Here is a 288,358-nt window from a genome sequence, read left to right on the forward strand (position 1 = left end):
GAAAAAGAAGGAAAATAAATGCAGCCTTGAGCCTACCTACCAATGTGGTGTTGTGGAGCTTGATCACCTCCTCCTCCTCCTTTTCTCCCCAAATTGCCAATCCCAATAAATGCCAAAGTTGCCTAGTGTGAATAGTTCCACAGCCTAATTACTAAAGGATAAACTATCAGTCTTCTCCGAAATCGGGCAATGTTTGTCAACTCAGCACGTGTTGACAACGTATAGTAAACAGAAGCCGTGTGTGTGTCACACCAAAAGTGGTGACCTATAGAATCCTGTACATAGAAGCATCACGCAATCGTCTCCCTCCCTGTGTGGGTCACGTGGTGGGCTTTGAGCCAATGGGAGAGGGAATGTAGTGTTGCCAGGTCCGCGTATTGTAAGCGAGTGGTAGTGTGTGTAAGTAGCGTGTTGAATGGCATTTTTTCTGTGCTTGTTTTCATAGACGTGGCAACAAATTAGGCGGGGGTGTCGGTGCTTGTGGCGTGTTTGTGTTTATTATTGATATTGATATTGTTTGCGAGTGTGGACGGGAGCCGGCTTTAGTGGCAGTGCGATGACAATTTTTACGCGGCTGGTGTTGAGTGTGGCCGTGCGGCGCGACATGAGGAGATAGGGAACGAACGACGCGGAGGGTAAGTGTGTGACGTGTTAGTGTGTTGTTGCAGTGTGTGTTGCAGCGTGTTGCAGCGTGTCAGTGACGTAGTAGCTGGTGACTTTCTTTTCGTGGTTCAGCTTTTGGGGACACCTTTTCAAATGTATAATAGATAAGCATAGCAGTCTGATAGGCCAAGTAGACAATAACAATAGCATTCTGATTGATTCATACTATAGCCTTGACAATACAGCAGTCTGGTAGGGCATTCTTACCATATAGGCTTAAGAATATTACAGTCTGATAGGGTATTCATTCATACCATACAGCCATAACAATATAGCAGTCTGATATGGCATGGTGACTGGGCGCCGGCGGGCCATGCCAACTCATTCACACAGATTGTACTCATCATGCTCACATTCTCTCCGTACCACACAGAATTTACCCAGGGTTTGAAATTCTGCACATGGGCTATATCCATGTTTAACTAAATATTAAAAGAGATTTATCATTTTATAATTTGTATGTGTACAGACAATTGAAAACAATGTATATTATTTCTTTTTTTGCTTTTTACCTATTTTTCTCAGCAATTTTGTTGTTATGCCAATTGATTCCTCCCCACACACGTCTGTAATGTCATTGTTGTATCCTACTGACTAGTGAGGAGCCCCCACCGGGAGGACATAGAGCCTAGCTTCGTCCTACTCATCCCAGCCAACACTCCCTGCTGACAGGTGCTAACCCAGCACCTGTCAGCAGCAGCACCTGATTACATGCAATTATCACACTCTACCCGGCATCCCTCCCCCCGAACATGGGCCAATTGTGTTTGTGTAGACGGCTAGACGCTCAACAATGCCGGATGCACCACGGTGGATTCGAACCTCAGAGGTGGTGGGCATGGAGGTTGAGTAAATAAATAAACATTTTCCTTTTTTAAGGATGATGTAGAAGCCTGTCGTCATGACATCTTTAAAAATAGTAGTGGTGAAGAAAGGTTTTGGGGGGTCTCAGTGATCCTGTGGTGACAATAGCCTCCAGTCCACAGTCACACTCACAACGAGTGAATTCTGTACAACAAACTGAGTCAGTCCGTGTCCTCTTCAATGGAGTCAGTCCATTTTGGGATTTCACAGTGTTACCCTAGGGCTCCTGGGGCCTGTTTCACAAAACTTGGATTAGAGATTAAACCGGGATTTAACAGATATCCTGGTTTAATATATCCTGGATCAGCGATTAACGGGTTTCATGAAAGCTGGTTAATCTTGCCAGATTAATTTAGCCAGATAACCTGGATATGTTGAGGCTTGATTCACAAACTAGTTACCTTGGAAACTAATGCTGTGGATTTAGCCTGCTCCGGACCAGGCTAACAGACAGGTTTAACCTAATCCTGATGTCTTTACTGTTCATTAAGTCAATCTGATTACAAACCAATGATTTTTTTCAACACTTATTCAATTATTATGGGTTTATGTTGCCTTATTTTTATTGGTCTGCTTTAAAACATCATATGAACCAAAATATGTAGGCTGCACTGCACAACCTCATCATGACAGCTTGTGAGTTTGTAGATCAGCTACTTTTGGTGAATGTTCCCCAAGAATAGGTTTGCTGTGGTGCAAGTGGTTAAGAAGAAACATTACTAAATATTACCATTACATTTTCTTATACAACATATTACCATTGTAACATTTCACACACCGACAGCCAAGACGTGCATCACCCCAAGCCAGGATTGAACCCACGGTTCACCAGTCTGGGCAACAACCCCCTTCACCAAAGGTAGCTCCCTCAGAGGAGGGAGTTATGGCCAAATATCACGATGCTACAATATCATTATGCTTACAATATTAAGAATTATATGACAATGTCCTTACGAAGTTAAGAGTAGTGGTTAAATGTAGACTTTTGGGGTATAATCATTCAGTCTATTCACTATTGTATTTTATCTCTTTTATTAGCAGTATTTATTTTAGTAGCTTAAGTCCTTGTATCAGAAATTCTGTGGAATAGATTAGTAAAGATACTGTACTGAGATATACAGAAGGGGCAATAATGCAACTATTAAGGATGCAAACTGCCATAATACCCCACGAAGAAGAAGGATCAGTAAATCTGTGCTCCACCGAATGGTTCTAGTGAGATAAGGCCAGGCTTTACATTCAGCAAGGCTTACCCAGCAAGCACGGTCAGGACCTGGACGAATTGGTGACGTCTCAATTGTGGCCAGATCAAGTCAAACCAAGACTAGTCAGGTCTGGCCCAGAATATCACCTGATTTCAACCAACATACATTTTGTCCACTAAGTCGGACGTCCCTGGATGAATCAGAGAGAGTCCGATCGAGGCCAGATCAACTTATGTCATATCATAAGTAGTCAGACGGCTTATTTGGAATCCTTTCCTGTATGAGGTCAATTGATTTAAAACAGATTAAAAGTTCAATTAAGAACAATACAAAAGTCTAACAGGTTTGGCAAAGGGGGGCAGATGTGTAATAAAGAAATAAAAAACAACAGACTGCACAAAAAAGGGAAATAAACAAAACAAACAACAAACATACAAAAGAAAATATGACACATAAAAGTAAATACATGTAATCTACAGAGAGGAAGACATAAGATATTTCTTTAGATGTTTTTTGAATATTGACAAGGATAATGAGGATTTGAGTGAAGCATCTAGGGAATTCCATAGATGAGGGCCTCTAAATTTGATGAAAGATTGATGTTTGGAAGTACGACAAAAAGGTAATTCAAAATCATCTCTTTGCCTTGTGGGGTAGGAGTGAATGTCAGAAGTAACACAGAAAAAATTGTGAAAAGAAGAGGGAATGTCTTGTATGCATTTTTTGAATTTAAACATAAATTGCTTGCTGGGTAATGATCCTGGCTCGCCAAATCTTCTAATCCTCGCTTTAGTGGAACAGAATAAACCAGGCTGTACAGACAAGCCTGGTTTTGTCTTAAATCCTGGATTAGTTAATCCAAGTTTCGTGAAATAGGCCCCTGGTCCCTCTCCTAAATTTGGTCAAATAAATGGATGCTTACCGTACCATTTTATAATGATAATCACCTGTTTAATTATGCAGAAACAAAATAGTTCCCAGTGGCAGGGACAAAGGACAGGACATGTGACAGCACAGCATAACATCTTGTGAGTGTGTGTAACTTGATCGTAGTACAGTGTTAGAGGCTCAAAGGGCTATGCTTATGCACACACCTACAAGCTGCTGGGAAGCCTTGTATTTGCAATATAATCCTCATAATGTGAAAACAAGCATGCATTTACCAATACATTTGTAGAAAATATTCGAGCCCTGATGAAGACCGTATAGGTCGAAACATGTCGGTTCAATAAAGTTTTCCTCCTTTTAACATTACAAGTGTGCCCGGATCTCCTCTTTGTTCTATATCGATGTGTTATCCCGATTGATCCCAGGAGCACCTTTTTACTATTTTTAATTTTTTTTATACCTGCACACCTCCTGAGCACCTGGTTGCCTCCTTGCCTCTGCCTTGTAGAAAATATGTATTTGGAAAATACAAGCCACTTCTCACTCAGGAAAGAGGCCAAGAACAGCCACATAAATCCACATTTAATTAAACAGTAACAGAGTTTTCAAGGCTCTTCAAGAGCAACATCAAAACTCTGATTACTATAGTCAGTTCAGTCAGTTGAAACTCTGTGTGAAAGATATTCCATAAAGTATGATTTCATTAATTCCATCTGATGCTTCAGCGGGCAGCGGTTTGATATGCAAGTACTGTACACCGCATGGACATGATGCTATACTAGTATTATGCTATACACAGGTAGAGGTCGTATAACGTGTGTGTGTGTGTGTGTGTGTGTGTGTGTGTGTGTGTGTGTGTGTGTGTGTGTGTGTGTGTGTGTGCGCGCGCTTGATTAAATTAGGCCTGTCATGTGTATCCATTAGCTAATTGATGACAGCAGTTAATGCTATCCCATAACAGCACCTACTGTATGTAATGTAATGGGATAGCACAGCATTAAGACATTCATGCATCACAAAAATCTCAGTTTAAGGGGGTAACATAAAGTGGCTCAGGGGTAGAGTGGCCAGTAGAGCGGCCAGATGGGATGGGAACCGTGAGGTTCCCAGTTCGATCCCAGGCTCCCCCAGAGTTACTGTCGAAGTGTCCTTGAGCAAGCCTCTGAACCCCTAATTGCTCCCAATGTGCAGGTTGGTGCCTTGCATGGATGTGTCCGCCATCAGTGTATGAATGGGTGAATGTAATGCACAATCTATGCAAAGCACTTTGGATAAAAGCACTATATAAATGCAAATCTCATTGTCAACAAGTAGCTGATCGAGGAGTACAGGAGGCCGAGGAGAGTGCACACCCCATCTTCTACATCTGCACACCCCATCTTCTACATCAACCCCCCCCCCCCCCCCCCCCCCCCCCCCCCACCCCCAAGGATTCTCCACGGCAGCGCCAACTGACAAGCTGGCATCACCACGTGTTATGGCAGCTGCACTGACTTGGAACACCTATTACTACAGAGGATGTTGCAGATGCCTGGCCCAGCACATCATTGGAGGTGAGTGTCCCTCCCTCCAGGACATACAAGCAGTGAGTAGCCAAGGCTATGTGGATCATTATGGACATTCACCATCCCAGCCACAATATGTTCAGGCAAGCGATGCATGTATCAAAAGACATTCCATCAGACTATGGTGGCTATGGCTGGCTACTGATAAAGCCCTGAGCCCTGTTGCCTTGTAAGTCTTTGTGTCACAAGCTGTCACACAGGCATTAACAATATAATCTATACAATATATGACTATGATTACACTCCATTGCTGCTGCACTGGCATGATCACTTAAACTTAGATGTTTGATAGCAGCTGTGAAGTCATGTCTCTCACCTGCGCAAGAGACTGTGAATCTATATCTGCTGCAAATGTTTTTCTACATTCATACAGCATTGTATGAAGACTCATACAGCATTCTGCCATTTTATTTCTATTTTCACAAAGTTTGACATTGTGTTCTCTTGTTATCTGACTTTGTTTCCCTTGTTTCTTTCTCTATTCTGTATTATATTTGTGTGCTTATTATACACACATACACATGCTCACTCACACACACATAGGCCTATGCAAGACTCCAAATTGAACAAATCAGTTCCATCTGGGTGGGCAAATTGTAGTTGTGATTTGTTTTATAATAAATCCCTGGATTATGTTTTTATGATAGACATTACTGACTAGTAGCTTATTAGTGTTTTCACCTCTTTCAGTGCTGCATTAAAAAATAGGAAAGTGCCTTACCTGAAAACATCTTTATTTCATTATATCCTCTCCCTGTGGTGTGTCTTCACTAAAGACTCGACTCGACTCTCTTCTGTTCTTTTTTAATCCATATGCTCTCCTTCAACATTTCTGACCTTGTGCGACATCATGTACAATCAAACTTTCTCGGTTCATAAACTTGCCTTGACATCAAGCTCTGCAATTTGAGACCATTGTTCGAATTCTGATTGCTGCGATAGAGCAATTCCTTTGTTCTTTGTTCCTTTTGACCCAATCTGGGTACCCATTCCTTTTGAAGGAATAGTAATGGTGTAAAAGAGTTGAATAAACCAATTTCAATAGAGGGGTCACCACCATGCCAGCTTGGGGTGAACATTTTCGTCAAAATGAGATTTTTGACAGGGACATACAAAATAATTAAGTCAATAATATTACCAGAAGCCATAGGCAGAGAATGGGGAAGGCTAATAGGCTATTTGACCAACTATTATTGTTTTACCACATAGTCAACGTTATGATGTAAATAACAGAAATGACATGCGCTGACTGTTAACAATAATGCACAGCTAATGATGCAAACTGAGTAAAACACTGACCACTAAAGTAATAATAATAGGCCTAATAATAATAATAATTGCCACAGACTGTGTTTATAAAGCCCACACTCCAGGAAGACAGCAAAGTCACGTGACCGCCTGGCCAGTGGGGAGCGTCCATAGAGTAATAATAGGATAGAGACTGAACCGGAGCGACAGCCCCGCCCCCCTGCTATTCTTTTCAGTGGAAGTTGCTCAGTGGCGTTTTGAAGCACCCGGAAGAACACTCTACTTCCGCATTTGACCACCAATTTTTTTTTGGGTCAAATGCAGAAGTGCAAACGAGCGCTCAACGTTAAAGCCCAGGGTTTCCTCCACCTGCAGTTCACGCTCTAACCACTAGGGCCGAGTGCTTCTCTCTCTCACTCTTTGTCTATTTCTCTCTGAACAACAGCAAAGAGCAAGCAGTAGAGCTGAACTCCCTAGTCAACATTGAGCACCAGTGACAACAATATTAAATAATACATATTACTACATGCACAATAGCCAACATTTATATACAGGAGCCATAGAACACATACATGCCCATAACTCTATGGTACATGCATGTGGCATGCCCTGCTGATCTACAATTAAGCTCCCAATGCACCAAGCATGAGCTTGTAGATATGTTATTTTCTGAAACATTCAACCACACATTTAACCACACCAAGCATTTAACCACACTACTACTAGCACACATCATGTTCAGATGGGGGTCTGAGGCCAAATGCACATTGATTTGGGAGTGCATGGAAAAGTTTGAAAACCACTGATCTAGATCATTGGTTCCCAACCTTTTTATACTGATGTACCACCAAAATATTTGTCTCTCCATGTACCACCATAATAACTGATGTTCCATTCCATTCCTAAGCCAATAATGCTGCTGCTCTGACAAAACCCTGTCTAATCACTAATCAGCACAACTGATGATATTTTAGATTAATCCGTTCTCAAATCTTCTATTAACGGCTAGGTGTCATGCTCATTTCAGCACGGCTGGATAGCCTATTTCAACAAACTGCTTGGTCAGAAGAACTACCTGTAGTAATATAAATATTTCATTCTACATTTGTCTTTTTTGAGTGGTGCAACCACTCCCTTACGGACTTATGTGTGTGGGTGGCTGGCTGGCTGGCTGGCTGGCTGGGTATGAGCACGAAAACAGCATGGTTGTTTTTCACCACCTGTGCGCAACCTAACACACACACACACACACGCACATATTAACTGTATATATGATGATTTTGGGTGTGCCAGTACAGTACAGTACAGTAGAGGGTACAGTAGAGGGTCATTTCTCTACCGTTTCGGACGCGGGCCAGGCCGGCACCCTGGGTGAGTGGAACACACCACTCACTTCACACGGGTGTGATTCTCTCCTTTTTTTGGGCGACTCCTCTGTGTACGACCAGAGGGGTACACGTACCAGTGGTTGGGAACCTCCTCTGTGTACAACCAGAGGGGTACACGTACCAGTGGTTGGGAACCTCTGTGTACGACCAGAGGGGTACACGTACCAGTGGTTGGGAACCTCTGTGTACGACCAGAGGGGTACACGTACCAGTGGTTGGGAACCTCCTCTGTGTACGACCAGAGGGGAACACGTACCAGTGGTTGGGAACCTCCTCTGTGTACGACCAGAGGGGTACACGTACCAGTGGTTGGGAACCTCCTCTGTGTACGACCAGAGGGGTACACGTACCAGTGGTTGGGAACCTCTATGTACGACCAGAGGGGTACACGTACCAGTGGTTGGGAACCTCCTCTGTGTACGACCAGAGGGGAACACGTACCAGTGGTTGGGAACCTCCTCTGTGTACGACCAGAGGGGTACACGTACCAGTGGTTGGGAACCTCCTCTGTGTACGACCAGAGGGGTACACGTACCAGTGGTTGGGAACCTCCTCTGTGTACAACCAGAGGGGTACACGTACCAGTGGTTGGGAACCTCCTCTGTGTACGACCAGAGGGGTACACATACCAGTGGTTGGGAACCTCTGTGTACGACCAGAGGGGTACACATACCAGTGGTTGGGAACCTCCTCTGTGTACGACCAGAGGGGTACACATACCAGTGGTTGGGAACCTCCTCTGTGTACGACCAGAGGGGAACACGTACCAGTGGTTGGGAACCTCTATGTACGACCAGAGGGGTACACGTACCAGTGGTTGGGAACCTCCTCTGTGTACGACCAGAGGGGTACACGTACCAGTGGTTGGGAACCTCTATGTACGACCAGAGGGGTACACGTACCAGTGGTTGGGAACCTCCTCTGTGTACGACCAGAGGGGTACACGTACCAGTGGTTGGGAACCTCTGTGTACGACCAGAGGGGTACACGTACCAGTGGTTGGGAACCTCTATGTACGACCAGAGGGGTACACGTACCAGTGGTTGGGAACCTCCTCTGTGTACGACCAGAGGGGTACACGTACCAGTGGTTGGGAACCTCTGTGTATGACCAGAGGGGTACACGTACCAGTGGTTGGGAACCTCTGTGTACGACCAGAGGGGTACACGTACCAGTGGTTGGGAACCTCCTCTGTGTACGACCAGAGGGGTACACGTACCAGTGGTTGGGAACCTCCTCTGTGTACGACCAGAGGGGTACACGTACCAGTGGTTGGGAACCTCCTCTGTGTACGACCAGAGGGGTACACGTACCAGTGGTTGGGAACCTCCTCTGTGTATGACCAGAGGGGTACACGTACCAGTGGTTGGGAACCTCTGTGTATGACCAGAGGGGTACACGTACCAGTGGTTGGGAACCTCTGTGTACGACCAGAGGGGTACACGTACCAGTGGTTGGGAACCTCTGTGTACGACCAGAGGGGTACACGTACCAGTGGTTGGGAACCTCTGTGTACGACCAGAGGGGTACACGTACCAGTGGTTGGGAACCTCCTCTGTGTACGACCAGAGGGGAACACGTACCAGTGGTTGGGAACCTCTGTGTACGACCAGAGGGGTACACGTACCAGTGGTTGGGAACCTCTGTGTACGACCAGAGGGGTACACGTACCAGTGGTTGGGAACCTCTGTGTACGACCAGAGGGGAACACGTACCAGTGGTTGGGAACCTCTGTGTACGACCAGAGGGGAACACGTACCAGTGGTTGGGAACCTCTGTGTACGACCAGAGGGGAACACGTACCAGTGGTTGGGAACCTCGATCGAGGTAATATAGGCCAAGCATTGACATTGACATCACTGACATCACTAACACTAGCCTGAGTGTTAGTGATGGTTTCTCTGTCAAGAGCCAGACAAACAGATGGCCCGGCGCAGAACCTTTATTATTGTTCTATTGGAGGCAGAGAGACAGGATCATCACATCTTGTGAGCAGGGCTAATAATCTGTGTCGGTACTCGGTAACAGAAGTATAATCTAATTCCCTTCAGTTACACTCCTTCCAAAATCTAAAGAATTTAAACAATCATGCTGTGTTAAATACAATGATGTCTGTAATTTAATTTCACACACAAAATGTCAGTCTCCACTCCAGGCATCACAGCATTTCTCCCACTTAATCTTGCTCTTTAGCTTCAAAAATAGAAGAACATGACATTGTGAAGTAGCTTGTTAGACATAAATAGGGGCTGCTGCGCCGCACGCCTCCCAAGGTCACAGACAGATATTTGGGATAATGCTCTGTTTCCTGCTTTCTGCCCACCAGGATGGTTGGGTGCTAACTCCGTGCCAAGGAGAGGCGTGGGCATATTTTGACATGCACAACCATGAAGAGTTTGTTTGACAATGTATGGCTTGTTCTTATATTCTTTTTGTTACTTGATCATACTAATCTAGCTACTACACACAAAAGCTATCAAAAGTAGCAGATCTACAAGCTCAAAACGCCTACTTTTGATACTTCTACAAGCTCGAAATGCGCACTTTTGATACTTTTGAATCCTGAAAAGTAACAGTTTTTTCCACCCGACAAAGACCGACACAGATGCTCTCCCGGTTTTAAGAGCTGAATAAATGAAAGGCAGTATAAAGGCAGTATTCAGAGGCAACAACAGTTAGTGTTTACCCTGTGCCATCAAATTACTTGACGCTTTTATTAAGACATGCAAAGTTTTAACCACTTACTGTAAACATGGTGCCCCACCCCCCCCACTCCCCCCTGCAGGGGTTTATTAAAGTCCCCTATTGTTCATACCAAATATCTTCACCGACAATAGCTGATCTACAAGCTTAGAGTGAGCTTGTAGATGTGGATCTACTACTTTTGTTGAATGTTCGGCCCAGAATAGGGATGCTAGGGTTGTGCACCCTAACCCTTCTCATGTAGCATGAAGGGGTCATTTCTTTGCCCAAGCAAGGTTGCATTAAGAGTGGTAACTGCAACAACATGCAAGTACACAGTATAAATAATATATAAAGACATTAAATAAACACAAACATTAAACACGCACACGCACACACACACACACACACACACACACACACACACACACACACACACACACACACACACACACACACACACACACACACACACACACACACACAGCTGTATCAACATATGCCCCTGTAGCCTCTCGCATCTCCCAGAGCCTAACAGAGGACATCCATAAATCATGATTTGGATTAGGAAATGTCAGCTTTGATGAAACAGTGTACCAGTGTGGCAGCAAGGCAAACAGATGGACTGCTTCAGTACACCAGAGTGCCATTCAATGTCCACCTGCAGTCCATTTAGAGACAGAATCAAATATAATCCAAAAACCTGTCAGAACGATTGTCAAATGTGATTTCCACATGGTGTAAGAGCACGCTGCCTTTGGCTAAACCCTAATAATCTGACCTAAAGTAAGCCACTGGTTATAACTGCTGACATGCATAATGCATTTTCATTATATGCAGGCTGCATTGTCATTTTGGAGTAATAGTTTGCAAAAAATAGACTTGTCCTTGCTTGACTTTGGTTCAAAGAGCAGGTGTGCATTGCACTGCAGAACACACTCCTGTACGGTACATCATCACACCCTGCTGAGAGGCAGAAAGGTACGGAGAGTGAAGGGCTGTTGTTACTGCATGTGTGACTGCCATCTTGGCAGGTGCCGCTGTTTTGTCTATCTTTACAGAGTGCCAATTTTTCAACTTGGTGTCCCTATTTTGGGTATGTCATTAAAGCGAAGTAAAAAAGAAGAATGGGAAACTTTTCAAACATTGTGAAAAAAGCACATCTACTGTACAAGCTCTCAAAGTGCAGTTCAAACTAAAGTACAGGTCAATACAAAAACTGCTACGAAGATAAAACCAGAAAAAGCACAAAGACTGGTTTACATCAGGGACCTCCATTTTCGGTTCATCAGACACCGTCGAATAAGGAAATAAGTGTTAAATACGGCTTAAATGCTTACAGAATGACACAAGATCTGAACTGATGCGTGCGTGCGTGCGTGCGTGCGTGCGTGCGTGCGTGCGTGCGTGCGTGCGTGCGTGCGTGCGTGTGAGCGAGAGAGAGAGAGATCCTATCCCACCTCAGCATCTCAGAAATGCTGTGCTGGATGGCCACTGTAACCATGGCAACAGTGTAGACCAAGTATAATTTTCAATCACACTGGTGTGCGATTGAACAGTAATGGGTTAGGTAAGGTGAAGACAACACATACAGAAAAACACAACATTACCTAGTTGCCAGATTTCATGTGTGATGATTTGACGTGACTAATGGGCCTTGGGGGCAATGTATACTGTATTAGCATTATCAGCTTTTGGTCACTGTGTTTCTTTATTGAACCAATAGAGGGCAGCAGACACTAGCGTATGCTGCTCTACACCAGTTTAGTGTGTGTTACACTATGGTGTGTGTGTGTGTGTGTGTGTGTGTGTGTGTGTGTGTGTGTGTGTGTGTGTGTGTGTGTGTGTGTGTGTGTGTGTGTGTGCGTGTGCGTGTGCGTGTGCGTGTGTGTGTGTGTGTGTGTGTTACACCATAACATGATTTCTCATACCATAACCTGGGTGAATAAGCAATTAGGGTTGGATGTATGGTGTCGTTTATTGTAATAGTATCAATGTGACAATTGATTAACTACCATGCTTTTCATTTTGGCCACACAACCATGTTAAATGTAAAATGTCTGACTTTATTTTCATTTTTAATTTGATTATCTTACAAAAATGTAAAAAGAACCACCACTCATCTGCTAAAAAAACTTAAATGAGGTGCTGGAGTCACAAAGGGATGAATATATGTTCACAAAGTGATGAACAGATATTCTGTCCTAGGTCACTTTTTGATTATGCCTGAAGGAGGTCAGTAGACCGAAAGCTTGCAAAATAAATACTTTGATCGTGCGCAGAATCTGAGTGCGCAACTAGCGACGGGACCGCGGTGGGCCGTCTAAGACATGATCTTTGCTTAGAATTGTACGGAATGATTTAGATCAAGAGTTATTAACGTTTCAAGATTTTCGGTCTCGTCGGCTAAACAGGAGGGGAACATTTTCGATGACGTACCTACTGTTGCGCAACATCGAATGTTGCGCACATCGACGCTCCCAGCCTGTGGAGCGATGCGATCGGTTTTGATTTCAATAACCTCCGTCCTTTTGATCAATCTTCGTCCTGGGCGTTACTAATTGAAAGGACGGTGAACTTCGTCCTGTGTGTTCAGGGTGTTAACTGTGATCTGATTCTGTTTGAATCAGCAGGCCCACTAGTGACACCATATGGCAGATGTGTGGTCCACTAACTGTAGGCCTATTTATTTACTTGTTTATTTATTCATTTACCTTTAATCACAGAAGGCTTGGTCCAGCATGCCTTATCTGATTTCACAGCAACGGCCAGCTTCATACAGAGCTGCTAAGTTGCTGGTAACCTTCTCAAGAACAGATGGTATTGGGGGAGTGTTGGTCTTTGAAATTCCCAACCTAGATTCTAACCAGAAACTTCCTGGTCACAATGCTCACCTAGGCTATCACTGGTATAAAACTAAGAAGCTTTTTCAGCAGCCTCACCTTATGCCTAATATAATTAGGCATAATAGCTAACCATTCAGGTTAGCTAAAATCACAAAAACAGTGTAGTCACTAGTCAGTCACCCCTGAGTTTAGATCACGCGAGAGCCGGGAGCCTCAAGTTAGTTGACAAGAGTTACAAATAAGGGGTTAGAGGTCTGTGATATAGGAACTGGTCAGCCAATCTAGGGCTTCATAAACAAATCTTAAAATAAATTCAGAAACATACTACCGACAGCCAGTGAAGAGAGGCCAGGATAGGTGTAACCTCATCCACGTATCTGTCTGGAGCCTGCATGTCTGCAGCATTGTGGGCCAGTTGTAGGCGGGACAAGGAGTTAACGGATAGGATAGGTGGGCAAAATGTTAAAAATGTAGTAAGTAAAGTAGACAGTAGTAAACATGCTTAAACATTTGACAATACCTTAATTGAATTAAGGTCTAATATTTCTACAACTGCTACAAATAACGACAAAACCTCTATATCCAGTAATTTTGGGGCAAGACGGATAAAATGTAAGTCTGATAATGATGTACCGTGCATGTTCACGCCATGTATCATTACTTAAATAAGACTTTATTTCATTCATTCATTTTGGACAAAATAGCCAATTTTACATCAAGGTGCCCAAGATGTCACTAGTAGTGCACACCTATTCTGTATTCGACAAGGACAACTGACTAATCCCAGTATACAGGCAGTTTGCAACAGTTCAGGTGGGATGTTATGAGGGCGTATAGTAAAGGTCTTTGAAAGAGAGTAAGAGTTTAATTGAAGCTCAGTCAAATACGCAGAAAACACAATAGGATTCATAACCAAAACTAATGGAGAATGCTAGACTTAAAGCGCAACGCCTGTACAGGTTCTCTGGCCACCTAATCTGGGAACCCATCGGCAAAAAAAGAGGAGCTGTTTGTTTTTCGGAAACTGTTCTTGAGAGATTACTGGCCATGAAACCATAACAGCAGTTACTTTCCTGGTGCAGTAAGTATGTGAGATTCTGTGATCTGTGAGATTTGTCTTCTGACAGTTTGTGAATACTGTCTGTTGTGCCAATTATCCATGGTATAATGATGTCTGTTTTGATTTTGACCTGAGCTAAGCCATCATGTAAGCAAAATTCCAACCACAGCTCTTAACTATACTTAACTATACTGTAAGTATGAATATGCAATTCTGAGCCGTGAATAAAAACCTTGTATCTGTGACAAAATGTACAATAAAATATGAGTGCCTTCAACAAATGAGTTGAACAAACCTTGTAGTTTGATAACAGTTCTCTGAAAGAAGAGGCCTGTGAGAGCGTGAAAGGGAAGAGTCCTTGCACGCAATGTTTGTGTGGTTCTTTCGTCCAATGTGGCTGCCTGTAACAGAGCAACCATCAGTTTCCAGAAGGATTTTTAAAATCTTAAACAATTTTGAAATCTGGTGCATCACACACTACAGGATAATCTGATGAGCTCATACTAGTATATATGCCCACGATTATGGACGGTTATGGGCGGCAGTGGCTCAGGGGTAGAGTTGCCTGTAGAGTGGTCGCATGGAAACTGTGAGGTTTCCAGTTCGATCCCGGGCTCCCAAGTGTCCTTGACTCTGAACCCCTAATTGCTCCTGATGTGCAGGTTGGTGCCTTGCATGGTTTCCTCTGCCATCTGTGTATGAATGTGTGTGTGAATGTGAATGGGTGAATGTAATGCACAATCGATGTAAAGCGCCTTGGATAAAGGCGATACTGTAAATGCACCTTTTACAATTATGCCTGCATTTATGCCAGAGACTCGATCCCAATGTAGGTTGGGGTACGCCTCAATACGACGTGTTGTGAGTCTGCTATTTTCTCATATAGTCATAATAATAATAATCGTTCATTAATCGGAATCTAGGCAATTGTTTATATATATCGCCCAGCCCTATTTGCAAAACAGACATATAATATACTTATACTATACCCCCCCAAGACAGAGGGAGAAGATAGGCAGCCATGCATACATACATATTCACATACAGTTTAGCCTCAAAGGCGAAGGGCTGCATGTAATTACACACAGCACCTTAGTTCTCAGAATCTTCATGATAGTACCTCTATCTTCCAACACGTTGTTTCACCATAGCAACCAGCTGCACGGCATCATGCACGCATGCACATGACGCTAGCATGATAGATGTAGAGCACGCATGGGGAATTAAATGGATCAGAAGGAATGATATGAACGGAACGCTGCAGGGGAGTGATTGAGAGAAGAGGATGAGGTGCGTTTGCAGCAGATGATAAAGGGACAATCCAAGTCCTCGCTGCAGAATCTGCAGTGTTGATTGAACTGTGTGTACCAATGAATGCACAGCTTCATCAGTTTCAGTATAATTATTTGTAGCCACTACCTTCCCCCCAGCAATGTCCCTGCTGTGTACGACTGTATGCTATGTGAGGAGATCAATAATGGATCAATATGTGTAAGCATGTCAACTTGTCCCAAAGGTGCAATAGATGCAAGAGTATAGTAGGAAAGGGAGCACTTTGGATTTGTTGCTGCCCAGCTGACTACAGGGAGTTGTGTTGTATCATCAAACATTAAATATACATATAGCTTCATGTTTTGTGGAATAAACATACACCATGCACACTAGCACATGACACTTTGAACAGTCTACACACAGTCATATGCAATGTATGACCAGTGTATGATCAATGTACAAACTTTCTTACTATTGCTGCCATTTCTTTATTATTTCTTTCTTTGTTATATTGTTAATTAATACTGCTACAATGTTGAACCAAAACCAAATCACAATGTAAACATTTAAATTTGTGAATCTGTATCAACAATGGAACACTGATATGAAAAGGAGACCTTATTGTGCATAGAAGGAAACAGACACAACTCTTTAAGCCCTAACCACACCAAAGGGTTGCCATGCCTTGGTGACCCTTTGGTGTGGTTTGGGCCATTGAATTCCATGCGTTAAATCACTAGGGACGACGCGCGTCAACGTGCAACAGGACATATCACACCGCAGGGACAACACTAAAACCGTCTTGACCCTTTGGTGTGGTTAGGGCTTAAAGGACCACTTCACCACTTTTCAACCTATCTTCATACAGTATAATAGGTCCTCACTAATAATCATGATAAAATGGCAGAATTTTTTTCGACTCAGTCTGTGTCTCATAGGAGGGCTGTGGGCACTTCAGAAACCCGTCCACCAGTGACATCATGGTTAGGTTAGGCAGATTTTCTTTTAAACAAAATGTTTAGATTTGTATTATCGTGAGGACGATGGCTTCCATTTTCGCATTGCAACTTTTCAGGGCTAGAAAATAGAAATCCTGCAGTTTCTATTAGCTTGGATTCCCCATCGATGATGTCACTGGTGGACGGGTTTCTGAACTGCCCACAGCCCTCCCCTCCATGAGACACAGACCGAGTAGAAAACAATTGTGGTATTTTATCATGATTATTAGTGAGGACCTATTATATGAAGATAGGTTGAAAAGTGGTGAAGTGGTCCTTTAAGGCCTAAACCATACCAGTTGCAACTCCTTCCAACAAAGGTTTTAAGGCATGAATGCATTGGTGTGACACCAGCTCAGTGACACCAGCTCAGTGGCCTTGTGGTCAGAGTGTCCGCCCTGAAACTGGGAGGTCGGGGTTCGATCCCCGGCCGGGTCATACCAAAGACTGTAAAAATGGGACCCAATGCCTCCCTGCTTGACACTCAGCATCAAAGGGTTGGATTGGGGGGTCAAATCTACTAATCAAATAAATAACACGGCTGCAGCTCACCGCTCCTTGGCTGCGGCTCACTGCTCCAAGAGATGGGTCAAATGCGGAGAACAAAATTGGCTGGAGTGTGACAAGTGGTTGTTTTAAAGATATTGTTTTCATCGAGAGCGGCACAAATATCGGCAATTTTAGGTATGTATGCAACATGACAAGTGTTAACAAGGTATCCGAAAATAACCTGTGACATGTCTTCTTCTTTCATTTGTCTACATTGATTATTTTTTACAAAGGTCATGTTATTATAAATGATGCCTTGTCTACTTGACTCCCATAGATTCCAGTGCATTCCGTCAACTTCCGGTCCAGGGCCTCGTGACATCAGGTGACATCATGAAGACCCTTAGATCTCCATATATGGTTGTCAGAGCATCACGCCTCGTGAGTCGTGACATCACGCTCCATATGTCAATCTGACATCATCAAACCCTCTACTGGATAACCATACATGGAGAAGACTGAATCATCACCTAGATCTGCATATATGGAGCCGGTCAGCAACTCTACATGTGACCTCAAACCTCAAGCGCTTAGATCTCCATGGAGCTGACCTGTTCTGACATTCCATATGTTGATCCTTCCCCACCCGTCCTTCCTGTTCTGACATTCCATATGTTGATCTGACCTCATCAAACCCTGTACGCTCCATATACGGCCAGTACAGAATTCATTCCATATGTTGATCTGACCTCATCAAACCCTGTACGCTTCATATACGGCCAGTACAGAATTCATTCCATATGTTGATCTAACCCCCCAAGAAAAAGCACCAGCGTTCGCCCAGCAGACTGCCGTCACCCAGGCGGATGCGTGCACGTGACCTCACCCTTTAGGGCGAGGTTGGATTGGCACTTTTTGGCACTTTTTTTGCCCCCCACGGCGTGTTGCACTACGCACAATGCGTCTTGTTGCCCCCACGGCGTGTTGCACTACGCACAATGCGTCTTGTTGCCCCCCACGGCGTGTTGCACTACGCACAATGTGTCTTGTTGCCCCCCACGGCGTGTTGCACTACGCACAATGCGTCTTGTTGCCCCCCACGGCGTGTTGCACTACGCACAATGCGTCTTGTTGCCCCCCACGGCGTGTTGCACTACGCACAATGCGTCTTGTTGCCCCCCACGGCGTGTTACACTACGCACAATGCGTCTTGTTGCCCCCCACGGCGTGTTACACTACGCACAATGCGTCTTGTTGCCCCCCACGGCGTGTTGCACTACGCACAATGCGTCTTGTTGCCCCCCACGGCGTGTTACACTACGCACAATGCGTCTTGTTGCCCCCCACGGCGTGTTGCACTACGCACAATGCGTCTTGTTGCCCCCCACGGCGTGTTGCACTACGCACAATGCGTCTTGTTGCCCCCCACGGCGTGTTGCACTACGCACAATGCGTCTTGTTGCCCCCCCACGGCGTGTTGCACTACGCACAATGCGTCTTGTTGCCCCCCACGGCGTGTTGCACTACGCACAATGCGTCTTGTTGCCCCCCACGGCGTGTTGCACTACGCACAATGCGTCTTGTTGCCCCCCACGGCGTGTTGCACTACGCACAATGCGTCTTGTTGCCCCCCACGGCGTGTTGCACTACGCACAATGCGTCTTGTTGCCCCCACGGCGTGTTGCACTACGCACAATGCGTCTTGTTGCCCCCCACGGCGTGTTGCACTACGCACAATGCGTCTTGTTGCCCCCCACGGCGTGTTGCACTACGCACAATGCGTCTTGTTGCCCCCCACGGCGTGTTGCACTACGCACAATGTGTCTTGTTGCCCCCCACGGCGTGTTACACTACGCACAATGCGTCTTGTTGCCCCCCACGGCGTGTTGCACTACGCACAATGCGTCTTGTTGCCCCCCACGGCGTGTTGCACTACACACAATGCGTCTGTTTTGCCCCCCCCGGCGTGTTGCACTACACACAATGCGTCTTGTTGCCCCCCACGGCGTGTTGCACTACGTGTAACGGGTCCCAAGCCAGGCCGGGTACCACAGTTACAGGATTGGATGAATATTGGTCTCTGAAAGACAGAGTTAACAGTCACAGAAATGAAGACACAGAACTGTTCTCTTTCGCTTCCATTTCTCCTCTCAATTTATTCACAATACATCAATCAATTATAATATTCAATAAACTATTTCCCAATACGGCAATGTCTGTTTTTGTTCAAGTCCTTTGTCAGGTTCAAGGTAAGTACAAAATATGTGTGTGTACAATTGTTCTTCTTTAGGTTGTGTGTGAGTGTGTTCCAGGTACGTATGGTATGTCTGTGTGTAGGTGAATGAATGTGTCCTTAAATGTGTTAAACAGGTGAGTATGTAATGTTGTTGTGTGTCTGTTCTGTTGTCCCATAAAAGTACATCAACATATTTCCATTTAACATTTACAATAAAACTCTTTTCACATTCAGTGTAACTCTTTGGCTTCATCATTCTCAAACATCCTCAAAGTTATCACAATGAAATACCTCCAAGTGCATTGCTCAGTATTTCTACTGGTCCGATTTAGCTGCCATTATATGGTGCAAAGGGTTGGCTGTGCAATTGTGCCATAATACTACTAAATAATCACAACCATTCTTTAGCTTTCAGCTATACTCTTAGTAATAAACTGTTCTCTTTGCAAAACGTACTGACATCATCACATAAAGGGAATAAATAAGAAAAGTGAGCATATTCAAATACACACAATAACCTCCATAAATGCACTTTTGCAATAATCAAGTTATCAATAACAAATCCTCTTAGCACCCAAATACTAATGTAATAATAATAATGTAAATAGAGTAGAAATATAAAAGTAGTATAAATGTAAATATATGTTCTGCACTTAGTAACCAGGAAATGAAATAACAAAATAAATTAGCTGTTCAAAGTTCACAAAACCTTTTACCCAATAAATATATCTGTCAATCAGGTAACCAGCATTAATAATGTTGTGGATAATTATAAACAAACATCTTTCTGTGTTCAGTACACGAGGCAGATGCCATCTTCACAGTGGTTATGTGGCAGCGGTGGCGGAACGGATAGCGGTGCGGTCTTGATACCGGAAGGTTCCTAGTTCGAATCAGCCGTCCAACACGTTAAAATTACCACCGCTGAAGTGCCCTTGAACAAGGCATTGAACCACTACGATGAAATGTGTTCTATGAGCAGGGCCTGGCTGGAAACAAGTTCTTGAGCTTAGCCCAGATACCCTGGGTAAATATAGATTTCATTTCATTTCATGTAACAGGGTGACGCCATTATGCAACAGCATGCTACAACAACTCTCCAAAATCGCGGAGTTTTCACCGTCTTTAAACTCACTCTAAAGCACTCAAATTCTTCCTCAAAAGTCTCACAGTATCTCCACATAAGCACTCGAACCTTAAGGGATAAGTTAATATTGTTTTCACGTTGTACTAACCTGAAAGACAGAGTTAACAGTCACAGAAATTAAGACACAGAACTGTTCTCTTTCGCTTCCATTTCTACTCTGAGGAGGAAGGGGGCAGTACCGGCAGTACCCTAACCTTAAGAAGGAGCGTCAGGAAACAAACATCTACTGCGACAGAAAGGTTCCGTCCCTCATTCTAGTGAACTACAGTGATATACTACTGATATCTTTTGGCTTGTGACCATTTGAATAATAAAAATAATAAACGTACTAGACAATACTTTTAACCAAAATGCATTTACATTTCCAAAGAAAATAAAAGCTATTTCACACGCACAATGCGTCTTGTTGCCCCCCACGGCGTGTTGCACTACGCACAATGCGCCTAGCGACGTACAACCTTGAGCCTCCTGTGAGCAAATTCTCTGCCTTGGCTGTGCATCATCATCATCATCCAGACCTATCTTTTGTGATGAAATATGGTCATTCTTTGGGCCTGACTTGTCTATTCTCCTCAGCTAGAGTCACTAAATACTTTGTCGAAGGTCAAAAGCTGCCTTTGTGGCCCGAGATGAACAGTAAATGCTGTGTCAAAGGTGAAAAGCTGCCTTTGTGGCCTGAGATGAACAGTAAATAGTAAATACCACAATTCAGCCAACTCTCTTAGTAAACCTAACCACCTAAACCACCTCTTAGTGGATGCTGAGGGCTGGGGCAGTATGGATTCTTAGTTACCACAGTATTAAATCATTGTTAATATGTTTTTTTGTGGCTTTTGCTTTTATGGAGGGATAGACAGTAGGCTGACAGGAAATGGGGAGAGAGATGGGGGGAAGACATGCAGTAAAGGCCGTCGGGATCGAGAGTCGAACCCACGGCACAATGCTTTGATTGATTGATTGATTGAAGAATTTATTAACAGTTTGCAGAATTACAGTACATTTCAAGCACAAACTCAATACAAAGGCTGTTAACTGTGAGTGGACGACCCAATTAAGCATTACACTTGTTTCCAATAGGGTCCACCATGTTCAAATCATCAAAACATTTAGAGACGTACAAATAGACACTTCTATAGACAGAACAGGAATTCATCATAAAGGAGGTAAAAAGGGAAAAGAAACATATACAGTGAGGGGAAAAAAAGGGGTGGGTGGTGGGGGGGATTCACGTTCAGCTCCGTTAATTTGTTTGTTTTCCTTGGAGGAGCTGCGTTGGGTCCCCAAGTCGGCTCCGTGACCGTACCTTGAGTTGGCTGTGTGGCCGTGACCATCTCTTGTGTTGTCCATGCGTTCGTGTTTGAGGGATTCCGATTTTACAGGGGCCAGTTTCGAATTGCAGCCGTCCGTAGGTGCCCTTTGAGAGCGGTTTTGAAAGAGTCAAGGGATTCGCATGTCTTTTTTTAGTATATTTATTGGTTTTTACAAACAGACATTACACAACATTACAGACAACAAACAGACATTACACAACAAGAACATAATAACAAACAACAAAAGAAAAAAAAAAAAAAAAAAAAACAGCTCAGGCACAACATCATTATAAATAAAAAGATTGAACATACAAAGACATGGCAGACAATACAGTTATCATAGGCACAAAACATTACAATAAGAGCAGACCCATGCATACTCCACTCAAAGGCGGCAACCGCCCCCCCCTCCAGGCGGCAGGGCCACCGCCCCAAGAAGCGGCCCCGACGCAATGCATCGAGACCCCTGCCCGGGCGACCACCCCCCACCCCAAAGCAGAGCACACACTAGGGAAGAATGCTGGCATATAAGATATCTAAGGCTGGCACGGAAAACCTCCAAGTATTGTGGCAGACAATGTTGGTCCAATATGATCTAAATAAGGGTCCCAAATTTTGTAGAAAGTGTCCAATTTAGAATGCACCATGCATGTAATGTATTCACAAGGAATACAGTCCATTATAATGTTATGCCATGATTTCTTTGATGGAGCAACATCCTTGATCCAAAACAAAAGAATATTTTTCCTAGCAGCAAACGTCAATAAGTTGAACAACCTCTTATGTTTGACATCAATAACATGATCATCCGGGAGACCAAGTAAAAGACACAACGGGTTTAAATCGATCGGGACACCAAAAATAACAGAGAGTTCTGATACAATGTCATACCAATAGTTCTGAAGCTTCACACAGGACCAAAGACAGTGAACATAATTACCAATCTCTGTCTTGCATTTAAAGCAAAATGGGGACACACTGACATCCATTTTATTCTTGAGAGCAGGAGTTATATGTATACGATGTAATATCCTGAACTGGATGGATTTAGTTCGGTTACAAACTGAAATCTGTTGTGCATAGGCCCACATATCTGCCCAGTCCTCATCATGAATAGAGACGTCCAGGTCTTTTTCCCCAGGACTGCTTAGTAACCTGAGAGGATATAGATGAGTAGGAATTCAATACGTCACAGAAAATTGAAATTTGTTTCTTGGTAAATTGCAAAGAGAGGGCTCGTTCTACCTGTGAAGCGGAACTATTGGTTACAAGTGAAGTGTCCTCAGTAATAAAATGTCTAATTTGTAAATACCTAAAGAATTCAGATTTTAGCAACCCATGACGCTGCTGCAATTGTGTGAAAGACATCAAGGTCTGGCCATCAAACAGGTCTCCAAGTTTGGTAATGCCCTTCTCATGCCAGGTCTTAAAGCCTACACCCGAATGTCCCGGCCTAAAGTCGGGGTTGCCTACCACTGGAGTAAGGGGAGATGTCAATTTAGCACGGCCTTCAATAGTACGCACAGACCTCCAGGCTTTGACTGAACATAGCGTGATGGGGTTAGAACAACATTTCCTAATAGACTTAAGGTCCTTTATGAATAATAGATTCCAAAGAGGGCACTTGGACTGTGAAGATTCAATATCAAGCCAAATCGAGGAAGGATCCGATTTAAGCCAATTCGTAAGCACCCTGAGGTGCGCGGCCAGTTGGTAATGCCTTATATTGGGCAGATCTAGACCACCATCTGCGCTATCCATTTGCAGCTTGGCCAATTTCAGCCGAGGCTTCCTCCCACTCCAGATGAAAGTACTTAACCAGCCTTCTAGTACCTTGATAACCTTGTTTGTCAACAATACAGGAATCATTTGCAATGGATAAAGTATTCTGGGGAGAATATTCATTTTTATAAGAGCTATCCTACCTAGCCAAGAGAGGGGTAAGGGGGCCCAACGTTCCAAATCTGCCTTTATAATATCTAAAAGAGGAGGGAAGTTGGCCTTGAACAGTGTATCATAAGCAGGTGTTATAGTCACTCCCAGATAAACGAAACCAGCAGGTGACCATTTAAAAGGGAAGGGTTCGGACAGGTCTGGGATAGATGTTAGAGAACCAAGTGGCATGGCTTCAGACTTAGTGAAATTAATTTGGTACCCCGAAAAGGCGCCAAACCTAGAGATCATTTGAGTTAGACAGGGAATAGAGGAATGAGGTCTGGAAATAAAAATTAACACGTCGTCTGCATAGAGTGTGATTTTGTGCTCCCTTTCACCGATTCGAACACCAGAGATCAGAGCAGACTGTCTGATTGCCTCAGCAAGCGGTTCAATAGCGATTGCGAAGAGCAACGGGCTGAGCGGATCTCCTTGGGGATTACCCCGTTGAATAGAGAAGTTTTCGGACCTAAGTCCATTAGTCAAAACTGCTGCCGTTCGGGACTCGTAAAGAATTTTGACCCACTTGGTAAATCTACCACCCAGGCCGAATTCCTCAAACGTTTCAAACAGATAGGGCCATTCTACGCGATCGAACGCCTTCTCCGCGTCGAGAGACAGCACCATAACGGGGTGGTCGACGCCCTGAGATAGTTGGATAACATTTAAAAGCCTTCTCATATTGTCACAGGAGTTTCGCCCCTTGATGAAGCCTGTCTGCTCTTCTTTAATGATGAAAGGGAGCACTTTTTCCAGACGCATGGCCAAAATTTTGGAAAGCAATTTTTGGTCAGAATTAAGTAAGGCTATAGGCCTGTAGGAGGCGCACTTTTCGGGACATTTTCCTTTTTTGAGAAGAAGTGAAATATTAGCCTCCCGCAAGGACTGAGGCAAGATCCAGGTCTCAGAAGCATGATTCAACATTGCCAAAAAGGGATCTAATAGAATATTACTGAACTCCTTATAAAATTCACAACCAAACCCGTCCGGCCCCGGGGCTTTCCCAGATGGCATACATTTCAAGGCTTCAAATGCCTCCTCCTTTGTGATTGGGGCATCTAGTAGTACATTCTGAGCAGTCGTGACCATAGGAAGATGCAAGTCTTCAAGAAAAGAATACATATTGGAGAGAGCACCATCATCCAGCTGTTCTGTTTTATAGAGATTAGAATAAAATGAGGCAAACTCCTTGTTAATAGTTTTAGTATCAAAAGATCTAACATTATTGGAATTCACAACTGAGGCTATAATTTGAGAGTCAGCTCTTTTTTTAGCCAGATTAGCTAGACATCTGCCGGGCTTATCCCCGAACTCATACATTCTCTGTCTAGCAAATTTAAGGGAGTACTCTGAGTCTTGAATCAACAAAGTATTCAAGGCAGCACGAGTAGCCGTCAATTCCTTAAGCAGATTTGAGCTTGGGGTCAAGATGTGTTTGCTTTCAAGGTCAGCCAGTTTGGATTCAAGGAGTTTGCGTTGTTCTTCCTTTTTACGCCTCTTGGAAGCGACATAAGACATAATTAGTCCACGAGAGTAGGCTTTGCATGTCTCCCAAAGGAGAGAAGGATCATCTGTAGATGATGAGTTAATTGAGTAAAACATTTTGAATTCTGAAGTGAAGTATGAAACAAATCTATCATCTTTGAGAAGGGATGAATTAAGTCTCCAGCGTCTTGATCGTGCTCTCTCCTCAGAAAGTGAATAAACCAGATATACAGGGGCATGATCTGACAAAACAATACTTCCCATGGTACAAGATGAGACCAAAAATAGCTTAGAGGAAGGAATAAAGAAATAATCAATTCTAGTGTAACATTTATGGGGGGCACTGAAAAAAGTAAACTTTAAATCAGAGGGGCATAGGGCTCTCCAAACATCAGAGAATCCAATATCTGAACATAGAGAGGAGAGCATCTTGGCTTGCCTCGAGGGGGAGGCTAAACTAGGTGGGTGTTTGTCTAAAGACGGGGTAAGGTGACAGTTGAAATCTCCGCCCACAAAGGCATCCTCAGAAGCTAGCTCAGAAAAGTCAGCAAAGATCTTAGATAAAAAATCAGCAGAGTAGCCAGGAGGACAATACACATTCATGAATGTCACATCTTTACCTTGAAGAACCCCCTTAACAATTACATATCGGCCCTGGCTGTCTATAACAGACTTAAGAGGCCTAAATGCAATATTCTTATTGACCAAAATGGCCACACCCCTACTAAATGAGGAGTAAGCTGTAGCAAAAACCTGCCCTACCCAATTTGTTTGAAGTCTAACATTATCCCTGGCCTCCATATGGGTCTCTTGTAAAAAAGCAACAGAAACATTCTCCTTCTTCAAAAATGACAAAACTGCCTTCCTCTTGGCCGCCTTTTGAAGGCCCCGAATGTTCCAAGAGCAAAGCTTGAAACTGTCGGAATTAACCATGGTCATCGAACATGGACTGATACTTAGGCAGAATAGACCTAGAAGGGCCTATAGGCACACTATCCCTACTCATATCTAATAACAAACATGTGTGTCCTGAGCTATAAGACAGATACATAAAAAAAACAGACAAAAAAACACGAGTGGGGGGCCTTTCCCCAAAAATACAGGGACTAATCATCCAACTTAAAACCCTCAAAAATCCACCAAATGTAGATTAACACTTCTCAACAGCCCCACTCCCATATTATTAGGTACCTCAAATAGATAAGCAAAATAGTCATAAGAAATGTATCAAAGTAAAAATAATATATATATGTACCCACACGCACACATGCACACACGCATACGCACACCCATATCCACAGCGTAAAGAAAGAAAAAAAAGGAAAAAAAAAAAGATTGTAAAAATATATTTTTGCACATGTGCATGCACATGCACACGCCCGTACTGCACATTTATGAAAAAAATATACATATATATATATCTGTGCATGTGCATACACATACGCACACACGCATATGCATACACACACACATGCCCGCATTGCACAATTATTTCAAGAAGAGTGAGAATAATAATGAAAAATATACATACACATAGATACATGCATACACACACACGCATACATACATACATGCACGCACATGTTACACAAATAAACGCACACACAAACACATCCACACTGCACACAATGTTATATTCAATTGAACGTAAACAGAAAGATCAAGTAAGCATCAAATCCACCAAAAAAGTCCTGTCCAAAAATCCCAGGTCTGTATGGGCAATACCTCCTCCCAGCCCAGGGAGGCACCACATCCAGAAAAAAGAAATAATAAGAAAAAAGGGGGGTGCGATTACTCTGCCAGGCCACAAGGGGCGCTAAACAACAGTTCGTCCGTCAGCATAGTGAGTTCAGAGTTCAGAGTTCAATGGTTGGTAACGACGCGACCGGGCGATGACGTCACGCAGCTAGCCAGAGCGGCTAACAACATGGCTATTAATAAAAACTAAACCCCCCCAGTTACATAAAACATGAACAAAAACGTCTCGGCATTCAACAAAACCACGCATAGTCATCTAGAGATTAATAAAACCTTACAGTATCGCCCAAAGCACAGAACATGTGAAGTTTTTTGTCCCCCTTTCAAAGAAAATAAAAATAAAGGAAAAACGAGAGGCAGCGCCTCGCCTACTAGTATGAAAACAGATGCAAAAACCGGAGTCATCATAAATTAAAAAAGGGGCATATAAACAAAATTAGATACCTAAGTGTTCGGGTATAACCCAGCTTCACAGTCTCGCACATACGAACCGAAATCTTTAATTAAACGAAGAGGTAGACATGACGTTCGAGCGTTAGCAATAAGCTAACCACAGTAAGGATACTACCATCATTCAGCGTCGGCCACGGTGTCCGCCTCGGTGTCCGCCTCGACGTCCGCCTCGACCTCCCTCACCGGCGACACCCTCGCCGGCGACACCGAGGCTGCGGCGTCTTTGTAGTAGGCCTTCAAGAAGTCCGCAGCGTCCTTAGGTGATGCAAGAAGCTTTCTTTTGCCGTCCTTGGTCTGGATAAAGAGCCGCGACGGGTAGAGGAGCGAGGGCCTGAATCCTTGCTGGTACAAAGCGCCCATGGCATCTCGATAGGAAAAACGTTGTTCCATGACCTCAGGGGGGTAGTCCTCGAAGATAAGGACCGGTTTGCCTTTGTAGGACAGATGTCCTCTCTTTTTACGAGCCTCCCGGATTATAGCCTCTTTTATTCTGTAGCGGTGTAGACGGGCAATCACTGCTCTAGGCCTGGATCCGCGGGTTGGCTTAGCGGTCAGCGCTCGGTGACAGCGATCCAATTCAGGCGGTGTAGGAAGGACGTCTTTGCCCAAAATTTCCACCAGAACCTCCGCAAAGAAGTCAGTGGGCTGGTCACTTTGGATCGATTCATCGAGCCCAATAATTCTTATGTTATTTCTACGGCTACGCGAGGACAAATCTATCATTTTGGACTTTAGCTTAGTATAGCTCTCCTCCATTGCCGCACATCTGGCTTCAACCTCCTCCAGCTTGTCACTATAATGGTTTAAGCCGTCTTCCAATGAGGTCAGACGCTGACCCTGGTCAGCAACGGTTATCTGAAGGTTGTCGAGTTTGGACTCAAGCGAGGAAAAGCCGGTTCTGAACTCGAGAGGAGAAGCTTTCTCCTCGATTAGCTTAGCAACAGTAGCCATTTCGGTGGCAGCTACAGAGTCTTCCTTCCTATCCTTACTTCTTGTAGACATTTTGGCTCGTTCAGCCAGAAACAAAAACGCAAATATGTAAGGAAACAAATCAATGCAGTCTGGACAGTCTGAGTGTATAAAAATGAGGCTTATATAGTAATTTAGAAAAGTTTGGGAGCTTCGGCGTGGCAAAGCGCGTCTACTCCATCTTACGACCCGGAAGCACCGATTCGCATGTCTTAATGTCAGTTGGTAGGGCGTTCCACATTTTGGTGGCATAGGAGCGAAAAGAATTTAGTCCCTTGTTTGTGCCGAATCTGGGTTGTACATGGTTCGTTGCACTCCCTCTGGTGTTGTGGGTGTGGACTTCGTTAACATTAAGGAAGTATCTAGACAGGTACATGGGTATCTTGGTGGTGTATCGAATCTTGTGGACCAGACCCATTACAAGATGCTGTACTCTGTCGTCGACCCTAAGCCATTCCAGCCTGTCGAAGTGGGCAGGGGTGAGGTGGGTTCGGGGGGCTAGGTCAAGTAGGAGCCTGACCAGTTTGTTTTGGGAAGTCTGGAGCCTGGTTTTAAGGGCCTTTGAGGTGCTGTGGTACCAGGAGGTGCATGCATAGTCAAAGAAACCCTGTACAAGGGCTCCTGTTAAGGTCTTCAAGGTGTTTTTGTTGACCAGTGAGGAGATCCTGTAAAGGAATCTTGTTCTATGGTTGACCTTTTTGATTACGTTGGTGGCCATTTTATCACCGGAAAGATTAGCCTCCAGGATGGAACCTAGGTAGGTAATTTCATCTTTACGTGTGATAACATTGTCACCCACTTTAACCAAGAAGCCATTTGCCTTGCTGAGATTACTATTAGAGCCAAAGAGAATGGATTCAGTTTTTCCCAGGTGTAAAGATAGTTTGTTATCAGCGAGCCAGGTGCAGATTCTACCGAGTTCAGAGCTGAGGGTATTTTCAACCTGCAGTTTGTCCCTGTCCGAGACCAGCAGTGCTGAGTCATCTGCGAACAGGAACAAGTTGCAGTCACAAGCTGAAGTCATGTCGTTTACATATATTAGGAACAGTAGAGGCCCTAGTATGCTTCCTTGTGGAACGCCACAGCTCACTGGGAGGGGAGGGGACAGTGTTCCGTTCACTTCCACCATCTGTTCTCTCCCCTCCAGGTAGGATTGCATCCAGCTCACTGATGTGCTATCGAAACCAATTGCTTTTAGCTTGTTAACCAGTATGCCAGACTGGATTACCAGCCAAGGTGCCTGGACCACTGAGCCAAATCATTGTTTACCGACGGTATATATATATATATATATATATATATATATATATATATATAGACTGGCGGGGTAACAGGGGCCAGCAACCCCTGTTGCAGCACAAATTCATAGAGGGGTGCCCTGGGTGCGGCCATTACTGAGGTGTACCATTAAGCGCAGCAGCACTGATTAGCTACACCTGACCTACGGAGCACTACTCCATGGATTACACCTCAGTAATGGCCGCGCCCAGGGCACCCCTCTGTGAATTCGTCTATACAGATCGTACAAATGAGCAATACCCCCAGAGTCTCTTGAGAGGAGGGGAGGAAGAGAGACTCGCTAGGACAGATTCAACGACAACAACGACGACAGTGACACAGACGCAGAGCAGGCTCCCTTGACTCAAATACACCAGAGTGTGGACAAGGACGGACGCATGCACACCGCACAGACGAACAGTCTGGTGAGACGTAGGAGGACCCTAGGCAGGAGCAGGAGGCAAACCATAGTCCTAGAGACCTCTCAGTGCGTGCAATCCCTCAAGAACAGTGTTGACCATGCATGTATCAGCCATGCAAAATAACACAGACAGCTATGAGGTGACGGAAGCTTGCCCAGCTTAGCAACGGTTGCTAAACTATTTGGATTGGCATTGGACAGTCGCCTTTTGGGGTGGGGTTTAGTGAAGGGCTAATTGATTATAGTTACATTACATGCAGAGATTTGTGGAGAATTAAGACCGATCGAGGCAGCTCCAACTCAGGAGCAGCACGTTCTTCTATCAAACGGAATTCGCATTGCGGGTGGTTTGAAGAGGCGCTTTCCGCTGTCCTAAACCTGTGTGGGCAAGATAGCAATTCCAAGGAAAGCATTTCAACACGCCCACGAGCACACCTCCACCCACAAATATATCAGTCGGCAAAAATGTATAGTGGGTTGTGTGGACGCAAGATACCGTTTACGGATAGTGGACGTTTCTAAACCCGCTATATGTGGGTAAGGCATGGCAATATGTGTACATAACTACATATGTCAAAAATGCATCCGTTTATGTATTTTTAAAGTGCACTGTTTTTGTGTATCACTAGCTTTCTGAGTGCACAAAATGCTAACGCCTTTTGCTTTAGCAAAACTGTGATATATTTCCCCTTTTGTTTGAGAACCCTGAGCACTCTACCACTATTGATGAAGCCTTGAAAAACAATCTATGAATATGTTGCTGATACTATTAATATAATATATCCCTTTTTTAGCTTTCAATTATTAAAACATGGCTTTGTGAGCAGTCTTACAATTGTCTTTGCAAGTGGTTACCAATGGTTACAGGCATCCCTATGGAAGAAAGATAACTATACAAACATTCTGTACAAGGCCTATTACTGAAAATGGTTGTGTACCCCTGCTCTAGACAAACCCTTCTCTTTGACTGCAATTATATAATACAGCACCTCATTTAAAATATTGCCTTTCCTGGATTTGTATAGTATCTTGTCTCCCCACCTTGGCCCTCCATCTCTAGGTTACTGTGTTTACTCAGTGGGTGCCAGGGCTGCTATCCACAATGTGAGAGTTCAGTAGCTTCAAACATGAATTTGTGATTCTTGGGAAGGATCACCAACAGTGAGCATTAACGGCCATCTAATCATCTACAGAGCAAAGGATTGTACGTGCATATGCATAATGCACGTACTAATGCACAGTGCAGAAATATGAGGGAGGGAATATTGCATTGGAGGAGGCTAGATCAAAAAACCCTGGGGAATATTGTCACTGGGAGAGGCTAAGCTCATCAGGACCATCATACATTTAAATGTAAAGATTTTTTTTGTCAAATAGGTTTTTATTGAGAAAAAATAAATAAAAAGACGACAAAAAGAGAAAGAAAACCCTCAACCCTCCCACCCATACTGCTCAGTGACACCGCATAGCCTACTATAGAATAAAATAGTAAGATGATGAAATGCTCATGGAAAACATCTGAAAGGAAAATGACGTACAGTCAACCATATCAGTGGTATCCTGTCTGTTAATTGTTTCTACTCAAGTAGGTTCAAGGTTCCTTTATTTTGTCTCCCAAGGGAGAAATTTGACTTGGACCCCAAGGACCCGCCCTGCAGCATACATAATACAATACAATACAGTACAATACAAAACAATACAAGACAACAAAGGCACACAGTGACCCGTACAACATTAAAAAACCACACACCAACATACCTAGTGCAAAAGAGGAAGAACATCACCTCATAACCTTCGACCCCTACCCTGTCTGCCCTCTACAAGGACTCTGTTAAGGAGTGTGATTGACAAATCAATGCAGGAGCCTCCTCCTTTTTCCAGTGCGTCAAAATTAGTTTTTTTTGCTGTAATCAGACCATATGAGAAGAGTTGTTTCTGTGCTCTCGTCAACATAGGCATGGAGTCTGACAAACCCAGAATAATTAGTACAGGATCGGGGTCAATATGAATATTCAAAATATCAGAGAGTGTCTCAAATATCTTAATCCAATATCTTTGTATCCGAGGGCAAAGGGCGAAGCTGTGAAGAAGATTTGCATCTATTGCATTACATTTGTCACAGTGCGAAGAAATATCTGGGAATATGTTATGTAATAATTTAAATGTAAAGTTAATGTAAAATAAAGTATTACCGGTATGTGTTGGTATGGATATGTGTCTAAAATGTTGTTATGCTTATTCATCAGTCCATAGATTTTTTTTTTACTATTTAACACTTAGCCCGCTAGCATTTATTGAAAAATTAGGATCTAATTCACGCCAGCATTTTTCCCATTTGAGCTCTTATTTTGAAAAGCCACATTTCCAGCAGTGTTGTTTTTGTCGGCTATTTTTAAATTTAGTCTCAGTCTTAGTCCAGTTTCAATCACCGTTTTTATAGTATTTAGTCGAACTCATCCTATTTTTATTTAGTCACGTTTTAGTCGACTAAAAGTTGAGCATTTTAGTCTTAATCTTAGTCCAATAATCCGTAAATGTATTTGTCTATAGTTTTGGTCAACAAAAACTGTTGACATTTTAGTCTAGTTTTAGTCTGACAATTATTTTACTTTACTTTTTTGTCAGCCAATATGTTTCGATCTAATCTAAAAGAATATTTCACATAGCATTTTCTGTCATCCTTTTGATGAAAAACACAATTGTAAGAAATACATCCAGGAATGGAACATGTTTTGATTGAATCTGCAAATGTATTTGGAACCATAACCAGTCACAGAAATATCGATGCTTGCATCCTGTTTAACTACTGATCCCAGTACAGTACAACAAGACAACACCAAATGATTGAACCAATGTCCAGTTCAACCAACGGAACCCATGCAGTAGCCTACTTACAGGGTGGTTGGTTTACCAGGCTAGTAGCCTATAGACTAACAAGACAACATCAACATCTAGTTATAGAACAATGTCCAGTTCAACCACTCTTTCGTCAGATTCTCAACTGATTCTTGTAACTTGGGGTCACCATTTAACAATTCAAGAGGTGCAATCAGGTGCTCTGAATTTCAGGGCTGTTATTAAACTCAGCAGTCCATATACTGAAATAACTTGTTATACTTGAACATTGACGAAGTAGAATTACAATCAGAAGAACTTTCAGAAGCATTCAACCAAGCCATTTAAATGGTGTGCCTTTTATATTTTGAATAGGAGCACAATTACGGCTAATTGTGCTTCAAGCTTGTGCTAATTGAAGCTTGTGCTTCAAGCATGATGGAAAACTTAATATAATGACTCACTCCCACTGGGTTAAAAAATGGATACATAATTGCTGTCCATGTGTTCAGAATTCAGATCCACCATGGGGGAACAGTGGGTCTGCACAAACCTTAAAGACATAGGGAAATGAAAAATATGTTTTTCACACTTTTAGAGCATATCCAATCTATGCCAAAACAATGGGAAAATGTCAATTTTTGTGTATTTTTATATAAAAAGTCCATAATTAATTACTTCCTTTGAACGAAAATGCGATGCATGATGACACGTCGAGGCCCGCATGAATACAAATTGTAACATGTTGACAGATTTTCAACCATTTTGGGCCAAGGTGTGCTGCTTTTCTTTTCTACCTTTCATTACAACCACTTAAGTCTGGAGCTCTTTGGTGGAGCTGTTGCCCACGCAACCCGACTACAAATAAGCGGTTGAAGATGGATGGATGGATGTACATATCCACATTCATGGATAAACACGCCAAAAAGAAAAGTTCATGCATTAGATACAAAAAGGAAAAAAAAGAAATCACACCCGTGTGAGGTGAGGGGCGCTAATATATTAACGTCTAACTCATGTTGATTAGGTGATGTAATGGTGAGGTAAAACAAACATTAAATTCTCTTTATTGTTAATGGCATTTAATGTTTGTGTTAGGGACAAGATGACGTAAATCTTCCCTTCATTGTCAATGGCGTTTTTAAAACAAACATTGAACTAAAAACACACGCACGCACGCACGCACGCACGCACGCACGCACGCACGCACGCACGCACGCACGCACGCACACACACACACACACACACACACACATACACACACACACACACACAGTCAAACCTCAGATTCAGGACGAGCAATGTGGATTCCGTCCTGGCCGTGGAACAACTGACCAGATCTATACTCTTGCAGGGATCCTGGAGAAGGCCTGGGGGTAAGCATATCCGGTGTACATGTGTTTTGTGGATTCGGAGAAGATTTTGAGGTGCCACAGATATAAAAACCCTCTCTGACCTTCCCAGCCGCCGAAACACTCATCCACGCATTCATTACATTCCGGATTGACTACTGCAACAGTACCCTTAATGGCACCACCTCCAAAGTCCTCAATAAACTCCAACATGTCCAAAACTCAGCTGCCCGCCTCACCAGCACACGTTCCAGAGACCACATCCCACCTGTCCTCCACAAGCTACACTGGCTCCCCGTCAAACAAAGAATTCACTACAAAATCCTGATCACCGCCTACAAAGCACTCAACAACCTCGCTCCTATGTCCCAATCCGCCTCCTCAGGTCTAGTGACCTGAGGAGGCGTACCGCACCTGGGGGGACAGGGCCTTCTGTTTCTGCCCCCAACCTCTGGAATTCTCTCCCCAACCATCTCAGAGTTGCCCCCTCCCTCTTGTCCTTCAAAACCTCACTCAAAACCCACCTCTTCAAGATAGCCTTCCCCAGCTGAGGTCTGGTTAAGATGCCCCCCCTCCCCTTGCTTAGCCTTTTATGTTTTTAACCTAACACTGATATTTTATTTGTTTTTCTTTGTTTTGTTTTCTTGAATAAAGTTTGTTCCAAGTGTTTTATGTAAAGCGCTTTGGGTATTCAGAAAAGCGCTATATAAATTTGAGCTATTATTATTATTATTATTAAAAGAGGAAATTCTGCCTAAAAATCTTGTTCTTTGATTTACTTTTTTTAATCACCTTGCCATGCTTTCACCTGTCAGTTTGTTGTCAAGATGACCCCCGTTTAAGTGTCCCTCCTACTCAGGGACACTTCCTACACATTTCCGGGGCTGGGAATCAAACCTGGGACCATCTATTTCCCAGGCGGCCTGTCTACCCATTCAGCTATGGTCGCTGTGGGAGGGAGTGTTAGGACAGGAGGGAGGGAGTGACAGACGGACAGACAGACAGGCGACACAGCCATCCTTAGAGCCCTGCCAATATTCTTGGTTCTCTGTATTCTTACTTCAAGAAAGAGGGGTCCATGAATACAGTATGAACGAGAAGTTTTGATTTGGATTTTTTATTGCACAGCTATAAGACACTGGTATCCTTGAAACAATACCTCATCCTGTAAGGGTGACCTATTAACACAAAACACCGGCCGTGGGGAAAGTGGGTGCATATTCTCTCGCTCTCGCTCTCTCTCTCACTCAGACTGCCTGTCTATTTCTACATTGTTCATTTTTCTTTCACTGCCCTGGAAGTGGTCCCTACTCTCTTGAGACGTTAATGTGCAGGACCAGAATACCAATAAGACAAGCAACTGAATTGCTTACAGGTCAATACATCTCTCTCTCTCTCTAGTATATATACAGTAGAGTATATACTGTATACACGCACACACATATACGGACGCACACACGCACGCGTGTGCGACTGTGCGTACGTTCACTTATATGCTATAGCCTAACAAAATACCAGTAAGACGCCCTGAGGGCGAGAAGCGGCGAGGTCCACCTGGGTGATGGCAGACTGCTTGGGCGAGCACTGGAGTTTAGAGTTTGAATGGACAGGTAGGCCTATCAGTCAAAAGGGAGACATCAAAGAGGAAGGATGGATGGGAAATGATCAACATATGGAATGTCAGAACAGGTCAGCTCCAAATGGCCGGCTCCATATATGCAGATCTAGGTGATGATCCAGTCTTCTCCATGTATGGCTATCCAGGGTTTGATGAAGTCAATGTCGTGATCTTCATATATGTCAGGGTTCCCCAAATAATTTTCCTCGAGGGCCATATTTTGACTAGGGTACCAGGCTGGGGGCCGAGTCCGCACGCGTGAGGTCGAGGTCTTGCCCTGAAAATTCATTTTCAGGGCAGGACCCCATTTGAAAAGGATGCCCAGTTTGACATGCATAGACATGCATAGGCTACTGACCCCCATTTAATGCCATTTATATCTGGGAAATTCTTCCGCGGGCCGCAAGGGGGTGCTCCGCGGGCCGCAAATGGCCCGCGGGCCGCCTATTGGGGAACCCTGATATATGTAGACGGCCATATGGAGCGTGTCACGAGGCGTGACGGACTGACGGACATATATAGTGGCGTGATGTGTCACGAGGCGTGACAGACTGACGGGCTGGCCATATATGGTGGCTTGACGGATGGACTGACTGACTGACAGGTTTTGCAGGTTTTGGTTTTCATAGTAATCAACCAACCATGCAGCTAGCTCCTCCTTATTTCCAAGACAAATAAAGCAATCTGCAGTACAACAGTCACAGACCATGATAGTATGAACACAGGCTCTGGTAGTGATCTCTTGGGAATGCTAGTGTGCATTCAGAATACCAATAACGATGTGAAGGCAGGAAAATCCAATACATTTCTAACAGGTCAGTAAACCAAACAAAATGTATTATATTTATACTTGAAATATACTAGTCATCTTTTGGTATAAATATAGGCCTACTGTATATAAAAAATCACACCCGTGTGAACTGAGTGGTGCAAGGTCTTATATAGCCTGATCAGCTGTGGTCTGACGTAATGTCAGTGACCATGGTAACCATGCTCACCTGTGCACGGACACGTACACAGGTACACAAACATATAGACAAAGCTGGTTGTTGGAGTGGTTTGCACCACTCAAAAACATCACTTCACAACCGCCGTGTGAAGTGAGGGGCGCTTTTATCATCGTACATCTTGACGTAAATTCTCCATTCATTGTCAATGGGAATTTAATCTTTGTAGGATGAAAATAGCAGAATTGCTTGTCCACATGAAATCACATATGACGAAAATTCTCCATTCATTGTCAATGGGAATTTAATGCCCCTCAAAAATTAAAAAGTATACAATTCCCCCTAGCTGTTACTTTTGACCTGTTACAGTGTGTGTTTGTGTGTGTGTGTGTGTGTGTGTGTGTGTGTGCGCGCGCGTGTGTGTGTGCGTGTGTGTGTGTGTGTGTGTGTGTGTGTGTGTGTGAGTGAGAGACAGAGATATTTTTTTAAATAGAGAATGCCATATTAAATACATTGGGTAGCCTATACCATGGTTCCCAAAGTGGGGTCCGCGGATGTTTTTGTTTTTTGCCAGTGAATTATGGTAGTGATATGTGAGCTTACCATGATCACAGTAATCCTTAATCATATTCCATCATTCAAGGGCCTTTGGATAGAAATGAAACTCGCAGTCACTTTCAGTTAGAGTGCTGCAGAGGCTGAGTGTCTGTGACTGTGAGTCTGTGACCAGCTGATGGTCGTTGACACACTGTCAATAAATGTTGTAAAAATGTGTTTTGACTTTGATTGAAAAGTTTTAATACAAATAGTTCCAATGGCATCTAAATGTAAGGTTGCAAATATGCTTATCGGTGAGGATGAGGGGGTACCTGGAAAAAATTCTTCTCCCCCAAGGGGTACCTGGGCCAAAAAAGTTTGGGAAGAGAACCCCTTGGGTCTTCCTTTCTTTATGCTATTGCTATACCAACTCATTATTCTCAGACAGTTGAAGCAAAATTCACTATAGCCTACTTTGGTAAGAACAGTAGCCTATACTGTATGAACACTTCTTGAACAGACACATGTGATTCGTATAGGTCCCAAATGCATTCATATTGCAGTTTGCACTCACATACAAAGCCCTCAACTTGTGTTGGTATTCCAACTGAAGTGAATGGATGGATGAAGAAGTACACACTGCTGGCAATGCAGGTAAATGGTAGTAGACAGACCAAAGGAAATTAATGCACAGCAATGTAGCATAGGAACCTACTGACTGAACAGCCCAATTACTGCACCTGACTAGCTCATTTGCTCACAATGCGCAGCGCCATGCTAGCGATCATAATTAGAGATTGACTAAATCATGGTGCCACTTACTGCCTGGAGGCAGAACTGTCAACAAAATAATACCGAGGCACTGAAAAGCGTCCTTTCTTACCTGTCATAACTCCATCTACTGTAAGACAAGCTCCTGTTGCTGCTGACTCCATCCATGACTCGACTCGACTTCTTCGGTGAGCGAAATCAAATGACACTAATTAAGTGTAGTAGTGTATACGAATATACCCCTCTTTGAATAAGAGTAGAGGGTCTGTGGAAACATCGTGTTATTACGGGCTAAACCATTTTCGAGTGGACCGACAGGGTGAACTGGACCTACGCCAGGATACGATAATGCAGATTTGAGCGTTAATTTTAGTCTACATTCACAAAATAGTATACAATACACATAACGTAATAACATAGGCTACACATAACATAAGCGTTGTAATTAGGCTACAATTAAGAATCATCTTTGTTCAATATGCGGTGATGGTTGATCTGACTATCGATTGCCAGTTTTATTTATTTTTTGCTGTATAGACCAATATGCAAAAGGCGACGGGGATGAGGTACAACAGGTTGGCTCTCCCTGCTCGGTGTAGACCTAGTTCCTAATCCTATGCCAGTTTACTACCTTACTTCCCCGTCATCGTCATGGGTCTGCCAATTTTTTCTCAGAGAGAGAGAGAGAGCTAAGCTTGTATAGCCTATTTTTATAGCCCGGGCTCTATCTTGCCTTAACCTTATGCCATGTTTGAGAAACAATTAAAATGGTGAAAATAGGCAATCTGAATCTACCAGCTCCCATACACCTCGATGTATTGTCACTATTTTAAAATGTTTTTCAAAGTGATGCACTGTGCAAGTCTGGTAGTATAAAATAGGAGAACTCCCTCAAGAGGGGGGACCTCACTTTAACCACTGCTTCATTGTGTGTGTGTGTGTGTGTGTGTGTGTGTGTGTGTGTGTGTGTTTGTGCGTGCGTGTGCGCGCGCGCGTGCGTGCGTTTAATGTTTGTGTTTATTTAATGTTTTTATATATTATTTATACTTGTACTTGCATGTTGTTGCAGTTACCACTCTTAATAATGCAACCTTGCTTGGGCAAAGAAAGTACCCCTAAACTCGGTCCAGGGTACAAATAGCTTAATTAACTGCCTTTTTCCTTTTTATTTGCTCCAGACTCGTCTCAAGAGGTGCACAGTGGCAGAGCAAGTTAGGCGGAGTTGAGGAGGATGGAGGGATGTCGCAAGAGTGTGAGCTGAGAAGTACAGGCTGCATGACATAACTGGACATTATATGATGATGCATGAAAGAAGACAAAAAAGAGTGCACATTTTCACATTGAAAAAGCTCCTTATTTTTCCATCTAGTCGCCTATTATAAAATGCTTTCTCAAAATAACTTGGCTTTACTCACTTGTGCGGCTTGCTCAAACATGAGCGATTCTCCCTCAATGGAATGAAGTTATCCCCAAGGAATTTAGTGTTTGGACTGGAGCCCAGTGAGTAGGCGCGTCTTTCAACATAAAAAGGAGCACTCTCCTCCATTCAGAATATTTTCGATACTGAGTACAACCAGACCATTTGAAGAAGCATATATCTCCATGTCAACAGTGATAAAAAAAATCACACCCGTGTGAAGTGAGGGGCACTCACACAATCTGATTCCGACCAATCACAATTTGCGTCTCCACCTTCGTCTTCAATGTTTGTTTACACAAACACTCAAAGCTGGCCATTCATTCTTATCACATTCCGTGCTCAGCCAATCAAAAAGAGACCCTTAAAAAGAAGAAAGAAAAATAGAAATACATAAATATAGCTGCAAGCAGCGATAAGGCAGGACCAAGAAAGAAGGCAATAAGCAATAAGAACAATATGCACAATAAGCCATATAGAAACATGGACGACTGATCTTGAGAAAAAGAAGACTCATACGCTGAGTTGGCGGTGCCCGGATTTGAACCCATGACCTTGTGTTGCAAAGGCGACAGTTCTATACCTGCTGAGCTATCTGGACACAACCAGTTGTTTTATTGTTAACAGCAAAATCAGCAATTTTTGGCGGAAGGAGAAGGGAAAACAAAAACAATAAGGGTCCATTTGGGACGTGTCCCTTCACTTCCAGGAACTGTTTCACTGCAACTATGTGAACGAATACAAAAAAGGTTGCCCCAAATCACAGTCGTGCCGTGTCAAATACGGTCGCCACCACGTATGTCTGGCGGCTCTGGCCACCAAGGTCCAGTGGCCCTAGACTAGACTTCGCCACGTCCGACACGGTGACTCGCTCGGCGCTGCCTCTCGTGGCTCAAGTCCGCTTCAGACAGCTCGCCTCCGTCGTTAACTGTTTTTGAGCGATGCTAGCCGCTCCAAGGAACAGCTTTGTGTGTATGTACAGTATGTATGCATTTCTGTTTCAGCACGAAATGTCTGTTTGTAGTACATGACTGTTATGTCTGTCCGTTTGAGCACCAAATGTCTGTTTGTACATACATGCTAATTGGGGTCACAGGAGGGGTCAAGTGCTTATATGAAATGCTTATTGACTCCAAGGCACACACCACACACACACACTCACACACACACACACACGCGATAACTGCTTAACTCAGCCCCTAACTCAATTTTAGGGGTTGTAGCAAAGAGGTTCTTGCTCTCTATTCTCACCAAGTGGGGCGAGCGTTCTGCACTGGGGGGCAAGTGTTTTGGGGCGAGTGGTCCGCTGCCGGTCCGACAGTTCCACTCAAGCGGGGTGAGCGGTCAACTCAAAAAATGGGGACGAGCATTACGGTTAGAGTACTTACCATGTTGTGAACACAACTCATTAATAGACTTACCAGGTGAATGGTCTGTCCGTGCAGGGAGATGATGTAAGTAGAACTAAAATCTAAAGTAGCCTAGTAGTAGTTTATTTCGGTTATTATACATACTGTATGTACAATATGACATACAATAACTTTGGGGCATACAGTGCTTCATAATACAAAAACAGTGGTAGTCCACAGTAAAATGGTCTCACACATTTTGATGTTTTAGGTTGTAACTTTAGGACTTTTAGACTTCTAGGGCAAATACATTTTAAGGGACACATTTGCTTTACAGCTTTTGATATTGATAAGTTCAGTATTGAGAATGACATTTAATTAAGATAATTTTCTATACATTTTGTATGAACGGTAAGGTTTTGTGACTCAGGACTCACGCAGGAAAAAGTACGTTATTGTAGTCATATACAAAATATGACATTAATGGCTCAAGATAAATATATCTCTCATAATTTATCATCCACCTTGAATCTATTTTAAACAGGAGTCAACAACACATTTGCATTTGAAACATAAAGGTAAAAAAATCTTTTGGCTCAATCACATATTTTATTATAGCACCAGAAGCTATACATGGGGCAAGTGCCATGGACATGGAAATACACCAAACAAAACTGTATGATTTTGATGTAGACTGGAATCTGAAAAAAACATGGGTGCACTTCTTTCAACCCTCATTCATCTGAATAGGTTTTGGTGAACTAAACCTTCCTCGTCCAGAGTAGAGCTCACCAACCATGTCCATCTGATGAATATTTTACACCAACTCTGTTCCTGAACATCCGAGGGTCAATAATTTCCATGACTACGCAACTACACAGTAAAATCTGTGTTCATTAACACACCAGATATTACAGCGTATAAGGAAAACATTCTTGGTCACATTTAAGTAAAGAATCCAATTTAGCTAATTTTGGCCAACAATCATCTTCAGTTAAAAACAATCAAGAGAATTAAATACTCCTCTTTACATAGTGTATACACACATCTGTTCTGTGCTGTGAAAGCATATTCACTTATAAACATATAAAAATACTTGTCAACTAGTTTGATAAGAAAATAATGTATAAAAGTAGAGTAGAAACATTTAATCAAGTCCGTTACTTCCATCATCTGATTTTCTTTTTGTGGTGTATATTACAAGGTGATAAACAAACACGATTGCAGTTCTTCATTTTTTATGGCGAAACAGAAATAGACGTGGAAAGGAATGGCAGAGCAGTATCCAGGCGGATCCATGGCGATTAAAACGTGACAGTTCAGACGAGTTCATGTCCCATGATAGACTGGTTGTGTAAAGGCGTGCACGCCATGCATCTCAAAGTGTCTGCTTGCCATGGCGTCCCATAGAGTAGAAAGGCATAGGTATGGGGAAATCAACCAAATCAAATGTTTCAAGGGATTTACAAAAAAATAAGGAAAGAAAATAAAGATTGCCAGTCATATTATTGGAATGATATGTTGCTCAATATTAAAGACCTAATAGCCAATAGACATAAAATATACATTTTATGGGAATGATGTGAAATTATCATTCTGAATAAATGTTCATATTAAACAAGTTATATTGTACTGATTTTCATTTAACAGAGGCCTACAGTGTTCAATTGTGGATGACTAAAGACTAAATGATGTGCTTCAAATGATTTTTCCTGTACTGCATGTCAAGGTTTCCAAAAAAGCAAATGTATTTAATTGTGATTGAACTGTGACTGACAGGAAAGAGACAGAATGGATTCAGAAGAAAATAAAGACTTCCTACATTCAGGAGAAATGGCATATGATTTATCATCTACAATCTGTAAGACTTAAATACATTAGACAGTCCATATTTGGCCATTGAGATGAAAGCAGAATCCACAGAAAGGTTTCGAGTCCACTGTCATAACTTTAAGGGCAATCTAGATGTTACTATAATATATACATCCTTATATATTTATTTTTCATATATGTAAAACCAAACTCAAATCTCACACACTGTACTGTGGTGATTTTAATAAGTCATTAGAAATACACTTTGAAAATCACAACAAATATCATTATGTACAGTAGCAGATTAGCACATGGGAGTAAAAATGAATATGGCACAACATACACAAAGCTTAAGATAATCTCTGTCCAGGTGAGACGGGAAACAAGAACAAACTCATTAACATTCTGCCTATTATGTTTCTCATTCAATCTCGGCAAAAAAGTACAAATGTCACTACAAGGCAAGAGAAGTCCTTCAGGATATAAAAACAATTAATTTGTTAAGCGGATTTAGAAGGCAATATTTAGTGTTGGGGGGACTCTCGTGTGTATCAGATTATTGTTGAAGGTAGAGTGGTGTTAACATTTGGCATTGTCAGTTGTCCTGGGAACGGCGGCTTCTGATCAGAGCATGTCAGAAAAAGCTGTCTGAAGTCATGCACGTGGAAAAAAGGCAGCGGTCAGTCATCCACATAGGATGTCATGTCAGGCAGAGGTTTGGGGTGATTGGAAGTGGCTGCATGAGTTACAGTGATAAGGCCCATTCAGACGATCACGCAGTGGCAGCCACTCTTGTCTTTTTCTCTTTTTGTAGGTTCCGGCGAGGGTGGGCATTCCTGTTCCTGGAATTTCCTGGGAGATGGAAGGGGGGGGGGGGGGGGGGAGTCAAGGAACAAAATCATTGTTTCTGATCTCATCATGCTGACAGTTGTTTGAAATCTCAATGCATTCAGAAATAAATAAAACAAGAATGCATATAGAAATGCACCATTTATGTGTATGTATTAAATCTGGACCAGAGTAAAATCTATATTGCTGTTGGGCAGAAATCAACATGCATCTCCATATTCTCTTTATGTTTTCAGCGAATTAATGCCCTCATACTTTAAGTACGCCAACATTCCATAACAATGGAGTGTAGAAAAGAGGTGAAGAAACGGGTGCAAGCAGATTGGAACGGGTAGGAAAGTATCAGCAATAATGAAAGGGAAGGTGTACAAGTTGGTGGTGAGACCGTCGCACTGAGGAAAAGACAGGAAGCAGAGACAAAAATGTTGAGGTTCTCTCTGGGAGTAATAAAGATGGAATGAGTACATCAGAAGGACAGTGCATGTTAGATGTTTTGGAGATAAAGCCAGAGAGGTGTGAGTGAGATGGTTTGTACATGTACAGAGGAGGGATAGTTGAGTATATCGGAAGAAGGATGCTGAGGTTAGAACTGCTAGGCAGGAGGCCTAGAGGAAGACCAGAGAGGAGATTTATGGATTTAGTGAAAGAGGACATGAAGTTAGTTGGTTTGAAAGAAGAGGAGGCCAGGGTAAGATGGAGGCAGATGATTTGCTGTGGCGACCCCTGAAGGAAACAGCCGAAAGTGTAAAGAAGATACTAATATCACACAAAGCCAATCTACAAGCTCACAATGTGAGAAAAATGAATATTTAAAGGACCACTTCACCACATTTCAACCCATCTTCATATAATTGGTCCTCACTAATGTATATGGTAAAATACCACCAATTTGGGCAGTTCAGAAACCCGTCCACCAGTGACATCGTTATCGTTATAAGATTATATATATATAAATAATGAGTGAGATGGATTCCATTTTCACATTGCAACGTTTCTATTAGCTTGGATTCCCCATCGATGATATGTCACTGGTGGATGGGTTTCTGAACTGCGCACAGCCTGCCTATGAGACACAGACTGAGTAGAAAAAAGTTGTCCTATTTTATCATGATCAAAAATGAAATGAGGACCAATTATATGAAGATGGGTGGAAAAGTGGTTCTTTTTCATTCCTGAAAAGTTACAGTTTTGGACATACAAAGTTTCCACCCCACAGCGACGATATGTAGGCTAAGCAGGCCTTGAGGTTGATGAATTATAATAATATATGATATGATAAGTATACTTCCTGGGATGAAGGAACCTACCTGATGACTCTAACCAGCTCGTGGAAAGCTTGGTCTACATTCATACGGATTTTGGCTGACGCCTCCATGTATGTGACCTTCAGCTGTCTGGCCAACTGTTGGCCTTCCTCCTGGGTTACCTGAGAAGGGGAGGCATACATCAGTGTTTGGGGTGTGTGAGCTTGTCGCCGTTGTCGGGCAGAAACCTCTTATCTCCATATTTTAACTATTTGTGTTATTGTTTTGTTCTGTAAATTAACACCCTACTTGATCATACTAGTGTCACACAAAAGCATCAAAAGTAGCAGATCTACAAGCTCAAAATGCAGTGCAAAGCAACACGTTTCAAGCTAGATATGCTACTTTTACCGTTTATTTTTTATCCTGATAACAGTTTTGGACATATGAAGTTTCCACCCGACAGAGACATTTTGAACACAACCAAAAGTATGCTCAGTATAATAGACCAATTATTTGTTTACAAACATTGGGACTGGGCGCACGGGTGACTGTTTCATGTAATCAATTCCCAACAGATCTCCAAACCTGTTGTTTTGGGGAGCGCTGGTTTCAGTCCATTCAATCTGTCTATTGATAACAGTCGAAAAGGGGGGATCGTTGGCTAGTGAGATGCACCCTAGGAGACATTTATACTTCAAAGCCCAACTCAAAGCCCAACAGTATTGCACACAGAGTCGCGGATGCGACTGTTGTGAGCGTAGAGGTCTGCGTGCGCGACACCATCGCGGGACGAAGCATAAATTATACTTGATGGGCTGCAGGTGCGCGTGCAGCCATAGACAAACCGGCTCTGCTGCCGTGATTATGAGCGCACCTCCCGTTCTTATGACAGCGACTGGAGGTGTGGTTTTGAGGACAACTGTTTTGAATTGCTATTATTGTTCAAACACAACAGAAACCAATGGATTATATATTTCAAGAGTGAGAGAATACAATAAAAATCCTAATCATTCTTCCTCCACACTGGGATAAAAACAGCATCTGAAAGTTTGATGGGGCATTTTTTTACACGTGAGTGCAGTTAGAACTTTTCCATTGCATCTTATGAGAGGTGGTGTTCTTCTGCTGCCGTTATGCGCGCGCATGCTGTTGCTTATCAGTGTGACGTCGTCTGTTAAGGCGTCTATAGTGATGCTCCAGAACAGATCACTAACAATTTTGAAGCACTGGTGTCCTCTGTTGGCGGGGCTGAGAAATGCACCATCAACTCTACAGCAGGCACATTATCTTGCTCTAAGGACTCAAATCAACGATGTTGAACCGTATGATATGGAGAATACTTTTGGGCCTTTTCCACTGTTGTACTAAACTGTACCTGTAAGCCTGATCATAATCATGTTCTACTGTAAAGGGTCCCATCACTTGCGGAACAAAATTCCATTGACTGTAGTGCCTATAGAACTACCTTATATGTTGTTGCTGCAGGTCCCAAGCAGTACTGGACATTGCAGTATTTACTGGTGCCAAGCAGTACTGGATACTGTTATTGTACTGTTATGTATTGTGATTGGTTAAAAAAAACTAACACTAAAACTAAAGAAGTGGCCTGCTCACTCCACATGCATTGAAGCATGAGCTCAGTTTGGGATTCTCCCCAGGTTGGCAGAGGGAGAGTAGGGCCAAGATTACAGCTTAGGCAATTGGCACTGGGTGAAGAAAATGGGTTACAAAATCGTGGGATAAAACTAAAAACTAAATTAAAAATGATTGAATTTGAAATCCATGAATCATATTAAAAAGAAAACTCAAAGTCCAGGCAAGAAATGTGTTGTCAATGCTGCCATCTACAAGTCAATTCTATTTATAAAGCACATTTAAAAACAACCAAAAGGGCAAGGCTGACCAAAGTGTTGCACAGCATATAAAACAAAAAAGCAAAGCAAAGCAAAGTTCTTTGTTTACCCAGGGTGAATGGACTAAGCTCGAGATGCTTGTTTACAGCCAGACCCTGCTCATAGAACATTTCATGGTAGGGGTTCAATGCCTTGCTCAAGGGCACTTCAGCGGTGGTCATTTTAACGTGCCGGTCCGGGGATTCGAACTGGCGACCTTCCGATAACAAGACCGCTCCGCAAACCGTTCGGCCACCGCTGCATTCAATCAAGAAACAAATTCACCCTTCTGCAACCTAAAAGAAACTCGTTCCAGTGACACTGTGACAACATGTGGAGAAAGGTATTACAATAATTGAATGTATATATCACAGCCACGGGCACGTTATCTTGTAGTGTAGTGTGCAGGGGTCTAGGATTCTAATCTGCCTCGTCCCTATGGAGCCTTCAAACAGAAGGGCCATTATTGTCATTAACAACTTAAGCCAATAGTTCTCAAAGTGGGGTCCGGAGACCCCCATGGGTCCTTGGACAAAATGTGTTACTGATAGCGTCGCAATCATTTGAACTATCATCACAGCGATCCTGCAGGTTTACACTCGATAACATTTAAAGGATTAGACCCTTCCTCATCCAGGAGTCAGCCCAGCTCCTATCTAGACATCAGTCATATCAAAACTTCAATCCCTCCTTACTGGCCTCCCGGCATGTGCACTTAAGCCTCTCCAATATTGATCCAGAATGCCACAACACCTTGGTCTTTAACAGGCCAAAATGTTCACGTCTCTCCCCTTCTCCGCTCCCTCCATTGGCTCCCGGTTACTGCCTGCGCAGAGGCCCCTTTTCCAACAAAAGAACTTTGGTTCTAGAACTGGTTCCGTTCTAGATTCTTGGAACCATGGTGCTTTCACAGAACCAGTGGCCATTTTTTGGTTGCAGTTTCGAACCAACTTTTAAGGATTCTGAACCAATGCATTGTCAGTGGGAAGTGGGAACACTCTGAACTGGTTCAACATTAGCTGGGTGAGGCCTGGGCCGTGGCTCAGCGGTCCAGGCACCTTGGCTGGTAATCCAGTCTGGCAGTGTGCCGCGGGTTCGACTCCTGATCCCGACGGCCTTTACTGCATGTCTTCCCCCCATCTCTCTCCCCATTTCCTGTCAGCCTACTGTCTGTCCCTCCATAAAAAATATAAAAATAAAGGCGAAAGCCACCAAAAAAAATAAACATTAGCTGGGTGAAAAAGAACCAAATGGGTTCAAACCCGGTGGAAAAGGGGTCAGAGTACAACGTTTCCAGACTCCACCGTGACGACCTTGCAGGCGTACTGTATGCAAAGGCTAAATATGTAATGTAGATAGACATAGCATATCATGTAAACATAGCATTATATAGTGTTTACTTATAGTTTCATCGTACACATATTTTACTGTAAACCCATTTTGGGCGGGAACCCCTTTTGGTGTTACCATTATGCTATGCTTAGCTATTGAAAAATAGCAGATCTACAAGCTCATAGCGGTCTGCTATTTTTGAAAAATCTAAGAACGACTGACATAGAAACATAGCTTTTTCAGAAAACTGTCAGGATGTAGAAGACATTTTTAGAATCTGATCTCAGGTCAAAATGGGTTAAGACGGATGTTAGGTTCTTAGTTTACTTATGATCCTAGATGACTATTTCTATGAATTTGATGTAAATCGCTCTGGATAAAATCTGCTAAATTGTAAACTGAAATTGTAAACTACTTTAACCATATTTTATACTTATGCTTTTAAAAAATTGCAGATATACAAGCTCATCACATTGTGCCTTGTACACACACAGTACACACATTTGATGAATGCCACTGATCAGTCATAATATGCCTGCAAGGCAGCAGTCCACCATGAGGGGGTGATGTGGATTCACACCAGGTTGTGAACTGCAGCTGCATGCCAATAAAGACTACAGCAAAATTAGCTAGCTAAAAAATCCCTCCTCTCTACCCCTCTATGCCAGTGTTTTCCAAACAATGGCATTCTTGAGTTAGGTACACATTATTGGGTCGCAAATAAAAACAATTGTTTCCTACCATTACTTTTTATTATTACTTCAAAAGATTAAAAATAAAATTAAATAAATAAAACAAAACATTTCAGAGAAAGAAAATCAAAGAATTTCAGAAGTTTTCACACACACAAAAAATACAAAAAAGCAGTTTCACAACGCGTTGCAAAGCTTGTAGATCAGCTATTTTCACTATTAACCCATTTTGGGTGGGAACCCCTTTTGGTGTTAGCATTACGTTATGCTTTAGCTATTGAAAAATAGCAGATCTACAAGCTCATAGCGCGCCACCGAGTGGCGCGCTACGAGCTTGTAGGTCTGCTATTTTTGAAAAATCGAAGAAACATAGAAACATAGATTTTTTTCAGAAAAATGTCAGGATGTAGAAGACATTTTTAGAATCTGATCTCAGGTCAAAGTGGGCATTTTCTCTGCTGGGTGGAAACCTCATATGTCCAAAACGTTCTACTTTTCAGGATTCAAATTCAAAAGTAGCAGATCTACAACGCTGCATGCCGTTTCGAGCTTGTGGATTTGCTACTTTTGATCACTTAATTTAAGAAAACACAAAAAGTTAAGAGGTTTCTGCCCGACAACAACAATAGATAACAGCAGATCTACAAGCTAGCGTTGTGAGTTTATACTGTAGCTTGGGCTTTATCCATCACTGCTTGATCTTTGGACAGACAGACATACAAACTTACTTGTCTCTGCTGCTCAAGATCTGCTTTGTTCCCTACGAGGATCATGGGGAATTCATCTCGGTCCTTGACTCGGAGAATTTGTCTTTGGAATTTGTAGATTTCCTCAAAGCTGTTGAACACAACATTCAATAAAAATAATTTGGCTAATGCACTTTACACAAAGGGATGACACTGTGTTTATACGCACACTGAATATGCATACATGTGCGCGGTGCGCCCCACACACACACACACACACACACACACACACACACACACACACACACACACACACACACACACACACACACAGCATTCTCCGGCATGTGCATCTATGCAGAGATGAAATTGGTGCCTCTGAACTTCAGGATCTCAGTCAAACCTCCTAGGAATGTAAGCTCTTCACCACATAACACCCATCAACCCCCCCACCACACACACACACACACACACACACACACTCTCTCTCCCCTGGCACCCAGCAGATGAGGTCAATGCTTCTGTGAATCAAGCTAAGAGGGTTAAACAAGAGAGCAAAGAGGGAGAAGCCAGACATCTTCTATGGTGCTCCGTGCAGCATTGCAGAAACACTTGTCTGAGAGCTCTGACACTTTCCCTTGCCCTACAGGCTGTTTCTCTAATTCAGTGTTTCTCAAAGTGGGGGTCTTCTGTGGTCCTTGAGGGGGTTCCAGGGGGTCCTCAGCTCAATGTGGGGTCCCCTGGGGTCCTTCATGGAGTTCCAGGGGCTCCTCAGCAAAATGAGGAACAGAGGGTTAGTCCAAAGAGAGAATGTATAAGAATGACTATTTCGCTCATAGGTTTCACTCTCTCTACCGTTATCTCCCCACCTACAGTGTTTGCAGTCAGTTTGCAGAATTCTGTTCTAAATCTAATCAGACAAACATTTTCTCACAAAAGTATTTTCTAATGTCTGCACTCTGCGGCCTAGCTAGTACGTACGTACGCATCAATCCTGCATGGAAATGTTTGAGGACCGCTGCACTGTGTCACAAACGTCATGTTGTGCACCACCGGAACCAAACGGCACGCAGACAGCACATAAAAGTGTCACCCAGGAGACAAAGAAGCACAAAGTCAAACCACTAAAGCCCAGGACAGCATTCCAGCCAGTGTCCCACAGACAGCTCAGCTCAGTGAGCACACAGTCAATCTGGAAAGACTTGACTAATAGAAATGGAGGAAGGAAAGACTGTTTACAACATAAACACAAGGAGGGGGCTGTAGAGTACGGGTGGGGGACTAACAGCTCACTGCACTGCTGAGCGCACAGCACAGCACAGCACAGCACAGCCGCGCGCACACACACACACACACACACACACACACACACACACACACACACACACACACACACACACACACACACACACACACACACACACACACACACACACACACACACACACACACACACACACACACACACACACACACACACACACACACACACACACACACACACAAAAGAACAGACTACTACATATCAGTACAATATTACACAGAACATAGGAAATAATCACACCCTCTATAAACTGTTTTTTATGTATCACATGTTTTTATTATTATAATTATTTGTTAAAATGTTTATTCACCTATAATGACATGCCCAAAATATGGATTACTGTGATTAAGGCTTGGGGACCTATCTTGCCCGTTGCCCTCAGCAATGTCACAACTCACAACACTGGGGAAGACCTGTGCAGTTGAAACGTGTCCGTTGTTCTGTCTGTGGAGTAAGTAAGTAAGTAGCCTTGCCGAGCCATGAGGCCCATAGGGCAAGTACACCCCCTGGACATGACACTAGTATGTCGCAGGGACTTACCCCCAATCCAACCCTTGATGCGGAGTGTCAAGCAGGGAGGTAATGGGTCCCATTTTACAGTCTTTGGTATGACCCGGCCAGGGATTGAACCCCGACCTCCCAGTCTCAGGGCGGACACTCTAACCACAAGGCCACTGAGCTGTGGACAGGGAACTAAATTACGGTATGTGAAAGGGACATTTATTGTGTGCTGGCTATTTTCTCACTCACACGTTACAGATAAACAAGCCGAAAGTTGCTTATAATAAACAGACTTGGCAACACTGGTGGCCGCCTCAGGGTACAACAACTACACTGTCACATCAAGAAACGCCTAGAGCAGGCTTCTCTTCTGGGGTTATAAACAGCTGGTGGATGGAAATGACGCTTGCACGTGGCTGCAACTTGACGCGTCTGCAATCACACCCGTGTGAAGTGAGTGGTGCAACTCCATGTGGGGGTCCCCGGAAGTTACAGGCCCACTGGAACGCGCCCAGGGTGCCGGCCCGGTTCCGGCAGGCTGCCTCACGTCTGAAACGGTCAAGAAATGACAGAGTTTCCGCAAGGGGGTCCCCGGAACATCCAGACCCCCAGGAGGTCCAGGGGTCCCAGGCCCAGGGGGGCGGCCCGGTTCCGGCGAGCCGCCCCGTGTCCGAAATGGTTGAGAAATGACAGAGTTACCGTGTGGGGGTCCCCAGGGGGTCCCTCTACTCTACTGCACTGTACTGTACTGTCACACCTGAAATCATCATATATACAGTTAATGTGTGTTTGTGTGTGTGTGTGTGTGTGTGTGTGTGTGTGTTAGGCTGTGTTAGGCTGCGCAACAGTGGCACTTGGTGGTGAAAACCAACCAAACGCTATTTTCGTGCTCGGACACAGGGACCCAGCCAGGGACACACATAGCTGTCTATAGGAGTGGTTGCACCACTCGAAAAACGGAAACGCTTTGCCGACGCTGCAAGTTGAAGTTTCCATCCACCAGCTGTTTAAAAACCAGGAAGAGACGCCTGGACTAGGCGCTTTCTTGACACTTCTTTGCGCGTATACAGTTGGAGGCCATTGATATTGTCCTTTCCTTTTTGCTGAGGTTTGCGTGATCTGCGCAAAAGGACAGTTAACCCATTTTGGGCGGGAACCCCTTTTGGTGTTTTAAACATGTTATAATTTAGCTATTGAAAAATAGCAGATCTACAAGCTCATAGCGCGCCACCGAGTGGCGCGCTACGAGCTTGTAGGTCTGCTATTTTTGAAAAATCGTGAAAATATTTATTTCAGAAAACTGGAGGATTTAGAAGGATTTTTTAAAATTTTGAGGTCAGGCCTAAATGGGTCAAATGATAAGGGACAATATCGGTGGCACCCAACTGTATGTGCCCAGGCTCTAACAATGGAACCAACTAATCAGGGGGTTGGCAAACAGTTCACCTCAGGTTTCAACCCACTGAAACGTTTCTACACTGACTATATCATCTTTCAATTGAAGTTCCCATAGATATAATAGAGCCATAACAGGAAACAAATACAATCTTGTAGAACTAAACATTCTATATTATCGTTGCTGTCGCACGGGAAACTCTTATCTTCAGATTTTAACTTGTTTTTTGTAAATGAATGGCCTACTTGATCATATTACAGTGTCGGAGTAGCAGATCTACAAGCTTGAAATGCAGCTTTTGATCTCCTAGTTTAGCTACTTTTGAATTTGAATCCTGAAAAGTAACATTTGTGGACATACGTATGAGGTTTCCATCTGACAGAGACGATATTTGAAGTAAATACACCCGGATGTATGGTTTGAACCAGTGTTTCTAAAATGGGGATAAGTACGCCCCAGGGGGTACTTTCTCACTTTCTCTCGTGTACTACAGAGGGCACTTGAGAGAAAGTGGAACAACATTATGTCATGTGAATCTACCAATTTTAAACAAAAAATTGCCCAGTGTGGAAAGGTGTTACTGAATGGAAAGATTTAATTTGAACACATTGACATAAAACTGGACTTTTTAAGTTTTGATGTCAGTATTTTACAAGCAAAAATGCTGTAGACAGTGGTACTTGGATTCATGAATTAAGGAAAATTGAGTACTAAAGCAAAAAAAAAAAAGATTGTCTTGAAATCTTGAAAGTGTAATAGAAAACGAACTGATTTAGAAGGCAGTTGTACTAGAATGGTCATCAGGTCTTAACAGTGGGAAAAAAGGCCAGATGGAGAAAGTGTCACTCACCTTCCTCTGTCAGTGACTGAAAAGACAAGCAGGAAGCCCTCCCCTGTCCTCATGTATTGTTCTCTCATGGCTCCAAACTCTTCCTGTCCAGCCGTGTCCAGTACTACACACACACACACACACACACACACACACACACACACACACAGTTAGTTAACATGTACCGATTATGTCTTCATTTCTTTTTACAATATCATCACATACAGTACATGAGTGATGGCACACAGACATGCATTTTAGCATATGTTCCTATGCACTTAAACTTAACTTAAACTTTCACAAGTGAAAAGTGTGCGTGAAATTATTCTTTGTATAAGAAGGCAACGTTTCGCATTTTCAAGAAAAACAACATGGGTAGACAATAGAGAAAGAAACAAGGGAAACGACATGGGTAGACAATAGAGAAAGAAACAAGTGAAACGACATGGGTAGACAATAGAGAAAGAAACAAGGAAAAGCGACATGGGTAGACAATAGAGAAAGAAACAAGTGAAACGACATGGGTAGACAATAGAGAAAGAAACAAGGGAAACGACATGCGTAGACAATAGAGAAAGAAACAAGGGAAACGACATGCGTAGACAATAGAGAAAGAAACAAGGGAAACGACATGGGTAGACAATAGAGAAAGAAACAAGGGAAACGACATGCGTAGACAATAGAGAAAGAAACAAGGGAAACAAAACGACATGGGTAGACAATAGAGAAAGAAACAAGAGAAACAAAGTCAAATTACAAGACACAATGTCAAGAGTATGCTTCGTGTGCAGTAGAAAACATTTTGCAGCTAGAACTCAGTCAGTAAAGAAAGAAGCATTTATAGTTTGTGTAGAACAGTGGTTCTCAACCATTTCAGCACACACACACACACACACACACACACACACACACACACACACACACACACCAGAGTCCAGGTGAACTTACTGTCGAGCCTGGCTGCCCTCTCATCGATCACACACTGCTTGGTGTACGAGTCTTCAATCGTGGGATCGTAGTCGGTGACAAAGTACGACTGGAGGTGACAAAAACAAATGCACATAACGTGACTCAAAGAGACAACTAACTGTGACATAGATTAACACTTAACCGGAGTGTCACAGGGGTCTACTTTAACTAGGCCCTCTCCATTTCCCCTTCCCTACACCAAATCTCCTTGCTGAAAAAGCTGATCCACAGGCCACAACAACCTTGTAGTTTTGGCTATTTTCTATAACTAAAAAACATTGCATGGATGCACCTGGTACGTATCCTCAGTGATGTATCCTGAGGTCAACGGGGTTTCGGGTCTCTCAACATCATACCCCTCACTCAGGCGACCCAGCCGGGAGTGATCAAGTCCCGACTTACGTCCCAGTAGCTACCCTCAATCAGTCCCACTAGGGAAAAACCAGGGGCACACAATCCGTTGGAACTACTCCAGAACTACTCTGCCAGGGCTGGGAGGTACACTTCTGGCACATGAAACATGCTTAGGGTTAATATACTATAATATTATATCAACCACTTCCTACGTATTTGCAGATAATGCACAGGGCCTTATTACCCCCTTCTAGCTCACTAGACTGAGGAAAAACAGATAAATATGCCCCAACAATTATTTTGCATGCTGTCACTGATTTACATTCACATACCAAACACATGCTAAAGAGACAGTACATTAGCACATTAGCATCAACAGTTACACGAATTAGCCTACATCTAAAGCCTGAACATTCCGTTGAGACTTGCATTCTGGCCCAAAATGGTCTCCCAGTAACCAAAACTGGAAGGGTGGGGCCAGGGAGTTGGAAAGAGGAGGAGTCATGCATTTTTCACATTTTTCACATGTTTTGTAGTCCTCTCTCTCCCCAGAGACTAGTTAAGTGGTGACAGCTGAGCTGAGTGTTCAAACCAACACCCTAAAACACAGACCTTCTAAGAAAATAACAAAAGGTCTCCGTCTCCTGAACAACGGAATTAGGCTACAACAGTAATATTACAGTAGCATGGTGCTGTTATGTAAAGTAGCAAATATGCCCATATTCTATTCCAATAACTCCATTCTTTCTAACTTGGTATATGTGATATATTCCTTTTTTAGTAAATAGAGCGTGAGTTGTGATGTTACTTGTGACTGGGAGAAGGCAGGCGGTTGATGCAGATAAAACTACAAGGCAGTCAAATCACTTCGCTGAACCATGACGTGTGCACATTTTCAATTTCTGCATTCGCATTTTCTTATCTTTCCATTATACCACGCTATGCTACCTTTCTGTTGTGGTGTATGCCTTAGTCACATGCACACGCGTACGCACTCTCTCCTCAGTGCTGTGTCACATTCACTCACTACTGCTCAATAATTAATCAGTACTACGCTAACAGTAACAGCGTGTGTGTGTGTGTGTGTGTGTGTGTGTGTGCATCCTGGAATGCACTTTACTGCACTGCACTGCCCTGCGTGTCACTGCAGAGCAGACACTCAGACCGAGGAGAGAGATGGAAGAACCAACTTATCACATGACCTCATAGCTCCACCGCAACCTCCTATTCCAATTCTGTCAACTAATACTCCCTCTCTGTGTGCATCCTTCCATCGGGCTAGCAGCAACCATACACACAGTACAATCCTCAGTGTTAACGAAACCCCCGAGAGAGTACAAATGGAACCAAATGGACCTGTATTTGTACTCTCTCTGGGGTTAGTTTCTGGGTTTGTTTTTTACAGCGTACGCGCTACTATTCCGCTAAGAGCTGCTTCCTGTGATGGATGAGGTGCTTTGCAGTGCCAGCAACAGAAGCAGCAGTAACAAGGCCAGACATCACCACTGGGGGCTGCTGGAGTCTGGCCGGTCACATATTACATAATCACCTGATGGTAATTATTTGAGATAATAGCAATTATTTATGCATAGTCATCAGAATAGTTTCCATTCATTCATCTACTGAATGTCATACATTTTTTAAAGATCCAAAATAGTGGAAAGATGTTCACAACCCGCTACGATGCAGAGTGATGTGATGCTGTAGATAACCATTTCCAATATTTTAAATGATATTCAATGTATTGCATTATTAAATATGGCCTGTTTTGGCTGCAGTGCACATTTTATATTTGATTCTATTTTTTTGTGTACAAAGCCTAAAAAGATGAAGTTCGGATGTTCAATGATGACAAAAAACACAATTAAATCATTAAATCGCAATTAATTTGTATGACAATGAATGGTCATGTAAAATGTCACGATGGTGCCAGCCCCAGGCCACAGTGAGAGGGGCAAGGAGAGTGGGGGCTGGGAGGAGGGCGTGTTCTGCTGGGCACGTTATGATGACTCAGGGGGACCAAGTCGACAGGAATTGTGTGACATAAGCCAGCCTTGAGTTGGATGATGTCATGTGTGGTGGTCACCCTCTGACTCATGAAGTTTACCAGCCATAATGGAAATACATCCATCACTGCCATTATACTTAACAGGTGCATCCGACTGTGAAGGATACAACGTTAGACCTCGTTTGCTCCTTATCAGGGCTGCGAATAATAAAGGAGCGTTTATTTAATATATTTGTATATATATATATATAACCCATTTAGGCCCGACGTCAACATTTAAAAAAAAAGTCTTCTGAAAGAAGATATTCAAAGATTTGCGCTGCATTGTCACGATTTTTCAAAAATAGCAGACCTACAAGCTCGTAGCGCGCCACTCGGTGGCACGCTATGAGCTTGTAGATCTGCTATTTTTCAATAGCTAAAGTATAACATAATGCTTAGTTAAAACACCAAAAGGGGTTCCCGCCCAAAATGGGATAATGTTGATTCATATATATGAATGAATCAGCGTGAACTAAATTGTACAGTATCTTCTTTGGGTCGTTCAGAAGTGTCCCTCAGAACTGTTGTGTGTTGGACTTTGATGTGTGCGTGCTTCTTTGTGCCATGCTGTCCCTAGAGGCACCACGTGGTCACTACAGTGAGTGCGATCTGGGCTGTGGCTGTGCAGGGCTGACTGGCCAGAGGTCAGAGTCACCGTGTCCTTCCTCTGACACCACCAGTGCACAGTAACCCCAAATATGTCAAAACTCATAACCAACTTCAGCTTGCTCATGTATGTATGTTTTTCTAAGGGTTTGATGAGGTCAGATCAACATATGGAATGAATTCTGTATTGGCCATATATGGATCGTGTCACGAGGCGTGACAGACACGAGATGCAGGTTTTTAAGTGGTGCAACCACTTCATTAAAGGAGCTATGTGTGTCTGTCCCTGGCTGGGTCTGTCCGAGCACAAAAATAGTGTTTGGTTTGTTTTCACAACCAAGTGTCACTGTTCCGCAGCCACACACACAGACGGACGCGGGGTGGCTCGCCGGAACCGGGCCGGCACCCTGGGCGCGTTCCTGTGGGTCTGGAAGTTCCGGGGACTCCCTGGGGACCGCCACACAGAGTTTCACCACTTACTTCACACGGGTGTGATTTTTCATAGTAAATAACACTGGAGATTATATGGTTGCACTGCTGGGGGGGATACACCATCCATGCCTTCCATAGAGCTCCACTCTGCATGGCCGCGCTCAGCCTTATACAACCAGCTTTGCAGGAAGGAAACTCCACCTCTGCAGCAGGGCAGCTGGCCCAGTCGAGCCCTGGATGGGGGGGCTTGGGTGGGGTGGGGTGATGTCAGAGGATATGTTCCCCATCCCCACCTACCCACTGAAGTCCAAACACTGTCACTCAGTCCCCCCCTCAGCATTCCAACAGAACCAATTCAATGGGCTTTATTGGCATGAGAAAACATACGTTTACATTGCCTGCCTGCCTGCCTGCCTGCCTGCCTGCCTGCCTGCCTGCCTGCCTGCCTGCCTGCCCCCCACACACACACACACACACACACACACACACACACACACACACACACACACACACACACACACACACACACACACACACACACACACACACACACACACACACACACACACACACACACACACACACACACACACACACACACACACACACACACACACACACACACACACACACACACACACACACACACACACACACACACACACACACACACACACACACACACACACACAAAACATTAGAGTCCTGTTCACCATGAAAAGAGGGTTAGTGGATGATTCTCAGCTGCAGTGCGTCTCTCTGTGCTCTGTGTGTGTGTGTGTGTGTGTGTGTGTGTGTGTGTGTGTGTGTGTGTGTGTGTGTGTGTGTGTGTGTGTGTGTGTGTGTGTGAGAACTGGCGGGCCATCTCTTGGGCATCCAAAACAAGGACTCTTGTTTAGGTTTATTCATCATTTCAAAAGGTGTAGCAGTACTAGTCTCCTTCACACAGGGCACCAAAGAGCAGATCTAGACAAAGATGTTGCTGAATGAAGCTGTGGGTTATTCCATTTCATGGTCCTACCATTTAGGGTTAGTGTAAATGTACTGCCGCATGTTGTACATTATCTACAAACAAAACCTGAACCAAGCTTAGTATTTGTTCAACTTCCTAGCTGGGCAAACTTCAAATCAGTATGACTATTATCTCTAACTTCTGCTTCGATTACGATCAATGAACAATTATTTAAAAATGTATAGCGAATATAGCTGATCTGCTAGTTTCAAATGTTCTGTATGCCACCATAGTTCAACAAAAGCTAATACAAGATTTTGTAGTTAATCTGTAGCCTGGAAACCAGACCGACCTGCTGTGTTCAGCCGTTTTCTTTTGTTTGTTTAGTTTTTTCCTTTCACTACAAAAAAGAAAGAAGAAAAACACTGAAGGGAGAAAGTCAGTCTGGCTGGATTTCAGGCTAGTTAATCAGATTAATTTGGTAGATTTACCAGAGATTTTTGTGTTGATTCTGTAATAGCGTTTCTGTTGGGCAGGCAGAAACCTCCATTCTAACTTGTGGGGCTTTTTCATAAAGTAACGACCTACTTGCAGTGTCACACAAAATAATCAAAAGTAGCAGATCTGCAAGCTCGAAACGCGGCACAAAGCGGCACGTTTTGAGTTTGTAGATCTGCAAATTTTGCTACTTTTGAATTTGAATCGTGAAAAGTAACAGTTTGTTGGACATATGAGGTTTCCACCCGACAGAGACGATATATAATAAATAATAACAAAAGATAAGTGCTTCTTCTTGGTTATTCGATTACCCTACACAAGCTAGATTAAAGGGGAAAACCACCCATAAAAAAGTCCCCCTATTCTGTGTTTCCTAGAACTGTAATTATGAAAGAAATTTTTTTCAGACCTCTAGTTCTAGGAAACACAGAATGGGGGGACCTTTTTATTATTTCCACACAACAGCTAAGGTATATTAATGACATCGTAAAATGTTGAAAATGGGTGGTTTTCCCCTTTAAGTCCTTATTGGTTCTAGATATGGGCTTTGATATATTTTCCAGTCAACTGCACAGCCACACTTCCTAGATAAGTAGTAGACTAGTACACATACATAACCTACTTCTCATAATTGACGCACAATGCAACAGACACTTGTCTCTGTGTTGGCTGGCAGTCTCATCTCAACTAAAAGGAAAACAAGGATGGGTGTGATGTGTGTAGGCGTGCTGCGTGCAATAAACGGCATGCTCGCCTCGCACCATGCACCCACTTCCTCCACACACACAAGCAGATTTACGCAACACTATATATAGATCCTTTTCTATCTCAGCCTCTTGTCCCACTTGTTTGGTTAAAGCAGCCACTTTAAAATGTGAACTGATGAAAGAGCAGATAAACAGACCCATACACAGATTTAGCTGTAGGTGTGCAACAGTTAAAGGTCCTGCAGACTGGTGCATTTTTCTGATTTTTCGCAGTGTTTTTCCCGCCATTTTTACGAAAAAATGCCAAAACGCATCCAGTCTGTAATGTAACTAATCATTTATTTTATTTTATTGATAATTAATAATTTTAGAGAATACAAGATTAATCCATCCATATTTTGGGCATATCATTATAGGCAAAAAAGCTAAAGGAATAAAGAGGGGAAAAGGGGAAAATAAATAGCTGACCTATACAAGCTCACATCAACCAGCTAAGTGGCCTTGTGGTTAGAGTGTCCGCCCTGGGACTGGGAGGTTAGAGTGTCCGCCCTGGGACTGGGAGGTCGGGGTTCAATTTGCGATTGATGCACGACACAGTTGTGCCATCAAGTATAAAACATCAAGAACATCAAGTAATAGAGCGTATGCGCATGGCATGCATAAAGTGAGTGGCAAAGTGAGTTTAACGTTGTTTAACATTGTTTAATGCAAACCAGACAGGACTTTTCTGTTTGGATAGAGTATTTTTTGCACTCAGTAGGCATTCCCGCACAACTTCTGGGTATGATTATGATGTCACGTGCATACCCTCTATGGATTTGTTGATACATACAAAAAAGTGCTTCTCAATTATCCAATTAATTGAAATAGTAATTGATAGAATAATCGCTTTTAAGAATAATCGCTTTTAAGAAAATGATCGACTTTGCAGCCCTATTTAGATACACCACAAACAGGTTTTTGCTAGAAAAAAGAAACCAAGCAATTGATTAAGAAATGCCTTAATTACAAAATGTCCTTAATTACAAAATGTAGATTAAACACTTGGATGTAATTATTGTAGAAAGAATTTGCCAACAGCTGTAGCTACATCTCCTCCACCTCTTTTTCCTCATAAGCTTTGGCCAATCCCTGTCTCTGCTCCTAGTTCTGCTGACATAGCAATACAGAGCCCTGGCTGGAACCCACATGTAAGCACCAAGAAGTCAGATAGAAGGTAGGCCTTGGCGATATGACTTCAAATCAATATCACCATCATTTCAAACTTTTGCCTCGATTGCGATTGATGAACGGTTAGCAGATCTCACAAGCTCACAACGCATCACAATGCATTGCGTTGTGAGCTTCTACATTGTCTATTTGGTATGCTACAATTTAGGCATTTAGCTCTTAATCCAGAGCGATTTACAGTAACCAAGAACAAAAACATGGTAATACATCATATACATAAAAATCACACCTGTGTGAAGTGAGCGGTGCAACTATAGTGTGTGGGGGTCCCCGGGGCAACATCCAGACCCCCAGGAACGCGCCCAGGGGGCTGGCCCGGTTCCGGCGAGCTTTCCCGTGTCCGAAACGGCCGATAAATTACACAGTTACCGCGCCGGGATCCCCGGAACATGGTCAGGTGGCCGGTGAGCCTTCCCACGTCCGAAACTGTCGAGAAATGAGTTATCGTGTTGCTTGCGGGCAGACAGACAGACATAGGGACACACATAGCTGCGTAATGGAGCGGAGGCACAGCTCAAAAAAAAGTCATCATGAATCATACGTAAGCTAAGAACCTAACAGTGGAATATCTAATAATGAAACTATGTGTATAAAATAAATACTATAGACTAGAGTGCTATGTCTACATAAAATGCTTACATAAGTAAGCATTTTACATAAGTTACATAACTCGTAAGGTCGAGGCTAGGGCAAGTGCTACGGGCTAAGATGTAGCTGTAGCTGAATAGGTGGGTTTTCAGACTACGGCGGAAGATTGGGAGTGAGTCTGCACTTCTGATTGCAATGGGAAGTGCATTCCATAGTTTTGGAGCCAGAAGGGAGAAGAGTTTGGGACGTGTGGAGCATTGTCCCGGTGTTTTTAGTGAAGGTACTTCCAGCATTGGGTTCCCTGCGTTGGCTGATCTGAGCCGGCAGGAGGGTTAGTAGGGTTCGATCAGATTGCAAGATATGGATTAAGTTTGATTGCCAGCATCAGAGTTGTGTACTCGCAGCGACCAGGAGCCAATGGAGGGAGCGGAGAAGGGGGAGAGATTTTTGGCTGGTTGAAGACCAAGTGAGCTGCAGCATTTTGGATCAATTGGAGAGGCTTAAGTGCGCATGCTGGTAGGCCAGTGAGGAGAGAGTTACAATAGTCAAGTTTTGATATGACTGATGTCTTTATATTAAAGGAGCTGGGCTGACTCCTGGGTGAGGAAGGGTCAAATTCGTCGAAGATTATAGAGTGTAAACCTACAGGATCGAGTGACCACTGTAATGTCTGCTTTGAATGAGAGCTGACTGTCCAGGACAACACCAAGGTTCTTGGCTGTTGGAACCGAAGTTACCAAGGCGTTGTCTATGGAAATGCTAGCATTGTATAATAAAGTATTGGTTATATGATTAATCAGGCTAATTGATTTAGTCGATTATAAAGATACAGGCATCCTACAGGGTGACACCCAGGCCACCTTCTTGTTTAATGTAGCAATGGGCCATGCGCTGAGACTCACAATCAGTGGCAGGGAGACACTGGGGTACACACTGGTCCAGAGGAAGACTAGGCACAGAGTACATCCCATCACAACTATACAGATGATACCTATACAGGTAGTCTTAGCCAAAGCAGAGAAAGGAAGAGAACTACAACTGGCAGTAGAAATGAAGTGCAGGAAGATCAGCCTCAAGCTCAATGCCAAGAAAACAAAAGTAATGCCATTTAACACGGAAGGACAAAACCATTGCTACAGCCAATGTGATGGTGCTGGAGGTAGTCGAGGAATTCAAATATCTGAGTGCTTAGACTGCCTCAACGGAACAGGATCTGAAGGTCTGAGGCTGCTTGCCTGGAATGCCTTGCATGGGTTGAAACCTGACATGGGAGATGACCTCAAGAGTTGTCCGTTTGTGGCTACAGTGGAAGTCAGTACTGCTGTATGGGGCCAAGACGTGTACGTTCACAGTAGAGCAGGAAAAGGCCCTGTCTACACAAGAATGCTATGAATGGCACTTGGTGTCACATGGGCTGACTACATCATCAGAAATATGGACCTCTACAGGGGCCTCCCACGGGTCACAGACAAGGTCAGAGAGAGAAGGGTGAGACTGTCTGGGCACTGTGTCAGGGACCCGGAACTGGTGACGAGCAAATTGACACTGTCGGAGCGTACCCAAGGCACAGCTAGGAAGGGAAAGAGGCACACCACCTACGTAGACACACTGCAGTAGGACAGTGGAGCTAACAACACTACAGAGCTCAAGACCCTGATGCTAGACAGCTGGGTGTGGAGGGTAGCGATTCAGGAGTCCCGAGTTGGTGTTGGCTAATCCTCATTATCACATTGCATAAGCTACATGAGCAAGATTAAGTCTTGGTTCTAAATTGGTTCCAAATATCAGATCCGATATATTTTCGCTAATTGCCCAGCCCTAGGGGATACATTGCAGCAGGTGTCATCTGTAAGGTTTGGTAGTTTGGTTAGTGACCCAAAGCAACCATTTTGGGCATGTCAACAAAAGTGCACACTTTATTTCCAAATGAGAATCAGTCATACATTTTAAGCATGCGGATGAGATAGCCTTGTTAATAATGTAGCTCTAAGCTAAATAAAAAAGGCATTGATGGACTAAAATGTCATCATCCTAATAAGAGAATGCACATTAAGAGGATGTGAGCGTGAACTTCAGAGCACACCGTTTTATAGGAGATTTAACAATGCCCGCACACAGCTGAGCTCTATGAGGCACGTGCTTCGACTAAGCAAGCTCCCTAGACGCTGGCACACAACTGGCCTTGATATGTCACACAGCTGCAGCCTTATGAATCATCAGAGCCCAGGAAGGAACTGGGCATTATATTGGAAAGGACACATTTGAATCAACCGTTTGTTAACCCACTTAAGCCATACTTTATACTATGTTGTATGATGGTGTCATGCAACAATATCTGGTCTACACAAGGCAAGCTCACAATGTGTCGCATTGTGACACATTGTGAGCTTGTAGAATTTTCACTATTTTTTAAAATGTCTTTTTTTTTGCCTTTATTAACATGCCCAAAATAGTATGGAGAATAAACCAGTCACTAGACAGATAGCACTTCCTGTAATGTGTAGGCCTACCTTAGAAGACAAAATATGTGTTCGAATTTAGTTTCACCATTTTGTTTCTTTGAGTAAACTTTGATTGGGAGCATATGCGCTCAACTTCCTGTTCCGCAGTCGTGCAGGTTCAACCCCAGGGGCTGGCCGGACCCTCAGCAGCTGTTGGTAATCAGCCATCACCCCGCACAAATGGCCACCTTCAGAGGTTAACGTTAAGCAGATGGATGCGTGCTCATTGTCTGTACATCTCAATCCCCAGTCCCACATTTGTTTCCTATATCCCCCTCTGGAATCCACACCACCAAGACTTGGAGCCAAGAGCCAAATTTCAATTTGCATTGTGGTCTGTGCACATGCTTGTACGTACATAGTAGAAACATAAGTGTGAGGGAGTGAAAAGAGAAGGAGACCAAGAGAAAGAGAGGAGGAGGGAGCGGCACAGACTTCCCGTGGAAACGCCCACTTTTCCCATGAGCTCATGCAAACCCAGAAAGGTCAATTATTCAATACCTAACACACAAAGCGAGCGAGAAAATACAATGTGTCCACCCGCCTTAAAGGTTCACTGGAGAACATTGTCCTCACGCCCAGGGAAGCCGGCAGCATAGTAAATGCTACTGCAGTGCTTTAGTCCAAAACAACAGGACCTCGTTAACCACTTCACAACTGCTGTACAATGTCATTATCACTCTTCACTCACAAGGATTCATTTTTTCACGCCCCCACACGCTTTCCACTGCCAACACCCTAACTGATCAATATCTTATTCCAGGAATCATCCAAGGTCCACCTCATCATATACAAACTACTCATCGGTCTGGGACACACCAGAGTATGGAGTGCCCAGACAGGTAGGCTCAGGGGACACTGAGTGTGTCCTGACACCTCCACTGAGCCTGTACCGGTCTGGATGCTCTGGACGCTGCCTGCAACAAACCACACAAATTAAACCGAGATCCCTGTTCCCTCATTATAAAACGGCTTGGCTATTCAGAGCATTTTCTTTATAATACTTTGGTAAAGCTTTACAGTAGAAAAGAATGTGTTCATTGCCTGAACTGACCCAGCATTCCTGCAGAGTATAAAGCCGTGGATGAATGCCCCACCAACCTGGCCCGCTGCTGGCTCGGTTTACCCCCTGCTCTTTCCTAGCCTCTTTGGCATTAAGTACTTCAATCACCCTGCTAAATATCAGCGTGCACTGGACTCTGACCTCTTTTGAACCCACTCAAAAGCCCACAATCAAAGAGTTGCCATTTAAAGGCCTCTCTCCCTGAGCTCAAAGCAACCATCCAATGTATTGTGCCCGACTCCACAGTGGTCACACAACAAAACTTGTTTTTAATCTCTCTTTTTTTTTTTACATATATATTTAGTTTTCTCATAATCATGTACCTGTGTAAACATTGCAGAGGTTCTGTGACTGGTTATGCAAAAACAGTACACAGAACCTGAGCTGTGTAAACAACCGTTATTGTGTCAGTTAATCATGTGACATCACTAATGTTCCCCCTCCCCGAATTAAGCCTAGCCTAAGCCTGGCCATTGAGGCGTTATTGATGTAGCTTTCTCTGTGTCCCTTCCCTGTTTCGCTGTGAGCGACAGGAAATAAAGACTTATTATTATTATTATTATTATTATTATCATCACAGTCATTCTGTTTGGACATGCTAAGCCCCCCTGACTGCATTCTGCTCTGCTGAATCTTCATCAATGGCTGCTTTGTGGAGGTGGGAGAGATCTAGCTCATGTGACACTCTCTACACCAAGCTACACACAACATCCAGAGGAGGAAACACAGAATAAATACACAGGGAAAAGTGAAGGTGGCAACTGTAAAATAAATCCCAATAGTCATAGTTTGGGGTTGGGAACAGAACAGGGTTTTTTATAGCCTATATAAGCTGTAAATATTGTTCTTCTAAATCTAAAGGATAGGAATCAGCAAGAGAGAGAGAGAGAGAGAGAGAGAGAGAGAGAGAGAGAGAGAGAGAGAGAGAGAGAGCGAGACAGACAGATAGACAGAGAGTGAGAGAAAGAGAGAATCGGAGGGACAGAGAGAAAGAAACAAGAGGGAGAGAGTAGTCCCCTTGCTAGGTGTTGAATTATTGTGATATATTTTATTCTATTATATTTTGATACTTGCTTTGGCAATGTAAACGTATGTTTTCTCATGCCAATAATAGAATTTAATTGATATACCGTACTGACAGTTTTGAGGCTTGCAGAGACAAATAGCAGTACTACTGATATTGTGTTATAATTATGGGAAAACAGTGTTCCCCTTTTGTTCATTTGCACAAAAGCACTTCTGCAAACGGTCACATCAATAAAGTATGACTGTAACTGAGAGCGACTATTGGACTAAGGAAGCTGGAGTCACTCAAACAAAGGAGAGGACATATGGTATACTGTACCACTATACACTATATAGTATACTATATGGTATACTGTACCACTGTCCAAAAATGCATGGTTAGTTGGTACAGTTTAGTGCTGGGCAATTATTCAACAATAAATCAAAACCGATATTAAGAACCATTAACCAACCTATAATCGAATAATTGAGATTTCTGATGAGCAATCTGTTACCTAGCCAAACAGGTGATCCTCACCTGGAGATCTACCCATCAGATGGGAGGTTCACCAGATTTGAAAATAAAGAACTGTGAAAGGATAGCCTACTGTTCGTTCACAAGGAGTATAAGAATAATTAACTGGAAAAAGTGCTCCTCAGAGCACAGGTTATTGTGGCCTCATGGTGGCGCTATAATAGGCCAATGTGAAAAAGGTGCCATGTCTTCTTGGGCCTTTCACGGCAATCGGATGCTGCATTCATGATTTAAGGCATTTTGTTCCAAAAAATGTGCTTCGACCTGCTGGTCGAAACACAGGCCAATGTGGCCAATGTGAAAAGAAATCGCAAGCTGCGTTCATGAGTTGACCAATCCTGAAAACTTTAGAAGCCAATCTTAGCCAATGGGAATTGAATATAGAAAATCCAAATTTTGTTTGGACAAAATCTGTAGGAGTCATATCACAACATGTGTTTTGCAAAAATCTGCCTCATGGTGGCACTATGACGGTGAGTCGTGACATGTTCTGCCCTGGCATCTAGGGAGTGTGTGCACCCAGCGACCAGGCCAACAGTGCCAGAGATTAGCTGTATACACTACGCAGACAGACGGACACATGGATGGACGGACAGACACACAGACAGACGGGGTGCAAAACCTCTCGTCATGCCTTCAGCCTGGCGGAGACAATTAGGCATAAATATAAAGGAAAGTCTCACTCTTGACCAGCTCCATTCAAAAGGGAGACTGTGACCATTTCCACAGCTACAGAACAGTACTTGTACTGTACTGTACTGTACTGTGCTGTACTGTACTGTACTGTACTGTACTGTACTGTACTGTACTGTACTGTACTGTACTGTACAAGCTCTCCTCCTTGGCCTCTGTGTATGTGTCTGTGTGTTAGGCTGCACAACAGTTACACTTGGTGGTGTGTTAGGCTGCATAACAGTGACCCAGGGACACAGCCAGGGACCCAGGGACACACAGCGGTCTATAGGAGTCCACTCAAAAACACTAGAGTCAGTGTACTTTACAATATTAGGCTGTTGCAATTGTTATATTAATTTACACTCTATTCTGTGAGAATACTTAGTTCTACTTCTTACCATACCACCTTTATTTATATAGCACATTTAAATAACAGCGTTGTACCAAAGTGCTTTTCAGTAAAACATTAAAAAAAACACAACTTCATTAAAAAACAACAAACAACATGAAAGAAAACATCTCGTACTATGCTTGGAAATGCCAAAGAATAAAGATAAGTCTTGAGGCGAGATTTAAACACCTGGAGGATGGGGGCTTGTCTTATGTGCAGAGGCAGCTCATTCCAGAGCTTGGGAGCTGCCACTGCAAAAGCCCGGTTCCCTCTGAGCTTCAGCCTGGTTTTAGGCACCACCACGAGAAGCTGGTCAGAGGACCCCAGAAGGGTCCGTGTCGGACTCGGAACATAGGGTTGCAGCAGTTCAGATAAATAAATGGGTGCCAAACCATTTAAATACTTAAAAACAAAGACTTTGAAATCAATCCTGCATCACACAGGAAGCCAGTGGAGGGAGGCTAGTACAGGGCTGATATGGTCTCGCTTACATGTGCCTGTAAGCAACCTAGCAGCGGCGTTCTGGACTAACTGTAAGCAAGAGATGGAGACCTGATTGACGCCAATGTACAGGGCATTACAGTAGTCAAGGAGGGATGTCATAAAAGCATGAATTACAGTTTCAAACACAGAGCGGGATAGACAAGATTTAACCTTTGATAGCTTCCTAAGCTGGAAGAAGCTCTCTCTTACTACCTCATTTATCTGTTTGTCCATCTTTAGGTCAGAGTCGATTTTAAAACGTCATTCTTACCTAATGATGTGATTTGATTTACAATATAAGCACACAGGAATGTTCCTCCCTCTCCTCTGTTACAACTGCTGAATATGTATTTGATTAGAAGTATTAGGCTGTAGACTGTGGGGCTGAGCAGCACAGCACAATCTGTCAGAGGGAATTCTCATTGGCAGCGTGATAGATACACTGCACCATTACCGTTTTAGGTCAGCAGTCGCAAAACACAGACAGCGGAAATGTTATTACTTCAGCATGCAACTCCTCATAAATAAGACCTAATGGACATTCTCAACCCTGCCGTCTCCCAGTGCTGCTGCCATGCCGGCCCAGCAAGCTGTGTCAAGAGTTCTTGCACAATTTTACAATACATTTAAGTACACCATTTTACAGTAAATGTTTACAAGGATATTATCCTTGTAAGCAATATGCAATTCTAAATCAAACAAAGAGCTGTGCCTTTTAAATCCTTGTTAGCACATGTTAAACTGATCATTTAGACAACAGGAATGGCCTCTGTGTTGTGCATGGGGACTAAGCTCCCCAACACTATATCTGACATTTAGAAACGCACTTGTCCAGCAGCTGTTGGCTTGGTGTACATTGGCTCGAGCCAATTAAACATTCTACAACTACATTGTGTTGATAGCAACTGGTGTAGAGTATATGGAGCCACATACAGTGACTCTGTTTCTTAGATCAGCTGTCCTACAACAGCTGTGTCACTGCCTCAGTTAAAGCCAAACACTAACCGTGTCATGCATCAGACCTTGACAGCCGTCAACCGCTGATTGTGGCCCTACGATCTAGACCCAAGACAGACTCAGGACCAGTTGTTGGGGGTATAAGGAAGCCACACTTTGCCCATTGTCATCAGCACAGATGGACAGTTATTCATGGCTGCTCCATCACCTGCTGAACGTTTGTTCCAGTCCATGCCTCACCTCCCCCTGATCAAAAGCAGGTGCCCCACAGCCCAGCTGTCTGGGATTCTGGACACTGTCTGCCTGCACAGCGCCAATTGTCTAACCGCCTGGCAGCCAACTCAGTGCCAGGCATCAAGGAAAAACTAAAATATAAGTCCATTCTTTGGCGTCTGAAATGAATTCGCCATACATTTTACATACATTTTCTAGATAGAACCAAAATTAGTTCCACTACAGGGGCAAGTCTCTTTTGTCAGTTGATGAGGGTTTATATTTGTAAGTCACTCTACATAAGTGTCTGCTAATTGCCTAAATTGTAATTTGCATGCTACACACAAATGCACAAACAATGACAACATAAACTGTACTATTTCCTCTAAGTTTTAAATTAAACCAATAAGTAGTATGGTAAAATGCAATGTAGGCTGATATTAAAGCGATATTACACTTTCAAATAAAATAAACATATAAAACAATTATTGAAAAAAATCACAGCCCCCTCATGCATTAGAATGTCCTAATGCGTGAGGGGCCGTGATTTTTCCATAATACAGTATATATATATTTTTAAATGTATCTCTTTAACACGCAAAGGTCTGTCAACAGAAAATGTTAGCGGGCAGTTATGACCGGGATAGTGGAATTCCCACCATGCCACTTTCCCATAGCCAGTGTTGTTATACGACTCTAAGAGTAGCGATACTGTGGTCAGTTATTCTAAAAGCAGGCAGATGGTTGCATAGAGAGGGATCATCAAACACAACAGTGAAGAACCCACTGCCCTTTCGCTCTGTCCACTATACACTAGTGACAACCAACAGGGATCATTAGGTTAGCATAGTGAACATAAAAATGGCTCTTTCTTTACTCCTGTCCTGAGTGAAAACCTAGTTCAAACTTTTAGCTAGGCTATTTCTTCAGCATCTTCATGTTATGCTCTGTAATTTAACGCACATTTGACAAAATATTTTCAAGTATGTTTTTCACTTTTGTGGCAGTTCCTATAGGCCGAAAGAAAGCCCTTTTGGAGGTGTGCTCTTCAAAGTTCCCATTGTTTAAGCGAATTACAGGCAAATTCTACTATCCTATCCTATTCTGTCCTACAATAAAATTACAAAACCTTGGTCTGTCATTATGTCATACATTTTTCTCCTCAATGGACTGACAAATCAATCTGAACTTGCACACAGGCATTGACCATTGGCACATGAAGAGTGACGAGGCCAATTGTCCACTTTCCCCACTTTGAAGCTGTGTATAGACTTACGACTTAGAGAGGGTATGCGCATGCATAAAGTGAGTGGCAAATCGAGTGGCAAAGTGAGTTTAACGTCATTGAACTTTGTTTAATGCAATCAGATAGGACTTTTCTGTTGGGTTGTATGGGCTGTCAAGGCCAGAAAGTAGTTTTTTGCCACTCACGTTCCCGCATAACTTCCGGGTATGATATGATGTCACACGCACCTCTATTAGTGTTTGTGTGAAAGGTCCTGGCAGGCTATGGGATCTGCAGTCTTCGTTGCGGTCCCATAGCCCGGACAGTGGCCACCCACTGGCGGTATGGACTATAGTAGTATAGATAGAATATCATCGTCACGTGTCTCACATACCTTACTGGTATTTGGTGAAACACATGTTTTTGTAACAAACCGTGACCTTTGTAGCATTTGTGGTGGCCTCACAAATGTGTGTGCAATTCACCTATTGTCAGCCTAGCGGCGGTCAAGTCAGTTATAGGACTCATAGCCAATCAGAACGTAATGGAATCCCTCCATCTCATCCTTGGTCTCCTCCCAGTGGGATGGGCCTTGAGGACCTCCCTGTGGAGACGCTCGAGAGGCATCCTAACCAGATGCCCGAACCACCTATGCTGGCTCCTTTCCAGGCAAAGAAGCAGCAACTCTACTCCGAACTTCTCACCCTAGGGAGATGCCAGCCACCGGTCGAGAAAAACTCATTTCGGCCGCTTGTATTCGTGACCTTATTCTTTCGGTCATGACCCACACTTCATGACCATAGGTGAGAGACTGAGAGTAGGAACGAACATTGCTCGGTAGACCTAGAGCTTTGCCTTCTGGCTCAGCTCTCTTTTCGTCACAACAGTGCAGGTACAGCGACTGCAATACCGCCCTGGGCCCTGCTGCACGAATTCTCCGGCTGATCTCCTTCTCCGTCCTCCCCTCACTCGTGAACAAGACAGAGAGATACTTAAACTCCTTCACCTGGGGTAATGTCCCATTCCCTACTTGGACTGCACAATCCATCGGTTTCCTGCTGAGAACCATGGCCTCGGATTTGGAGATGATCCTCATCCTAGCCGCCATCAGGACCACATCATCTGCAAAAAGCAGCGAAGCAACCCTTAGCTCACCGAGCCGTATACCCTCTCCCAACTGCGACAACTTCGACAATAAACGAAAAGGGAGGGAGGGAAGTGCTGGGAGGGGGGCACCCTCTCTGCCACGACTTCGCCTCGAGATCCTGTCCATGAAAATCCCAAACAGGATAGGTGACAATGAGCAGCCCTGGTGGAGGCCAACTCCCACTGGAAACAAATCAGACTTACTCCCAAGCACATGGACACAGCTCTCGCTTTGGGTGTACAGAGATTGGTGTCCAGACATCATGTGTACAAATTGTACAGATGCTCTTAAGCTCGATATACAGTATACTTAACTTCATCATTAGGATGCCGTTGTGTGCCAAAAGTAGCCAATCTACAAGCTCGAGTATGAGTACAGAAAACAAGCTGAGGTAGAAGCACTGAAACACACTGACTCAAATGAATCATTTTGTAGGTGGACTGCGTCATGAATATCATCTTACTAGCAGATGGACACTCAGTAGAGCCACCATGTAATGTAGTGTTCTCAAGTTACAAATCTTGCCATCTTGATTTATAATTGCATCTTGTTATTTATTTTTAAAGTATCTCACGTATCTAGCTACAGTAACTGAAGTATTTGTCGAGTAGGCGAATTGCTGTGAATGTGTTGTCCACATTTTTTAAACACTTCAAAATCTGGACTTCCTATTTTGAGCATTTTGGGCAAACATGTTGAAAGAATATTCATATACATACATTTTAATGCCAAAAACACAATTATAATGACAATTAGTCAATAAAAATGTCATAACCGTGACAGCTCTGCACACAATCCAAGATGCTGGCATAAGTTACAAATCATAACAACATCAACAGGGCAGCAAACAAAGCCAACTGTCACTCTAAGCGTGTCTCAGGGCATGTGACTGGGCATGCCAGGATGGCGTACACCCACACCATACTGTAGGTATGCGCCTTAGCACCCGCATAGTGGTCCACCCACCCATGCACCGTGCTAGGAAGTGTTTCTGTAAACAGACAGTGTGGATGTTCAGGCAACATCAGCTACTACAGTCACCAGTTGTATAAGCCTGCAGCTAATAACAATAAATAATGGTATTTTGAATGTCATCTACCTCATGTCCTGAACGGGAGTCTCCAGGTGTAAAAAGTGAGGGGTGCTCTTATCATCGTACATCATCCAAAAAATATCAATAAATTAACATCATTATTTCTCTGCGAGGTACGAATATATTCGTTCCCCCCAGCTGTGGGACGTTATCAGCCAGGTACTCGTATACTCTGTGTATATAGTGGTTGAGCCCTAGCCTGGCTAATAAGCCAGACTAATATCACACAACACTGTCGCGGTATATCAGTCTGGGCTGGCTCCACTTGGATTTCATTTCCCGGGGAACATTTTCTCTTTGACGCAATTGGTCAGAGCTACTGTCAGTCAAAGGTCTCAAGCATTGAACGTCACTGTACCAAAGCCCGCCTATATTGCATACCGTGTCCCGATTGGTCCGACCTGTTCTCTGCTGTAGGAAAGAGGCGTGCTACTGAGCCTCGCCAGACCGTAATCCGCTGGTAGGCAACTTTTTTTTGCCAACGGCTGATTCGGTCTGGTTTATTAACCAGGCTAGTTGAGCCCCGCAGCAGCTGTTAACATTGATCCGGTTGCTATGTAACGCCTCGTCACCACCAGCTATGGGACGTTACAACTCCTCTCCGTTTACCTCGGTTCCGAGCAGGGTTTTCAAAGAACCTCGATAAGTCGGAATCTAAGAGAGCTGTCCTTGGTGATCCTCAGCCATCTAAAGTTCGGATGTCATTTGTGACTTTGTCTCGCAATGCTACCGACATGTAAACGTTTCTGGCGACAGGTAAACAGTGTGCGTTAATGCTAATGACAGCAAATTATTTTATATCTTTTCAGTATCAACAGGTGATGAGCTTCACACTGTGCACATGTGCATGATGGGAAGCTGAGTTTTTAGTGTTAGTGTAACACCAGGACAGAGCACAGTGCAGTACAGACTACGGTGTAGCACATGCACAGGTGCATGATGGGAAGCTGAGTTTTTAGTGTTAGTGTAACACCAGCACAGAGCAAAGTGCAGTACAGACTACGGTGTAGCACATGCACAGGTGCATGATGAGAGGCAGTACAGAGTACAGAGTACTACATAGTCCTACAGTCAATAGTCCGACAACCAATAGTATGACAGCCAATAGTCCAACAACCAATAGTCCCACAGCCAATAGTCCGACAACCAAAAGTCCCACAGCCAATAGTCCGACAACCAAAAGTCCCACAGCCAATAGTCCGACAACCAAAAGTCCCACAGCCAATTAATAGTCCGACATCCCAACAGCACCACTCAGTTCAGATGGGTCTGATTTTTAGACAGTGCATGACTGTGTTGAAGTCGAGATGTATTATTTATAATGCTTTTGTCAAATATGGTTTCTTGTGGCAATTAGAGTAAACAAGATACCTAAATTAACAAATAAGAAAGAATCTGAAAAAAGGAGAGAAGAGATGAAAGTGCCAACTTGTGACAAAGAAATATCCGTCTCAGTTCATAATTTGTGGTGAGGCCCATATTGACTGGTTGTTACTGGGTTATACATACATAATATGTTACCCGACAGGTAACAATCCCACAGCCACTTCTACTATGCACCGGTGACCTTATACTATACAATATACTGCCATGTCATAATCTGATGTGTTCTTCTGTTTCTTTCTCCATCTCCTTTTTTGAAACCGCAGTGATGGAGCTTGTACTATAAAGAATTTCGCTCACATCTTTACATCTCTAAACCTGTGATGTGAGTTAGAGTAGCTTAGAGCCAATGGGATGACTTGCTTGTCTCCGTAGCATTCTAGAAGACCTTGTCCAGATAGGTGGGAATGGCCAGACACTGCATTCCCTTGCTTGTGGACATTTCTATGGTCTAGCGTCTGACCCATGGCAGTTTGCCATATTCTGGTGGGTTACCTTGACAACAAGGAAGGAGCCTGCTATAAACTTAAGTTGAGTGGGACAAGCCACGTAAAATGCACTCATGACATTTGTCACTCTGCACTGTCTTATCTAATTAAAAGTAGAAAGCCAATAATCCTTTATCAGTGGTCTTGCGGCTACCATTGTAAGACCACTTTTGAATGTTACATTTATGTAATTATACCAATAAGTGAACAAGACAAGAAAATACAGGAACCTGACTCCATAGAGCTGTCTGTTTACATATCAATAGAGAATTCGTAGCACTCTTTTCACTACAAACTTCTTGCTCAACGGCTCCAACAACACCAACTACAAAACACTATGCTTATATTACTGAAACCTGAATAAACCCACCCCAGCTTTTATAACAGAACACCAGCGCTTACATAAGTGACAAGAGGCCAATATGACACTGACACAATTGTAGATACATGAAAGGTAGATATATTTATTTAGTCAACCTGAAAGTGAAACGAGTACAACAAAAGAAGAGGTCTGTCAAAATGATTCAAAAACTGCTGAGATGAAAGGACCCTTTTAGACACTGGATTTGAATGCTAATGTTGTTTAGCATAGATAGACAACAAACTAGGCATATTGGAAAAGTGCCATTTTATTCTATAATGGTAGTACCACATGATTTGCATTTTCTACTTATTACCGTTATTACTAGAGGAACTTTGAGATCCTGTGAACATAAAAAACAAGTTGTTTTTCACAACACTTAAATTCTAATAGAGTTTATAGACAACTCTATGAACCCTGAGTGAGAAGAACCACAAGAAACCTCTTTTGATCTCATATGGTTCACACTGCCAAGCAGCCAGTGTTGTGAGAAATCAACAGGTGACCCTCCTGTAGAGCTGGACAAACAATGTACTGTACTCTGGCCAAGGCAACATGTAGGCTCAAATAGAGCATATTGCCCAGTAGCTCCTGTACAATGTACTGTACTCTCGCCAAGGCAACATGTAGGCTCAAATAGAGCAGGGGTTCTCAACGTTTTTGGCCGGGGACCCCCGGAAATGCTTTGGCAATGTCTCGGGACCCCCGCCCCGCCCCCTCCCGACCCCCAATGGCGCGCTACGAGCTTGTAGGTCTGCTATTTTTGAAAAATCGTGATTTAAAAAAATAATAATTTGGGGACCCCCTAAAATTATTTGGCGACCCCCCGAGGGGTCGCGACCCACGGGTTGAGAACCCCTGAAATAGAGCATAATGCCCAGTAGCTCCTGTAGCCTTCAATTATATGTGAAGTGTTATTAATTCCTTCAAAAAGGGAAAAGAAAATGGCAACAGTAACACAAATGGAATTCTGTCCACTCTGAACCAGTGGCATGGCATGTGACACATCAGCCAGACAGAACACTGCCCGTGTCCAGAAATAGGCTGAAGGTATGCTGCGTGAGACGCAACCGCCTAAACATAAGCGCACGTGCTGCACACGCACACAATCAATTGTTGGGTGCCACCGATATTGTCCCTTATCATTTGACCCATTTAGGCCTGACCTCAACATTTCTGAAATAAATATTTTCACGATTTTTCAAAAATAGCAGACCTACAAGCTCGTAGCGCGCCACTCGGTGGCGCTCTATGAGCTTGTAGATCTGCTATTTTTCAATAGCTAAATTATAACAATGTTTAAAACACCAAAAGGGGTTCCCGCCCAAAATGGTTTAACTGTCCTTTTGCGCAGATCACGCAAACCTCAGCAAAAAGAAAAGGACAATATCGATGGCCTCCAACTGTATCCTCCAACCCACCACCCTCATCACAGCACCTTGTCTCCACATGCCCACATAGAAGTTGTGTTGATTCCATTCAATTACAATGCAGGGCAGCATTCCTCCTGAATGACCTCACATCTAGGTAATCAAAACCATGCCAGAGAGGATTAGACGGAAGTAAAGAGGGAGTAATATGCATGTGAAGGAAGGAAATCAAGAAAGAAGTCAGTCTACATTGGCCCATCTGGACAATTCATCTACCTGGTGTACTCTCATGTTATATATTGTATATGCTCAGCTCACCTTAGCTTCATATTAGCAAACATGTGAACACATACACCATGCATAATAATCAATGGTTGCATATATTATAGGCCATCACGGCTCAGCCTGTGAGTTGGAAGATACCTGGTTCAATCCTCTGCTCCTCCTAACTTTGTTTCTGGTTTCTTCTTTCTGCAAGACACTAAACCTCTGCTCCTGATGAACAAGTTGGTGGCCTGCAGGGCGGCCTCTGCCATAGATGTGTGAATGGGTACAAAAAATTGTAAAGTGCTTTGGATGAAGGCACGATAGAAATACAGGGTGTTTACATCTCAGTCAGTATACAGACCATAGATCTACAAGATCTAGAGCTTGTAGGTCTGCTACAAGACATAGAAACATAGCATTTTCAGAAAACTGTCAGGATGTAGAAGACATTTTTAGAATCTGATCTCAGGTCAAAATGGGTTAAGGGACATACTTTTTGGAGACAGCATGGAATGATACCTGGCCTCTAATATACAGTAGCATCCCATTATGGGCGGCCAAACATGACTCATGTTTTCGCTATCTTGACACACAGACATCATTCCAATGACTTTTGTCTGATGACTCAATGTTATGTCACCCCTATGCCATTTCAGCTTGACTCAACTGCATGGCATTAAATGTCACCAACATTTCCCAAGAAACCTGCCATTCTGTTGGTGACATCATTTATCTTTATCCTTTATCCCCAAAATACCCCCCCCCCCCCCCCGCTTTGGATAAAGGCTCTATATGCACCATTTACAGCAGATCTACAAGTTCACAACGGATCGATTACTCGAATGTGACACATGGTGAGCTTTATATATCTGCTATTTACACCATGCAACACCAGTGTGCAACGAAGTATAAATCAAGCTTTAAGTGACTGAGGAATCTGAGGATGTCAATGCAGGATGTAATAAGACTGTATCAGCAAGGAACAGTCTGTCGACAACTACATGGATAGGGTTATAGGGATGTTATAGTAGGGTTGCAGTCATTACAAATACCAATGGACATTTGAGAGTTCAGTGTGCAAAAGGCATTGTTCTACAGAGAAGTGGAAAAAAGTGATATAGACAGATGAGTCATACTTCATCATATTCTCCTCAAGTGGGCAAATGCGTGTGTGGTGCACTGCAAACCAAGAGAATCGTACAGGCCTGAATGCTTGAGCCAAATAGTGAGGGGTTCAGGTGGCTCTGTTATGCTGGGGGGGAAGGTCCCACTTATCACTGCAGATCAATACAAAGTTTCCAAGTTTTCAGAGAAATTGAAAATGCTGCCAAGAGATTAACACTGACAAAATACATGGTCCCAAGCTATCAGGAAGCAGATTGTGTTTTCCCATACAAATAGAGGCGGTCTTATGTGCAGGAGTGGAGATTTATTTTGCCAAAGGCCCAGATTCCGAATAGTCCATGACCAATAACCCACCCAGCATGACTCAGACAGCCCCCCCAACACCCCCATCATTCAACACAGTTCTGTGAGGGGAAATCCTTGACTCAAAAGCCAGCTGTTAGTCTTTTCCCCTGACAGCTGACTTCTAGAAACTTCTGCAAAGGATGTAGGTGCTTTTCTGCTGTCAACATCTCAATTTTACCCACGTTAATATGCCCAGAGTCTAGACAACAAGCAATTGTGAGAAAGGCTGGGTCTGTCTCCTTACTCGACTACGAAGAGTAAGTGTGCATGGCCCAAATTATATATTAGGTTAGACATCCAAGAACAATCTCATCTGAACCCATATCCCAAACAGATTTTGTCAGCACAGATCACACATTGGTTGTTTCCCACAATACATTTCTGTAGCAGGAGTGCAGTGCAGACTGTCTGATATATCCAGTGGTTTGTGCAAAAGTCTATTAGCTTGCTTGCTTGATCAGTGTCATGGCATTCCACCATGCTGGTACTAGTGCTGTCGAGTCAAGAATAGCTGTGATACTGTCTGTACAGGAAACTACAATATATCATATATACATATGTCAGTAACGTAAAATAATAAATCATTCACAATAAAAAGAGATAAAATGTTAATAATAACTAATGCTGTGGTTTTGTATCAATATGATAAATATATTGCAGTGTGAAAATTCTCTATATAATTATATCCACAATAAAGTAGTGTTATTAATAACAATTTAAGTCAACTGAAATATTCTATGCGCTTCGACTTGGTGCGTGCACTGCTCATCCAAATGGTCTGCTGGGTTCTTCCTCATGACAGAAATCTATGCTAGTGCAAACTGATCCCATTACCTATACAGTTAATGGGCTTTTTTAACCCTCATTTCATTTCATTAGCCCCCCTCCGCCACAGTCGCGCGCACGCACGCACGCCGACACAATGCAGACGTACACAGCTGCCTGCAGTAGTAATAGTGAAGTGAAGGCTACTGGAATTAAGACTCACATCATATCCTTTAACGACATAATTTCCTTCACAGACACATATTAATCTGACCAGAACTTCAACTAAAAACCAAAAGGCCTTTAACTAAAGACTCGTGAAATGATGAAGGCGAAGCGACATACATGTACAGTACTAGCTTAATATTGGCTTGGCAGCCAGCTGTCGTGTTGCTGCAAATACTTCAGGTACGGAAGGAACTGATACCATAATGGTGATTTACATGGGCACACAACTGTTGATCACACGCTGTGAATTGTGTGCTGCTGGAATTAGCAGCAGTGATTTAGACTTATTAATTATTACTACTTCAGGAATAGTTCTACATCCTGTAAGTAAGTGCACTGTGTACCTACCTATAACATCCCAGTGATGCATTTCTTTATTTTATTCTAGCAAGTCTTTCATTACCCTGCTTGGCATATTTTAGACTTATCTTTAAACTTAGACAATTAAGTTAGCTTTATTCGAGCCCTAAATTCCAATTTATTGTTGCTGCATTTAAGTGAAAAGAACAGAACTAACGTTGAGAAGCTGTTGACCTTACTTTATCGTCAGACTCGTCTAGCATAAGATGGCTCCTCAAGAAAGCCTTAACATTTTCAATCAGCTTAATATATTTACCCAAACGGAATGTTAGACACTATTTACCAAGTGTGTTTAGTGTAACGGGCCTTGTGGGGAAGTCGAACTGTAGTATCCGCATAGTGCATACTGGTTGCCTTTCTTTTTCATGTTCTCAGTTCTAACAGGACAGGAGAAAATCAGGACAAAGCTATTTTAGGGGAGGTAGACAACTGACCTGGATGAACTGGATAGTTAGAGCTGATTTCCCGACACCGCCACCACCAACCACAACCAGCCGATACTTCTCCTGCACCGAGCCGTCCTTCCAGCCAGCCATCGGGGACACTTCTGTGCTCGCCGCTGCCTAAACAACAGTGAGCTGAGCAGACACCCACTTTTCAGCAAACTGAAAGGCCCTGCAGTTAAAAAGAAGAAGAAGAGACCAAAGCAGAGACGAAATAGCTCCAAAAAGGCTTTGAGATGCTCGGCAATAAATAATCCGTTGTGGAAACGGACGATGCGGATTGTGACGGGGTTCCCGGTTACGTTACGGGCTCCCGTCCATGCATGCATACATACGCCCTCTTATTTCAATCGTGTCTAGTCTACTCTTCTCGTCTACTCTGCGATGTGAGATATACGAGTCCGATTGGAGTAATGAACGGCTCCAATAAATCTCTGTCACTAGGGGGCGCTTCTACACCCCCACAGAGTCCAGACAGAGTCTGCAATTACACTTGCACTTTAGTGTAATCCAAATCATAGGGGAGAATGTGAAGGTGAGACACTTTTGCATTCTCCCCTATGATTTGGATTCTAATGAGGACACTTTTGCATGGTTACCATAGTGCAATCATAGATCCCCCATAGACAATACAGGCCAGCGGCCAGGCCTAGTTGAGTCGACAAACTATTGATAACTTAAGTGAAAAAAAGTGTTTTTTGGCACAATTCATTTAAGTTGATCTTGAAATAAATAACTCGTTTCCATCCTATACAATTCATAGAATAAGATTTTCTTCATAAATAGTAATGAAATCTATATTTTGTCACACAGCATGATATTATCATGAAGATGCTGCTGTTAGAAGCTGCATATTCAGTGTTCATCATCTAACCTAGTGCCAGTGGTTATCCCGTTATCCTCATTAGAATTAAACCAACAATCAATCAACCAGCCCCCCACCCCCATCTCGCAGTTATGTGCGCACAGCCGCACACATTGAAGCTTGTGGTTTGGGTGCATGCATCATATGTAACAGTCAGGACTCAGTTACCGTCACGTGTGGCAAAGTAAATCGATGAATTGGCTTTTTATCGTTGTGAAACTGATATGTTAACTTAACATGATAGTTTGACATTCATTGTTGTCGACATTGTTCATACACAGACAGTAAAAATGTTTAATTCTATAATAGTTGTATTCACGCATGTAGGTTTTCCACAGTAGAGGTTACAGCGTCCTCTGGTGGCAAAACAAAATACTATAAAAGTACTTATTTGTAATAAGTTGTAAAGCTATGATGACATACTTGGCGAAGCTCAAGCAATGTTTGTTAGGAATTGATGTGTACAGTGTAAACAAACAGGAACAGATAAGGTATGGTGGGGAAGACACCAGTACTCAACCCTCAGTAGTTGTGCTACTTGATTACACCAGATTTTCTCTCACACTTTATCCATGTTTTAAAACCGTTTTAGGAAGACACGGCTGTCCAAAATACTTCAACTGCAACATAGCATCAGGTATTTCAATAAAAAAATAAAAATTACAGCCTGAAATCAGTCCAGTGTAAATGTATCAATTTGTAATTCCCAGTGTAGATACAATCAGTAAGACGCCCGAGGGCGAGAAGCGACCTCCCCCTAAAGGGCGAGGTTGCGTGCACGCATCCGCCTAGGTGACAGCAGACTGCTGGGCGAGCGCTGGCGCTTTGGAATGGGGTGTCAAATCAATATATCCGCCTGGGTGACAGCAGACTGCTGGGCGAGCGCTGGTGCTTTGGCATGGGGGGTAAGATCTTAATTTTCGGGCCTGGTGAGAACTCTAGGTTTTCGCCGGCTGCCGGGCACGGCTGCACTAAGAACTTTGGGGCAGGCCCGTCTCGAGTTTAAATGGACAGGTATCAGTCAAAAGGGAGACATCGAAGAGGAAGGATGGATGGGGAAGGATCAACATATGGAATGTCATAACAGGTCAGCTCCATATATGGAGATCTAAGGGTTTGAGGTCAGATGTAGTTATATGAGATATACGTTCTTCAGTGTTTTACCAATTGAGCCTATTTTATAATAAATTCTAGTATTCGGTGCCATTTGTGTCACCAGGTCATAATACAGCATATATTGTGTAAAATAAGCAAAAACCCTAATTCCAAAAAGCTTATCTTATACTATTCAAGGTTTTCCACCATAGAAAAAAATATATTTGTTCCTCAGTGAAAAAAAAGAAAGAAATACCTTTGATTTGAGTAGGTATGCAAAAATACCATGTCCCTGCATGTTTTTTCAGCTTCAGTTACAAATATATCTACTCAAATGCAAACAAATTCTAAAATTTGAAATCTTATTATATAGTATTGTTCTAATGCTTCTCACCAAATGTTATTGTGATAAATGTAATTTTACCGCTTAAAATCTTGAAATCAATTTTGTCCCTCACTTTACGGTCCCCGTTACACTGATGCAAATCCACCTGTAAATGTCCCCTGACTATTTCTCTAGCCAAATGACTTCAGAAAGTAGCATATATTTTTGAGAGGAAACCCTACACAAGAATAAGTATCACTGTTTAGGTTGCATTACTGATGTGGTAAAGCATAAATGTCCCCCCTGTTACGCTTAATTATAAAGGAAATTGATACATTTTCATAATTCTGAAAATATGGTTGATAAATATATTAAAATCTTACTGTGGTCACAATGTGATACTATATTATTCATTACATTAGGAGTAATGGCCATCTTTAGCATAAAATGTTCCCCGTTAGTGTCAATGGATATTTACATGGAAAAATTGGAATAATGCATTAAACTGGACAATAGTTTTTCTGACATGTCCTCTTTAAGAAAATAAAAAAAATCCTGTAAAAAAAAAAAATGTTTTGAAAACTAGGCTGAAATGGCACTGAATAGTAGGAATGACCACATGACATAACATCGATCATCCTTGTGCATGCAACGGTCTATGCACATCGACAACAAGGAACTAGTCCACAGCTGTATTTTCATCCAAGATTCCACCATATACTAAGTCAATGTTTACATAATCTAAATAGAAACTAAATTCAATTGAATAATGAGGAAAAAATAAATAAAATGAAAAGATATCCTTTATTTAAAATATTACTTCATATTGGCAAAAATGCAAAAACAAAATACAAGAATACAATGACTAAATTATTATTTTCTTTTATGTTTATTGAAAATGAAAGATATGACAGGTCAGAAACATTACTTGGAGGAACTGGTTTTTACAGATAATATTAATGAAAAATGGCAAAACTGTGTAGAAGAGATTGACCATATACTATTTATCTGACTGATAAGCGGCAGTAAAGATGGACAATATACAGTGAGAGAAAAGACAGATTACTCTTAGAAAGTGAGAGGGATCAGCTTGTTTGACAGATGCTTTAGACAGCTGTCTTTTTCTGGGAAAGGTTGATCTTGTCGCCCAGACTCAAGGCCATACCCTTTAAATGAAGGGATAAATTGTTGCATTAGATTAAAAAAAAACATTCAATCAAAAAGTAACCAGTTCTGCCAAATCATCATCATGTTACTCAAATTGAGATTGGATTACATGCACATTCATTAGGAGATCCTTTTTATATTCTATTTGTGCTGGTCTCACTTTGATAATACCAAAAACTATGTATTTGGATCATTGCATACTGTACAACAGTACATTTATTTTACTACTTGAACCCCAGCCTCCATAATCGAGAAGGGGGGCAGGGACGACACATGCCAGAGGGATTCAGAGGGAAAGAATGATATAGCTGCTGAGACTCACCTGGCTTTTGGCTCTGATGCGAATGTGTCCATTAACAGGTGCATCAGGCCCCAGGTGGATGGGCTTCTCAATGCTGACATTAGCCAGGGCATCTTCTCCAAAGATGGAGCGTGCATAAAGGTTGGCAGCCATGAAGCCACAGAAGCCAGACAGTGCCTAGGTTAAGTGAACAACAGAGGATATTAAGAATATTTTCAAGCCACACAAATGTCTTCATCAGGATATTCCATGCAATGCAGTCATACTGACCTTCTCAGGAGTCAGGCACTTCATGTTAGTTGAGCCGAGGATGTGGCGGAGGTACTCATTCAGGTCAGTGATGTTGGTGTTCACTGTCACCTACATTAAACAATCTTTTAAAATATCTTTTACGGACATCATGACTACATTTTAGCAATGTAAACAAACAGGAACAGATAAGGTATGGTGGGCAAGACACCAGTACTCAACACCAGACTCCCTGGAACATCAAAGCTTGGCTGAATTCAAACAATTGCGTATTGTACAACAAATATACAGAAACAAAGAATAAGGAAGTTGAGAAAACCACAAAATACCAACATTTCTCAGCCAAATTAAGTAACACCTAGCATACCTTGTTCTCCCACTCAAATTCGGCCCACATCTGTCTGAACTCAGCATCGGTACACGAGGCAGGCTGGATGTAGTCCATAATGTCAATGTGGATGTCACTCAGGACAACACAGTTCCTATCACTTGCTGCACCCGACACGTCATAGACTGCAAAAATGCATATGGTCAACATGAAAGTGACAAAATAATATTTGGTTCATGACTTTTGGACAATGAATGGGGGAACTTACCAATGTTGCCAAATATAATGCCATTCTCTGTGGATGCCACCTTTACGTTAGCCTTAATGTTAGCAAAATCATGAGGAGCTAGAGTCAGAGGAGAAGGCTTCTCAACCAACTTTAGGTCACCTGTGAATTGAAAGATAACAGTTATATAATACAGTATAACAGCAAAAGTGAATGAAAGACAAACTAGAAATGCACTGTCAAGCTGCCAACTTGTGCTTTGGCCATGAATGGCCTACTTGTGCACGAGCAGAGCGTGCAACCTACTGCTGACTCCTGTGTTTGTCCTCCTTTGTTTATGGCTTTCGTCTTTATTTTTTATATTTTAAAGAGGGGTGGACAGTAAGTTGTACTGTCCACCCCTCTTTAAAATATAAAAAATAAAGACGAAAGCCATAAACAAACATTTACAATAAAACACCAATAGAAAACAAAATTTCTAGTTTTTTAAAACCGTTTAAATAAAATAACATAATATACTTTCCACAAAATGCGATTTGTTGCATATAAATATCTATACACAAATATACTATACTACCTTAAACCAGGGGTTCTTAATGTTTTTGGCTGGGGACCCCCGGAAATGCTTTGGCCATGTCTCGCGACCCCCACCCCGCCCCACCACCAATACAAACCGAAGATATATCATAAATGAATACTGAAACCAGATATAATCATTAAGGAAAGTTTATGCATGCACCACGTACTATGTAAACTCTTAATTTCCATTTTACAGTCATTCAGTTGCATTCACATTTTATTTGGGGGGGGGGGGGGGGGGGAATAATTTTGGGACCCACCAAAATAATTTGGCCCACGGGTTTATAACTCCTGTTCCTTTGCAACAGGGTCTACTACCGTTAGCACTTTATTAGCCTTTGGAGAACATCAACATAAATACATATCTCAATCGGCCACGTATGTCGGTGTTGTCCCTCGGCCAATCAGGGACCACCGTTCTTACCCCAACATGCATGCATACATACATATACATACCCAGCCGATCACCCAGCCGATAACCAAACGTACCGTAGTTACGCCATCAGCCAATCCCTGATTAGCCGAGCGACGCCACCGACATACGCAGCCGATTACAGTACTTGCGCTCTGCTCACGCAAGTAACTAGCAAAAAAATATCAAAGGAGACAAAACTCAACTCACCCAAAGTAGCTAGCTCCAATGTACAGTTCTGAAGAGTATCACTGGTTTGGTTGACCACCAGTACATCCAGTACTATGTCATACTGGTTGACATGAACATAGGCCTCAGCATAGACTGGGTCAGAGAAGCCTGTCAACTGGGTCACCTGTAGTAGGAGGTCAAAGTAATTCAAATATACTATATATGCTGATTTACAATAAAGACACAAAGTGACAGTCACAAATAGTTGATCTATATTGCCTTTGTGTTACTGACATATGCAACAAGTACTCCATTTATGGATGCTGACCATTAACAACTTCAGTGCCTTCTGCTGGTGATTTAAATAAGAATTAGCATTCTATAGGTCAGAAATATTACAAATTAGAAGGAGGAATACTAAAGGCAGCTCCAGACAGCACCGATGGTCAGCTGTCGGCCAGTTTGAAAGCGTCGGGAGCTTGTCGGCAGGAGACTCCTGACGACAAGCTCCCGTCGTTTGCCGTCGATATCGGCTTCCTGATGCGTCAGAACCCGTTGATGAAGAACTCATGTTTCAGGGCTGACTACTGGTGTAGTGTGAACTAGATACCATATTCTCAATCTCAACTCTCAATTCAAAGCAAAGCTAGCAAAAAAATGCTGTTTTGTTTTGGTGCAGATGCTCCGGTGTTGCCAGATTCTGTGAGTGAAACAAGCGACCAGGTCTATGAAAACAAACCCAAAAGAAGCAACCAGTTTCACCACTTGAGCCATATTACATCAGCTATTTTCAAAAAGAATCGTGAAAGCAAGCCCAAAAAAGCAACTACACTTCAGAAACAAGCCCAAACTAAAGCAACGTGCAACTATGAATATTAAGCTATTTTACAGGACAACTAGCCCAAAGTCGCTTATAATAGGCAGAACTGGCAACAGTGCAAACCAGCGCTTCAGGCTACTTTGCATGTGGAAAAGGAATGTTTCATCTGCCGACTATTTGTGCTGATTAAAGATGCTAGTCTGTTGCAATCTGACAGTTTTAAGTAGTATTTGACTAGTCTGAACAAGACTGTTTGGTGTGGAGTCACCTTAAGCAATTTGCAGGCATGAATGGCCAGCATACTGTTAACCCATTGGGGTTCTTGTTGTAATCTACAGTATATATCAACATTCAGCCTCAGTCCTAAATGGGTTACTTAATAAATACTTCAATCAATTCCAAAACAGAGAGTCTACCACACACTACTGTGCATTGTAAATTATGTCCGTAAAGTGGGGCTGTACCTTGTTGAGTTTGGAGGCCAAAGGATCAGTAGTGTCCTTCCTTTGAGTGGTGCCCATGGCAGCTAACAGACTGAGCTGAAACTGGTCCTCCTTAGAAGACACATCAGTCTTTGCTGTCAGCTGCATGAAGGAGATGGGGTCGTCGGCCTGAACCGTTACATTGCGCTTCTCAGACTCTTTCTGTTGGTGCAAGGAAGTATAAAATAAGGTTGCAGCATTTCATGTGATTATGCCCTCTGCTATAAATGACAAGAATCAATCTTAATGGCAATAAAATGGCAACATGAGGTGAAAATATCTGCTTGATCAAATAAACATGACACATTTGTTCACTGCCATAGCATTGTCCTTTCTCATCCTTGAGCTCTACAAAAAAAAGAGCTTTAGCATTCAGTTAATGCTCAGTCCTGGGAGTTTTAAAGCCTTTACCTTCTGTGACAGCTTCTCTTCCTCCAGTCTGACAGTGAGCATGTGTGACAGAGATTTGCGGCACTCTTTGTTAAAAATGTCATTCATGAGCGGCGAACACTCAGATAGGACCTTAAGACACAGCGAGATGCGGTCCACGTCATCATCTGTGATTGGCTTCTTGGGCAAAGTGGACTTGCCCAGGTGAAGTATTGTGACCATGATCAACATGGCTTCTGCAACAAAGCACTAAAATAGAGAGGCCAAGAGCATGGATTAGAGGGATATATCCACAACACTTTGTTGATACAGTAGGTAGCAACTACATCTCCATTACCGAGTGCCCAATGATAAAGCAGGTAATAAGGGTAATTGGTTGCACAATAAAAAAAGAAATCACACCCATGTGAAGTGAGGGGCGCTCTTATCATTATACATCATCTCATGAACAACAATTTATGTGATTTTGTTAGCCGATTTTCTCGTCTACATACGACGTACATTTTCCGTTCGTTGTCAATGGCATTTCATGTTTGTGTTGCCACAAATTTACGTCATATTTGAGGGACATATGACCTAATATCTCCTTTCATTGTCAATTGCAAATATGAGACGTGTGGGGGAAAAAGCTGTATATAGGAGAGGCTAGCTCCCCTCAAAAAATAAAAGGATGCCCTTCTGCGAAATTACAATTTAACCATTAAAACCCTCTATACTAGGCCCTACACACTCACAGAACGACACGTTGTGGGCTTGCCTTGTAGATCTGTCATTTTCACAGAATGTTCGCCCCCAGAATAGTGACACTAGTACAGTACCTTTCGCTGTACTGTACATTGACAATACATTTAATCTAATCTCATCTCAAGTGGTTAAGCATTTAGCAATGAATGCGTCAAGAATTGAATGCTTTATTAATGAAGTGAGAACAACTCACATTTTGTTTCTTTTTGTCTTGTACAATAGCAACATAGCGTAAAGCCACTTTGGTTAGCGTTGTAGCCAGTGAAGCAGCCACGTAGAAATCACCATCCATCAGGAAACCTCTGAGTGGAGGTCTGGAACACACAAGGATCAGACACATAGTAACAGCTCTTTTTAAAGTGAATATTGGCATTTACTGTTACTTTATTTTTATTTAAAGAATTAGCAATACTTTCCTTCTCATGTTTTGTAAAATATTACTAGCAATGTTTGATAAAATCATAGTAGTAAGAAAATCATTTAACACATTTTTACCTGTCCTCCTCTTTCTTGGAAGGGCGAGAGGAGCTAAGGGCACTCTGTGTCACATATGTGCCCATCTCTGTCACCAGTTTCTGAGCTGGGGCTGCGTTCACCTCCTCGTCTGGTTTCAACTCTCCAGCCTCTTTCTTTATCTCATTGTCTACTATGGGAATCTGAAGATATCAGACCGGCAGATGTGAGAATGTTGCAGTTTCACATTTTCCTTGCAATGCTGTGTAATTAGTGTTAACCCATTTTGGGGGGGAACCCCTTTTGGTGTTTTAAACATTGTTATAATTTAGCTATTGAAAAATAGCAGATCTACAAGCTCATAGCGCGCCACCGAGTGGCGCGCTACGAGCGGCGCGCTACGAGCTTGTAGGTCTGCTATTTTATTTAAATCGTAAAAATGTGGCGCAAATCTTTGAATATATATTCTTTCAAAGTGAATGTTTTTAACTCAGGTCTAAATGGGTTAATGCTTAATAATCAACAAGGCTCATACCTCTCCTAATGACCTGCGGACTTCTGTCATCACGTTTTGAATATCCTCCTTTGTGGCACAATATTCCCCCAAGATCCACAGTGCTCCTCTGTAGATCCTAACACAAAATACAGATCAAATGTTACCAACACGCACAAAATCCACTGTTGTCCGACATTTATTCCCCCTCCAAAACATAACGAGATATAAATGAACCATATGGGCCCGGACGGTTGCCGTAGCGGCCTGGGCACCTGACAGTGTGTTGCGGGTTCAAATCCTGATCTCTCAACGACCTGTGCTGTGTGTCACTCCCCGTTTCCTGTCAGTCTACTGCACTATCAAACCAGTAAGACACCCTGAGGGTGCACTCAAGACACTGTACCCGCTGCCACCCTTAGAACTCCATACAGTATATGGAGCTGACCTGTTCTGACATTCCATATGTTGATCTGACCTCATCAAACCCTGTACACTCAAGACATGCTCCATATATGGCCAGTACAGAATTCATTCCATGTGTTGATCTGACCCCCCATTCCAAAGCGCCAGTGCTCGCCCAGCAGTCTGCTGTCACCCAGGCGGATGCGGATGCGTGCACGCTTCTCCCCCTCAGGCGTCTTACTGGTATAACTGAGGAACAGTAGGGGGCCAAGTATTGATCCCTGGGGCACTCCACAGGAGATCAACTTTTGGTCAGAGGTGTTGTTATTCCAGGTTACAAAATTGCTTTGTAACCAGCTTGTGAGCCAGGAGAGAGATGAGTATAGGACGCATGAACGTGTGTTGGCCAGGATGATTTATTAACACTTCCTGTATTAGCTGATGTACTGTAAGTGAGCGCGAGTATATATACACACAACACCAGACAACTAAACACAGTGGCACGACATGTTTATGAGGTCTTACTTGACAGTTTTGATGTTATGGAAAACTTCCAGCATCTTCTCTATGATAAGCGGCCTCAAGTTTTCAAATCTCTGGATGGCCTCCCGCACAAACTCCAGCACATCTGCTGCAGCCGCCTCATTAGTGTCACTTAGGAACTCCATCAACTGACACACACACACACACACACACACACACACACACACACACACACACACACACACACACACACACACACACACACACACACACACACACACACACACACACACACACACACACACACACACACACACACACACACACACACACACACACACACACAGAGTGAGCATGTCATAATAGCTGAATATTCAGCCAAAGCATATAAAGAGTTTACGCAGCTAAGCCAAATATCTGGCTGTCTCACACAGAGACCTAAATATATCTTAGCAAAATGAAGATACATTGTGTTTGAATAGTAGGCAAGCTCACCACAGGAATGACATTGGCAGCCATATCAGGGAAGCGCACGCTGCAGGAGTGGAGGGTGCGCACCAACAGTTGCCTGTATTTATCAGTGTCCTCGTGCTCTGTTACATTGTTGGTTTTGATGACCTCCTTCTTCAGCACGATCACCAACTGCAAACCAACAGAGGGCTTTAGGATTGGACTCCTCCAGAATGATGTCCATGTTGGCACAGGCAATGACAACATGCACACGCACAACGTACCTCTTCTACGTTACGAGAGGAGACGAGGTCCAGGGCCAACTGCAAGGTCTTCTTTCTCACCTCCAGGTCAGGTGTGCTTAGAACACGCAGAATGTCCATCACTAGGTCCTGAAGTAACAGGGGAAATGATTGTGTACAGAGTTAATGTACCTATGTTTGTATGTACTGCATTTCAATTCAAACTTAATTAAAAAAATATATATATATACAATATAAACAAGACTAGAAAATCCTACAAGCAACAACCAATCATTGTTGAAAATACCTGAAGTACTCGCTCATGAGTAGGATGATCCTTTAGTTCAATGAGACGATCAAGGACAATCAGCTTCACATTGTTGTCACTCTCCTTGATGATCAAGTCAATGTAGCACTGGGCAGCAGCCTGAAGCCCAACAAAACGACCCAATTCAATAATTAGAAAAACACTGGCTAAAATATATCAAAAACACCAGGCCCTACTGATTTATGTTATCACACAATGTGTGGGAAACTGTGCTGAAATCAGTTTGGGAGTATTAACCACTATTTATGGGTCCATCTCCATCAGAGTTAAAGCCTTGGTAGAGTACCTTGATGGCTGTGGGTGCACTGGAGAGGGTGACAAGAGTACCAGCAGCTTCATATTTGACAGCTGGGCTGGATGACTGCAGCAAGTTGTAGATACAGCGGATAAATCGGGCACGCTCAGATGGGTTGGCATGGCACACCTGACAGTGGGGAAGACAGAAATAACAAGAACACAGGTGTCAAACCGGCTGTTCTTGCAGTGTGCGGTTTTGCTATCCAGCTTTAAAGCACCATAGTGGCAGCAATACATGTCATTGTCGATTCAGAGCTTCGCCATATATCGTACACAAACACACATTTTATTTTTAGATTTTGCATGCGTTGCATTTTCTCCAAAGTCATGTGTGTCTGTCATAAGTGATTATTGAGAGAGATTATGTTTCAGCCCTATGAATTTAAATTGCAAATCAATCTTTTCTCCACAGAATATCAAAGTATAGTAGTTCAATCAGTCAATGGGCTAAACATGCAAGCCCACCGGTATTTAACCCATTCTGGGCAGGAACCCCTTTTGGTGTTAGCATTACCGAGTGGCGTGCTACGAGCTTGTAGGTCCGCTATTTTAGAAAAATCGAAGAACGACATAGAAACATAGCTTTTTCAGAAAACTGTCAGGATGTAGAAGACATTTTTAGAATCTGATCTCAGGTCAAAATGGGTTAAGCATATTAATATATAATAAAAGGTATGACTCACTTTGTAAATCAGCTCCACGATGACTAACTGGAGAATATCACCAAATGTGTGCACTTGATCGATGCATGTGCTCAGGTAATCCAGGGCTCTGTCCTGTAAAATGAAAGTTACTAGGTTTAAAATAAATACAAAGATACTGTATGTTTTGTGTAACATGAACACAAAGGAAATATGCTACAAACCTGGTCTGCATGGATCAGCATCATGAAAGCATTTCTTTTACAGCTTGCATCTTTCTCATTGACAAGGAAATCATGGATCAGCTCTGGAGCATCTGGGATGAGATTTTCAAAGTTCCTGGAAAAAATAAAAAAGGGCGATTTGTTCATAATTAGTTGTTCTCAAACATTATAGTTTAAAAATCAATACAAGTGAACAGCAATATCATGAACAGTGTGTACTACCTATAGATGGTGTAAATTGCCAGGACAGCATTGCGGCGAACATAGCTGTGTCTGTGTTCCAGGCAGGACCGAATGGCTGGCATGAGAGGCTCCAGTAACTCGGACTCCTTCAACTTGCACAGGAAACGCAGAGTAGAGCCACGAATGAACTCATTGGGGTGCTGCAGGTCCTGAGAAGCAAAGGAAGATTATGAACTAAGATTGATCGATAACTGATGTACAAAAATAATAAAGGCACCATGCCCGCAGAGTTACCACCTAAAGCGGAAAAGGTCTTGTAAGAACAGGTCAAAACATTTTGGACTGGATGTTGGGAATTGGCAGATGCCGAACCACCTAAGCTGGCTCCTTTCCAGGCGAAGAAGCAGCGACTCTACTCCGAGTATCTCTCGCGTGACTGAACTTCTCACACTATCTCTAAGGGAGATGCCAGCCAGTAGCCACCCTTTGCAGAAAACTCATTTCGTCCGCTTGTAATCGCAACCTTATTCTTTTGGTCATGACCCACACGTCATGACCATAGGTGAGAGTAGGAACGAAGATTGCTTGGTAAACAGAGAGCTTTGCCTTCTGGCTCAACTCTCTTTTCGTTTGCGGTACGCTACATACTAATTCCTACACGGGTTGTGCTTATAACCACAGCCCCGGGCAAGTTAAGTTTACTGACGTTAAGGTTAGGTCTAGGTATAGTTTTACTGATGTTATGGTTAGGTTTAGGTATAGTTTTACTGAGGTTAGGCCGTTAGGCTGTCAATCACAGCGACTGGCCAATCACAGCGCGCATCTTGCACAACCCGTGTAGGCTTTGGTATGTCGCATGAGGTACAGCGACTGCAAAACCGCCCCTGCCGCTCCGATTCTCTGGCTGATCTCTTTCTCCGTCCTCCCCTCACTCGTGAACAAGACCCAGACATACTTAAACTCCTTCACCTGGGGTAATGCCACATTCCCTACCTGGACTTCCCTACCTGAAAATAGCATCGGTGCTAGTAAGGTATATGGCAGTGTAATCAGGACAACCACAAAAAAACTGCCAACTAACTCTTCGGTTTTATAAACAAGTTATATCACATATTCATGTCTTATGGACCTGGAAAATATCAAATAAGGGGGGACAATCAAATAAATTATAGTGTGTGTCTCCCCGTTGGAGAAGACTTTAATCTTCATCTAAGATTATCACCTCTACCAATAGAGCGTCGCAGTCCCGCCCCCTACCATGGTCCAGGAAATGAAACCCAATGCATTTTTCCCATAGACATTTCTTAAAGTATTTATTTAAAGACGGTTACGCCGCGGACAAAGCCAACTCGAGTCGTGACAACTCATGACAACACAAACAATATTTTGGGCCGAACAAATAATTAGAATAAATAAATACTTTCTGAAATGTCTATGAGGAAAATGAACGGAGAATCATTTCCTGGTCCAGGGTAGGAGGCGGGACTGCGACGCTCTATACAGTAGTGTCGAGAGACAAGAAGCCAATGGCAGACGAGCATAATGGTCAGTGCATAACTGGCTGCACCACCCCTTCAGGAATTATTTCATTTTTTAAAGTACTTACGTTACGTTGAAACTACATTACAATATACTACGTTTGTTTAGTTTGTTACATTTGTTTTTTAAGATTTATTTTCTTTTTCTGTCTTTATTGTTAGGTTGAAAGTAATCTGACAGGAAATGGGGAGAGATGGGGGGGAAGACACGCGGCAAAGGCTGTCGAGATCGGGAGTCGAACCCACGGCACATCGTCAGACTGGCTCAGCAGCCTAGGTGCCCAGACGGTTGAGCTAACCGTCCGGGCCAGTTTGTTAATTTAACTCTATACTCTGTGGCAGTCAGTATGTATCATGCATTAGCCTGCACTGCAGTCTTAGTAAATCACCATTACTATAAAACTTGATATAACATAGCCTACCTTTCTATAGGCATCGCAGACCAGGATCATCTCTTGAAGCAGTTTGCCATCTAGGGTTGTCTTAGGAACAATCTCCCAGAAGATCAACAGCAACTTCTTGATCGTGTGGTCTTGAAGTGGCAAGACGAAGCGAATTATGGTCATCAGCAGTCCAGGCAATTTCTCGCCATTCAGAATCATGATGATCACCTTTTTCAGAGCCTCCGTCTTGGCTTTGATCTCTCCCTTTTCTTTGGACAGGCAAAATAATCATAATTAGAAAAAAACTAAACTAAAAAACAAATCCATAACTAAAATGTGTCCAATACCCATTACACACATAATATTGCTAATTTCTAAATAACTTTGACAACATAAAAGTTGGGAAAGGACCATTCAAACATTGCATCTGGTATAATAAAGTGGTTAAAACGTTGAAAATGTTGGTGTAATGTCTCAAATGTAGTTAAAATTAGTAGTTGAATGTGTAGTTAGTAATCTTCATAACCCCATTAGAATTTTCGATATGTGAGGAAATACATACCCAGATCAGCTTTAAGGCTGACTTCAGATGGGGGCTCTGAGTCATTTGGAACGTTGATAAGAGTGTAACAAACGTTTTCTGCAGCTGTCATTTTGCTGCAAATTGTGCTTCTCTGAAGAATCCAAACTAGGGTGATTTCTGAATAATAAATGAGAGATGTGAAAACAATTTAATTTTTTTTTTTTTTTTTTAAACTATACTTTTGGTTGGTGGAGAAAATATTACCACCCATATTACAACTATATGATTGCCGCACTTGTTGATAAGGTTCAGGAAGTAATAACTAATGCTTAATACATTAGTTAAGCATTAGTTGTTCTGATGAATTGAAAATGGAGGACGCTGATGTAAACAAGTCTTAGTGCTTTTTCTGGTTTTATCCTTGTAGCAGTTTTTGTATTGACCTGTACTTTTGTTGAAATGTACCCATTCTACATACTGTGAATACAAATTTAAAAATCACACCCATTTGAACTGAGTGGTGCAACTCCCCTCTCTCTCTCTGTTTCTGGCCCAACAGCGCCACTTTTGCCCCTACTGGTACTCATAGTCACATAGGTTAAAGTCACATAGGTTAACACGGACATCGCTGTTCCTTGGAGTGGTTGCACCACTCAAAAAATGATTTTTACATTAATCAATAAAATATAAATTGTACAGTTATACTGAAAACAGCTTCAGTTTTCTTTATTTTGTAGTATAATGCAGCAAAGCAAGAACGACATGTAGTGAATAGATACAAAATTATACATTACAGTTGACAAACTGACAAAATAAAGTGTGATTTTGCATGGTGCTATAGGCTATAATCTAAATTTTCCATAAATAATTGTCACTTCTGTGTACAGTTTCTGAGAGTTTTATAACATTGATTTAGTTCTTTAACATTCCCATTTGGCACATATGAGTCTCACTACATGAATGACACTACGCAGACCTGTTGAAAGAGCAATGGCTCCAATAGCCCCTTTCGGGACCCTCGGTTACCTTTTCTGATTTTTGGACGGCGGAACCCTTAAGTTACTACCCTAGGGTCCCTTATCCACTCTCCATGGGAAGCAGCTTTACCACTGTCTGTTCACGGAGACCCACGGGGTCGCTTGAGTGTTGATGAGATGCTTCAAAGATGCATAGAGTAGAAGTAGGACACCGCGGAAACGTGTGCGAAGTGCTGTTAAATCAGTGTTACCGTTAAGAATTTCAGAGAAGCCAAAACTTAAAAAAAAGATTAAAAATACTTCGGTTAATGCCATTTCGTACACGTTGCGGCGGTCTCCTATAGCTGTTTTATGCATCTTTGAAACATCTCACCAACACTCAAGCAGCGCCTCCGCTCTCCGTGAACAGAGAGTATGTACATCTGCATCCTATGGAGGGTGGAATAAGCTGTCAGGGACCCTAGGGTACCGCGTCCAAACTTCAGAAAAGGTAACCGAGGGTACCGAAAGGCCCGGGGCTACGTCCCACCAGACCATTTACGTGCAAATAACATATTCTACAACATAAAACCATGTTATTTGTAGATTATACACAGGATGTAAGTATTTGTACATAAGAGTTAGCTCTGGTCCATAGCCTTACTGCTTCTATGATTCTGCCCTGAAGTATCATAGAAGCAGTAAGGCTATGGACCAGAGCTACATAAGAGTAGAAACAGATTTTGTTTCCGGGGAAAAAGCCAAGCGCGTTTAACATAATTATATTAACAATCATATGCAACGAAATATCATGTAGTTTGTTTACTTTATTGACAAAACCTGGTGTAAGCTATAACGACACACGGTGTCACGTTAGCTTGTTAGATCAGTTCTGGTCGGAAAGCGACATCGTATTAGCACTGGCGTGTCTAACACGGAGTATGAATCAAGGTTTTGCACAAAAAAAAAGCAAGTTATAATGAAAATAAACCACCTAGTTTGATTCCCAGCTGCGTTTTTGGATGACATGTCGCTAAGCTAGCATAGTGTATGTTAGCTAACTAACTAGCGTCTATGCTCAGCTGAGGAAAGCAATGAAATGGATGAGTTTCTGGTGGACAAAACACACATTACGCATTAAGTAGTGGTTAAACATACATACCTAAAATAACAGAATACACTCCCAAACTGGCTTCGGAGGTGTCTTGTCTATTTACATGAGAAAACCCGTTGACAATATCCTTTTGACGAGCTGCTGACTGTTCGACTTCGACTTCCTAGTGACGTGGAAGATCAGTGTTGTGAGCCACATCACTGCTACGGTGCGCGACAAGGGTCAAATGCATACAACAGTATAGTGTGGATGGTAACTTTTCCTCCGAGGTGGAAAGTCTGGAAGTTAGATGGTATCACAGGTAAGCAAGACTGGACACCTGAGAAGTCTGGGCACCTCAATGTGAAATAAATGTTAAAAACTAAAGAATATGTTTTGGTAAATGGCCTGATTAATGCAAAGTATACATGATTTGGACTAGCTCTGGTGAGCTAGTCCAAATCATGTATGTATATGACCAGAGTCTGGTCCATAGCCTAATGCCCTGAATGCATTAGAGCTAGATTTGGACATGAGACCTGTGCAAGCCAAGGGGACCTAGGCTGTGATGTGACTCCCCAATCACCCCTATTCATCAGGACAGCTGTGACACATGACTGCTGACTGAATAAAAGCCCTGTTGCACTTGTAGGGCTGTGTCTGGTGTGATGATGGTGGAGGACTTGGTTCCACCACCTTGCGCAGAACTGTGATACAAGAGTCGGAACAGACAGGCTATGTCCCCATGACCTGGCTTGGGAGAGGTGCAACATGCTGCCTGATTGAATGCAATGGAGAGCACTCATTGAAGCCGTATGTCCCATGGCATGCCATAGAGGATGAAGAGGAATAAGTAAGACAGTATGCAGTGGTGGCATGCTAACAGGCTGATAAAGGCTGGCTGTTATAGTTGTCGGTCTGGACTCCCTGGAGGCTGTATGCCGCAAAGGACACTTTCAAAGCTACATGCCATCATGGACAACAGCTCTGTCAAACTAGGGAGTTTTCATGATCCTGAATCCATTCCAAGCATTAGTTTTGCACAAAATACACTCCTTGGGCTAAAAACAGCCATAGACATCATGACAAATGTGATGTCAGCACATTTTGGGGTGCCATGTCATTAGTCAGAAGGTTCATCGTTCTGAAATTACTATCCCTCTCTCTAACCCTAAACTAAACATAACCGCAAGCACGGGAGCAGTGCATGTTCGGACTAACGGGATTATGGGCAGTCCCCCATTTGGGCGCAAGCAAAAGAAAACAATGACATTTTTGCCAGCCATAGGATGTCAATGGTAGGGCCACAAACTCCTATAAAAAAGATTGCCCAATACTAACAGCCGGTCAGCAAGTGGATTCATGAATGTATGTGTATATAGACAATATTTTAGGCCAATAAAAAAAGACTATATACCAAATTTCCCACTTTAAACAAAAGAAGCCTGTCGGCTGCCGGACTACTCCCACTCTGCACACAGATGAGCAATATAGCAACAGACTGAGCTTTTCCAAGAGCCCCTACCTGAGGTAGCTCTGGTCCATAGCTCTAATGCCAATGGCAGCAAGAGCAGTAAGGCTATGGATCAGTCCTATACCTGAGGTAATTCTGAGGTAATTTCTGCTGGTGGCCACTCATTGTCTACACTCTTAAAGTATTATAAAATACTTTTCTTTGCAGTACACAGTTAGTATTAGTATCTGCATTCATATTCTGATACCATGTTGTGTACTATGTCCATGTCTGTCTTCCTGTTGTGACTTTTTCATACGGTGTGTTGCAGCCTAAAACATCTGCAATTTACCCCTGGATAAATAATGTTTTTTATCCATTTTTATCCAAAGCATGTTCATAAAATATAACCAACAAATGTATTTAAAAACATTGTAAAGCTGTTTAGTTTGTAGCATCCCACAAACATCTGCAGTTAATAAAGGAAGATTGTTTTATATGGAAATTGAATCCCTTAGAAATCAATAGTTTTTACCTGTCAGCAGACTTCCTGAGCATCTTGCAATCTCAGTGGACTTTGTTGGGCTCACTTGGGGGTTGTGAGGCCTAAAGCGGACAACCTGTCAGAGCATTGTTCATAGCCAACATTTTTATGATTCTGTCAAGCGTAAGTGAACGAGACAATTATGTCTTAAGCTTCTTTCATCTTTTCCTGACTGCTTATCTTTAACAGCATTTACTTATTACTAGTCCATACAGGTCCTTCAGGTACTGTCTTTCTAGGAATTATTTGTTAAACATCTTTATGGGATTCATATGGATTTATGTTGGAAAGGACAGTGGAAAACATTTTTATGGGATTCATATGGATTTATGTTGGAAAGGACTGGAAACACAGGGAAACGAGGGTAGAGGCGTTACGGATCCCACCATAGATCTAGGCTGGGCAAACCCAGATAACTACGGGGTAGAGGGAATGATTGTCTCGCATTAACCACTTAATTCTGATGTCTATTTCAAAGTATGATCCTGTTGCGCTGCAAAAATAGCCAATCTACAACTTAGGCTAAAGTTAATGCAACACATGTACGTTTGTAGATCTGCTGCTTTTTGGTTCTAGAACTGGTTCCATTTATTTTTTATGACTAGTCCATACCCGTTCGGGGATATAACATACCTAACCCCTACAGCCCTCCCCCAGGAGCATCACAGGTGTCCCCTGTGGCACACCTGCTATGCAATGCTCAGCCAGACCTTATAGCCAATCACAGCAAGCAATATGAGGATGCATTCCGTCCACGGCGTCCACACATTTCGTCCTCAAATGTTGAGGACGCAATATCTAGAATTAGTTATAGATGGTTTATAACACATCTGCATCTTCCAATCTGAATAGTGACATGCCCATCTTGGTTCCCACTTCAGGGCAAGATGATGTTTTTTTGTTCCAGTTCCGAACCAACTTTTAGCAATCTGAACCAATTTATTTGGTTCAAAATTAGCCGTGAAAAAAAATCCCCGGTGGAAAAGAGGCCTAACTGACATGCCCAAAATAAGGATGCCAGGTTGAAAGCGGTTATAATTATACAAGACTAGTTAGCATTCCTATTGTTCAATAATATTAAATAATCATGCCCATAACATTACAAGTTATCTCTTTATTTTAAGAGCTACTGTATAATCTGAGGCAAAAACTAAGTGTGAAATCATCACAGTTAAAGATTACAACACAAATTCAGAAAGAAAGGGAGTTTAATATCCAAAATACAACAAAACACTGGACAGTGCCAAACTCAAATGAAGGGAAAGATCAATCATAGACTAGTAAACATCACCAGTACAGTAAAGGTTATTCTGACTGGTGGTAAGGGCTGTGATATTTAAGTTCCAACTCAAAGTTGCATTGGCTCATCAGGCTTCTCTGCTGCAGGCTCCTCTTCAGGCTGGGCCACCACCTGTTTAACAGGAGGAAATTGACCATTCTATTATATCTTTTTGCTCTGATATCATCTGATATCAAGGAAAGACCAGCAGATTTATAATAACCAAGTAGAAAAATAGTTCTAGTACACATGTTAAAATTACAGATACAAATACAATTTCTAATATACTGTCATATACTATATCATTACAAGCCAGAGACTATGGGTTGCAATTACTTCCTACCCCAGACTGACTGTATATCAAAAGTCTGCCTTTTAAAAAAGGCAAAGTCATTAAAAATAGCATTAAATGGAATAGAATTTTTTTTTTTTTTATCTTGTATACTTTTATATAATTTACCGTCCTCTGTGGCCTCTCCTCAAGACCCTCAAGGAAAGGGGCAACATCATCATTATCATATATTATGAAGTCTGTATCTTTGCCAATAAACCCAATGGACACATTCTGAAAGATAAGAGTTTAGAAAAGAAGCTCATCAGAACAGTTCAATACTTGACGTCAGTCTACTTCTGTGAAGTGAACCAATATAGTGTACTATGTATGTATATATACTGAAGTGATGACATCAGGGATCTTCATTTAAAAGGGACAAGGACCGACAGATACAGGGAGCTCCATATATGCATATCAATCTGATCGGCGGTGTAAGCGCGGCCCAAACTCTAGATTTAAGTTTATATTAATAATCCGAAGATTCGTACTCACCTTTGTGGTGAGATCTTGCTCAGCAGGCAGGGTTTCTCTTAGAGCACGGAGACCATGTTGCACAAGGTCATTAAGATTACCTTAAAGAGACAAAAACATTTAAAAGCTCATTTAAAATGAAATGTATACTATTCTGGAAGAAAAACAATGTTATTTTTTTTAGAAAGATCCTTGACAACTTGAAACAGTTACACAATCAACATCATTTCTAGCCCATTTACCTCTACTTTGTGAAAACTTGATATGTATGTATAGACTTTACATCATCTGTCATTTAGAGACCCAGTGCAGACGGCTTTTGTCTAAGCCAACTGACTCTGAAGAGACTAGCCGGCTATGGGAAGGTGTGTGTCTGAAGCAAATCTGGATGGATCAGTGTAAAAATGCTTGTTTCTTGCACACTGCCAGTAGGCCACAGAAGTATCTTTACTATTTATGTATTTTTCTTCACATTTTATACTCGTCTGTTCCTGTATATTTTACTCTTGTGATGTTATTACTATAACATCTGAATTTCCCCCAGGTATCAACAAAGGTCTTATAGGTTATCTTATCTAGTGCATTAATGAAGCTCAGTCACTGATGCTATTTCTAAGAACTAATGGCCCCTTACTTGTGCATATGACTTTCTTTCTTTGTCCTTCGTCTAAATATTGGCAAATATTTAGCATTTTAGAGTAGCATTCTGCTGCTTGTAAACAAGACTTGCGGAATCCAATAGAAACAGGCCAACTCTGGGTGAGCATATCGCAGTACAGAGCATGTGTGAGTGGAGCATGTTTGTGGTCTAGGAGGATGTGACTCGGCTTGATTATTATTAGGTGGATTATCGAAATTCTGAGGGATCCAACATGTAGGGATAATTAATACCACTCACTAGGAAAAGCGATCAGTTGTGTGGATATCCATTGACTGGTAAGATCCCTCAATGACTGACTGGTGACACATTGTTGAACTTAGTGACTGAACAGATCAGAGGGTTACAGAACTTGTAAACTTTTCCATGAGTGCGAAAGAGTGTGAATACAGCCTATACAGCGATTTTTGCAACCCATTTTTTCACCCAGTGTCAATTATCTAATATAATCCTGGGCGCTACACTTCCTCTGCCAACCTGGGGGGGCAGCGGACTAACCTCATGCTTCCTTCTAAGCTGCTTCTTTTCACCTGACAGGGGGCGGGGGGTTTCCCCGGCCGGACGTAGCGCGTGGAAGGAACACGTTATTCCGACCAGTTCCGTTCCCCTCAATCAGGCGCCCCGGCTGGCCAGGGAGAGGTAGTTTAGAGACCAGGATTACTACATGTTTTTTGTGAGGGTACCTACTACCTACCCTAGGGGACACGGGGAGAACATGCAAACTCCACACAGAAAGGCCCTTGTGATCAATGCTATGATGATGAAGAGGAGAAGGAATATACTAATAGCTCACAGTCAGGGAAGGCATCCATGCGTCTCTCCAAATAGGTCCGTGCAGACTGGGAGCGTGCACCTATGGACATGGCCTTACAATCAAAGTAGTTGGCAGAGGGGCAGGTCTGAAAAATGTGTGGACCCATATCCTGAGAAAGAAAGAGGAAATAAACGATTATTTCGTAAATTATTATTGTAAGAAGCGTGCAATCGTGGAATGAGCAACACAGCTAAACATGTAGGTAGCCCCCCCCAATAATCTAGCCAAAATCTCCCAACATGCTTCTGTTGGTAATCGCTGTCATTTTGAGTGACTTACCAGTCACAGGTGAGTAGCCAATTATTTACCCCCTTTTTCTACCCAATTTAGTCGTTATGCGAATTACACATTCCCTGCCGTTGACGAAGATCTACGTCAAGTCTAATCCAACGCTTCACCAATGATGGAGTTCACCATCAGATTTTTAAAAAGTTTGACTCCCGATCCCGACGGCCTTTGCTGCATGTCACCCCCCCCCCCCCCCCCCCATCTCGCTCTCCATTTCCTGTCAGCCTACTGTCATCCTTCTACAAAAAATAAATAAAGGCAAAAGCCACAAAAAAAATATATATATATACAAATCTGTAACTAAAAACAATAAATGATATAAAATACAATACCAATTGTTATTACTGAAGGGGAGAAATAATTGACCAAACAGTTGTTTATTAAAAAAAGGGGGGGGGGGGGGTAAATAAATAAATATTAAAATATATTAAAAATAGTTTATGTTAAATGTATAATTTATTCACATGAAAGAAAATATCTGACAGCTTACATCATATCCGGCAACGAGCAGTCCAACACCGTAAGGCCTTCTTCCATATCTCTGTGTTGGTATTTGGGTCTCTGGGTCAAATGTCAAGGTGCCAATTCCAATACAGAACATACAAAGTACTTACAAATAACGTAGATGTGAAAGGATACTGCTGCCGACCACTGAAACCAAGCGCGACACTGGAAGCGGCTGGTCGAATACAAACCTGGAGTCAAGGCACTCTTGACGCATGAAATTGCTTTAAAGGAAAATGTGTGGCAAAAGACATTAGCTTTGATCTCATAATCTGATCTCATAATTCATTGAAATCTTTAGTAACACACCTGATGTCACTGTGTATATATTATCTTACCAAAGCAGTCTTGCGTCAGCAGTTAGGCCAGCAATGGAGATACCCACATGGTTATCTACATTCAAAATTTTCTTTTGATGAGCAGCCAACTCTGACTGAGCTCTCTGTAGGAATAGAGTAGAACTGATATGAGAAAGTAACTTAAAAGCACATTTTGCTCAATTGTTTTCCCACGTGAGAATTGGATTAACAGGGGAGCACACAACAGGTGCGCCAGCGCGCATGCATCATCAAAATGTTTCCTGCGCGGTAGATCAAAGGCATGCCAGGCGCATTTGCGCACCAACAGCTAAGACAGTTATTTAGAGAAATCTGACAGTCATTCAAAAGGAACTCAAATGTGATGTTAACGTCCTCTAAGTAGACTTAGAAATAAAACTAGTGTTGACTAATCATTACACGTGGCTCCGATTTTGAAGAGGAAGTCAGTGCACAGGAAGTCTGTTTCAGTTGTAAACAAGCTACTATGACAATGACACTTTCCCAAAGTTACGCGATGCTCCTGCGACCATAATTATTTACAATATAAAAACCATGCATCTTGAACAACACTGGGATTACTTAAACATGGAACCTGCAGCAGTAGGTGAGTAATTACTTTTATCTGTGTTTTATCTGTGCTTTTATCGTTTGTTTTGGTTTTATTTCAGTGGTTGAGCTGCTAACAAATGTCCTCCTGCTGCTTAACGACTAGCCTACAAATACACCGTCTGTCTGTGAGCATCTTTATCTTTTGCATCTGCCCATGTGGGCAGCATAACATTGTGGCAGAGTAGAAACGTCCGTATCCATTCCCCCCCCTGCCGTGCGCACCAACTTGCATGTACAGGTGCTCCTTTGAGAACTAGCCCAAAATAATTATGTACAGCCCTGATTATTAACTTGGTGAAACAACATCGTATGGCTCTGAGCTTATCAATTCCTTTTATCAATCCTGGCATGTTTTTCTGTCAGATGATCAACAATGATCTCATGCATCTATTTATTCTAATGTTCAAATAAATGTTAACTTATTAGGCATACATGCAACTGATGCAAGCCTTTTTCTACCGTTTCTACTCATGACTTGGATAATAAAACAGTAGATAACATGTGTAGAAAATAGGAATTGGACCCATAAGCACAATCGCTAATGTCATCAATAAAATCTTATCAATTCCCATTCCTAGCCACTTGGTGACAAACAAAAATCAAATACCTTCAATGCAACAAGGACTGCATGGGTACGAGATTTAAGACCCACAGTTGCAGATCCCTGCTTTACTGCCTCCATTGCATACTCAATCTGATGGATGCGCCCCTGGAAAACAAGAGACATTTAGCCTTCCCCCGAGTACATTATATATCATATTGAAAATGTGTAACAAACTTTGACATTTTACTGAATTTATGGTAAATGATTAACTAATATCCCATCTCAATAAGGACAATTATATATTTAAAGAGAAGGATTTTCACCTCCATGAAGTTCAACCATGTATATATTATATTCACCATTTCATAAATATGAAGTGGAATACAAGATTTCACATACTGTACATGTATGTGCAGTGAAATGTTGGGTGTGACAAACTCTGCCAGACTGTGCTAACAAGTAAAGTCCAAGATAATATATACAAGTAAACTAAAGTAATATTGAGTACCACAGACGAAAAACAGTCTAAGTCCAAATTTCATTCTGACCCCTCCACGAAAAGGCCTCGTTGTCCTGAACCCTTATCTATCATTTATACATTATGGATCAATAGTGTGGACTTAAGACTGTTTTTCGTCTGTGGCATTAGATTAGTGATGCATATCTCCCACCCAATCACGCTGGCCAATCACAATTTGCGTCCTCACTTTTCCATCTTCACTTTTCTGCATTCATTTTTGTCTTCAATGTTTTACACAAACCCGGAAAGCTGGGCATAGGAGGGGGCTAGTGCCCCTCAAAAATAAACAACTACACAAGAGGTGACTTCAGTAACTATAAAACAGATCACTGTGACCGTAGGCTACTATGCTGTTACTCCCAAAATAATACATTAAAATACTCATAACCATATGGACAAATGGCTAGGTTAAGGTTAAGCCCACAGCTTTGTCACAATTTAATATTAATAAGATGCAATGTGGTGGCAGTGAAGACTGCAGGAGTTTTCCATTACCATCGGGCTCCAGACTGTAACATCGTTGTCATACTGGTTACGAAACTGAAGGAAGAGCAAATCAGATGGTTAATACAATTTGTGTGACATGGTGTGTGACAGTTGTGTGACTTGCTATTTGTATTATTTCTATATTAGGGAATTTTGAGACATGTATATATTGTTTTTCTATTGCAGTGGTTCTCAAAGTGTGGTCTACTCTGGGGATCATGTGTATTTGGGAATACACGAAATGTATGTACGATCAGACATTCTAGGTCTTCATAAATTCATAATTGTATGGCTAGCTGCAATTTGCAACTCTAGATTGTTTTATAATAGGAATATTATAAACATTCCTGTATCGTTTGTTTACCTCTTTTGTGATTGGTCTTTTTTCCTTTTCTTTTTTTTTAAAAACTTGAACCACCACTGTTCAACTCTTCTAGTTCAACCCTGATGTAGTCAGCTTAACGTCTGAAACGTTGCTTAACATTATTGTCTTAGAGTTGTTCGGCTGCTTTTACATAAATATTATGCTCTGAAAACCCCACAGCCTTGGTCAACAAAACTCACAGGTCAGGCAACGCAACAACTTAAGTTTACACTTTACATTAGATAATAAGTCCTACGTTAACTTTTGTTCAGACCACTCCACTGCTTCAACAGTACTAGAATATACATCGCTAAATGAACTTAATAGTGGTCTACTTTGTTAGCTAGCGCACTGCTTACTCATCTTGTTGTTAGCCACAAGCACGTTAAACGTGGCTAATGCTAGCTTGCCAGCGACGTACTGTCGATACAGTACAGTCCCAGTTTTGGATGTTCATCAGTATGTTTATTTTAATTACAAAATAATTAAATCATATTTTATATATCTTACCATTATTTGCAATTTAGATGTAGCACTAGCATGTACAGTCGACTCCACTGAACTGACTAGGATCTCATCTATCTGCAATCTTCTACTTTTCCTGCACGATTGGGGAAACGAGTCGATAACAGAGCAACGTTGATCCTGGGGGAGTAGTGGCACAGTGTGGTCAAATTTAAAGTGTAGGCATTTTGCTCAACTTGAGCTTACGTCATAATAATAATAATAAAACAACAACATGTTGTAGTTCGGTGGTCACCCCACCACCGAAAATCCAGACTATGTATGAGCCTTTATGCTCTCTCAATCAATTAGGCCTGGGGAGGCGTGCCCTTGGTGTCCAAACAATGATTGAATTAACCCAATGATCTATCAAATTAATACCAAATAATGATAAATAATAACTATACAACAATTATGAAAATAATATACAAACAAAACAGTGAGTATGGCTTTTACATATGGTGCCCAGGTCTGTGACATCACTGACATGCATGTGACATCATCTGGGATGGAGATGTGGAGACCCTGATGCCATAGTAAATGTGACCTGCTGTCGCAGTTAAGCACATATATGGAGATGATCCCTGATGTCATCAATTTTGGCCTTCAACTCTATATGACCTCAAACCTCAAACCCTTAGATCTCCAATATATGGATATACTGTATGTCAGAACCTGTTCTGACATTCCATATGTTGATCCTTCCCCATCCATCCTTCCTCTTCGATGTCTCCCTTTTGACTTATACCTGTCCATTCAAATTTCAAACTCTAGACAGGCCTGCCCCAAAGTTATTAGTGCAGCCGTGCCTGGCAGCCGGCGAAAACTAGAGTTCTCAACAGGCCCGAAAATTAAGGCCCGGTCCTACCTGGGCCCTCATCAAACCGACAAACCCTGTACACTCAAGAGAATGTCCCCGCTACCACCCTTCGATCTGCATATACTGTATGGAGCTGACCTGTTCTGACATTCCATATGTTGATCTGACCTCATCAAACCCTGTACACTCAATACATGCTCCTTATATGGCCAGTACAGAATTCATTCCATGTTGATCTGACCCCCCATGCCAAAGCGCCAGTGCTCGCCCAGTAGTCTTCCACATTATAATGCATTACCAGCCATTATAATGCATTACCAGCCATTATAATGCATTACCAGCCATTATATGCATTATCTATGCATGCTTTATAATCACTGCATGTTTAATGCCTTAATGTGATTATAAGTGAGTCACTTAAAGTGACTGTAAGTGGTAATTTAAAGTCATACAAATAGTATTCAATTTATGCACAACAAATCACTTAGTGACTTCACTATAACGCATTATAACAGTGATTATAATACATTATAAGATCATAATGTATTAGGGTAATTACAATAAGGATCCTTGCAAAACAAAGTGAGTGTGGAATGTTATTTGGCCTTATAAATCATTTCAAAATGTGTTGTCTGTTGCAATGTGTAAATGCACTTTTGTGGATGAGCAAGAAGTAAAAGTCAAGGTGCATCAGTGGGGTTTATTGAAATGTTTAGAGTCAACAAATTAGCCAGTACTGTATAATGAGTATTGTTATAAAGCATTATGATAATATTAGTTCTTTTTTATAGCTATAGGCTACTTGTACAGTGATATTAGATTATAATGCCTTATACATTATGTTTAAATGCGTCATACATGGGATACTAAGTGCCCCCCCCCCCCAAAAAAAAACAACAACAACAACAACACACACACAATGCAAAGAGCTTTATTGCCAATATTGTCCCACTTTTGCTTTGGCAATATACATTGCCAAAGCAAGAGTGGAACAATAAAATAATTTATGTACAATTAAAAGGGAATAGAAATTGCAACTGTCTGGGGGATATCTAACTTACCAAACCACACACGCACGCATGCACGCACGCACGCGCGCGCACACACACACACACACACACACACACACACACACACACACACACACACACACACACACACACACACACACACACTTTCATATATTAAGCATTAAGCAACTCTTAACAGAGACTATGCTCAAAATACCTCCCACAATTTTAACCAAATATCATCTTTGTTTTATTTTTTCTCTTTCTTTTTTGACCGTGTAAAATGCTGCAGAACTCCCAAGTATTATTGTGACATCTAGGCGGCGACACAGAGCCCCCCTTTCCGTAAAAACAACATCTCTTCTCTTTCTTTAGTCAAAGTGCTGGAGCACGTTTGAGTGACCATGGAGTGCGTCTGCCGACATGTAGTTGTTGAGCGTTAAACACGTTGTGAATAATACTGGAAGAAGAACAACTTTGGTGGATTCGGAGGGCAGCTCCAGTAGAACATGGCTGTACGCGAGGAGGGAGAGGTTGTGCACAGTAAAATAAGGCACCACGATGGGCTTGGAAGTGTCAACAGCAGCAGCAGCCCAGAGAGCCTCAGGAACGGCTATGTGAAGAGCTGCGTCACCCCTCTCAAACAAGACCATCAAAGGGGATTTTTGCTCAACGTGTGCAGGTTTTGCAACGAAGACGTTCTGAATTCAAAATTGTTTAAAATATCCGCCCTCTATGCGGGAGCATTTGTAATTTTCGCGGTTTCTTTTCTTATTTCTAGGAGCTTGCAAAGTGACTCGCTTTGGGATTTGCAGACTTTTTTGTCGGGTTTTTCTCAGTCCATTAGTCCCCTGTTCAGCATAGGATGCGCATTCTTCTTTTTAACGTTTTATTTGAGGAGAAAAAAGAAAGAAAGTAATAAATGTTGGCTTATGTCACTACCAGCATCGTGTTACCTTGGGGATTTTTTGGTTTTGCGGTTTTTGCAATGGGGAGAGGACCAACATCAGATGCAAATGGTGGGCAGGTTGTTATTCGTGTTGGGATGTGTGGGTCTGCTCACACTGATCCCCACTTTGAAACTCAAACACAGTGTTTTGATCCTGGTTTTTGCCAGCGTGGTGTGGTTGGTGTCTTTCACCAGCCTGAGTGGTCTGCCCGCACTGCTCAGACCATTCTTTGCCTGCTTTGCGGGGGTTTCTGGCTCTCTGTTGGGGCTCTGTTTTGACCATTACTATCCGTCGAGGGAAGCACCAAATCGGATTCCCAGCGCAGAGGAGAAGGTCCCAGTGATCAGACCCAGGAGAAGGTCCAGTTGCGTTTCATTGGGAGAAACGTCGACCAGCTATTATGGCAGTTGTAAAATGCCCCGCAGACCTTCATTGCCATGCATATCCCGAGAACAGGTAGGTCTTCATTGCAGGTGCCCAATGAGTTTCCAAAGTAGGCCTGCTAGTGCTCATTCACTGTCCAGATACATGCACAAAAAATAATAACACCCGACCAAACAAACCCATTAGATATTACGTTTCAGCACACACAAAACATCCCAAATGCCCCACGGTCAATGCTGAGAAATTCACCAATAACCTTCACATACTTCAGCACCTGCACACAGGGTGACAGGATACCTATAAATGAGTGCATTGACTACTACAATGATCAACTAGGTAAAATAAGTTTAATTTCTAGACTACAGCCTTTATGCAAATGTGGATATGGTGTAGCCTGTACTGGCAAAAGACAACTTTAAATGATTTGTTATATAGTGTAGTGTAGGCCTATACACTCACTAAAGTAAAATACTCAGTGTTAGTTTAGCTCAGTGTACAAATGTAAACAAATGTACTTTTACTGTGTAGAATCATGCATGTGATATGGCCAGTAGGCCACTGTGCAAATTACCCTAATGACCAGTGTATGGCATTTTTGTTTGCCATTGTGTTGTTCGTCATTAATATTTGTTTCAGTGGAGTAGTTCGAGAGACACCTGCAAGCTCTCCTCATTTTGTTAGAGAATGGGCACTAGGCATGTTTAGTATTAACCACAGCAACATACTGCAGATGCCATTATATGTTGATTAAACATTATTGTTCCACTAACGGGGCCTGTGCCCTTGTAAGCCTCTGTGTGGCCTGGGCGAAATATTTAGTAGTCAAGGACTGAGAGGAAATGATGGTCATTATAGCAGGATTATTTCTGGTTTTCTGGTCTGCTTGTGTGCCTGAGCTAGTGTTGACATCTAAAATAATTGTTTTAGTTGTCAAAGGAAAATATACATAAAACATTTGCATTGGTTTCTAAAATAGCCTGTAGCAATATTGTAGTGATATATTCATATGAAAATTAAACAGTCTTGTCTTGTTGCACATTATCATGTATGCCAACCTGATAATGTTATACCCAAGCATGCAACATTTATTTATCATTTGATCTAGGCCTATTTGATCTTGCAGTTATTTTTTTTTTTAAATGTTTGTGGGGGGGGGGGGGGGGGGGGGTGATTATTTATAAGTGTGTGTGTGTGTGCGTGTGTGTATTTATTTTTCTTAAAAACATTAGATGTCAAAGATGCCCTTTGAAATAGCCTTTTGTGACATATAGTTTGATTGAAAATGTGCCTTAATGCACTGCTTATTTCAGAAAATATTTTAAGAACCCATATACATGTCACCACAGACTGTAGGACCAGATTGGCCATTTAATTATTTGCTCTACACTACTAATAGTCATTTACATATAGGGTCTATATACTGATAAAATAAAAAATAACTACAAGAAAATTATTATGATTAGACTCAATACATTTTTGTAGGGATGGGTGTTGGATACAAATGAGTTGACATCTTTTGGAAGTAAGTTATGCAGCCATCGATTTGACACATTAATCTCTGCTTGTGAGTTGACTTTACTTCTCACATCATAGGAACTTAAGTTAGGACTCAACTTTGGTCATGATCCCATTGATTGGGGTACTTGATTCCAATGACTTAAAATGACTTGCGACTCATATTTTGAAATTAGTGTGACTTGTTCCCACCTGAGCTGTCACAGTTTGTTTTACTCATTTTGCTTCTGTGGTGAAAGAAAACAGTGTGCTCATACATACACCACAGTACATTTACAACATTCCCACATTCCCCAGACAAAAGTCAGCCCCAGAATACAGTACTGATAGAACATTAACATATATTTACGCAACAACCTATTTATTTCAGACAAAGTGAAAGTTGGGCTTCTTAAAAATGATAGCTGAATTTTATATTTTTAATCCCTCACAAAATTATCTATGTTTTTGTTTTGTATCTTTGTTTTATTGGCCACAGTTGACCATTTAAAACACAATGGCACTTTGGTAGAGCTGTGGTTCTAAAAGCATGGTCCATGAACCCCTAGGAGTTCTTGACGGTGTTCCAGGGGCCCCCCAGGAAAATTGGCCTATTTAAAGCATTTAATAGCAGATCTGCAAGCTAACAATGTGTCACAACAATATGCGACGTGAGCTTGTAGATAGGGTATTTTCTCGATTGGGAAAAAAAAGCCTGTCTGCAATGTCACTGCTTCTCTTAATAGAGTAATTTGTGTGGTGTCTTTAGGTACGACAACAGCAAGTCTGTTTGTGACCCTTTACATTCTTCTTGTGCCTATGACATGTGCAAAATATAGGGATGCCACTGGTTGATAATTGTTACTTTCACTATAAATTCACCAGCTAGAAGTTAGGTAGTCTAATGAGAGAATGTACTTTATAAGTATGACTATTTAGACCATAGGTTTCTCTTTCCAATCCTACAGTATAGACAATTATTGTAACAACTGTACTAAATCTAATCTAACAACTAAGATCTCTTATGGGGATCCCTGGTAAGACATATTTTCAAATGCAGGTCTGTGGCCTATAATACGCATACATGTTTTGAGCCCTTGATATGAAAATGTTTGAGATTTGGGTTGTGTAGTAGTTACCTTGCCATGATGTACCGGTAACTCCAAATATTGGCAAGATATCTTAAATAGTTGGTCCATTAAATAGAACTTCATATTCAAAAATATATAATCTCCTCATTGACTTCATTGCAACTTCCTGTTGATTTTACTATTGAAGGTGTGTGTGTGTGTGTGTGTGTGTGTGTGTGTGTGTGTGTGTGTGTGTGTGTGTGTGTGTGTGTGTGTGTGTGTGTGTGTGTGTGTGTGTGTGTGTGTGTGTGTGTGTGTGTGTGTGTGTGTGTGTGTGTGTGTGTGTGTGTGTGTGTGTGTGTGTGTGTGTGTGTGTGTGTGTGTGTGTGTGTGTGTGTGTGATATACGTTGTACCAGATTTGATTTGATTTGATCAGAATCCGCTTTGTTAGTGTTTATGTGATGTGCTAAGAGTGACTTTGAGGGATGTTTCACCAAGTCAATCAGGATACTCTTTTTATTTTTATTTTTGTTTGGGGAGAATATTTATTTTGAACTACGCAACCATTAATGACATCTTGCCAATATTTGCAGTTACATCATGGCAAGGTAACTACACAAGCCAAACCTCTGCTCTTGTTAACATTTTCATACTTATGCAGGTATTGTTTATTTTGTGTTTTGAACTAGTGATTAATTGAGAGAATATATAGTCAAAATCAATTAAGTGTACAAGGGAATGTTGACTACCATAGTCACTTTCTGATTATCTATGATTGATGCCTGCATTGAAAAGAATCTATGCTTATGTAACTCACAACGTTATCCTGCCACGTTGTGGTCGACAACTAGATGGAGAATAAACATATGAAAACAATAATTCATGTTCATTGTCTCCACCAGGCCGAAGGCATGGGGAGAGAGTATGTTTTGCACTCCGTCCGTGTGTGTGTGTGTGTGTCCGTCCGTCCTTCCTTCCGTCCGTCTGTGTACAGCTAATCTCCGGCACCGTTAACCCGGTCGATGCCAAACTTTGCACACACACTCCTTGGATGCCAACGATGAACCTCTGCCCCGCATTTTCCAGAACGGCCTGTTATAGCGCCACCATGAGGCAGCTTTTCAATTTTTTTACCTAAAACTGCACCAATCTGCGTGAAACGTTGCATGCACACTCCCTAGAGGCCAAGGACAAACCTTTGACCTGCATTTTCCGCATCTGCCTTTTATAGCGCCACCAGGAGGCCGACTTTTGTAAAACACATTTTTTGATATTACTCCTCCAGATTCTGTCCAAAAATCTCACAAATCGTTACACAGTATCTCTATGGTCATGTTCTCAAGTCGGATCTGTCCGATATTTCATATTCCATCCTAATTGGCTATAATTGGCTTTCACAGTTTGCAAGATTGCCCCGTTTGGAACAAAAGCCTCAAATCATGAACGCACCATGCAATTTACGTGAAATCTTTCACACATTTTCTTACTAGGCTGAGGAATATATCCCACCCTTTTCACATTGGCCTGTTATAGCGCCACCAATAGGTTGATTTTTGCAAAACACATTTTTGGAACAAAATGCCTCAAATCATCCAATTGCCATCAAAGGCAAACATGTTTATATTACTCCTAAACATTTTGCCAAACATCTCACACAGTCCTATCCTCCTGGTGGAGACCTGTGCCCAGAAGGGCACTTTTTCTAGTTAGTTATGTAATAGATGCTGTTCATTTTAACCCATGTTGCACACAACATATCAATCCTTTACTCTAACTAGCATGTGTGAGGAACACTGTCCTACTGTATTTTTCACTGTCTATGGAGATGGGATTATTTGGTTTCTTGTTCAATCTAGGTAGATTGTGAACATGTGAGACTACATTCACATGTGTGGATGAAGGCATTATTATTATGGTTAGGTTTACTGAAACAAAGTTATGTCCATTGTATTCTTGACATAAGTGAAAATGCAGTTTTCTGTGTAAGTCGTACATTAACTTTGTATAAACTTGAATTATTTTGAGTTGAACTAGGCTACAGTCATTTAATCACATTCAGAAGAATTTAAATGTGGTAATGGGTATAAATGATACCCAAAGAGGTGGCCATTTTTGGTCAAACAATGTTAATACTAAATACTAAACGTGTATGTATATGTATATATATATATATATATATATATATATATATATATATAGATAGATATCTCTTTAAACATAATCTTTATAAAAAATAATGAAAGTGAGCCAGCTCCAGCTGACCACACAAATTGTAAATTAAACAAATGAAAGGTCATGGACACCATGTCATGAAACCTAGAGAGAGGTGAGTTTGTGCCTGTCACTGACACCAACAGTCTCTTATCACAGGCATTTGGTGTTTTACAGGAGTTAGTTCTCAAACTTTTTATGTCAAGGTATTTGCTATTTGGCCGTGAACCCCCATCTCAAAAATATTTTGTGCGAGGCAGCGACCCCCGATTTGAGTAATTGAGTTAAACATTTTCACTTTACAAAATATATATTCGCACAAAATCTTCACAAATTTGTCATGTGTTTTAGAGCATGCCATGTGTGCATCTACTGACGTAAAACAGCATCTTAAGATCTAGAAACTGTACCCGCCCTCAGTAATGACTTGTACTCTCTCATACCAAATAGCAAGAGGAAAGTGTGATCTAAATCAGTGTCCCCAGCTAAAGGAAATCAGCTCTACTGTACTACAGTCTACAGATGCTATATCTGATGGGAAATGTTTGACTCCTATAGGTTGTTGTGGAGCTCACTTTATGAACCAGAATGGAACGGGAGAAAGCAGTCTGGAGGCAGTGAATAATTTGGATATTCAAACATCTTACACTAAGAACATTTTTCACTATATAAACAGTTTGTCTGTCTGTTTCTAAGTTAATAGTTTGTGATACATTTACCTGTCAACTAGTACAACCTGTGAAACTGAAACACGTTAAATACTAAATAGACTATCAATTTCTGTCAGAGAATTGCCACATTTCTGGATTACTTCAGTGGAGGCAAAACAAACCAGTGTCCCATTCATTACAGTGTAAATATTTATTTTGAGCTCATGCTTTGAATTTGTTTAAATTGTTATTGCTCTGGTGCTTTCAGGAAATGTTTGAGATGTATTAAGTTGGAACACAAAAAGTGACATTGTCAATATAGCTTCAATTCTGATAAGCAAAAAAATCTGTGTTGCTTGTCTGGTAATATGGGTGAGAACGTTCTTGCAACCATGGAAAAAAAAAGCTGATTTGAGTTGTTTACCAAAACCTTCTAAATTCAGTATAAGTAGCCCCACACTTTCCAAGCAAAGTAGAGCTTATTTAATTCTAATACTTTGTGGTTAGAACTATCCCATTCCCAAACCAAATGAAAATTGAGGTTAAAAACCAAGTATACCACTATGAATACCTCTGCTTAAACCTTTAAATAATGAATCAATGGTCTCGTAGGCGAGTCAAAAGAATGACTTATGTTCACTAGAAAATTGGTCACAAAAATTTGCGCAATAGGTCAGTACTCCACTGGTATACACATTGTAGTTTGCCGCATGCTGCCAATCTGTGTGGCTGAGAGCACATCTGTTTATGATTGATGTTATCCCTCAATGTGTCATACTGACTGGGAGGGAATACCCTCCATAGATGCTGACATTTTAGAGCCCTCTCTGGATACATATTATATGAATGAACCACGGTGTCAAGACTGCTGATTCTTAATTTGTAGAGCTGGATAGTAGAGGAGAGATTGCTGTTATTGCTCGTCTTTGCCTTGTTTTTTCCTATTATAGATCTAGAATACATGACATAAAAACCACACCCCCTGGATCGTGGAAGGAATTTCCCATAAAAAAGAAATATATATATATATATATTTTGTTATTTTGTATCACGTTATATACAATAACTGTTTGGCATTCTATCAGGGAGGTGGCTCTGTATCATTTATGATATTTGTATTTGATACAGTTAGGAGAAAATTGAATCAGCTGTGAAATTGGAAGTAGCGTAGAAAATCTACAGTAGGAAATCATGTGCCTGTGCCCACTGAAGCACGTCGCACTCCGTCAAAAAATACCTGAGATTCCTTAGAATTCATGACATTTCTTATCGGTGTGGGTTATTAGTTTGTTTGATGAAACTTACAACTTAGAACTGACAACACTAGTATCCTAGATAAAGAAATGTGCATGTAACACAGTTCTTATATCACATGATTTAAAAAAAAAAACATCTATGGTATTTTCTAATGGGAAAACACTTCTGTGATCCTGGGGGAATGGTTTTGATGTCAGGACTTCTGTATTCTATATTTATTATTGTTAGCAAGTGAAGTTCTCGTGGTAGCAAAGTATAATCACTTGAATCCTAGTGTCCCTATTCTGGGGCAAACATGGAAGATCTACAAGCTCATTACACGTCACAACGCAGTGCACTGAGGTTTTAGATGGACTATTTTTGGCAAAGAGATTTGATAGGTATTGATTTGAAGTATTAACAGTTTTCAGAATTACAGTACATTTCAAGGGAAGGAAAAAAGACCAGACCAAGTACAGTACCGGTAAATAGCGCTGGGACACTACAAAAAAGACCAGACCAACTACAGCATATACAGGGTGGTTAAAGTGGTTAAAAACAGCCTTAAAATTCCTTTTCATAAGTGTCCTGTGACTGAAGCACTCTTTTTGAGGGGCGCTAGCCCCTCCTATATTCAGCTATTAGTGTAGATTTTCGTCTTACACAAACATTAAATTCCCATTGACAATGAATGGAGAATTTACGTCATGTGTCTGAGCAAATTGGTGTAGTGCAGTGCTTAATTTGTAAATTATTAGGTGCCGGAGCTCGCATGCGCTCGCACGTGCACGTGCAAATTTCGGTTTGTTTTTTGTTTTTGTTTTTTGTCTCCACCAGGGGGGAGAGAGTATGTTTTGCACCCCGTCCGTGTGTGAGTCCGTCCGTGTGTGTGTCTGCGTCCGTCCGTCTGTTACCAGCTAATCTCCGGCACCGTTAACCCGGTTGGTGCCAAATTTTGCACGCACACAACCTGGATGCCAACGATGAACCTCTGCCCCACATTTTCCAGAACGGCCAGGAGGCCGACTTTTGGAAAACATGTTTTGATGTTACTCCTCCAGATTCTGTCCAAAAATCCCGCAAATCGTTTCACAGTATCTCGATAGTCATGTGTTCAAGACGGATCTGTCCGATATTTCATATTCCATCCTAATTGGCTAACATTGGCTTTCAAAGTTTGCAGGATTGGCCCGTTTTGAACAAAAAGCCTCAAATCATGAACGCAGCGTGCAATTGACGTGAAATCTCTCAAGGACTTTCCTACTAGGCTGAGGAATATATCCCACCTTTTTCACATTGGCCTGTTATAGCACCACCAACAGGTGGAATTTTGCAACATACATTTGTGCCAAATGCTGTGGACATTTTAAATAAGAAAATGTTTAAATAGTCTAATCGCCACTGCTCATGATCACTGTTGTTATGTTAATGTGAATGCATTTTTATATAGTATCTTAATGCACCTGTGTACTTTTTGTAATGTTTTATTGTTGTAACTGACTGCCGGTGTGCCAAAGACAAATTTCCATTTTATGTAAATTTAATGGACAATAAAGTTTTCTTTATCTTTATCTTTATCTTTATACATAGGAGCATTACCTCTAATCCTCCCGACACTAAAACATATCGTCATTACTCACCATCGAAAACCAATTACACTCTGGCATTGGGACCTTTAATCCACATCTTTATTACGTCATCATTGAGAGCTAGTCATCATTGAGAGCAGTTATACCCTGACGTCATATGCTGGGACGGTGCATACGCATCAAAAGTAACCACAGTATACCACTAATCAACTTACAAATTACATATACTGTACATATACATAGAGGCATTTCCTGTAATCCACCCGACATTGATCGAGATATACGTCACCATCGACGGCATTGGGTCCTTTAATCCACATCTTTATTACGTCATCATTGAGAGCTAGTCATCATTGAGAGCTAGCTGTACCAGTTATACCCTGACGTCATATGCTGGGACGGTGCATACGCATCAAAAGTAACGTTAAAGGTTACTTTAGTAACCACGGTTGTATATATAAATTGAACGAAATACCTTTCGTTTATGGGTAGGTTTCCTTCAAAACCTAGCTGCAGAACATTATTTTATGTACTCCCAGGACAGAAAATTCTAGAATTTTCGCTGTCCTGGGCTCTAAGGGTGACGTAGGAAGCCACGCCTATCCCGTATAGATACCTGCGTGGCTACGTCAGCCCTCATTCGGAACTTTTCTTCTGCTTTAGAGAACAGAAGGGCGTTCCACGAAAGGTATTTCGTTCAATTTATATATACAACCGTGGTTACTAAAGTAACCTTTAACGTTGTATTATATAGAAATTTCACGAAATACCTTTCGTTTATGGGACTTTATGAACTCCCGTGACCTGAACTTCCAGTGGGTCCCAGGTAAACCTTTTGGGAGGGGCTCGGACCCTTTTGGGTCCAGAACCTAGTCCTTGTGGAGAGCAGGAGGCAGCGCTATGCTGCCCTGATGCCTTACTGAGCAGCGGCCCCCAAGACCGCGTGCGCTAGCGAAGGCGCTGCCACATCTAGGTTATAGTATGTGGCGAAAGTCGAGGGTGTAGACCAGCTTGCTGCTGTGCAGACTTCCTGAATGGAGACACCCTTGTAGAGTGCCCAGGAAGCTGCCACACCTCTTGTGGAGTGGGCCCTCAGGGCTTGAGGGGAATCCACGCCTTGGCTAGTGTAGGCCAGACGGATGGCTTCCACTATCCAGTTAGAGATAGTGACCTTCGTGACGGGCTTTCCTTTGGTCCTGGCACCCCAGGACACAAAGAGTTGGCTTCCTTGTCTGAAGGGAGCCAGTCTATCCGCGTATATGCGTAAAGCTCTGACTGGGCAGAGGCAATTAAGCCTGCTGTCTTCGTCAGAGGAGAACGGCGGGGGATGGAAAGCCTGTAGGTTCACTGGCACACACACTGAGAGAGCATTTTTGGGAATGAAGGCGGGGTTTGCCTTTAGGGTGACCTTGGTCGACCCCTCATCGAACCTCATGCAGTCTGGAGAGATCGAGAGCGCATGTAGGTCGCTGACCCTTTTTGCTGTCGTGAGTGCGATCAGGAGAGCCACCTTCAGGGTTAGGAGCTTGAGGCTCACGGTTTGTAGTGGTTCAAAGGGTGCTGTAGCCAGCGCCTTTAGAACCAGGGACAAATCCCACGAGGGAACGAGGGATCTGCATGTCCTATGTTCCCTGCGTACACCCTTCATGAATTGTTTTACCAGCGGGTGCTTCCACACCGTCTGGTTATCAAAGCCTGGGTGGCAGGCAGAGATTGCCGCCAAATGGACCTTGACTGAGGAGAGGCCTAGACCGTTGTCTAGGAGCTCCTGCAGGAATGACAGGACGTCGATCACTGAGGCCTGGTAGGGGACTGTTTGGTCTGGTCTTCGTGAGCACCACTGCTCGAAGACGCGCCAGGCTGTGTCGTAACGGTCCCTTGTTGACTGGGCTCTGCCTTTCTGAATCGTTTCGATTACGTTCGGAGGTAGACCCACGGCAGTCAACATCACCCTTTGACGGGCCAGACCCATAGGTCTAGGTCCTGGGGGTGAGGGTGGAAGATCTCGCTTGAGAGAGGAGATCCGCTCGAAGGGGAATTCTCCACGGCTGGTCGTAGAGGAGAGGGGTTATTTCCGACCTCCAGACCCCCCACGACGGGGCTATTAGGAGCACCTTCAGACCCTGAGTCCTCACTCTGTCCAGAGTGGGGCTGATGAGGGATAGCGGGGGAAAGGCGTAGAGAAGGGTTTTGGGCCATTGGTGTGACAGAGCGTCTAGCCCCAACGTTGATGGTCCCCTGATTGCGAAGAAGAGGGGACACTTCGTGTTCTCCTCTGTGGCAAAGAGATCCACCTTGGATTTCCCAAACCTGCTCCAGACCTGGGCCACTGCATGAGGGTGTAGTGACCAGTCTGAGTAGCGGAGAGGTCCTCTGGACAGCAGGTCTGCCCCTGTGTTCAGAAGACCTGGGACGTGACACGCTACTATTGAGAGGACGCGTGTGTTGCACCACAGGATCAGTTTCTGAGCCAGTTGATGAAGACGAGGGGATCTGAGTCCACCTTGTCTGTTGATGTAGCACATGGCCGTGGTGTTGTCTGTCCTGACTAGGACATGGCAACCCAGGATGCGCTGCTCGAAGTGTTTCAGGGCGAGGAAGACTGCCATGAGCTCTAAGTAATTTATGTGAAGGGCACGTAGTGGCCCCAACCATAAACCTCTGGCTGTGAGTCCTTCCATCGTGGCTCCCCAGCCTGTCATGCTGGCGTCTGTAGTGATGACTTTCCTGATCAGAGGCTTTCCCATGGGGACGCCCTCTGAGAGGGTTTTCCTGTCTGACCACCATTGAAGGGCTAGTATGCATTGTGATGTTACTGTTACCTTCTGGTGCCGACGGTGCATTGGTACATGTAGAGAGCCTATCCATCGTTGGAAAGGTCTCATATGTAGCCTTGCTAGGCGGATTAAATAGACCGCAGAGGCCATTAACCCCGCCATCCGGAGGCATGCATGAAAAGGAATCGAGCGTCCCCTTTTGAATGACGCCACGCACTGCAGTGTTGCGTCTATTCTCTCTTGGCTCAGGCGGGCCGTGTAAGAGATTGAGTTCAGTGTTATGCCTATAAAGTCTATTGACTGTGTTGGCATAAGCATGCTCTTCTCGTGGTTTATTATAAACCCAAGCGAGTCGAGGTGGCTGAGCACACGATGTGTGTGCGACAGTGCTTCTCGTGGAGAGTCTGCAAGTAGGATCCAGTCGTCTACGTATGTAGCGAGACGGATCCCTTGCTGTCGGAGCGGAGCGATAGCTGCCGCGGTGCACTTTATGAAGACTCTGGGACTCAGTGACATTCCGAAGGGAAGGACTGTGTACTCGTACACTTTTCCTCTGAACCCGAAGCGCAGAAATTTTCTGTGCGGCGGGTAAATCGGAATGTGGAAATATGCGTCTTGCAGGTCTATTGACGTAAACCAGTCCCCTTCGCGAATTAGGCGTAGGAGGACTGGTGGAGTAAGCATTTTGAATCGCAGCTTTTTTAAGTGACGATTCAATGCCCTCAGGTCTAGAATGGGACGGAGTCCGCCCCCCTTTTTCTTTACCAAGAAATAGCGGGAGTAAAAACCGTTCATTGATTGGTCGAGGGCCACCTCTGTGATGGCGCCTTTCTGCATTAATGAATTGATTTCCTCTTGCAGAATGGCGGCCTTTTGCCCGCTCGCTTCTGAGAAAATAATTTTCCTGGAAGTGGGCGGTTTCGAGGCGAACTGTAGCCTGTATCCTGTCTGAATTGTACGGATTATCCACGGGGAAGCCCCGGATATCCGCCATTGTGACAGATGACGTGACAAAGGGTTCCCTGTGCTTGTCAGCGTGGTGCATGGCCTGCCTAGGGGAAGACTTACTTTGTGTGAAATGTCTCCCTCTAGTGAATTTTTTCGGTATTGAGTTTGGAAAAAATTGGCGTGGAGTTTTTGGCCTGTGACAGCTAAAGCTGTCACAGTGTGGGTTATCTTTCCCACTGGGCCTATGCCCTTCAGAGTTGGTTTTATTGTTTTTTGTGTTTTTTGTGTTTTTTGTTTTCTTTATTGAACAACGTGGAAAAACATACACATGTGAATTGCACATAACAATTTTCGGGGTCTGTACAACGGTGCTCACAGCACTGTGTACAGGCCCCCTTAAGCGCTTCAGCGCAGGCTCTGAGGTGAGATCTGTGATCCCCACCTCTGGCCTTGAACTCTGAGTGTGGTGGGGAAGATGACCCGGCCCGGGCAGGTCATTTGCGCTTCCCCTGGCCTCGGCCTCTGGGAGCGCTCCTGGCCTTGTAGGGCGGCGGAGAGGTGCGGCGGTCTGCTCTGCCTCGGCCTGCAGGCTGTCGCTGTCTATCTCCGCTCCGGTCCTGGGACCTGGGTTTGTCATCGGTCTTGGCCTTCCAGGGTGCCTTCTTAGCCTTGGGGCGGCCTACCGGGGCGGCCTGGTTGGCCAGCGGTTCGAGCGCCTTCATCGTCTTGGTGGAGGACTCGAGCTGTTGGATGGTCTCTGACATCTTGGCCAGAGCGTCCTTAAACATACTGTCTGGGTGGATATTTCCAGCCACAAACTCTTTCTTTGTCTCCAGGGAGATGGCGCTGGTCTGATCGACCCAACGCCATCTCTCCTGGAGGATGGAACATGCCATTGCCTTGGCGTTGTGGAGAGTGGAGTCCCTCTGGAGGGTGGCCATCTCGTGATTCAGGCGGCGTAACTCGGCCAGGTCTTCTGGCAGTTCCGCTAGCTGGACTTTAATGGACTTCTGTCCCATCTCAATGAGGAGGCTCTTCATGGAACCCTGGAGAAGTGCTCCTGCATTGAGGGCCTTCGCCACGAATGACATGTGTGCATACTGCCACTTGTTCAGTTTTGAGGCTTCCCTCACGCTGCTGGACAGGAGCTGCGGTTCCTTTACGTGGTGATCCACTCTAGGAGCTGCAGGGTTGGCCAGGTAGGCCGCTATAGCCTTGTCCATAGCTGGCATGAAGTCTATGGCGAGGGTTTGTTTATCTGGTATGTCGTTGGGCCCCTTGGCGCTGGCCTTGGGAAAATCCACCTTCAGGAGGGGTTCGTCCCAGGCGTGCATCATGGCCTCCTCGAAGCCCTGTGCCATAGGGAGCTTCTGTCTTCTAGGTGCAGGGGGGGGGGCGGACTCATCAGTCCTGCCTTCCCATGGTAGTACCTTGACAGTTGACTTAGGCCATGTGTGGTTACAACGTGCACTAGCCTTCCTGTATATCTCGTAAATATTGGAGTCATCCATGGGGGGTACAGGAGGCGGGGGGACAGGAGCCCTGGCTTGCTGGTGCTCCTGTATGTCCATGGCATCCAGGTCGTCGAAGGGGCGACGAGTGGTGCTGACGTAGTCCCCGGGGGAGAGGTCATCATGGCCATCTCGCTCGTCCGCGTAGGCCTCGTCCAGGACGTGGTAGTCCTGGAGTTGCTCCTGGAAGGAAGGGAGCTCGTCATCACGAAGCTCCCCTTCCTCCCTGGTAGTCCAATGCTCCCCACCGGGAGACATTGCGCGGTCTGGGGAAGGGTCCAGGCGGTCCACCATATAGCTGGGTGCAACGGCAGGCTGTCTGCGTCTAGCTGTATGTCTGGGCGGGCACTCAATGGTGGCCTGCACGACGTGTTGTCGAGCACGTGGAGCTGGGGAAGAGCGGCGCGGTGCGAAGGTATCCCTTGGCCTCGCGCCATGAGCCTCGTAATCAGTGGCCTCGTGAGCCCTGGTTGCAGAGGCTGAAGTAGCGTACCTGTCTCGGCTAGCGCCGGCAGGTGCTGCTCTTGAAGAAGAGGCTCCGGTTGGGGCTCTGTTGCCCGAGTAGTCGAGCCTCTGTCTCGGGGTAGCTCGTTGTCCCTCTCCGGTGGTGACGCGGGGCCAAAGCCCCTTTGGCGGGACTTGTATGCGAGCTCGTCGCGGGGGAGGAGTGGGGCTCCTCTCTCGGAGTCCGTGGGCGGCAAAGTTGTCATAATACCTTTGGACACGTCCGAGCCTGTTGTTTAGGACGTCGTCGTCCATTTTCTCACAATGGAGGCAAACGGGACCGATTTCCTCCATGGACTCACGGGTGTGGGTGAGGCCGAGACAATACATGCACTCGTCATGCCCGTCTTTGCCCGACATCGTGTTCCCGCATCCCCAGGTGGAGCACGTCTTTTGTTTGGGGCCTTCTTGACAGTCGGCGGGCACCGGCTGTCCTCGATGGCGTCTTTCCCCGGGCTGGGTCTCCCTCGTCAGCGACATGGTTGCTTGTAGAGAGAGGAGTCCGAGTGCTTAACAGCCACAGGTTTATCTTCCTCGTGGCGTGTAATAGTAGACCACAGGCGTATCTGCCTAGTAGCGCTAAGCTAACTATGGATAGCTTTAAGCTAACAAACGCTAGCTTTAGCGAGAGAGAAAAAGAGGCGCGAGCTGTTTTTTCGACAAGCTAGCGTAGCAACAAGTTGCCTAGAACTCACTTGTGTCGAAGTTCGGCTTTTTTTCTCGAGAAGTATCCTTCTGTTTGCTTCGAGAGTGTGCCAGAGATCTCACGGTCCTAAAGAATTAATCTCTCGGCCGAGTTTGCGAGATATATTACCCTGCACACACTGGAATGTTAAAGTTCGTTCTCGCAGCTTAGCAGAAGAAAAGTTGAATGAGGGCTGACGTAGCCACGCAGGTATCTATACGGGATAGGCGTGGCTTCCTACGTCACCCTTAGAGCCCAGGACAGCGAAAATTCTAGAATTTTCTGTCCTGGGAGTACATAAAATAATGTTCTGCAGCTAGGTTTTGAAGGAAACCTACCCATAAACGAAAGGTATTTCGTGAAATTTCTATATAATACAACCACAGTATACCGCTAATCAACTTACAAATTACATATACATAGAGGCATTTCCTTTAATCCACCCGACACTGACCACAGTGAATATTTCAATCGTTCTTTCAAAGAGAAGCTGAGATTTGACAGTTTGTAGCGGTCGACAGTACTTGCGCGCTCTGCTTGCGCACTAGTAGGCCTACTTGTGTGCAACAAGCAAGTAGGCACTCGACAGAGTGCAGTTCTAGTTTAATTATCTTTTTGACTTTTGTTAACACAACCAACGGGCCAGTGACCCGTCCTTCAGCACAATACAGTATACTATACACAATAGAGTAGGCATATAGATGTTTTTGTACTTCTTTAAGTGTCTTGATGAATTGAAAATTGAGGACCCTGATGTAAACAAGTCCTTTTTCTGGATGTATACTCGTAGTAGTCAGATGTTGTATTGTCCTGGGCACAGACATTTTGTGCTCAAGTGAAAAAACTTAAGGGCACATTGTGCGGGGCAGCCTTAATAGTGTCAGTGAAATGTATAGATTTGGGGGCATAAATAATATATTAGAAGCTTTTAATCCAGAATTGATCAATGTCACAATGGGACACATACTGTACAATGATTAAACAAAAGAGTGTTAAGCTTTTGTAATTTGCTGCTTTCTTTCGTTTTAGCGATTTTTGACATTTTTACACTATGTATTTTTACACAATTTTATAGCGACTTATTATTTTAATTATTTACTATAGTCCTACTAGACCCCAGGAAATTACATCTAGCCACAAAAGATCACAGGATCTACTGAATGTGAAGGGGGGTACTATAGGGGGATGTGTTGTATGGCTCAACATGTCAGTTTGTCACCCCCTTCACATTCAGTAGATCCTGTGATCTTTTGTGGCCAGATGTAATTAATAAAAAAATTAAAAAATCGATATAAAATGGTGTAAAAAAACCCAACATATTTAGCCCCATGTTCGAATGCCCCCGCCCCCCCTGTAAAAAAATAGCTAAAATCCCCCCCAAAAAAAAGAGAGCAGCAAATGAAAAAGTTTACTTTCTCTAATAACAACCTAAAACATGAAAAAAACTAAAGTTGTCCTTTAATTGCAGCAGCAGTTTCCACAGGGACCCGCCGGTGTACTTGCAATGTGATCATTCAACCCATGTTTTATTATTTATTTATTTATTTATTAATCATACTGGAAATAGACGTAGCTATAATGAAACTAAAATAATAACGGAGGCATATTGTATATGTGTATTTGGGGTGGCGGTACGCACTCTAGAGGTACCAAAGCCCTTCTTCAGGTACCAGAGCTCAGGAGGGAGGTTCCGGAGCTGAGCTCCCCCTAGCTCCGGCTGAAATTAAGCACTGGTTTAGTGTCTATTTTCTTCCTACACACAGATTAAATTCCCATTGACAATGAATGGAGAATTGTACGTCATAGTGTCTTAGCAAATCGGCTTATTTTTGTCCTACACAAAGAAATTAGATTCCCATTGACCATGAATGGAAAATGTCATTCTATAAGCTCACAAAGCATCTCATCGCGACACCTTGTGAGCTATTTTTGAACATTTTTGAAAATTTCGATCTATCGATTATTACTATTATTTGTTTTACAATCGATTAAAACGATTTGTTTGATTAACTAGTGCCCAGGGACCCAAACCTAGAGAAAAAAATATTATGATTTATGAATGAATCACTTTAAAGCTGCACTATTTACTTTCCACTTCTACCCTGGATTTGAACCCAGTTTCCTGCGCAAGTGCTGACATTTTTACCATTGAGCTAATACAGTAGCTAATATTCACTGAGCAAGCAGTGGATAAATTAAACTTCGACCATCATGAGTGTCAGATCCTGTGTCTAGGTGAGACATGACCCTTGACACGATTTGAATGTCTCAATAGAAGAGCAGGGAGACAACCATACACAATATAACCACACCAATAACCATACAAGTTATATTGTTTGAATACACTCTACCATACAGATAATATTACATTGTATTAATTAAACACAAGGTACATAGTTACTACATAGCCACTTGAAGCCCTATTTCAAAATGTGTGAAAATAGCCTTTACAGTGGAAATGTTCACAGCATGTGCATCTTGAGCTTGTAGATATATTTTCACTATTTTAATTTTATTTTACCCATTTCTGGAACGGTTTTGAAAATTTCTTTGATTTTTTAAAATTTTCAGAATTTTATTTGGGAAAGGTGAAAAAATAGTGATATTAGCTTGTGACCCAAAATGGGTCGTGGCCCTATGTTTGGGAACCCCTGTTCTTAACTAACCCCTACACCACAGTAGAGCAGAGCATATCAGTGGGCTGCAGAGAGAGAGAGAGAAGGGAGGGGAGGAGAGAGTAGAGCAGTGAAGTAGAGCAGCTCTCAGCTGTCACGTTCTCTTGCTGTAAAGCCATGTGGAATGATATAACATTGACGTCACAACCCAGTGACGTACCGCGGGGTGACTGTGAGGAAGAAACAAAGCCAGGTTTTACTAATCGCTGGTAGAATATAGTGACTGCCCCCAGCTGTGATGAGAAGGGGAGCAACTGTCTTTTTTTCAAAAGGAGTGCGGGGAGAAAGGGTGCTTGGAAGCAAATTGTATTGTAAGTAGGGCTGGGCAATTAATAGAAACCGTCATTTAGAACCACCAATAACCAACTTAATGTTGCTCATGGTGGTAGCATTTTTTTTTTAATTAAGAAAGAAATGTGTTCTATCAATGAATCGACCGGTTGAAACAAAGATTATGCTAGATGTTTTAATATTGACTAAATCAATTAGTCTGATGAACCACTCAAGCCCTGCATTGTACTTCATTGTACAATACAGTAGTGGCTTGTGATGTCTACAACATGTTGCGATGCGACATGTAAGCTTGTAGATCTGCTCTTTTTGTGGTTTTAAAAATATGTGACCGCTTCTAAGTCATTGAAAAAGATTTAATTTTCGTTTTTTCATGTCAAGTGAAAGCAGGGAATCATAGCTTCAAATTTACATATTATTGGTTGTTCAGTTTGACCTGCCAGTTTTGGAGATATGACTTATAGAATAATGCCTTGCAGAAAACAGCAAGTTGAGAAAACCGGCTTGAAAGGTTCAGTTCTGTGGTATAGATGTATGTGTATGATGTAACCTTTTGCATTTTGGAATTAATATTAGTATTAAATATCAATGATGTAATTGTATTACCTGTTACCTACACTCTTCCAGTACTAAAGTCGCCCTGTGCCGGTGTGCCCCCTGAGAAATAAAACAACCTAACCTATCTGACATCAACTGCTATTATGGTCAACTATGATGTTTAGGCCATGATTAAATAATGTTCAAATTAATTATTGAGGGATTCAATTGAAGACACATTTTATTTGCTTTTACTCTATCTACAGTATATATAGTATGTTGTCTTACAATTCGATAAATAGCCAATCTACAACCTCACAATGCATTATTGTTAGTGATGCACGATATGGCAGCATATCGGAATCGGCCATAAAAATGCTATATCGGTATCGGGTCGGTCTCAAAATAATCCAGATTATTTTCACAGATATTGATGGCGCAATAACAAAGTAGCCGACGACCGTCAATGGCTTTGCACTCGCAGAGCAGCCAGTCTGCCAGTAAAACCCCCTGTGCCAAGACGTAAAGTTACGTCTTTTTTAAAAATAAATATTTTTTTTTTCTTTTTTAATATATATTCAGATTTTCTTTTTTAGTTTTTCTGACGTGCACGCGATGTGCACATGGTTATTTATTCTTTCATTTGTTGGTTTGTCCCATATCTCTGGCACCTGGGTGGCCAGCATTTCTATTCTAACAGGTGGCAGATTGCATCAACTGTTAGTGGGGATGAGGCTTACCATCTACTTTCACCAGCAAAACAAAAAATCAAGTTCAATAATATAGCTGCAAGCAGCGATAAGACCAAGCAATAAGCCCTTTTACGCTGCTCAACAGTGCCTTTAGGTCACCCAACATACAGACAGACAGACAGACGAGGCATGAGTCATGCCTGTTCAAAGTGCCTGTTATCGCTGCTTGCAGCTATATATTTTTTTTAACACATTCACGTACAAAGTTATCTTCAGATAATGGTCCATAGAACGTGTGTAGAATAGAGGTCTTCACAGGTCCAATTTGACCAACCCAAATAGACCCGCAAAAAATGGACCCGCTGCTATTTTTAGAATTCTAGCTCCGAACCGAAAAGCACAGAGAGGTGTCAGAAGACTCAGAACCTCGCAGTTAACTATGAAACCTTGCTTTTTTGACACATAACCCACTTTCCCTGTCACTCTGACACGTCACTCTCTCCCCGTCACTCTCCCCGTCAGTCACCCCAGACAAGCCCCCAGGTCATCGTGACATCACGTGACATCAGCCCCTGTCTTGAGTGTGGTGTCTTGAGTCCTGTGTCCTATGTGCTGTATCCTGTATCTTGCTTGGGTCCTGTAGATCTGTGTGCGTTGGTTGGCACCGTGTGCGTTGGTTATTTTATGCTGTGCAGTCTGCTGTCAGAGTGATGTGCCGTTATCCCCATATAAGGAGATCCAGATATTGTCAGAGTGATGTGTCGTTATTCCCACCGGATGATCCAAATTATGTCGGTGTTGATCTGCCCATTTATGGGTATTCAGGTGTAATCTCTAGGTCGGCCCCAACGTGGAGAGCCTTCGTAACAGCCGCACGACCTCCACACTCTCAGAGGAAACTGCCGTCACAGTTAACTATGAAACTTTGCTTGTCCCGACACCAGCCTGGCCAGGGAACGCCAGAGGCGCTGCCGTCAGAGACTAGCAATCCCTGTTAGGCCCATATATGGAGATCCTTGACTGATCAATATTAAGCCCATATATGGGAATGCCAATATATGATCATATTGTGACAGTCATGATAATCACTGTGGTTGCCGCAAAGGTCACAGTTAACTATGGAATTTCCCGTCAGTCAGTCAGTCAGTCTATCGTTCAAAATCCCCATACATGGGGAAAGCCCCATATATGGTGTCCAGGTCTTGTGACATCGCACGCGACCTCGCCCTTTAAGGCGATGTCGCTTCTCTTACTGGTAATTAATAAACCAATTGGAGTACTGGTTTCAGTGCTATTTTGCATGACCCTCTACCATACTGTAAAGTTTCATAAGCATGTGACACTATGTATTAGGGGCAGAAGAAGAATTTTCACAAAACGGCAATGGTGAGTCAATATATTGATACAAAAGGTTTTTCAATGGATTTTGGTAGTATTGGGCATGCTAAATAACAATTAAATTCAAAGGAGCTTTATTGGCATGAGAAAACAAACGTTTACATTGCCAAAGCAAGTGTCACAAATACAATACAATAAAAACAGTTGAAAATGGGGAAAGTATATACAGCTAAATAACATACTAAAAGTCTACCAAAATCTACTTCCCAGAAAGCTGCCATTTTCAAGATGGCGTCCCAGATGGCTGCGGGGAGCTTAAAATGGGTATATCTTAAATGGAAAAAATGTTGCAAAGGATTTTTCAACTGATTCTAAAAATACTACACATACTAAAAATTTAGGAAAATATACCTCTCGAAAAGGCGTCATTTCCAAGATGGCGTTCAAAATGGCAGCCGGCCAAGCTTAAAATGTAAGTATATATCTCTCAATAGAAAAAATATATACAAATGATTTTTCACTTGCTTCTGGTACCTCTAGACATGCTTATGAACATACAAAAAAATAGAGGTAAATAAACCTGATGGAAAGTCGTAATTTTCAAAATGGCTGCCTGGAGCTTAAATTGGTTATACCTTAAAATTGTTACTATTCAACTAAGGTGGTTTTGGTGTTGGTCTTTATTCATCATCATCATCAAGCTCCTCTGGAAGAAATGTGTTATGTGGATTGTCACATTATGAAGTTGACATGGTCCACAGACAGTAGTACAAGGTGGTGCACAGACAGTAGTACAAGGTGGTCCATATTTTCTGCATGAGCAGCAGAGCAGAGTATCTTGCAGGCCGTGGAACAGTTACAATGAATGACCTTCAAGAGACTGTCTGGAGCAACATTCATTGTTGACATGACTGGGACAAATCTATTGTTCTGAAGGTGCCACCCCCAATTCAGGGCATCCATTCCATACCATCTTCTGTTCCCATCCAGATCATGATCTGGTAGTATGCTCTACGACAGTGAAATTTGGTAGCAGTCGGTGGCAGACGTTCAGGTGTTACAGTTGATGAAGCTGAGACAACCTTCTTGCTGAAAGTGTTATATCGCATTGTTGCAACTTGCAAGCGAATCTGTGCACTTTCAACCAAATAGCCATTACTTGGCACCCAAGGTCATCGAATCAGTGAATACATTGGCACAAGATCGAAGGACAGGATCGCCTTTTACATGCTTCTTTTACAAGCGTCTTTTTGCCAACTACATCATCTGAGAAATTGCACAATCATATGCAGACTCACCATCAAGCATTATGACTCAACCATTGTGTCCGATGGCTATGAGGATGGGCCTTCCACTAAAGATAACACACATCAAAGAAGAGTAAACAATATTCATCCCATTGTCAACTTCACTGCTGAGACAGAGTGGTCAGGTAATATAAGGAGGAGTTCCTGTCGAGAGATCTGAATAAAAAGAGAGATAATAAAGAGATCCAAATGATAAGTGAACTGAAAGAAAGGAATTGCATTGTGATCAATGCACCTAAATGATGCTGATTTAGACGTAGCAAAGGCTGCAGTGGATGCATCTCTTCTTCACACCACTACGCTGATTGGAGAAGATACTGATCTCCTTGTCTTACTCCTTTACTAGTATGCACACTTTGCACAGGGAGATAGTAAGTGCCTTATTTCAGACAAGACGTGTGGACGCGGGAAGCGAACGCAGCTGTTGTGGCAGTCTGACACACATACAGACCTTTTTTTACTTTTCCTTTTTGTGTGTGTGTGTGTGTGTGTGTGTGTGTGTGTGTGTGTGTGTGTGTGTGTGTGTGTGTGTGTGTGTGTGTGTGTGTGTGTGTGTGTGTGTGTGTGTGTGTGTGTGTGTGTGTGTGTGTGTGTGTGTGTGTGTGTGTGTGTGTGTGTGTGTGCGCGCGCACTGTACTCGTACTGTAGGTCTACTGTACTCCTCGTACTGTACTGTATTGCTTGTACTGTACTATACTTTGCTGTATACTACTGTACTGTACAAGCCCTCCTCCCTGGCGCTCACGTGCGTTGCTGCTCAACAGTGCCATCCAGCAGTATTGCCGTGGTACTTCTGTGCTTATAAATACAGACTTACAGACACACATAGTCACGCATAGGAGTGGGTAGCACCACTAAAAAATCCTATTAGTAATGTAATATTTATTTACAGGTGTTGTAGATCATGCAGAACCATGGATGCAACCATTTGTCTTGCTAAATAATGTGGTAAAAATCATTGCAATCTATTTGATAGTTTTTATGCTAAAAGTCTGAACTCTTGCTAAGTCTTGTCATCCGAGAGAGAATAGTTTCAAGGTAGTTTCTTTTCTTCATGATTTTAACCTAAGATATTTTGTGATATAAAATGGAGGCGAAAGCCACAAAAAAAAAACATTCTTTGCATTTGCGCCGCCCCCTATGGATGAAAATGGAATTTATTTTGGCTCTGGGTTGATTAACCCACCCGCGACATCCTACTATAAATGCGCCACATCTCTGCGTGCGTGTGTGTGTGTGTGTACACTGTACGGTTGTAATGCACGTAACTCGACAACCGTTTGCCCCACCGACTTCAACTTCGACACACGTGTTCCACACCCCCGCAGGGAGTGCAGTGCCCGGTATCGAGTCGGTCGGACCCACGGTTCTCCAGAACCACCACAAAAGGCTCTGGTCAGGCTCTGCCAGTGGGCCTAATGAGCCAAAGTCCCCTCACCTGTGCAATTTCCAGCCTCTGCCTCAGCCAATTGATTGTCATGGCAACCCCACACCTGCAAACTGATTACTTAACCACTCCACTTTTCACAGTCAGTTTGCCCTCTTCAGACACAGGCAGACTGGCAGATACAGAGATCTTCACATGGGACACAGACAGATAGTTAAAATGGGTGCTATGAGAAGTTGACAACGCGTATTATTAGGTTCCCAAGTTGCATCGTTCTAAAGTAGGCTGGTAGCTGACGGGCACGTACAGGTCTAGTGTGATTCAAATTTGGGATGGATTGGACATTCCGTTCGTGATTTGTGGCATTTTTTGTAAACTATAGGCCCCTCCCACTAACTTCTGACGACGATTACGGACGAACGATACAGGGCAGGCATCAGCCTGACCTGTATCGCTGCAAAGGTCTACAACCGGATGATACTAAACCGGATTCGGCATGCCATCGACCCTCACCTGAGGGAAAACCAAAACGGCTTTCGAGAGGAGAGAACCACACTAGCCCAGATCCTGGCCCTGAGGAGACTAATCGAGGAGGTGAAGAAGAACAACCTGACGGCCGTATACTGTGTTTTATTGATTTCAAAAAGGCTTTTGACTCAATACACAGAGGCACCATGATGAAGATACTGAAGGCCTACGGTGTCCCTTCCAACTTGCTCTGGGCAATAGAGACTGTATGCAGGAACAAGGGCCAAGGTGGTGACCCAGATGGCGACAGTGAGGAGTTTGACATCCTAGCTGGGGTAATGCAAGGAGACACCCTTAGGCCCCTTCCTCTTTGTCATCGTCCTGGACTACGCGCTAAGGAAGGCCATCAGTGGACGAGAGCAGGATCTTGGCCTCACTCTTACGCCAAGGAGGTCAAGAAGACACCCTGCAGTAGTCCTGACAGACCTAGACTATGCGGATGACATCAGCCTGCTCTCCAACCACATGGAGCAAGCACAGGAGATCTTGAGCAGAGTGGAGTCTGAGTGTGCCAAGGTTGGCCTTCGGCTGAATGCCAAGAAAACTGAGGTGATCACCTATAACATCCAAACGGAACATCCACCTCTCACAACAACAGGAGACACTGCTCTGAAGTAAGTCAATGACTTCAAGTCAGGGCTCATGGGTAAACTCAACCGAGCAAGATCTAAAAGTGAGGAAGGCACTTGCATGGAGGGCCCTGAATGGCATGACCAGTGTATGGAACTCCAACCTCCCCCGACAAATCAAACTCGGCTTCTTCTATGCAACGGTAGAATCTGTTCTCCTATATGGCAGTGAATGCGGGTGCAGCACTTAGTTTAGACAGTTTTTGGTTTAGACTAGTCATTGGTTAGACCAGTCATTAGTCCTACAACTACAACCCCTCTCAAACCCTCACCCTAAACCTAACCTCCCACGGGGCAGCACACCTAAACCTAACCCATGTCTAACCAATGACTAGTCTAAACTAAGTATGCACCCCAGTGAATGCTGGACCCTGATGCCAACTCTGCAGAAGGCTCTAGATGGGTGCTACACCAGAATTTTACGTGTAGTGCTCAACATCAGCAAGAGTACACATGTTACCAACGAGAATCTGTATGCCGGAATATTCAGGGTGAGCGACAAAATGGCAGCCAGGAGAATGAGACTCGCAGGACACTGCCAAAGACACCAGCCAGCAAACTGGTGCTGTGGGAACCAACACATGGGCTCCGGTCACGAGGACGTCCCATACTAACATATGTGGATGTACTCAAGAAAGATGCAGGAGTGCAAAGCACCAACGAGCTGGCCGGATGTATGGAGAACCGGGATGACTGGAGGCGACGATGGAAGGCTTGTCTGAGGACGACCTAGAGAGAACACAGACTACCAAAATTCTGCCTATGGTGTTTTCATCAGATGGGTCCAGAGATCACGTGTACCATTTTTTTTTTGTGAGATTTGGACAAACTCTGTAGGAGGAGGAGCAAAAAGTGTGTTTAGGAGAAAATTCGGGAAATCTATCCTGACGGAAACAGGTGTAAAGTGGGCTGTTATAGCGCCACCAAGAGACCGTTAATTCATTTTAGTAATTATTATGAACCTCCCCTCCAAGTTTTGTAGCTATATCCCTTACGGACGGTCTCTGAGAAAAAAATACTTGAATGTGAGTTTGCGCATTTTCAATGGGGAAATTTAATGCATGAATAAAAATATATTATAAAAATATATTAAACTACCTATACAACATTTCTCTTAGCAATGAGATAGCACACCATTCCCGATTTTTCCGGTCGATTTGACATATGGCTCAAGTGCGTACTGTCAAAATTGTGGGACAAGTAGTGTGTCAAAAGAAGTTACTCTAGAAGTGTTACAATTACTATAGTCTGCAACCACACTAATGATAACTGAAAGTACACAAGTTCTACTGTCTTTAGGTCGAATTTAATTCAGTGTACAACATACAGTATCTGCCATAAAGCCTACAGGTGCCATTGTTCTGATTGTAGATCTGCTGTTTCCTTTATGTTTTTAATACATTTGATTATAGGTACCGGTCATTCTCAGTATTTTCTTTGTATATATATGTCATATTTGCCTTGTGCAATTGTTGCTTACAAAGCGTAAAAGGCAAAGAAATCACATTTTTGTTCTAATATTTAATGCCGAAAACACAAATTACATTTATAATCGCAATTATTTGTGTGACAATTGGTTAGTCAAGTAAAATGTCCTGATGGTGACAGCCCTAGTTTGTAGTTGGTAGCAGAAAGGATTATCTTGAGCGAGGTGCTGTGTGTTTAGCACATTTTTAATAGATTTTTGAGTGGTGCAACCACTCCCTTATGGAGCTATGTGTGTGGGTGCCTGGCTGGGTGGCTGGGTGGGTATGAGCACGAAAATAGCATGGTTGTTTTTCACCACCTGTGCGCAACCTAACACACACTCAAACACACACGCACATATTAGCTGTATATATGATGATTTCGGGTGTGCCAGTACAGTACAGTGACAGTAGAGGGATCCCCACACGGTAACTGTCATTTCTCAACCATTTCGGACGTGGGGTGGCTCGCCGGAACCGGGCCTGGCCGGTGATCCTGTGGGTCTGGAACTTCCGGGGACCCCCACACAGAGTTGCACCACTCACTTCACACGTGTGTGCTTTTTCATTATCGATTTAATCAATTAGTCTGATCTAACCCTGTATTATACTTTGTTGTACAAATATTGCCGACCTGCAATCTTGCAACGTGCTCCGATGTGACGCATTGTGAGCTTGTAGTTCTGCTATTTTCCACCATTTTTCTTTTTTTAAATCGTTCATTAGTCGTAATCGAGGAAGAAGTCTGAAATAATTGTGATAGTGATTTGAAGTCAGATAGCCCAGCCCTAAAATTAGTTATTGGAGTGACTTGTAGAGAGAAAGGGTTAAGTTGAGCGAGTGAGGTGCTCTCTCTCTCTGTGTGTGTGTGTGTGTGTGTGTGTGTGTGTGTGTGTGTGTGTGTGTGTGTGTGTGTGTGTGGCTGACTGACTGCAGAGTGAAACAGGATGCAGCGACTGCATTGTCAGCCTGCTGGTGTGAGTGCAAACAGATGAGGAAATGCTGGAGCGGGTACTCCAAAACTTGCGTTGCCCTGGAAACGGTTTGCGTCATGATCACTTGCAATTAGCTTGCAGCTCTTTAGTTTTCATGATAGGTTTAACAGGGCTTAGCCCAATGGCTTCTCTTCTGGCTGAAGACGATCTCCATTCACACAATGCTCTGAAAAATATGCCTAGATGTTTTTTTGTTTTTGTTTGTTTCTTTTGTTTTTATCCCAATGTATTGTTTTAGAAAGAGCCTGTACCGGTATTTATAAAATATAGCTTACGTTTTTGCCATTGGTTTCTATGCTTCTATCATATGCTATTATGATCACAGTCATGATCACACACAAGAAATGTGTGAACTGTGTTTCCAGAACAAGCTGGGCAGACGTATGTATTCCGTGAATCACAAAATGCTGCATTGGCAGAGCATATCAAGTGAAGTCATTATCAGCTAGATAAGTTTATTTCTTTGGAGGATTCTTTCCTTAAAGGCCTGTAGATTGGGTTCAGTTAGTTTTCCGTATACATTACATACATACTGGAAGAAATACTGATCAAATCAAATTGATATAACAAGATAAATGCCCTTCCACCAAACTATAGACTGTGTTTTGCGACAGCAGTTCTCCACATGGCTCATCTTGAAAGATTCACATTTACTACCACAAGTTTCCCGACAGTTCAAACATTTCAGGTGGCCTACCTTTTAAGTTCAGGAGGGGGGTTGTTCAACATTACGTGTCAACTGTTTGTTCAGTCCAGTGTCTGGGTAATATAAAGGTGGAGGGAGGGAGTCTAGGTTCCAGTGAAGAGTGGATGTTGGATCAGACTGCTGTGATGTAGGTGGTTGCGTCTTGTGCTTGAATTACAGGATTGTCGTAAGAGAAACGTTGTAGGAGACGGAATTTCGTTGTAAGGATATATTGCAGTCTGAGAGAGGAAAGGTGGATTTGTTTTACGTGCAGACCTAGAATGCTTTGTTGGCATTGTCTGTCCAGTGTCCAGCTCAGGCTGAAATTATGCAACAGTTGCCTCGAATAACATGTTCTTGGTTGCAATTTGCACCAATTATTCAGATCATGACTACTAAAATAAGGAAACCATGAAAGTAATTAATCTTGACAACATATGTATATTTTTTTCTTTTACATGACCTGTCAATCCCCCCCCCCCACACACACGTTCAAGTTTGTCTTACTTTCTACGCCTTTTCTCATTGTGTGTATCTGTCTGTCTGTCTCTTCCCCTCTCTCTGTGTGTCTGTCTGTCTGTCTGCCCCCCCCCCCCCCCCCCCCCCCTGTGTCTCTGTCTCGTTCTCTCTCTTCTCTCTCTCTCTCTCTCTCTCTCTCTCTCTCTCTCTCTGTGCGTTTCTCTTTTGAAAACGGTGTCAGCACTGCTGCTTTTACACCAAAAGGCTGTTGCTAAGTGACGGTTGACGTCAGCCGCAGTTACAGAGGAGGGCTTGTGTGTGTTTAGCAGCTGAGGGCAGATCCCGCTGAAAAGGGCAAAACTATGAAGCACTATTAGTCACTGCAATGAAAATCCAAACTTCAACTAGCAGGGGTAACCACTTTGGAGGACTGTGAGCATTTTCATGTAGAGAGACGTGGGGTCTCGTATATGTAGTGAAGTAAATGGGTGAGGTTAAACCCAAATTCATACCTCTTTGAACAGTATAATGGTGTCACTCGATGAAAAATAATTGAGCTTTGTTTTTTTTGTTGATTTTTTTCTTTAAAATATGTTATTGTCTGCAAACGACCATTGCATGACAAAGTATAAATTGGACTTTAGGCACAAAAAATGGGGGGGAGAAACTGCTCTTTGGCTATAATCCAACCAATCCCCACCCCCTTTTCTTCCCCTTTTCTCTTCTACCATTGCTGTCTCCTTTTCTCTCACTTTAACCTCTCCTGCCCCTCCCCCAACACACACACACACACACACACACACACACACACACACACACAGGCTCAAATACCAGACCCTTCTCCTCTTAACCCCCCCCCCCCCCCCCCCCCCAATAACATCAGTGAGATTTTGTTGAGGGAAAAAAATCAATCATTTGTGTCTGAGGAAGGTCTGTAACTGTGAGCGCTGCAGTGTGGTATCTCCCCCATCCGGCCAAGGTTGTTCTGGAGCCTGCTAGCCCATTGTTCAGCGTAATCAATTCCCGGGAACCCATATCTCTCTCTCTCTCTCTGTGTCTCTGTCTCTATCTATCTCTCTGTTTCTCTGTCCATCTTTCTGTTCATTATTTAATTATTTATTTTTAATTTGCATTAATTAATTTATTTTATGTATTTTATTTTGTATTGTTTATATATAAATATATTTTTTTTTTCTTCCATTTTTCATTTTCCCAAAAAATTAAAAGTAATTGAAAAAACATGGTCTCTGCATGCATTAGAAGGACATTAGTTATTAGTCACCAGAACTATTTGAATTAATCTATCATTGTTTGAATTGAGTTGGTTTGTATAGGAAGGGGGCGTGTCAGATAAAATCCCCCAGAATAGGGATGCTGATGTTCAAGTGGTTAACGATTTTTAAAGTAAGAAAATAAAATTAACGACTTCCACCAGACTCCACCTGTTTGGGCCATCATAGGGCCCAAACGGGTATATTTTCCAAATAGCAAAAATATTGACAAGCACTGAAGCACAAAACGTATCATGCTCAAAACGTATCACGATGTGACAAGTTTGTTATTGCCGTGTGACACCATTGTACGACCAATTATAAAATTGGTCTTGTGATTCATTAAAAAAATGGTATCAGTCCTTTTCTATCTATCAACTGCAGCATTACATAGAAAAAATTCGGCAGTCTAATATGCCAATAGCCATTGTGAAATCACATCAGTTCTCACCCTCTTTTTAGCAACCTAAAAAAGCTGGTCTCTGCATGACTGTATGTGACAAACTTTGTCATTTGAATTGACTAATTGTTTAGTTGACAAAGAATCGACTAAGAATTTCTATAATGCCTTATAAGCTCATTTATAATGCTTATTGCGCACGCACGCACGCACACAGAGCACACACCCACGCTGAGCACGCACGCACACAGTCTCCCTACAGAAAACCTGTCTGGAAATGGGCCTGGGTCTGTCTGTCCTAGTTGGGTTCAAAGAAATGGAAACACTTTTGAAGACATCTCAAACGAAGTGTGTGTGTGTGTGTGTGTGTGTGTGTGTGTGTGTGTGTGTGTGTGTGTGTGTGTGTGTGTGTGTGTGTGTGTGTGTGTGTGTGTGTGTGTGTGTGTGTGTGTGTGTGTGTGTGTGTGTGTGTGTGTGTGTGTGTGTGTGTGTGTGTGTGTGTGTGTGTGTGTGTGGGGTGATGGGAGATGGGAGATGTATCTGAGGTTCGGGCCATCTTTCAGTCATGCAAACTTGTAGCTTTTTGTCGAAAATCGCCGTTTTGAAACCAAATACGGCACCTGTGTGATTGCACCTGTGATGCGAATCCGTTGAGAAAATATATTTTTGGGGGAGGGGCGGGGGGGTCATGTCGATCTCTGTTGTGGTGGTGGGACCTCGAGCGATCTTTATGACGGACCGTAATGACATCTTGCTGCCGCACGCATGATAATTGTCAACAAACTGAGTGTGCAAGCTGCTTGCGCGTGAGAAAGCATTTTTACAAATGTGTTGGGTGATAACTGTAAATCAGGGGTCCTGTGTATGGAGGTTGCTGATCATTGTCCAATTTTTCTAGTAACATTCAAGGAACATATAGAGTCTACTTCTACTCTATATCCCAAATATAAGAAGTTTTAATCAACCAAACACGGCTAAATTCAAATCAGTGATCAGCAAGTATCAGATATCCTTCATTCTGTAGACCCATAAGAGTCTTATACTTTGTTTGTAAAATGTATCTCTCAAGCCTATGATCTGTGTTTTCCCCTTAGATTGGTGACATGGTTAGTGGAAATGTGTGCGTTGTGTGTTGACCGTGGCAAATGGTGTGTCCCCTTTGTTTGGCTTCGGATGCAAAAATGAGGCAAAGAAAGTAAATATGTTAGGAATGTTAGGGAACAATGACCATATGACGGTGCAACGCAAATGAGCATTATGTACATTGTGGTGTCTTTTATGTTGTAGTTTGAGACGCGACCGGTTCCGGTTTGAGTTTGGGCCTGTAAGTAATTAAAACATCAACAACCGTTAATTAACCAGATAATGCTATCGGCTATTCGGCTGGGAAATTAACCTTTACCGACATCCCTACTCACAACACGTCGCATCTGCGGCGGCAACACCTTGTGAGCTTGTAGATCTGCTGTTTTTTACACACGACCCCGCCATACGACCTAAAATAAATTTGGTTTAAGAAGAGGTGCTGGCTATATTTAGCTAGCTTGCACTCACTGTTAGGGGTATTTGTGTGCGTGTTTTTTTTTTTTACATTGGTCAATGGTCACTATTAGATTTGGGGTAATGAATGAAACAGATCAGCAATTAAATGCTACTTTTGCAGGGCAGAACAGGGCTAGATCAATTTTACATTTTAAATGATAATGCCCAGAAAAATACTATTCTAGGTATATCATATGATATTATTATAAATTATTTCCTATGATTTCATCAGGGAATTCATGTTAAAGTAGTCTCGTGTAGCCTCTATTCCACAATCTCCGAATGCTATAGCGTCTGGGACTATAGCCCCCATGAGCTGAGTAAGGAAGCTGCCATTTCCGTTCACGAAAATATATTTTAAAATATCTTTAGGGGTTATTTTTTTATTTCCTTTTCTGCTAAGCAACAAGCTATATATGCTTAGATGTTTTCTATTTATATTAGGATAAATGTGCGCGACTGTAAAGACGAAACGGAAGTGGCAAGGAGGCTCCACTTTATCGCTTACGCATCGCATGATAGCTCTTCCGTTGGCCCAGACTGTATGATGAAGCGTTTGGTAACGCGAGACTAATGTTAAAGGGACATTTCACCACTGGAAGAAACTGCAGTATTTTAGTAGATATGTGCACTCGATGGCCTGAAAAAGAATGAAGTCTCTGTGTTTGACTAGGGTTTGACTGGATTGCTGAATTCCTACAATGACCATAATGCTTTGCTGCACTGTGGAGAGGGGGAGGTTTGACAACATGTAGTCCAGGAAGGAAGTGAGACAATGTCTGACGCATCATCAGACAATTGAAATACTAAAATATCTAAAAGCACATATTACACACATACAAACCACAGGAAAGTGAAGTGGACCTTTAATATCTTGCTCAATACAGAGTAGCTTAGTATAGCTTTGTACCGATTGAGTAAATAAGCATCTGTCATTTTTGTCTCCACCAGGCCGAAGGCATGGGGAGAGAGTATGTTTTGCACGTCCTTCCGTCCGTCTGTGAACAGCTAATCTCCGGCACCGTTAACCTGGTCGATGCCAAACTTTGCACACACACTCCCTGGATGCCAACGATGAACCTCTGCCCCACATTTTCCAGAACGGCCTGTTATAGCGCCACCATGAGGCAGCTTTTCACATTTTTTACCTAAAACTGCACCGATCTGCGTGAAACGTTCCATGCACACTCCCTAGAGGCCAAGGATAAACCTTTGACCTGCATTTTCCGCATCTGCCTTTTATAGCACCACCAGGAGGCCGACTTTTGTAAAACACATTTTTTGATATTACTCCTCCAGATTCTGTCACAAATCGTTACACAGTATCTCTATGGTCATGTGCTCAAGTCGGATCTGTCCGATATTTCATATTCCATCCTAATTGGCTATAATTGGCTTTCACAGTTTGCAAGATTGCCCCGTTTTGAACAAAAGCCTCAAATCATGAACGCAGCATGCAATTTACGTGAAATCTTTCACACATTTTCTTACTAGGCTGAGGAATATATCCCACCCTTTTCACATTGGCCTGTTATAGCGCCACCAACAGGTTGATTTTTGCAAAACACATTTTTGGAACAAAATGCCTCAAATCATCCAATTGCCATCAAAGGCGTATGAAGAAATGGCACCTTTTTCACATTGGCCTATTATAGCGCCACCAGGAGGCCACAACCTGACCTGCCCTGGTGGAGACCTGTGCCCCGAGGGGCACTTTTTCTAGTTTTCCTATGATCTCATCAGGGAATTAATGTTCATATGTTGCTCAATACTGAGAGTATAGGTTTGTACTGATTGACTCAAGTGTAGTATGACCTTGTAGTGCCCCCCCACCCCTCCCCAACAATGTGTTTGGCACCCCTAAAACCCCCTCCAAAGGTTTCGCAGCGCAATGATGGGCACAGGCACACTGTCACCTTTTTCACCCTGGGCCTGTTTGCATGCCTGATTTATTGTTCGGGCCGCGATGCGACTCACACACCGTCATCACACGGCCGAGCCAACCAATATGCTCATATGCAGATCGCTGATGTCACCACAGTATATGCCCATATATGAGCATGCACCCCTTTATGCCCATATCGCTGATGTCTTCAGTATATGTCTATTATTTGTTTGCGCCAAGGATAGACAAAACACACATACACACACACACACACAAAAAGTGTCATCCTTGGCAGTGTGGGCCTTTGGAAAAAAGGTGACGACATTACCAAATGTGATGAATTGACACGTCCTATGAATTAATTAGTGAATCTAATGCCACAGATTGACAGCTTTAACCCTGGCACAAAGTAGTTGATGATGGATATTAGAATGCTTTTCCTGGCTCAGAATTGTCCTTTTTTGGTGCATGACTACGCAGTATGCAATGATCCATCCACATCACTATATGCCAGATTTTGCGAAAGAAACAAGCAACCATGTCTATGAAAAGAAGCAACTAGTGGCCATCAGCTATAACATAGTATCATATACACTACATCGGTTATTTGAAAGGTTTGGGAGTCGGGGTTCGCTGGGCCCGGTCGTGCGGTCACCCCCCCGGCCCGGTACCAAGTTGTTCCGCCAGTGGAACCAGTGGTTCAGAAACCATTAGGAAGCAAGCTCAAACAGAAACCTAAGCATTGTCTTGTTATTTTTGACAAGAATGTCTATTATGCTTAACCCCAAATTAACAATTTGTACAAAAAATAAACAGCATGGCCTCTGACATCATGTTGATTTTCCCTAAAAAAGGAGTGACAGCAGGACAGTTTCAGAATTTAGAATTCACACTGACAGGTATTCTAAGTATTCACACAAAAAGAAAATATTCACAATATGTGAAGAATATTCTGTGATTTACTTCCTTGGCCTACTGTCAGCAGCATGCAAACACAAACTGGCGCATATTGGTAATTTTACAAGATTAGCTTAATTTGATTTGCCAGCTAAAAACAGGCATCATGTTGTTATAAAATCCCTAAAGTGAAATAAACAAGCAGTCAGAAACAACGGAAAGTAATTGTCGTCATAGCTGGCAAAATAGTTTGGATTAGTGTTTTACCACTAATTGTGTCTATTAATTGAATTGTAGAAATGTGAGGTATGGAAATAAAATCTTTTCTTGTGAAATATTGCACAGTTGATACAAAATCTTCTTTGTTTTTTAGAAAATATAGTCAGAGATTCTTGTCATTGCTGAGCAAGCACTGAATAGAGAAAAACCTCACTCTCTTTTTTGTGGATCCTCTATTTTATATATTCTGTAACATTATTCTGTATCATATAAGATGCTTTGCTGTGGATTGGATTTGAAAAGTCTTCTAGACTGTTGAAAATCACTGTCACTAAACTATTTTTTATTAGAGAGATCATTTTGACTTGATCAACTTGAACTAGTCTTGTATTAAAGAATGTTCATAAAACTATTCCGGTCCAGACCTTTGCTCCCCTTGCCTTGCTTGCCATGTTTAGTAAACCTGCTAATGTTTAGTTTGTGCTATGACTCATCTGACAACAGTATTTTATTATGGCATCTGTCTCAGCAAAAGCTGGGCCCATTTGATTTAATTTATAATAATTCAGTTGAAATGTTGTTTCCTTCATTCAACAGACTATAATATAATGCCCAGCCATATTCTGACTTCTGAGGTGATGTACAGTACACAACAAAATCCAAAATTTAACTCGGACATTGATGTGGACCGGCATTTTGAAAAAGCGTATTGATTGAAAATATTTGGGCCAATTGAATTGCGGTGAAAGTGTCATTCTGTTGCATTTACAGTGGATGTGATATTTTCACTGGGGGCAAAATAATATGTGCGCACGTGTGTACACACACACACACACACACACAGGCTGTTGCTCTCTCTTTAGCAATAATTACTTGAGTTGAAAATGTCATGTAAAGTTGCCAACTTACGCTATTGTGGTCGATGTGGCACTGGCTTTACATTGACAATTATTGAATTACATCGCTCTGAAAAACTGTGTTTACCTTTACCCTGGCCCATTTGGTTCCATGTACGACCCTGGCCGGCGTCCTTGAAATTTAAATCGCCAGGTTAGAGCTTTCCTCCAAGCAACTGGTATATGATAAAAACTATCTGTATCGGCCAATCATTAAAAATAAATCGGGTGCTCGAGATCGGGCCCCCAAAAAAACGTGATCGGAGCACCCCTACTTCTTTTTAAAGAATTTTATACATTTTAAAACAAACAAATCTAAGAAATTCCATGAATACAAATAATTAAGAAGTAGTAAAAATCGCTGATCTACAAGCTTACAATGCGACAACGCATTGTGAGCTTGTAGAGTTTGGGCCCGCAAACATTTTAGTTTTTCATGGGCTAAAGGTTTGAGAACCACTGGTGGAGAAGACCTCTGCACTGTGCTGCATGCCTGCTGAAGCTTCCTGGTTCTCTGTCATTAGTCACTGGCTCTCCCCTTGCCCACACATTCCTAGAGGGGACCTGGAGGTCCAGATAATGTATCAATGGCGTTATAAGCCACCCTCCCTGACATGGGGCAACGTATTTAGACTACATTCTATAAAGAAGATACATTGTACAAGAATGTGTAGGCCTGCAAATCATTTTTCAATATGAATTATATGTTGGTAAACTTCACAAGTAAAGTTTATGTGCAAGTTTGTCGCAAATAGTTATTACAGACTGTATGTTGCCTCATAGGCCATGGGTTCTCTGAGGGGTTGCCAAATTATTATTTATTTATTTATTGCAACTGAATGGCTGGAAAGGGGAAATTAAGTACATGCATAAACTTTCCTTAATGATTATATCTGGTTTCAGTATTTATTTATGATGTGTTTTTTTGTCTATTATTTAGGTTATTGTAGCGGTCAATTTGTATTGGGAGTGGGGAGGGGGGGTGGTGCAGGGGTCGCGAGACATGGCCAAAGCATTTCCGGGGGTCCCCAGCGAAAAATTTTGAGAACCTCTGTCATTGGCAACACTATGATGGTCATGATGGTTAGCACGATTAAGAGGTGGAAATGTGGCCCACAATATATACAAACAAGTTAGATATCCTGTTTAGCAGGTTTTATATTCAGCTGTGGAAATGGAATAAAAGTCATGTGACTGAATATGATGAAGGTCATTCAGATGTAGAGAGTGCTGGTGTTTGAAATGAGAGGGATAACTAATTACAGTTATGAAATATTGTGAACATAATTCTGGCTGATGATGGGGAGGGAAGTGTTTTGCTAACATAAAGGGATCATAGAACACCTATTTAAGGCTATTTTAATTGGAAGTGGCTAATTGTTATTGTGGACTCTTATGTGTGGCGTGGCTGTTTTAAGCCCAATGAGTGTTTTCTTTTTCAAAACGAATGCTTGGAATGGATTCAGCATCATGAAAACCCCCTAGTTTGACACATCACATGCTAGATAAAGCATGATGAAAATTTGAATATTTTGCCTTCTATAGGTTAATAGTATGGTCACATATTTTGCCAATTGTGAAAATTGCCCAACATATGCAAGTTAGCATCCGGCAGTTTCTACATGCTGGGGACCCATACAATAACATAAAACGTTGGTGTACTAACATGTCCGGGTTCACTTTTTGGCTACTAGACTAATATGGATACTGGATAGGCTGAGTTTGAGGCGTGAATATTGTTTACCAAATGTTTGCCTCAATGTCAACTGCTTTCTCTAATTAAACGAACTACTCTTTTTTTTCTTCTTTTTTTTACACAAAACATGTGGTTTAGCTTTAAGGCTTCTTGCTCTGTTTAGTGATCAGTCTCTCTTTGTCATTTTTGCATCCGCCTCATGCTGTTTGTTGTTCCAACAGCAGTCTCTCAGTGTTCTCCTCTGGTAGAACATACTGGTCTCATGGCAGGATGCAGAGACACTCACTTTAACATTACAGGAACTCAACAAAGTGAAATGCCAAAACACCCAACTGCACAGAGCCAAACCCTATCACCTTAAAGCTCTGATGCTGAAATAAATAAACATCCTCTGTGCTGTGCTGTTATGTGAAACACAGTGCAGTCTCGGTGGGGTTGTTATTAGAGTACATCTTCAGGCTCAATAGATGCTGGTTGCCTGTCAAACGGGAATATAGCTGTGAACGGCCATGCATTATACGCTCTCCTGGTATAACGTTTTTACTGTCAAGCCTACTTTTATTATGTTCCACCATCACATGGTGGTGTGTCACGTGCCGAAAATAGCAGACCTACAAGCTCACAATGCATCACATCTGTGACTTGTTGTGAGCTTGTAGGTCTGGTCAGATATTTCTGGCACACACAAAGAAGTTTGAATTGGGATTTGGGTGGAAAGAAGAAGCTAATAACTCCATGGGTATCAGTTGAGGCACGTGATAGCTTATACCCTCTCCTGTCCTGTCCAACAGTGGGGGTTGGCTAACCTCACCAGGCTTTCCACATGGCGGAAAGCCGAAAAGACTAGTGGGATCTAGTTGGGCATTGCAAAGTTATTGTCCCCCACACGGAATTGAGTAGCCTGGATTCACCAGTCGCTACAGTTTAGAATAAAACACTACACTCACATTTGTAACTATTTTAAAGATGAGAAACCTGTCCTGTACAGGGGAATCAGGTGGAATACAGGTGCTCCTGCAGAACACTGCAAAAACCATTTAATCCCAGTCTAGGGTTGGCGGCTACAGGGTGTACACATGGCAGGAATTGGCAGTGACTCACTAGATTGGAGAGAGTAAAAAAGGAGAAAAGAAACAAAAAAAAAACAATCACAAAACCATTGCATGAGGGACATTGAAATGACCACTGACTAGAAAACACTTTTATTCCATAGTATGTCATGAACCCGGTTGTTTGACAAAGTAGCCATTAATCTCCCCTGACCCTATCCAGACCTCTACAAAATGATCCACCATGGAGGAAAGTACAAGCTGCAACATGCCCTTTGTTACTATGGAATACGCTCACACATACACCCACAGTGTAGCCTGACACCGTTTCATTTCACTTCATTATTCAGTCTCAAAGTGCTCCCATTGCAGCCGTTTTCCTGGTTGGACAATCCCAGAGAGGGAGACCTTATGACTTTAGTACATCACTATAGTGTTTGACGTTATGTTGTGGTACCTTGCTAATGAACTTTATCCTCTAGCCAGATGCTATACTAACGCATGGAATTCCAACCGAGAAAACACATTGGACGACGGGATCACTCTTAACATAAAGCCTTTTTCTTTCTTTATGGGAGTGATGCAGCAATTCAGTGGCTGAAGCCAGGCAACCACAATGACAATTGTGTTTAGTAAATGGTCTAATCACGGTTGTGTAGTAGTAGCCATGTTGATATAACTGTTGTCTCTTTGCAACTGACATTCTGCAAGCCGCGCTCGACCTGCAGACGGCAATGTCCTCCAGAGCATTTTCACCATAGAAATCCAGATTGATTTTGACATTAAACTTGATAGCTGTACAGCAGTAAGCCTCTTAGCTTTTTTTAACACCCCCCCCCCCCCCCCCCCCCTCCCCCCTATATCCCAGTCACCTCAAATTTAATGACAGCTGCTTTAAAGCAATGCAGAAAAAGAGAACGCTGCAGGATAGCTGCAGTCAGGATCATGATATAAGAAAACAGTGTGCCGGGGGCCTATGATGGACACTTCTTTTAGTAAATGATTTACTTAACAACAGACGATTTTTCAGTCATGCTCTCCCTCTTCCTCTCTCTCTACACCCGCCCCCCCAACCCCCACCTCCCCCTCCCCCTCCCTGCGCTTGGCTCTGATAGATGGAGTCTATGTTCACATGCTTGTTATTGGCCAGGGCTCCAGGGCTCAGGCGTTAGGCTGTGTTTATGAGAGGAGCCTGCACTGATTCCATGATAAAACCAGATGTTCCCATACAAGGCTTCAAGCCTCCTTGATCTAACACTCATGTCCATATCAGGTATAGTCTTCCTGTTGTATTGAGGGCGGCCTCTGCCCGGAGCCCACAGTGGGCTACTAGCCTGTTCAGTGGTGTTTGAACTGTGCTACTGACACTATAGTAAGAAATGAGTCTTATTTGTGCACCATTGTAAGGTTGTATTTAGTCTGCAATAGAGTGGTGTAGGTTCTGGGGGACTCCAGTTGAACAAATACTATGATCTTGAGAGGATACATTTTTGACATTTCAGACATGACATTTCTTTTTGACTATTATGTCGCTATGGCCCACAGAATGTGTCTCTGGAACTCAGCGCTCTTTGAAATACAGTTGAACTTGACCAGTATCGGCCAATTACTACTGTGTTGGATAGTGTGAGGCCTAGCTTGGTCAACGTTCTCTAGTGAGCTGTGAGAGACTAAAGCCTCTAATCATGCCACAGTGACAAACATGCTATACATTTACTATCCAGCTATCTTCAAACCCCACTTCACTTCCACTAAACAGAAGTCACCCAGAATGGGACATGAGCAGAGGTAAAATGATGAAAAAGTTTAAACTGGGTCATTGGGTGTCCATCGTTCTTCTGGGTCTTAACAGTAGTTTAAGGCTTATAGGTTCGTTTAAGGCCCATGTTGTCCATTGTCAAAATAGGCCACATAGTTTTCAAACCCTCACATTGTTTTGTTTCTATTTGTTTATGTTTTGTCAATATTCAATAAATGACAATGAATGTACCGTAAACGTTTTGTCAACATTGGCTGTAACTCACTGTACTGTTAAAGTCATCTTTAAATTCAAATTTGATAAAAGAAATGCAGCACTTGTAAGGACCAATGTTTCCTGGCATATTGGTATCAATGTGCAACTTTGTATGGATTGTGATCATACATTAATTGTACATGAAATATGTTTTCAAAAGGGTGAATTGCCTACAGCTACAGTATACCTAGCAACTTTAAACTCTAGTTTTTCTGTGAATGCCACTGAATGACGACAAATATAGGCTGCTGACATGTACTAATAGTATACACTACATGCATACATTTATGTACACAACTATTTGTGAAGAAGGGGGCAATCTCTGCTAATGGGTACTTGGCTACAAAAGCACGTCTTAGACTGGTATGGTTCTTTATTAAATGCACTAACCTTTGCCATGTCCACTGATCTGTAATGGAAGGAACTATAATAGCACTAACTACTGCTACATGAAACTCAGTTCTGAAGTTAACTGCTGCTTAGTTATTCTACCTCCATAAACTATGCCTTCATAAATTTCAGGTGACACATAAAGTTTGGTGAGCTGTTGTACTGACTGCCACAGGTGCAATGGTCCTTTTCATAATTACTTAGGTAGATAGAGCAAGGCTCGTTTTATGAACAATGAACATGCAGTTGAGCAAATAAAAACAAGCAGAAAGGAGTTTGAGAAGTGCTATTCAGGGTATTTATACTTGGGATCTCTGCCACTACTCTCCAAAGGTCACGGATGCCTGTATGCTTGCCAAACTACTGTGATGGTAATACATTGCTAGGGCCCAGGTCAACAGAGGATATCAAGGGCTGATAACACCTGACCTGCCTGCAGCACACGTACCACAGCAGACTGCTTACAACTATTTATAGGAACATGCTTTACTCAATGGCCTCTACTGGATTAACCACTTTCAACCTGCTATCCCTATTTTGGGAAAGTCATAGGAGAAAACATCCATCCAAAAAATATTATTTTATTTTTTATTTTATTTTTTCCCCCTCCAAAAATAGCAAGATATTTATGCCACACGATGTATGACTAAATATAAAATAGATTATAGATTATTTTGGGTGTATTATTACCTAGCCCATTTTGACCTGAGATCAGATTCTAAAAATGTCTTCTACATCCTGACAGTTTTCTGAAAAAGCTATGTTTCTATGTCAGTCATTCGATTTTTCAAAAATAGCAGACCTACAAGCTCGTAGCGCGCCACTCGGTGGCGCGCTATGAGCTTGTAGATCTGCTATTTTTCAATAGCTAAAGCATGACATAATGCTAACACCAAAAGGGGTTCCCGCCCAAAATGGGCTAGATATACCTCTATATCTAGGTATTTTAGATGATGTCTCCATTTGATTAAGTGTGGAGTGACGAGTCTGTATAGTGTGTTACCTTCAGCTACATTTGTTCAGTGGGTGTTAGGTTGTCAAGCTGTCTAATTGTTTAATTCATATTTATTTTCTTCTTGGTCTACAGTACAGATTCACATGCTTTTGGGTAGTTTTTCAAGTTGACGTGGGTATGTGTAAGGTGGTGGTGTTTGAGTGGGCCCATTGCCAAACAGACTGGTACAGATTAGTCCTACGTGAACAGGGCACAATGATGGGCCTGAGAGCACAGGACAGCAGTGACTGACAGGGACTACACTCAACGCACAGCCTTCCACCTAATCTGTAACACTTGTTACTCTGTGGAATCACAATTAGAGCCTGACTGAATGATACAAGAATGTTTGGGTTTCATACCAATCCTGATTTTGGAGAGTCCTAACAGATTTTTTTTGACTGAAAGCTTTTGTCAAAAAGTGCAATCAGTTATAATCAATTTGAAAAACCTTCACTAACGTTTTTCAAAAATAGAAATAGAAATTCTTTTAGAATAGAAATTCTAAAATAGCCGACAGTTGCGTTGCACTCTGACACATTGTGAGTTTATAGATTGGTTATTTCTGAGAATCTTTTGAATACTTTTGACACCAAAGTTGGCAGGTTAAAAGTGGTTGAAAATCATCTGTATCTATATTGTCAATACTATTACTGATGTTGCCGAAAAAGTCAAATCATGGCCGATATAATATCAGCCAAATCGATGTATCGGCCTGGCTCCAATCACAAAGTTTAAATTTTATGGACTGAAGAAACTTCAAGTGCAGTGGTAGCTGTCAGCGTCTGTAGATGTCTGTAGCGTTATGGTGGTGATCACAGCCAAATAGTTTTGAGTACAGTTATGGGCCATTTGAGAGTGAAACATGCCATTGTGGGAAAAAGTTCATCATTGACGTACTAGGGTTGACCTTACTCAGATTGTGGCATTTTTGTTGTTCCTGCAAACACGTGTTTGTCATTATGCAAGCTTCACTCTGCCTGGAGTGCTGCCAGCAGTAGAAACTTCAAGTATGAGAGTGAATGCTGACAGTTGCACAGAGATTTTCTCCCCTAAGTAAGCTGTGCATTCCTCTCTCTTTCTAATAGACCCTGTCAGTCACAATTCCAACTCCTTTTAGGTTCTTAAACCTCAAGAGTACAACAGCATCTGAGTAGACTGGTCACATTTCTTTTTCCCTCTGTGGTTTCATTTCTTCTCCTTGGATTTACAAATGTTATCAGGAGTCTTAAGAAAAGCCTGTATTTTGTCTTTTTAGAAGAATGTGCAGTGTACAGTAGGGTTAGGGTTGGGTATTGTAGCACTCTAATGTCTTACAGAGTAAAACCCATTCAGCATGTTGCTGTAGGTGTAGGGCAAGCTCTCATGGCCACCTCGGCAGCATCCAATAGATCAGGGGTTCTCAAACTTTTGAATTTCAAGGATCCCCATAACTCCCCCCCAATGTTATTTTTTTTTTAATTTACCAAAAAACACAAAGTTAAACTAGATAAAGTGCCCCTCAGGGCACAGGTCTCCACCAGGGCAGGTCTGGTTGTGGCCTCCTGGTGGCGCTATAATAGGCCAATGATGGCACTTGGATGATTTGAGGCATTTTGTTCCAAAAATGTGTCTTGCAAAAAGCCTAGTAGGAAAGTCTGTGAAAGATTTCGCGTAAATTGCACGCTGCGTTCGTGATTTGAGGCTTTTTGTTCAAAACGGGCCAATCCTGCACACTTTGAAAGCCAATGTTAGCCAATTAGGATGGAATATGAAATATCGGACAGATCCGTCTTGAACACATGACTATAGAGATGGTGTGTAACGATTTGTGGGATTTTTGGACAGAATCTGGAGGAGTAATATCAAAAAATGTTTTTAAAAAGTCGGCCTCCTGGTGGCGCTGTAACAGGCCGTTCTGGAAAATTTGGGGCAGAGGTTCATCGTTTGCATCCAGGGAGTGTGTGTGCAAAATGTGGTTAACGGTGCCGGAGATTAGCTGGTAACGGGTGCGTGCGTGCGTGCGTGCGTGCGCGCGTGCGTGCGTGCGTGCGTGCGTGCGTGCGTGCGTGCGTGCGTGCGTGCGTGCGTGCGTGCGTGCGTGCGTGCGTGCGTGCGTGCGTGCGTGTGTGTGTGTGTGTGCGTGCGCGCACAAATAATCTGAGATTCAATCAATCAAAAGTGTGTGTGTGTGTGTGTGTGTGTGTGTGTGTGGGGCCATTGGATCACAAAAGTGTGTGTGTGGTTATGGGGTTGCAAAATATAATATTTCAGCAATGACATTGCAATGTAAACATGTGAAATAGTAACGTTGCGAAGAACAGCTTTGGCAAATTGGGCCAGGCTGTCACATTGTATTTTTTACTTGATAGAAAATGAGAACTAGCGAGGTTCACATTTTTCATGACTAATCTGGAGAAAAGAAAATCTTATGAATATCATAATGAATTTATTTTATTATGTCTTGGTAACTGGTCTCATGGAGATGTCATGTTGTGTCACCCAGAGTATTGAACTGGCTTATATTGTCTTCTATTCACCCTAATCATTTCTGGACTCTGGAGTCTGGAGTGCCAAATTATTTCCAAATGGAGCTTTTGAAGTTTAGATAAATGCATATCTGTCTATGGTGAAATTATGTTACTCCATCTTTTTTTTTTTATATAGGCCTACAGTACGCAAGTTTTTTATTCCTATGATGGGAGGGAATTTGGAGCGCTGTGATTGGTTGTCAGTGGAGTAGGAAGCACTGGGCTGTGTTTTGGACCGCACACAAGTGTTTATGCCTACTAGTACTCTATGACTAGTACTAACCCTATCTCTAACTCTAACCTAAACATAACCGCAAGCAGGGGAGCAACGCACCCCTCACCAACCTTAATCCAAAAACTATTAACGTACCCCTCACCAACCTTAATCCAAAAACTATTATAAAATCCGCGGTAGTAAAAGAGTGGTAAAACGAGCGCTCCTAAACCTGAGCTATCCTAGGAATAAAAAACTAGCCTACAGTACTGCACATATTTCAGAATTGTTTTGATGGCGACATGTTGTCCATTGCTGTTGTTTATGTGTTGGATATTTTAAACCTTAAAGTTCAGCCGTTGTTTTCTCGCTTAATTTATATTTTAACGTGCAACGGTAGCGGGCACCGAAAATAGCCGATCTACAAACTCAAAGCGAGTTGCAATTGCGAAACGGTGTGAGCTTTTAGATCGGCTGTCTTTAGCACGTGAGCTGTGACCGTAGTACGACAGTGTATAAGTTATGCATCATTGTCCACTGGCCTGTTTGCTGCGGGTGTGACACTCGTAAATCAACCAGCCCTAGCACCTGCTCACACTCCTGGATGAGCTTCAGCCAGTGCACTCACATGCATGCTTGAATCCACCCTGCAAATGTTATGTATGGACTTAAGCGCAGACATGATACTCGTATGGTTATTGCTGTATATCACAATATGATTTCATGTTAACAACGGACTGCCCCATTATACAGTGTTGTCCCTTGTTCTCACTCATCCGTCCCTTGTCCTTCCCCCACAATCGGAAGGGGACGGGGGGGTCAACTAACCTGCCTCAGCAATTCCAGAGACCCATGGAACATGATCATAATTCCTGAGCTCAGTTTTCCCTTTTAGCTGCTACTTTTTCTGCCCTTTAGTCTGCTTTATTCTGGCCCGTCTGTGTGTGTGTGTGTGTGTGTCTGTGATTCTGTCTGACGCTGCAATAGACCCACAGCTGGCTGGCTGTCACATCCACAGACGGTAAGGAAGCAGACAGAAACCTCCTCCTTCCAGGGCTTTGCTAGTACAATGCGTCTCATGAGCCATGGGATTGGGAATTGATATTGATATCTAGGGCTGCAACAGTTAAAGGGACATTTCACCGCTGGAAGAAACTGCAGTCACTCAATGTTAATAGTATTTGTAGTAGATAACAGTAGCACAATTTGAAAAATGTTCACCCTATGGCCAGATAAATAATGAAGTCTGTGTGTTTGACTAGATTGCTGAATTCCTACAATGCCCATAATGCTTTAGTGCACTCCCCCTCCTTGTAAGGGGGGAGGCTGTATGGAGGTGGGTCTTTGTAGTCCAGGAAGGAGGTGAGACCACATTTTCATGACAGGTTTTTGGTCATGAACATGGCGTCATGACTAAAATATATAAACACAAGCCCAAATTGATTAAATCAATTAATTACCAGCTGCATTATTATTATCTGCGGGGGTCCACTATAACTGCCTCTGTGTCAGTTTCAGCGCAGTAGTTTAGGTAGGAACCAAAATTCTATAAGAAGACGGAACTATTGTGTTCTGAGTCGTTCGTTTCCGCCCGGACATATTTGCAGTGTGTGCTCGCACACACACACACACACACACACACACACACAGTGCATCGCGGTTTAGCCAATGAGAAAGCCAACTGGACTAGCACAGCACGGTCAGGCAATGAGAAAACCAGCTGGACTAGACTGGGCTACTAGAGGACTAGCTTGCACATCGATGATAGACTCAGCTTGCTATTTCATAGCAGCTGGTAAAAAACATATTACACAAAGTGTTTCTCGTGTCCTATACCTATTTAAAATAAGCCCTGGTTGCAAAAGGGGTGAAGTGGCCCTTTAATCAAACTTGATTTAAAGAAATATATAGAATAGCCGATTAATATTATAATCTATCCCTATTTTCGACAACTTATTATAGGCGAAAATCTTAAATTATTTTTAAAATAGTGAAAATATCATCGTTGTATTACAACGTGTTGTGAGCTTGTAGATTGGCTATTTTCATTAATTGTGTTGTAAATCCATTCGTTGATATATTTAAAAAAAACTTGCCTCTTGATTATTTGATTACTCAAAAATGTAGAATAATCCTGAAGAACATAATTGATAGTTGCACATAACTCACATAACACACAGAAATGGAAGGGGAACATGCTGTGATTTAGGTGTGCAGTTTGGGAAGTAGTGTTATAGAAGTTATAGAAAGCTCTGTGACAGAAAAACGTCCTTTGAAACCTAAGTTCCAGTCTTTTATTAACCTGTTATTAGTTGTGCAGTTTGACAATGAAGCTGCATAATGCAATTGTTCAATCGGTGAATAAATCATTATTATGTAGCCTATCAAATTCTAACAGAGGTCTATAATGACATCATGGCACTATAGAAATGTTCGTCGACTACCTTTTTTCACTGACTAAAACTAAATGGAAACTAAATGAAAACTAAGCTCTGGTGACTAAAGCTAAGACTAAATATATTGACACTTTCGTCAACAAATAAAAACTAGACTAAAATGTTAGGAAGGGACTAGTGGACAAGATATCCAGTATAAGTCATTTTACACTTGGTTTGCATGCTGAAAATAGCAGATCTACAAGCTCACAACGCGTCGCGCTGTGACGCGTTGTGAGCTTGTAGAGCGGCTATTTTCAGCAAGTGTAAAATCTGTCATTACAACAGCATCAAGGCCCACCAAAATACATTTTAGTCGACTAAATCAACTGTAGATTTAGTCGACTAAAATCGCATGACACTTAGTCGACTAAAACTAGACTAACACTAAAACATTCCAGATGACTAAAATATGACAAACTAAATTAAGTATCAGTCCAAAGACTATGACTAAACAAAAATAGAAATTAGCTGCCAAAAACAACACTGCTATAGAGGAAAGGCCAATGAGTCACAAAAATGCGTAACATTCCTGTATCAGGGCTAGTCCGTTTTCTGCTATAGCAAGTTACACCGGGTACTACATCATGACCTGTGGATGGTCTACTTTTGTGGTGGTCATTGGAAACATCTGTCTTTTTTTAATTCGCTTTCTGCACTTCAGCACTGGACAGTGAGCGGATACTAAGCATCATCATAGCCATTACAAATTTTATGTCGTGCATCTGGACTTATTTTAAGACCTATGCACCTGTGTATCAATTTATCATGGTACTTTGGAAATAGATTTTTACCAACACAATGTTTTTTTAATGTAGCTACTGCTACATTATGCTAGGTTACCCCTTTTTGAAATCAGGACAGATAGCTTGAAAACCATCAAAAAGCTAATTTATTTGTACTTTTCAACATTAAGGCTGGAAGGCAAAGTGCTTTCCACAAAACATTGCATTAAGACAGTGCTAAAGCAAAAAGTCATAAAAGGAAGAAGTGAAGGGAATCGGAAAAAGGTATAAGCTAAAATAAAACAGAAATACAAGAACAAAATGTCAGTCAATGAAGAACCATTGTAAAAGGCAGCAACAAACCGAAATGTTTTCATTTGAAAGAACTGACTCCATAATTGATGTGGCCGTCATTTTTTTAAATACATTTTGGGGGTCTTTTTCTGCATTTATTTGATAGTGTGTACACTGTACAGTAAGCTGACAGGGAATGGGGGGAGAGAGATGGGGAGTGACACGCAGCAAAGGTTGTCTGGATCGGGAGTCGAGTCGAACCCGCGACACACTGGATTAGCAGCCTCGGTGCAAAGTAGTTACTTCAGTTTTCTTTTCAAAAAAATGATGGCACATCCATCCTATTTTTCACTAGCCAGGTAGCAGATGGATAAGATCCACACTCATAATCCATCTGAAGGACGTTCACACTGCCATTAGCAAGTTACTAACCGCTTGCATTCTAGAAGCAACACATGCACAATGTTATTAAGTTGGACTGAACTTGCATTGCAATGTTTAGAAGTCTCCCTTTCTGTAATCCTGCTTTATGTTTTTGCTTTATGTTACATTGTCTCATTAAGGCAAACTAATCAACCCAAAACATTAACCTTCCATCCACTAATAACCACCTCTTAGCAAATGGCATGTTATGCATTATACCCATAACAATCTATTAGCTTTTAAACCAAAAAGTGCAATAGCCTTCAAATCCTCTTAATACCTGTGTACACATTCCCTTATACTATAATTATTGTGAATATGCAGTGACATTTCTATTATAGAGTAGAGTTTTTTAGAGTGCGTGTGTGCGTGTGTGTGTGCACGCGTGCTTGTGCGCACGCACCTTGCTCTACGGAGCAGAAACATGGACGCCATATGGACGGCACATCACAAACTTGGAGGCCTTCCACATCCGCTGCCTTCAGAAGATCCATGTTCTGTCCTGGGAAGACAGAGTCCCCTACACTGAAGACAGAGTCCCTACACTGAGATCCTGGAGAGCACTAAGTCCATCTGTATGGACGCAGCCGTGGCCAAAAGACACCTGCGGTGGATTGGACACAACATCCGCATGCCTGACTACCGCCTGCCCCGCCAAGTCTACGGCCAACAGCACAATTCAAAGCGTGCTGCCGGCGGACAAAAGAGGAGCTATAAGGACTATACCAAAGACGTTCTAAAGCGCACTGCCATCAACCCACGCAGCTTGAAACCCTGGCACTTGACCGCTCAGCCTGGCTGGTCACCTCACCTGTGCCAGAGCAGTCACACAAATACACGACAGCAACCAGCAAAGAAGGTTCGAGAGACGTGCCCAGCGACAACAGAGGGAGGCCGGCATTCCTTCAACGGACGGGTTCCCCTGCCCCGCCTGTGGAAAGATCTGCGGCGCACACATCGGCCTTAACAGCCACACGAAGTGGCACCAGCGGCAACAACGCTGACCCCTCCGACCTGAAGCAAGCGTCATCATCGTACACGATGGACAGCTAAGATGGTGTGTGTGTGCGTGCGTGCGTGCACAAACCGCTGAACCGATCAGCGCCAAATGTGTCAATACGCATGGTGCTAGTGGCTCTTTCATCTTCAAGGCCATACAGGCATTCAAGACTTTCATATTTACATGAAGCACTGCATCATGCTGGACTTTCATAATCACATGTGAAGCACTGTATGCTAGAACCCCCAGGGTTCCTTGACCAGGTACTAGGGGGCCCCCAGGGGTCCTTGACCAGGTACTAGGGGGCCCCCAGGGGTCCTTGACCAGGTACTAGGGGGCCCCCAGGGGTCCTTGACCAGGTACTAGGGGGCCCCCAGGGGTCCTTGACCAGGTACTAGGGGGTCCCCAGGGGTCCTTGACCAGGTACTAGGGGGCCCCCAGGGGTCCTTGACCAGGTACTAGGGGGTCCCCAGGGGTCCTTGATGAGGTACTAGGGGGTCCCCAGGGGTCCTTGACCAGGTACTAGGGGGTCCCCAGGGGTCCTTGACCAGGTACTAGGGGGTCCCCAGGGGTCCTTGACCAGGTACTAGGGGGCCCCCAGGGGTCCTTGACCAGGTACTAGGGGGTCCCCAGGGGTCCTTGACCAGGTACTAGGGGGTCCCCAGGGGTCCTTGACCAGGTACTAGGGGGTCCCCAGGGGTCCTTGACCAGGTACTAGGGGGTCCCCAGGGGTCCTTGACCAGGTACTAGGGGGCCCCCAGGGGTCCTTGACCAGGTACTAGGGGGTCCCCAGGGGTCCTTGACCAGGTACTAGGGGGTCCCCAGGGGTCCTTGACCAGGTACTAGGGGATCCCCAGGGGTCCTTGACCAGGTACTAGGGGGTCCCCAGGGGTCCTTGACCAGGTACTAGGGGGCCCCCAGGGGTCCTTGACCAAGTACTAGGGGGTCCCCAGGGGTCCTTGACCAGGTACTAGGGGGTCCCCAGGGGTCCTTGACCAGGTACTAGGGGGCCCCCAGGGGTCCTTGACCAGGTACTAGGGGGTCCCCAGGGGTCCTTGACCAGGTACTAGGGGGTCCCCAGGGGTCCTTGACCAGGTACTAGGGGGTCCCCAGGGGTCCTTGACCAGGTACTAAGGGGCCCCCAGGGGTCCTTGACCAGGTACTAGGGGGTCCCCAGGGGTCCTTGACCAGGTACTAGGGGGTCCCCAGCAATATTATGAATCAACCCTATTGTTGAGCGGTGCACACTGCTCCTTTACATGGCTATGTAATAATAATAATAATACATTTTATTTATAACGCACTTTACATTTGAAACAAATCTCAAAGTGCTACAAGGCAGAAATATTTAATAGGAAAAATAAGAATAAAAACAATTAATGCATTCTGTGATCACCTAAACCGCTAAAAGGTTAGAAAAACACACAGGGCATCTTAAAAGTCCAACTAGGCAAATGCCTTGCTAAACAGGAAGGTCTTTAGTTCCTTTTTAAAAGCATTCACGGACTGTGGTGCTCTCAGGTGGTCGGGGAGGACATTCCACAGCCGAGGAGCTTCTGAGCAGAAGGCCCGGTCCCCCATTGTGCGGAGTTTTGTCTTTGTGCTTTTGAGTGTGTTTGATGTGCCAGAGCGGAGGATGCGGGTGGAGGCTGGGGGTTCAATGAGTTCCTTTAAGTAGGGGGGGATGCACTGATGGGTGAGGAGGCAGACCGTGTATTCTATCCTGAAGGAGACGGGAAGCCAGTGTAGGGAATGGAGTATGGGTGTGATGTGTTCATATTTTCGCACTCTCACATGTACTGGAGCCTCTGGATGCTCTTGCTAGGGATCCCGGTGAGAAGTGCGTTGCAGTAGTCAAGCCTTGAGGAGACAAAGGCGTGGATGAGTTTTTCTGCATCTGGCAGGGTGAGTGTGGGACGGAGTCTGGCTATGTTTCGGAGGTGGAAGAATGAGGTTTTGCAGAGGTGTTTAATATGGGGGTCGAAGGGCAGGTGGGTCCATTTTTACACCCAAGTTGGTGACTACAGGTGAGAGGGGGAGGTTCTGGCTGGAGAAGGTGATGCTGGTTATTGGGGATGATTTGACCTGGTGTGGGGTGCTGATTAGAATGGCCTCTGTCTTGGAGCCTTTATCTCGTCAAGGCAGGTGGTTAGTGTGGATGATGGTGATGAGGGTGACGACAGGGGGGCAGAGGGGAGTGGGACAGTCCTGAGGTAGAGTTGGGTCCCAAATCCCATGCCGTTTGATGACACGACCAAGGGGGAGCATATAGAGGGTGGGGCCGAGGACGGAACCTTGGGGCACGCCACAGGTGACAGGCTGTGACCGTGAGTAGACACCTCCCAGGGAGACACGCTCGGTTCTGTCTGTGAGGTATGAGGTGAACCAGTTGAGTGCAGTGTCATTGAGTCCTATGGTGGAGTGGAGACGGTTGAGGAGGATGGTGTGGTCTACTGTGTCAAATGTGCCTGACAAGTCCAGGAGGATGAGGAGGGAGGGGGAACCATTATCAGCTGCCATCAGCAGGTCATTGGTGACTCTGACCAGTGCTGTTTCTGTGCTGTGAGCTGAGCGGAATCCGGATTGACATTTTTTGAAAAGATTATTGTGTTTTAAATGTTGATGGAGTTGAGCGGCAACCACTTTTTCCAGTACCTTGGAAAGGAAGGGCAGGTTGGAGGTGGGCCTGTAGTTGGAAAGTACTTCCGGGTCAAGGGTGGTTTTTTTCAGGATGGCTGTCTTTAAAGCAGGTGGAACATGGCCGGTTTGGAGGAAGTGGTTAATGGTTGTGGTGATGACGGGGCTTATTGCAGTCATATGGGATTTTAACAGAGCTGTGGGGAAGGGGTCAAGGGCACATGTGGAGGGTTTCATCTTGGTGATGATGGCCTCAACTTGATGCTGTGATATGTTGGCCAAGCAGTGGTGAGGCTGGGGGATCCCTGGCTGTAGGGTGGTGGTCGGGGCTGTGTGGGGTGAGGATCCCTGGCTGTAGGGTGGTGGTTGGGGCTGTGTGGGGTGAGGATCCCTGGCTGTAGGGTGGTGGTCGGGGCTGTGTGGGGTGAGGATCCCTGGCTGTAGGGTGGTGGTTGGGGCTGTGTGGGGTGAGGATCATGGCTGTAGGGTGGTGGTCGGGGCTGTGTGGGGTGAGGATTAGGGTGGTGGTCGGGGCTGTGTGGGGTGAGGATCCCTGGCTGTAGGGTGGTGGTTGGGGCTGTGTGGGGTGAGGATCCCTGGCTGTAGGGTGGTGGTTGGGGCTGTGTGGGGTGAGGATCATGGCTGTAGGGTGGTGGTCGGGGCTGTGTGGGGTGAGGATCATGGCTGTAGGGTGGTGGTCGGGGCTGTGTGGGGTGAGGATCCCTGGCTGTAGGGTGGTGGCCGGGGCTGTGTGGGGTGAGGATCATGGCTGTAGGGTGGTGGTCGGGGCTGTGTGGGGTGAGGATTAGGGTGGTGGTCGGGGCTGTGTGGGGTGAGGATCATGGCTGTAGGGTGGTGGTCGGGGCTGTGTGGGGTGAGGATCATGGCTGTAGGGTGGTGGTTGGGGCTGTGTGGGGTGAGGATCATGGCTGTAGGGTGGTGGTCGGGGCTGTGTGGGGTGAGGATCATGGCTGTAGGGTGGTGGTCGGGGCTGTGTGGGGTGAGGATCATGGCTGTAGGGTGGTGGTCGGGGCTGTGTGGGGTGAGGATCATGACTGTAGGGTGGTGGTCGGGGCTGTGTGGGGTGAGGATCATGGCTGTAGGGTGGTGGTCGGGGCTGTGTGGGGTGAGGATCATGGCTGTAGGGTGGTGGTCGGGGCTGTGTGGGGTCAGGATCATGGCAGGTGGAGTGGAGGAGTGGGATAGGGCTGAGCGGATGTTACTGACCTTTGACCAAAATGAATGGAGGATGTTGTTGCACTGGTCCTCTGTGGTGTCACTGTGTGTTGGTGATTGTGGTTTGAGGAGGTTATTTATGGTGGAGAAAAGTTGCTTGGAGTTACCGGAGTTACTTGCTTTTGAGTACGCTGTTTGATGCTCCCTATGCAGGCTGTGGACAGTGAACCCTGACGCCTTGAAACGGCGCTCAAGGACACCACGGCCCGCTGCCGTCAGCTTCCGCAGCTCACTGGTAAACCAGGGGGAGGAGCGTGAGAAGGCGACTGTTTTTATTTTGACAGGGGCGTGAAGATCCAGGAGACGGCTCAGTGTGTGTGTGTGTGTGTGTGTGTGTCCGTCTTTCTGTCTGTCTGTCCCTATGGGTGTTTAGAGTAGGACCTTTGACCTTGCTGTTTAGACAGTACGACCTATTGAACCCTGCAGATGACGGGCCATTCCTAGCTAATTACACGTATACACACTCACCCATTGACCACTGGTCTGATACTTTAGCTATTCTAAACTGGTGTCACTTGTGAGCGTGTTACAAGCTCAATGCTGCTATTTTCAAAATATTTTGATACATCTTGTAAAATTGTGAAAAATCTGGAATAACTTTGGAAACTTGCAACACAAATGGAGGCCCCTGGAAAAGATATATTTCAGATGGGGGGTCCGTGGCCAAATTCATATCAATTCGGGGGTCCTTGACGGGAAAATGTTGGGGACCACTACTCAAAAAGCTTGGACTTGCTCTTCACTTCTCCATCCGTTGGATTTGCGACTACAGATATGCAGTTTATACATTAATGAGGATTGTGCGTGTGTCACCATTTGGCCATGTAGACGGTAACCGTACAGTTGGGTGCCGCCGATATTGTCCCTTATCATTTGACCCATTTAGGCCTGACCTCAAAATTTAAAAAAAATCCTTCTAAATCCTCCAGTTTTCTGAAATAAATATTTTCACGATTTTTCAAAAATAGCAGACCTACAAGCTCGTAGCGCGCCACTCGGTGGCGCGCTATGAGCTTGTAGATCTGCTATTTTTCAATAGCTAAATGATAACATGTTTAAAACACCAAAAGGGGTTCCCGCCCAAAATGGGTTAACTGTCCTTTTGCGCAGATCACACAAACCTCAGCAAAAAGAAAAGGACAATATCGATGGCCTCCAACTGTATGTGACTGTTGTGACATAGAAAAACATTATAGACGATAGAGCTGTAGTGTTACTTTAACTCTGTACGAAGAATGCTACGTTTTGTACACTTTGAGTTACAAAATTGATACAATTAACACTGACTTTTTACTGTGTACATTTTACTGTGTAGGTACATAGGGTGTGTACTGTACGTGTTGCTTACAGGTTATTACCAGTGCTGGACAGTAACATTTACTTGACTTACGTAATAAACTTTTGACCTTTGACTCCACTACATTTCTAGGAAGGCACTACTTAAAAAAATATATTATGAATTAACCACCCTATTTAAAAAATAGCGAAAATAGCAAATCTTCAATCTCAACACTTTGCGCAGTGTGACATGTTGTAAGCTTGTAGATCTGCTATTTTCACTATGTGTGATTTCTCTTATTTTTGGGGCAAAAGGGTTCTAAATATCAATACAGAAATGCATTTGTATTAAAAAGAAAATGTACTGTACTTAGTAAAGTGTACTTGAGTATTTATTTACTTGCGTATATACTTTATTGCAGCGAGCGTGCGCACACACACACACACACACACACACGTACACACATATACACACATATATACATATACACACATATATACACACACACACACGTACACGTACACACATATACACACACACACACACACACACACACACACACACACACACACACACAAGAAGAAGAAGCACCTGGTCAGTGAAGTGGTAGGTCAGTGTGAAAAGGAAGGATGACGTTTTCCACAAGCCCCTTTCCCTACTCAAAGAATTTTCCATGGTCCTGCCAGGTTGCCCTGACGACACTGGTGACACCCCTTAGGCCACCACCCCCAACCCCCCCCCCCCCCCCCCCCCCCCCCCCCGGCTCTCCTGGCTAACCCTCGCTGGCCCTGCTTGAGGTTTGGCACGCTGTGCTAAAGGCCCACAGCCTTTATCCAGGGCATTTTAGCTAGCATGTCAGGCCAGTGGTGGGACATACGGTATACACTGGAGGCCTCTGTTTGGTTACGCAGTGGGAATCTAACTAGGGCTGCAGATAATATCCATTTGTTGTCTTAGCCATTATTCTGTCGATTCAATTTTTTGATTAATCGAATAATCATATTTGTACTTTTTGATATTTTATACTTTGTCGCACAATGGCGTCGGTCGTGCAAAAAATAGTGAAAATAGCATAGAAGCCCATAAGCCATCACAAAATACCAATAATGTTTACCAGCTTGTTTGAGGAGCAGCTGGTCTATGAACAGTGCAAATGGTGACACTTTCTCAGCACTTTTTGATCATTGGCTGTCCTATAAGCCAATGGGGAGACTTTCCCATACTCTCTGAACGGCAGTGGTCATCATGTTTGATTGATTGATTGATTTATTAACAGTTTGCAGAATTACAGTACATTTCAAGTACAACTCAATACAACAACTGTTAACTGTGAGTGGACGACACCATAAAGCATTACACTTGTTTACGATAGGGCCCACCATTTTCAATTCATCAAAACAAATAGAGACGTACGAATATACACAACTATATAGTCAAAACAGGAAATCATCATAGAGGAGGTAAAAATGGAAAAGAAACATGTACAGTGAGGGGAAAAAGGGGTGGGTGGGGGATTCAGATTTTACGGGGGCCAGTTTCGCATTGCAGTCGTCCATAGGTGCCCTTTGAGGGCGGTTTTGAAGGAGTCAAGGGATTCACATGTCTTAATGACTGTTGGTAGGGCGTTCCACATTTTGCTGGCATAGGAGCGAAATTAATTTAGTCCCTTGTTTGTGCCGAATCTGGGTTGCACATGGTTTGTTGAACTCCCTCTGGTGTTGTGGGTGTGGACTTCGTTGACATTAAGGAAGTATTTAGACAGGTACATGGGTATCTTGGTGGTGTATCGAATCTTGTGGACCAGACCCATTGCAAGATGCCCTCTCAAACTATGGCATCATAATCTTCCCAGATGTGAGTCACATCTAGTAAGATTCAGTCACATCATGTGACTGCTTGCAAGTTGACGCAACATTGCCTCGTGAAGAAAATATGAATAGTCCAGCATGCCAGCCCAAAAAAGTTGGCCATGGAACACTTGTTCTCGATGAAAGCATAACATTTTAGATTCCTTTACAGAGTTTTCATCAATCTATGTAAAGCGCCTTGGATAAAGGCGCAATATAAATGCACAATTTACCATTTATTTGGGGCTATAGCTGTGACATAAAGTAATGTTTTGCCTTGAAAACAATGAAACGCAGACGATGTTGCCATACTGTGTGAATGGGAAAACACATTATTACTCAAAAATGCCCTGGAATTGAAAAAGATTTAATTTTAAAGACATCATTTAGATTTATTATTTATTATTTTTTTAAACATATGTTTATTGATTTTTCTTTACAACATAGTATTCTCAAAGCAACTATTCACATATATCTTTTGATATTTTCATACACCCAAATGGCAGCACAAACACTAAAACAAAATCTTCAAAGAAACAACAGGATATGTCTATGAATACAAAGCAAAAAATAAATAAAAAATAAAAACACATACAGTTAAACAAACAAACAAATGCACAATGTCCCCATCACAGTTCCTTACCCCCACCCAACAGCTGACAACTCAAATTAACCACTCAAATTAACCACTATACATCCAAAGCCTCTTCAATATCACCTCGCTTAATGAAGTCCAAGAACCTCTCCCATATCTTATAGAATACAGCAGGTTTCTTCCTAATTGCATACGTTAGTTGTCTCCACCAGGCCGAAGGCATGGGGGGAGAGTATGTTTTGCACTCCGTCCGTGTGTGTCCATCCGTCCGTCCGTGTACAGCTAATCTCCGGCACCGTTAACCCGGTCGATGCCAAATTTTGCACAAACACTCCCTGGATGCCAACGATGAACCTCTGCTCCATATTTTCCAGAACGGCCTGTTATAGCGCCACCAGGAGGCCGACTTTTGTAAAACACATTTTTGGATATTACTCCTCCAGATTCTGTCCAAATATACCGCAAATCGTTACACAGTATCTCTATAGTCATGTGTTCAAGACGGATCTGTCCGATATTTCATATTCCATCCTAATTGGCTAACATTGGCTTTCAAAGTTTGCAGGATTGGCCCGTTTTGAACAAAAAGCCTCAAATCAGGAATGCAGCGTGCAATTTACGTGAAATCTTTCACAGACTTTCCTACTAGGCTGAGGAATATATCCCACCCTTTTCACATTGGCCTGTTATAGCACCACCAACAGGAGGCCTCAATGCCTCAAATCATCCAATTGCCATCCAAGGCGTAAGAAGAAATGGCACCCTTTTCACATTTGCCTATTCACCAGGAGGCCACAACCTGACCTGTGCCCCGCCCCCGAGGGGCACTTTATCTAGTTTCTCATGTGCCAAACTGTTCGTTAAATTCCCCTATTTATTTAAATTTTGTATTTTGTGCTGCAGCTAAAAAAAGGTGTAATTTTTTGTTTAATAATTGATTAAAGATTGGCATGATTAACTGTTGCACCCCTATAGTGAGAGTGTACAAATGGAACCAGGTCCATTTCTTGGTTCCATTTGTAATTTTGTACAGTTAACAAAAGGATACATTAACAGTAACACTGAGGGTTTAATTGTGAGGACACAGATGAAGCATGCTCTCAATATAGCATTGTTTCTTTCTTCTTTCCTCCTCTTCTTTCTCCTTCTTATCATTCGCCTTCTTTATCGGCCCGTGCATGTTTTTCAGCCGTAGGTGCGCTCGCAGGGGAATTTAATTCTCTGGTGTGTGTGTGTGTGTGTGTGTGTGTGTGTGTGTGTGTGTGTGTGTGTGTGTGTGTGTGTGTGTGTGTGTGTGTGTGTGTGTGTGTGTGTGTGTGTGTGTGTGTGTGTGTGTGTGTGTGTGTGTGTGTGTGTGTGTGTGTGTGTGTGTGTGTGTGTGTGTGTGTGTGTGTGTGTGTGTGTGTGTGTGTGTGTGTGTGTGTGTGTGTCCGCGTGCGACGAGTCTGTGTGACTGCCAGAGTGCAGGCTTCATTATCAGCGTGTGCGTCTGCAGAGGCTTGCTGACGCCGTTATGTGTCGCTGCCGACCGACGTCAGCACTGCTCTGCTGCTCTCCATACAAAAGCCCCCCCCCCCCCCCCCCAACACACACTCTCTCTCTCTCTCTCTCTCTCTCTCTCTCTCTCTCACACTCACACACACATTAGCGTGTTTTTATCAGTTCCAGCTCAGACCCGACCTCTCACACCTCGGTGCTAAAGCCTGGCTAATATGACACACAAGTGCAACTCGCTGGCTAGTAGCTTGCATAGGTTTATTGACTCCTGTTATGAAATATTTAGTACTGGGCTCATGTTAAATAATAACTATGTATGTGTGTGTGTGTGTGTGTGTGTGACTGTGTGTGACTGTGTGTGTGTGACTGTGTGTGTGTGTGGTAGTTATTCATCTCCATCTGCCAGAATTTGAGGCTGCGGGGTTAAGCAGGAGACAAACGCATGTCAACACCTAGCTCTCATGCACCACGGCTTACACATGTTTGCCCCCAGGTGTGCCCATGAAGTTGGGCTGGGTGACACGACTTCAAATCGTTAGTTGAAGTCGTTAGTTCAAAACGTTTTCGCTGATTACAATGAACAATTTATATTAAAATAAATGTATATATTGTTTTGCACATTTACAACCTCAGTCACAATGCATCATGATGCAAAGCATTGTGAGATTGTAGATCAGCCTATTTTTGTATGCCACCAATTTGTACAAGTGTAATACAGATTTAAGTGGTTAATCAGTCTGATTTATAAAATCGATTACAACGTTTCTGTGTGAAAAATAAATAAGATTAAATAAAACGGGAGCAAGATTATATGTTATTGGTTCTAAATATCGGTTTTGATATATTTTCGGTGCCCAGCCCTACCATAAAGGCACGACCGCAAACTAAAAACGCACACTGGACAACATGGCCGATTTGTTACATGCATATCTATGCTAAAGATGTCTGTGTGAGAGACTACGCTGCCTGGTTTTATCTGAGTTGTAAATGTCTGACCAATCTAACATTGTTATAAAAATGTCTCTGCATTATCAGCTCTCTTGGTTTTTAAATGGCAGTTAGGGTTATGTGAAATTGAACGAGGAAGCCGCTTGTTCTGTGTTGGCTGATTTACGGCCATTTATATTTAGTCTACCTTTCAATGTCCTGACGCCTGACCCTGTAGCACTCAAATCTGTGAGAGCCGACATGATCTATAATGTGTGTTTGGGCGTGCAGGTGGTGGCAGTAGGATCGGTATGTGTTTGCATCTGTGTACTGTGTACGCCCTCATGCGATGTTTTCATAACAGCGCTAACAAAATGTCTTCTCCTTTGTTGAAAAGCCATGTGATCTGGTGACCCCGACAAGGGTCTGAATCTGTAAAGCCATGTGATCTGGTGACCCCGACAAGGGTCTGAATCTGGAAACAAGGTTAGTTGTGGCTTAACCCATTAAGACCTGAGACCGGATTCTACAAATATCTTCTAAATCCTAACAGTTTTCTGAAAAACACATGTTGCTATATCAGTGGTGCTCAAACCTTGTTCATGACCCCCAAAATTGGCCCAGAGAGATGGCGTATCGGCCCGGCCACAGGTCTCCAATGCGATTCTGACGACCTTTGCTGTGTGTCACTCCCCGTCTCTCTCTCTCTCTCTCCCCATTTCCTGTCGATCTACTGTATACTATCAAGAAAAAGCTAAACAAATATCACAAAAAATAGAACTCCCCAAAGTATATATATTTAGCTGCAGACCTGCACCTCAAAATATTTTGTTCCAGTGACTTCCAGAAGCTTTAAGTTGAGTTAAAAATGTTCGGAATTAACGATTTAATGATTTGCACACATTTTCACGATTTTTCACAAACGGCAGATCTTTATCTAATATTTTTGAATAGCCAAAAGTATAAAATGAAACACTGAGAACCAATGTGCTATATAGGGGTGGCGGTGGCTCAGGGGTAGCGTGGCTGGATGGGAACCGTAATACAATAATAATATAGAGCATGGAGGATTTAACTGTGTCCACAATGTTTCCATTTGTAACCCGGAGAGTTTACAAATGGACCCGTATAGGTCCATGCGGTTTCTATTGTATACACTCGGAGTTAAATGACCACTCAGGATTGTGCATGTGAGCGTACAGGTTAGTTTGCTATCTCTTCATCTCCCTCAGTCTTTGTCTGCATTTAATCCCGTCCTCCAGTGCCTCATCCCCACGCCCTACCCTTTTCCCAAGTTCTCGCTTGCCTGCATCTCTCCGTAAACAAGCTGACGGCCAACAGCTCTCTCCTCCGTCCGTCTCCCGCCATCCTGTTGCCATGGTATTCGCAGCATTGTTTGCTGCCCTCTCTGTTGGGTTGCCATGGCAGGGCTTATTTGCCATATTAAATGTTTGGCAGCATTGTACAGATGCCGGTGACAACCACCCAACATCCCACTCGGATCAATGAAGTAGCTGCCGTTTTAGAGAAATGGGAGGTGACAGAGCCACTGATCCGTTTAACAATCGTCAACTGCACTTCTTATCTTATCTTACTTTGCTCACAAAAGAATAACAATTTTAGTGTTGTGCACTAGGAGATTGATGCAAGCTTAGCCTGGCTTATATATATTTTCAAACATTTAACCCATTTTGGGCGGGAACCCCTTTTGGTGTTTTAAACATTATGTTATAATTTAGCTATTGAAAAATAGCAGATCTACAAACTTGTAGGTCTGCTATTTTTTTTAAATCGTTAAAATGTGCCTCAAATCTTTCAGAAAATTGTCGTGATTTAGAAAACTTTTTTTTAAAAATTTCGACGTCAGGCCTGAATGGGTTAAGTGTGGCTGGGTCACACTGGGCATGGCTTGCTTATTTTTCCTCTTTAAACCGTCCTGCAATTTTAACGTGACAAAAATTATACATGCACTGTGACCATTCCACTACTGTACAAAATGTTCATTAATAAATTCAGTAAGTAAATATTCTATATATCCTGACATTGTTAACAAATGCTGATGAATGATTAGATTCTTCATGTCATGTCTATTTAATGTGGTGTGCTGTTGTTGATGAAAATGAGAAGGCAAGGATGAACTGCTGTTACCCTGTGCATCTTTGTTTACATTAGATTCTGATGGGTTAGGTTGAGGTAAGGTTGCTTTAGTTGCTGTTTGTGGAGGTCTGAGAAGAGGTGGAGACTAAATCTTGTCTCACCCCCTTGTGGGGAGGAGTGAGACTGCGTACTACTGACCCCGACTAAAATGTTTTGCCTGGATCAGTGGGTCTCAAACTTTCTTTTCTTCCCTAGAACCCCATGCATGTACAACTTTTACGGGTCTATTATGTCCCATTTGTACACTCTCGGAGTTGGAGATCTGTAATGTTCCATTTGGACCCCCCACCGAGGGTCCCTGGGCCCCACTTTGAGAACCACTGGCTTAGATGTAACATTGCCATGGCTTTCTCCTCAAACATACCTTGGGAGGGACAGACCTACAGTATACTTCCAGGGATATTTTTTACTTACAGCGAACATAATCCTGCAAGTTGTTGTTTAAAATTGTCTGAATTGAGATTTGTAGCAAGATTTATTACTTTCATAGTTTGCAGATATTCAGTAGTTTAAACTTTGAAGTAAATTCTTGATTATCATATTTGCACAACTTAAGAATCGGTATGGACTTGAGGTGTATATTATATTAACAATATTTAGCCTGTGTCTATCTCATGTTTTTCTGCATGTCCTGCCTAATTCACAGCAATATGAAATAAGCTATTCACTAAGTATCTATGATAAATAAGAATGGCATTTGTGCTTTGACGGTCAAATATTAGGTTATTTCAAGTTCAACAGTAGCCACATTGTTGCACAGCGTTTGCCAACTTCTCCTCTACGTTAGTGTAGGGTGTGCAAGCTCTGTTTGGTGACCAACAGATAGATAAGGTGGAAATGCTGGCGATTGACGTAGTTGGAGCCAGATAAGATCTCATAGCTCCATTGTAGGCGTACCATTGTGGTTTTAGTGGTTTGCTTTTCTTGTTTTGCTTTCAGTGAAAGACTTTAGTGTGCTGTCTCATAGGTAGCGTGCATTAACATAGTTGTAATAGAAAGTGCATCATGTGCAGGAAATCCTCAATCTCGCTGCTACTCCACTACAGTATGTGTTTAGATAACAGACATAATGCCCTATCACTATTGCTGTCCCTGTGACGTCATGAGCCATTTTACTGGGGCGTAGGTCAAAGCCTGTGCACTGCACTTCATACTGTATGTAAATAGCCTACATCTCACTTTTTATTACACAAACACACACACTGAAACTCACCCACATACAGTGCATATGCATAAGTCCTTTAACTCAATTGTTTTTTTGTTTTTGTTTTTCAGATGATCTTGTGGGACTGGGACCTGAAGCATTGGTACAAACCACAATATCAGGTCAGTATGTATGTGTATACAATGCTGTATTTTTTGTTCAAATACTGTGCAGGAATAGTTAAAGCCCATTGCATACTACACCAGAACAACCGCCACCGTTCGAGCTTGCGGGATTAGACCTAAATTACAATGCATTGCACTGCAACACAATGCATTGTGAGCTTGTAGTTCTGCTATTGTCACCCTATGTTCACCTATTTTTGCTGAATGTTTATTATTATGACATGACCTGAGCAGGGACGGTAGGGTTCATGTGGATAAAAGGCAAAGTCTATAAGTCAGGTTTATGACGTTCATTTCCTGTGATATATTTTGGCAGGGTGAGAGAGCAACAAATGGTGTATACTCACTCACACTGAATAAATATAGTACCGGCATACAATGGCTGAGAAATCGTTGTCATGCCACATATTTTCAACCACCTTGATAAGGTTCTAAGATATTTGTGTACGCAAAAGTGTTGGCTACTGCAGCCTAAAAGACGTCATCTGCTTCCAGGACACCAGATGCAACATTTTTGCTTGTAAAAACAAAACTACCCCTTTGGGAGGTTTTTGAACTCGGCTAACTATCCACCTGCATAACATGGGCACCAAAACCCAGCTTACTTTCTGACCTACAACGTAGCTGCCTGCCTGCCTGCCTCTGACAAGAGACTGCATAAATGCAAGTGATGAGAACAACATGGAAGATGAGACAAATCAGAGGGAAGAGAGGGACAAGGTATGGGTGGACTCGGGGAGAAGAAGCGAGTGGAGATGAATTATGAGTAGGTGGGGATCCTGAGGGAATGGGTGAGCTAAAAGGGGGTGAGGTAAGCCAATACGGGGTGAGGAATCTCCATCCGGCATCGCTTATGCCAGCTCTGCGTAAGTAATGCTTCCCTACCCACGTCACCAAGCGCCAAAGTGCTTGCCCTGCATTTCTGCGTACGCACCACCAGCACTCCACTTCATCACTGACATCACTGCGGGCTCTCAATTAGCCACGATCGATGCTATGAGCTCAGAGGCCTGCTGTCATCCCATACTGCCACGCATACGTACATTCTAGCAGTGTTAAAAGTGAGGACTGCTGGCTGTGAAAAGGTCCCATCCTCCAATCCAAGATTGTAATGTCAAGGACCCCCCCCCCCAAATTGGAATGCCCCCATTTGAAAATATTTAGTTTTTCCTTTTTCGATAATAGAAAATCTGCAAGCTCACAATGCTTCGCATTACATTGTGAGCTATTAGATAAGACGGGGCTTAAGAGTTTAAACTGTTCCTCATTTTGTGGGGACCCCCTGGAACCCACTTAAGGTCATAATCCGTGGGGGTCCCGGACCCAACTTTGAGAACCACTGTTTTGACACTCGATACAGACATTGTTTACTGTAGTTTAGCCATATTTATTTCGACTCAATATTAGATTAAAATATGTCAAAAAAAAGAAACAAGAGAAAAAAGTAGTCATATCCAAAAAAGAGTGAGATAAAATAAAACATATAAACACCTACCTCTTTTATCTGTAATTAAATAATTACTCGCTGACCTCCGTGCTAAATTACACTATGCATTGTCAATGTAGTCATTGTGTCTGTTGGTTTACATTTTTTTTGTGAATGTGTCTCTGCATTTAATTTTGCACGACAGGGTGCGGTGAGTGGCAACGGTGTGGACCTGTCGGTCATCAACGAGGCCAGGAACCTGCTGTCGGACCTGCTGATAGACTCCTCCCTGTCGCCCCACACCGTCTCGTCTCTGAGCAACATCTCCAGTCTCATGGGGACTTTCTCTGGCTCCTGCCGTCCCAGGGTCAACCCCTTCACACCGTTCCCCGGCTTCTACCCCTGTGACGAAGTGGATGACCATGTAGAAAGGAGCGACAGGAAGTCCATGAAGGTGGGCGGCGTCTGGCCCCTCAGTCCCAGCGTGACAGTAACGGGGTACAGAAAGGACAGCTATGGCCAGCAGATGCAACACCCCCCCCTCCCCCTCAGCCTAGTTACCCAAACCAAACATGCTGTCCACCACGTGAACCACAATCTCTTGTTACTAAAAATGGCAGATGAAAATGTACCCACACCAACATAAGTAAAAGCAATCATGCCCAGTTCAAGTTGTAAGTCAGTGAACAAGCTATGTAACAGTTATTAAATTGTACTAAACGGTAGGAATGTACATTTCAATCAAAACCTGATTCAACTGAGTTTTAGCAGCAACGTTACAAAATATATTTGTTTATTTTATTATTCTTTTTGAATGCATATACATATTAATTTTAATTATTATTAAAATTAGAAGTAACATTACAACAAAGACTGAATTCAGTCGAGCGAACCATGTGTTTCAGCAGCGTGTGTTTACACAATATAGTACTTTATTTTAAATGCTTATATATTTTGGAACTTGAGTGGTATTTCATGTTAATCCTGGCCAACATCAGGAGTTTTCCTTTGGGAAAACAATGTGTTGGTTGGAGGTCAATGTATTCAGCAGCACAGCAGGATATCTTTATTGATGACTTCCCCTGTCTGTCCCAGCAGGGTCTGAGCAGCAGGAACAGCCTCCCGACCCCTCAGCTGAGCAGACGGGGCTCCACCTCCTCCCAACTTCCTCCTCTTGACTCCACCTCATCACGTTGGGAACGCCACAGCGGCAAGAGCCGCCACCCTGACCTCAACCTGACCAGGTATATTGACCCACACATACATAGGGCCCGAGAGTTTAATAGAGTGTATGCGCATGCATAAAGTGAGTGGCAAAGTGCGTTTAACATTGTTTAACCCATTTAGGCCTGACCTCGAAATTTAAAAAGAAATCTTCTAAATCCTCCAGTTTTCTGAAATAAATATTTTCACGTTTTTTCAAAAATAGCAGACCTACAAGCTCGTAGCGCGCCACTCGGTGGCGTGCTATGAGCTTGTAGATCTGCTATTTTTCAATAGCTAAATTATAACAAAATGGATTAATGCATTTTCTGCTTGGACTTTTCTGTTTGGATGTAGGGGCTGTCAAGGCCAGAAAGTAGTTTTTTTAAGGCGTTCCTGTATAACTTCCGGGTATGACGATGATGTCACATGCATACCCCGTATTGACACTTGATCGACAATTGATTTAGCAGTATACCGTGTATCTCCAGGTTTCAACTTATTGTTTTGGGGCAAATTAATTCCCTAGTTCACCATACAACGCACCACATTGCAATGCTTTTTGAGCTTCTGGATGGCATATTTTTCCGCTAGTGTTGAAAAATGGTGAAAACACTTACATACAAGCGGGTTGTATTAATATATGTAAATAAGTATTTACAAGAGCTTGTGACTAATAACTACATTGGATCCACTTTAAAACTGTAACTCTTCAGGAAAGTGAAAAAATAATAATCAGTTTTAGTTTTGGACATGCAAGGTTTCCACTAGTTTCACCCGACAGTGACGATAATGTGATACATATGACTTAGCAAAGATAACGATACTATACTGGGCGGCACATGTTGATTTTTACATGCAATTGTTTTTCCTGCTCCAGAAACACTAAAATAAGAAGAACCGCACAACAGCACAACATCGATAATGTTTGTCCAAAATGTTGTACCGACACTGTCTTTGTGTGAAGTGAAATATTGTTGGAGCAATGCTGTTGTGCGGAGTCCTTATTTTAAACTGTTACTCTTTGTGTCCAGCACCAGCGACCAACAACTGGATGCGCGCAACCTTCACTTTTGAACCATAAGCTCATAGTGACATCCACCCACAGCCATGCACAGACATGAATGATTTTCTTTACGCAGACATCCGCCTCATATCTGGACAGATCGGTGTCATCAACCCCTCATACAGCACAATACGAAATGGGCTCACAGTTGGAACTCTGGACTGTAGAGTTTATATCTGTCCACAGGGTGGCAGTAGCACTCCATCCATGGTGGCTGGCTTCCCTGGTTATGATATTTATTATGGCATTGATTTTTTTTCTTTTTCTGGCTTTGCCAGATGACTCATTTCATTGGATAGATTATTTACGTTGGGCATGTGCAAAGAGGATAGGTTCCATCTGCCATGTTGTCTGTTGTTGCCATGCTCGTGTGGGGCTACTAGTAGAATGCATCTTTTCTAGAACACTCGCCTGCACTCACTCACTTTTTAATACCTGTGCCAATAATGTTAAGTGACCATTTTCTTAGGAACAAATCAAGAATGGCAATTATGTGAAAAACAGAGTGATGGTGAATTATATCGTCTCTGTCGGGTGGAAACCTCATCCTGAACCTCAAAACTGTAACTTTTCAGTATTCAAATTCATCGCGTCACTTGTGGATCTGCTACTTTGAGTGAGGCTGTAGTATGATCAAGTAGAACGTTAATTTACGAAAAAACACAAAAAGTTAAAATATGGAGATCAACAATATTCTGGTGAATAATGATGGTGTGTATTTATGTTCCAGCTCAGGGTCTTTGTCCAATGGGCCCAACGCTAACCTGCTTACCATCCCTAAGCAGAGGTCTTCTTCAGTCACACTCACCTACCATGGGGGGCCCAGGAGAGCAGGTGAGGCCCCAAGAAAGACCACCTATTATTTATCAATAAATTAATTAGTGTAATTACTAATTAACCACTTAAGCACTAATGTACAGTATACTTTGTCCTACAGTGTCACGCAACAATAGCCCTTTTGTAGGGCTGCTTTTTTAAATATTGAGATTATTTTTTTATATCTTTTTTTTTATTATTTACAATGGATTAAATCAATTAGTTCGTCGTTTAACTGTTGCACCCTTTAAGTGTCCTGCTTAAATTCAATTTCATTATCATTCCACTCCCCTCTCTCCCTTCAGGCACCTCTCCGAGCCTAAGTCCGGTCAGCTCGCCCAGCAATAGCCCTCCAGCGGTGGGTACAGGATCTTCGTCCTCCCTGGTCACCCGCTCGCCTGTGGAGTTTCCGGACACGGCTGACTTCCTGACCAAGCCGAGCCTCAACCTCAACCTGCACAAGCCCCTGAGCTACACCCTCAGCTCCCCTGACTTCCAAGCCTTCCGCAGCCCCTCCGTCCATCTCTGTACCAGGTGCATATACACTGCAAAATGCTGACCCCTCACAGGTCCATTTTTACACCTTCAGAATTCAATTAATGCTCAGTTTTGCACGGTATTTATTGTTACGTAAATTTATATGCAACTAAAGTTCTTTGTCACTAACACTTTTTTGGAGTGCTTACATAGATGTTTATCATGCTTCATATCAATTTGGGGTGTACTGTTCTTTACAATAAAAAGAGAGAACTACTGATTTATGAGGCATTTTATTTATAGAATCGGCCTCAGGTCTTAAATAGGTTAAGTGATTAAAGGTCTCTTTTTGCGTGTATGAAATAACACCCTCCTTCTGGAGCGTGTGTTACTGACGCTGAGTGGATGTTTGTCTCAGTGACGTATCTACAATAAGGCGAGGACAGGCGTCCGCCTGTCCAAATCCATTTTCTGCCTGGCCAAAATCCAGACCTGAGACCTGAGAACTATTAGTGGACAGCGGATTGACCGTTGCACGTATAGAGAGCGACCCTCAATCACCCATTCGAATGCAAATGCATGCCTTTCAGCCTTTGTTTCCTACTGTCTGGCAGGTATATCTCTTTGAAAACCTTTAGTGCTACTGATTGTGCGCAGGGGGACGACAATTAACACATCTTGCCTGCCCAAAATGTAATTCTTGCCTGCCCAAAATGTAATTCCTGGAAACGCCACTGGTTTGTCTTCAGACGTACTCAAGTGACCGTGTGTGTGTGTGTCCATTGCAGCTGTGGTCGCCAGACGCTGATGAAGGGAGGTTCCTCAGCAGACGTGGGGGAGGCTCAAAAGCTCTACACCACTGAGATTCAGCGCAGACGCTCAGGTGACATCATCATCATACTATAATTCACTCTGTGTCTGTCTGAATGTCTGAAACAGTCTCGTAGCTCCTCACTGTCTGAATGTCTGAAACAGTCTCGTAGCTCCTCACTGTCTGAATGTCTGAAACAGTCTCGCAGCTCCTCACTGTCTGAATGTCTGAAACAGTCTCGCAGCTCCTCACTGTCTGAATGTCTGAAACAGTCTCGCAGCTCCTCACTGTCTGAATGTCTGAAACAGTCTCGCAGCTCCTCACTGTCTGAATGTCTGAAACAGTCTCGCAGCTCCTCACTGTCTGAATGTCTGAAACAGTCTCGTAGCTCCTCACTGTCTGAATGTCTGAAACGGTCTCGCAGCTCCTCACTGTCTGAATGTCTGAAACAGTCTCGTAGTGGGGTGGAATATGTGAAATCAAACAGACCCATCTTGATCACATGACTATAGAGATCATGTGTACCAATTGGCGTGAGATTTGGATAACATCTGTGTGAGTAATATAAAGAAATGTGTTTTGCAAAAAATGGGCCTCATTGTTGCGCTATAACAGGCAGATGTGAGAAATGCAGGGCAAAGGTTTTTCCTTGGCCTCTAGCAAGTGCATACAAAGTTGTACACAGATCAATGCAGTTGCAGGTACAAACAGGAATTGGCCTGTTATAGCGCCACCGTGAGGATGATTTGGTATTTTTTAGGTGGCATTTCGTACTCTGCCTAGTGGGAATGTGCGTGTATAATTTCACGTAAAAATCGCACGTTGTGTGTTCATGATTTGTGGCATTTTGTTCAAAATGGACCAATCCTACAAGCTTTAGAAGGCAATCTATTTGCCAATTGGTATGGAATATGGGTAGAAAAAGTGCCCTTCTGGGCACAGGTCTCCACCAGGACGATAGGAGTGTGATGTTTGGCAAAATGTTAGTAATATACAGTAAACATGTTTTTTTTTTTCTATTCCTGAAAACTTTGGAAGGCAATCTTAGCCAATCGGTGTAGAATCTGAGAAATCCAACAGGCTCGTCTTGATCACATGACGAGACTGTTTTGCAGAAATCGGCCTCATGGTGGCGCTATAACCGGCAGATGTGGAGCGATGCAGGGACAATGTTTTTCCATGGCCTCTAGGGAGTGCGCATACATAAGTTATACAGATCGATGCAGTTATAGGTAAAACAGGAATTGCCCTGTTATAGCGCCACCGTGAGGCTGATTTGAAAAGAAAATGGCATGTCTTCCTCGGCCTAGTGGAAATGTGCGTGTATAATTTCACGGAAATTGCACACTGTTTGTGATTTGTGGCATTTTGTTCGAAACGGAACAATCATGTGAGCTTTGGAAGCCAATCTTAGCCAATCAGGATGGAAGATGGGAAATGGTGCAGATCCGTGTTGATCACATGACTATGGAGATATTTGGGGCAGAGGTTCGTCGTTGGCATCCAGGGAGTGTGTGTGCAAAGTTTGGCATGGATCGGGCCAACGGTGCCGGAGATTAGCTGGTAACGGACGGACGGAAGGACGGACGCACACACGGACGGAGTGCAAAACATACCCTCTCCCCATGCCTTCGGCCTGGTAGAGACAATAATGGTCCTCGATATGGAAAGGGTTGAAAACGACTGTTCTAGAGACATTGATCAGCTTTCCATTAATGGTCCACTCACCTAACCATGAGGCCAAGGATGCCATCTGGTGGAGAATGTACACCACACATGCAGAGTGCCAATGGTGATCTGCAGTGTGGAATAACATCGCACAATTTTAACTAACTTCCAACAAATCTCCACATTTCTCTTTCACCTAATATTCAGTCCCGGGCTTCAATGAAAAAAAAGCTTTTTTCAAATGCTTGGGAGTGGGGAAGAAAAGCAAAGTAAATAAATGCATGCACAAAGTGTGTATTTCAATGAGGGATTGAACAGTATATTGCAACTTCAGATAGGGTTTATTAGATTCAAATTGATTGGTATGTGTGGCTGGACCTACTACACTACAGTATGTGTGCACTTGCACGTGAGCACTCTGCTTGCCAGATTTAACGTACGTGTGTGTGTGTGTGTGTGTGCGTGTGTGTGTGCGTGTGTGTGTGTGTGTGTGTGTGCATGTGTGTGCGCGTCTGACCCTTCACCTGAAGGAGGTGAAGGGTCAGAGTTCATGGGTGAGCCTCTAATTAGGGAGGAGAGTGTGGAGGTGGACACATGGCCAGGGGACAAGAGGACAGACGTGGCAGGGGGCCCGAGGGAGGCAGATGAGGAAGAGAAGAAGACTCAGGAATCAGAGGTATGTGATGTTTCATCCACCCACCAGACACCAAGGATTTGGCAATGATGTCACAACTAAACGTCACGTGGAGGAAGTGCTTTTAGGATAGTAAAGGGGCTGTACTAAAGCCCACTCTGTCCACACCAATGATTCGCCATGCGACTACCTGCAACCATTATGCCCACTTGGCAGTTGCAAGGAGGAGTTGCATTGGGGCGGTTGACCTTGAAACTGTTTTGTTGCAAGGAGTTGCGACTAGTTGCAGTGGTGCGGTTTGGCCTTTCTAGTCTTTACCACCCTTCATAGCTATTTACAATGTATTTCACATTCACACACCGATGGCAAAGGAAATCATGCAGGGCACCAACCTGCTCATCGGGTACAGTACAGTACAGTGCAGTGCAGTACAAAATAAATAAATTACCTTACAGTACCAACAGCACCACTCACTTCAGACGGGTCTGATTTTTTATTCTTTTTTTTTGTCTGTCAACATTTGATTCTGAGTTTGTGATGTCACGGCATCCTTGGTGTCATCATGCTAGCATACATACAGCCAACATATTGCAACGGACGGACACAACAGATCCCTTCATTTGTCATTTTGTATATTTTGTTAAAGCAACTACATTTGTCTTGACCGCACAAAGAGTGTCTGTCCAATATAGTGTGCGTGCGTGCGTGCATGCGTGTACGCACACGTGCGAGTGTGTGTGTGTGTGTGTGTGTGTGTGTGTGTGAGAGAGGGAGAGGGAGAGAGGGAGAGAGAGGGAGAGTGCGTCCAGCTGAGCTGTCATTTCCCTGGGTTTTGGTTTTTCAAGTCAGATATTATTTATTATATCTCTGGGTTTTTCCCCCCACAGTTGGCGTACAGCCGCTTTGAGCTGTGACTTGTTTTTTCTCAGTGGTCCCACTGCTATTGTCAAAATGTCCCTGCAGTGTTGTCAAGACGGCTGCTGTGAATTCAGCCGAGGACTGTTTGTACAGTATGCCAGCTGGAGGTTTCATTAGGAAGGCCTTCATGCACATCGCTTTTTGAGTCTGTCGAAAACAACGCGCGTGAAACACTAAATATTTAAACAGATATATGTTCTGATTTATGTTAACCACTTGAACCCCAGCATGGTTATTCTGGGGAAAGCCTTCATAGAAAATAGCAGATCGGTTGTGAGCTTGTCGATCTGCTATTTTCAGCGATGGTGTTTAATGTACAGTAGAGCAAAAAGGGAAAGTCAGAAGTACAGAGCCCTGTGGAACACCACGCTCAACAACACATGGGGTTTAAGTCGAAACTCCTTGACAGCCATCGACCCCTATAGGGGCTAATGGTTTCATTACCGTTCACAGCCATCGACCCCTTTTGGGGCTTTATTCGTTTTTAATTGAAATGAATAGATCAACTCTGTCATAACCCCCTTGAAGTCTGCATCCAGCTAGAATACAAGCTCAAATTCTACCGTCTGAAGCTAACCCCATAGAGATGAATAGGCTGGCTGTCATTCATACTCGCCCCCACAACTGTAAGAGAAGATCAGATCTGTTCAGCAAGAGCCATTAAGAATCATCATGCCATTAAGAGTCATCTTAATGAATTAATGGAATAATATTGTTTTCAACCAAGGTTCATGTTTTAGGTTGTTATTAGAGAAAGTAAAAGATGAGTATTATTTATTTTATTGTATTTGCTGCTTTCTTTCATTTTAGCGATTTTAGCTATTTTTGACAGGGGTGGGGGGCATTCGAACAAGGGGCAAAAAAATATGTATTTTTTACATAATTTTATGGCGATTTCTTTATTATAATTTACTATAGTCCTTATTGACCTGAGTAAATTACATTTGGCCACAAAAGAATACGGGATCTATTGAATGTGAAGGAGGACGTGACAAACTGACATATTGAGCCTAACACACAGTATGGCAGGTCCCTAGTAGTCAGTTGTATGTTCAGACACACATAAACCAACTACTGTGGCCAGATGTAATTTCCTGGGGTCTAGTAGGACAATAGTAAATAATAATAAAGACATCACCATAAAAGTGTGTAAAAAAAAATACATATTTAGCCGCACATTTACCCTGTCAAAAATGGCTAAAATCGCTAAAATGAAAGAAATAAAATAAAAAAGCAAATAAAATAAAAAATAATACTCATATTTTACTTTCTCTAATAACAACCTAAAACATGAACCTTGGTTGAAAAAAAACTAGTTGTTAAAGTTGTCCTTTAATATGTGTCATTACCATTGGTTCTATATAAAACCCTCAGACACACTTAACCACTCTCACCTTTACTTTATAAATGATTCACAAATGATCTACTATCATAGAACTATCGTAGAACTATCATGTTCTACCCTGGATTTGAACCCAGCTCTCCTGCGCAAGTGCTGACATTTTAACCACTTGGTTATTAGACTAGAACCTGCCTGCTTGCTCAGGGGAGAAATGACCTTCCGGCAGTACTAGTCAACCAGTCTTGTCAACCACCCTAATTGTATACGTTGTATTGCATTAACATACTCTACCATACAGATTGGACAAAATAACATTGTAATCATACAGAGAGTTGCATGGTACAGCTTTAATATGAACGTGTTTTCTCCAGCGTGAACTGGTGTTCAGACTGGATCCCCTGCTGGAGGACCATGACGCTCTGATGGAGAAGATAAACAGCTGGAACTTCCAAATCTTTGACCTGATGGACCGAACGGGAGGAAAGACAGGGAGGATACTCAGCTATGTCAGTATACTAGAACCATAACCATCAATGTGTCGCTTTCATGTTTTTATGTCTGGTTATATGCCGACATTGTTCCATTTAGTTCAGTGGTTCTCAAAATGTAACCTCTGAACTAAACTGAATTAAAAAAAAAGGTTGTGTGTGTGTGTGTGTGTGTGTGTGTGTGTGTGTGTGTGTGTGTGTGTGTGTGTGTGTGTGTGTGTGTGTGTGTGTGTGTGTGTGTGTGTGTGTGTGTGTGTGTGTGTGTGTGTGTGTGTGTGTGTGTGTGTGTGTGTGTGTGTGTGTGTGTGTGTGTGTGAGAATTCGTTTAGACTAAAGTGTAATTAGCAGAGCTCATACATACACACAACACGTCCAAAGTACTAAAATCACTCACCTATTCGTGATGTTGTAGACACTACGTGGAAGGGTAGTTTCCGCCGTAGTAGGAAGGGCTGTGACGGCAAGCAGGTTTATCTATCGAGCACTGATCCATCTTCGGTTGCCGGAGCGGACTGCTGTAGCCGTCGTTGCTTAAAGTCCCTATTTTCAGTGAAAGGAGGGGTGGGGGCAGGGGTAGAGGATTCTACTATCAAGGTGTTCAAGGAGTTAAACTATACTCAATTCTATTTTAAAGGTCAGCCATTCTTTTAGGTTACAGTAGTTATGAGTTTGGGTCGGGAGTTGAGATCTTTAATAGGTTTTGGTAGGTTATTTCCATGTTTGAGCCAAATCTTTGGGTGAAAGAGGTCAGCTGAGCGCCTTCTGGTGCCATTCACTGTAGATAAGTACATTGACAGGTATCTGGGCACTGATCCTCTCAGTGTCTTTTGAGAGATGTAGCACTCTGTCCTTTACCTTGAGCCAACCCAGACTAGCTGGGAAAAGGTGAGTCCTGGTGGAGGAGTCTTATAGTTAGTTTATTTTGACAGGTCTGACTCTGAACTATGAGGGGCAAGCATAGTGGAAACATTGAATGAGGGCTCCAGCTAGAGAGCATTGCACTCTTGTTGATAAAAGAGGAGATCCTGCCCAAAAATCTTGTTCTTTGGTTGACTTTCATAATCACCTCTGATGCCATTTTTCACCGGAAAATAGGGCTTAATTGGTTAAACCTGGATATATCTTATTTTGGTGGGGTTTTGTCAACCATAGCACATAATGGATGTCTTCTGTCCTGGCGTGTGTTCATGATATGTATTTGATTGTATTTTCCCAGGTGACATACACGCTGTTCCAGGACACATGTCTGTTTGAAATCTTTAAAATTCCTGTGAGGGAGTTCATGTCCTACTTCTGCGCCCTGGAAAATGGCTACAGGGACATTCCTTGTAAGTACCACAATGAAGGTTTAAGCTATATAGTTTATCCACTACTGAATTAAAAACATATTCTGTTACTGTAAATGCGTTACTGTAAATCACCATTTGCCAACATCACCGTATTGTTAGAAAAAAATGACTGTGGGGTAATGTGATACAATGTGATACAAAAATAAGATTATTTTTCAGTTAATGAGAAAATAGCATTTGATCCACACTTTACGTTAATAGATGAACATTGCTGTTAACAAGGCATTCCCTTAGCATCCTTTTCCCACAGTGTGTGGCAACGTTGGTGTGCCTCACCTTTGTTGGTACACAGTCATTGTGTGAACTACTGTAGGGCTGGATAAAATGAAGCATCACAATATTTTGCCTCGATATTGTTGTGAACTATAAAATAGGGCTTAAGTGGTAGAAAACAGGAAAAGACAACACTTATGCCATGATATTATGATATTTAAAATCAAAGAAGATATATCTAGTCTCATATAGGGATGGGGATCGAGAACCGGTTCTATTACAGAACTGATTCCAAAGTTATTGAGAACATGAAATGCATAGGTCTCTTACCGATTTTAAGGGGTCTTAACGTCGAAAGAGAAGAGGGTTATGTCATTGAAATCAAATCACTGGCAATATAACGTTTTAATAATGTTCGACTTTTGGTGAATTGCCTGCCAACTACTAGTAAAACAAGTAAGAGGAATTTAATGGCTTGCATGTCGCTGCAATCATTTATTGACATGTTTGGAGAGGAACCGGTGAAAAGGTTTGGCTGCACTTTTCAAAACTGAAGCAAAAAGATGAAGCATTTAATTTTAGATGGTGGGTCAGCACAAGGTCTCCCCAGCATGCAATACCACACAGCCACTGCCTCGAGGATGCCATCTGATAAAGCGGATGAGTGTCACAGGGCTGTCACAAAGTTTGTGGTGAAGGGGTTGCATGCCTTTGCAATTGTTGAATTACTATGATTTAGGGAGATGACCAAGGCCCTCAATCTAAATTACACCCCTCCCTGCAGGACCGTTCTGTCCAACACATAAAGTGATCACAGCTAGCAACTGTGGCCATGGTAGCCACTATATGTGATGGATGGACTAGCTTAGCGCAGTACCACTACATCCCAGTGACCGCACATTACAGCAGCCAAGGCAAACGTCATCAAAAGGTTCTCAGACCAAAGCTGTCTGCTTGCCACAAACGGATGAAATGGTGGCAGTTGAGATTGGAGAGCTGCTAGGAGGAGTTTGCGATTGCGACATCCGACATTGCAGTTGCTTGTAAGAAGCTGGACATCCTCAAACTTGACAGTGCAGAAAGTATACAACATGGCCCCAGTGACCCAACGGCAGTAAAAAATAAGAATGGTCATTGATGAAGCGATCTACAATGGCCAAGACTGTGCTGAAAGAGAAAAAGCAGCTCTTCAAACTTCCTCAGCACACCATGCTACTGGATGTCAAAACCAGATGGAACTCTCTTCTTGATGCTTGAGAGATTCCTCCAACAGCATCCAGCTTTCCAAGTTGCAGCATTACACCCACGGCTAAGAAGGCAGATGCAGAGAGACAAACTGGATAGGATCCCAGAGGAGGACTTCACCAGAGCAGAGGAGTTCATCATGGGGATGAAATTCCGTGTGTACTGTGTCACAGTTCCGGAAGGAATTTGTTTGTGTCTGGCATTAAACAGAAGGTTTGGACTGACCTCTCTGGACGCTATACTAGGTGGACAACGTCCAGGACTTCCTGGAACAGGTGACTGCGTTGGGCCCCGGGTTCAAAGCTAGGAGTCCACCTGGAACGTTTTTAGAGCGCATGTATGACGCAGCCAGTGCCACGGTGGCAGAAGCGTTCCCAGACCCACAGTGACACAGCCCAGAGTCCTGTGCAGTCACGCCACTAACAGCCTAAGAAGATCGGCTGGGAGGAATTGTTTGCTGATTAGCTGCAAGAGCTACATACCATCCACGTAGACTTCGCCAAGAGATTTATCAAACAACTACAGCTCTTTTTGATTTTTAAAGCATATTTATTTTATATACCGGTACATATTATTTATTGTCTTTATTGTAAATAATTTGTTGGACATGTTTTATTTGATTAAATGTAGAAAATAATAAAAATGTTGAAGGGGCCCTCTACAGTATTTCCAAATAAATTAATGAATAAATAAATAAATGAGACGTTCTTTAAAATATTTATTGTTGTTTTGTCGTTCATTCCTTTTACTTTTCCACCAAACAATAGAATAGAATCGCTTTGTGGAATTGATGAGCAGTATCAATAAGGTGGATGGAAATCGATAAAGATGAACAATCTGCATGATCCCTAGACTCTTATCACCATACTGTATATTGACCAGCCCTACCGTGAATCAATGCTTTCCACTCTGGGGTTTGGTGCCTGGGTAAATTCCAGACTCTTCTCAGCTGTGAAATCTATCAAACTGTCCACAGTAACCATGTTTGGTGACCAATGTTGTCCATGTTTGACATGGTAATTTACCATGTAAGGTGAACAGATAAGGTACAACTTCAGATATTTACATAGGCTACTATACCATATCTATACAGGAATAGACAGTTGGACAGAAACTGCTGAATAATGACATCACCAATGGAATACATTGCTAGTTGTACTGTACATAGTCACTGTGTACAACATTCATAGATTGTAAATTGGTTTTGAAATGGATCCAGCTGTATTTGCAATGCTCTGGAAGCTCTTCCACTGCTAACGGAGACATTCAATGTATAATGATGATATAAGTTAGCCTGGCTAATAAGCCAGACTAATATCACACGGTCAGCATTTTGTTTTGCCAACAGCTAATTCGCGTCTGGCTTATTAGCCAGGCTAGACATAAGTATCCTTGACTTTGTTTATGGATCTTAGATGAGTTTATCAGGTCGAACTTCTTCCACTGCGGACACACAACTGTTAAACTCTATTGTTATTGAATATTGGGGGAAGTGTATAGTTAGCTGTTAAAACATTAATTTCCAGCATTTAAAATGATCTATTACCCTCAATGCCCTGTATTACCCTCTCTGGTAAACTGCCGTGTAATAGGCTCTGTGCATGACTGTAGTTACTGTAGTTACATTTCCAGATGGTGGAACTGGCAACGCATATGAAGGTGATATGTGTTTCCAGTTCCAATCTGCTGCTGAGCCAATCAATCTCCAGGAACGTTACAGGTTTATTTAGTCAGCTGCCATATAACCCCAAGTAAAGATATTTCAGCTGATCAGTCGACAGAAGATTATCACACCTTATACCCATGAGAATTATAGGCTGGGTATGTGATAACATTTAGTCTACAAATATTATATTTGTAAATTGGCAGATCATAACCGGGTCCATGCTACTGATGTGCTCCATGCTGTCTGGTACCTGACCACTCGACCGATCCCTGGGTTCCAGCAGATCCACAATGAACATGTGACGGGAAGTGACACAGGTAATCTGAACTCGGATACATGTAAACTCATTTATACGTTTATATGTTTGCTGTTAATCATCACATGACGGAATGATATGTTTTATTGTAGGCCAACGCAGAAGTTACATCCACCATGGCTTCCCACCACACATTCCCGATGATACATTTTGCCTAGTTTCAACCAAGATAATATCCACATATAGCACACGTTTCATGATTTACTGACCATTGATTGTTCTATTAATATCACAAAAGATACTTTCAGCCTCAGAATACAAGATTGAGAACAAAACTCTTGGGCTGATGTTAACTACAGTACAGACCATATTTTCTGTGTACATTTAAACCCCATGGGAAAGCATTGGATGTCTGGTGAGGGAACCCATTGCTGTCTCTATTCCGAGTTTTAGGATTGCAAACGGTAACATTCTATTTCACTCACAGCTTTTCTCTGCATGCTACACAATTTAGAAACATGATTTGTAGGGTGAATGAGTTAGTGACGGAGGTGGAGCGTACCTCGACCATCCCATCTGTGCACACACAAAACAACCCTGGATAAAAATTAAATAAACAACGTAAATAAACAATGTAATCTGTAATTTTCCAACCCACAAAATCAGAAACAAAAAAACAGCTTTCTTTTTTTCTTTTTTTATCCCACAATTTTGCAACCCATTTTTTGTAATCCTGGGTGCTACACTTCCTCTGCCAACCTGTGGGGGCAGCGGACTGGCCTCATGCTCCCTTCTATGCATGAGGAGTCCAAGCTGCTTCTTTTCACCTGACAGAGGAGGAGTTTCCCCGGCCGGTCGTAGCGTGTGGAAGGAACACGTTATTCCGACCAGTTCCTTTCCCCTCCATCAGACGCCCTGGCTGGCCAGGGGAGGTAGATTAGAGGGGACACGGGGAGAACATGTGTGTGCGCGCTTGCACGGGTGTGTGCATGTGTGAGAGAGAGACAGATGGAGCAATGAGAGACTTAATAACTGATAACTGATAAAAATCAGACCCGTCTGAAGTGAGTGGTGCTGTATTGTACTTGTGCTGTACGTACTGTACTGTGTGTGTGTTAGGCTGCGCATCAGTGACACTTGGTGGTCACTTGGTGAACAAACTCTATAACGCTATTTCCGTGCTCGGACCGGTTAGCACCACTCAATGAGGAGCTGGGGAGATCTCTATCTACAATCTCTCGTCTCTCTGACTGTTTTTGTTTAATTTCTTATGCACTTTCTTCACTAATTTGATTTTCTCTTTTCCTGACCAGGGTGAAGTTTGCAAGGGAAGGCTTGGCCTGTCACTTTTTCAAAATTTCCAGTTACTGACCCGAAGCCTGTGTGTTGTGTTTTGTGCCAGATTCAGATAGTGGAATCTCTCCAGGCAGGATATCCTACGCCTCCTCCAAGAGCTCCTCTATTTCGGATGACAGCTATGGCTGCCTGGCCTGGAACGTCCCTGCCCTGGAGCTAATGGCCCTCTATGTAGCAGCAGCAATGCACGACTATGACCACCCTGGTCGCACAAACGCCTTTCTTGTAGCCACTAATGCACCTCAGGTAACATACAAGATACTGCACTTGCCCGTTGCTGTAGATTTCTATGACCAGTCTTAAGCCCTATTTATACTTTGTCATACGATGGTGTAGAGCGATTAAAAAATAAAATGCCTCTCCCACAAATTTTACACGTGACTATTACACGTGACTCCGGAGATACAAAATGTACAGTATATCTACTGTATGTTTCTGCAACATACTGTACAGTTAAGATTTGCCAAAAAGTCATGCTTTTGGCGCTGCGTTGAGTAAAAGTCCCTCAACAGGTGATTAACATTTGGGGTTAATTGAATATTTGTTGCGTTGTGTATGCTGCGTTTCATAACATGAGTCAAGAAATAATTTGTGCCAATTTTTTCGTCCTAATCCCAGGAGGGAAAGATTTCTATTCTTTGACTTACTGTACATGTCTTCTCTGTTGGGTGGAAACCTCATAATATGAGGAATCCTGAAAAGTTACAGTTTGGGATATAATAACATCCAAAACGGTTACTTTTCAGGTTTCAAATTCTATAGTTGCAAGATAGCAGATCTGCAAGCTCGAAATGCAGCACTTTTGATGCTTTTGTGTGACGCTGTAGTATGATCAAGTAGGGCATTCATTTTCAAATAACTAAAATTAGAATATGGAGTAAGGAGATTTCTACCCGACAGCAACGATATGAAAGCGAGATATTGATAGTTTGAGCCTTTTTATTCAGGTGCTAGTATGAATAGTAATGACTGACGTTTCGATCTTGCGATCAGAGTCAACTCATGACCTCATGAGTCACAGTATGGCTGGAATAACTCTTCCTTTAGACCTTGTTTGAAAATGGTCGTGGTCTCATGATTGTGGCCAAGTAAAACAAAGGTGAAAGGTTAACTGTATGCCCCTGTTTAAATATTGTATTTTCACAACACATCCAGTGATAGTACCGACCCTGTCTGGGTTGTGTAAAACTCCCAGGAAAAAAGGTTACATGAAGGTAGAGGAACCCTGAACTTATCGATTGTCGATAATGTTGACAAGAGTTATGTCTGGGAAACGGATCTCTGTAGGCGTTTATTTATTCTTTTAACCATCTCTGCTTATCATTTCTTCCTTACAATATGTTTATGCTTTAACTGTGTCTATATACTGTATAAGTGCCATTAGGTGCATATATATATATATATATATATATATATATATATATTAATGCCTATTTTATACACCCCATGACAGTTGTCATGCAGAAGTTTAAAATAGTTTATCGCCCAGGCGGTGGCGTAACCGTCTGGGCACCCGACTGGTAATCCAGTCGCAGTGTGCCGCGCGTTCGACTCCCGAGCCCGACACGGCCTTTACTGCATGTCTTCCCCCATCTCTATCCCGTTTCCTGTCAGCCTACTGTCTGTCCCTTCAAAAACCAATAAAAGGCGTAAGCCGCAAAAAAATATCTTAAAAATAAAATTAAAAAATAGTTTATCTATAATCTCTGTTGATCTGCTATTTTCAGTTTTAGAAAAATCTGGAAAAATGATTAACAATTTTCACCTATGACATGCCCAAAATAGGAATGCCAAGTTGAAAGTTTGTCTTTGGGTTTGATAAATATTTAACAAATGAAAAGTATTACAAGAGCTTGTGACTACTGTACGAAATAACAACTAGAACTGCACTATGTCGAGTGCCTACTTTGCAATATTTAATTATTAGGTTTAGCTATTTGCTACGTACCTTGCTTTTGGAGGAAAACAAGTAGTATTTTTAAGTATGGTAATGATTACTTATGCCTGTTATGGCAGTGGTGTCAGATCACCTCGTGTGCTGTGTGTGCTGTGTGTGCTGTGTGTGTGTGTGCTGTGTGTGTGTGTGTGTGTGTGTGTGTGTGTGTGTGTGTGTGTGTGTGTGTGTGTGTGTGTGTGTGTGTGCGTGTGCGTGTGCGTGTGCGTGTGCGTGTGCGTGCGCGCGGAGAGAGACAGTTATTTAATGAAACTCAAGATTATAACGTCCTGTCTCGCTATAGCGCTATCACAAACATGTTGCCCTGTGTAGCCTGCAGGCTATCCCTGTGTGTGGCGTGCCGTGCACGCAGAGAGAGAGAGAGATGCGCCCTGTGTGGGTCTCACGCTTGTATCACGGCATCCTGCACGTGCATGTCAAAATGAATTGGAATAAAAAAACAAATGATGTAGCCGCTGCCTATATGTATCGGGTCTGGATCGCATCTTGGTGAACTCTTGCAGTGTGTGATCCCTGGTCGGATTTTAAAAACAAAGACTCCTGCAGTGTGAAATGCACAACGATCTGTTGACTCGCCGATAACTTTAAAACTCTTACAGTGTGTAGGGTCCATAACATAGGAAGCCTCACTGTGTGTCTTGTGCTGTCTAGGCGGTGCTGTACAATGACCGCTCATAGGAAGCCTCACTGTGTCTTGTGCTGTCTAGGCGGTGCTGTACAATGACCGCTCATAGGAAGCCTCACTGTGTGTCTTGTGCTGTCTAGGCGGTGCTGTACAATGACCGCTCATAGGAAGCCTCACTGTGTGTCTTGTGTTGTCTAGGCGGTGCTGTACAATGACCGCTCATAGGAAGCCTCACTGTGTGTCTTGTGCTGTCTAGGCGGTGCTGTACAATGACCGCTCGGTGCTGGAGAACCACCACGCCGCATCTGCGTGGAGCCTCTTCTTGTCCCGGCCCGAATTCAACTTCCTGGTCAACCTGGACCATGTGGAGTTCAAGCGTTTTCGATTCCTGGTCATTGAGGCCATACTGGCCACCGATCTCAAGAAGCACTTTGACTTCCTGGCTGAGTTCAATGCCAAGGTCTGTAACCATAATATAATGAAACAAATCTATTGATGAGATCTCAAATGATAATTATGGCACTATATATATACACACACCCCTGTGTTGATTGAGTGAAGCCTGATTTATACTAAGACACTATGAGGGTGTCTCACCGAAAATAGCCATCTACAAGCTTGTGCTTAAGCTTGCGATTATAGATTGGCTATTTTTGGAACACCGTCATGCGGCAGATTATAAATTAAGCATTACTTTAGATTCAATCAGTTAATTTCACATCAGTAACCAATAGAACTGATAATGTGCATTTTAGTCGCAGTAGATGTAGTGTGTGATAAAGGTGGTCAAGACCATGGGTGACGGTAATCTGTTAAGCCATTGTGACCAGACCATATTTGTCGTTTTAAACAGGTGAATGATGTAAACAGTCCAGGGATCGACTGGACTAATGAAAATGACAGGCTGTTGGTGTGTCAAGTCTGCATTAAGCTGGCAGACATCAACGGACCAGCCAAAGTGCGAGATCTGCACCTGAAGTGGACGGAGGGCATCGTCAATGAATTTTATGAGCAGGTACGACATTCATGATCATCATTATCACAATAAATTATCAAAAGAGTAATCTCAGAGGAGGTGTCTCTTCTCCAAAGATTTGTGTTGACTGTGAAAAGGAACATTTCTTCCATAATAAATATGAATATATATTCCATACATTTTGTATCTGCCTGTGGTGAGATTAATTCAACAAAGCAGATTTTCATTACAAGCTGCCATGCATTAGGTATTGGGTCATGCTTTGTTTTGATTTGTATTCCCAAAGAGCCTGAGTCACTGCACTAAGTGCTCACGTTAGTTATTGGAGATCAGCGTTCTGTCCTGAGTAATATCTCTCAGTGATGATCTATGATTTCACACAAATACTATATGAATACAGTACATTAAGGGCTATATCTTGCGTCACCCCTTAACCCTAAACTAACTTGCCATTTTTTACTATTTTAAAAAACCTTTTAAACTAGTTCAAATAGCCGATCTACAAGCTCACAATGTCTCGATGTAGATCGGCTAGTTGAACTATTTTTAAATGTTTTTTTGTTTAGGGATAAGGGTGGCGCAAGTGCCCCTGTTACGTGTTGTCTTGATGCCATATGTATTCCATCTGAAGAAAGCGAGGACTATACAGAGACATTGGAGATGGAGTCACTTGGAGTGGGGATGACGGGGGACGAGGGGGGAGGGGGGGAAAAGGGGTGAAAAAAAACCCCTGGGAAATGCACTTGTCCTTGTCGATATCTAAGAGAAATGCTTTCTAATGTATACTGCACTGCTTTTTCCAAATAAAATAAACATAAAAAAAAAAGAAAAAAAAGGTGGCGCAAGATGGAGCCCAAAATATACTATGTTATAAAGAAACAAAAAAATGTTGGCAATTCCTGGGACACTTTGAGCCTTTGAGCCGTGTACCACGGGAAACCTCAGGGTTCCTTGATGGGATTTAAAAATTGAGTGTACAAATTGGTTCCATTTGCACACACTCTGAGTTATGGGGGGGGGGGGGGGATTCCTTGAACTACAAACTTGAGAACCACTGGTGTCGAACAAATTAACTGTAACGTTGTGTACACGCGGTTCTCCAGGGAGACGACGAAGCGAGCCTGGGATTACCCGTCAGCCCCTTCATGGACAGGGAGTCTCCGCAGCTGGCCAAGCTCCAGGAGTCCTTCATCACCCACATCGTGGGGCCGTTGTGTAACTCGTACGACGCGGCAGGTCTGCTGCCTGGGTACTGGATCAATGAGGAGGGGTCAGAGGAGGATGAGGAGGAGGCACCGGGGGACACAGAGACTGATGAGGATGAGGAGGAAGAGCTGGCACCAAGTAAGAGATACTATTATTAGGTTCTTCAGTGTTTATTCCGTCTGTGGACCCAGATGAGGCAATGCAGTAGGCCAGGGGTTCTCAACGTTTTTGGCCGGGGACCCCCGGAAATGCTTTGGCAATGTCTCGGGACCCCCGCCCCGCCCCCTCCCGACCCCCAATATAAATTGACTGCTACAATAACCTTAAACCATTTTGGGCGGGAACCTCTTTTGGTGTTTTAAGCATTGTTATAATTTAGCTATTGAAAAATAGCAGATCTACAAGCTACGAACTTGTAGGTCTGCTATTTTTGAAAAATCGTGAAAATAAAATTTAAAAAAAAATCTTTTTTATTTTCTTTTTTTTTTTGAAAATAATTTGGGGACCCCCTAAAATAATTTGGCGACCCCCCGAGGGGTCGCGACCCACGGGTTGAGAACCCCTGCAGTAGGCAACCACAAGGAGCAGCTTGAATCAATGAATGGTTGGCGTCTGGCATTCATCACACCAAATCTCTGCTGCACATTCAGACAGAGAATATTCCAAATGAAGATGTCTTTGTCCATCAAATTACCTTTTTTAATGTTGTTTTTTTTTTTTTACTGGTGAATAGAATAATCAAGAAGCGGTTATCAATTTATTCTATGAATGTATTCTAGATTACTGGAACTCACTTCAGAGCATTTTTGGTCAAAAGCGATCATAAAACCTATAGGGCGACCCTGAAGTGTGTATCGCTGAGCCATGTGGTCCTTGCCTGATGACCTTACTGTCCTTGACCTTTGACCACCAATGTGCAGATTATGTCAGATACTATAGAGACTTAAATATGTGAAGTTTCATGGCCTTGTCTTTTGATGATGAAACCGTGCATTTCATACACACAGTGACATACTGTACACACTTGCAGACACAAACTTATTACAATAGCTCAATGGTCTCAGAACATGGTTATTGTAATGATCAATCAATAGTATTTCGTCAACAAATTTAGTTCCTTTTTATCACAATGAAAACTACATTTCTTCAAGGTTTTAAAGAAGAAAATACCATGATATTTTTTACACATTTATTTTTATATTAATCTTATATTATATTTTGCCAATTATTCAGGGAGCCCACTTGCAATATACTTATGGCCCACCAGTAGGCCCCAGTCCACAGGTTGGGCATCGGCTGCAATAGAGGGTATGCGCGTGACATCATCATTAAACCCGGAAGTTATGCGGTAACGCCTACTGATTGGCAAAAAACTACTTTCTGGCCTTGACAGCCCATACATCCCATACACAACAGAAAAGTCCAATATGCTTGCATTAAACTACGTTAAACAATGTTAAACTCACTTTGCCACTCACTTTGCCACTCGATTTGCCACTCGATTTGCCATTCACTTTATGCATGCGCATACCCTCTATAGTGAATGAGCCGTATTCTCTCTGTGTTGCTCCAGAACGGAGGAAGGGCCAGCGGCGGCTGTACTGCAACATCATGCAGCACCTGACTGACAACCACAAGGTGTGGAAGCACACCATCGAGGAGGAGGAGAAGAGCAAGGAGCAGCAACAAGTGGACAGCCTGCCAGCCAGCCTGCCCACCTCGCCATCCGATGACATCCAGGTCATCCAGGAGGAGGAGGAAGTTGAGGAGCGCCAGTAGCAGGAGGACGACGCGACCACACGGGACAGAAGGAGAACCAGGAGGCCTGGGTAGAGGGAGGGGTGGGGTTTGGGGGGGGGGGGGAGAACCTCAACCACCCACACAGACAGACATGAGGATAGAGAAACGCACGTGAACACAGAGAATTGATAAACACGCACATAACATAACTTGCACGCAGGCACACACACACACACACACGCAGGCACACACACACGCACACACACACATACACGCAAATACAGTACACACATTTAGAAAATGTCACTGTGCTAACACTCAGATGCTTACGCAGTCACATTATTTTTGAGAAAAAAAGAAAGAAGAAAAAATAGGCCTTACTACTGTGAGCGGATCCTTTGCTGCAATGGTGGGAGCTCCACTCCTATGCACTTTCATCCCATGGAGAGTCCAGTGCACCCAGACAAAACAAAGCCCCCCCCCCCCCCCACACACACACACCCCCACACCCCCCACCACCACCAGGACTGAGGAGGCTGGTGCAGAGGACCAGAGGAAGAGACGGACTCGCCCTCCTCTGTGATCTGGCTCTAATGCTGCCTTGAACGCAAAGCGCTCAATGGCTTATTTACGCTTCAGTGTGTGACTGTGAGTGTCACAGTCGTACAGCGAAGTATGAATTAGCTCTGACTCTCCCTTAATAGGTACAAAACGGAAACAAAACAAACTATTTAAAAATGATGAAAGCTGGATGGGAAGCAAATCAAACGAGCAACACCCGTAACCAAAGTGAACAGTTGAAACATGAAAAGACGATCAACGTCAGGTATATTCTAGACCTATATATCAAATGTGCCTGTCTGAACCTTTACTGAGTCCATATAGGCCCAGAGCCTGGGCTTGAGTGTAGTTCTCTCCACTTGCTGGCGACACGAAACACTGTATCATTGACTCAGTCACAGAGACATTGTTGTAATGTTGACTGATTAATAGCATTATATCTGCATCATTTTTGATGCCTTTATTCATGTGTACCACCTGCCTTTTATGTTTGATTATTTTACTCTGTTTGCTTCTGTGTGTGTGTGTGTGTGTGTGTGTGTGTGTGTGTGTGTGTGTGTGTGTGTGTGTGTGTGTGTGTGTGTGTGTGTGTGTGTGTGTGTGTGTGTGTGTGTGTGTGTGTGTGTGTGTGTGTGTGTGTGTGTGTGTGTGTGTGTGTGTGTGTTTGCGCGCTCGCGCACACGAGTGAAGGGTTAAGGGAGTATACTGTATGTGCATATTGTTAGTATGTTACCTGTATGAATGTATATGCGTTTGTTTTTTCAGTAATGTTTTGTTTTTAATCAGTGAAATATCCTCTGGTGTTTAACATGTTGCATTCAGATCAGGAGTGCTGTTTCAATGAAGGGATTCCTCATTTTCATTTTGATTATAACTATTTTTTTTAAAGGTTACTCAGGATTCACGCAAAGACAAATAATTATTTTGCAAGAATTTATGTAATTATTGTTAAATACGCTTTTAAATCAAAGAAAAGTAAAAACTGGGTGACTGAAGTAGTTTTTAATCTTTGTACGAACAACTTGACTACGTAACAAATTGAAGCAATTGAATCGTCCTCTGTGCCAGAGAAAAGTCTTTCTGCCACTCTTTGCAACTTTTTGCATCACCTTTTAACAACATCACTGGAGAAATGCTTTTCTTGATTGTCACTAGGAAGAGTTTGCAGCAGGACAACATTATTGTAAAATGAAATTTCCGTGGTAGTTCATGTACCAGTATATTAGGAAAATGCTATTTTGTCTGCATTGTTTTTAAACCAACAGTACAGTACTACAACGAGACATCTTCATTTCAGTCCACTTGCAGACACTGAGGTTAAAGACAAATGGACCCCCTTTCCCCCCCCCCCTTTTTCCTCCTTTTTTGCCAAACCCATAACTAGGCCAGTGTGTAAAGAAGGGATCCAGGGTGTCACTTTCACTTCTGTTTTGTTGATATGTTTAAGATGTGCCATGAGGCAGGTTTAAAACTAATAGCTCTCTATTTTTATCTGTATGAACTCTAGGCATTCCACTATAAAATATTTTATGAAAGGGCAGGCAGCATTACCTGCCTAGTTCCTCTATCACCTTATTAAATCATTTTATCTGGAGACGAAAGTTCCTAAGTAGGCAGTGTAAATCATCATAATGATATTTAAAGACAACAAAATAGATATACCTAGGTGTGCACATTTTAATACCAAACAAGTGTTTAGCCTCTGCACAAAAAGAATGTGCATATAAATATATAAATATATTATATTTTTTAATTAATCAACTGAATGCATCTGTTTTCTACACGCAGCTGACATATACTGTACATTGAGACCCTGTAATTACCGTTCTGTTTCCAGAGTTTTTATCTAATACTATTTACAGGTGTGGAGCTGTGGGGTTTGGTGTTTTATTTTTATTTTTCATATGGGTTCAGCATCTCCATGTTCTGTATCATAACCACTCTATTCGTCTTTTTTCCCTTTTTATCTCTATCAAGTCTACCCAACCAGTGCCAAACGCTTCCTCCTTAAGCCTGATTTGTACTTAATTGTGTGGCGGTATCATACACGGTAGATAGCCGATCTACAAGCTTGCAGAGCGTCGCAGCACAATGCGATGTGAGCTTATAGATGGAAGTACTTTAGTCTGTCGGCAGTTGCACATCCCTAGGCATGTCAGACCAACCTGGGCTGTAATATGGCCCTTTTCAGAGAACATCTTGAGTCATATCCCTTTTGGCTCAAGTGACAAGGATGGAAAAGTTAACCCTAATTTTTACTTAGTTGTACCACAATGTATTTAGTCAAATAATATTTTCCAAGTGACACCGTTGCACAACAAAGTGTAAATCGGGCTACAGAGTTGGACTCGGGTCAGAGTCATGTACATTCTGATTTCTCTGTTGTCGATGGGCTCATTGTTGACCCATGCTGGATGGTAAAGCCTTGACCCACCCTCACCCCTACATTTTCTGTCTCATTTTGTTGTAAATCTTAGTTTGTTGGCTTGTCACTGTGCAGTCTCACAAAACACAGTGTACTCTGATGTATGTGTCATAAATACATCTATGAATGGCTGTTAACCCACATGTAGCATTAAGGTATGTACATTTGTCTAATGTAACCATTCACCCTCAACATTGTGGGGCAACTGATTTGTGTGTGTGACTGTGTGTGTGTGTGTGACTGTGTGTGTGTGTGTGTGTGTGTGTGTGTGTGTGTTATTTATAGCTGTCATAAAACACCATCCCTAAAGTATCAACCGTTTATCATTGGCTTTTATTGTGTATCTGTGTGCATCCCTGTGTGTGTGCGTATGTGCGCTTAGAGAACACTGAAACTGACACTGCCTTAATTCTATTGTCCTTTTTACACAGATATATTTTAAGATCAACTGGGCTTGTAGCCAATAGCCTGTCATGAAGATTATGGTAGCTGTGGGCATTCAAGTCTACCCAGAAACCATACGTGTATGTTTAGAATATACTGTACTAGTTATCTGAATGCTACCTTCAATCAGGACCATTGTGTATCAACTAAATTGTTACCAAGAAATGTCTTCACCATTGTGTTTCTAAAGGTGTCTAATATGTACTAAAAGTTTGAAATTCAACTCCCGTGGGAAATTTGAGTTATTAGCATAATATGTGACCATACCATTAACATCCTATATAAGGCAAAAATAAGTCAAAATGTCATCATTCTTTAAGTAGCATGTGACATATGAAACTAGGGGGTTTTGATGATTCTGAATCCAGTCCAAGCATTAGTTTTACACAAAAAACTATCCTTGTGAGGAAAACAGCCACAGCCGTCATCACAAATGTGATGAGCTAATGCTTGGAATGGATTCAGAATCATGTCACATGCTACTTAAATGATGAAATTTGGACTTTTGCCTTATATAGGATGTTAATGGTATGGTCACATATGCTTATAACTCAAATTTCCCACGGGAGTTGAATTTCAAACTTTTAGTACATGTTTAGACACCTTTAGAAACACATTGGTGAAGACATTTCTTGGTAATGATTTAGTTCCCAGATTGGTCAAATACCTGATAAAATTCCCTTACTATAACTAGATCTTACACATTTAAAGTAGCCTATAGGTTGTGGTATTTGAAAGATATACTGTATGAAAAAATTGTACAAAAGCATTTTTTATTGTTAACAATTTCACCAATACATAAAAAATATTGCAATAAGGACATTTCACAAATGTTCAGATCATACTGAACGATTTTATAATTTAGTACATGTTTAGTACTGCACCATGTCCATGTAGCAGAAGCCAGTGTTGCATACAGATACTCCAAATCTACTGCTACAGTGGAGTACTGAGGTTTTTTGGTTTTTTTCAGCTCAGGTCAGAGTTAGTTCATATGTGGTATGTGGCTCAAGTCCAACCCCAACAGTGTGCAGAGAGATTTCTAGGAAAGTCTGCCAATCTCATTTCTCCATAAAGCTGAAACATGAGGGGAACCACTGGTCCCTGCCCTGAAGCTGTCCCGAGAAGAGATGTCCATGAACCACCACCGAGACGTACTCTATCAATCATTGACAGGTCTCTAACCCATCACTGAAGCACCAAGACATTTCATTTGAGCAGTGGTTCCCAACCTTTTTACAGAGCCTGCTTGGAAATCTTAAAGGCGTTCACGGCCCACCCATCTGGCCCACGGATCTGACCACACGGCAGCTTATACTGCTGCATGCGTGCATTTTCAGAGCATGTTTATTATTTAATGAACAGTGGAACTAACGTAGTATAGTTCCGATTTATCTGTGTCACATTAAAAACAACATACTCTAGGTTTTAATATAATATAACATTCTTTTAAATAATGTTATAGTATCATTAATATCCTAGTTTTTTTGCCAATTATTTGGGTGCCCACTTCCGATATCCTCATGTCCCACCAGTGGGCCCAGACCCACAGGTTGGGAATCACAGCATTTGAGGGGCTCAAACCAGCTTTTCAAGGAATCCGAATCGAACTCATGTTTCCAGAACACCAACTGGACTCGTAAAACCTCACCTTTGATTCTTGTCACCCGTCCCTGCTGCTTAACACTGTTATGTTGTGCAAACATGCATATTGCTCAGCCAAAAGTGTCTCGTTCATGGTTTCATCAAGTGAACCAGATACATAACCAGGCCAACCACCTGTTTGACATCATCTGCTCTCTTACATTGTCAATGTCCAAAGGTGAAAATCTACCTTTGCAAGTTGAGAGACCATTGGGAACACTGGGTGCTGGGTTCAAGCCATGTAGATTAGACACGATGTAATGTGCATCTCCTTGTCTACTGCTGCTGGGGAGTGTGAGTGTCTCTACAGCTCTGCTGTCTGCGGACAGTACAAATGGAGTATGGCATGGGCTGTAGGGTCATGCCCAGTTTAGGAGTTAGAGAGGGCACAGCACCTGGAGGGAACTGAAGATGGAATTGCTGGAGCATGGAGGTGAAAAAGAGAAACATCTCCATTCTGGCCAGTTGCTCACCCAGGCAATGACGCCTCCCTGAAGAGAAAGACAGCCATGTTGAGATTACTTCAAATTGTCTCTCTCTCACACACAAACACTTATATTATTTATGCCACATTATCACAAAACGGGACACAGATGTGATGTGATCAGAAAACCTATAGGGCCTACAACTTACGGCAACTACGTATGGCCCAGTCCAAATTGTTTCTGATAGTGTTGATACAGATATTCTGCCATTGAATAGTGGCCAACAAAATATACTGAGTGACATGACAAATTAAAGGCAAAACAATTGAATAAGTGGAGATAGAGTGGAATCTGTTTCGATACAGGTGATACAATTAAGCAATTAACATCCTATCATGCTGTGTGACATGTATAAAAATGAGGAAAAGATATAAGTGACTATGAAAGAAGGTTCATTACTTGGGCATGGATGGCAGGAAACTCCAGTCACAAAAATGGCTAAACTGGCAAGAGTTTCAATAGGAAGATCTATGGGAATTACATCAGGTTTTGGGTCCGTTGTCCCTGTAGAGGGAAGGGTCACGGCCCACGGGCAAATCAGTACAAAGTTTGGCTATTTTAACTATTCAAAAATGTCTTTCAAAATAGTAAAAGATGCAAAGTAGTTTAGGGATAAGGGGTTTAGCATGGATGAAAATAGAGCCCTTTATGTTGGTTTTTACTTTCATTTGTTTGTAGAAGAGCTTAATGTTGCACTTTTATGTGTGTGAGTTGAATTTACAGGTTGTATGAGTTCGATTTGGCAGCATTTCATTCTGGGGTATATCCAAGGACTTCTTAACTTATTTTCTGACTTGACAGTTTTGTGATTCTTAAAAACCTTAAGTAATAACTAAGTAAGTAAGAATAATACCCTATGTGACTGAGTGAAAACATTTCACTGAAGTCTTACAGTAAATGAAAATAGGGTCTTTGTTTGGGAGTTTAATGGCATGACAACATGACATTTAAACATGACACAAGTCAAAAGATATTTACCCAGAGAGAATGGTAGGAAGGCTTCACGTCTGACAAAGTTGCCGTTACTGTCCAGGAACCTTTGGGGTGAGAAAATGCCGGGTTCGTTCCAGTATTTCTCATCCATGTGCACTGAATAGAGGTTGGTGATGACCATGGTGCCTTTTGGAATGCTGTACCCGTTGACACTGACGTCCTGCGAGGTGGCACGGAAGATGCCCAGAGGTACGATGTTACAAAAGCGCAGGATCTCATGCAGAACAGCCTCCACATAAGGCATCCTCTGTTTGTCCTCCAGTGAGGGGGCCTTTCCATTGACCAGCACACTGTCGATCTCCCGATGCACCCTCTCTTAACAAGGAGAAACGCACAAAATTAGCCATTCATATTATGTAACCATATTATCTATGCCTGGCATACTGAGCATGCCCAAATTAATTTGGGGTGCACATTCAATTTCCCATGATATTTAGATCACATCTCTTTTTGTTCAGCATCAGTGTCTACTGTAAGCAGGGCTATTAACTTGATTAAATTAAAGTTTTTAAAGATAGGATAATGTCAGGTAAAAGCCATACAGGTAACTAACTGACCTTGTATGTTGGGGTAGAGGGCCATATACAGCATGGCCCAGCGCAAGGTATTTGTAGTGGTCTCTGTGCCTGCAATAATGAGCTCTCCCACAGAGTAAATGAGGTTCTCCAGGGAGAACGAGGTGCCAGGGTCCCCAGCACTCTGCTCCAACTCGTCCAGGTAGGCATCGACATAATGTCGGGGCGCCTGCGGCAGCCTGCCCTGGGAAAAACCCTCGATAGTCTTCTGCAGGAAGACATAAACCTCAGCAGCATTGCGGAACAGCTTCTGATGTTTCCCAAAGGGCACATACTCAAGCCAAGGGAAGGCGTTGTAGAGGAAGGCCGCAGGGCTCACAGCCAACTCCACATTCTCGCTGAAGAGCTCGATCATGTGCTGGAAGTTGTGGTCATCGTAAGTAAAGCGCTGGCCAAAAAGGATTAGGTTGGTGATGTTGGACACAGCATTGGTCACCAGGTGTTTGGGATTGAACGGTTTCCCCTTGTGCTCGTCCATGGCGTCGAGGAAAAACATGCACTCTTCAGATATCTTCCTCTCAAACTGTTTCTGGCCACTGCCAAAGTAACGGAAGGAGTTGCAGGCCAGTTTGCGGTGTTCAATCCAGTTTCGACCAAATTTACAGTTGAGCAGACCTTTAAGAGGCAGAATAGAGGTGTGTGAATTAGTGATTTAACACCACAATTACTTTCAAATATGCAAATCGTCAAATACAAAACACTAAATAATCTCCTTACCACCCATTTTGGTCATCTTCTTGAATAAAGGCAATGATGGACGATCAGCAAATGCATCACTCTGATGATACAGACACTCCTTATGAGAATCATATCCGTTCAGCACCACAGTCAGAATACCTCCAAGATCGATACTAAAGATCTGTAAGAAATGCATAGAAAGTGATGAAACTTTTCTTTATATTGTTGGTGTGGTGGTTACAATTGGTATACATAAATAAATAGCCTATAGCCTAAGTTACTGCCAGAAAGAAAGACTTGTGAAGAAGAGGTTAAATTGTTTCCTGCAGGTGGAAGCTCTGGTCAGATTAATATTGGTGGTTCTTGTTTCATCTTCAGGGGCTGCATGAGCAAAGTTTTAGTGTCACGAGGACTGAAACGTTGGCTGTGAACCACAATGGCACAAAAAATACTCAACAATGCTGCAGTTTAGATTGTTCACCAAAAGCCATGCAGCCCAGACCGCACCAATGCAACTCGCAACCATTACCCCTGCCCCCTGGCATTGGTGTGTGATTCTGATCATCTGATGTTTGTTTTTTTGTTTAGATCAGGTAGGCTACAGTATAGTGTATATATATATATATATATATATATATATATATATATAAGCTATAACTTTATTGTCACTTATTTGTCTTGTAACTCACAAGACTCAGTAGCCCTGCAATATCCACAGCTAACATGACATTGATTGATTGATTGAAATATTTATTAACAGTTTGCAGAATTACAGTACATTTCAAGCACAAACTCAATACAAAGGCTGTTAACTGTGAGTGGACGACCCAATTAAGCATTACACTTGTTTACAAGAGGGTCCACCATGTTCAATTCATCAAAACATTAAGAGACGTACAAATAGACACTTCTATATAGACAAAGAAGAGAACAGGAATTCATCATAGACATTGACATATTGAAGGTGATGCCTCAGGCTCAGTCAAGACATATCTAGGCCATGTGAGTCTGACTTTTATTTTATAGAGAATGTGATGCATGGGTATGCAAAAAAAGAGAAAAAAAACCATGCACATACTTTTTCTGCTGCAATTTAGGCTATTGTTGTTACAGTCCAATCTTTTTATGTAGCCTATTAGGGAGAAATGATTCTTAGAAAATGTGGGCTATCTCTTTTGTTTGTGCAGCTGCAGACTAGTTACCTACAGTAAGCCTATACCGGTAGACATTTTTGGGACGAACAACTTTCAGAACGCAATGAACACAACACACCATGTAAAAGTAAAACCTCAGTCTAGGCATTCTCTCTCGCCCGCTCCCCTCCCTCTGTTAACTTATAATTGCGCGCGTGCGTGTGTGTGCACGTGTCAAGTAGGCTAGTGTGAGAAATAAAGTTACTAGTAGTCAGTAATCATCACATATCGGGTCCTTGCATCAATGTAAACATGCATCGAATAGCCTAGGGAAATGCCAGCAGTTATACCTGACCATGCACTTCACTTTGCTTCTTCAGGAAGACGTGCGGCTCCGTGGCGAGAGACAGAATGTTCCCTATCAGTGGGATGGCAGATGGCCCAGGAGGAAATCCTGGGGGTCTTCTCTGCTTGACGAGCTGGCGAACCAGGAGAAGAAAGACAAGGCAAATGACCAGGCAATAACTGACACCGAGTAACACATGTCCATACGACGACAATGACACTAGAGGTGGCGAGTTAATTGACACCATTTTAAAATCTACTTCCAAGCCCTTCTGCTTCTCCCCGAAAAAGGACCGTGGCATAGTGTAGTGTAGGCTATCATCTTGCACATTTTCTATCCCCCGCCTCTAAGACTAAGATTGGCCAGAAGTTTCGAGTGAACCATGACTGTGAGATGAACTTTGTTCATTGATCAATAAACTAAATAAAGGCTAATTTGGGGCGTCGCAAAAGCCTTTCTGAGGTAAGTGTCGCTCCACAAACATGACGTGTTTTCAACTGAAACTGAAACGTTGAATCTGTTTGCAGATAAAACGGAAAAAGAAAAGAAAAAAATGTTTGCAGAACTGTTGAATTGGCACACACTCGTCATCTGACATCTGCTGATTCAGCTAGCCGGTTCACATGACGCTCGAGGCAAGATTGAGGCGTCATGATACAGTCATGTTTCAGCTAGAGCTAATTCAGAGCAGGTTGACATTAATTTGTTTTTTCCCCACATAATATGCCTATTAGGCAGCAGGCTACATTGCATATTTGAAGTATAGGCCTACTATAAAAAGCTTATTGAAGTCCCATATCCATCCATCTTCAACCGCTTATCCGTAGTCGGGTTGTGGGGGCAACAGCGCCACCAGAGCTCCAGACTTCCCTCTCCATATAGCAACATTAGTAACTTAGGCGTTCCAAGGCCAGTAAGTCAATGTAATCCCTCCATCTGTGCCTTGGTCTGCCCCGGGGTCTCCTAGCTCCCAGTGGGACGTGCATGGAGGACCGCCCTAGGGAGACGTGCTAACCAGATGCCCGAAAGTCTTTGCATCTAATTTAAAAAACAAATAGAAATGTCTTGTTTTAAGGGCACACGCACACAATGCAATTATTTATATGACTGCATGCATGTTATGTTTGAAAATCTGGACTTAAACATCAATTAGGCTATATATTCCATTTGATAGGTTACATTTTATATTTGATGCACACTATTTGTCTTCAGTGTTAAATCCATGTGTATGTAGCCTACTTCATGCAAATACAACATTCAACTACAGTCACTATCATGTGCATAATATTAGGAAGAAATGAAACATTTCAGGCTTTGCATGCCTCTACTCGTTAAACATATCAAATAGGCAACAACAATACATAACCACACTGATTTCACTTACTCACTACATGAAATGTATTGTGTTGTTTGTGTATTCACTGTAGATATGGCCTCAGCTGACTCAGTGACATAACATTTATCTGCATAAGTGCATAAGCATATTGATAACCATGACATGATGATTGTCTACTACTATCAGAGGGACTGACTGTATGTGCAATATGACATGCATGCGCGTGTTCCTGCTGATTCTGTTCTTATCATGGTTATCAATATGCTTATGCAGATAAATGTTATGTCACTGAGTCAGGCCGCTGAGACCATATTATACCAATAAGAAATGTCATGCTTTGTTTCTTTGGCAAAACAGTTCAGTATTTTTCAGTTCAGTACTTTATAGGCAAGGCAATTCAGTTTGTACTGTATAGCACATTTCAACCACAAGGCGAAATTCAATGTGCTTCACAGTTTACAGAAATATACTGAGGTGAAGGTGAAGTTCATATAATTCCTACAAGCATGCTCCTGACCCCTGTTTCGCTTCACATTTTTTGGGGAAGCTCTTTTGTTTTGTTCCTGTTTTTCCCACTTGCCCTTGACAGAACCTTCAGAAATGATGAGGAAGTGGAGGGAACATTGAAAATATGATACAATAGAGTAGAACCTGTTGTTTTGTTTTTGTTTTTTTCACTCATTAAAATCTAAATGGTTTCAGAATCGAAAAGGCATTGCTGTGTTACCATGTTTTTGAAACAAATGAACTAATGACCCTGTAAGCTTGACCTGCCTTCACCTCAACATGGTAGAGTTCATGTAGCCTACTATGTTTAGAAGCTGTTGGGGCTTGTTATTTATTAGTTATGCCAAAAATGTTTGAACCATTACGCTCCAAAAATACCCTTCTGTTGGATGATTTTACAAATTTGCGAATAACCTGTCCCTTGTTCCTGTCCCTTCCCCCTCATATGTAAGACATTGGGTTGCTGACTAATAGTGGAAGTTACAGGCAGACTTATATTTGAATGCTTGAGATAAAGTATGGGTATCAATGTACTACCGAACACTTAAAAGGAAACAAGCATTTGTTGAAGGGAATGTGATTATACTGTTGGCCATTGCACTGAATCTTTCCTTGGTTCATCATTGCCCTTGATCTACTTGGGCCGGGCAGCTATGCTGCCAGTCCCTCTAGTACTGTATAACTGTATTTCTGCCAGGAAATCTTCCTTTCCATGCATATAGAAATAGATAAAACAACTCTAAGGTATATTAATGACATGTTGAAAATGAGTGGTATTCCCCTTTAAGTAGTGGTCTGCATAGCATTCATGTATGTCTCCCAAAGCTGGACAAAATCGTTCTGCCTATTTTTAGACCGATACAGTTCATAGATAGAGTTCCTTTTGCCACATCCTTATTGTTGGGGCATCCGTGTTTTTCCAACATCGCGCAACAACTGTCCTAGCTTGAAGAAGTCCAAAGGCCAAGATTTTAGTCTGGTTTGCTGTCTAGTCTATAAAGTTCTTTGGATATATTCCAAGTAGGCCTACACATAGTTTCACACTTTTTTTGCTCAATGAAGGCAAACTCCCTACTCTACATGCAATAATAGGCTATACGTATATAAGCTCGCAGTCGCAACACATACAGTAGCATCACAACACTTTGTGAGCTTGTAGATCAGCTATTTTAGCATTAAAAAAAATAAATAGGCCATGCATGCTGTCCACTTTGCTGTGTCATTGGTTAGTCATGACCAGCATCTCATTAGATGTGAAGTTGTTTTTCCAGCCGTTCCTTCCTGTTGAGGCAGCTGGTAGACTTTTTCCAGATGCTTCAAATGGCCACCACAGACCTCTCCTAATAATTCAGACTTGTTATGGCTCCTTAATGAGCACTTTCATGCAAACAATTCGGCATTAACCAGTCCTATTTTATACCTGTGTGGCCAAAATATCCGAGTCTGTGTGTGTGTGTGTTTACGTACGTCTGTAATCTACGTAACTCGAGAACCGTTCGCCCTACCGACTTCAAATTACACAGGGGGTGCAGTGCCCGGTGTTGAGTCGGTCGGACCCACGGCTGTCCAGAACCGCCCCAAAAAGGTGTCTGCCTGCGCTCTGGACAGTGCCCCTGCCCAGTGTCCATACTGTATATGGAGCTGGCCTGTTCTGACATCATTCTGACTTCTGCATAGACTCCATATTTGGGCATGCCTGACAAATACCTCCATATATGGGCATAAAAGGGACACATACTGTACATAATAACTGGGTGGGGCATGCATTCCAACTTGCATCGTTCCAAGTAGGCCAGTGCCCAACGGGCACCGCTGTAGAGGCTCCAATGGGCACCGCGCTAGTTATTACTTGCGCAAGCAGAGCGTGCAAGTACTGTGGTCGGCTGCGTATGTATGGTATGCATGGTAATGTATGTATGGTATGCACTCTGCATAGTATGTATGGTATGTATGGTAGGCAGGCCTGGCCTCAGTGGTCGCCAAGGCACTCCTCTTCTTGGTATCATTTCCTCAGTGTTCCTCGAACCAATCTGCCGACTTGCTGGTCTTCTTTCCAAAGGAATTGTAGACGGCAACCCTGAAGTAGGCATTGTCACTGGGTGGGCCCGGAAGAGATTCCTCCAGCACTCGTGCAAAATCCTGCACTTTCCCTTGGTCATGTGTCTTGCTGGTGTCGATGCGGGGTCTGCGTTGCTCTCTGGTGCGATGCAGTTTCGTTGCCCGCAATTTCACCTTGCAGCACACCAACAAGTGATCGGTATCACAGTCAGCACTCTGGTAGACACTACCGTGTCAGCCTGACATTGGGTAGACCTGATCCTCACAAGGCGGCCCCCTTGTGAGGATCAGGTCGAGCTGGTGCCAGTGCTTAGAACGAGGGTGTTTCCAATACACTCTATGTTGAGGCTTCGACCCACGACCCACGTATGAACTAGATAGTTTATAAGAAATGGCACGGCGGCCATCCTTGCAGGCAGTGACACTAACAGCATGAGAATCCTGTAGGCTGTAACCTGTTATTTTGGGGGGTTGATGATGAATGTTACTATGAAACTTAAACAATTCATTACTCACCTAATGACACATCACACAGAAAGCAGGAGAAATAGACTCCGCGGGCAGTCGGGGCTTTATTATTTTTAAATCTTGCCAACAAAATGAACAGCGACACATTATAGTAACAGGATTACTTTTTTCGGAAACGTAACTAAGTAACTAACTACTAAATTGTACCTGTATGTATGTATGTAGGTACAGTCGTAGGTTTAGTCGGGAGAGTAGAGAGAGAGAGGGAGAAGGTTATGAAGTGGTGGTCGGACCTAAGTAAGGGGGTAACAGAGAGTTTGGAGGGAGAGCAGGCTCTGGACATCAAAACATTACCCGCCTTGTGAGTGGGAGGAGAAGGAGATAGGGAGAGGTCAAATGAGGACAGAAGGGACGTAACAGGAAGATACTTCTCTGCAGTAGGTAGGTTGAAGTCACCCAGTAGAATCAGGGGGGTGCCATCCTCCGGAAAGGAGCTGTTCATTCTAGTTCATCCAGGAAGTTCCCAGGAGTCCCTGGGGGTCGATAGAGCACAATCAAGCCCCCAGTAAGGCTATCCAACGTTGAAGCTGCCACTACCTACTGGCAAAAAGTGGAACTGCAGCACGTTCATGGAGGTGGACGGACGTTCATGACGTCATGTGCGTAACGTGCGTCATCCCAGGCCGGGCTTAACTTCCACTCACTCAAGCCATTGAGTTATAACGCCATCGAATTGAATAGCGGGGGGGGGGGGGGGGGGGGGGGGTGGCTAACGCTCCGGTTCGGTCTCTATGCTTTTATTACTCTATGAGCACAATGAGGGTGAGAGGTACTGGTTGTGATATTGAAATAGCATGAAATTCACATGTGAGAGAGATTTATGGGGGGGATTTGATTTGGGGGATTCGATTTGGGGGACATTAGTAGCCCTGTACTGCCCTGCACTACTAGTAGCAGTGTTATCTGGGGTAATCCAGGTTTCAGTCAGAGCAAAGAAATGCAGAGACTTGAGGGTGGCTTGGGCTGAGATGAATAATGTTCTGACATCTGCATAGACTCCATATTTTGGCATGCCTGACAAAGAACTCCATATATGGGCATAAAAGGGACGCAGACATAACTAGAACTGCACTCTGTCGAGTGCCTACTTGAGCGCGCAAGTACTGTTGACCGCTACGAACTTTCAAATCTCAGCCTCTCTGTGAAATATTGGTTTCAACATTGAGTTATTAGGTTTAGCTATGTGCTACGTACCTAGTCATTGGTAAAAAACAAATAGTATTTTGAAGTATGGTAAAAGCTTCTATCTATCAGATTACATACATGTATACATAGAGGCATTACCTTTAATGTAAGTTGTACTGTTCTTCATATAAACAGTAAACTTACATATATACATGTACTGTATGTATATGTAAGTTGTATATATGTATATGTAATTTGTAAGTTGATGAGTAGTATACTGTAGTTACTTGGGTTGTTTTATGCGTATGCTGTATCTGCATGATTTGAGAGTGACGTAATGAAGATATGTACCAATGCCAGGGTATAACTGGCTCTCGATGGTGACGTAATAAAGATATGTTTCAGTGTCGGGTGGATTAAAGGTAATGCCTCTATGTATACATGTATGTAATCTGAAACCTACCTTTATTACGTCACCATCAAGAGCCAGTTATACCCTGTCATTGGTACATATCTTGCGCAAGTAATAACTGGGTGGGGCATCCATTTCCAACTTGCATCGTTCCACCCAACATGTGCCGCTCTAGTAAATGAAAAAACAAAAATCAGACCTTTCTGAAGTGAGTGGTGCAACAGCGTCCCCTGTTGGTACCCTAAACATAGGGACATACAGACATAGGGATGGACACAGGGACATTGCTGTCCCTTGCACCACTCAAAAAAAACCATCCAAAAACGAAAGAAACAAAACTACATCTTCCGAATGAATACTTTCCACCATATATGTCATATAGTCATAGTCCTATAGGCTTTCTCCTTTGTTCAGATCTGCAACTTTTTGAAACATTTTGAAACTGCCAATGGCATGCCCAAAATAGGGATGCAAAGTTGTTAAACACGTCAAGTGATACAGAGCTGAAACATTACAATTTTGGGGACCACTGACTTTATAGACTTTGTATAGACTGCAAATCAGCAGGGATGCTTCTATACGGATGTGACATAGGTTCACTGACAAGTCGCAAAAGTTGTATAAAACAGTTAAATATTGAATAATCATTGTCAAACTTTGGTTGTGGTGTTATCTTACTGTGTAAGCTATATATCATGGATTACAACCTCATTTGCTCAAAACCTTTTAATGCCAGTTGCAGGTGCCCCAAGAGGTCTAGTAATCCCTCTACAACAATTGGGTCCAGGTGTTCAAATTGTGTTCTTCCTGTCTGACATAATGGAGCTAATGGAGCCCAGCAGGTGAATGTATTTTTGCTAATGGAAGTTTAACTTAAGATTTAATGATTCTCTGACCTTCGATGTGCGATTACTCAGGATACAGAACAATGTTTATTGTTCCTCTTCAGGTTGAAGGAGAGTAATTATATTATACGCAGATCACATAGGTGCAAGACTATCAGAAACCGTATCAATGAAAAAAGAGGTAATGACTGCCGGGGACCAATTTTGGTAGAATTATACCTTCTATCATACATGGGCAACTGGCGGCCCGGGGCCACATGCGGCCCCCACCATCAGCCTGCAGGTTAATATCCGAACATTGATATATTATTGATTTCAGCTAATTACTAGTATTAAAATGTTATTGTCTTTTTATGTCCAATGTATTTGTATTTAGTTCATAAAGTTAACATAACTATAACTAAATGCATTTGAAAATAATAATAATAATAATAATAATAATAATAATAATAATAATAATAATAATAATAATAATAATAATAATAATAATAATAATAATAATAATAATAATGGATTCCAATTCAAAAATAGCAAAAGACTATTCAGATTTTGTAGATCGGCTATTTTTGCTACGACGTAATATGCAATGTGGCCCTCTGGAATGAATGTGGATATAGTGGCCCTCTCCATTGTCAAATTTGCCCACCCCTGCCTTATATAGTACTGTTATTTTGTTGTTCACCTTTACCCTGTTCTGACCATCTGAATATAATGGCACAGGTCTGGACTGGTATCTATTTATTTTAAGTAGAGCCTGGTCCCATGACACAAGCTCGTATAGGCTCTCTTCCTGTACTGTATCTCTGACTCCATTTGTCTCAACAGTTACTAATTGATACAGAGTTCACATAGGTACACGGCATACATGCTCTATGTCACAATTAAAGTTGAATAATAATGTTTCTGTCCTAGGCTCACAACTTCTGATGGCAGGTGTGGTTAAACACCCAAACCACCCACGATGATAAACATCCAAAACCAACAATCCTTAAGTACATAGAAAAATCACACCTGTGTGAACTGAGTGGTGTAAGGTCTTATATAGACTGATCAGCTGTGGTCTGACGTAATGAAATCACACCTGTGTGAACTGGGTGACCATAGCAACCATGCTCATTTTTCGGTACGAACAGACACGTAAACTAACAATGATGAAATCACACCTGTGTGAACTGGGTGACCATAGCAACCATGCTCATTTTTCGGTACGAACAGACACGTAAACTAACAATGATGAAATCACACCCGTGTGAACTGGGTGACCATAGCAACCATGCTCATTTTTTTGGTACGGACAGACACGTAAACTAACAAAGCCAGTTGTAGGAGTGGTTTACATAAATGGCACCATTTCTGTTTATTAGCTGTTTGTCTCAGAGGTGGGTTGTGGACAGTTCAGAGACATGCATAAGTGACATCATTGGTAGGCAGGTTTGGTCATGTCAAAGAAGATATCAATAGTTTGCCCTCCTATGCCCGGCTTTGTGCCTCTGTGTGTACCCCCTACTAGCCCTAGTGATGATTTGATTGGCTGAGCACGGAATGTTATGTATGATCATGATGTATGATGATAAGAGCGGCCCTCACTTCACACGAGTGTGATCTTTGTAAGAACAAGGCCACAGGCCCAAAAGCTCAACGGTTAAGGATTAACCTGTGATGTCATGACATGCTTTTTATTTGTGTTTTTTCTATTCACTTGGTCATTAAGGTCCACAGAATGAGAGGTCTGCTCTGCCGGCACATCGCCATTTTTGTATACCACACTATTATATAGACAACCAATATAAGGCAAAATTTCATAATAATTTAAGTAGCATGTGACATGTCAAACTAGGGGGTTTACATGATTCTGAATCCATTCCAAGCATTAGTTTTGCACGAAAAACACTCCTTGACCTAAAAACGGCGATAGCCGTCATCACAAATGTGATGAGGTCAGCACATTTGAGCACATTTGGGCAAGTGGATATGGCCGAAAGGAGCCAGCTGGTGTTTCGGGCATCTGGTTAGGATGCCTCTCGGGCGTCTCCCTAGGGAGGTCCTCGACGCACGTCCCACTGGGAGAAGACCCCGGGGCAGACCAAGGCGCAGTTGGAGGAAACACTCACTGGCCTTGGAACGTCTCGGAATCCCCCAGGAGAAAGTCACTAATGTTGCTCTGGAGAGGGAAGTCTGGAGCACTCTGGTGGAGCTGTTGCCCCCGCGACCCGACTACGGATAAGCGGTTGAAGATGGATGGATGGATGGTTGTCTATGGTGGGTTATACAAAAATGGCCACAACTTCTTTTCACGATATTTCCGGCAGAGCAGACCTCTCATTCTGTGGACCTTAATGACCAAATAACTAGAAAAAATACAAATAAAAAGTATGTCATGACATCACAGGTCCTCTCAAATTTTCTCTTTCTCAAGTCTGCTCTTATGCACTTACATGTGACCACATCTTGCTGTATGTCATTAGAATTCCTTATTCTACTAACTAACGTTGTGAACTTGTAGATGAGCTATTTTCACTGTTATTAAAATGTCTTGGAATATTTTGAAATGTATTCAAGATTTTTGTAAAATGTTCACCTGTAACAAATGCCCAAAATTGGGACACCAGGTTGAAAGTGATTCAATCTGAGAGAGAACACTGCATGGTTGAAAGGCACTGCCAGGTTACGTTGGACCTACTGTAGGTCCAGATGCAGCTATCCGTTATCCTTGTTTTTAGTGCTCTTCGTCTTAGTGTTTTTCCTCATTATATGCTAAACCACATGGGCATTTTATAAACTAGATTGCATTTCTTGTAGAGCAAGATATAGAGCCCTACGTCCATTGTTTGTCCTGTTGTCGGGTGGGTGTATGTGGTACTCTTATGTAAAACCACACAGATAATTCCCTGGTGGAGGAATAAGTAAAGTAGGGTTAGGGTAGTGTTTTTAATATTAGAATCTAATCTAATCATTAGATCATATTTCACCAACATTATTATGTTATTATTTTGTTGTATAATGAGGAAATAATGCAGAATCGGTGTCCCTTTTAGTTCAGGTAAGTGGTGGAAGTACTCAACCTCAGTACAGAGTATATACATACTGTACTCCTGGTCAAATATGACTCAACTACAAGTGAAAGTTGTTTTGTCAACTTGTTTAATACTTGCTATTTTACATACAGTACTGAACTATTCAAACATGTTTTTAAAAATAGGATTAGGTTACAAATACTTAAGCACAAATTAAAAAGTGCATTTTCTATTTATTATCAATGCATTGTTAAGCCCTAAAAGATCAAAGATGTTCGAGTCATTTTCAAGAAATACAAATAATAGTGAAAATAGCAGATGTACTGTACAGTACAAGTTCACATGTAGTATTGTGACGCATAGTGAGCTTGTAGATATGCTGATTTTAATGTACTTTCCTTCCTAGAAATGTAGAGGAGTCAAAAGTACAACCACTTTCAACCCATCTTCATATAATTGCTCCTCACTATGGCTTATTACCATTTGTACGTACTTGGTCTGTGTCTCAGAGGAGGGCTGTGGACAGTTCAGAAACACACCTACCAGTGACATCATCGATGGGGAATTGAAGATAATACAAACCGCAGGCTTTCTATTCATGGAAAGTTAGCATGCTATAATAGAAGCAATTGTTCTTGTATTAATACAAATAAAATAGAAAATCTTGTTTTAAATGACCAAACTTGACTGTCTAAAGCCCAACTCTAAGACACAGAGTGAATAGACAAAAATTGTCCCATCTTATAATGAGCATTAGTGAGGAGCTGAGTACCAATTACATGAAGATTGGAAATGGGTGAAGTGGTCCTTTACATGAACTGGCTCGCTGAAACTGTTTATTTTCTATACAGGTCTGTTACCAGTGTCTGTATAAGTATAACAAGAATGTCCAAAAAAGATTTGATGTAGACTACAATTCATCATGATTAATGGGGAATTTTAAATGTTCATAGCAGTGATTGAGATACTCATAAAACGAGAATAACCTACTGTATCAACAGGCCCCTATAGTAGATCATGAAAATGTCAGCCCTAACATTTCCATAGTTTCATGTGGCTGTAAAAGGCATTTCCTAAATTGTAATAATTGAAAATTGTGAATGACCTGCTTATATTTGCTTTTTAGCAGTATCATCATTTTTAGCATAATCTGCTTCATAAAAAGAAAGCCGTATAGCCCTAAGTTAGTAGTGTACGTGAGGCACCTTTAAAATACCACACAGACAAGGAAGAATCACTGGCTTTTTGGTCAATAATTTTGTAAATACACTATAATTTGATGAGTCACTTAGTCTTACAATTTCAGCATTTGTCCAGAGCAAATTCAAGTGATTGAAGTGAGCAGCATGGACCCAACAACAGCCATTTTTTACACTCTCAGAGTAAAATTCACACTTTTTACTGTGTAAGCAAAGAACTTGAGCCACAGAAGAGGACAATTAACAGATCTTGGGCAAGTGACCATTCTTTAGAATCCCTCACCACCAGTATCCGACAGCTCATGGAGGTCTAAGGGGGTGGACCTTGGCTCTGTCTTGCTCCTCTGATTTAGTGGTTCCGTCACAGGACCCGGAGCTTTGCTCAATAGCACTAAAAGGCTCATCCACATTAATGGAGTTCCTCCGTGACGCAAAAGCAAAGTCTGAGGCAGGATGCTTTACGATACATCATCCAATATTGTTAAGTAAGGGGAATTAGTGGATGGCCCAGGACCAAAAGCCGAGTAATTGGCTCCAAGAAACAGGGTAGACTATGATAAGCCACACCAATGAATCCCACAGGAGCTGTACACGAACTCTCTTTGATGCTACGTTCATTATAGGAATGGATTTTGGGGTGTGGAAATATAATACACTATACTAATTTGACTACAGCACACATACATGCCCCACCTGATTTTTTTTTAAACCATTGTATATTTTTACATTTTGCCATTTTACATATAGCTTTCTATTTTTATCTTTACTTCTATAATGTTTTTGAGAAATTACTAATTTTGCATACAGTGAAAGCGCAATAATAATTCTAATTCTGTAGCAAAGGAACAGCATGAATCACCATTGTCTATTTGACTAGCTATTCCATATTTACTGTAGAATTGTAGATCCTGTAATACGAGAGAATGTACAGTAGATGGCTCTGTCTGCAAATCTAATTCAGACTGTGGAACATTGTGTAGAGTAAATTTCATTCATACAGTACCAGCATTTGAAAACTTCACTGTCTAACAGTTTGACTTATGTCCAGTTTAATGAATGAAATCATCACAAACTGGGATATCAACCGGTGCGAATGACTGGCAGGTTTTTTGTGAATGGAACACTTGAGTGGCCATGTATTGACGTCATTTGCTTACCATGTCTTTTACTGGCTTGCTGTAACCAATGCAGGGGTCCTGATTGGTTGGCAGACTGCGTTAAGATATTTGATTGGTCGAAAGGCTATGATCAAGCACCTACTCAATCAATAAATAATCCCAAGAGATGCATATATAACCCACTGTATTGTGGCTGTGTTCAACAGATTCACAAGAGAGTCCATAACTTAAATACATATCATTTGACCATTGTTTACCAGAAGATAACTTGCGGTGAGTACATGAGACAATTTCTGTCACTTACCAGTCCACTACAATGCGCTTGAAGGTACATGGCATGCTGTTACGGTTCAGGAGATAAGAAACTATCCAGTAGTATGTGATGAGTACTGAGTATATTGTGTGAACTTGTTCTATATTCTCTGAGCTACCAGTTATTACCGCACCGTATAGTTTAGTTAATTTTTCAAGGGTATGTGTTGCTCTCAGACTGCAGCTCATTCCAATAATGGAAGTGGCTGCTGTGTTAGTCTCTGGCAAGAGCTTCTAGTGTCAGTATATCACCAATAGTTTTTCATCCTCACGGTGCCCAGATCTGTAACTCTTGCTTGTACAGGTCTTATACTGAAAGTCAAGAGTTGACAAATTAAATGTATTTATGTGCAAGGCTATTATTGCTTGGATGAAAGTTGATTCTTTGCTTCATATTTGTATACATTGTTGTAGAGAATACACAACCGTTACGAGGAATATCGATTGTTTGGGATGTGATGTGCTTTTCACAGGGGACCATGGTGATGCTGAAGTTCTCGGCTATCCTTCTTGCCTATGTCCTGGTCATTTGTCAGATGTACAGCTCACACGCAGCTCCTTCCAGGTGAGTCTAAATGCAGAATTGCAAAACAAACACAAACGTTTTCATGCCTGTATTTTGAGTTGAGATCAGATTGTATGATGACAAAAATCTACACAATTGCAGCCTTCCCACGACACCACAGCCAATCAAATTTTATACAATACACCTTACAGAAAGCCACCCACTTTGTTTATCAATGTAAGTTATTTGTAAACTATCTAGCTCAGATGCTTAGACAATAATGTGATGAGAGAATAAAACTATTTATTTTGTGTAATATTTGATGGTGGGTGTATAATAATCTGCACAGAAACCATGGTCACTAGTCTTACAGGAATATTGATTTGGTCATAAAGTGCAACTTGGCTACCTGACAGCTTTTAAAAGGAACACTTTTAGCAGATTGTTTTGAATTTGGCTTGTATCCCTAACTGAGGCATGAGACATTAGCTGGCCGAGCCATACTATTTTTAACCCAGTGTTGGTGCAGTTCCAGTCTGATCAACCTAATCGACTGTGGATTTACAGAACCAGTTCAGAGCCTGTGTCGGACCAAGTCACACTAACAAACTATGATGCCCGGAGGATACTCAATGCTATCTTGGAGGAGATCATGCAGATGTCATCTGAAGAACAAGAGCAACATGCAACTGAAGGAAATAGGTATGACTCTCCATCAATCAATCATTTAACAATAATCAATCATTTTTAATGATCAGGTTTAGGGTTTGCTAATGGTGGATTTGTGTGACTTTTTATTTTTATTGTATTATTTAACTGGATACAACACATCTCTTTGTTCATGAGATGTCAACAAGTGAAAGTGCAATGTTTATTGTTAGAAAGAAGGTATAGAGTATGATTCATATACAGTAAATCTGTTCTCTGTCATAATCATTGAATGCATGTTGCGCAGTTAGCATGATGTACGTATGCTCATGGCATGAGAATGAGATGCATGATATTGGTTGGTTGTACCAACAGATGTATTAAAATGAAAGCATGACAATTCAGTCGCAGCATTTTGGTCAACAATAATATCTTTAGACGCATACACTGTCAGCATGCCTTTCAAATTATAACCAGAGAAAAAGAGGGGAACAAAATGAATATATGCATGAGATGTTTAAACCATAATAGCATGTGATTTGTTTTTACAACATATTATTTGCATGCAATGTTTACTGTAAGCCTGTTTTTGCATGTTCTCTCTAACAGCATGGATAGACCCATATCCAAGCGCTGCACCAGCCTAAGCACTTGTGTGCTGGGCAAACTGTCCCAGGATATCCACAAACTGCAAACCTATCCCCGCACTGATGTAGGAGCGGGCACACCTGGCAAGAAATGAAGCCCGCCTGAGGGCTCGTTCAATTAAAAATGAGTCACCTGCATGCTGCTCCACTCTTTCAACAGCACACATTTCACGTTTCATCTCCTCTGTTCATGGTTAACATATCTCACCCCATCCATTCCATCCATACGTTGATGCATGTGGCAGCGGCTCCCGAGTCCCGCTTGCCTGACTAACTTCAATAGAATGTTTGATCTCCATGCCCCACCTCCCATAATTCCATTCCATTGTTAAAATCAACTTTTTTGACAGTAATATACAGTAGTAAGGAATATATACTGCATAATATGCAATAGAAAAAAAAGTGATACAAATTCAAAAACTGTGTGATTTCTTCTGCAATAAACATTTTTATACAAAGGTTTTTTTTCTCACTCGCACTCATACATTTGTTTAATGATTTAATCTACTTTGGTACTAACATCCATTAGAGGTAAGCATGAATGAATGGCAGCTATTCCCATCATCTAAATACTTCATCAATAACGTATTACTTTGTTGTGTTTTATCTGCATCAAATGCATTTGTTGATCATTCTATTAAGAAGAGCAGAACAGCAATCATTCATCTAAAAGGATCACAAATATGTTTTATAAAATGTTAAACTGTCTATTCCCTCTGTTAAAAGCAGCGTGACAGCCCAGAAGCGGGGATGCAACACAGCCACATGTGTAACCCACCGCCTGGCTGACTATCTCAGTCGATCAGGGGGGATTGGAAACAAAAACTTTGTCCCCACCAATGTGGGTGCTAAAGCGTTTGGGAGGCGGAGAAGAAACAGCCCCAAGTGAACATGTGAGCCGGCTCAACATGTATGGTATGATAGAACTACTACTCTCATTATGATGATGATATATATATATATATATATATATATATTCTCTTATATTCTCTTTATAACATTGCCTGTTATACAAGTTACATGTTAGAAGAAACAACTTGATTGTGCTTTGAAATTAAAGAAAGGCAGCACAATTGTTGTAAAGCAGAGTGTGGACAGAGAGGACAACTTCCACAAAATGAAAATGTGTATATGAACAAAACTTTTTTTCCCCTTTTCGGTGTTATCAACCAAAGGTGGGGATTCAAACTTGTGAATAATGTTTACAATAATGAGAATTTAAAATAACTAATATTTAAACCTCTTTAATGAAGCACATTGTATTACAAGTATTTCTTCCCCCATACGTCCCACACTTTATGAATGTTTAACATTTAACTGGATATGGTCATGGAGCATTTGTGGTTAGATTAACATACCTTTTGTTGTTTTTGTCGTTGCAGCACAGTACACCTTCTTCAAATGACAACAATACATCCTGACCCACCATCAAAAACCTGGAAATAAGAACATAATTTAAGAAATCACACTGCTGGACTGATATATGCTCTGCCAGTACTCATTGTTGTTCTATGCTCTACATAAAGACGACAGAGATATCTAGCATTAGCAACACTGCTAGAAAAATAAACTCTAATTACAGGTCTGCGGGGACGATTTTTAAAATATTTCCTTGTGCAAGCAGGTATGAAAATGGATTTTGTCCCCTGTCTTGGCCTGAGGCCAAAGTACTGTTTCTGATGTGTGTAGATGTTCCTTGTTATGTCAGCAGCACAGTGCAGTGGACTAGAGTCCAAGACACAACTGTCAACACTATTAACTCCACCATCACTGACTATGGCTGTCTTGTGCCTTGATGTGAAGCATTTCTTTAAATTTCATCATTGTACACTGTGAGTGTGAGGAAAAAGTATTTAGGGTTATGATTATTGTGATAATTGTGAACTGAAAGCAAGAATAAAATGTATTTTTAGCTACAAAAGGCTTACGTATGTAATTGTGGGAAAAAACAAAGATCAGCATGCCACACTGAGCTGTGTTGTCAACAGATCTACAGACATGTCATGTTCTGTCCTTGGGCAAGACACTGAACCCCAAATTGCTCCCGGTGTGCTGGTTGGTACCTTGCATGGCTTCCGCCGCAATCGGTGTATGAATGTGTGTGTGAATGGGTGAATGTAATGCACAATCTATGTAAAGCGCCTTGGATAAAGGCGCTATATAAAAAATAAAAAAAGACATGTCATGTTCACAGGCATTTATAGTCAAATTCACATCATGTCAGATAATTTACATAACATTATAACATACACACGTTACATTTTCCTCAAGTATAAATGTACACCACATAAGAATTCTGACCACATCTTTACAAAGATAATTAACATCAATTATAGCTGTAAATAATGCATAGTACACATAATAAGAGTACATAATGAATAGTATAACGGCTACATCATGAACCCTTGGGAAGTGTGTGTGTGTGTGTGTGTGCGTGCGTGCGTGCGTGTGGGTGGGTGTGTATAAACCTCCAAGTCCTGTTAAAAGCTGCATCCCATTCTGTAACTGGTCCCTATATACAATTATAAATCCAAACACCACCTGCATCACCCACACACATTTTACTGTTGGTCACTTTGAAATTACTTTGACTACATACCTGTAACAGTACAAACTGTATTATTAGGAAATGAGGTGCTGCTAAACACCTTGAAGTTACGAGGTGGTGATTCCCTACTCCTACTGTATATACTGTATAATCTACCCACCTTATTAGTGGTGTCACCCCACCATCACCATCTCAAATCTAAATGTTTAATCATTGTTTAGCCAGGAATTAATCAAAAGTAGTATCATCCATAGAGGAAATAACGGTACCAACATAGCCCATTCTGCATTAGCATCTCTGCACTCAGGATTGTAGTTTGTAAACATGGCAATAGTTTATTTCAACAGATCAAAGGTTGATAATGAACCATATGCTATTGGTCTAATAGTATTCCTCCTCTGAGTCTTGTCAACGCAATTATAGTGTCCCTGGCGATTCTGTCTAACAGACCCTGCACGTCATGCATGCTAGTCTTTGATAATTGACGTGCTTGTTCGCTCACTTGTTCTGACCTTACCATCAGTTCTACTTCCTCCTCCTGAGGGAGATATTTCTATTAATTATTTCAGAATATGAATCTGTATGAAGGGATTCATGCACCATGAAACACGTTTACTTTCTTGTATTGCTGATTACCAGAAAGTTGCAGTACAGTTATATTAACCCCTTGAGATACAGCATACAACGTTTTTGAGAAGGTCCTAAGGAGTACAATATAGGCCTACTGTAAATATACAATACAAAACAATTAGCAGAGGAAAAAAAGAAGAAAGAAAAACAAACAAAACAAACTGGAAAAACAACACAAAATCAGTGTATTAAACTCTATGCAAGCACAAAAAGGTCGTTTTCAGATCATTTGTTCAAAGTCAAATATCATTGTAATTTTAATTAGTCAGCATTAGTATACAGTTTATTTAAAAAAAATTGTATTATTATTGTACTGCTTGTTATTATGATGTTTCTGTTTATATTGTTTTTTTAAATTGCTGTATTCAAATAAACATTTCAATCAATCAATAGTAGTGAAATGGTCATAGACATGAAGTCGTATTATAAGAAGACGTTGCACTTTTGAACATAATTTATTGGAAGATGGTTAGAATATATTTGTATATAAAATGGTAAATGTCAGGTGTCCTCTTCTTTGCCGTGGCCTGCTGGGGAAAAACACCAGCATGGGTACACCAACAAACTGGTGATGAAGGCTATAGCTCTGTAGTCTGTCTGTAATAGGAAGTAATCTAGTCTCTTGTGGCCGAAATGGTTGTGCTTTTGCACTTACAATTAGCATACAGCATACAATTAAAGATATTTCTTTATTTTTTTCTCTGTCTAAGATCCTGTGTGGTGTGCGAGTCTTTCACCTTTTAGTTTTTCTTTCTTTTTGAGACCTCTGCGATCATCATCAACCTTGTACTAAGGAAAGAAAGGCCAAAGACGCAAGGTTCTAGCCTGGCAAACTGGAGGTGGTTGCAGAGGGGAGGATGGAAGCCATATCATGATGAACCCCTCCCACACTAGCAGCACACAGAGGAGCTCTGAGAACCACATTGCTCCCCTACACACAGGACCATCTATCTAGCTATACATACCCGTCCGTCTGTCTGCCAATAACCATCTACCTACCTACCTACCTACCTACCTACCTACCTACCTACCTACCTACCTACCTACCTACCTACCTACATACCTACCTACCTACCTACCTACCTACCTACCTACCTACCTACCTACCTAGTACCTACCTACCTACCTACCTACTAGTGTGGATGTTCTGCATGCAGACAGAAGTGTTTCCAGACATGATATTTTCAGACACCCTAGAAACTTATTTTCAAACTGCAAAACATATGCCAACCTAAAATTAATTTGGGGATTAATAGCAACTTTTTAAGAGTGCATAACTGCACATGCTAAAAGTAGCCTAGTGAGGGCTAAAAAGTACAATATTTGATTAATAAATGTGTTGTTTTTGTTTTGACTATATTAGCCTACCCTTACCTCTAATCAAGTATAGCCTATTTTAATGAAATATGTATCTCCTAGATGCCCAGTCTATTATTTTCTTTAATTATTATTAAAAATCTTTATCAGTCATGGCCAGTGAGTCTATTATTTTTTAGTGCACTAGAACGTGACGTCATAGACAGAGCGCACACACCTTCCTGTAGGGGGCAGTGATGCGCTTTTCATTCTGAAGGAAAACGTAAACTTTTTCTGAAAAGCAGCATGGGCCATGGCAGAAGCAGCAATCGGTATTATTTATTTCCCTGTAGGCTATTGTAAATTGGATGTAAAGCAATATACTGTATCATTATCAGCCATTGTACTTGCTTTCCTGAGTGAGATAAGGTGTGACTGAAGATGAAGATGAAGAAGGTCCAGCCTTCCAGGAGGACAAAATGCTACTGAAGTAGCCTACCTATTCAATAAGAAAGTTGCCTCTGGGATTTGTCACCACTTAAAAGTAGGCTATATAGCTACACATTGTTTACATTGGTGTCTGCTTGATACCACACAGTAGGCTGCCTAGTGCCTACCCTTGTGAAGTATGCTGATGGTGATGGAGGAGAAAGTTGCAACTTGCCATCGTAGAACCAACCACGCGACGCGAAGGATGAATTAAGGCAAGCGCAGGTGTTTTTGGAGTATAATTATCATGATAGTTTATTCACAATACACTTATAAGTAGGCTGTAGAAATTACCTAATAATTTCATCGATATGCACAGCTTCCCTTTCCTACTGTCAAAAGCCTGATTTGGACCCTCATTATCAGAGTTACATTTGACATTGTAGAGTCCCAATTCGTTCTATTTGTACAACCAGAGTTACAGAACTATAAGGCCATTAAGTTAAGGGTCCATTTGAACCCAAGAAGGTGGGCCCTGGACCAGAGGTTGAGAAACAGTGCTGTACAGTCAGTGTCTATATTACTGTCTAAACATTCCCTGTCCCATTTCAGGTGAATTGCAGTACAAGCAGGTCTTCTGATCAAAGAAGTGATTTTGAAGAACATCTACAAGTAAGCCTCAAAACTCACTTCATTGAGAGCCTCCTCCTACTTGTGATTGCACCGTTGACTGGACCCATATACAGTACAAAGCAGCAACATGGTCCCTTCAAGATTCAAGGTATTTATTGACACTTGCACTTTCAGTACAATTACAACAGTACAACTGTGGCAACATTGCAGGCAGTGAAATCATTGTTCTTAGAGCCTCAACAGTGTGATCATGATAATAAATTATTATCCAGTAATGAAAAGGCCTACAGGGTGAAATGGATGGATGACAATTTAGTATTTACTTATGTTTGCCCACACGGGGTGCATACATTTGTTAGACATACTACCAGTCCGACAGGCATTAGTTCGACAACACCGTTGCTCCCGAGTCCCGACATGCGCTGCTGGTTACAACTAACCCGTGCTGCGGGTTAAAACTCACCGGTGGCTCCCGACTTGCGCATCAGGTTAAAACAAACCTGAGGCAGGTTAACCCATGGCTCCCGACATGCGTGACAGATTAATTACAACTAACCCGTGGCAGGTTAAAACGAACCCTTCCTGTGAGGTCAGGTTTAGGGTTGGGTTTAGGGTAGGGTGTCGTAGTTATTTTTGGCATTACTGCAGCCTACAGTAGGCCTATGTGCTGGGGAAAAAAATCTGAATTCCTAAGAGAAACTGGAAGAAACAACAGATCCCAGAAGATACCATATTGAACACAGATATTGATACTTGATATATTGGGAGTGATTGAAGATACTGTTGGAGCAGTTGGACAGACATTCAGATGTTGTTGGTTAGTGCTGTGCAAGAGGTTTCCTGGTTCGTTTCTACTAGGCCCTGCAGCAGTGCAGCTGATATTAGAGTGATGTTTTGCTCGTACTCCTTGCCGATAATGACCGAGGGCAAGGTTTGCAGACTAGGTGGGGCTGTGAGATCTTAAAATTGTCAGATTTAGGGGAGGGGTAAGAGTTGAAGGTTCACCTTTGCGGTATTTGTCAACAATACCAAGTACAAGTGCACATTGGGAAGTGCTGGCTGTTGTAAGGGGATAGGCAGAGTTAGCTTAAGGAGAAGTTCAGTTTGTGTCCAAAAGCATGCCAGCAGATCTACAAGCTCACAATGTGTGGTGTTGTGACACGTGAGCTTGTAAATTAGCTCTTTTCGTCAAAGAGCATTACCAGGCGTAGAGGGGAAAAAAGGACCCCTGGGGTACCTCTGTGGTAAGATGTATCCATTTTGATAATAGGAGATTTTGCTAGTGTGTGATGACTGAAGTTGGTACCTCCTTACGTGAATGTAGGAACACTACACCGCCATCCATGCTATACTTTTGGCCAATGCAGTCAAAAGCAAGAAGTCTGTCTAAACTAATTTAAAACAAACAAGTCTATAAAAATTACCTCAGCATTCTCCAGGCTGATTGTCGAGTCGACCAATGCTGTTGACAGACGACTAATGAAGGAAATAGGAGACTGTGTTCTAGCTAGTTCACAGCCTCGGAGGAGCTGGGATGTGTCTGGGGACAAGCATCTATCGCCAATCCCTCATTGCCATCTGGATGGAAAAACTAGGAGACTACTTTTCTTTGGATTTTGTTTATTGGGTTTTTAGTCTTTTTTCTTCATACATATACATAACATGGCAATGCTGACATTTTTCACAGGAGCAACAACGACGATAAACAAAACATTTAGCAGAAGTCAATATATAAGCAGATAATGAGAGAATAGGTCCTCCACCTAGGTTGATATGTTATATCATGTAAGGAAAGGTTGATATGTTATATCATGTAAGGCAAGTATTGATTTAATTAGTGAGGACAACCCCATACGACAACTTTGCGATGTACACTTGGCATTCTAGACGTACATTATTTGTTGTGAGGAATGAGGAATAACTGAGTTCCGAAATGTTACAATATGTCTTAATCCATTTAGATCTGTTGCAACCTATATGTTATACCTTTCAATCCAGGAGCTACATCTGTGTCTCATTAGTTGTTGCTATACATGTACTTACTTACTTAATCCTCTTGGTTCCCGGTGGAACATAAGGCTGCGACTATCTGCTTCCATCTGGTCCTATCCTGTGCAGCATGTTGTGCCTCGCCCCATGTCAGATTTGCCATCTTCAGTTCTGAGGCAGTGTTGTTTTCGTCGACTAAAACTAAGACGAAAATTCTTCGTCGACTACCTTTTTTCACTGACGAAAACTGAATAGAAACTAAAACAATTTTGTGAAGAAATAAAAACTAGACTAAAAGGGACTAGTGGACAAGAGTATACAGTAAGTGAATTTACACTTTGTTGCATGCAAATATTTGATCTACAAGCCCACAACGCGTCGCGCTGCGACGCGTTGTGAGCTTGTAGATCAAATATTTTCAGCAAGTATAAAATCAGTCATTTCGACGGCATCAGCGCCCGCCAAAATACCGTAGATCTGCTATTTTTCAATAGCTAAATTATAACATAATGTTTAAAACACCAAAAGGGGTTCCCGCCCAAATCAACCGTAGATTTAGTCGACTAAAATCGTGTGACATTTAGTCGACTAAAACTAGACTAACACTAAGACATTCCAGGTGACTAAAATGTGACTAAAACTAAATGAAAACTATTCAAAAGACTATGACTAAAACTAAAATCAAAATGTGCTGCCAAAAACAACACTGTTCTGAGGTCACAGTTCTCCGCCAGGTTGTTATACATGTAGCAACATAATTATTATTATTTTTTAAATTTTAACTAAGAATTTGAAGGTTTTCACGAAACAATTAGGTTAGGTTTTTGAAAGCATTTTTACAATCGGCGTCAGGTCTAAATGTGTTGAAGTTTAATGGAATAATAGGCTGCTATTCATAGTAGCAAATGACTCATCATGGCAATAACTGATTCACGAGATAAGTTATTTTGTTGCTGTTACTCTAGTCAAAAAGCTCTAAAGAAATATTAATAAATGAATGTACTCTACGGTATACTTTTGTACAAATACCGACTTCTCAGGTCACAAAAACCTACACTCTTTCTCTAACCTGGTGCTACACTGCCACCATGTGGCTAAACGGTATCTTCAAACATGTTCTGTTCTGACTGCAACACCATGTTAATTTGATAGATATGATCGCTTCACTAAAATGAAACCGTGGTTGTATACATTGTCGTACTTTGTCATAAGTAATTCATAATTGGGGTACAGGGATGAATATGTTAATATAGACATGAATTGACATGAACTCATATCCAGTTTTGACCATTGTCTTGTTTGAAGATAGTATAGAGTAATATAATAATGTAATCACTTATATCGGGGAGTTGTCTTTTATTTGTAAATAATGTGTTCACATTAAAAGGGGAGAACACACCAAATTACATTGTTTTGTTGTTGATAAATAAAGCAATAGGGCCAGTGCATAGGGAGGAGTTTCACTCAGAACGGGTTATTCTGGTTGCCATTTTCCTGCCTACCAGTAGGCTAGTAGGCTATAGTAGTAGGCTGCGAGGCCACATTTTCCAGCCTCACTGTGGAGACATATACCATTGTAGATATAAAATAATTAAATAAACACTGTATGGTTTGGGTGTCAGATGACAAAATAACATAACCTTGATCCACAACAGTAATGGGTCTGCCCTGTCTGTTTTTATACCCTAACTTGTCCATTCCACCGCGGGCCGTCAGAATTATGCTTCCATTGTAACCTTGCAGTGCGCTGACTGTCAGAGATATCAAATAATTAAATACACGCTGTATGGTTTCTTTGATTTGGGTGTCGGCTGACAAAATATAACCTTCAGCAACATTCCCAAACACATGTATGCTCTGCTCTCTACCTGTCCTCAAACGAGCATGACAGCGTAATCAAAATAATAATGGTCAGATCGCATACAGACAGATTATTTATTTACTTCCGAGAGAACACATGTTTGACTGATCACTCGTCACTCTCCTGGTGTTTTTCCCCTCTCCCTGGTTCGATAAGGATATGTCCACATGCCTTCTCGTCAAGTAAGCAAACAAAAAGTAAGTAAACATTGAGAACTGTTTTCACGTGAGGGGAGGGGAGGCGGCTATCAGATCAGAACACCCGAACATTTTCTAACGCCGAATAATAATAATACCACCGTCGATCCAGAGCCATATATATGCAAGTTAGCCCACATGTAGACCATGTTGGAACTACATGGGCTTGCCCACTTCCAACCCATGCCCAGTTAGCCCACATGTAGACCATGTTGGAACTACATGGGCTTGCCCACTTCCAACCCATGCCCAGTTAGCCCACGTGTAGACCATGTGGGACCCTCATAATTTGCCCAGTTCAAGCCCATTCCCACTTGGTACCCATGTATCCCGCATTGAAACCAACCATGGGCCCCAAGTGGGCGTGCTGGCTGGGGTAGGAGAGTTGTGACAAGTCAAAGATAGTAGAGAGATGGAAGATGGTGTACTGCAGTGACAGTATACACACCAGCGTCACTGACAAGCAAACTTACGAACTACAGACTGGCAGCCAAGTAGCCTAGCATCCTACTAGCCTACATGTAGGCAGGAAGATGGCTCCCAAATAAGCCAAAATCCTACCGAACGCGTCACTATGCCCTCCCCCTATAAGCCGCAAGAGAGGTAGGGTTACCGTGTATTTTATTATGGCTGAGAGGCGTGGTGAGACACGACGCGCAGTGTCTCCAAGTGTCTCCAACCCTCTCAGACATTATACAATACACGGTACCCTCGGACCTCACTGCGACATACTAGCGTCATGTCCAGGGGGTGTACTTGTACATCAAGCTGCCTCGAAACAGGAGATAGGCTCCTGCCCTATGGGCCTCATGGCTCGGCAAGGCTACTTTACTACTCGGACCTCACGTGGCTTATTGCTTTTCTAAAACGGTTACAAACATATAGAAATTCACTAAAGTAGTTACACTTTCCGCCCACCAGAGCGAGCCACACTTCCTTGTTTACTCAGGATGCAGTCCAGCCAGCTGGGAATATGAGGAACTTCAAGGCCACCTGGAGCCACCCATTCATAGTCATATGAGCGCAGGCTGTGCTTAGACGCCCGCACGGCCAGGGTGTGTAAGGAAATCAAGCGCTTCCCTTCCCTAGTTGAGCTACAGAGATGCGGAATCAATGTAACTGTTCCTGTTGCAAAATCTGGTAACATGCTGAATGCTGAAAAAATATTTTTTTTCCTACACAATTTCTGTAGCAATTAAAGATTGTGGAATAGATAGTCTGGCTTGAGAGACTAGCTCTCTAAATCGATGCTGGAGGTGCAGTTGTTGCTGCTACACTGATTGTTTTAACTAGCGGCTTGAAGGATGAACCCTTCTGATCCTGGTGATCTCATGGCCTTCTATGCTACCTTAAGGCCAAATATATATACATTCACACAAGACATCTAAGAATATACACAGGTGAGTGCCATGAAGCTTGATGCACAAATTGATGATCATTGTTGGATTATTGATTTTGATGACTCCCATGGCCTTTCCTCTAAGGGCTATAGAATAGGGGTGGGACGATATGGGTACCTCACGATACGATATATATCGCAATATTAGGCCCTCGATAACGATAATATCACGATATTCAATATATTGCGATATTTGCGATATATCAATATATTGTATGAAATTTCATCAACGATATATCACGATATCTGCAACTACAAAATACTTGGAACTGAAAAAATGCTATTTTCGTGCTCTTACACAAGGAGGGACACACACATAGCTGTCTATAGTGGTTGCACCACTCAAACACTAAATTAATAGTGTTTGAAATTTTTTTTGATATTGTAATAATCAATATCGATTATTTATCGCGGGAGGACGCATCGATATATATCGCCATATCGATATTTCAGCACACCCCTACTATAGAAGAAGTACAGCCTCAACTAAGGTCACCAGGGTGGAGTAACTCTGGCTGACTTGAAGGCAGATGTGATGCAGATTAAGGTTATGGATGTGTGTTGAAGATGATGGTGTAAAATGAATAGATTGGAGGCAATAGTCTTGGAGATCGAGGAGGGGATGAGGTATAGAGGACAAGTTGTCGGTCTGATGACTTGACACCAGTTTTAGAACTTCATCTGGAGAGAGAGAGGAGAGAAGGAAGACGGCCATGATATGTTGGGTTACTTAATTTAGGTGAATAGTGGGAAGATTGGATGAAGAGCTTCTGATGTCATAAATGATACGTAGCTTGCGGATTTAGTTCAGTCAGATATACTCGAGGGGCTCCTTCAGTGTTATGCAAGACCCACATGTCATTCGCTGACATGGCAATCAGCTGACCAATTGGGCGGGGTATTTAAGCTACCCTAATATTGGCCCTTTTTGAAACTAGCTCCTCGCCACTCGCCCTACACACTTCCACTTGGTTTGAGCATAGATATATAAATAATAGAGATGGCCCTGGGATTCCCATCCCATCCAGTGCCGTCTCTATGATTTATAAATCTATGCTCAAACCAAGTGGAAGTGTGTAGGGCAAGTGGCAAGGAGCTAGTTTCAAAAAGGGGGTAAGTCTGGATTCTTCCTGCGTTCCTTCCTCTGCATATGCGTTCCTGGTGTTGTTATGCACTGTTTGCTCCCACCGCCACCCCAGCACCACTGGTGGGCTCTGCTATTTCTGTTCCCCATGGGGGGGTTGTTATTGTATACTGTATCTACAGTATCTCCCTGCTCTTAATGGTTAATGATGGTTGTATAATTGTGCCGAGCTGGGAGAAAAATGTAGCAGAGCTGAACGCCAAGATAAAATGTTATATGCACACTTGTATTCTCATTCTATAATAAATATTTGTTCAATCTATTTGTGAGTTATCTGACGAAACCTTATCAAAGTAGGTGACGAAAGCTTCAGCAGAGAGTGATGGCAGTCAGAGGTAGTGGATTCATTGTGGCAGGCCCCAGTAGAGGCTAGGGCAGTGCTGGTCAAAGACAGATGAATCATTTGGTAACTACTAAGTAACTTATACAATAAATAATCAGATTCTTTGTTTTGTGCATCAGTAACACTGTTAGTTAATGGCAATGTGCCAATTCATGTCTCCATATTATGTTTTTTACAAAAAAAATAAAATCAATGGCATTTGTTCCTCACATAACTCAGAGCATTAATATTGACAATCTGTACATTCAAGAAAAAAAGCCAAGTTATTTGTTCTAACTTGGTTATATTAGGACAAATAACATAAATTATGTTAAACTGGTTCTAGATTGTCATGATGTCGGACCGCTTACCTCATGGTAACCACTGTCCTAACTGTCTGCATTATCAGCATTGTTTAAATACACTGAACAAAAATGAATGATCATTTTGCGTGAGGAAGTTGTGAAGAGATTCTGTCCACGATTGACTTGTATATAATTGTGCATTACATAATTATAAAACGCATAACTGACCATGCTCTTTCTCATACTGTTATTTTCACTCAGTCACAGAGGTTTTCTCGGTTAATAATGATCATTCTTGATGCTTGCCAAACACTTACCAATAAGCACATTAAGCTCAAAGCCAGTGCTGTGTGCTTGAGGAGCCTATTCAATAATACAACACATTCATATTATATTCATAATGCGCTACGGTGAACACTGCAACCCAGTCTGCTGGGTTTAACCCATTCTGGGCGGGAACCCCTTTTGGTGTTTTAAGCATTCTGTTCTACTGAAAAACAATCTGAAAAATAGCATATCTACAAGCTTATAGCGTGCCACCGAGTGGCACGCTACGAGCTTGTAGGTCTGCTATTTTTGAAAATGTGGTGCAAATCTTTGAATATATATTCTTTCAGAGCGAACGTTTTTAACTCAAATCTTTGCTTCTGGGGAGGTCCCTGGAACAACATATTTTCAGATGGGGGTCGGCGGCCAAATGCATATCATTTTGGGGGTCCTTGACATGAAAATGTTTGAGAACGACTGTCATAGAAACATGGGTTTTTCAGAAAACTGTCAGGATTTAGAAGATATTTTGTAGAATCGGTCTCGGTCGAAATGGGTTAATTTAATATAATTTCAAGGCCTAATTTGACTTCCTGCATGTCAGTGGCAATGAAACTTTTGTATTTGATCTGGATATCCTTCAATTGAAGTTTTCCTAAGACTTTGTAGTTTTTGAGATGAACTTTGTGCATAGTATTAAACTTAAAAGGAAAATAACCCCATGGCCCTTAATTGTGCAGTGGTACAATAATATAATTCTGATATCAAAGGATCAGAGAGGGCTCTGTGCTTTTCATGATGATTTTATAATAACCTGATATTAATACATTCCTAGCTTGTCTCTTCTTCTTATGGGGATAGTCATCCTTCTTATAGGATCTAACTTTTAGTTTGGCATCAGAGTAACCAACAAGTGGATTGTAAATTAAATGGCAACAACTTTTCAAATAAGTTTAAAGGATTCTTGCAGCGATAATGCATGAAACTGAAGGAATTCTTTATTTTGAAGTATTGAGTAATATCCTTGCAGCTCCTCTAGATGGCAGCAAAGACCTATGCACCCCAATTAACATACCGGTACATTTTCTAAATAGAGACTTGTTTTATAACAAATAAATACTGCTCACAGTTTCTTCTGTTTATTTGCCAGATTTATATTCTATATATATGAATATTTATATTCAGATTCTTGCAAAAAGGGGCTATACATAGTCCTCACTTTAAAACTGTGTGTGTGTGTGTGTGTGTGTGTGTGTGTGTGTGTGTGTGTGTGTGTGTGTGTGTGTGTGTGTGTGTGTGTGTGTGTGTGTGTGTGTGTGTGTGTGTGTGTGTGTGTGTGTGTGTGTGTGTGTGTGTGTGTGTGTGTGTGTGTGTGCGCGCGCGGCGTGCACGAGATTCTATGCTGTCCATTCTTACAGTTCAGAGGAGAAGTTGAGATATGAGATATTTAATATTACTTGTAGGCTATTATCTATAATACAAGAGCTGGCTGTTGAAGCGCACATTTGGAGCTCTGTATTTCCATGTGCTTTGCTTATTTACAGTCATGATGTCAATATGTTGTTTACCCAACCTAGTTCAATTTTATTATCATAATTATTAACAAGCTTGGCAGCCGAAAAAGAATCAAGCCAAAAAGTCCAACATTTATTTATTCAGGCCAAAAGCATTCTGACACTGGCGTACCATAGTTGAATGTTAAATCATTATCATCAGTGGAGTGCCAATCTATACTTTTTTAGTTAATATGAAAATCCTCTTTGACTATTGATACATGTACCCCAAGCCCTGAGAAACAAACAATATGCATAGCATGGTGGTTCTGGTGCAGAAGACCTTTCAGCATCTTTAGATGTACAGTACTACTAGAAACTTCACTCACCACGGCACTGGGGCTTATTTACCATGTGGAATGGATATTTCTTAAGACAACATTAAACAGACTTCCCAAGGCCTGCGTTGTGCTCCGTCAAAAATGTAGTTCCTTGCTCTCTCTTTCTCTCTATCCCCCCCCCCCCCCCTCTCTCTATAACTCTCTCTCTCTCTCTCTCTCTCTCTCTCTCTCTCTCTCTCTGAAGGCCTCCTTTGTAGGCATAGGAATGCCCTGTGTGTACTATGAAGTGTAAAGCAGGCCTGTATTCACATATGCATGGTAGTGATGATGATCTGTATAATTGTAATTGACAGGGGGATTTATAGAGTATGTTTGATAAAGATGCCCATCTGATATGCTCTTAAAGGAGACATGCGGAGCATGCATGCATGCAGACCTAATTGTCAGACCTCTCATTAGGGGAGTATCAGGGGACAAATGCTGAATAAAGACATGGTTGTAATGTCCTCGCATTCATTTTGTTGTGTAAGCCTCTTCTGATCAGATATGCATTAAGGTCAACAAAATGTAACGATTCCATAATTTGAAGCATCAAGATTTCATACTGATGTACTGTGGCATAACACACATGTAGTTAATACTAACATAATGCAAGCCCCACTGCCTATCCAATTTTTTAGAAAAGGAAAACGGATTAGTTGTTTAAAAAAAAAATAATAATAATTGTTTGCCAAACAACTGCCAAACAATACACACACATTCTAAAATCTCTAGAAGTTTCTACTCAGTTAAAATCAAGTAGTTTTCTGAGTTTCCTGTACTCAGAATCGTTGTGCTTTATTTTGCAAACTTTCAATAATGTACTTTTGATGGTCTTCTGAATGGAACGCTCGACTACTGTATGTCATGCTACTGTTGTTGTTGCCAAGCTGTGGCCACCTCCTGTGGTTCAGAGGTTTTTCTCTCCTAGCGTTGTACAATAAGGACCCCATTACCATGTCCCACCTTCCCCTCTCACACCACACACTGGATCAGCCTCACCTCAGATACAGAGGATCACATGCTGGCCATATTATTGTCTCCCAGCCACACTTTTAACTTCAAAGGCCTGCTCACCCTTGTGTCTCAGGAGGAATGGAGGCACCATAAGCAGCCAGCCTCCTGCTCTCTGCTCTGCCATGGCTAACTATCACCGTAGGCAGGGTTCCATTTGTAAAAGAAAAAGAAAGGAGGAAAAAAAAGAGGGGGGGACATTTTCTTAACCATTTAAACCCTACAGTATACTTCATATGACAAATAGCGAAAGTAGCCGATATAATACAAACTTACACTTGTAAATCTGCTATTATCATTGTGGAAAGACTCTCCAAAATATGAATGGTTAATTTCATTGTAAAATGTATTAATCATATCAAACGGATATGTTTGATAAAAAGGAAATGCATGCATTTTATTCAGTCTGGCCAGAAGCGGGGATAAAACACATCTCTGCTTATGCGAAAAGGGGGGATATCAAAAGCAGAAGCATGGCCCCCACACCACCCCCCCCCCCCCATAGCAAATCGAACCCTGGCTGTTGGCTGGGAGCTCCTCTCCTCTCCTCTCCGCTCCGTTCCTAGTGATATCCGAGCGGGGGCCGGCGTCCTGTAACTCCACAACACACCGCCTTGTGCTCCTCCGCGCACCCTGTCCCTGTGAAACAGAAGAGCGTTGTGCGCCCCATCACAAGGACACACTTGTTGAGAACACTGTATGTTTTAATGAACAGTACAGGTAAGCCGTGTGTTTAGGTGTACAAATCTTGGCAAATGTCTAACAGAGTCGAACAAGGGTGACTCAGTGTATATTTTTTATGAGAATCCTCCCCATAGAAGCATAAAGTCGCATAAAATCGGCAAGAAAAAAAGTGTACATGTGTACCCGTCAAAGGTTCGTGGAATGAATGTGCAAGCATTGGAAAGAAAATATACAATGAGATGTCAAAATCTCATGGAGATTTTCTCTGTAAGCAGCTTAGATTCTACCATACAGGTATATGAATCTATACACGTTTTGACCACATCTGAGAGCTCTGTGTCGTGTCGGTTCTCCTTGAAACAGAGCTGTTGAGCTCAAAGGAACAATGTGCTGGATTTACTTTATTATGAACAAAGCCTTTGTCTGAGGTGTGCACACGCTGAGCGGGGCACCAGAGTCCAGGAGGAGCTTTGAACTAGCAGGTCAAAGACATCACAGAACCGGCGCACTGCTCCGCATTCATGTCGTACCTCACACAGGCGGCCCGTCATATTTGTCCTTTTGATTGTCCTCCATTTCTTTAAAGGCCTGGCTGGAACCATAGGTCATCCAGTGGCTTTTATGTGCGAAGACCTGGCCATGTGTTCTAGCCGTGTTCTCCACTTGAGTGTAAGAACCCGCAACGTGGCTGAGGGCAATCACTTGTTAGCACGGCTCCCTGCTACAGTAAACAACAGTTGAAATTGTACGCGGCATGATGCACAACATTGAGTTCACATGAAAGAAATATTTTAATTGAAAGAAATTTGTTACATGATTTTTCTCGATAGCAAAGTGGCGGTGAATTCCAATGCCATGAAATATGCAAAGCAAACCCACCACACAGAATAGCTGAAAACACCAGGTTCTTTTGATGTTAAGTCCTTTGGTTGTGCACGTTTTCATTCAAGTAGCCCGTGGATGTTTTAACCTTCTGTAAAACTCACTGCAGCACCGCACTCTCGCTCTCTATATCAGAGCAACATAGTGATGCTGTCCTGCCCATGATTTTTATTTTATGAAGTGCCATATTTTTCTCTCAACATGTTTCTTCACATACACAACTCCTCACCATGACATTTATATCTCACACGCCTTTGTCATCAGGGCCCTACGGTGCCACTGTGCCTCCTCAGGGGCCCACACTGGAAATGGAGAGAAAGATCTACGTTTGTCTGCTCAGAATGAGCAAGTTGATCAAAAACAAAACACGCCACACACAAAACAATGGAATAAAATGACATGATAATGTTTTTATGATTAGCGGTGAACTACCACTCGATGGCAGCCATTAGTCAGCTATGAAAAACACGGGTTCCCTTAGTGGTTCTATTCCCCACGTGCTATAGGACTGAAATGCATTGTGCTTTGGGCAAGGCTCAATGCTTTCACTGAGAATAAATGACAACGGTGCTCACATCTTTCAGCCAAAAGTGTAAAATACTGATGGTACCACAATTAAACGCAAGGAAATCTTGCAAAAACATGCATGCACACACAAATGATACAAATGGGACTGATAATCAATTGGCCCTGGAACATGCATATCCTGTGACTCCAGGCTATTATTGCTTGGTTGAGTCTCTGTTGTGCTATATTGACTATTTGTGTTCTGGTGATTCATCTTGAGATTAGAGGAATCACGTCTAATCTATCAGTGTATTACAAATAGAACCCGACTGAAGCCGGATTTTTTTGGTCCGATGCTGATCCTAACTAGTAGCTACAGTAGTGCCAAATGTTTTGTCAGAAAGTCAAAGTTTTCTAAAGATTTGATTAAAGTTTCTGCTTGAGAACATTTAAGCAAAGAAAGAAATAGAAATAAACACAAATTACTTGTTATAGACATTACTCATAAAATTGACTTATTTTACCACTTAAGCTGCAAATGATCAGATGCAAATGTAAATGTAAATTGGCATTTTTTCCAAGTTTTTGAAAGAGTTTGCCTATAATGACATGCCCAACATATTGATGCCAGGTTGAAAAGTGGTTAAAAACCAGAATACATCAACACTACAAAATTGCGATACAGATGTCGTCAGAATGCCATCAGAAAAGCAAAATGGCCAGACCATAATAATTGGTCAGGCTATTGCTCAAGTCATTTCTTCAGATGTTACATCAAATAATTACTATACATGGATCAAATAATTACAAAATGCTGCTATCTTTTTAGAACACTGCAGAACTTCAGATCACAGCGTTATACAATCTTGGGGTGGAACTGTGCAGAGTGCAGACCAGGCAGGGCCTGCACAGCACATGGGTAAACGCAGACTGGTCTTCTAGGCTTTTAGATGCTGCGGAAGAGAAGCGTGATATTAGTATTCACTGGACAGTGCCTTTGATGTAGCCAGTATTCTCTTCTCTCTCTCCAGTACCATCAACATTTAATGAGACCTGATATCAGCCTTTTTAAAAGCTGTGAATATTTCAAACAAAAGCTAATTGTATTCATTCACCAATACCAACAAACCAATGTGAGATGGCCAGAGGTTGTCTGTCACCTGTATGCTCTGAAAAGTGTTGCACTATACACAGCTCTGCCTTTGTGTAATGTGGAATATGTTCATTAAAACATTTCACTCTCTCTTAATCAGCACAACATATATCATGGGATGACACTGCCCAGAGCTAAAAAAAAAAAAGTGGTGCATAATTTATAACTTCAGGTCAGGCCGTGCAATGAGCACATATTATCTCAACAAAGATACATTACTTCCCCATCATTCCATATTTACGGTCGCATGTTGATGTGTAATTCTTTTGCACATCATGACAATACAATACCCGTCACAATATAACAATAGCATCAATTTTGTATGTGTAACTAATACAATTTGTCATTTAATCAGCTTGTGTGTGTGTGTGTGTGTGTGTGTGTGTGTGTGTGTGTGTGTGTGTGTGTGTGTGTGTGTGTGTGTGTGTGTGTGTGTGTGTGTGTGTGTGTGTGTGTGTGTGTGTGTGTGTGTGTGTGTGTGTGTGTGTGTGTGTGCGCACATGCGCATGTGTGTGAGATTCTATGCTGTCCACTCTGTACAGTTCAGAGGAGAAGTTGAGATCTGATGTCATTTATGTGTGTGCGCGTGTGCGCGCGAGAGAGAGAGATTCACAGTAAGCTATGACACTGCAGGTGTTTAAACTGGTGATGTAATTGGCCACAAGGGGAATAGAAACAAGAGCCACACAGTCCTTGATTTGATCCCTTGGTTATTGATTTCTCAGTCTGCTTCTAACAGAAATAATTGCCACATATAATGTATTATTCAATTATAAGACACTGCTCTCAACTTTGGGTTTGATGGTCCTTTTTGAATCACTGAGACCTATAGATAATTCAACACTGCCAGCCCATTAAGAGGCACGAATATTAAAAGTCCATGCGTTAATCCTGCCTATTTATTAGCAACTATGTCATTCAACGACGCTGAAACTTTACCATTTTCAGCTTTTGTATAGTTGAAGTAAGTGGGCTTAAGTTTTGGGTATATTCTGTACTTCTGACACACACTTTTATATTTCTCATTAGTTCCACATTGTTATAACCAACCTATAGACGTAAAGGGTGTTCAATAGCATTGATTTATGGAAAGAAAATCAAAAACCTCCTCCCGACAGCGATGATATATACAGGTGTGTGTGTGTGTGTGTGTGTGTGTGTGTGTGTGTGTGTGTGTGTGTGTGTGTGTGTGTGTGTGTGTGTGTGTGTGTGTGTGTGTGTGTGTGTGTGTGTGTGTGTGTGTGTGTGTGTGTGTGTGTGTGTGTGTGTGTGTGTGTGTGTGTGTGTGTGTGTGTGTGTGTGTGTGTGTGTACACACACACTAGAATGTCGCAGGCCTTAGGCCCGCTCATCCTATTTGCGCCAAACGTCGCAAAATGGAGGAAGGAAATTGTGGGAGCAAAGGTAGACAAAGTCACATACTCAGTGTATTTTTAATGGAGGAAATGTCAGAATGTTAACAGTGAATGTGTAGTAAATGAAGCTGCAGTGCCATGAGGTTGCACAGAAACAAAGGACAGTGTTTCTGTCCTTTGATCAGCATAATTTTCAGTGATGTAGTTCAATCAGAAATGGGATTTGTGAGAATTCACAGCATTACTAAAATGGGGATTGTTTTGGGAAGAAGCAGTTGTCCGTGCAAGGGTCTCAGGTTGCAAAGGAACAATTGAATTGGGCAGCTGATCCAGAAGCCATTGAAGGGCGTGGAGGAGTGGGGTGATATGGCACTGTGCAGCAGTATGTTTTGTGTGTCCAGCAGAGTTTCTGTTTATCTGTCACTCTGGAAGAGGTTTAGTGTACTTGCCAAAACAAGGGTGGCGGCCTGGTTCCGGCGAGCCACCTGCGTCCAAAAGGGTCGAGAAATGACAGAGTTACCGTGTGGGGGTCCCCGGAACATCCTGCCCCCCAGGAGGGGGTCCCAGGGGGCAGTGCCAGTTCGGGCGAGCCGCCCGCGTCCGAAACGGTTGAGAAATGACAGTTACCGTGTGGGTGTCCCCAGGGGGTCTCCGGAACATCCAGACCCCCAGGAACGCGCCCAGGGGGCTGGGCCGGTTCTGGCGAGCTGCCGCGCGTCCGAAACGGTTAGGAAATTACAGAGTTACCATGTGGGGGTACCCGGGGGTCCCCCCACACGGGGGTCTCTCAGCTTATTTATCTAACATATAATTCAAGGAAGGTCTGGGTACGTTCGGAAATGTGCACCGGGAGCACACTCTCCTATTAGTTTGTATTGGTGCGCTCAGTATGCCTAGAACGCACCCTAAGTATGTCTGTCTGTCTGTCTGAAGATATGTCACCACTCCTCACTGGCCAGGCAATTGCCTCTGCATTTTCACACAGACATTTACCATTACCTTATGGCCGTCTTAACGAGCCCCTTTTTCACTAAGTCTCAATCTAGCACCGAAACTTCCACCGGAATGCGCATGCACGCATTGACGACACAGTACATCAAGGTACATCACGTTACACCACAGTTGGTTGTCTATCAAACTCAGTTACCTCATGTCGCTTCTATTACGCGGGTCACAGAATCCCACACCTTCACACAGCGCTGCGCACCAAGACATGCTGAATCGCCGATACTCAGCTCCACAAGAAAAAGCTAATAATTTACTTAGCGTGCAACGACAACGTGCAGCAACAGGTCGAGCACAAGTGCGTGTGTGTTGTCTACTGACGGGTGTGTGTGTGTGTGTGTGTGTGTGTGTGTGTGTGTGTGTGTGTGTGTGTGTGTGTGTGTGTGTGTGTGTGTGTGTGTGTGTGTGTGTGTGTGTGTGTGTGTGTGTGTGTGTGTGTGTGTGTGTGTGTGTGTGTGTGTGTGTGTGTGTGTGTGTGTGTGTGTGTGACGTTTGTGAGTACGACGGCATGCTTCGCAGACCACCTGCCTAATAATAATATAAATTTTGTGCCCATCCCAACTTCCAGACTGTACAACTCAAAATACATACATCAATACTATGATCTATTAAATCGCATTACCCACACTGTACATAATTGTGTGTTCATATATTATTCAAACGGTAAGGACTAGTAGTACGAATAAGGCATTTAAGATATTTACAGCTTGTTTCACAAACGTCACCGTCTATTGTGTCGGGACTGTGACATCATATTGATAACATCTGGGATCTCCAAGGGCATAAAAGGACCACAAAGGTAATAGAGCATGAACATCCACTCTAGCACAGGTGTGGCAAATGGCAGTACAGGAGAAAAACTTAGAGTCCGCAACACTGGTGGTAAGGAATAACTCGGCTCCACTGACTTATTAATTCAACGTTTCGATCACTGGGATCTTCTTCATTAAAGGGAAATACCACTCATTTTCAACATTTTACTATGTCATTAAAATACCTTAGAGCTGTTATGTGGAAATAATAAAAAAGTCCTCCCATTCTGTGTTTCCTAGAATTGGAGGTATTTTTTTCAAAATGTGATAAGACAATGCAATGTTTGTGTTAAGACAATGTTTGTGTTTACACACACAACACACCCTCAAAGCTGGACATAGCGCCCCTCTCTGCCTGATCCAGCAGTGACAACATCTACTAGAACAGTGCTGTTTGATGCTGTTGTAAAAGATGGCTGTCTGCCTGCCTGTGTACCGATATTCTTGGTGATGGAGCATTACCTGGAAGTACTTTGTAAATGTCAACCTTAGTAGTTTTGGATACAACTCCTGACATTCCAGTATTTTGAAATACAGTAAGGATAGTTTAGCATTATAGCACAGTCATAACAAGCAGCAGTACTTACTAGCTTCTGAAGTAAGACTAGAAAAGTGCACTGCTAGGAGTAGGAACGCAGATCTCCGCCAGGCTGGGTTACCTACCCATGGATGTGTCAGTCGTGGGGTGCAGCCATCAGGACATGAGGAAATAATTTGTACGACATACAGTACAACTTGTCATGTTTGTGGTGTCCCCAATGGGCAGAAGTGAAAGCACCTTCGGATGTGCATTCTATAGAGGGATGGTACAAAAAGCCTATTTGATGGTCACGATCACATGACTCTTATTAGATACCACACCACAATTCTCTACCTCCTGGCTGCTTGGATGTGGAGGTACTAGTAATAACCACATCAAAATTATTCAGTGGCTCTGGTAAGGTATAGCTTTACCCTTTAAAATAAATCACACCTGAGGGGCGCTCTTATCATCATACAGTACATCATCATACATCATCTCATTCCAGCCAATCACAATTTGCCTCTTCACTTTTATGCTCTCACATCTTATACTCAATACGTACTTTGCTCAGCCAATCAAATCATCTCAATTCTGTGCTCAGCCAATCAAATCATCGCTATGATTCACACAAACGCACAAAGCTGGGCATAGGAGGGGCTAACGCCCCTCAAAACATTTTTTTGGCTTTTCTGCGTCTTTTGGAAGTTTGGCGTGACTTGTGAAATCCATGATCTCGACCGCGGTCAAAAAATGATGATGATGAAGCGGCGCTAGCCCCTCCTATGCACAGCTTTGTGTGTTTGTAGCACGGAATGTGATGATTGGATTGGCTGAGCACGGAATGTGATGTGTGATGACAGTGTCTCATTCAGTTGTATATACTAGAGTACAGACCGATCCTAGTGTTGAAATCTCTATCGTTGCTGTGCAGTACGACACAGTTTTAATGATTAGCCATCCAACAACACTTGTTTACAGCTCAGCTTTCCAGTCATGTTCTGTTAATATCCACTGCTGTTAATATTTATCGTTGGTCTTAATTGGTTTGATGTCGCTACACTGGTGCTGCTGTCAGCTTGCTTGTTGAGCTGGTCTTGGTGTTGTTTCAAAGTTTTTAATTTAATTTTTAATTTTCAAGACAGTCAAGTCTTGTTCATTAAAGTTTCACATTCCATTTTCATGGCAGGATGAAACTGATTTAGTAAATGCAAGGGTGCTGTGGAGGAGTCCATCCCTGACAGCGGTCACAGGGGAGGCACAGAGTCTGTATTAATTATCAGGAATATGAGCTCGATCGAAGATGTTAATTGCACCGATGGTTAGTTATGTGGGGAATTGCCATGCATTTCATGCAGGGATAATAAAAATGAATTTTTGAACAAAGGGATCTTAAAATAATATCTAGTCTACAGAGAATACCCACATCAAAGGAATAATTCAAAGCTTTGAAATGTATCTTTGTGGTCCGAAATGTTAAGTAGTAGCCCTGTGAATATTGCACTAGATTCAAGTTTGTCGGAGGGGGGGAAAACAAGAGTTAATTAACAGTTATTACAAGCTTTTTCAACTTTAATTTGACTTTCAAATATTAGCATTTATATATAAACTATGCTTCTGGCATAGGTCCCCTAATTAGGCCTCATTGTGGTCTTGTGAACCCATGGTAATCCACACACAATAATATTAATAATTCAGCAGCATAAAATATACTTAAGAGTACTCATTAGATTGTATTTGAGCAATAATGTATTGAAATAATATATTGTGCCTTCATATTATAGTCTACATTTTTTTCAGACCAAAAAAGATGTAGATAGATAGATAGATAGATAATTTGCATGTTTTAATGATAGATTTCAGTGGGGTTAAGGAAGTTCTCATACCCTAACTTTAAATTTCATCTTCACGAATATGTGGCATATGCAATTGCACATGTATTATAGCTGAAAACCATGTATATTCCACAAAATACAACTATCAACAGTCTATTATAAATCTCTGATATAATCCATCAGAAATCAGCATTATTAATCATATGTAGTAATTCTCAGTAGATAGCCAATTAGCCTGCTGCCTTTCAGATGTCCTGTAGATAATCAGCCTCCCAGTGCAGCACCCCCTCTTCGCTGTGCATTATGTGTGTTCAAATATGAAAAAAAGACTAGATTAGACCAAACCTGCCCCTCAGCCCTTACAGTTTCACTCCTCCACCCCCTTCCCTTCCTACCTCCATCCTCCTACCACCCCAGTCTGTCAACACTGATCTAGCCTCATGGCACTGATCAAACGCACCTGCCAAGCCCCGCCAACATTCCCAATCCTGAACATGTTCACTAATTACCCACAAAGCCTTGCAGACTTAGACTCCTAATAGGGGATTAAATTTGCCTCAACTCAGGGGCAGGGCTCTACACTATTACAATGGTATTTATTTACTCATTTGGAGAAGAATCTCTTGGGATGCTGTGGATCATAAATTATTTAAGACAAATAAAGAATTTCCTGTTTTTACTTGGCTAGGGTTATAGGGGCGTACTCTGTATAAGTGGCACATTGCTCATTGGTAAACAAGGGTGTTTAAAAAAGGGGTGAGCCACATTGTTATAATCACTTGGTGCTACAGATTGGGGGAGTGTTTGATTTACATCTAATGGAACTTTTATCATGTGAAGGCATGACATTAACATCAGTGAGCTCAACAACAAAGCCAGGGCCTCGTTATAATCCTCTTTTTTCAATGTAATTAGACAAAAGAGCCTTTTAATTGTGCACTTATGGGGGAACTGATAGAATAATCACCTAACAAATTGCCAATTACTCTAATGTTTACTTTAAACCTCTGTTCTTTCAATTAATAACATTGGGAGAGTGATCTGAAATAATCAAACTGATTTCTGTTCGAGAAATACGACATAGAAAATAGAAGCAATAAATTCTTATTAATGCTGTGGCTCTATAATAACCCCCCCCCCCCCACAATGGTGGATTATACATTACAGTATAAAGTAGCTATAAGCAATAAAATGTCAAAATTTGAATGACCTTTTTTTTGAGGGGCGCTAGCTCATATTTGCCATTGACAATTAATTGATTGATTGATGAATATATTAACAGATTGGAGAATTACAGTACATTTCAAGCTGTGGACGAGTTTACAATAGGGCCCACCATGTTCAATTCATCATAACAATTATAGACGTACAAATATACTCTTCTATATAGCTAAAATCAGGAAATCATCATAGAGGAGGTAAAAAGGGAAAAAACACACATATACAATGAGGGTGGCATAGGAGCGAAAATAATTTAGTCCCTTGTTTGTGCCGAATCTGGGATGCACATGGTTTGTTGAGCTTCCTCTGGTGTTATGGGTGTGGACTTCGTTGACATTAAGGAAGTATTTAGACAGGTACATGGGTATCTTGGTGCTGTATCAAATCTTGTGGACCAGACCCATTGCAAGATGCTGTACTCTGTCGTCAACTCTAAGCCATTCCAGTCTGTCAAAATGGGCAGGGGTGAGGTGGGTTTGTTTTGGGAAGTCTGGAGCCTTGTTTTAAGGGCCTTTTGAGGTGCTGTGGTACCAGGAGGTGCATGCATAGTCATAGAAACCTTGTACTAGGGCTCCTGTTAGGGTCTTCAAGGTGTTTTTGTTGACCAGTGAGGAGATCCTGTATAGGAATCATGTTCTTTGGTTGACTTTTTTTATTACGTTGGTGGATATTTTATCACCGGAGAGATTTGCCTCCAGGATGGAACCTAGGTAGGTAATTTCATATTTTCGTGTGATAATATTGTCACCCACTCTAATCAAGAAGTCATCAGCCTTGCTGAGATTACTATTTGAACCAAAGAGAATGTATTCAGTTTTTCCCAGGTCTAAAGATAGTTTGTTATCAGCCTGCCAGGTGCAGATTCTACCGAGCTCAGAGCTGAGGGCCTTTTCAACCTGCAGCTTGTTCCTGTCTGAGACCAGCAGTGTTGAGTCATCTGTGAACAGGAACAAGTTGCAGTCACAAGCTGATGTCATGTCGTTAACATATATTAGGAACAGTAAAGGCCCTAGTATGGAAAGAAGAAGAAATTAGGTCATATGTCCGCCAAATATGACAAACATTAAATGCCATTGACAATGAAGGGAACATCTACGTCATATGTAGATGAGCAAATCGGCTAACCAATCACATCAATTCAGTTGTTCATGAGATGATGTACTGTATGATGATGTATAATGATAAGAGTGCCCCTCATTTCACATGGGTGTGATTATTTTTGAGTGGTGTAAACCACTCCTACAACTGGCTTTTGTGTGCATAAAAAAATGACCATGGTTGCTATGTTCAAAATAATTTCTGACGTAATTAAATCACACCCGGGTGAACTGGATGACCGTAGCAACCGTGGTCATTTTCTCTGCACAAAAAAAGCCAGTTGTGAAATCACATCCAGGTGTGATTTCATTACGTCAGATCAGAGCTGATCAGGGTATATAATACCTTACCTTATATAATACCTCACATCGGACAAAAACTCCAGCTGAATCAACTTCATGGTCACAAATCATCACATCAGAAGACGAGTCTACCTAGCCAAAGATCTTTAACGTCAGACATTACGTCAGACCACAGCTGATCATGCTATATAAAACCTTACACCACTCAGTTCACACGGGTGTGATTTTTGATATTCAGACAGCCAGCAAAGGGTTAAACACTCCCCATTTGTTTTTGTCTCTGTGACATGTAGAAAACGAATTGCCTTGACTAGGAGAGTGTTTCTCCTAGGAGAGTGTTTCTCCTAGTCAGGTGTCCTTGCACACAGACATTTGGGGAAATTGCTTAGTTTTGTTTTGGAGAGCCACACATGCAAAGCAAATTAAATAATTGTAAATTTCAATGAGGAATCACTCACTGCAGAAACAATGTCTGCAATCACTGCACCTCATAATATGAGGTTGGTTGGTGCACAGGTTTTCTTTTTCACAGGATCAAAATTCGGTCTCAAGGAAATTATAGCTGCCATATTCTCTGACGTGAGAGATGTGATCAAACAAATGACTATTGGAAACTGTATAGAATTGGTTAGAATGCTGAGGGGTTGTGGACTGTGGGTATTGTAGTTTAGATTTCAAACTAATGTCAAATTCAGTTAGATAAAATTCAGTTTTTTCTTTTTGCTTTTTACGCAACGTGTCTTTTTGCTTCATAAGTGAGCAAACCGTTTAAATGTGCTCTAATTTGCTGCAACTGGATACATGAGAATATAATACAAGATATTGTAAATCATTTTGGATATACATTTCTGAAATTCACCACCCTGCATCTACATCTACCATGACATTAGGGATGTGTAAATGTGTCAAAAATGAAAATCGATTAGCATAATTCAATATTAATCAATTATCGACAAATCGATAACCAGTCAGTCTGTCATGCCATCCCTCCCCACTGGGGACGCTGTTTATACCAGTCAGTCTGTCATACCATCCCTCCCCACTGGGGACGCTGTTTATACCAGTCTCTCTGTCATACCAGCCCTCCCCACTGGGGGGCACTGTTTATACCAGTCAGTCTGGCATACCATCCCTCCCCACTGGGGGCACTGTTTATACCAGTCAGTCTGGCATACCATCCCTCCCCACTGGGGGCGCTGTTTATACCAGTCTCTCTGTCATACCATCCCTCCCCACTGGGGGCGCTGTTTATACCAGTCTCTCTGTCATACCATCCCTCCCCACTGGGGGCGCTGTTTATACCAGGCAGTCTGTCATACCATCCCTCCCCACTGGGGGCGCTGTTTATACCATCCCTCTACACTGGGGGTGCTGTTTATACCATCCCTCCCCACTGGGGACGCTGTTTATACCAGTCTCTCTGTCATACCATCCCTCCCCACTGGGGGCACTGTTTATACCAGTCAGTCTGTCATACCATCCCTCCCCACTGGGGGCACTGTTTATACCAGTCAGTCTGTCATACCATCCCTCCCCACTGGGGGCACTGTTTATACCAGTCATCCCTCCACACTGGGCCCCCACATGTGGCCCCCACCTTCACCTTCACATTACCCTTGATTGAGAGTGATGTGAAGGCTACCACCCCCCATCCTGGCCCAGGATGTTTAATATTGTTTACATATGTATCCTCTAAATGCAGTTAGGCCTAATATATTGGCAGGGTTTGTATGACAATATAGCCTTTGCAAAATATTATTTTTATTAAAAAAAAAAAGAAAAAAAAAGTTAAGTAAGTAAGTAAGTAAGTAAAGTAGCAACCCCAGCCTAGGCCTGATTAGGTAAATTCCCAACACCTGCTAAATCCTCCAAACATGTATCTTGATTGGAATCAATCTCCACTCACACTCAATGACTCACACTCCTCATGCAGCTACACAGACACATCCCAGGCACACTTTGGTAGGCCTATAGCCCTGTCCTGTTTGGATGACAGTATTGCCTTTCCAACAGATTTCCATTAAAAAAAAAAAATAATAATAATTATCGATTATTCATTTTCATAATCGATTTCGGGTCCCGTTAACGATAATCAATTTGTCGACAAATCGGACCCATCCCTACATGACATGGACATTTTGTAATAAAAAATCTGGCTGGATAGTTTGTGGTGGACAGTCTGAAAATCCTGTGTAGTAAGTTTGATGTCAATTGAGCAAAACATGTGGGAGAAGATAGGCAGTAGTAGACATTAACTAAGTACATTTACATAGTAATTTAGTTGATTTGAATGATTTTTTATTTTTATTTAGAGTAGCCAATTATTTTGTACCCCCTTTTTCTCCCCAATTAGTCGTTATGCCAATTAGTTCCTCCCCACACACTTCTGTGTTGTCACTGTTGTATCCTACTGACTCACCTGCCAGTGAGGATATTGTGTTTCCACAGACGCCTGACAAAACTGGCTGCACCACGGTGGATTTGAACCCACAACCTCAATGGTGGTGGGCAGGGACTTTACCACTGCACCACCTGAGTGCCTTTGAATGACTTTTCATCCCATTCATTCATTGTTTCCACCAGGCATGGGGAGAGAGTATGTTTTGCACTCCGTCAGTCCGGTTGTGTCCATCTGGCTTCCAAAGATCGCGGGATTGGCCCGTTTCAAACAAAATGCCACAAATCATGAACACAGCGTGCGATTTCGCACGCACATTCCCACCTGGCTGACGACAAAATGCCACTTAAATCATTTCAAATCAGCCTCACGGTGGCGCTATAACAGGCCAATTCCTGTTTTGACCTATAACCGCACCGATCTGTGTACAGCTTTGTATGCACACTCCCTCTCTAGTACCTCTCAGCCTCAGGCCTCCTCCATAAACCTCCTGTGACATGGAACCTGCGGTCCACAAACTTGGATCTCCTCTCTGTCCCCAAGGCAGACAAGCGAACCTTGGGGAACATAGTGCTCAGTGTGGCAGCCCCCTGTGGAACTCTCTCCCAATAGAGATTCGCCATGCTCCAACACTGGACTCTTTTAAGGCTGCCTTGAAAAGACACTTATTCTCTCAGGCTTATGGCATATAAAAGGTTCATGAAAGGCGCTATATAAATTCAAGCTCTTATTATTATTATTATTAGAGGCCAAGGAAAAACCTTTGCCCTGCATTTTTCACATCTGCCTGTTATAGCGCCACCATTAGGCCGATTTTTGCAAAACACATTTCTTTATTATACTTCTACTTCTACTTATACAGATTTGAGCCAAATCTCACGCAAATCGGGACGGGTCTGTTTGATTTCTCATATACCACCCTGATTGGCTAAGATTGTCTGTGAAACTGTGCACGCGTATTCCCACTAGGCTGAAGAATAAATGCCACTAGACATTTTTTCAAATCAGCCAAGTCACGTCTTTATATATAACTGCACCGATCTGTGTAAACACGCCCACAGCTCCCACAGCAGGAATCGAACCCAAGACCTTCTACCTCTAGCTGTGAGGCGACAGCACTACCGACTGTGCCACCGTGCCCCTGCATCTTCATAACATTACCAAGCATTTATGAATATACTGTTCAAATGACCCTATCCTGGTGGAGATAGAAATATTTATAATTGTACTTTACTATGCCATTTCTAGAGAGAGACTCTTGGGACCCAAACATACACAAATATACTAAAACGAAAGAAAAGAAAATGTCCGATCTATACTCACATCTATTTTTGAGAATTTGTCTACATTTCAATACAGCAAAGGATTGATATTAAAAAGAAAAAGTACTTTGTAATTTATAATTTTGAATACTTGGGTATATTTGTCCACCACTGGAGCTAGGATTATTTTCGTGTTACAGTTGATGGACTTCCTAATTCCTACCAGCTCAAAGCATAGGATATTTCTACTCCCTTGGTCCTACATTTTGGTGAAAGTGAAACCACACACAATAAATGTTCATGCATTTTCAAAGTATTAAACTTTAGACAATAAATAAACTCGACCATCATGACTATAGGATACCAGTTGAGGATATATCGAAAAGGCTTTCGACACCACCACTGGGGGAAACTCATGAGCATTCTCCGTGCCTACGGAGTTCCTGAAAAGATGGTCCAGATGATAGAGGCAAGGTACAGCCAGACTCAAGCCAAGGTCCAAACCTGCGACGGTGACAGATTCTAACGGACGTCCTACCCCGGGTGACACTCTGGCCCCCTCCTGTTCATTGTTGCGATGGACCATGCACTGAGACTCACAATCAATGGCAGAGAGGAGGTTCTGGGGTTCACTCTGGTCCCGAGGAAGTCAAGGCGAGTACACCCCATCATGGTCACTGACCTCGACTACGCAGACGTCATCGCACTAATCTCGGATACAGTAGAGAAAGGAAGGGAACTACTACTGGCAGTAGAAAAGGAGTGCAGGAAGATTGGTCTCTAGCCAAGAAACAAAGTCAACAGTTAACACAGAGGACAAAACCATTGCCACTGCAGACGGGACGGGATGGTGATCGAGCCAGTCGAGGACTTCAAATACCTCGGTGCCTGGACTGCCTCAACTGAACAGGACCTCAAGGTTCGGAGAGCACTTGCCTAGAAAGCCTTGCATGGGGTGAGGAGAGTGTGGAAATCAGATATGGGAGTAGACCTTAAGAGGCGGCTGTTCATAGCTACTGTGGAGTCAGTACTGCTGTATGGGCCCTCACAGTACAACAGGAAAGAGCCCTGGATGGAGTCTACACAAGAATGCTACGAATGGCACTAGGTGTCTCATGGACGGACCGCATCAGAAATGTGGACCTCTATGGGGACCTATACCACGGGTCACAGACAAAGTCAGCGAGAGAAAGATGAGGCTGGCAGGGCACTGTGTCAGCCTGTCAGGCACCCAGAACTTGAGTAAATTGACTGGCAAGTAAATTGACTCTATGGGAGCCAACCCAGGGCAAAGCCAGGAGGGGAAACCGTAGACGTACTGTGGCGCGACACCTTAGCTAACAACACTGCAGAGATAGGAAAGTGTGGAGGGCAGTGATCCAGGAATCCCCGAGTTGGTGTTGGCTAGACCTCACTCTCACAGTAACTAACTAACCAGTTGAGGAAGTTTGGCAATTGACTAGACCTTTGTGCCAAGTTGTGTTTATTCTCATAGGAAGGCAGATTTCCTGATTGGACAGAATAAGACAACAAATTAAATACAAGAGAGACCAGCAACGGAGTTGCCCAGCCCCTAAAAACACCATAACAAATAGGAAGTGGAAGCATTCAAATGCAAGTACCTCAATGATAGTAATCTCTTCGGGCATTATTGGACAGTCACCTCAGCCAGCTGACTTTTTCTCACTTTATCTTTGCCTTTATTATTTACTAACTGAAGTAACTTTTTTTTTTTAAAGTGTAAAAGGATAATGGGATGGGAGATTTGCAGACTACTAGCGGTGCAAGGTGTTGACCTGAGAGTCATCAATATGACCAGCCTCTGTAATTAATTTGATGCAATCTGCGGCACACTCATATTGTCGAAAGAGTGTTCTCCTCAAGAGTTACTTTGATGGTTCACTCTCCATTTGGGATAAGCCCACCAGCTCAGTGACCTTGTGGTTAGAGTGTGCACCCTCAGATTGGGAGGTGCAGGGTTCAATCCCTGACCGAGTCATACCAAAGACTGTTAAAAATGGTACCCGATGCTCAGCATCAAGGGCTGGATTGGGGGGGAAGTCCCTGCGACATACTAGCGTTATGTCCAGGAGTGTACATGTACGTCATGTTGCCCCATGCCACAGAAACAACTATGTGCCAAATGCCTTGAGAATCGTTGTTTTCCAAGGTTTCTTCTTACTTACTTAAAGGTAAGGAGTACACTAATATTCTGTTTGGACTAAGATATTCTGTTTGGACTCCAAACATACAAGTATTGTAAGAGTTATCAGACACAGAAAATATAACCATGCATGCCAACCATGTTGAGGGATTTTATCGAATCGAATCCTGTTTTAACTTAGAGTATAATGCATTACAAAGAATACACAACTAGAGTTTTCACAACTGGAACACAATCACTTTAGGTTTAGGGCACATGCTTTGCAGGATAGACATTATAAATGGCCCGGTCGCCCGAAAGTACTATTTTGACCCTCTGGGCCAGCAGAATGGACTTGCTCACTTGGGCCAGTAAAAAACAAAAAAACCCTAACACCTAAGTTGACATTATTTTCCTGTGGTACTGGTGTTTCGTAATGATTTTGTAAAATTGTCTGGTTATTTCATTTAAACATAGCAAACCCACCTCTTCAGACTCCATCTTAGCCCGTAGCACTTACCATAGCACTTGCCATTCCCCCGACGACCTTACAGGCGTACACAAAGGCTCAACTTATGTAACTTAGATAACATTTCATGTAGACATAGCAGTATATATAGTATATATGCATAGTTAATTATAGCATATATGATTCATGATGACTATTCTTATGTATTTGATGTGTCTTTTCACTGCGCAAAAAGCTTGGAATACGGATGTGTATATTACAGGAAACTCCCGTTAATCTTTCCAACAAACTCCCGTAAACTCCCGAATTGTAACATCACACCTGTTTATTACCGTATATTACATGTACATGCCCGCTAAACTTGAGGTTTACGGGCAAAATACAGTTCCCGTAATTGCCCGTTAACTCCTCTTTTCACGCAGTGTTTTGTTCCTGCTTACTGTAAGCCACTCTGGATTAAGAGCGTCTGCTAAATGCCTAAATTGTAATTGTAAATTGTAATCATTATGAGGGTCAATTCTTGACTGTTATTTTTTAATTAAAAGCGAATGTTCCTGGGTCAGTAGCTACAATGGTAGGGCCAGTGATTATGAAGAGTCCCTGGCCCAGAAGATCAGCGGCCCAGATGACCAGTGGCAAATTTCCCTTAATGTCTACCCCTGCACTGTCAATTAAAAACCTAGCTAAACAATGCATGTTTTCAGATATCACCATCGACAATTTAAATAATTTACACTTAAATATTTAAATGGGGAAATCAAACTGAATATTGCTCAAAAGACTTCTCCCTTTAAAGAGCTGTATAGGTCTACATACGTGTGTGCGAGTGTGTTGGCCGGTGGGGGGGGGGGGGGGGGGGGGGGTGGTATGGTATGGGGGTCAACATTAGCCTCATGTAGCAGGTGTTTTGCATGTATGATTGTTGTAGCATATTTACAGTAGGTGAGCCGCAACTCTACCCTATGTTTGGCAAAGGCCCAACTGTTGAGGGCTTCATCTGGAGCCAGTCAGTTTGCATGAGCGTCCAATGCCATTTTAGTCAGGAGAAAGCAATCACCAGGGAGAGGGAGGGGGTGTTCAATGCTCATCCATTTAAAAGAGAAACAAGTTTTCTTTGAGCCTGCTGCTTTCTGCATGGTTAGCTCCCCAGCGCTACTCTAATAGAAGGCAGCCCACTCTGTCAGCTCTCGGCAGCGGGAACAGCAACACGGTGTAGTGGGAGGAAGAATGTGTTGTGGTGGAAGTGCCTGAGCGCTCTTCAAAACAAACACGCTTTACGTTCAGCTGAGCAAACACTTGGTCGCCATGCCATCGTTAGCTGAGGGGAGGACTGAGGGAGGAGGGTGAGTAGAGAAACCCACTTTTAAGGCAATTTCCCCATTTCATGCCCTGTATCTACACATATACACACATGAATACACTACACGCACGCACGCACGCACGCACGCAATCACGCACGCACGCACGCACGCACGCAATCACGCACACAGCTGCTATAGGTGTTGCTTACTACACCTCGTGACCAGTCACCAGAGACAAACCTGCACAAGCCTCTATGACATAGACTCTATGTGTTGTTTTTACATGTGCAAATAAACAATAAAAATGTTAACCTTATTAGGACTATGTGCTTTTGAAATTCAAACGGGACACACATTGTCTCAATTGCTCTATTCTCAAGCTCAAAATGTAGTCTAATCAACCATTGAATTTTAATCAATTTCAGTTGATTCTTCAATTCTACCTCCTGAAAACTGGTTACAACTTTGCTGACAACTTTGCTGGGATCCTTATTGAATGAATGAATTGAATTCATAAAAACACACACACACACACACACACACACACACACACACACACACACACACACACACACACACACACACACACACACACACACAGATCTTGATCTTAGAGAGAAGGCAAATAATACAAAAAACATAGCCACCCAGACAATATTCAAAAGCAACTGAACAGTCTTAATGCATGCTGACATAACGTGAGTTCTTTGAAGGCAGAAACCCTCCCTCCTTTACTTGTCTACGGTCTACCTTTGATGGGCAAGAACCTCTCTTCACCGATCTCATTTCCACCGATCAATAAATGGAGTCTTTTAAGCCAAATATACAATGCCATGGTATTCTCCTTCCCCCTCCTTGTCACTGCTACAAGTCCAACATTTTGGACTCAAGACTGTTATTTACAGTGGACTAATTAGATGCTGCTTTACCAAAACAATGTTTGAAAATAATCCTTGATTTTACAATCCAGTTAATCAATTTTTACAATCAGCATTTTCTTCCATCTGCAATCAATTGTCATTGAAGCAGTCACCACAAGATAATCTCATTTGGATGATCTAAAAAATAATGCAAATACACAATTTTACAATACAAAATTATTTTCCTGTTTTGAGTCAATCATATATGGGAACATTTGTTTTATAATATCTAATAAGAGCGTGTATGATACCCAATGTTTTTTTTTTTTTTTTCATACTGAAAGTGTGTCACAAAAGACCAGATGGTGGAGCCAAAAACCTAGATGAAAACAAGGGTGAGCTACACCAGCGCTTCAATCTTCTAGTTTGTTAGATGCTTCTGTATTGTGTGTGTGTGTGCGTGTGTGTGCCTGTACGTGTGCGCGTGCGTGTGTGTGCCTGTACGTGTGTGTGTGTGTGTGCAAAACATGTACAGTGTGTGTGTTTACCCCAGACTAAAAACACTCACTTGAGAAACAGAACAGGGCTCATTTTCCAACCGCATTGGCCGGTTCTGGGCTATGGATGAATAATAGCTGAATTTAACTATGCTGAAACAGAAACACATTCCACACACTCTGCGAAGCTAACAGCCAGAGCAAAACAACCACATCAGAGCATTTACAATTAAGAAAGCTTTGGTGATTGAATATCTGGGTGACTGTGACTGGTAAGTCATTCCTTGGAGTGAGATAAAATGTTGCTCCTGCATATTGCTGTAACGCTTCATGGAACCATATCTATGTTTTAGATGTGCCTCAACAACACAGAGACATGGATCAACTGGAAAGGAAAGCATCATTTGGTTTGAAAAATACAGATACAGTAGGAAGGTACTGTAAATGTTGAGAAAATCTATTTCCTAAATGAATAGAAGACATATATAGATTTGGAATAATGCACATTATAATGCACTCCAAATGTATTGGCAGTCTTTGTAAAAAAATAAAATAAAGTAAAAAACAAATTTTAAATTTATATTGTCTCATTTGTCAGAGGTGATTGTTCAATTTATTATGAATCATACACTTGTGCGCACGCATGCACGAGCACACACACACACACACACACACACACACACACACACACACACACACACACACACACACACACACACACACACACAGCCAAATCATGTCCAAGAGAGTTATGAGAGTTTCTTGCATGTGAATGTATCAAAGCGAGCTTAGACAATTTCCCCCTATCAATTTAAACAACACTACCGATACTGTATCTATTTATAATAGGTTTGAAGTTTTCCTTTAGGACCCTTGTTTCATTAATATTATACAGTATAATGTATTTACATTTAATTAGTCAGCTGCACAATTCACTCCATACAATAGTACCTGAAAGAATTGAACAGCTAATTTGCTGCTTAAAGGCATACTTATTGACCTAACTTAATGGGTCATACATGAAGGAGTTATAAGGAGTCTAGGTGAAACTTCCACAAGAAAATGCTTGAGGATCAATAATTACACATTTGCTTAGAAATAAATCTAATCATAAATGTGTTTCTTAATACAATAAGACATACATTAATTATAACATTTTATATTTTAAATTGTCTGTTTCCCCACAGCAAGACTGAAACCATAAGATGAGCATCAGGATCAACTCTTTGAAGAAGGACCCCCACATTGCAGGTTCAGTAAATGTATATGTCACAGATCAGTGAATTAAAAATTCAACTGCATAAAATAAGATAAACTCTTATTGATCCCTGGAGGGAGATCCAGGTGTCATAGCAGCAACAGCAGTGAAAATCAAACACAGGAGAGGTACAGTAGGGAAGTGTTAAGAATAAACACTGTGACCCGACATTAGACCAGGGCTTAAAGCCAAAAACAATCCCAAGACTGAAAATGTTTTTTTGCAAATCTGCACTGATCTCATTAAATGAACCCTATGAGATCCTCAGGACTGAAATCAGTCCCCAGGACTGATAACTTTAAGCCCTGCATTAGACCCTGGATCTCACAGTGAGTGAATGAGTGTAATAGAATTTATCAATAAATATAAGTGACATGTTTCTTAAGTTATTAATTATATCAATGTATATATCTATTGCCAGTGAATATATGAATGAATGCATGTACAGTAGGTCCAGGAAGACATCCAGGCTCACAAACAATCAACTATGTGAAGAGCGTTTTGAGCAAAACATCTGTGGACTCGTTCATCCGTAGCCTTTTGAGTTCGCCACGGCTATATCACGAGCCCTAATGGCTTTACCTGGTGGCCCTTCATTCATGGGCCTGACGTTTCATGTAGTTAGATTTGGCATGCTTTCATTCCGGAGAGCATCAGGAGCTGACTTCCCTATTTTATCAGCCCCTGGTTAGAGAGCGGGCCAGAAAATAATTCTGCAGCAATTACCATATGTTGTGATTGTGGTTTTGGACCGGCCCTATGACATCTGTGTTATATTGGCATCTGGGGTACCCTGAAAAGAACTTCCACAGGCTACATTCCATACTTGCATCTACTGAACAGGTGCTCCCTGCTATGGAGGGGGCTTGGGGAAACCACAGCTTTCTGCCCTGTTAAAGCTTTTATATTCACTCGCTACATGTTTGTAAGAGTAATTACTGACTTGGAGAGTGTAAGATGATTCAACAAACAGCGCGGTCCTCTCTGTGTGAACCACTGTATACTGCATGCTCCCCACAGGGAGATATTTTAAAAACAGCACTAACGACGACAACATTCAAATTCTTATTTATTTATCGTATTATTCATTTATTTAGAGCCACAAATGTGTGTGCATATGATCTAAATATTCTTTTTTTGCATGCACGTGCACGCGTTATTTGAAATTGAACACACACACACACACACACACACACAGACACAATATATGGGGCTACTGGTAAATAACACTTTGTGGCTTAAATAATCAATTATCTCTTTAAACTTATAACATCTATCATCATTTGTCACAAACCGTAGAGCAGAGCAGGTGGTGAGTTAACTCTGTCCACTAGGGAGGCTGGAGGGAGAGCAGCCAGCGGACTCTCAGGCAGGGTGGTATGTGTGTCTGTGTTAAGTGATGTCTCTCACCACGGGGCTGTCTTGGTCTGTCGTGCAACCGTCCAACCCCACAATGTACATGTCATTACAGCACAGCAGAATGGCATCTGTCATAGAATCTGGCTATCCGTCACAGAAGTCGTCAGGATGCTACTGTATAGCTGTTATTTACAGTCTCAATGGCATACTGTATATATATATGTATACTATACATCTCTATTCTGTCCTCCTCCGTATCCTGTTGGCTGTATAGCAGATGGCCAGCCGTAAGGAACATACAATAAATCAGCATCTTCATAAGTCAGGACCTGAACAAGGAACTATTTCATTTTTCAATGTTAGTCTCTGATTTATCACCCATGACATAAACACACAAGGGGGGCTTTTAAGTCAATCACTGTAGTAATGTCACCTCACTAATTCACCGGGGCTGCCGCAATTAATATATTAATCAATCGTATTCATAAAGCATCAGCCTCCATAAAGTAGTGAAGCCCTGGTTTTCCTTCTGCATAAACGTTCTCTCAATAACCAGAAAATGTAAAGAGAATGTCTGTGTTGACACAAGCAAAGAAAGCTATCTAAACAAACAAATAGAAAGGTCAATGAAAAGGTTGAGAAAGGCAGAAACGGAACTATAGAGCTGACTGATGATTTGGTCAAACTACATCAGAAGTTGGCCATGTTGGTCATCAATTTACAGTAGGCTTTAAACACCTTTCTTGTTTTATGACAAGAAAAGTGGGTCGCTCAGTGAAATCCATATTGAGCCAGTGAGCCACGCAGGATAATGTATAGTAGGCACGCCAAGTGGAAAATCATGAAAATGAGGTGAAACACGGCCAAGATGACAATCTGTTTTCAAGACATGTAATTAGGAGACCGACACATTCTAGCACCAGTAAAACAACACTTGGCTCTTCGGAGGAAGGACATGGAAAGAATTAAAATAGTTAAAACACAACCACAGCATCATGTTTAAATAAATGGGAAGAATAAGTCAATTAAAAAGCAGCTAGTTCAGTTCTTAAAAGATGGGGTAAACACATGGTTAGAGACAGTATTATAATCAGAATCATATTTAAATACTGCTATAAATTTGTCAGAGGACTGCAGAGGATAAGACAAGGATCATCTAAATCATCTAAAATCCCAGTTCAAGAATGAACTTTTATAGCTTGTAAAATAAATGAAATATCCCATGAATTGCACTCTTCATTATAGTTGTATCCTACCATCGCCACACTCATTAAAACACATGGTTTCAGCCTCATCCATGTTAATTATTTTCTATGCATAATCTAAACTCTGCTTTGGCCAACTTCATCAGATTCATTGTTAGGCAATATTTTACTTACAGGCAGAGATAAGTAAAATATTATACAGAGGGTTTTTTTTTTTTTTTTTTTTTAATTTCTTATTTTCCTCCTATTGAATGTTGTCAATATACAGTGCATGTATATCCTTATGCACCCTGATCCTTCATATCTGTGAGAGAAAAACAACAATGGGGGTGGGGTGATTCTTTGTTTTTGGCCTCTGGGGGGCAGCGCCACCTTTTTTGTGTAGAAATAGGAACTAGGTTTGGCCCCTCCCCTTTCTCAGTCCACTAGCTTCCGGTTGCTTCTGTGATTATTCCTATAAACAACAACATTACATAGTTTATTTTAGGGCAGTGGTAATGCTGACAGGGTCCGCTGCTAGCAGTATCTGTCTTGATAGATGAGATGACTTACAACCACCTTTCAGGGAAAATAAAGCACAGAATAGTATATCAAAATGTTAATTAAATGATATGCACTGCAGTATGTATATACAGAGAGAGAGAGAGAGAGAGAGAGAGAGGGGGGGGGGGGTGGGGGAGAGAGAAAGAGATTATACGATAGTGTGTATGTGTGTGTGTGTGTGTGTGTGTGCGTGCGTGCGTGCGTACGTACGTGTGTGTGTGTACCGTGTGTGTGTGTGTGTACACGGTACATACTTTTCTTTAGTGACAGTAAAAGGCGAAGGAAAAAAGGTGATCTGTGCATACAGTACACAAGCGGTAGAAAGTTCCCATTCATTCACATTCAATATTCAAATTCATAGCTGTGTGTCTGCTGCCTATGTGCACGAGTGCTCAGTGATCGGAGCACACCGATTGCTGCTTGAAGTACTGTGGATTGCGGGCTTTGACATTTTCCCATTGTGCACAGTGGTGCAGCAGGCAATAATTAAATATCAGGTGCATAAGCTGCTCTTTAATTTGACATGTGTGCTTGAGGCAATAAACACATGTGGTGCAGTGGGGGCTGCATAATTGCAGAGGAATAAAATATCATATCAAGAGTGAGAGGATCATTGTATCAGGAACCCGATGACAGCTCGTTTGATCATTATGCCAGGGCTAAAGAGGTTGGCTAATTAGTTGTCATTAAAACTCACCCTTTAATCAGGGGTTGCTCTTGCATCAAAAATGTCCCTAGCACCAGATGAGTGAACACTTTCTAGCCAACCTTAGCCCCACAGCTATTTGCAGTAGAAATTGGGATATACCAGGATGTATTGTCACCAAACAATTCAGTTTGAGGTAGTTGTTAACGCCATGTTATGTTTACTTATTTGACACTTGATGGTTATGTTTTCCATTGCTTGTAAAGAACGTGCCTGATCTGAGCAGGCAAGTCAATTATTAATTTGAATTAACCAAATAACCTTTTTGTGACAAAAACATTATTTTAACCTTTAAATCTGTAGAGCATGTTAATACAATGTAACTCAACATAACTTCGGCAGTTGGTCTTCCTACTCTTGTATTGAGACGTTGTGATTTTGTTGTTGATTAGGACCACTTATGTTTATTCCCCCCCCCCTCTCCCCCCTCTCTCTCTCTCTCTATCTCTCTTTCTCTTTAATAGGGGTGTAACGATATAGTAACTGTATCGGTTTTAATTTTAAAAATCGAAGTATATCAATATGTAAACAGCAAATATCGTATTGTTTGACTTTGTATAGTATCGCTATTGCAATGGAAATAATCGGTATCGAATCGTTTTGCATTGTATTTAGCAATTTTACGAAGAAAAATGAAAATGATGGTTTTTATTACTTTTCCATTCCATATAGCTATTGGTCTATTGAAAAACGTGTGTATTCTCTTGTCCATATGTGTTCAAATACAATGTCAATCTATTTGCCTGAGAATCACTCTGTTTACTTATTTATATCCATAAAAATAAATCTTTCCCTTAAAAAACCTGCACTATCCACAAGTTTCACACAAATTTAATGTATTTGATAGATAGTTACTGTATCAATTTCAAATCATTGAATCCTATCATATTGCCATAAAGAACCAATATCGTCCATGTATCATATCGTCAACCATATATCGCTTTTAAAATGTATCGTTGCACAGTTTTAGTAGTGACATACAGCAAATGTTCTGTACGGCCGGGAATCGAACTTGTGGGACTTGCACCCATGTGCCATAATGCAGTATGCACCTTAAACACTATGGGTTGCCCTAGGGCCACTACTGGTTGACAAGAGATATTGCAGAAAGCTCAAAGCATTACTGCATATCTCTCCTTCTATCCAAACTGGCTTTCGGTCTTAGCTCAGTAGTAGAAATGTCAGCAACCACACGGGAGACACCGGTTCCGAACCCAGGCAGGACATCAATCTTAATGATTGCAGCTTTAAATGAAATCATATGAAATGGCAGTATATGGACCATGCTCCACCAGACAAAAATGCATTACACACACACACACACACACACACACACACACACACACACACACACCATGTCACTTGCCATAATTGTTGCTCACTGAAAATAACATTTTACTGACACATCAATCCGTTTTTAGCCAGCAGTCAATGAACAGATCCTCATGGTATTGTAGGGCTCATGGCAACACAGATGCGTTATATGAAGCAAAGTAGAGAATGAGTACTCCAGACAACACCCTGGTGAGAGGGCCCATAAGGTCTCAGGAACTATGGGTACCTCTTGCCATGACATATTTTCCAAGATGGCAGAAAGTGCTCCAGTGAGAGACCAATGCATTATTAGCTGACAGCCGCATATAAATAATACGGTACATAATGCCAAGAGTGAGTGCTTGTGTCTCCACAAGGACCCTCAACAGGTGCACCTCTCATTGGCGGCGTTTCCATTTTGTTCAACAAAGAGCCTGCTGGTACGAATGACTTCTGTCTGAAAGCTTTCCCTGATCATTCTTTTATGTGCCACTACCCAGAATGCACGACATTCACAGGACCTCATGATAATAGGCTCGACGGGACACAGAGAAAGAAGCAAGACGCTTGTCAGAGTGGATACATCGGTGGCTGGCCCTGGGGAGGCGGCTCAGTGCACGACACATCAGTTACAGGACACGAGAGACTCGGCACGGCCCTCCCCTCTCCTCCCATCATGGAGACTAACGCCTAATTTATGCTCCATCGCACGCCGGTGTCGCGCAACGTAAATGACAGACCTACGAGCTTGCAACACGGCGCATCCCCGGCACGTTGCAAGCTTGTAGGTCGGCTATTTTCAGCGCGCGGCACCATCATGCGACGGAGAATAAATCAGGCTTAATGGTTGCCAAGTTAGTGTGGGCTCATGTTCATGTGTGGGCCAAGGCTCGTGCCATATGAAATCCATTAGAGGTCGCAAGCACACAGAATGGGCGGTAGATTGATAAGACAGCAGGGGAAGTGAGGCAGAAGTATGGGGAGTGAAGCAGCTTTCTCTCCCTACTGTATTGTCCTCTCAATAAGGAGCTTTTGAAACAAACTGAAGTCGAGTGGAAAATGGATGGAGATGTCTTACATTGTGATTGTACTTTGGCAAGAAGATTGGAAGTATTCTCGTGTGTATTCAAAAACATATCTGATGCAGCCTGTGTCACTTTGCACAAAGTTACAACGTAATAATACATTTACTGTAGTTGTGTTTGAGCCTGGTGCTGAGGGCTTGTAAACATGGTCGTAGGTTGACCATGTCTCCCTATCCTATAGGTTCCCAAAATATCTGTCTGAAGGCCCCTGCATGCACACTTATCTGTTATAAATGATGTTCATGTCACTTTTTTGGCCTGTCTCTTCCGAAATGCACAAACTTGTAAAACAATTTAAACAAACGTCATTTCTCTAGACATATGAAGCTAATCATTCAAGCAGAAAAGTATCTGTTCATCCTCTCATCTGGCAAAGACTTGTTGTATGTGGAAAACTCAGCTTCAATGACTGCATTTCACTGGCACAGTAAGTCATACTGTGGCTTTCTTAATTAGATTAATTCGCAGACAATAATTTACTCAGGAGCCATTGGATGGTTGAGAGCCAATCCATATGTGACTCATTTTCCGATTTCTTTCATTGTGTATTATGGGTTTGTGTGGGAGAGTTCTGACAAATCAACTAAAACTGAAATATACGGTTTAAAAAAAAATGTTCTCAATGCTATAAAAGGTAATGTAGATATTCAAATTAAAAGATCCATAAACATATCTTATCTATGGTTTAATATTTATAATTAAGGTGAAATGCAATCCATGGATTAAAGTTCTAAGTCGCCACAACTGATTTCAGTCATTTGGATTCCATAGAAGCCAGCATGTCTCATATGGAAGCATGTTGTGCAGCAAAAACAGCCTATCTACAAGCTCTCAATGCGTCACAGGCACATTGAGAGCTTGTAGATAGGCCGTTTTCAGTTATTTTAATCATTTGGAGTGGTCAAACTATAGTAATACTCTTGTATAAAAGTGAAGGTTACGTACGTACGTACGTACGTACGTACAACAGCAGGATTGTTTTCTTTTCAGTCGTTTATTTTTTCAATCTGCCAACATTAGGGCTACTTACTGTATACGAAATAGCTTTAACTCCTTAAAGTCAGCAGGCACAATAAACATGTCAATGCATTTTCCAAAAGAGATAACATAACTGAACTAGAAAAAGTGCCCCTCGGGGCACAGGTCTCCACCAAGGCAGGTCAGGTTGTGGCCTCCTGGTGGCGCTATAATAGGCCAATGTGAAAAGGGTGCCATTTCTTCATACGCATTTGATGGCAATTGGATGATTTGAGGCATTTTGCATTTTGTTCCAAAAATGTGTTTTGCAAAAATCAACCTGTTGGTGGCGCTATAACAGGCCAATGTGAAAAGGGTGGGATATATTCCTCAGCCTAGTAAGAAAATGTGTGAAAGATTTCACGTAAATTGCACGCTGCGTTCATGATTTGAGGCTTTTGTTCAAAACGGGGCAATCTTGCAAACTTTGAAAGCCAATTATAGCCAATTAGGATGGAATATGAAATATCGGACAGATCCGACTTGAGCACATGACTATAGAGTTACTGTGTAACGATTGTGTAATATCAAAAAATGTGTTTTACAAAAGTCGTCCTCCTGGTGGCGCTATAAAAGGCATATGCGGAAAATGCAGGTCAAAGGTTTGTCCTTGGCCTCTAGGGAGTGTGCATGCAACGTTTCACGCAGATCGGTGCAGTTTTAGGTAATTTTTTTTGAAAATCTGCCTCATGGTGGCGCTATAACAGGCCGTTCTGGAAAATGTGGGGCTCATCGTTGGCATCCAGGGAGTGTGTGTGCAAAGTTTGGCATCGACCGGGTTAACGGTGCCAGAGATTAGCTGGTAACAGACGGACGGAAGGACGGACACACACACACACACACACACACGGACGGAGTGCAAAACATACTCTCTCCCCATGTCTTCGGCCTGGTGGAGACAATAACCCATTATAGGCGGGAACCCCTTTTTGTAACCCAACCCTTCAGGACGGGAACCCATTTTGGTACAGTATTTATATATATATATATATAAATACAATACCCAGGAGACAGAACCACAGTATGTCAAACCAGGTGGTGTTTAACAGAAAGTTAAATCACAGTAACGTTTTTCTTTCCTTTTTTCAGGGGAAAAGCAATCAAAAGGTAGGTATTCAACATAAAGTTCATTTGTAGGGAAGAAGAGGAGTCGTCATCGCTGGACCTCAACAGGTGAGTAATAATACTTCAACTTAGGTTCTTCAGGTAGGAATGGTAACTGAAAGGGATTCCAACAGGTGAGTATGGTTTAGCTTGTCTCTCCTAGGTGCCGGAAAGTCAGTTCAACTGAACGGTAAGAATTTCTACTTAGCCTGTACTCAAATAGTTTTACTCAAATAGTTTTACTCCAGTCCTGTAGTGTACTAGGGCACTAGATGAATTACTCCTTTTCCATATCTATGTACTCTGGTCACTCCAGTTCACTCCATTATTTTGTCAGGTATTGTGCACGTGCTAGTCTGCCAAGTTATCGCGTGCTCCGATGATGCCTGGGACAATAAGACAGATAACACACAACAGTAAGTAACGATTTAACAATAGAATGGGATGTGAAATAAAGTGGTTGTCTGCTTACCGCCCAACGTAGCTCTATCTGCCTCACCTCCGGAGAGTGGATCTAACAATGAGGACGAGAAACCTGGCTTTTATATTGTTTGCTCCAGCTGGGCAGCTAAACGCAGGTGACGCACATTCAAGAAGATGACGTGGGACATATCTTCCTTCCACTATCCTGCCCAGTCTGTGATGGGGTCTTCTTTCTCTCTGCCTCCCTTGCTCTCGGAGGCGCTCTTACCTGTTGGGCAGCGGGTTAACTAGCGATGTGTACAGTATATAGCAACATCAATGTTTTGTAATTTTTTAATAAATATTTGAAGATTTTCAGAAAACAGGATCAGGATCAGGATTTAGAAGGCGTTTTTAGAATCGGCCTCAGTCCTAAATGGGTTTATGCAAAAGTACAATTATAATTACATTTAATTAATTAATAAATCTTTACCTCCCTTAAACTTGATTTTATTTTATAATTTAAAGGGATAGTTGAAAAAATACGCTTTACTTACTTAAATTACTATGCTGAAATATTCTTGTTTTAAGTGGTCTGGTAGTTTTACCAATGCTAGAGTTTCGGGCCGCTATGGCAACCTCACACCTACAGTGCGATGGACTGCTATTGTCTATCTCTAATGTCATATGTCCATATATACCCGGTATATTGGCATACCCATGGGCATATTGTTTCGATGGGCGGTTCTGGACAATCGCATAATGTGAACGACGTGGCGACAGGCACCACACTCCCTGGTGTCCTTTCGGATGTGCACGCTTGTTTGATGTTGTGCGGTCCCATATGCACATGACCATATGGGCATAGCGGTCGGACTGCGGCACGGTACCGGATCTCCATATATCCTATGCTTGGTTTGTTCATGGTTATAGTGACATGCCATATTAGGGTTTTTGAGTGGTGCTAGCCCCACTCCTATATGCAGCAATGTGTCTGTATGCATGTGTCTTAGCACGGAAATAGCATTTTTTTCACCACCAAGTGTCACTGTTTCGCAGCACACACACACACACACACACACACACACACACACACACACACACACACACACACACACACACACACACACACACACACACACGTATAGTACAAGTACAAGTACAAGTGCAGTACAGTACAGTACAGCACCACTCAGTTCAGAGTGTGGTTAACTTAGTCTGAGTTAGAGTGACGTGGCCGTGGTCCGCATGCTGGCTTTCCCAGTAGCCAATTTTATAGGCCATGATGCCAGTGATGCCACATGGACATTTAAGCGATCGATCACATTATGGATGCTAGGATGTTCAATTCAAGTCAAGTTAGTTACAATATGCAGCACATGGACTGGTGTGATTAAGTTTTTATTTTAGGAATTAAACCCCTTGAACATTAGCTGTTGCTTTGCCTTATGGAGGTGTGTGTGTGTGTGTGTGTGGGGGGGGGGGGGGATCAGTAGTCAATCTGAGAACCCATCGTCAAAAAATAAAGGAAAATCAGACCCGTCTGAAGTGAGTGGTGCTGTTGGTTGTTAACTTGGACACTCAGGCATGAAGGAACTTCAAGGAAGCATGAGTTCAAGTCCGTTGTTCTCCCCATGTCCCCTATATATGGGGACTAGGTTGGCGGAGGGTGTGTAGAGCCCAGGATCGCATTAGATAATTGACACAGGGGTGAAAAATGGGTTACAAAATCGTGGGATAAAAATTATTAAAAAATAAATATATCTTGACGGATTTACAAACGGGTTAGTTTATTACAAACGTTATCAACGTGGCTATGATTCAGGATGCTTATCTGCTTAATGTTATTTTTATATGAACGTCATATAAAAGCATAAAGTATGCGGACGTCATACTTTTTTTGCGACGTCGCTCTCCATTGGCCATCAGCGTGGGTGAGCCATCTAGCCTTTCTTATATACTATGGTAGTAACCTACTGCTTCTGAGCACATTAGTTGTGTACATGTTTGCGCATGTTAAGAAGCATGCTCAGAGACATTGTCTACAACTTGCACGTTCCTGCAATCTTTTGAAGGGCTGCTACTGAACTGCCTAGGATAATTAGAAAGCAATGATCTTCTCATTATAGGGACCCCCCCCACACACACACACACACCTTATGTACAGTCAAATGAACGGTTGTGCTTGCACTCCTGAACCCTCTCATCCCTTTCTCTTGTAGCTTAAAAATGTCATTACAAATCTCCGGGGCCTCAAAGTACAGTCTCCAGCTTTAGTCCCTTTCTTCTCCCCTCTGTGACAAAGACTTGATAAAAAAGTGTCCGCATGTTTGGGCCTGCTTGCTTATCTGTTAAATCTAAATGTCAAATAACTTAGAAACAACAACACTCATGTGGCAAGGCTAACAAGGTGAGAGTAAGAGGGGAATTATGGCAGAGAGCATCTAAAAGGCCTCTAATTCATCTTGCTCATTGATTTTGTTTTAGTGTATGACGTACTGTATGAATCATTGGCTGCCTGATGTTAGCCAAAAACATCTCACTGTTAAAGCTTCTGAAAGTACTGTACGTTCATCGCCTTTTCCTATAACCACTTTATACTTCCTTGACCGTCATGTCATGGTGTGTCACACGGCAAAAATAGCTGATCTAAGATTATTATTATAATGAGAAGTATACTTCTGTAATCACTTCACTTGCAATACCTTAAAGCTGCTATAAGCGATAATATGTCAACATTTTAATGACCCTTTTATTCTTTTTTTGGTATTCAGAGTAGACAGCCAGCAATGGGTAGAACGATCCCCAAAATAAAATTAGTCTCTGTGACACATCTAGGGGCCGCAATCTGCATTCAAAGATTTTCCTAGAAGCTTTGTCATTGGTCGATTTGCCTGTCTGCTTCCTGATTGGTTAGTCACTGCGACCAGGTTTTTTTCGACCAATGACAAAGCTTCTACGAACATCTTTGAATGCAGATTGCGGCCCCTAGATGTGTCACAGAGACTAAATTCTTTTTGGGAGCGTTCTACCCATTGCTGGCTGTGGGTATGCCTTGATCCCGCCTCTAGCTGCCGCTGATTGGCCAGGCCGTTTTGTGGCCGGAGCATCTAGTCTGCCTGAGAGTTCCCAGATGGGAGCAGGAGGGGGGAACCCAGTGTACTCTCTGCTGCCCCATCTGGTGGAGTCAGGTTATGTCTGAATACCAAAAAAATAAAAAGGTCATTAATATTTTGACATATTATTGCTTATAGCAGCTTTAATGCCAATGCTACTACTACTACTACTACTACTACTAACATCAACATACAGTTTTTAAAAGTATTTATTTGAAAGCTATGAGGAATCACTGAGGTATTATGTCATTATGACATTAAATTACATCAAAATGTAGTTTGATTCATCATCTTTCTCCTCGTTGCATATGTTGATTGGAAATGACATGAGGTTAAAATCACTTATTGGCTCTAAACAGGGCATGACTGATTCTCATTATGGAAAAGAGGAGTTATTCTGAATTATTTTGGACGCCGTGTTAGTCCATGGATAACAGCGTGTAATGTGTTTCCTCAAGCCTGTGTTTTAGTGTGACAGACACATGCCATTTAAGACACACGTCACACTATGGGGGTACGATATAGCTGTGCCGCGTACCGTCCTAGACCAAATCATTAGCCTCCTCAACACCTGCGAAGCTTCCTCCTATGTAAAGAGCTGTATAAATTAATCACACGCAGCCTTATGCACTTTGATGCAATTTATAACGCACATTAATGAGGGCTGACAGCTGTAACTAAAAGGCAGAATGATCACTTACAATTCAAATAAAAATCACAGTGCAATAACAAAAGTCATTTGCATGACTCCCCCCCCCCCCCCCTCCGAGTCTATTTTCATCTCCATCTAGCTTTGATTCCCATGTCTTATCAAAGGCCGAATGTATGTGAAAAGACTAAATGATCTGTAAATTGATGCCACACTTCTTACTGTCTTACTGCAGAATATGAGCTCTAATTGTACATTGTGTGTAGGTATGGCACTGGATGATAAAAGGGCTTTTCTCCACACCTCATTTCAATCTCAATGTCTTATCAGTTGCCTTTGTTAAGTCACTGCTTGTTGATATCCATTCATACAGTTGGAGGCCATCGATATTGTCCTTTTCTTTTTGCTGAGGTTTGCGTGATCTGCGCAAAACCCCTTTTGGTGTTTTAAACATTATGTTATAATTTAGCTATTGAAAAATAGCAGATCTACAAGCTCATAGCGCGCCACCGAGTGGCGCGCTACGAGCTTGTAGGTCTGCTATTTTTGAAAAATCGTGAAAATATTTATTTCAGAAAACTGGAGGATTTAGAAGGTTTTTTTTTAAATGTTGAGGTCAGGCCTAAATGGGTCAAATGATAAGGGACAGTATCGGTGGCACCCAACTGTAGGTTATGCACATTGCCGTTTATTACTAATTGCATGCCCTTTCCTTACACTTTTTCAAAGCATTCAAATTTTCTTTTGTTGAGCCATGTTTTCCATGAAGATCAGAGTAGAGGTAAATTTACAAGCAAACATTGTAGTCACAGGAAAACATCATGGGGAAACCATTTAAGCTGACCTTCAGAGGTGCTAATTAAATTTTGGGCGTGTGGCAATGGTTTAACTGATTTCATTCTTCATTATGGCCTGTAATGACATTTCTCAGCTGTCTAGAAGCATTGCAGGGGGCTTGCTTGTGAGGTTTGGGATGAATTAACGATCATAGCATCATAGAGACAGCATCACCCTTGCGAATGGTGGAGACATGTGGATCTTGAGAGACTGAAGTTGAATGTTTATTATAAAACCACATTCAGCAAAACCCACTAAATATGGATACAATATGCTGTGTGCTATCCAGGAGCCCGCAACAACGGGAGGTTTGTGACCTTCCTGGCTGCAGAGCAAACCCATATTTCTCTGGTCCAATAAAATACTTTAACAGGATCCTAAAGATTTAATTAAGATGTCAGCTTGTGTAGGTCGGTTACAGTGCAGGGACTACGTTGGAAGATATACAGTAACACTACAAAGGGCCCAGCAGGAACAGTGAGGAGGAGGGATGTTCCTGTCCTTGATTTACACGCACAGCTCTATTGTAAAGCACTGGCATTTTAACCAGATTTGCAGTCAGAAAGCAGAGCTCTTGGTTATCATTGGCCTGGAGGGGAAACAGGTCCTCATCATTGCCAGGACCTATAATTATCATTAGGGGGCAGGGTAGCTGTATCATACTGTAGTTCATCTAAAATGGTAAACTGAACAGATTTTCATCTGAACTTGGAGGTGTAAAGTGATGCGTAAAAGGACAGTACAAAGAACAGGGAAAGCAAATAATACAGTACAAGTATATTGCAGTTTACTCTTGTTTTGCATCTGACTTCAATTATCCATGTGGAAAAAAGGCAAAGTATAGCGTAGATGATAGCTTTGCACTGCACTATTTATTAATGTGAAATTGTGCATCATCGTTGACCGTCAGTGAGGAGTTTGTGGAGCTAGTATTGAGGCATAATGTAGCAAAAGTCTGATTACTACACTTGACAATGCCAGGGTAGTAATCAAAATTGTAAAATAAAAAATAAAAAAATTAGTCAATGGACTCAACATTGGCAATTTCATGCTTTTTAAAAAAGTTTTATTTTAGGCTTTTCTGCTTTTTATTGATACAGTAGATTAAAGTGGAGACTGACAGAAGGGAGGGAGAGAGAGACAGGGGGAGACATGCAGCCAAGGTCGTCATGAACGGGACTCGAACACGCGAATCGCTGTCAGGCCAGAGCCAATATGTGGCATGCGCCTGGACCACAAGGCCATTTGTCTTAAAATAATATTTGACATGGCCTACCCTGCCACAGTGACAAACAGTGGACACTGCTTGAGCAGTGGGGCTGTGCTCCAACGTTACTTTCAATTAGGCATCGGCTCCCCATATTGGCCAAGTTGGCCAACGCAACCCATTGAATTCACGGATTGGCTGAACTATGTGCCACGTTTATGTCATTGCACCAATAATAATGTAGCGTGTACAATGGAACCGTCTCTCCCATTTACATCATCAACACAGCGTCAGCGGTTTCTCACGACATCAGGGATCCCCATATCTCCCTTTTTGGTTGATCAGTTGTATGGTACTGGGTACTGCACTGGGTACTCTGACAATGAGTACAACGACTACTCTGACAACATGTACGATGGGTATTGCATAACCGGGTGGGGCATGCATTCTGGAATTGCAAGCGTTCCTGATTTGGAAACATTTAATTCTTTGTATGCCAAGTATGAGAGATCTCTTACTTTCCCTCTAAACCCGTTGTATGCTAAGTACGAGATATCTAGTACATATATATTGGCCCAGTTGCTAGGCGCACGCGTCCCATAGGGTCCCATTCAAAGTAGGTTATCTCTGAAAAATGCGGCGCTGTCCGTGTTGGTGATCATCCATCGGAGGTTTGGATGTGATTTGTGATTTTATATCGCATCGCGCCCGACATGTTAACGTTTCTGGCAAAAGTTAACCATCGTGAGCTACTGCTAATATTAGCCACTTCTTACAATGGCGGTCTCCAAGCCGGAAAACAGGAAATGAAAGTACCCAAATATGGGGAAATAGTCCCGGCAAGGCTTACCTACCCTCTGCTGCCACCAGGTGGCAGGTAGAGTTAACAGAGAGAGACAGAGTACCCGTCTGTCTCTCTGTGTCCTTTTTATGCCCATGGAGAGCTCTAGCTGTCTGTCTGCCTGTGTCCCTTTATGCCCATGGAGAGCTCTAGCTGTCTGTCTGCCTGTGTCCCTTTATGCCCATGGAGAGCTCTAGCTGTCTGTCTGCTTGTCCCTTTTTATGCCCATGGAGAGCTCTAGCTGTCTGTCTGCCTGTGTCCCTTCAAAACTAAATAACACAAGCTGTGTCAGTTCTGTTCTGATTCCAAATAAGTCAAAAAATCTATTTAGCCATTAGGCAAATTTGTCAAATGACTCAGCATAAGTGGATCAGGATGTCTGTAGAATGTTTTTGACTGGTGCAACCACTCCAAGGAACAGCAGTGTCCCTATGTCCATCCCTATGGCTGTATGTCCCTATGTTTAGGGTACCAACAGGGGGGCGCTGTTGCACCACTCACTGGTCAGATTTTTTATATTCAAATTATAATTGTTGACCGTTAATTATTACACTAACATTAAGCAATAATGCACACAACAGCAATAATTGATAGAGATTCCATGTCTCTACCACTTACCATCTCATGGGAATTAGCAATACAGCCGCAGGAGAAGAATCTAAACAAAACAATGGGGTTTCAGCCCTCCAGGCTTAAAGCCCTAACAAGACTCACCTTCAGAGAGAGAAGAGGATGTGTTCAGAGATAGCTGATTGATTCAGACAAAATAGTTCATTCTCTGGAGGTCTGTCTGTCTGTCTGTCTGTCTGTCTGTCTGTCTGTCTGTCTGTCTGTCTGCCTGCCTGCCTGCCTGCCTGCCTGCCTGCCTGCCTGCCTGACTGCCTGACTGCCTGTCTGTCTGTCTGTCTGTCTGTCTGTCTGTCTGTCTGTCTGTCTGTCTGTCTGTCTGTCTGTCTGTCTGTCTGTCTTTCATAGTAGTATAAATTTAGGATGAAATGTATTACCTTAGTCTTAGTGTATGATTGACCTTTGGGTAAACAGAGCTGGAACACTGAGCTACTAATGTTCAGCTGACAAAGGGAGCTGCAAGGCTATACGCTGTCACGCTAAGTAATAAGAAGATAGAGGGATCATTGGAAACATGGGGGTGGGTTTCTGGGTCATGGGGTCCCTCATGTCCTCCTTAATACTACTCCATAGACCATCCAAGTGAAACACCACTACCTTTGTTAAATATTCATCCCCTGTCAATAATTAAATGCTCATTATTTGAACCTGAAGAGGGCTGTGATTCCAAAATTAATGTGCATCTAATGCATGGTGAGATGTGCAACTAATATCTAAGCTTCATGATGAAAGGAAGATGGCAGACAGTGGTACCCATTCTTTCTCTGTAGAACAGGTTAAAAAAAAGAACCGTGTCTCAAATGAAAAATGTAGAGCCGTTGTCCTGACTTTTTGAAGAACATCTGAGGTTTTGTATTCAATGACTGTATGGGAATTCGAACAAAATGCCAGAGAAAAGAAGCTTGTTATCCCAAGACCCTTTCAATTGAGGTCATTTGAAAAGAGAGAGTTTTCTGGAGAACTTATGTGGAAGCTGCCACAGGAAATAATGATACAAGAGCCAATTTAGGTGACAAGAAACAAGCAGCACATGAATTCACAAATGCCAAATAAATATGCAAACAACAACAAGATCGGTTGCCCAAGGGCAAGGTATCCACATGATAATACAACTATTGTCCTGCAGCAATGTAGCATCCTCAATCAGCAGTCCTATCAATTAACTGGAGGAGGAAGTCAAGTGCAACTACAGTCTTCTGTTGAAAAACTTTGAAGAATTTTTAAATACATAATCATCTCACTCTGTCTTTGATGTCAGGCATGTTGCATTGTTGTTTGTTGTTAATCTGGTTTGCAGTGTGAACAACTGAGAATTCTCTGTTTTCACAAGTGTTATTTCGCAATTGTGTGTGTGTGTGTGCGTGCGTGTGTGCGTGCGCGCCTTCATATGGCCCAAGGACCAGTCTGTGATGTAAACACTGGGAGGGTAAACGCATACTGTAGCACAGCTCGTATTATCCATTGTTATTACGCTGTTTGTATAATTAGCCTTCTAAATTGCTCACATCAAAGTGGATGGGGGGGGGGGGGGGGGTGGTTGGGCCACCTCTGTTACTGTTCCCATGGAGACATTTTGAACATCGGTGGGATAACAGAGGATTTAGCAAGCACACAAAAGTGCAGCCATGTCCCCTGGCAGTCACTTAAATCACACTCGCTGTGTCTGTCATTGATGGAGTGTGAGTTTGAGAGAGTGAGTTTCCTAGTTTCCAAGATGTTCTAACATAAAATAAATATGAGAAATATGTTTAGTTTTTTGTTTTTTTCAAAAGAATTTCAGCAATGTTAGAAAAAGAGAACAAAAGAATATAGGTTAGAATATAGTAATATAGAATATAGGGTTCACCTGGTTAATTTATGCTCTGTCGAACGACATTGACTCTTGCTGAAAATAGCAAATCTACAAGCTTACAATGCATAATCAGTGTTCCCATCATAGTGAATATGATGGTGTTCTTTTTCATCTCTGTAGTGAATATTTTGGTGAATATTGTGGTATTTTCCTTTTTTGATAGGAGAGAGACAGGAAAGCGGGAAAGAGTCGGGGAGTGACATATGCGGGAAATCCGCCGCCAGGAATCGAACCCAGGACATGCTGACAGGCATCAGGTACACGCTTTACCCACTTGGCCATCGGCACCCCTGGTATGTTTATTTTTCATTACCGCAGTGAATATTATGGTATGAGTGAATATTGCATTGCTTTCAAATATACTCATCACTCTTGGTTGAGATAGAGCAGCACTATCTGACCTTTGCGCCCTGCACTGAGTGTGCTGATGTCAAAGTCTTTGAGAGTACTGTAGGCTATAATGCTGATTCTGCTGAACTCAGAAACCGTGTGTGTGTGTGTGTGTGTGTGTGTGTGTGTGTGTGTGTGTGTGTGTGTGTGTGTGTGTGTGTGTGTGTGTGTGTGTGTGTGTGTGTGTGTGTGTGTGTGTGTGTGTGTGTGTGTGTGTGTGTGTGTGTGTGTGTGTGTGTGTGAACAATGATGGCATGGCTGCTGGAAGTGATGAGAGACACAAAGTGTCAGAGGGGGTTTGCACAAATGTGATTGACACCCAAAGCTGCCACTGCCATCAATGTAATGGCAATTATTATTTAATGTGCATTACTTAAAAGCATATGCAAAATTAAGATTTAGTCACAAAAACACATTTTATGTGGTATTTAAAGAATAATATGCATAATATATTGTATGTTTAATATTTATGGCAAGGAACTTCAAGCATTTCTTGTCTTGAGTTAGTCCTGAAAGCGTTGACTCTCATGATCTCAATTAATAACTAAGAAAGTAAGAAAAGGAGGAAACAGCACAAAACTGGAAGCTTTTTACACAGAGATAAAGCTGCCACAGGGAATTAATCTCAGAGTCAGATTCACTTATGTGTAAGAACAAGAGCCTGGCCTCCTTGAGGGTAAAGTACAGCACAAAAGAAAGCACACAGAAATACATTTTGCCTACTCACGGCAGATATAAAAAGAGATGGATAATGTGAAAATGTACAGGATCTAGCAATCTTCCATGGGAAGGTAATACAAGGTTTTTGATTGATTGAATATTGATTGAATACTGAATTAACAGTTTGCAGGTACAGTTATACAATAATGCTAAACAGATAACATAAAAAGTTGTGTTTGCAATTATGTGTTAAAGGACCTACAACATAAAATTCAACTTTTTCAAAACATATTTGTTTTTTGGGCTCCCCTATGTGTTTTCTATCCCCACAAATACGCAATTTTGAACAATCAGGCTTTCACATTATATAGGGGCTTTTATGGAAATTGCTCTCAGGAACAGCTCAACTGATTTGTTCGTATGCGTGATGTCATCAGTATCACCCTACTTTGTATAATTCCTCCTCTTCATGTCTTTAGTTCCAAATTTGCATTTTCACTTTGTTTACAATGTCCACCATTGTTGATTTTCCAAGCTGGCATGGAATGGAAACAAGCCTTGTTTTATCTAGCATCAGTATTATAATGACTCAAATATTAAATAATCTGCATATCAGCACCCCCACCACCTCATGACATTGTGGTACTGCAGCTAAAACTGCTTCAAAGTCCAGAAAGAAATTGACAAGGACTGGTTATATCAGAGTGGTGATTGAGGCTCAAACCATTAGAAATAAGTTTGAGGGACATAGACAATATGATATTAAATATTAAAAAAACGTTTTAAAATGCATGTTATTTCTGCTTTAAGGTCTAGACCTTTTAATCAAAAGTGTAGGACATTAAACAAAAAAATAATAATCAACAGATTGTGGAAGAAATATACTGTGGTAGGGCAAGGCTATCTAGGCATACACACATATTGATTTGCATCAAGCAAATCACTCAAACCATATAAATTACTGCAGTATGTATAGCTGAGCTCAATATGGGGGAAAAAAGCTAAATTGTGTAACAATTTACTTCAGCTGAAAAAGTCAAGTGTACCCTCAAGATTGACTGCTATTATATGTGTGTGAACATAAATGATATTAGTACTTAACAGGGGTGACAGCAGAAAGGTGAGATAGTACTTAACAGGGGTGACAGCAGAAAGGTGAGATATATCATGCAGGTGCCCCATCATGGTAAAGCCTGGTTTAAGTACTGGCAAGTACTGGAAATTGCTAACCTTTTCGGGATTTAGTGGAAGCAGGGGTCACTTTATTTAGTTTGGTAGACAGGCAGGGCAAAGACATACAATAAAATATATAAATTATTAAAATTTTTGAAGTTTAATGTAACTTAACAAGAATCTAGAATAATTAGAATATTAGTTTCAAGTATAAAAGTATCAAAGATCTGTCAGTTCTATAGACAAATGTAACTATACCCTTAAAGGCATCTCTGTTTGAGACATGCAGGCTGAGGTGGCCCTGATACGCATAAATCATAATCTAGTCTAATTGTTTTCTGAAGGATCTATGTGAGAAAGTTAGCTTTTCAATTAGTGCAGAATCTTGCACCAGGTTATTGACAAATCCTAAATGCACACCACAGGACCACATTACCCCTATTTTATAGTAACTGTTCGCCAATTAGGCTTGTGTATGTGACCACATTTTGTTCATGAATATCATGCCTACCTCCTGTAATGTCTCCTCATTTATGTCCCAGAGACATCTGTGATATCTTGACATATCAACTTCATAATCACATGCTCATTCTCAATTATGTTCATTATTTAAACCACCTATTAAAGCATGACAGACTCTGTGTCCCGTGCGTTGGTGCACTAGAGCAGGGGTTCTCAACCTGGGGGTCGTGACCCCTCGGGGGGGTCCGCAAATTATTTTGGGGGGGTCCCCAAATTATTTTCAAATTGTTTTTTTTCTTTGTTTTTGTTTTTTTGCAACTGAATGGCTGGAAAATGGACAATTTACAATTTAGCAGACGCTCTTAATCCAGAGCGACTTACATTAAGCAAGAACAAAAAGCATGGCAATACACAATCACATACATAAAAAGTAGTTATCATGAAACATGCGTAAGCTAAGAACGTAACAGTGGAATATCTATATAATGAAACTATACATATAAACTATACATATATACTGTACTATGCTATACATATATGTACTATGAAGTGATATGACTACATACAATGCAATTCTAGTGCTGTCTACATAACATGCTATAAGTATGTATCAAATGCTATGGTGGAGTCTGAAAAGGTGGGTTTTCAGACTACAGCGGAAGATTGGGAGTGAGGCTGCAGTTCTGATTGTAATGGGAAGTGCATTCCATAGTTTTGGACGTGCACGTTGTCCCGGCGTTTTTAGTGAGGGTACTTCCAGTTTCCCTGCGTTGGCTGATCTGAGTGCGCGGGAGGGTTTGTAGGGTTCGATCATACTTGCAAGATTTGGGGGAGCCATACCTTTGGTTGCTTTGAATGCCAGCATCAGAGTTTTGTATTCTGTGCGGGCAGCGACCGGGAGCCAGTGGAGGGAGCGGAGCAGGGGGGAGACATGTGAGAATTTTGGCTGGTTGAAGACCAAGCGAGCTGCGGCATTTTGGATCAGTTGGAGAGGCTTAAGTGCACATGCCGCTAGGCCAGTAAGGAGGGAGTTACAATAGTCAAGTTTTGACTGGATTAGAAGCTGGGCTGACTCCTGGGTGAGGAGCGGTCTAATTCGTCGTATGTTATAGAGTGTGAACCTACAGGATCGTGTGACAGCTGTGATGTGTGTTTTGAACGAGAGCTGACTGTCCAGGACAACACCAAGGTTCCTGGCTGTTGGGACAGATGTTACCAGGGCATTGTCTACGGAAATAGTTAGCTCCCGCATAGGGCAGGATTTAGCTGTGTACATAGTACACATAGTGCATGCATAACCTTTCCTTAATGATTATATCTGGTTTCAGTATTTATTTATGATGTATTTTCTCTAATATTAAGGTTATTGTAGCGGCCAATTTGTATTGGTGGTGGGGAGGGGGGGCGGGGAGGGGTCGAAATGTTGAGAACCCGAGCACTAGAGCTCCGCAATTGATATTGACGACTGTCACTACTGTCCATTGAGCAGAGACACAAAGAAAGCCAGGAGGCTATGGGTTTGTGACATGACATGATTTTTGAACATAATAGATCAGCAGTAGGATATTTATCTTTTTCTCTCATTTTCTCTCCTTACCGCTCAACTCTGTGCAAAGATGCATAGCAACGGCTACATAATGTTTTGTTATTTCTTCTATTAAAAATGATCTCCCATTTATGACCACAAAAACTATATTTTTGGTAACTCCCAGCTTGGCAGATGAAATATGGTTAATATGGTCCAGCTTTTTGTTGTTGTTCTTGAACGTCAATGCTGAGTATCTAAGAAATGTCATCTGTGTTGAAAGGTTACTGTATAGTGTTATGTTGTATAAATACTAGGAAATACCGGCAATGCACCTGCCCACAGCTCATTTTAAGACCATGCGCACAAGAGCGCATGCCATGCATTACATTTGGTAATTATACAACGTGAGCACTGGGCATGAAAATGATAACTGCATTGATTGTAAACTAGCAATGACTGTTGCACAGCACTTTGCACCGATTTGTGTCAGGTCACACTCGTCATAAAACCAAGTCAATCAAGTGTTATATTATTTTGATAACATTTGCATTGCATTATGCATTTTAAAATATAGCAAATAGCAATATGATCATCACCATTTTACTATTGTATATCCGAAAGAATACAGCGACAAGGACATTCTTTGGCAAGTTATATTGTTACAGTAGCTGTAGTATTACAGTATAACTGTACTATTACAGTGGCTGTAGACTCAGGAACTGAACTCTTTGCGTTAAGAAAACACCTTACCATGTGATTCATATCCCTTCTATAGAAAATCCAATAGAGAAAAATAAATTTAGCCAGTTACTGCCTGTAAATATTATGATGCTGTCTGCCTATTATCTCTTTGTTCCATTAATTATATAGCATTAAGATGCTATTGGAGTGCATGACTGACACTTAGATGAGGGTTTGACTGGCTGTCATCATGCACACTGCAACCCTGTGTTAATATAATTAAATTATGGATGAGTGCATGAATATTATAGCAGTGTGGGTGAGCTACCAGGGAATTCAGTGTTTGCTCTCCACTGTCAACAATTCTACCACTTCAGTCACCCTTGTTCATTTTCAACTTGCGCTAAAACACATTGTAAGGGAATTCCAACAAGGCTGTTGTATTGATTTGGGGCAGATCTGAGGAATGTGAATGTGAACTGTTCTCTGTCTCCACATAAAGTGAGGAGGTCATTGGCTAAGAGGAGAGGCCCAAACGGCAGATATATGCTTTGGATGAAGACAAGGACTTAAGGTTAAGAGATAAAGCAAATCTGCGTAGTTTATTCTCTGGGGGAGAAAGTCCATGAACTGACAGGCCCCATGTAATTCTTGACAGAGGAAAACTTTGTATACAGACAGCCTGAGCAACGTGTTATTAAAAAGATGAGCTTGGCCGTGAAAAAAAAAAAAAAAACTGATTAAATTTTAAGCAGCCGGCGGGCCGATAGTTTGCCTGAGGCATATTTGTCAGTTTCAAAGGGTGTTTTTATTAATTTTGTATTTTGCATTTTGTTAGTGGAAAGAGTCTACTCCACTGGGAGCGCCACAAGCTATAGCCAGCAGAGCCTATAGCAGGCAGAAAGGAGATGCAGAGCATGCCAAGCAGATTGTGCACACGTACAGCAAGAAATCAGCACTAGATCACCACTATATCCCCTCAGAACCCCAAGACACACACACACACACACACACACACACACACACACACACACACACACACACACACACACACACACACACACACACACATGGTTTTGCATGCATGCATTCAATTCAATTCAATTCAATGGGCTTTATTGGCATGAGAAAACATACGTTTACATTGCAGAAGTCTCACTACTGTATAGAAACATACACATTGTGTTCTGAATAAAGAACTATATCATAGCAGCTCTTTCTAATCATTGTTGAGATTCCATTGTTCCACGTCCTGCATGCATGCACTACAGCAGTGATTCTCAACCTTTTTCATTTCAAGGCCACGGGTGCCTGGGACCAGGGACCCCAATTTAAACTGTGAAATCCACAGTATTAATTGAACTCTGTGTACAAATGGGACCAAATGGACCTGTAAGTGTTTAACTTGGTTCCATTTATACTCTCAGAGTTAATGATCCATAAGGGTCCTTTTGTTCCTACTGTAACCACTACTCATTTAGCTGGGGACCCCTGGGGGTCCTGGACCCCACTTGAAAACCAGTGGTGAGCAGTGGTTTTCAAACCTTTTTGCCTGTGAAAAAAATAAATTAGACATTTGCCTAGTGACATTTTTCACTACAACTTAAACATTATCTATGTATTTATGGAATTTCTTAGATTTTTCTTCATGAAATTACTGGAAAACATAATTTAATTTATTTTTAATTCATGAAAGAAATTCCTTTTTTTGGGAATGTTTTTTGAAAATGTTTTGAAATAATAATAATTAAAAAATAAAGGGACCCATAAAAATGTTTCCTGGACCCACAAATGGGTCCCGACTCACTGTTTGGGGGCCAGTGGTGCAGAGCCTCAGATAAGTAATTCAATCTTTTTTATAAACCTCTTTCAAATCTGTCCAAGTTCTTATACTGTACTTGGGGAATTCAGTCTTGGAGTTTTCTGATCTCATGCTTCTATTACACATTTTTGAATATTGTTGAGCATTTTAATTGAGTCCAGTCTGTAAAACAAGCCTGCACATCTGAGGAAGATCTAGTGCTATCCTGTGGACAATATCATTTATAAATTATAGAAAAATGGCCTTTAAGACAAAGGCAAAATATTAGCACGTAACTTTGGGAAAGTGTCATAGTAGCTTGTTTAGAACTGAAACGGACTTCCTGTGCACTAACTTCCTCTTCAAAATAAGAGCCACATGTAATGATTAGTCAACACTAGTTTTATTTCTAAGTCTACTTACATCACATTTGAGTTCCTTTTGAATGCCTGTCAGATTTCTCTACATAACTGTCTCAGCCGCAAATGCGTCTTGCATGCCTTTGATCTACGCGCAGTAAACATTTTGACGAGTTGTGTGCCCCCCTGATTATTAATAACATCTAAACATGTAAACACAACACGAACATAGTACTCTTATTATGCATATCGCATTCTCGCCGAGTTAAAAAAATATATATATAATGGTTCAAGCCCATTAATTAAGATTCGAGTGCCAACCCTAACAAGCGAAGGTTCGAACCCCGAATGTTCCGGGAAAGCCTTACCTAACACCATGCCAAAATTCAAAAACTTGTCACCAAGTGTTATGATTTAGTATGTACAGTATTAAATCCCAGGTTACACATATTATAGTATTTTTGGTATTAGATGCATTGCAAACGGACCATAGGGTGGTAGACCACTACCCAACTCATTTGCGATGGTTTTTGAAAACCGTATTATGCCCATACCTAACACCATGCCAAAATTCTCAAACTTGTCACCAAGTGCACGATATTAACAAATGCTGTCCCAGCTACTACTTGATATGAAACGTAATTTTGATACTATACGCATTGTTCCATGCTAGTACTCTTTGTGCACTCTGCTCTCATCTTTTTTTTTTATGGTTTTTTGTGCCTTTCGTCTTTATTTTATATTTTTTATGGAGGGATAGAAAGTAGTCTGACAGGAAATGGGGAGAGAGATGGGGGGGTGACATGCAGTAAAGGCCGTCGGGATCGGGAGTCGAACCCGCGGCACACTGCCAGACTTGATTACCAGCCAAGGTGCCTGGACCGCTGAGCCACGGCCCAGGCCTCTGCTCTCATCTTTAACTCATCTGGTCAATAATGGTAACCTGGCTCCAGACCATACAATAATGGTAACCTGGCTCCAGACCATACAATAATGGTCAATAATCAGCTAATACATACACACCTTTGTGACATCTAAACATTGAATGACCGAAATAGCCCAAGTGAGTGATTTTTATTACAATTCTCCCACTTTGCAATCTTTGACAGTTTCATTATAGTATCATTGACTCTTTCAAGTCATGGCTATCTAACTGTCTCAAGGTGTCAGGCAAACAACATGGTTTAGAGAGAAACTCTTGACATTAGAGAAACTGCTGTTATAACATATACTGTGCAGAGCATCCATTCCACCCATTTTTGCCAGGTACTTGAAAAGCACCTGGACTACATTTGCACACACCACTACTGACCACCATAAAGACGACTGTACTGGACACTTTTTCATGATTGGCTGCCTCTAAGCCAATGGGAGTCTTTCCTATAAAACCCATAGTCTGAACGGCATAAAAACCCATACTCTGAACGCTACAAGCCCGCAACATGGAGCGAGTGGCAACAGAAGCTAATGTTATGAGCTAACTGGAGCTAGACACAACACCATAACACAACACGGTGAGTGAACCAACAAAAGAACGTCGGAAACGAACGAAAACAGTCGCTACAAGAGCTTGTTGCACCTGACAGTTATGTTTTTTTAACTATTTATTTAACAATTCATAATTGGCTTATGCTCTGTAGCTCTCTCTGTATATTTTTATTTCTGCTTTAGAATGCATTTAAGCGTTTTATTCCAACCTACTACTAACAAAAGCTGTCATCCACTATGTTTTGTTTATGCCGTTATCGGCAGAAGCCAATCACTAGCTGCAGTATGTTGGTGCCATGTTTAGCAGCAGTACCACAACTGACTATTGTGTGAGAAGAATTTGAAATGAAATCTATATACCAAACAACGTGTGCTTTGACAAAGCACACACGTGCTGTGTAAATGTTAGGTTCTCCACCACATGAAAAGTGTCAGTAAGAATCAATGCTTCATGTAAATGCCCATGCCCATGCAAGGAGTATCAATGGATTAATGGAAAGAAGAAGAAAAAAAACACACTCAGTGCGTGATACTGGGAATTTCAACAAATTCCAGTCAGACAGCATCAAACAGTATTGAACACAGCAGCAAAGGCTGCCCTCAGGCTATCATTTGCAGGAGCTTTACCTGCTGCTGGTCCAGACTGGACGTACACATGAAGACAAAGCACCACACGTGTGTGTGTGTGTGTGTGTGTGTGTGTGTGTGTGTGTGTGTGTGTGTGTGTGTGTGTGTGTGTGTGTGTGTGTGTGTGTGTGTGTGTGTGTGTGTGTGTGTGTGTGTGTGTGTGTGTGTGTGTGTGTGTGTGTGTGTGTGTGTGTGTGTGTGTGTGTGTGTGTGCGTGTGCGCGCGCGTGCGTCTGTTATTAAGTGAGAGACAGACAGAGAGGGATAGCTTGTGTGGATTTAAAGTATATCTCTCTGATCAACTGCCCATCAATTTTGTAACCTAGAGTATATGTTTTATTATTTGTTGCCAACATGCAGCACACACCCTGCCTGTACATACATAGTATCTCACAGTAAGCCAGGTTCCTTAAGGCTTTCCATATCTTAAAATAAAATTGCCTCAAAGACACTAAAAGGTATTTGCAAAGTGTGCTGCTTCTTTAAAATACCATTTAATTTCTTCATTCTTAAGGTAGGCTATTTGTGTCAAAATCGATGTGCAGGGCAGTTGAAGTTCTCACTACTTTGTTGTTTAAAGGTGAAGGAGTTAATTAGGTGATAAGAGACTGACTGAAGCCATGTACGTATACAGTGCATAAGGGAGGTAAGCCAAGTAGGCTGCTAATCATGCGCTCCGTTTCTGCACTCCTGCATTCATCTCCAACCATGGGCTTTTGAAGTCACGGCTGTCATAAGCGCTGTGACATGTGCTCGGTTTTATTGGATTCTGAGGGGAAATCATGCTTTGTTTATTATGGTTGATTCGGAATAAATCTCAAATGAAACACTAAATTACATTTAAGTGATGCGTTCAAAGAAGCCTCGCTTAATAGAGCAGGGGAGAGAGCGGGACTTTGCTTTCTTCGTCTCTCTCTATCTCTGGTAAGCGAGCAAGTGCATGTCCTGACTGAGCAGTAATGGGGCAGGGCTCTGCGCATGTTAATTTGAGCACAGGAGGATGAGAAAAACAGTGACACGCGCCGATATTACAGCTTTATATACTGAGACTTTAATCAGTAATTAGTGTATAATAATTAGTGTATAATATTAATATGCTATATCTCATAAACAAATTTCTGAGGCCTGTTGTCATCATTACTGATATTAATTGCCCAACAACAGACAGACAACGGACTTTACTTATTTATAGACAACCCGAAGATAGAAAATGTTTCACACCATGAAGATGACAGTACACAGTGAGAGGCGACAGTTAGGATGGTGAAATGGGAATAAAGTGACACTGGATCGGCAATCAATGCACAGCTTCAAAAAGGGTGAAACAGTCTTGAGAATTGTGAAAAGAAATGCTTGTCACATCTGTCTCATTAAACGGTTAGGTTGGTTTAATTAAATGTGTGTGTGTGTGTGTGTGTGTGTGTGTGTGTGTGTGTGTGTGTGTGTGTGTGTGTGTGTGTGTGTGTGTGTGTGTGTGTGTGTGTGTGTGTGTGTGTGTGTGTGTGTGTGTGTGTGTGTGTGTGTGTGTGTGTGTGTGTGTGTGTGTGTGTGTGTGTGCGTGGGTGCGTGCGTGCATGTGTGCGCGCGCGTGCATGTGCGTGCGTGTACAGTACCTTGTGTGTGCGCGTGCGTGTGAAAGAAGATTCCCACTGGAATCCAGCACATTTACCGGGCCGATCAGTGCTGCTAATGTAATGTGTTCTTACATACTGCAGCTGAACTTTGGTTTTGCAATTTGATAGATGACATGAATAACTAGAAAAAGTGGTCCTCTGAGCACATGTCAGGGGCTAGGTTTGGTTATTGTGGGTCAGCAATTTTCGGAATTCACCAATCAGGATGGATTATGAAAATGTGTACCGATTTGCATGATGTTTGGACAAAATGTTTAGGACTCCAAAAACAGATGTTTTGCAAAAAACGGCCTCCTGGTGGCGCTATAGGGCATTGTTAAAAGGGTGGCATTTGTTCCTCAACGTAGTGCGAATGTGCGTGGAAAGTTTCACCGCATTCGGATGCTGCGGTCACGATTTGTAGCATTTTGGTCAAAATGGGCCACTCCTCTTGATCACATGGCTATAGAGATCATATAACGATTTGCGTGAAATTTGGATAAAAATCTGAAGGAGTGAATAGTAATATAAACAAGAATTGATGAACATCAATGAATTACCAACTGCCTTATTATATCTGCAGAATTGTGCTATGACTACAAAACAATGACACATGATGATGTAAAGATCTCATCCGCTCCCGACAGGATCATAAGCCCAAAAAGGAATGCTGCCCAGGCTACCCAAATACGGCACCCACTACCTTGACCGATCAACCAAATATGGAGATACGGATATATGGGGATCACGGATTAGTCAAAAATGGTTGAAATATGGATAATAATGAAGATGGAAAAACATTTAAACACTTTGAAATAGCAAGTAAGTTTTTCATGTACATACAGTTCATTTAGTTTATTCCACTCTGCAAACTTCTCCTGTCACCAGTTTTGTCAACTCACACTATACTATACTATAGTTACGATTTGGGGCAAAATCTGACCATGCGTCACACCAATGTCTGACTCAAGGGGGTCTCGTCACATTAAAAGGATGCCTCCTGTCTTAATCCCCTTTTATGCCCATATGGAGTTCTTTGTCAGGCATGCCCAAATATGGAGTCTATGCAGATGTCAGAATGATGTCAGGTGGGACGAACCCGTATTTAGGTATGCCCAAATATGGAGTCTGGCGGGCCATCCTCTCAATAATTCTGACAAATTCTGACAAAGTTCCTGTCCCAACGTTTCACCCGATTGATGCAATGGGTCATGGGTGTGAATGCGTTGGGTTTTTAGATCGGTGGTTCTCAAAGTGGAGTTACTGGAGTATGAGGTGGACCTTCCAAGGTGACCACAGCAACATGAACAGTTTAATCATGTAAACCCAATTTGATCCTTTATCAAAAATAGCAGATTTGCAATCCCACTGTTCGTCGTGGTTAACAGTTCTACTGTTCCGCTGTTTCTTTTTAATTATTTTAAAACAGCGAATTAAACGCATTAAACAAATAGCGGGAATGTCGTATTACGCGCGGTGGAACCCTGGATTAAACAATTAGCGGCCGTCAAACTGTTAATCCCCCCTATTATGTCTAGAATGAATCAGTTGTAGATGTTGTATGTTAGAATTAAATTCTCTTATGGGGTCCCTGGCACAATATAAGATAATATGGGGGTCTTGACAGGAAAATATTTGAGAAGCACTGTTTTAGATGGAGCAAACAGTTGACACTTTCACAATATAATAGCTCTTGTTGGTGGGCAAAATGAGTTAATTGATGGCTGGCTGTGATCCTATTTGCTATCATAGCAAGCAATTAAGATCAAACCTAGGAAACGATTATGAATTAATGAAAAGGGCATTAATGAATCATTAATGACAAATGAATTGCAGTGCAGCCTTTTGACACATTGTGTGTGTGTGTGTGTGTGTGTGTGTGTGTGTGTGTGTGTGTGTGTGTGTGTGTGTGTGTGTGTGGGGGGGGGGGATAATAAATGGTTGTTTAACTGTATTAATCTGAGTGCAACCACACAACGGCCTATTTCCGTCTCATCAGCGTGTGCAGGAATTGGATACAATATATGATAGAGGATGACTGGAAGTATAGAGACCACGTTATTTGAATGAGTGTAAGCTGCTTCCTAATCCTTTCACAAACGGACAAATAGTAATGGGCTTACACAGCACATATTGACAGACAGACTATCATGACATTCATAGCGCAATCATACGTGGATGAATTTCCAATCAGCTGCCATAACATAGTTATTAAACATTCAGATATTGTTTATTCAGTACTGACACATGACATGACTATAAAATAGGAACTTTCATTTTCATGGGCCTGTTACGTGATGACACCATGCATAATGTCATTCACTGTCTGAGAACTAGTGCAAAAATAAACCACGTCTTTCCAAAATATATCAGTTATTCATGCCTTTGTGATATGCCTATTTTATAATAATAATAATACTGTTTACTGCTGTCTTCAACTGTCTCAATCCTTCTCCGTACATACATCGAATTGTATGGCCATGGATCTGAACACAGGTCCTATACTCATATTTTAATGTATACATATTTGAATACATTGTGCGTGTTGGATTTTGAAATCCACAATGTAATCATGTTTCATTCAACCTAATGTATTGTGTGATAAATCAAGTCAAATCCCACAACTCTTGAATGCATAAATTAATAAAGTAGAATTTGCTATCCAAGAATGTATGCGGTTACTTGCGCTCAATGTTTCTCAAAACACAACTGGTGTCTCAGAGTAAATTGTCTTTGAAAAAGAAAAAAACAGCACACTTGCCTTCCATTTACCGTTTGCTTGTGTTTACAGAGTCCCTCATGGCGACAAGGTTCTGAACATTTATTGCAGAGGTACAAGGCCTTGTTTCCGCTCTGTTCCTCCCAAAGCCCCAGGCCCCTCCACTGTCTACCAAGCTCAGTGGTGGAAGAAGTACTCACATTTGTTTACTTAGGTACAAGTAGCAATAGCACAATATGAAAATACTCTGTCAGGGCAAGGTCACACGGGCTGGCTCTTTTATTCTATACCTACTGTATAAGGGGCGGATTCTGCCAATGCATTTCAATGGGAATGGAGAGTTTTTTTTGTTTTGTTTAGGTTTTCTTTTTGCAGAAATCCGGAAATGGCTCCATTCCCATTGAAATAGCAATAGGTAGAATAGTGCGGTGTGACCGTGCCCTTACAAGTAAAAGTCCTGTATTAAAAAATGT

General features: G+C 42.2%; 6 protein-coding genes across 8 annotated transcripts; 2 read left to right on the forward strand and 4 right to left on the reverse strand.

Moving 5' to 3' along the window:
• Positions 1–42,710: 42,710 nt before the first annotated feature.
• On the reverse strand, positions 42,711–80,737 carry rras2 (RAS related 2). The gene is made up of 6 exons (XM_079496537.1): positions 80,347–80,737; positions 54,495–54,582; positions 53,568–53,670; positions 49,539–49,647; positions 44,955–45,073; positions 42,711–43,650 (listed from the first exon to the last, which is right to left on the reverse strand). The coding sequence occupies exons 1-6, from the start codon at positions 80,446–80,448 to the stop codon at positions 43,563–43,565; spliced, it is 609 nt and encodes a 202-aa protein (XP_079352663.1). The 5' UTR covers positions 80,449–80,737; the 3' UTR covers positions 42,711–43,562.
• A 2,773-nt stretch (positions 80,738–83,510) lies between these two features.
• Positions 83,511–97,425, reverse strand: copb1 (COPI coat complex subunit beta 1). The gene is made up of 22 exons (XM_079497500.1): positions 97,271–97,425; positions 95,192–95,329; positions 94,669–94,898; positions 92,748–92,917; positions 92,526–92,640; positions 92,344–92,436; positions 91,650–91,787; positions 91,343–91,462; positions 91,078–91,185; positions 90,839–90,985; positions 90,386–90,531; positions 89,498–89,594; positions 89,005–89,165; positions 88,703–88,823; positions 87,787–88,014; positions 87,358–87,537; positions 86,113–86,257; positions 84,954–85,073; positions 84,725–84,870; positions 84,379–84,468; positions 84,130–84,285; positions 83,511–83,806 (listed from the first exon to the last, which is right to left on the reverse strand). Exons 2-22 carry the CDS (start codon positions 95,280–95,282, stop codon positions 83,747–83,749), a joined length of 2,862 nt encoding a protein of 953 aa, XP_079353626.1. The 5' UTR covers positions 95,283–95,329; positions 97,271–97,425; the 3' UTR covers positions 83,511–83,746.
• A 2,963-nt stretch (positions 97,426–100,388) lies between these two features.
• On the reverse strand, positions 100,389–107,031 carry LOC306919957 (proteasome subunit alpha type-1-like). The gene is made up of 10 exons (XM_079496536.1): positions 106,900–107,031; positions 106,035–106,079; positions 105,083–105,184; positions 103,885–103,988; positions 103,682–103,770; positions 103,533–103,603; positions 102,734–102,863; positions 101,304–101,383; positions 100,938–101,042; positions 100,389–100,609 (listed from the first exon to the last, which is right to left on the reverse strand). The coding sequence occupies exons 1-10, from the start codon at positions 106,900–106,902 to the stop codon at positions 100,547–100,549; spliced, it is 792 nt and encodes a 263-aa protein (XP_079352662.1). The 5' UTR covers positions 106,903–107,031; the 3' UTR covers positions 100,389–100,546.
• Positions 107,032–109,081: 2,050 nt separating this feature from the next.
• Positions 109,082–199,018, forward strand: pde3b (phosphodiesterase 3B). 3 transcript variants are annotated; one of them, XM_079497626.1, is made up of 16 exons: positions 109,082–110,129; positions 172,027–172,077; positions 173,712–173,960; positions 174,602–174,750; positions 176,506–176,609; positions 176,897–177,125; positions 177,857–177,951; positions 180,078–180,223; positions 182,813–182,947; positions 184,146–184,257; positions 187,606–187,719; positions 189,061–189,260; positions 191,850–192,053; positions 192,447–192,608; positions 193,673–193,913; positions 195,349–199,018. In XM_079497626.1, the coding sequence occupies exons 1-16, from the start codon at positions 109,233–109,235 to the stop codon at positions 195,552–195,554; spliced, it is 3,294 nt and encodes a 1,097-aa protein (XP_079353752.1). In that variant the 5' UTR covers positions 109,082–109,232; the 3' UTR covers positions 195,555–199,018. The 3 variants fall into 3 exon arrangements, with proteins under 3 accessions (XP_079353752.1, XP_079353754.1, XP_079353753.1); XM_079497628.1 differs by having other exon boundaries at positions 180,081–180,223; XM_079497627.1 differs by having other exon boundaries at positions 174,605–174,750; positions 195,349–199,017.
• A 1,847-nt stretch (positions 199,019–200,865) lies between these two features.
• On the reverse strand, positions 200,866–214,057 carry cyp2r1 (cytochrome P450, family 2, subfamily R, polypeptide 1; the record flags this gene model as incomplete). The annotated part of the gene is made up of 7 exons (XM_079496228.1): positions 200,866–201,080; positions 202,053–202,382; positions 202,625–203,257; positions 203,360–203,501; positions 204,804–204,978; positions 208,669–208,874; positions 214,046–214,057. The coding sequence occupies 7 exons, from the start codon at positions 214,055–214,057 to the stop codon at positions 200,866–200,868; spliced, it is 1,713 nt and encodes a 570-aa protein (XP_079352354.1).
• A 3,675-nt stretch (positions 214,058–217,732) lies between these two features.
• On the forward strand, positions 217,733–220,545 carry calca (calcitonin/calcitonin-related polypeptide, alpha; the record flags this gene model as incomplete). Its single annotated transcript, XM_079497207.1, has 4 exons — positions 217,733–217,818; positions 218,326–218,460; positions 219,780–219,968; positions 220,436–220,545. 3 exons carry the CDS (start codon positions 217,733–217,735, stop codon positions 219,940–219,942), a joined length of 384 nt encoding a protein of 127 aa, XP_079353333.1. The 3' UTR covers positions 219,943–219,968; positions 220,436–220,545.
• Positions 220,546–288,358: the final 67,813 nt, after the last annotated feature.

This window comes from Electrona antarctica (assembly GCF_951216825.1).
Source record: "Electrona antarctica genome assembly, chromosome: 3".
Lineage (NCBI taxonomy): Eukaryota > Metazoa > Chordata > Actinopteri > Myctophiformes > Myctophidae > Electrona > Electrona antarctica.

Excerpts from the sequence above, each read along its gene's own strand:
- copb1 (XM_079497500.1), bottom strand. The coding sequence starts at position 95,282 with ATGACAGCTGCAGAAAACGTTTGTTACACTCTTATCAACGTTCCAAAT. Across the intron at positions 91,788-92,343 it reads TCGTGGAGCTGATTTACAAA|GTGTGCCATGCCAACCCATC; the intron begins GTGAGTCATACC and ends CCCCACTGTCAG. Across the intron at positions 90,532-90,838 it reads CTGCCAATGTCATTCCTGTG|TTGATGGAGTTCCTAAGTGA; the intron begins GTGAGCTTGCCT and ends TGTGTGTGTCAG.
- pde3b (XM_079497626.1), top strand. The coding sequence starts at position 109,233 with ATGGCTGTACGCGAGGAGGGAGAGGTTGTGCACAGTAAAATAAGGCAC. Across the intron at positions 184,258-187,605 it reads TGGCTACAGGGACATTCCTT|ATCATAACCGGGTCCATGCT; the intron begins GTAAGTACCACA and ends GTAAATTGGCAG. Across the intron at positions 192,609-193,672 it reads TCAATGAATTTTATGAGCAG|GGAGACGACGAAGCGAGCCT; the intron begins GTACGACATTCA and ends GCGGTTCTCCAG.
- LOC306919957 (XM_079496536.1), bottom strand. Across the intron at positions 103,771-103,884 it reads GCTGACGCAAGACTGCTTTG|CAATTTCATGCGTCAAGAGT; the intron begins GTAAGATAATAT and ends TTTCCTTTAAAG. Across the intron at positions 102,864-103,532 it reads TGCTCGTTGCCGGATATGAT|GATATGGGTCCACACATTTT; the intron begins GTAAGCTGTCAG and ends TTTCTTTCTCAG.
- rras2 (XM_079496537.1), bottom strand. The coding sequence starts at position 80,448 with ATGGCTGGCTGGAAGGACGGCTCGGTGCAGGAGAAGTATCGGCTGGTT. Across the intron at positions 54,583-80,346 it reads TAACTATCCAGTTCATCCAG|TCGTACTTTGTCACCGACTA; the intron begins GTCAGTTGTCTA and ends TGTCACCTCCAG. Across the intron at positions 45,074-49,538 it reads ATCTTGAGCAGCAGAGACAA|GTAACCCAGGAGGAAGGCCA; the intron begins GTAAGTTTGTAT and ends TCCCCTTCTCAG.